The sequence below is a fragment of the Argiope bruennichi genome, chromosome 1 (assembly GCF_947563725.1).
Source record: "Argiope bruennichi chromosome 1, qqArgBrue1.1, whole genome shotgun sequence".
Lineage (NCBI taxonomy): Eukaryota > Metazoa > Arthropoda > Arachnida > Araneae > Araneidae > Argiope > Argiope bruennichi.
This window is the reverse complement of record NC_079151.1, coordinates 100,814,110-101,102,467: the sequence shown is the minus strand read 5'-3', so window position 1 is coordinate 101,102,467 and position 288,358 is coordinate 100,814,110. Positions and strand designations below refer to the sequence as shown.

At 28.9% G+C, this 288,358-nt stretch overlaps 7 protein-coding genes across 9 annotated transcripts; 2 read left to right on the top strand and 5 right to left on the bottom strand.

Moving 5' to 3' along the window:
* Nucleotides 1-4,861: 4,861 nt before the first annotated feature.
* LOC129973857 (degenerin mec-4-like) lies at nt 4,862-37,535 on the bottom strand. The gene is made up of 13 exons (XM_056087520.1): nt 37,402-37,535; nt 36,322-36,626; nt 30,348-30,465; nt 27,811-27,941; nt 22,917-23,038; nt 20,596-20,756; nt 19,453-19,551; nt 16,255-16,354; nt 16,071-16,134; nt 14,300-14,351; nt 11,790-11,824; nt 7,322-7,394; nt 4,862-5,158 (listed from the first exon to the last, which is right to left on the bottom strand). Exons 2-13 carry the CDS (start codon nt 36,519-36,521, stop codon nt 4,862-4,864), a joined length of 1,452 nt encoding a protein of 483 aa, XP_055943495.1. The 5' UTR covers nt 36,522-36,626; nt 37,402-37,535.
* Nucleotides 37,536-46,533: 8,998 nt separating this feature from the next.
* Nucleotides 46,534-63,235, bottom strand: LOC129978787 (degenerin-like protein unc-105). Its single transcript, XM_056090663.1, has 12 exons — nt 63,081-63,235; nt 61,863-61,983; nt 59,804-59,928; nt 58,116-58,237; nt 55,755-55,915; nt 54,104-54,202; nt 52,757-52,856; nt 50,968-51,031; nt 50,828-50,879; nt 48,844-48,872; nt 48,681-48,753; nt 46,534-46,875 (listed from the first exon to the last, which is right to left on the bottom strand). Exons 1-12 carry the CDS (start codon nt 63,170-63,172, stop codon nt 46,657-46,659), a joined length of 1,257 nt encoding a protein of 418 aa, XP_055946638.1. The 5' UTR covers nt 63,173-63,235; the 3' UTR covers nt 46,534-46,656.
* Nucleotides 63,236-77,534: 14,299 nt separating this feature from the next.
* LOC129966803 (MOB kinase activator 1B) lies at nt 77,535-90,457 on the top strand. The gene is made up of 4 exons (XM_056081379.1): nt 77,535-77,714; nt 81,164-81,330; nt 83,298-83,525; nt 87,238-90,457. The coding sequence occupies exons 1-4, from the start codon at nt 77,701-77,703 to the stop codon at nt 87,501-87,503; spliced, it is 675 nt and encodes a 224-aa protein (XP_055937354.1). The 5' UTR covers nt 77,535-77,700; the 3' UTR covers nt 87,504-90,457.
* Nucleotides 90,458-98,009: 7,552 nt separating this feature from the next.
* On the top strand, nt 98,010-192,776 carry LOC129963623 (folliculin-interacting protein 1-like). Of its 2 annotated transcripts, none has more exons than XM_056078116.1 (18): nt 98,010-98,191; nt 176,846-177,083; nt 177,357-177,457; nt 177,945-178,013; nt 178,734-178,819; nt 178,912-178,983; nt 179,098-179,285; nt 180,492-180,592; nt 181,037-181,157; nt 181,246-181,415; nt 182,118-182,238; nt 182,836-182,888; nt 183,382-183,567; nt 184,815-185,591; nt 186,738-186,903; nt 187,026-187,087; nt 189,621-189,762; nt 190,534-192,776. In XM_056078116.1, exons 1-18 carry the CDS (start codon nt 98,103-98,105, stop codon nt 190,729-190,731), a joined length of 2,940 nt encoding a protein of 979 aa, XP_055934091.1. In that variant the 5' UTR covers nt 98,010-98,102; the 3' UTR covers nt 190,732-192,776. The 2 variants fall into 2 exon arrangements, with proteins under 2 accessions (XP_055934091.1, XP_055934083.1); XM_056078108.1 differs by lacking the exon at nt 98,010-98,191 and adding an exon at nt 157,233-157,526.
* Nucleotides 192,777-193,084: 308 nt separating this feature from the next.
* LOC129968479 (probable ATP-dependent RNA helicase DDX46) lies at nt 193,085-211,070 on the bottom strand. Of its 2 annotated transcripts, none has more exons than XM_056082400.1 (18): nt 210,924-211,070; nt 210,180-210,344; nt 209,061-209,304; nt 207,251-207,553; nt 206,778-206,837; nt 205,023-205,124; nt 204,158-204,323; nt 203,069-203,189; nt 202,807-202,982; nt 202,291-202,491; nt 201,526-201,608; nt 200,821-201,213; nt 199,904-200,007; nt 197,918-198,080; nt 196,335-196,709; nt 195,335-195,511; nt 194,107-194,298; nt 193,085-193,191 (listed from the first exon to the last, which is right to left on the bottom strand). In XM_056082400.1, the coding sequence occupies exons 1-18, from the start codon at nt 210,935-210,937 to the stop codon at nt 193,144-193,146; spliced, it is 3,087 nt and encodes a 1,028-aa protein (XP_055938375.1). In that variant the 5' UTR covers nt 210,938-211,070; the 3' UTR covers nt 193,085-193,143. The 2 variants fall into 2 exon arrangements, with proteins under 2 accessions (XP_055938375.1, XP_055938384.1); XM_056082409.1 differs by having other exon boundaries at nt 210,180-210,341.
* A 5,610-nt stretch (nt 211,071-216,680) lies between these two features.
* On the bottom strand, nt 216,681-217,922 carry LOC129973841 (glutamate receptor ionotropic, kainate glr-3-like). Its single transcript, XM_056087519.1, has one exon. It carries the CDS (start codon nt 217,920-217,922, stop codon nt 216,681-216,683), a length of 1,242 nt encoding a protein of 413 aa, XP_055943494.1.
* A 3,330-nt stretch (nt 217,923-221,252) lies between these two features.
* On the bottom strand, nt 221,253-285,361 carry LOC129966866 (putative sodium-dependent multivitamin transporter). The gene is made up of 13 exons (XM_056081471.1): nt 285,073-285,361; nt 249,527-249,886; nt 247,301-247,366; nt 247,052-247,171; nt 241,321-241,475; nt 239,213-239,353; nt 238,174-238,309; nt 234,641-234,851; nt 232,318-232,472; nt 231,985-232,214; nt 229,176-229,273; nt 228,257-228,345; nt 221,253-222,101 (listed from the first exon to the last, which is right to left on the bottom strand). The coding sequence occupies exons 2-13, from the start codon at nt 249,866-249,868 to the stop codon at nt 221,976-221,978; spliced, it is 1,869 nt and encodes a 622-aa protein (XP_055937446.1). The 5' UTR covers nt 249,869-249,886; nt 285,073-285,361; the 3' UTR covers nt 221,253-221,975.
* Between the last annotated feature and the right edge of the window lie 2,997 nt (nt 285,362-288,358).

The following is a 288,358-nucleotide window of genomic DNA, read 5'->3' as shown; positions in this document are numbered from 1 at the left end:
ATTCAAAATTACTAAGTAGTTTCTAAAACATGCATCAGAAATTTCTGAAAATTTTCATGGATTATTTTTTGGTTATTTTATTTTTAATAGTGTTTCGTTTTAATATTTAGTTCCAAAATTTGCATATTGCGAAATGTATTGAATTATGGGTATGAATTTATTGCACTTCCACCGTTAAAACCTCGGGTAAATTAAAAAATTTTAATAGAATTTTCTTTTCTCTTGAAAGTTGTTTTATATGTATTTTTATTACAAATAAAACCTGGTGGAAGTATTTAGTGTTCTTGTTTATATAATGTTCAGATTTGAAACCATTTCCAGAAATAAGGGAATTTTTAATAGTATTATTAAGTATTTAATTGCTATTAAGTACCTAATTGTATTTCTGATAGTAATGTTAGATATTAATTTGTCGCAGAATAATTTGTTATTTTGTATGTTGCCCTATCAAACCTGGTACTATTTTCAGTGCCTCATCGATCTAACTTTCGAGGTTCTAAATTTTCTTCCATTAAATTTTAAGAGCATTTGCCATAGTTGTTATTGTGCTGAGGACTTATCGAATTCCTATACATATGAACTAATAAAACTATATTTACTTCATAAATCACAAAGAAAAATTATTCTTGGTTTCGTTCCAATTGCATAATATTTTATTTAAAAAATTGGAACTCAAATGCTTAAAAAAAGAAATTAAAACAATCGATAAAAGTATAACTTATTGGAATTATTATTAAATTTATTGGTTAAGATTTATTAACCAATAATTAAAGTTCAGATTTATTTATATATTAATTATTTTTCAAGTTTTGATTCGATTATTTGAAGAGACATCATTATCTATTATTAGAGTAAAGTATTTTATACATATAGTAGATGCATATATATCAATATTCACACAGTGGCATCGAACATGTTGATAGCAAATAGAAAGATGTTAATTGAATTAACATAAGACAAAGGGTGGTTTCTTCTTTGCTTAAAATCAAAATTTTATGCATCTTTTTAATGGAGAAAGGAAATACCATTCTGTAAAACTGAGTTATAGTAAAGCCTCTTATATTGCTGCCTCATTTTCTTTCTTTGTTACTTCTTAATTTCAACAGCAAATGAAACAACATCCAATTATAATACACTCATTGAAACTCTCAAATTTAAAAAAATGATGACACTATATGCATGTATGAGACGAATTTTATACTTTTCATACTACGAGGCTTAATACATTCGCAATCATTAAAATTTTGACGCTATGGTATGGTGTTGTATATTGGCACAAGGCCCGATTTAGAACAAGCTGCGCCATTCATAGGGATTTTTAAACAGTTCCAGTATAAAAAACGGATAAAATAAAACAAGAATTCATTATAAAACGTCTGAAGTTAAGATCTATGACTTATCACGATTTGGCACATGGTTTAATATAACTCAAATTTTAAAGCCAAAAAGAAAGTCAATTGCCGGCGTCCTGGCATAGGGGGAGCGTGTCTTCTTCGCGATCTCGATGTCCCAAGTCCCAGTTCGGGCATGGTCATTCTTCTGTGTTCTATCTGTGAAGTGTGTGAATGTGACCCCCTGTAAAAAGGGGTTGTGCAAGCGAATGTAACACATAAAGTAGCTAAGTCGTATTTTGACCTTAGTTGGCATTACTAAAAAAACAAGAGACGCTCACTCGGTTTAAATCGCTGACAGATAACTGTCAGAGGGCTTATAAAGTGCCATAAGTCACAACACAACAACAACAGAAAGCCAATTGCTTTTAAAAAGGCAAAAAGTTTTGAGTGAGGTTTCTCAACCACCAAGTCCTGTAGATTTAAAATAAGGGAATGAAAGTGAATTAAACGATCAGTAGTAAAATTTGGACATTGAGTAAAAATATGAGCAATACAATTGACCATACCACAGTTCGAAAATGAGGGGCCCGTTCACCAAACAACATATGTCTGTGTGTGTGTACCTAATGTGTCCAATGCGAAGACGAGTTAATTTTACATCTGTGCATCGGTTCGATAAAACTGACCACATATTTACTTTTGGATGAACAGCTTATAGCTTGCTATCAACCTGCGTGTTACAAACTTATTGCCACTTTCCGTAGATATATCGTTTGATATATCCAGAAACATCACAAAAGAGAACACGGAAACTGAGAGGTTCTGATGCTAATTCTGAATCTTGATCTGCAAGCTCATTGCCATAGATTCCAACGTGACTCGGTACCCAACAGAAGATTACGTCAAAGTCTCTGTTCACCAGTACTTATAGCTGTACCATGAATTGTGCAACAATCGGATTACAAGAATAATAAAAATTTAGTAATTGTTGCAAAACGCTTATGTTATCGGTGTATATACAAAATTTACGACAGTCAGATGAAAAAATATTTTGTAGTGCATATGAAATAGCAGTAGCTTCTGCCATGTATACTGGCTAGTATTTGGGATGAGAATAATTGTAAGATGTGTTATCTAAAATAACACAGGAGCCGACATGATTTATAGTTTTTGAATCATCCGTAAAGATTATTTTATTGTTGCTGTCCTGGGCAAGATGCTCAAGAAATATTCGCTGAAGCGAGTGTGCATCAATATGAGATTTTTTAAAACCAATGAATGGGCTTATGTAAGAAATGGATGGTGTTTTCCAGGGAGGAAAGTAGAAATGGTCAATAGATGGTCAATGGTCAATATTCTCCCTTCAGAAAGTTGTATGTCAGAAATGAAAAATTTCATGCGTTCATAAAGTGGACGGATAGAAATGGACGGATAATAAATTCGCTTTAAGAATTGACTGAGAGTGGTGTAAATTAGAGGGTGTTTAGATGTAGATGAAAATTCAAAATATTGTAAAGATAATTTCTAGCGACGCAGAGAAAATGGAAATTGATGGCACTCACATATAAATTTTCTACTGGGGATGTGCGGAAAGCTCCAGAGCAAATCTTCAGAACAGAATGATGTATTGTATTAAGTTTTTTCAAAGCAGAAAGGCTGGTAGAACCATAAGCTATACAACCGTAGTCTATCCGAGAGAGAATTAAAGCTTCATAAACTCGGAGTAATGATATCCTATCATTCCCCTAAAGATAAATATTAATAAAATTCTGATAAATACTAATTAGGAACACTTCAGTGATTTTTTTTCAGAAAAGAGATTGAAACCAGCAGAGTAAAAGTGTTATTTTTGCCAAAAGAATCTGAAATAAATGTTTTGCCTCAAATTGTATAAGTATCGAAACGATAGATTTGATATCTAATTTCTAACTTATTATTTTAAACTGCTCAGCAGTTTTCACAATTTTGTAAAATGTTTGTGTAATGGGACCAATATATCATAATATTTATACAAAATAAAATTTTGGATTTTTTGTTTAAAAAATTTTGGGAAGCTTATTAGCAGATGTGATATTGTTCATGAGCTTCAAATACTTTTACCTGCCTTCAGCATTGGAACTCATTTACAATATTGAACAAAAATGTACTTTCTCAACAAAAAAAGTGAAGAAATTGTGGTAAATAAGACGGCACTTCCAATTATATTCTTGAAAGGCACTTTTGTAAGCATTTGGTAAGAAATAACATACTCATAGCAATAGCCAGCGACCATTTCTAATTAATAACAATGAAAATCGAAGAGTTTGCAGATTTTTACTTTAAAAAAAGCTGTTACAACTTTTTTTAAAAAAAGCAATTAGATTCCAATTTGAAAATTCAAAATTCTGAATTATATGAATTAATTGATTTTACATATTTTAGTCATATATGTATAATGGAAACTTTTATAAAATGCGTATTCTATCTATTTCTAGAAAAAAGTATTTCACAAAAAAAAGTAAGAATAAATCTACTATCATAATATTTTATTTAAATAAAATAACTGAAATGAAACATTTGGCTTTACAAACAGAAAATTAATTTTTTTCAATCGCCACTTTCCCTCTCAATAACGTCTGACTCATTTGTTAAGTTATCTAATTTTAGACCATCATAACACTAAATATCACTTCATAACTTATATTTCCGGACCGTCCCATATATATATATATATATATATATATATATATATATATATATATATATATATATATATATATATATATATATATATATATATATAATATTGTAGTCTTAAGTGGTAGGCAAAAAGATGCCATCTGAAAGTCGTTTAACATTAAAAAGATAATAAAATGAAGGCACTTCCAGGGGTTACCTTTATTCTTCAACAAATTAATAAAATATGGATCTCTCTTTCTTGAGTAACACAAAAACCAACAATTTTCGCGACACTTTTTTCGCACCATATGAAAAAAGGATTTTTTTCCCCACAAAATAGCATGTATAATTCTAAACTTCCACATAGTAGAGCTCTAGATTTTTTTCTTTCAATTAAACCTTTTCAAATTAAAAGAGAATGAAATATTTCTTCCTGACAAGCAGAAAATGTTTTTTTTTTAAATGTTAGATTTTCATGTATATTAGTTTTGTTCTGGAATAAACAAATGGTTTTGTCTATAAATTCGCGAAGACTAAAATTTACTTAGGGTTTTAGGATAAAAATGACCTCGGAATAAATATTTGGATTGAAATCTTGTTTTACTTTTCTTTTTATAGCTCTTATATTTAATGTATATAGTTATTTGAAGAATGATGGAAATTACATATAAATACCTTCGGGAAGTTTTTTTCTATTTCTTTCAAGTATATGAATGTAATACCTATTCAGTTTTGCACATTCACAAAATAAGCAATTTAAAATAATATAATAATATTTCATACATTATATTATAAATAGATAATAATTCAAACAACACGAGTTTACATTTCAGACCAAAAAAAGAATCCAGACAACCAGATAAAATACTTTATTGCTTTGTATTCGGTGTTTCAGCCACGACAGCATTCGTGTGATAGACGGTGCAGAAAGAAGTCTTGGAGGTACCTCGGAAGTGTTCGGAATTCTTTCTTAATTTCTGATGGATGCGGTGGGCTTCGAGCGGAAGTGGAACATCGGACACTCTCCTCTTCCGTAACAGCCATTTTCTCTTGACTATAGAAACCAATTTAAATAAGTGTAATTCGAGGAAATCGTATACTGTCAGCAGGGAGATGCCAAGCCACAGGCCCACGTATCCACCGATAAAGCTCAGTATGCCAATCGGCTGTAATAAAGTGTGAGTCAGTATAATCACAAGAATGATACAGTAGAAAAATATAACAGGTTATTTTTTGAATATTAATTTTCAATAAATTAATAATACTTTCGAAATGAGCTTCAATAACCAAAAGCTGTTTTATCAAATTAGATTAACCCTCTCATTTCGACAACCATTCGTGTTCCGGTATCTTAGAATACTGGAGCACCCGGAGTTTTTCTTTTAAAGATAAAAAATTCCCTACTTCAAAAATGGCAATGAGAACTCGTGTTTTTAAGGGATTAACATACGAAAAAAGATTCCACTGGGACATCTTCTAAGAGTTTTCAGGAACTCTTCCTGCCCCCCTCCCCCTTAAACCCATCTAAACGAGCGTCTCGAATGAGTAAAGGAAACGCCAGGGATATGTAATCATACACAACGCAATGGGGGGGGGGCATCCAGACAATTCGGCCGCCATCGTAGTTTCATTAAACGGGCGTTTAGGGCCCTTTAGTCTGAATAGAATTAAATGTCAATCAATCTTAAGAAACATAAATATTTTGTGGGTATTCGAAATAGTAGAATTAGTATTTACTGAGCTTATTTATGAAAAATCAATAATCAAGTGTTGTGCTTCGGTGAAAGTGACTTGCAAAAACAAATTTCATTAGCTGCTTTTTTTTTCCGATGACGAATTGTACCGCAGTAAAGAGAATCAGTTGCATGAATAAGGATGGTGCAAGATTTTTGATAAAGGACAAGGATAAGATTTGATGCAATTGTATGATTTTTTTTTGATAAAGACAAGATTCTGATGCAATAAGGTTCCTGTTGCATTGGAGTTCTATTTCACAATGCATGTCGAAAATTAATGTTTACCTAATATCTTTGTTGTCACTATATAGTGTCCTCGCTCCTGATTCTAAGCTACTAGATGTTTGGATGAAGAAATCTTAAATATTTTTAGATTGGTTATAAGAGAAATATCGAAGATTATTTCAAAATAAGGATAGTAATATTCTATTTTCAGATAATACAAAAACACTGTACAATACAATACTCTTGCACTTAAAAAAACTCGGCCGTATTACTGATTACATCGATGCTATCAGTACTATTTTTGAAGCCAAGAATTTCAAATATTAGATTTTACATACTCCGTAATTTTAGCTGAAAATAAGAGTAACTGTTATCTTGCATTTTATGTTGCCACTAAAAAATTTACACAAGATAATAACTTATCGTATTTCACTGAAACAGAAATTATCCAAAACCTTCACCTTGTGGAACGCTACAAGTAATATAAGAAACTAAGAAAATAACCTTCTAGGTATATAATTAATGTATATGTATCATGCTGCAATAGAACAATAGTAATTTTATCGAAAATAGCCAAATATTTTGACCAGTGATTATTTAAAAGGAATAATTTAAAACTTCAAATGAATAATAATTAGCTGGTTGGAATGACCTTGACAACATTGTCATAACCGTACAATATGCTGACAATACTGTATAGCATTTAACATTCCTTAGATTATCAATAGAATAGATATGTTACATGAAGGACAATAAAACCACAATGGGTCTCGTTTAGTTACATATTTACAAGGCGCAGCTCGGCACAAAAGCAGAAGTAAAAAAGTGCAAAAAGGCAAAAGGGATGAAACAAATGATCCACTAGTCTTATATAACATGGGGTTTCCGGCCACGCGCCAATTCAGTACACGTGGTGACCTTTGATACCTTGGCAAAGGGCACCGAAGGGATCACTTTCATTTGATACGTAGATAGATGGCACAGTACTTTTTAGACAGTTTCAGTTGAATTAATTAAACCAAAAGTGGAATTGGATCAAGAAATAAGAGAATGAAATTATTATGGGCTAAATTAAGATAAAGCTTTGGAAATTAATTTGGATTAAATTAAGAGTTTAAAATATCATTACATTTTTACATAATTTAGAATTAAATATTGTGTATATAAAAATAAAAGAGAAACAAAATCAAAAATTTCATAATATATGAAATATTTCGCGAGTTCGGAGTTCTAATTACTATATTGGCAAGATTCTACATTCAATTTTCTGTTATGCAGCCATTATTTCTTTAAAATATCACACAACCATCCGATGCTTAAAGTAATTATTAAATAATATAATACATATCATCAAAAAACATGCCCTACCTCAAATCTTGGTGTATACGTGAAAGTAGTGATTTCCAGATTTTCGAATATAATATGAACCAGTGTTGCGCACCTGTAAAATATATTAGTTCTCAATTATGTTGGAATTCAAAAAAGGAATTAGTAAACATTTTATGCAGATTTCGAAAAAATTCGTTAAATATTCATCTGAAACTTAATAGTGATACTCTCATTTGCCAACCATTGCTCCAGTGATCAACGCTTTTGAATATTCTAATATATTTGTATGAATATTGGCATTTTTTACTTTTACATGATTTAAATCATTCATACGAGTGAAACGTTTTTTGAGATAAATAAAACTAGGAGTCATCCCCTCCTCCGCGCACTCGATCCTTTCACTAACTTCCAAGAATCGCATTGTGATTATTTTGGAATTACAAAGGTTCGTTTCGTTCGCTAGCCATATTGTAATGCATTTCTGTTCATAATAATAAACTATGAATATACTTATCACTAGAAACAAATTAAAATTATTTAAATACCATGAGTTGCTAAAATAATTTTTAATTAATAACTGAAAAAATAAATCATCAGTTTCTGAAATATACATTTCTAATATGTTTAAAAATCGATTTAAAATTCAGTTTATTTCTTCTCCCTGTAAGATTCATTTCATTAAAATGGATTCATATAATGTTAATGAAATTGAAATAATCACCAAAAATGCAGGGAGTAGTAATAAAATTAATTTAATCACGTCAATCAACTTTGATTCATCAAAGTTGATTGGCATGATGGTTTTGATAATCAACCACTATCATGACAACAACTACATCTATCTATACTTATATAAAGCTCAGTGTGTGTGTGTGTTGGCCCTCTACAGGCCAGACCATTTGGCCTACAGCTACCAAATTTGGTACATGTATCCTTGGAGATCGGGAATGTGCACCTGGGGTTCCTTTTTTTGAATTTTTAATTAGAATTTTAACTATTAATTAAAAACTAACTTTCCCGCCAAAAAATCTTTTCATTTTTCCCACCGCCAAACGAGTAAGGCTTCATTTTTTTTCCAACAGTAATGAGGCTATGCTTAAGATTTTTTGGCCGATTATTTCAAACTTCTGTTAACTTTCTTAATGTTTGATGCATTTAAAATTAAAAATTGTTAAATTAAAATAAAACAGAATAAAGGAAATAAAAAATTTCTAATCTGCATAGCGTTATCCCAACTGGCGTATAAAAACTCACGCATTTGCATTACCATAACTGACGCTGAAAATTCACGCATGCGCATTGTCTTCTGATTGTTGACAACGGATACGGACATTTTGAAGGCTTAACCTGTTTTCGACAGATTATTTTAAACGATTCTGTTTATTTTCTTAGAGTTTCATGCATTTAAAACTAAACATTGTTAATTAATTTGTCTGTTCATGATGAATCTGAGAAAATTTTGTAGAAAACTTCTTGAGATATTACATAAATTAAGAAAGATATTCTTTCGTACCCATAAGGTTTAGTTTAAATACTCAGCGACTCTGTTTTCAGTACTCATATTTTTCAAAAACATGCTTCGTTTCAGTAAAAAATTTCCTTATATTAATTGCAATTTAACCATTTCCACTTTAATTTAAAGCATAAATTCTACGGGAGTGAAAAGAAAATTAGATTACGTTATGGTTGAAGGCCTTTATAATATTATGAATGAATTATATGACTATCAAAATTTGTAGCTTTAAAATATTTTGATGAAGAAGCTATTAAAATAGGAGTTGCATAAAATATTTAATTATTAAAATTTTAACGAGAATTAAGACTGGTGAACCGGCTGGTCGCCAAAAGAGGCTAGTACTTATATAAAGCTCAATGTGTGTGTGTGTGTGTGTGTGTGTGTGTGTGTGTGTGTGTGTGTGTGTGTGTGTGTGTGTGTGTGTGTGTGTGTGTGTGTGTGTGTGTGTGTGTGTGTGTGTGTGTGTGTGTGTGTGTGTGTGTGTGTGTTGGCGCTCTACAGGCCAGACCGTTTGATCCACAGCTACTAAATTTGGTACATGTATACCTTAGAGGTCGGGAATGTGCACCTGGAGTCCCTTTTTTTGAATTTTTAATTAGAATTTTAATTATTAATTAAAAACTAACTTTCCTGCCAAAAAAATCTTTTCATTTTCCTCACTACAAAATGAGTAAAGCTTCAGTTTTTTTTTTCTCGCTAATTAGGCTATGCTTAAGATTTTTCAGCCGTTTATTTCAAACGATTCTGTTTATTTTCTTAATGTTTGATGCATTTAAAATTAAACATTGTTAATTAATCCATGTTTCAGATTCATTCTGAAGTAATTTTGAATTAAAATAACACAGAATAAAGGAAATTAAAAATTTCTAATCTGCATAGCGTTACCCCAACTGACGTAGAAAAATTCATGCATTTGCGTTACCGTAACTGGCGTTGAAAATTCACGCATGCGCATTGTGTTCTGATTGTTGACAAAAATTTTCAACGGATGTTGACGATTTAAATTATTTTTAGGTTAGTTGTGTGCTTTTGTAATTAAATTGTATTTATGTTAGTTATATATATTTTTAGTATATGCTTATAGTTTTAAGCACATCGGTTTTTAAGTAGTTTTTTTAATCTGTTTTCGACCGATTATTTTAAACGATTATGTTTATTTTCTCAGCGTTTGATGCATTTAATAAGCATTGTGAATTAATCGATCTGCTCATGATGAATCTGAGAAAATTTTGTTGACAAATTCTTGAGATATTACATAAATTAAGAAAGATATTCTTTAGTGCCCATAAAGTTTAAACGTTCAGTGACTCTGTTATCAGTAATCATATTATTAAAAAAATGCTTTGTTTTAGTAAAAAATATTATTATATTAATTGTAGATTAATCATTTCCACCTTGATTTAAAGCGTAAATTCTATGGGGGGGGCTAACAGAAAATTAGAGAGATACATATTACTTTATGGCTGAAGGCTTTTATAATATTATGAGTGAATTATACGACTATCAAAATTTGAAGTTTTAAAATATTTTGATGAAGAAGCTATTAAAGTAGAAATTACATAAAATATTTAATTATTAAAATTTTGACGAAGCATTAAGATTTGCGAACCGGCTAGTCGCCAAAGGCAGTTAGTCTTATAATAAAAAAAATACCACATTATTTTAAATTATATTTGAATAATAATGACAGAGTATGTTGAGTAGTTAGTTATACTTCAAATTAGCAAAATTAATTATCAAAAACACTTTTCAACTCGTTCAGTTTCATTCATTCGTACTAGATTTTCGTACGAATAGTTCTTCAAGATTTTCATTTATTCTAACTTCTCGTTTCCGACTATTTCGATTTATAAACAAAACTTCTCAACATAAACTCATTTTTCCGTACTTTCCAACTTCAAAAAGAAGATTTTATCTCAGATTTCCCGCCAGGGCAATCTGAACATGCGAACTGTTGTCAAATGATTATTAACTAATTTTGCATCCACATAAATATTTTATACATAGAGATAAATAAAACTTTTGCTATTTCAAACTAAAACGTAAAAGATTACTTATCAAAAGAGTAACAATAAATATTTAAATGTTAAACTGGTTTTATTCTGGCTTAAATAAGCGATATCTTTCAAACAACAACAATAGTTGGTTTTAATGGAATAATTCTTTGCATTAAATTATAATGTAAACAATCCAGACGAAGCATAAGGATGACGCATTTCCGTTGATTCAAAACAAACACAGCATAATAAAAACAACAACATTTCACAGCCAAAAAAAATCGTCTGATAATATTTCAAGAAATTCTTTTTTCCATTAACTTAATTTCTAGTTATAAAGAAGGAAAAGGAAGGAAGGAAGGAAAATTTAAAGAAGGAAATGATAAAACATTTCTTCTTCTTACTTCTGAAGATACCGACAAAATCTTAATCTTTTGTCCTTCCTTGTGTAAGGATTCATGGAATTGAGAATAATCTTTCGCTTACTGAAATTACTAGTAGAATTGTCTTCAATACTTATCAGGCAGTACAGTAAGAAGTATATTTACTATAATAATAATCTACTAAATAAAGTGTAATAATAAAACTAAACTAAATTTAAAGTTTGCGTCAATTTAGAACCGAGGTTTCTAAAGGCTAAGCATACTATGTGATTCACTGCCGGTATTTATAGCGATTTCTCAAATTATCATCTGATCAACTGTAAATTTTTAATACAAATGTCTGCTAAACATTTTTTTTTATTCTTTTTCAAATTATATGTCTTATGAAGAAATTCATAAATGCTTTCTGTCTATAATATGTATGTATACATTGTCTATTAATTGTAATTCTTTTTCTTATCTAGATATTTTATTCAATATAGAAACATTTCCTGGAAAAAATAAAATTAACATTAAATAAATCAATGAATTGGTATATTATGTATAGAAATTTGATTTACAGAAGATCGATTGCATATAACATTCACTAAAAAGAAAATATTTCAACTTACGACAGGTCGCTTTCAGCAGCTTTTGCGCAACTTCTCTGAAAATGACAAAATAAAACAATTTATTTTTTTACTAATCCTATAATTTTACAAAAGAAGATAAATGTCATTTAAAAAGTATCTATTCATTAAACAATATCTAATTCAATATGAAAAAGAAGCATTTCTGAGTATATTATCTGATAATGCATTTCATATATCCAAAGACAAACATCATCTTAACAATCTGTGAAACTGCTTTGTTCAAATATTAATATCATAGCAGGAAAAAAAACGTTTTTTAAATGTATTAATAGGTCCAATGCCCCCGACCACGAAGATGACGAATTTTAAAATTTTGACGATAATGTGAATTCTGGAAATAAAAATTTATGTAAGTATTTCTTTTAGGAGTTGAGATCTAGAGATTCTTCTAAATAATTCCATATCTTCTTGAAAGATTATAAAAGACGAAGCGCTCGCAAGAAGATTAAACTATCTCTTTGAAATGTTGATCCAGAGGGAGTTTTCATATTATGTTACACTGAACGCTATTGAGCTGAACTGTTATTGGATTAATAATTTGCTGTCTGGTAGTGTCTCCAAATGTTGTTCTTTATATGTCTCAGTTTTTTTTATCACATTCATGGAATAAATGTCATCTTCCATTATCCAGCTAATTGGATTTCTTTTACCGTTACACTTACCTATCAATTTCAGTAATATATACGTGCTCGAGATAAATGAGTTTTAATATCACAGAATTACGTGAATATTATACTTTTTTCACTTTAGTGTATGGTCTGGTGTTTTTTTTTGTAGTTAATTACCATAAGTGCTGGCCAATCTTCTGTTGATTCAACTTCAATTTGTTTTATTACTTTTTTTCTTTAATTGTTATGTCATTGCTTTTTTCAAAAAGTTAAAGAAAAGAAATATAAATCATAAGTTTTAATTATGATTACATTTTCTGGCGGATTGTTAAATACTCATTGATACTCATTATGAAAGAATACTCATTTTATATTCTACGATTTAAGACATTATTTTATTGAACATTCTAGAAGTAATCCGCAAATTATGTAATATACCTAACAACCAAAATAGCATTTATTATCGATTTAGAGACATCATAACCTTTTTCATTTGTAGGAAATTTACATTAATCAATTATTTCATAAGTTCATTGCAGAAAACGATGAGTTTCAATTGTGAAGCAGTTTGGAAATCAGAATGCTTGTTCCCCATTAAAATATATTTTAATGAATTATCTTCGTTTTAAATAACAAGAAACCATCAACTTTTTCCCTTATTAAAATTGACATAGATATATTTTCCCAACAGACCGCGAACTATTTTTCACAGAAGAGAAAAAAAAATCATTCCTTGTAATGGGGAATAGTCAGTCGGAATATGGACAAGACCGAAACAAGAATAAGCCATGGTTAAAAAAAGTATTTAAAAGAAACTATAGACAAGTAAGCATTGGATATAATAGGTTTTTTTTTAACGGAATAAATTTGAATTTTCTACAATTTTTCTCTCCTTCATTAATGTATTTAACAATTCTTTCTTCATCAAGGGGTTTATTTGCTAGCTTTAAGTTGTTAATGCCGAGACAAAAAAAAGAGCCCATGAAACAAGCAAAAATAAATTGCAAGAGTTTCACTATTAAATTAATTAAATTTCTTGTAAATGCATATCTTTCGTTGCTGCTATTTGTTTTCCAACATCTGAAAAAAGTTTTAGTATTTACATAACCTCATAAAACCAAAACAACAATGTCATTACAAAAATTCAGCTTTCTTCCCTTTTTTCTCCTAATATCCAGTATTTTATTGTACAATACAAGTAACTCAGTTAATATTTCAATTTCTAAACTTGTTTGTTTATATTTATAAACTATTTCGCAGACTATAATAAATACAGCCTGTTTACAGTTCGTCGCGAACTAGACTGAAATGCCATTGCAAGCAATTTACGATTCTAAACGGCTGATGCAATATAGCACAGTGCAAAGTCTGCTTCTCTTGAATATGAACATATGTTACGATCAAATCGATCAGAAAATATTTCAGTGACATTTATTATCTTCGATTAAAAAAGAATTGTTATCTTTATTATTTCCGATGTGTCAACATTGTAAAAAATTGGAAGTAAATTTAAAACGCAACAAATCGAAATTTTTTCTAGCAATTTGATGAAATTGAAATTATTGATTTTTGTGTTACCAATCTTTGGTTGCCTTTCTTTAAACTAAAACTTTAAATTGTTTTAACTAAAGGCGTTTGAATCTATTTATATTCGCTTTGAGATAGACATTGAAAGCATGGAATTATAAAAAAATACATTTGTAAGCCAATCTTTTCATAAGCTATTCATGTGCTACATTCGTGGGTCGCATTTTGTTAAACAGTTATACTACAACTTACATAAAATTGAGTTATTTTATTTAATACTAATGAAATGTACTTATCAAAATTAATTGGCCTTAACATTACTCTAGGATTTAAAATATATATATAAATTCTTACTCGGCTTCCTTCACTGTTAGCTTCTTGAACTTGTACTTCATATCTCCGCATCCTGTAACAACAAGATGATAATAATATAAAACAGATGGCACACTTTTCAACATTTTAAAACACAAATTCAATACCAAACAAAAGTTTCTTGCCAATATAAATATGCGTGTGTCGCGCAATTTTTTCCTGGAATGTTGTTAATTTAAAAAAAAAATAATGGTGATAGCGCATTTTATAAAAGCGATAAGAAAATGAAGGTAGTATATTAGTCAAAGTGCAAATAGATTTAGATATCGCATATAATTATAATTACAGTAATACGAACATGTCGCCTCTTATGACTTGACTCCGAGAAGTTCATATACTCAATTAGCAGAAAAAGAGTAAAGCTACTAAAATAATACAGGTAAAATGTCTAACACAATTTTATATTTAAAAATACTTCGTTAGGGAACCTATAACTATTAAGTTATACATAACTGACAATAAGTATAACCATTATTATGGTCGAATCAGCTGGTTATCAAAGACGCCTAATACTTTCTAATACCCCTGAATATGAAAATGGAAATGAAACTGGAAAATTTATTAATAATATAAAATATTAAGCATTATCAACATCTACCATTTAAGTCTCTGACTAGCAGATATCAATTGATATCATACATTGACCATTCCGATCCGCCCTGAGACATACAGATAAAATCTGAATTAAAAGACAACTACGATAGCATTGGAGGGAACTAAGGTTGAGGCCCAAGGACCATAATCAGCCACGATATACTCCTTTCCATTGGAAGTATGGCCCGTCATCGGTAGAGGGTAATAGATCCCACATCTTTTTTGTAGTCACCCAGGTGGCAAGAACCAACCACCATACCAGAAACTTCTCATCCTCATATCTGAGATGCATAATTATTTTAATTTTATTCTTAAAAGGTAAGTGAAAAATATAGTCTGTCAAATATCTTGTTGATTATGTTGAATTCTCAATTATTCGCAATAAAATATATAAATGCAACAATTTAATGATCTTAATTCCCCCAAGAAGGGAGAGACTTATGAATTAGTTTAAGAAAATGATGAGAAGCCAGAACAGTTTCACTTAGTGAAATGTGGATCTCAAAACTTATTAAACATATACATTGGCGAATGACGACGAATATCATCACTTTATTTCCGACAAGATGAAGCTCTTCTGTACTATCAACGCTATTTTCTTGATAAGAACCTTCCAAATCGATAGTTGGGTTAAGAGAGGCCGTAAGTCCCAGCATATTCCCCAGATCTGGCTCCACTCAACTTTTTTTTGTAGGGATACCTTAAAGATAAAGTTTACGCCAAGAAACCCAAACCAACAATCGGAAGAATTAATCGTGCAAGAATGCGCTTTAATAACGACGGAAATGTTTAATATTGTAATTCATTTGTCCACTATTATCAGTATTGTCCTGACCAGAACGGTAAGAATTTTGAGCAACTTCTGCAAAATAAAAACTTATATGTTTAATGTAGATTCTCCTGCAATTTAATTAATTATATGTGAATAAGAATTGAAATTAGAATTATTCAAACATTGCAAAGATTTTTGGGACACAATGTATACATGAGACTGCAAACAACTTAAAATCAGAAACATATGTTCATTAAAATGTTTGTTTGATCATTCGAAATTTTGATGAGCCAATTGTATCTAATTTATTGTATAAGTTGATTTATTGCGGCTCTATGTACTTGATTAATTTCTTTTTGTTTATATGCATAACTTAAAATTAGCTACCTGCAAGGTGATGTACAACCAGGCACGCACTCTTCTCGGGCAATCTTTGCAAAATTAGGTATGGCTGAAATGAGAAGCAAACACTTTTTTTTTAATTTGCAAAAGAGAGTGATAAATTAATTAAAGCTTCGAGTGTAAAGAGTGGTTTCAAAATTTAACATTCATAAGTAAAGTATTATCTTACGTTTTTCGCATATAGTTTCATTGTGAGGATAATCAATTCTGCGTTCAGCACAGCCATAAAGCTTTAAGGACATTTCCAGTTTACATTTTTCTTTACACATCTATGCATAAAAACAAAGAAAAATGAAAACTCTTAGAAAAAAAGTTAACATTACAAAATAAAATGAAACAGTAATTGGCAAATATACAATGTTTTGGTGAAGAGCTTTTATATTTCTGGGAAATTATCTCTCTTTGCATTTTTGCGTTATTAATTATTAGTCTTTTTGTTTATCTCATATACGCAGTTTTAGTATTTGAAAAGTATGTCGCCTTAACAAAGATTAACTTCGATATAAACAAACCAAGCAGAATCTTTAGCAACTGTTCAACAGTGATTGCAAATACATGTTAAAGAATTGTTGCTTTTGCATACAAGCAGAAATCTTGAATTCAAGCAACCAAACCATTTCTTTGACTTTCTTTTAAAACAAGCACCGAAGTTCTGGGACATGCTACAGCTATACATGAGGTCAAAGGTTCCTTTTTGAGGTATTGTTGGTTATTATTGAGTGATTCGAAACCTTCTTTCGATTGCAGTGTCATATATATTGCATCCTAATCGTATAAGTTCGTTGAGAAACTATTGATTATCATGGCGCAATTGTTCTCTGATTACAGTAAGCGCACTATTGTCTTGGTCGTAAATTAAATAAGTCAAACTGCGAGTAGTCATATCAATTATATTTTGTAACAAATAACATAATAACTGATATGGTTCTGTCACATAAAACTTCAAATAAGGTTACAAATGGCTATCACATTCCAAAGAGCATAAATGATAGTCAATGCCTGAATAATTTGTTGGCGCCAATGATAGAATTACAAGATTCCATTTTTACTTTTGAAATTGCGGATGACAGAAATGCTTACGAACTATTTTATATGCGCAATCGGAAACGAAACGCAATGAGAGAGTTCAGAAAATATATTTAGGAATATATTGTATTGAACTTGTATATTTCAAGTTATTGTTCTAAACAATATTTCTGTAATCACATCTCGAAGACATTACTTTTTGTCTACGAATGTAGAGTACTCCTTTACAAAGATAATGCTTTTATTTATATGTTCTACAAGACTGCATCCATTCAATAGTTTTTCTCATTTAGATTGCCAAGAATCCTTATTTTCCGCCATGAATTATTCTATGAGAACGAATGAATTCCATATAATTTATACATGGTCATGGTATTTCAGACACTATGTATCAAAAAAGTATACATGCTTTACATCTAAAATTGTAAAATTGCTCTCATAATAATTATGAAGGCTATCACATTTTTTTTAAGAAATAGTAAACGAATATTATTAGGGTAAGAAAAAGTCTATTATAATTTAATAAGAGCTCTGACTTATTTTCTGGCTTTTATTCAGTTTAATGGAAAGATTTAAATATGTTAAACTGAATACGAGATATTTTGACTACAGTTGTAGTTCTGTGTCTCATTTTGGCTGTAATCATTCAGGGAAAAGGACGTTCCAAAACACAACCAATGTTCTGGTACGTATGTATTAACACAGATCGTCAACGATTGTACTGTAATAGGTATCCCCGTAGCTATTGTTCGCCAATGCTATGCGGTTAATAATACACAAGTACATTTATTAGAGGGCAGAAGAGAAAATTTCGGGCGGATTACTTCCGTTGTTAAATGCTTAAAAAATCCTTTTATGTCATGTTCTAATATATCTGTTCCATCAAGATAATATATCTGTTCCATAGAAAAATAGTTGATCTGTTGGCAAATAATTCATTGCAAACATGATTTATCAATTGATATATTCAAGTCTTGCGTAAAATTTAATAAAGGCTCTTTGTCCTAGAAAAATAATTCAACATGGAAGAGATTTACTTCTATAATTAATGGTCCTACCTTTTCAATTACTGAATAAATAAGCAGACCTTATTACAGTACATTAACAGAAAGTCAAAATTTATCATGCATGCACACTTACTTTAATTACGACATTCTGGATTTAAATCCAGCCACGGTCTTATAAATTCTTTGATGCACTTCATATTATCTCTGAAATCTATGCAATTTTGTATTTAATTTTTTGTGTGTGTGTTTGAATAAGAATATTATTATATTCTTCTGAGAGACTGAAATGAACATCTAAATCATTTAAAATATTTTTATTTAACATTTTAGAGTTGGCATCATTGAAATTATGGTAGAATTTTATTGATAAAATACATCAATAATGCATCAACTCACGCCTGTGTGTGTGTGTGTGTGTGTGTGTGTGTGTGTGTGTGTGTGTGTGTGTGTGTGTGTGTGTGTGTGTGTGTGTAAGGTTATTTTGAATCCTGTCCGCTAAATAATATATAACATATTTTTGTTTGATTGAGAGTGCACGTTTGAAGCAGTGAAGAGACTTGGTATTTTTAATTCCGTTTTATTCTCTCTCGGGAGGCAAACATGATTATTTACAAGGCGCAGTGCGGCACAAAAGCAGAAGTAAGAAAGAAGGCAAAAAAGGGACAAACAAATGATCACTAGTCTTATATAACATTGGATTTTTAGCCAGGCGCCAATGGAATACACGTGGTGACCTTTGACACTTTTTCAAGGGCAACCGAAGATATCACTTTCTCTTGATACGTAGTACTGATGCCGCATTAGTTTTATAGAGGAATTAATTAAACCGAAAGTGGAATTGGATCACGAAATAAGAGAATATTTTAGAATGAAGTTACGATGAACTAAATTAAATCTTGGAAATTAATTTGGATTAAATTAAGAGTTTAAATTATATATATATATATATATATATTTAATCATTTAATGAAATTATAAACGTGTGTGCTCAATGTATAATGAATAGATGTTTACAAAGTTCCAGCCATTCATCCATTCAAAATAGGCGGACTGCCACATTAAAATGCATAACAGTTGAACTAACTTTATATTATCTCTGAAATCTGTGCAATTCTGTATATAAGTATTATTTCTGTATTTGAATAAGTATATAATAAGTTTATTGATAATAACCAAGCAAACAAAATGTAAAATATATGGTTCCATTAAACATCAAGGATCTTAATGATTTCTAAATTCCATACTAAATTTAAATTTACCTCTCTTATTTTCTAATTTTTTGGAGTATCTATCCCATGTATGTTTTAGTTTTATCTTTTATGAAAAAAAAGTACCTTCTCTGTGACGGGACCTTTTCCTCCATTTTCTTTCCACTGCGTTAGATAGTCAGTGCAGCTGCTCTTATACGGAGGTGGAAGAAGCACTTTCTCTGCCTAATAAAATAAAGTCACGGAGATAAAATAAAAACATTCAACAAAATAATTGAAATTCAAAAGTCTATAAGCCTTTTCATTATTCATTAAGTTCTTGTTAAAATTTATTTTTGTCGCTTGTTAAAGGTCTGTTATGAAAAACAAAATGGATTTAGTTTTTCTTTGGATATTCAGAAATAATCTAGTACTCGGAAATACAGATTATTTCCTAGTACTATATATATAGATTATTTTCCTAGTAGTTATATATATAGATAAAGAATCACACGAAAATCTAACTCCAAAGTAAAAATTTTATCTGTAGAGGAATCACACACATCTTCAAGAATAATATGTAAATTACAGGATGACATCGATCCTATGTCATAGTTACTAGAGTGTTAGAGAGGAAGGAGTATATAAGGAGTGGTGGCAAAAAAGTAAAATTGTTCGCAAGCTTTCTGTAAGTCGTTCAGCGCCATAATAGAATAGTTATGACACAGAAGACGCATGTTGATGTTTTTTTTACGTAGTAGAATTATCGGCCTCTACAATGTGGACGTACTCAAATGGAAGCATCAGGGAAACTTGGAATCACCCAAAGTGTAATCTCCAGGCTTTAGCAACGATCCCAAGATGATGGAAATGTCAGTAGACGTTACAGTACAGGTATTTGGCATTAATTGCCAAGCGGAGAGTTTATCTTTTGCTTAATAAATTGGACTATATGAATAAGTCACGTCTGTTTTGTTTTGGACCTTTATTAGCGAAAGCTGGCATTATCCTGACTTTATGGACATGAGTGAAACTATTTACACTCACTATGAAATGAATTATTTTTAATATATAATTAACTCATAAAAAGAAAATAATAATAAAAACTACAATATATTCTTAGTAAATATTTATTAAAAATTAGGAAAGATGCTTAATTTTAATAAAAATTACGCTTATTAATGTAATCCATAGCATTAAATGACTTAATATAATTTTCGCTAATTCTTCAATTTCTCATTAAAAACACAAGATATGAGCAAGACCTTATGTTTTGCAATAAAAACTCACCAGCCTGACATATATCCTGTAGACAGTGCCCATATTGAGGAACAGCCCTTCACTTATTGGGGAGGGTACATGGTAAGGGGAATGAATGCTGAGCTGCGCACCTCTTGACAGGTGTGAAGGATGGTATTCGGATACTTCTAAGTTCAGCCTTAAATGAATCTCTAAAGAGAAAAAGAATACTTCAAATCGTCATTTCACATAACATTCATCTTTCTACTTATATAAAAGCATTACTTTGTTTGAAGCAAAAGGCATTTTTGAAGACATAGATGAGACATTTTACATTTTTAAATTAATTTTAATCCATCGGGAAAGCATAATTATTTACAAGCAGAGACGCGGACAAGGCACGTCCGCCACAGCGCGCCACAAAAGCCGAAGTCGAAAAAGAACGAAATAAATTATCCCTCGTCTTATATAACCTCAGATTTTGATAAGGGAAAATATTTTTTCATAGTGCTAATATATTAATAAGATTCTGATGGGGATTTCTGATGCATGTCAATCACAAATAAGAGAACACACAGGGATCTTTTAAAAAGAATGTGCTTACTGGACATTTTCCTATCCCTTCAAGCGGAGAGTGAAAATGTGTCGGCGTTTAGCCGATGCAGCAATTTTATATAGCTTCTCTTGAATTAATTAAGTAGAGAAAGTGGAATTGGATCAAGAAATAAGAGAATGAACTTACTATGGGCTAAATTAAGATAAAATCTTGAAAATTAATTAAATATTTTGAAATATCAGTACATATATAATAATTTTGTGAAGCAGAAGGCAGTTTCGAAGACAGTGAAGAGACTTTCGATTTTTTAACTTCGTTTTATTTCCGTCCCGGGAGACATTATTATTTTATTTTATTTTTCACAAGCAAAAGCGACGAGCACAACACTAAATGAGGAAAAGTTGATGAAAATTTTATCCCTGTGAATATATAATGTGAGATTTTAATAGGGATTTCTAACACGTGTCAATCATAAGTAAGGGAATCATAGGGATCTTTTAAAAGAATGTGCTTAGCTGGACAGTATTTTATTCCTTCACTCGGAGTGTGGGAACAGCTGATTAAAGCATTTTTACAAAGCTTCAGTTTATATATAATATATTATCAGTATATATATATATATATATATATATATATATATATATATATATATATATATATATATATATATATATATATATATATATATATAATATATTAAAAATCAGGGTAATATAAGCATTTTGTCTGATGGAATTGATCAGATTTATATCTTTTTATTACTTTCGTTTAATAATGGCACTTTATGTAAATGTCAAATGCCTGATTGAATAATATTATGTGCAAGCATTGATGCCTTGTAATCTTGAGGGATAATAAATAAATAAAAGCATGTGCATTTTCATACAGCTAATAAAATGAAATTTTAATCAAAAATAAAGCATTAACATGTTAAATTTAAAATGTGTTGAGATGCAAAACTAAATTGGCCTATTTAGTATAAAAGGGGGTCGTAATGTGCACAACCTAGGACCGGAAAATTCCTACATCATCTCTGTTAATATACCATTCCTTTGTTAATGTTAAGTATTGTGGCATCTACAACGTCTTAAACAGAAACACAGGGAGATGAAGACACGATAGTAATAGTCTCGAGTTACTGATGGAAAATAAAATGCTTTGGAGAAATGATTTCCCCTTCAATTCAATGAAAATCATTCAATGAAAATGTTTTTTAACTAATCTTCTGTACATAACCAATAAGTATACTTGACAGAATTACAATCATGAGATAATTCATGAGACATCGTGAAATTGAATGCTAATATATATAATTGGGGACAATTGCAATTGAAATAAAAGAAATCATTCCTCTGAGAAATGACGCAATGAAATTTGATACATTTAGCTGCTAATTCTGCGAATTATATTGTCTTGGTATTTGATTACCGTTTTTCATTTGTGTTTGTGTCTGTCTGAGTATTTTTTGATTTATGAATCTGTAAGCTTTTAAGTCCTTAGTATAATTTTTCTATAATCAATGACGCTTTCATTGGTTTATTCTGTCTTATAGCAGCATTAATTACAATTCTTCAATCGTATGAACCTAATAAAAAGTACCAGAACAATGTCATTTTATAATGCAATAAAAATTCAATCAAATTCATTTCCAATGATTCTAATAGAATATTATTTTGTAGTTAATTTAAATTGTATAAAATTAACTATTTCTATTAAAGTTTTATAATCTTCAAACAACGACTATTCAAATTCAAATATTATTACAAGAACCAAACAAAAATATCTAAACTTTACATATAAGGCTTCACATACTTACGAGTTGAAACAGGCACAGTTAAAGGTTCTTCATTGGGCTTTTCGTGCAAAGAATACATCATGTAGCAGTTGAAAGGAATTTCGTATGAAAAACTCAGAGCTGGAATCAATATTGGATCGGAACTGAAAGAAATACAGGAAGTTAAAATGAAAAAAAAAAATATTTTACTAGAAGTATCAAAAAAAAAATTAAGAATATTTGAACATCTAATCCAAAAGATTAATTCTTGCTAATATTTTAGGCTTAATACATCTTTTTTATTTTATTTTTTAAACTTTTATTTGTGACGCAGCGATAACGCATGTACAAAAAAAAATACATTTAATATTGTCGCAACGCTCTAGTATATAAATGCAGTCAATAGAATAATTGAAATTGTCGCTGTAAAATATATTTTTAAAGATTTACTAAAATTGGAGCAAAAAATTGTATGGAATAAAACTAATATCCCTGAAATCCGTAATTTTTTTAATTTTAAAATGGTGTAAAAATAGTTTTTGTGCAATAATAAATTCTGAATATGATGAAAGAAAAAGTTAACATTTTGATTAAATTTTCATTAAAAACATCATTATTTTCTTAGTTAGCAACTATTCTTTAAGTAGCTACTAGCCAAATTTGATCGTTATAGGACTATATCAGCTCCAGGTACTCCATCCGGCCTGTAGAGCATTCTTAGCGATTTTTCCATCATTCATGTAGCATCGCAATTGTCGGAATTAATAGATAGTATGCCAGAGTATAAGCAATATCATGCTTTAGTCAGCAAAATGATCTTCCCAAAACTTTGTCGCATACTCGATAATAAACTCTTTACCACATAAAATTGTAGATTTTTGGTAAGTTCGTTAGTGCCTTACAATGCATTGGCGAATAATAGTTGCGATATGAAGATCTTTGGCGTGAATTTACCATTTTAATGTAATCTGTTGGGTGAATATATATTGTTACGGATCACTGGGTGTGCCTATATTGGGTATATGGTGTGAAAACGCAATCAGCAGACCTCAGTAGAAAACAACAACGATGTTTATTTAACACTAAGACACTAACACAAAGACGACAAATATTTACAGCCCAGACGAACACAGGACAGCACACAGCAGCACACTACAGCAAACAGTAGCCCGCAAGCAGTAATCGACCACAGCACACAAAGCGACCAGACAGAATTCAGCAGGAGAGGGGATCCTCAGAGATTCGCTCTACGGTCTCTCCAAACGGCTGAACTTCACCCCTGTGTCCTCGCTTTATCGGTGTCCAACTGCCGATTCACTACCACACGACTGGCTACTGCCCACACTTGATGCTGCTTTCCACAATAAACGCCACAGCTCAGTTCATCAATAGCTTGGGTTTCACACGACGCTGGCACTCCGCCGTTGCTTCGCTATCCTCTCGAAGACTCGTTACTTGTCTGAATGAATGGTGGTGGTTAAAGGAGAGCCCGCTTCCTGAGAAACTATCTCCTGTAGTGGCTAGAGGTGGTAGTAAAGTAACATGGCTTTACATGAATGCCATCGACTTTCTATGGTCCTTGGTGTTAAGTGGTTGAAGAAGAAATGAGGAAAAGTCCTCCGAGGAAAAGTCGCATGGCAGGTGAGGGAGAGTGGGTGAGATGTCTCAGCCAATAGCAAAGCAGACGGTCAAGGGAGTAGGAGAGGGTGAAGCATGGAGCATTTTGGTCTTGGAGAGGGTCCGGAAGCGGATAAACTATTGTACCTGGGAGACCAATCAGAAAGCTGGATTATTGCTGAGGGATGTCTTTGCTTTTGGAGGGACTTAGCCGATCAGCGCATTTAGGATAATCAACTGTTTCTCTTCTTTATTGTTTGTTTTCCCTGCAAGTTTAACTGCTTCCCTTAATTTGGGGAATTCCTGTAGTATTTCTCTAAGATCCTTGATGATTTGCATGGTTTCTTGCAGTGAGGGGATTTCTTCATTAACCATTAAAGTGGGCTCCGTGTTCTGTTTGCTAGGTGGGGAGATGGGTTTTGGGTCTTGTTTTCTTTGATTTTTCTTCGTCATTTCTGCGTAGGAGGTTCTTCCGTTAATGGTTGTCAGTTTGGGAAATTTGGAACATCCTTTCCAGGCAGCTGTGTGACCAGTTTCCTTAGAGTTGATGCAAACTGGGTCTTGGATTTTCTCCTTAATGCTGCAGTCTCTGGTTGCGTGCGTACCACCACATCTGATACATTTCGGTGTCATTCTGCAATTCCTGGCCGCATGGTGGAAGCCTGCACAATTGTAGCACATGGTAGCAGTGTTTTTTCTTCTGTAGTTTTCAATTTTAATTCTAAGATGAAGGAGGGATTTTTCATTGAAGATATTTTGGGTATTACCAGACTTCTTGATTTCTAGGAGGAATATTGGATACAGGGTTTGCATCTTAAAGTTTCTTAGCTGAGATATTCTATTGATCTTGTAGTTTCTTTCTTCTAACTCTTTGACGATTTCATCCTTTTCGGCATTTAGGGGGAGTCCTTTTAGCATTACTTTAATTGGTCTTTCTTCAAAATTTTCTGAGAGAACAAATTCTTCCTTCTTTTCTGCTAATACTTCAATAATTTTACTTCTTTCCTCTTCAGTTGCTGGTTGTATAGCGATCATATTCCTGATGAGCCTGTTTACTGTTTGGGGGGATTTTCTATGGATTTCTTGCAGTGTGATGTTGTAATTACTTGATAGTTTAAGATTTATGGTTGCTGGTGTAAATTTGATTTTTTCTTGGGTGTCCTGGATTTGGCTCAGTACCTCAAATCTGTTTGAAGTGTCCATACTTTCTTGTTTTCCTTCAGTTTTTCGTATTTTAGCAGCTTTTCTAGGATTTACTGTTTGAAAATTTCCATTACTCTTGTTGTTTATTTCATGTGTTTTTCGTTTTCCTGAGTATGTTTTTCACAGTTCCTGATGGGGCAAGGGCCCAGTTTCCCTAAATCTCCTTCAATACTATTGATTTCGGTTTGAATTTCTTGTAATTTGGATTTATCATCAAGATATTGGGTTGTGTGCTCTAGATTATTTCGTCTCATCTGCTCTAAGGTGTCGATGAAGGTTAATGCAAATGGAATTAAGTCTTTTGCATCTGGCCTGTAGAATTTCGATATGTATGCAAAGGTTCTTATCCCCTTCATGTGCTCTGCAGCCTCTCCTGATGCAGAGTTTTGCTTTCTTTAGAAGAGAAACTTGATCTCTATGTTCCTTTTCCCACTCTAATTCAGAAGCATTTTTACTAGTTTGAGCTTCATAATACTTTACTTTATCCCTGTAGTGTTCCAGCCATCTGCTCGTACTTCGTAGAAATTAGCAGTGATTCTTAATTTCCTGCATATATTCAGAAATCTCAAAGAAACTTCCTGGATAAACACTTCTACCACTACCCTTGCTCACGCAACTGCTCGAGTCATCTGAGCGTCCGCCTCCTTCCATGGCTGGAGACGGAATGAAAAATGACTCGTTACTTGTCTACGATTCCGACTCCTTTTATAGTTCCCCGGAGGCGGTGGGAGAAGGTTCAGGGCGTATCTCAGTTCCTATTGGATGGATCGTTAAAATTCTCGAAGTTTCCAGCATTATCTATTTTGTCGTCAAGCTCTGGGATAACTGGTTCGGCACCCAGGCAACATGGATTTTATCAAAATCTCAAGTTCGAATTTTTGGAAGATTTACAATACTTCGCATACAAGAAAGTAAAAATAATATTACTGATAACTCAAAGTAACAATAGGATACTTGATATTTACTGTCCCATTGATACATCGTTAAAAAATTAATAACACGTGATAAATCGCCAACAAATGAAACGCATTATGTAGAAAACAACCATCTTAGCGAAATCTTGGCATCTTATGTAAAAGGCGGTTTCGCGTATTCTTTAAATAGCCAAGTAAACCTCAGATACAAACGTAGATTTTTGTTTTTTGTGCTGTGACTATAAAGTAATCTTTATCATATTGTTCCTATTTGAATTATGAAATATTATTTAAGGTAAAGAGGCGCCCTATCTGATCATTGTAATAAAGTACAAAAATTTATTTTGTCACAGAAGGTTTAAAAGATTTTAACTGGGATGTCACTAAATTATGATAATCCTTATAATATATTAACTTAGCATTGAAAGCAATAATTTCTTACTATTAACTGTAAAATTAACTATGTAAAATGACTGATAAAAAGAAAAGCTATTTGAAAAAACTATTGCCTCGTAATATTAGCAAGAAAAGCTTACGTGTCATACATCAATATCATTAATTCTTTATCTTGACTAAAATATACTGATTAACTGTATTCACGATAATTTTCCATAGTACCTATATTGAAAAATCTTAGTCGTAATGAAATATATTTCTAGGTAAATTATCTATATTTAATAGGATAATATTGTGACGAATCTGTAACAGTGTTTCTCTTAGCAGTGAGTCTCATAATGAAGAAGAATGATATACGTATATTTTTAATGGATGCTTAATGAAACCAGAACAATAACTCCCGGTCTTCGCAAAAAAATTAAAGTTCTGAAAATACAATAATTATTGTGATATCTGTATTAGGAGCAGATATCCAGAGATCTATCTAGAACATTGTGTGCTCTGTAATGGAGACTATGTAATTGGCGACGTTCACATGAGAGTCAATTCCAGGTTTGGAGAGTCGATTGCAGAGCTGCACTTACGGCCCTAAATTGTTGTTGCTATTGTTTAAAAACGATTTCGGTGTGTTGTTGATTTCTGCAAATGTTATCTTTGAGCACGCATCAGCTATGTTTTGCTACCTGTGTTTCGAATTTTCTTCTGGAATGAAGTCTCTTCCAACATCCAATATCTCACATCCATCGAACGATTTTCGTTACAAACATTTTAGCTAAATAGTACAATTTTAAAAATCTGCGACTTACGTGCAATTAGTTTCTTCGTCATCGGTTTCGACAGTGCACATAGAAACAAAGGATTCGTATTGATGCCCAAACATCTGCTGTTCGAACCTAGACAGATGTCTAAATCTGGAGACGTCCCTGAACCTACTTACCTGAAAGGAATAAAAAAAATTCATTTTCGTTAAAAATTTTGAGGCAGATGTTTTATAACAATCTTATCTCTTATTGTAATATTTTAAACTTTAGTCTTTCCTTTTCTTTTCGGAATTAATTCAGAAGAAGGAACAAATTGGAAGTGGTTATTATTTGCAGATATATTGAAATATGCATTATATATGATTGATAGAAATTCAGTAACAATATTTTAAGAAGGATAATTCTCTTGCATAATTATGAAATACAGAATACGCTAAGTAATTTTCAGATAGAATCGTCTATTGTAATGCAATGAGCTTTACAAATTTTTTATCGATGGAATAAGAGTCATATAGAATCTCATCAAATTCTTTAATAAAAATTGCAGCATATTTTAACTATTCAGTAGATTAAGATGTTATATGCCGGCGTCCTGGCATAGGGCAACGCGTCTTCCCCGTTATCGTTATCTGGGCGACGTGGATTCGAGTCCCGGTTCGGACAGGGTTGTTCTTCATCTGTTCTATCTGTGAGATGTGTGAATGTGCCCTCCTTTAAAAAGGGGCTGTGCAAGCAAATGTGATGCGTGAGTATTAAAATCGCACTCTTGGCTCTAATTGGTGCTACTAAACAAGAGACGCTCTCTCTCGGCTTAAAATCGCTGAATTTGGAATCAGTGGGCTTTTCCATGGCAAGTGCCATCAGAAGCAGCAACAACATATATTATTTATAATTAAAGTGCAGCATTTGCCTCAAGAAATTTGTCTATCAGTTATTGATATTCAAGATAAAAAAGAAACAAAATCCCTTGTCATCCATTTGTAGATATCTTTGTATCAAAGATTACTGAAAAATTAATTACTGATTGCAATAATATAAAGGGGCAAAGAATTCTAAAATTGTATTTGCATTATTCAACTAAACACGAAAATGTCACAACCTGTTATGAAAGATTATTAAATTATCAACTGTATAATCGTTTCCCAGTTGGAGAAAAGTGCTCATAAAAATTTTACATTACTTTTTAAATTTTACATTAAATTGATATGAAAAAATCACATTCTGTTCGTATTTTTAATCATCTATTTCTTTCCTGTTTCTGCATAAATATTTAATGTCATCCTAATTCGATACCTTACTATTTTTCTAATTCATTATTATTATTATTTCTAGATGAAAAAACTGAATAATTTTAAAATAAGTATAATATTTTTATACACTGAAACCTTAAAAAAATATTAGGTTTCAGTATATCGTTTTTTAAGTAGAATTTACAATCTTAAGGCTAAAATGAAAAATTATCAATGATAGATTTAATTGTTTTGCTGCTTCTGTGGTGCAGAAGAGTATACTGTTTCACTGATTTTTTTAAAACTTTATGTGCTGCTATCAGTGATAAAAGATTCTAGAAATGAAACATTGATGTGATTAGTATTTGCCATGTTTCAATACTTAGTATACGGTCAATACACTTTCTATATAAAGCTACATTTTTATATCCCAAGAAAGTAGCATATTCATCGTTGATATATAATTCGTGAAAAAAGTAGTGAAGTCAATTTATAGAGTGAAACTGTAAGCATTTCTCTTTTATGTCTCTGAATAATTTATTATAACAATTAATCGCTGTATTATCGACTTCGTTTACTTTTATCTGTTCCATATGTACGTAAGAAAAAGCAATAAACATATATTTTTAGGTAGTACAATTTTTGCGTTCACCTCCTTCAGAACTTTTAAGATATATATGTCAAGTAGAAGTTTGAAATCTTAAAAGTTTTAATCTATGAGACAAAACTAGACCTAACAAAAAAATGCAACTATTTTAAAAGGAGCTGTTTAATGTAAATTATTTGAAGTGCATATTAAAATATTTTTCTTTTATTCAATATAGTAAAAATGAAAACATAGAAGTCTGAAGAAAGCAACTTAACAATGATAAAAGCATGCGACTAATGTTATGATTTAAACAGTGAAATAAGTTCTACAAAAAGAATGGTAAACATTTTGTTCAAATTAATATAGAAAATCTATTACAAACAAAAAAAATGTGTAAAACTGGAATTAACATTCAAGTAAAGCCTTTTATTAAATTTTAATATAATGCAAAAAGGATTTTTTTTGACAATATATTCCTAAGTGATGGGTGGAAAAGTGTAAACTTATTTTACTTCCGTTGCATTCCCTTTACAAATACGCTGAAATTTTTAATACTGAGGTTGATCCTTCCAATTTCTAAGGAATATGTTTGTCCTATTTCGTTCGAATCCATCAAAAGTGTGGAATTTAATAAGGTTCAAACAAACAAATCAAAGTGAGATTTTATATGAGATTGAAAGCTATCACATATTAAACTACTGCAAAACCTCGTGTTTTTGTCTGCTCTATGCATTTTGAAATATAAATATTTTTAAAGAATAGACCTGTTTCGAATTATTGACGAGATGACAATATTCATGAAAATCCATGCAGAATTCTGGATCTGAATCTGGACTGCCACAGTCTTCTGAATATGTTTCGCAGTAAGGAGTGGATCGTATTCTGTAATGAAATATATTCTGTAAAAATAATTATATTTTTCAATATTAATATATTTTCAATATAAAGACATAAATGGATAATGATATCCATTTATATTAAAACACAATGGCTAGAAAATCCAATTAAAAATAATTAGTGGGATCGTGTAATAATAAAAAGAATCAAAGGAAATGTGATTAAAAGAATTATGTGATTTTAATATCTCAAAAATATGAAGAGTCAGCAGTAATTCTTTTCTAGTATGTCAATCAAAAACACCTTCCAAATTAAATTTTCTTTTTTCATTATCTTACTTTAAAAATGATGTAAGTTCTTTCTAATAAATAACCTGCTGTGCCCACGATTTTGTCTTATCTATTTGCTCTATAAATCTATACTACTATTATAAATGTGAATGTTTGGATGGATGGATGGATGTTTGTTAGTCAATCACGCCAGAACGGCTGAACAGAATTGGATGAAATTTAGCTGAGAGATAGATTATAGTCTGGAATAGGACATAGGCTACTATTTATTCCGTTTAATTCAGTGGTTAATTGTTTATTAATTAAAAACTACTTTACCGCCAAAAATCGCCAAATGAGTAAAGCTTCAGGATTGTTGTTTTTTTCCCACGCCAATGAGATTAGGCTTAAGATAATTTTGACTATTATTTCAAACGATTCTGTTTATTTTCTTAGTGTTCGATACATTTAAAATTAAACATCGTTAATTAATCGATCTTTCGGATTCATTCTGAAGTACTTTTGAATTAAAATACAACAGAATAAAGGAAATTAAAAATTTATAATCTATATTGCGTTACCCCAACTGGCGTAGAAAATTCATACATTTGTGTTGCCTCAATTGGCGTTGAAAATGCGCAGGAGTAAAAAAGATAAAACCATTGATGCTATAAATTCCAATCTATTTCCACGCGTACGAAGTCGCGGGTAAAAGCTAGTATGTAATAAAAGCAAGATATTTATAATTATAAGTAGCACAATTTGTCGTACAAAAAATGGAATTGATAAAAGCTGTTTAAAATAATTCTGTAAAATTGATTAAAACTCAAAGAAAAGTTGTAGGGGAATGAAATGAATATCACTATAAAGACTGCAGACAACCCAAGACACTATAAAACTAATGTTTTGAATTTTAAGATGATATAAAAAATGTTGGTATAATGATTAGATCAGAAATTATAGAAGAAAAAGTCCATTAACAAGCATTTTAACCTCTCCTCCCCCTTAGAAGGGCGTGCATACTACTCTAGGCGCTAAGGAACATGTGTGCTAAATTTCATTTGAATCCGTCAAATTGTATAAGGTTCAAATAAAAAAAAGGGATATTCAGTTTTGTATATGCCGGGTGTTCTGTTAATAACCCAACTTTCGATAGTTTTTAGTAGACATTAAGAGAAGTCGAAATTTGCAATGAAGCTTGGTAAGTAAGCTCAAACCATGTTGCTAGAACTAAAATCGAGAAAGCCGCATGCAAGCTCCGAATCTAGCAGGCATATCAACACACATAATACGTATATATGGGTGGTGGATTATCCTCATGCCAGGGTATTCTTAGTTTTGGTCTACTTCACGACAACCCTCCTTCCTACCCGAAAGGGTGTAAGACCTTGAAAATCGCCAGGAAGAGATCCATCATTTATTTATTTTTTGAAAGGTTTATATTTATCGCCAGAATATGGGCGGTAAATAAGGATATACATTATAGTTCATTTGACTCAATTCAATTCAGTTCAATTGAGTTCATTCATAGAATATTTAAATTAAATAGCAAACCAATTGTGGGTTCAGGAGACTACGTTGAAAAGTACATATAGAAAGCAGTAACACATAAAAACATTAAAAAAAATATCACAATCTCCAAAGAATCAAAGACATAGTATACTATACAGCAATATCAAACAATATACCAATATTTAAAATCATATATCTATCCCATTATATAAAGTGAAAAATCAGTGAATGATACAAATAAAAGGTGAAAATATAAATCAGATCTGGAATGAGAAACCCAAAAAAAGCACCATTAGAAGGTAAATGAAGAATATGAACAGAAGCGTACAAAGTTTTTAATAGCCATGATCATATATAAAAAAAACAATTAGAAGGGGTGCCAGAATAATTACATAAATAAAGAATCAATTAAAACAAGACTGCAAACAACCCAAGACACAGATCCATCATCATAGCCACTTCTGAATTTCTTCACAAATATCTCTCCAGACTTCACAAATATTTCCCATCATCTTCAGCGAAGACCCATTCCTGAGTACATTAAGAAACCAATGAGGTTTGAATTCGCTTTAGGGGCATGTGAGGTGATAAGAACTAGTGAGCGTACATTCGAACGCGAAGTGGTCGGCGTCACCCAGGCCACCGAAGATGCAGAATGGGCTGTTTATGATATGAAATCTATGTAAATAAAAAGGAAAAAGACAATGCTCAAAAACAAAAAATAATACGTATTTATTAAGTGTTAATAGATTAAAATCAACACTGGGAACGTACCCTCTGACATATTTGTTTGAACTATTCTAATATCATTACCATTCATCCAAAACAAACTTTTTCTCTTTAAATATGAATAGGACCACGGAATTGCAATCAATTCTCCCTCGGTTGTTGCAGACTTGGCATGATGGTCGGCTAATTCAGTACCCGGGATACCGGCATGTGTTTCACCCAGGACAAGCCTACCAACCCTTCAGCCTTGATCATGTTTAATTTTATATCATTAATAAATTTAGAATTGCATTTCTTTTTCTTTAAAATTTTAATTTATAAAAAGCTATCTATAAAAAATTAATTTTACGCAATTTTTCAAAGTCCAGCTACTTTCAAAATTAATTGCCACCAATTCTGCCTGCAAATCAGAATTATAAGGGACTAATTTTAAACAATGGTCTCTAATTAGTTTATTATTTTTAAAAATGAACACTGCAGCCCAACCTTACAGTCAAATCCAGAGCCGCCATTGTGCACCTAGAATTCAGAATCTTTGATATTATGTATGCCAGGGTATTCTGGAAATCTCAACTTGATTGTGTCAACTTGTGGGCAGGAATTCTGGATGATTGTCCCTTGAAGCCACCGGAATCAAGCAACGTGTCTTGTTTTACAGTAACACATCCTTCCGGAAATGTTACTAAATGTACTAGATGCAGTGCAGAAAAACATTTAATTCATGGACGATGGTGCCCCTGAACATTTTCCTGCATTCTGCACAAATGCATAATCATCCGATATTACATACTGAAGGACAAGCTTAAGCGAGGTCCATTGATTGGTCTCCATATTCACCGGATCACAACCGGTGACCTTGTGACTTTTTCCTGCATCATTTATATATGATGCTTATGGACATAACAGATGGTCTCATAGCGCGGATTATCGTCAATGCGGCAAAATTCAAAAGTATGCCTGATATCTTCAAGCGCTTCGTCTTAGCAAAATCGTGTTAGGTCGCTCAAGACAGTTAATAATGTCAACGATGGCCAATTCAAACATTTCTTGTAATAATTAATAAAATCAATTACTTGTAGTTATTGTTTTTTTTTTTTTTTTTTTTTTTTTTTTGTCGTTTCAACGTGACGTCAAAACATACGAGCGTTTTTCGTGATTTTCACCCTCTGAATTTGGTTTGCGACATCATGTTCGATTGCAATTTTTGTTCCTCTTGATATCTACTAATAACACTGGAGCTTACCGATACATTAACAGAATACATTATGCAGAAAGTATGCGCAATTAGATACATATATACATATATATATACTACTACATATATACATATATATACACTACTACACACACACACATATATATATATACATACACTATACAGAAAGAATGGGCACGTAGATACATACTACATATATACATTTTCAACTTCAAATAACATGTTTATTAAATATGTACAATGACTTTCAAAAAAAAATTCACATATTTTATTTTTTATTAAAATTAAATTAGTAACGTATAACCATAACTTGCAAGACATAAAAGAAGATATATTTAAAATTTTACCAACTTTATTATAACTTAATTGTGACTATTATATTTAAACTGTAATAAATGATCATTAAAATACTTATTCCAAATAATAAAATAAAACATTGTAAATATTTTCCGAATCTAAACATAAGAAATTGCTTTTCATTAATTTTGTATTCAAGTAAGCAAAACCAATTCAGGAAAAATAATTTTCATGTACGTGTGTGTGTGTGTTTTAACTTCGATTTATTGCAACCCGGAAGGCATTTGTACACAGAAAAAACGATAAGAGATACGTCAGTCTGCATCTCGCCACAAGAGCAAAAGAGGCAGGAATTTTTCTCTTCAATGATTCTACTATGAGATTTTGGTAGCGATTTTTTTGACGCATATAGACTTATGAAAGGGAATCTTGGTATCTTTAAAAGAATGTAAGCATTAGATATAGGTATAAAAAATGTATGTTTCAGGTTTATTTCTTTGCTCGGAGCGTGAGAAAATGCTTAAATCATCAGTTTTCTATACGTGTAGAATTAATTAAATAAAAAGTAGGAATTGCACACACGCACACGAATGCAAGCACACACACACATTATATATATATATATATATATATATATATATATATATATATATATATATATATATATATATATATATATATATATATATATATATATATTGCTCTATAAGTAACGTATTTTTTTTTGTGTGTGTGTGTGTGAAAAAGTATATAATATGCACTTTTGCATCCCTCTTACAGAAAAACCATATACATGTCATTGACATTAGTTAATTAAATTTTCTGTATTTTCAGTAGAATTTATTTTAATAAAATCTCCTCAAGTGTTTGTCAGTAAATATTTAAAATAACATCCTTTCCTTCGTATGTTTTACATATAATATGTTATATATTTAGGACTTCTAAAAATTAGTTAAATGATTTTATTAAAATTATTTATTTGTTGGTCATTTAAAATCTTTGGATAAGAATTAACTTTAAAAATGTTGATATTCCTGTTTCTGAATTGTAAATAATTGTTTATATGTCATTACTGTATTGGATTGAGTTTGTTTATATTATTTCCAATGTGCTGATAGTCCGAAATTAATTCCTATTTTCAGGCTTAATAATAAAATACATGCATTTGCAAAACCTTAATTAAAATGAGTACATATCTTGTCTATATTTTCCTACAAAGAATTATAAAAGCAGCAGGGGAAGTGTACTTCCCACCAAATTCATCAATCTTTGTATGAAGTTATATAGATTGGCATCATAAGTTCTGACAAATTTTTCAATAGGTCAGAAACTTAGGTGCTTCAGTTCCTTATCTCACATGAAATGTTGTATCTTGATTTGTTACTTAATTATTAATTAACCAAATTAATTAATCAATCAAATTAAATTTATCTAATAAGCTAGATGAATCACTTTTCCAAACCCAATTTAAATCTCAAAAATATTTTAATATACGTGACTAGAGTAAATAGCTTTTAAACTGTGTATCTTGACTTGATATAGGGTCACAAAACTTCTTGTAAAATCTTGTTCCATATTCTTCAAAATTTTTAAGCAAATGTTTGTAATTTGACTTACTAATAACGATTTGGGTAATATTGAGTTAAAATTTTCTAACAATTATTGCTAATTAATATCTCATTTTCTTATTTTTCATCAATTATTGTATCTTAGCAAAATATTTCTTACATCAAATGAATTGCAAAAAAAAAAAAAACGTTTCTCAGGGGAAAACAAGATTTCGAGAATGGGAATTAATGAACTCCTAATCAGTAAATCAGGGCTATTTTAGTCATAGTTTGGACTAAAAGAAATATGAAATGAGTTAGTTCAACTCACTCGTTAATGTTACAGACTGTGAAGGCCGGCATTTCCACTTCAGAAGGTTGAACCACTTCAAGCTCTACAGTCGATGGATACTGGAAGTACATCTCCACAAATTTCCAGCTTTGCACCAGGAACCCGACTGCCAGAAGAATGCGAAACAGGAAACGAGCCTTCGTTCTCCAGAAGCTCACTTTTCTGAACTTGGATTCCATCAGTTCGTCCTCAGTCCAAGAATTTTTGCTGGAGCAGAGAGGTGACGGAACGATTGAAACTGGCAGAACACATTCTTCCGGATTCTTCGGATTCAGAGGTTCAAGCTGCATGGTTTTCGAAGAAAATAAGATCAGCTAAGACTAATTCAAATATAAAATCTGAAGAAAAATATTAATGATCTTATTATTGATGAAGAATTCTTTTATTTCTTTCGTTCGTATTGAAATCTTCTTCGTTAGTTCTTTCTGGATGTATTTCTGATATTTTTCCCTAGGTTATATAACACTTCATGCACAAAAAAAATTATGTATTTATATTGTATTTCTAAGATTTATACTGTTTTTTTAAATATTTTAATACATACAAACTTACCTTTACAAGCATCTTGAATTAATTCCAAATCCCAAAATGTAGCAAAATATTTCCAGTATTACATTAAATTAAATTATTCCAAATAATTCCGTAATAATTCCAAAATTATAGCAAAATAAAATTTCATCCATACAGTTTGATTTGTTAAAAGAAGCATTTGTTCTAGAAACCTCTTCTTTCTTGACATACAAAAAAAATATTTGAGTTTTTTTTTTATCATTTCATTTGGAATTAATTTAGTAATTATTTTTAGAAATCTAAATTATTCATGCATTCAAGCTGTTTGCTTTACAATATAGTAATACTGAATTATGGAAATTTTCTACTCCATAAACATTCCAATTCCTTCCTTACATGTTTAGCAATAATTTTTGGAATATTCTTTCAAATAACTAAGTAGTACATTTACTTTTCTTCAAATCGATATAAAAAGTATTCAAAAACATATATGAGCTAATGAAGCAGAAAAATAACTACTAATGGTTATTTAAAAATTCTGGCAATTACCTGAAAAGAGAAAACTCAAAAAAAAATTCTTTGTATGTTAAATAAAAATGAAACGAATCTTTGTAAATAACAACTAGCAAATTATCTCTGGCACAGTAAAACGACAACAAGTTCTGTTGTCTTTAGGAATCCTTAATCATCTGTTACCCCTGCCAGTGCCAAGCCTCCAAACTTTATTGAAAAGAGGCATTTTCATTGGCTTATCAAGGGAATGCCTTCATATTATATCGATTAACAAAAAATAACACTTTTTATTGTTTCGCTTCTGAGAACTAATGACAAGAATAATGTCAAGTAAAATATGCAAAGATGGGTTTCCTTTTAAGGTTGCCAATTATCACGCACGTGTCTACATCTGCTGCTTCTAACTCATCAAATTCTTGCAAATAAAAAAAACAAAAGCAAATAACTCACTAGAACCACCTGCTGAGCCCATCCGTTCGATTTGCATCGTACGATGTGTATCGATCCTTTTCTTCAACTGTATTCGTACACGAGAGGTTTCAATAACAAGCCAATTATTTAAAACAAAAGTTCTACGCATTATTTACCAATTAATTATTAGTTAAAATTATGGTTACGTGAGTGATGTGAATGTTTTCTTGCTTTAATCAACATTTAGTTTGCATGTAAATATAGGTCTATTTCTGAAGATAAAGAATTATACTTTGTACTTCAAAGACATTTATTAATTTTTACTTTTTCATCATGCTTATTATGAAAATAGTTTCGCTTTCATTATGTGTTGAAGTACTATTTTCAGTTAATGACGCTTGAATATTTTTTTTAATTTTAGCTATTACATATTATTTTCAAGAGATTTATAATTTCATTAATTATATATTTTTACAAGGTTTTTATTTGGGAAAGTTGTGTCTTTACCATATTAAAATAACGGTCTTTTAACTGATGTCTTAGATTCGGAATTAAGGGGAAAATATTCAATGTCTAGTCTGTTATTATGTTTTAAAAGAGAGTTGCTACTCAGATATTATTTAGAATTCAATTTCTTTTGTTAAAAATCTTCTCATATCTTTTTATTCTATTACTCAACATTCGTTTCAGAACCAATGTTTTTTTTAACCTGATAATATCTATAAGCTGACAGAATATAAGCAGCTTCATAAAAAAAAATACTTCAAAACGTTATCCGTAGAGGACCATTGAACCTAAAGCTATCCAATTCGCCAATAGTTTTTTTTTTAAAATTCTCACTAAAAAAAAAAGTTTTTAGAAATTTTAGTTAGATTTTTTATTTTTAAAAAATTAATCAAAATTTAAAATGTTTTCTTCAATAATTTCTGAGAATTATTACAGAAAAACTATTTTTATATCAAATTAACATTCAAACTTGAGCTCTTTCGTAATGCCAATTTAGCATAAAATATTCTTCCTCTAATTTTAAATCAGTTTTATAACATTATTCGTTGTTTTAGTTACTGAGCAACACTCATTAAGCTGCTATTGTATACAGTCTTTCTGTACCTTATGGCTGCTGCATAATGAAGAGAAAATTTTAAAAATAAAACAAGAATACATGAATCGTGGCTAAAATATTATCATGCTATGAATTTTTGATCTAGAAATTCGAATCTTCCATTTTTTTTATATAATTTTTAAATTATTGCTTCATTCTAAAAAATCATTGATTTCTGAACCACTATTTCATACTTCAAGTCACTGTATTGTCTTGAATGATTATTTTACTCGTATTTAATGATTATTCCGAGTGTATTGTATTTTCTACCATTTGTTAATAATTTCTCAATTACTACATATGGAAGTATCTTGTAAATGTAAAATTGCTTAACACAGAAGTTCAATACATTATTTAAAGCACTTCTTATCAGATAAAAAAAACACTCTTTTAGAGAAGTTTTCTTGTGTTCTTTTCTATTTTATATTCATGAATGCGAATTAAACTAGGATGAAATATAGTTACCATGAAAAAATTCGACTTCATATTTGTGGTGAATCTTCCTCGGTTCGAAAAAACATTTTTGGAATTATTTCTATTTGCCCGTGAATATGTGAACGATCAAATGTACGAGGAACTAAGGAAATAGAGATTGGTTTTTAGTCTTTTCATCAGAATGCAGATATTTTGTGAATTTGATTCGAAATAAATCAATGTCTTTCTTTGTGTGTGTGAGTACGTCCGTTTATGCATATATGGACGTATGTTATGTGACATAATTCTTGTAAACTGCACTTCTCTTTCATTACGCTTTTGTTTATTAACCCATTTTATTTCAAAATTCAATATAATCTTATATAAAAAAATATCAGCAAAGTGGATGGAAATATAAATTTCTACTCAAATATTTATTCACACATTCTTTTAAGGTGTACATACACACTTAAAACTTCAAAAATCATTCAAAATATCGAATATTTTTTTATTGCTTCAAACTGTTCTCTGATCCCTTAGCTTTCAAACAATACCAAGATGTTCTCAATATTCGGAATATTTCTCGAGTTATAATTATTTTTCTTGAGGGACTTTCACTAAAAACTCTAGTTTCAGTATTTTTTTAAACTCATTTTATGAAGAATGATATTTTTTCACTATGTTGCTTCATTCAAACAATCATAACTGAACAAGAAATTGACCAAATACAATTATTTATATATGGAAATAATCTGTATGAAACAGTGGATGTTTTGTGCCTCAATCAAAGTTGTATTTATAGAAATAAATTTTTAATAGCTATTTAAAAGTTAAAATTACAGAAAAAATCTCGCTTTTCTTATTCATCGTTGATGAAACGATTATTAAAAAAAACTATATACTTTTATAACTTGATTGAGGCAGACACCATGAAGACTAATATTAGGCATAATTCCCAACTAGAATTGTGTGTCTGTACAAATTAGAATGTAAGATATCATGTTTAAAAAATATACTAATTAGCACATTAAATATTAATTAATTAATTAATAATTAGTGTAATATGGTTTTTTCTCACTGAAATGAGTTTAAACATATACTAAAGACCTACTGTGAAAAAACTGGATTTTTAAAGTTATAATTTTAAAAAATCTTCTAGTGTGTACGCACACCTTAAAACTCTCTAGTTTTATTTTCTTAAATGAGATATTCGTTTTCAAATTTCTGCTGTGTTTCGTAACAAAGTTGACCTTTTTCCAAACCAACTTACTTAATGTTTTTCTCTTCTATGCAGTCACATACTACTTCTTTAGAATGTTCTAAATATTTGCAGGAATTTATTTAAATGTTTTATAATTTTTACATAAATTATTAATCGCATAAACCTTGTATCATAATATGATGCGTTAAATAAAAATATGGAATCTTTAAATTCTGCAATTTTGTTTCCATCTTTGCCTAATAATTTCTATAAATGCAATTTTTTAATCTGTAATTTGAATAGGACAATTAAAATAGAACAAAATATGCAGAAAGAAAGTATTGTAACCATCTGAAAGAATTCAGCATTCAAATTTTTTTCAAATTCTTCTGAATTTTTAGGTTTTTAGTTTTCAGGACTGTTAAAATTCTTTTTAATCGTTTTTCTGTCTCTTTGTCTAGTTAAAATGAACGGGATTACACTAAAATTTAATTATCTTTACGGTTAAAGCTTAGCATATCTTTACTTCCATATTTTAGATAAACATAGACGATTCTTATTATTTTTATTTACCTTTATTTTTTCTAAATATCCTAAAACTTATTCATTTAGTTTCGTTAAAAGAAATGGATGTATTAAAAATATAATTTTTCAATAAACTAATGCTAATAATTAATTAAAACTTAACAATTAACCCTAGAATGCATGACTTTTCATTTTTTAAGAGAAAAATATATGTATTTAAAATAGCTGCATATAATTTAAGAAAATTATTTAAAAAATTTTAATTTGTTTTTTCTGGTGAAATTTTAGCAAAACAATTGAAATGTGCCAATTGGCTACATTGGGAATTAAACACTATCCCAGTAACATTAATCACGTTATAACAATTCTGCAATAAAAATAACAGTTTATTTTTACCAATATATTTTTTACCATAAAAATAAAATATTTTGATAATAATTTTAATGGTAGAATTCTTTATACAATAGACGTCTTGGTATTTTCTAAGTTTCCAGTTTAAATTCAATTCTAGTTCCGCTCTTATCATATGTCAGTGTTTTCTGCAAATGTTTATCAAATACATTTTGAAAAAAAAATTTTAAACACTAATTTTTGCCTTTTGGAACAGTCATGTGAAGTTTATAAATGGAAATAAAAATGTGTTGCCAAATGGCTACATTGAAGGATTAACTAACGAACTATTAAATGTTTGAATAAACAATAAATTTCTTAAGCTTTCCTGTTCACTTTAAAATATTTTTTTATTTTCTAACCCGTTAAAAATAGAATAGGGAACAACGGTTGAACAAGGAAAGAAAGAATACTTCTGAGAATAAGCTCTGGAGTGTATTTATGTCTTGAAGCGTAAACTTAAGGCCTTTTCTGTGGAACCTCACTTTTCTTCAGACTAAATAAATCTTTTAAATAGTAAACTATCTAAAAATAAGAGTCTTTAACCTTTCTTATCCTTATCTTTATTATTTGTATTTCACGCAGGCTTCTAAAGTAAAGAAATTTCTTAGAAAACGCAAATGTATTCTTCCTAGAATATCTTTACAACGGCAACCATAAATATGATTATATATTATTTGCGGGTATTAAGATAATGAAACTACGTTATTTGTATATGAAAATAGTAGTTAAAATATGTTCCTTTTCTATGAAGCACCTTTTAGCTGTTTAATTCAAATTCTACTCTAATAAGTTAAGAACAATTTTGTACATTTCTAAGTTATATTTGCTGTTCAACTGTTTTTTAATCAATTATTCGTTTTATTGCCGTTTCGTATTTATACTAAATTATAAATGCAACGAGATTTTAAATTTAAACAAGCTTTAATTTAATTATAAAGCTCAATGTCGATGTCTATTATAAAATCAAAGAATATAATCAAAAGTTAATGTGTAATAAAAAAAATCTTTCTAATAAGTATAGATTAAATCTAAAGAAGTTTTAATATCGATCAACTATACATCTCAATAAAGTTATGGTTGTTAATTTTGTTTCTTTCACTTTACTCTAAATTTATTTTACTAAGATAAGTAATTGCGTTGAAAAGTCTATTTTTTGTGAAATTTAGAAATTTTTATATAATATCCTTAATATTTAAGAACGTTTCTTTAGAAAAGCGCAAAAGTTTTATTTCTAAGTCTATTTTAAGGGAAAATCATAATGATTCTTATAATTTTGTTTGCATACGTTTTAATACCATTTTACATCTTTAGATGCTAATTTTTTCAAATTCTGATCTTTGATAGAATTTTCTTACGAAAAAAATTAAAATCTAATGCATATAATTTATTCAAATTTAGTATGCTAATTTCTTAATATATTCTGCAGTTTTTGAATTCGAGAATAAGAAATGTATTCATTTTGAAATATTTCATAGTTCTTTTAGTGCTTCCCAATATGAAAAAAAAAAAAAAAAAAAATGAAAATTTCATGTTATTGATCAATCGAACCCCAAGATTTAAAGAATGAATAGAAATAGAGCTTATTAACTAGTTCAGGAACTAGATAATAGATCTCTTAAGCTATCAGCAAACTTTTAAAGAAATCATTTGATACACCTCTAATCTAGAAGATTTTTGCTTTATACTTCTTTTTAGCCCCCCCCAAAAGCCCTTTCTTCTTTTTTTATGCGCGTTTGTCACTTAACAGGTACATTTTGGTTCCAAACATTTTTTTCAATGCAGAAAATTGTTCACCATCTATTCGAAATTAGAAGTCTTATAAAATAATTTTGAAATGTAGTAATTTTAAAACTCATCTTAAAATATTTGAACACATTTTTCTAGAACAGCTCAAAATATTATGCCAGTTTCATTTATTTTTTATCACTTTCAAAGTCCCACTTCTGTCATTTTCAGTTCAAATCCCGTTTGAATGCTCAATATTCTTTCTATAATCAGTCCGGAAGTTTTCTAATTCGGTTCACCAATAGTCCAGAATTTTCAAAAAGTTCAGTGGGAAATATTAAAGGCAAAATAAGCCACAATGCGGGGATGCGAATTACGTTGGGGCTATATAAACAAGGCTAATGCTCAGATTTTGAATTTTATTTAATAATATTAAGTATATGCTAACCTCTTTCAGTGACCAACTGTTCATCTACATCTCTGTATTTAAAATGAGCTGTTTTTGGCGATTAGTTGCTTCGCCGAAATCGAGCGAAGCAACTAATCGACAGCGAATTATGTGACGTAAAATTTCATTTAATCTTTTTTTAGGTACCTAATCTTTAATGTTTAACTCAGCCAAGTGCTTTTAAATTTCAAATCTTAATAGTTGTGTCCCTCGCACTGTTTTAAAGCCATTATATAGTTTTAGTCATTGTGTTATAAACTTTCCTTTTTTTTTTTTTTTTTTTTTTCTTTTCAGTTAAAATTTGAAGCTTTCTTTCACACGGGTAGAAAAATATTGTCATCTTTAAAAAATTCGCTCTCGGTATTTTGATTATCTCAGCCTTTAAAACTTTCTTGAATCTGAAAGTAAATAAATATTTGGAATTATGACTTTATATATGTGTGAGAGTGAATGCAATGATAACTCAGAAAGCCAAATAGATAAAGTCATTCGCCATTTTATATAGATTTGTATCAAACTTTGAAGCATATCCGTTAAAGATGAAAGATACTTTACTGTCAAGATTTTCACTTTTATTCGATATAGTTACATTGTACTTTCTAATTTACAATATAACTATATCGAATGTATTATTATATTAGTATAACCCTTTGAATTAATATGTAATTGTATTTGTGTAACCCATCTTGCCACTAACGTCGGAAAAAATATAATATCCCTTTTTAAGTATTTCTTTTTTAACTTTATGTTGTATTTCATGCCAAAGTAAAATATTATATTCATATTTAGTTATTGCTTTTATTTGCAAAAGTCCATCAAGCCGTCTAGAGTTTTCCTTAAAAATACGAGAGAAATCAGTAAATTCACAAAGCAATCAAACTGATGCTATAGATTGGATAATTTTTATTATTCTAAGACATTAAAAATTATATAAGCATTACATTATATTTGCTTTGTGATTGGTAGATAGCAAGTCACCTGATCCCTGACATTTGAGGTTTATTTTGTCAGTATTGTTTGAAATATTCAATGAAAATTATTATTACGTCGTATTAAAAATTTATATTATACTTTTTAGTGAAACTGCGACAAAATAAAGGTCAAATAAAGCTTTAATTAACAAAAGAATTTAAAACAGTATTATTTGTTAATTCTGCTTTTAAACACATCGTTTATGGCAATATTCATTAATGGATAGCTTTCAGATCTGTTACTTTTTTGGAAATTTTTCGTCTCCCTGCTAGTAATCGTTTGATACCTAAGGAGTACGCATGTTAATCCTCTTTGCCTTTTTTAAATAGTAATGGGACATCCAGCGATATCAGATGAAGAAAAAATGCTAGGAAAGATCGAGCGAGAATTCCACCAATTTGAAAAGAAAAGCTGACCATGAAGTTACTACGTTGATGTAAAAATTTAAAAACTGAATCCATATTTAGATACTGACATGCATGATTCGATGACAATATCGGAGTTGGCGGACGTAAAAGAACAGAGCGCGAAGTCCCCTAGTATATATATGATTGGATTTCTTCCAGATTTATTGCAGCATTTGCTTAAAGAGGAAAATCTTATATCGCTTTGTAAAGATTTATTACATGCTCGTACTTCAGAAATTTTAAAGATAAACTTTGAGGTGAAATTTCTTTGAAAGCAGCTACATAATTTTTTTTCACACGATACAAATATAAGAAGAGGATGCTCCTAAAATTTATTGTAATGTCCTTTTCCGGTTCACTGGAAAATTCTCTTGTAGTGATATATCCGAAAATCTCTTTCACTCTCCTTTTCCGGTTCTGGGGTCACAAATAAGTTACACTGATGTCACTTTTAAATGCAGTATTACGTTCAGGTAGCCATAATATGGTGTCCTTAGATAAAAAACACCGATCATAATTTTGAATGATATCGATAATTTCATGCAATAGCTTTGGTAAGTAATATTTATAAATCGTGTATTTATCAAATGTAAGTTCTAGTTGTTGCTTTTTTAAGTCCCCTTTGAAATACATGTATTTTTACGTCTTCAATATTGTAAAAAAGAAAAGAAAAATAAATGTCTTATTGAAAATCAGGGGGAAATTGTTTGACACAGTTTAATTCTCACGGAATATATTTTTAACCTTTGATTCAATTAATTCAATAAAAATAAAAGGGCGACAATAGAAAAAAACAAATTTAATATGCTTATAATATCATATTTTAAAGAAACAGTAAATGTACCACTGAACAATTAATGAATAAAAAAAATCATTTAGTGCATATTTTTTCTTGCTTTCACATCACAATCTGGTTGTATTTTTCACTTTAATTACAAAATTCAAATTCAATTATTTGAATAGGAGTTTTATTCAAGATTTTTCTTTAAATCTTTGTTTCATTAAATTTTACTTTTCAGTAAACATTTCCCTCTAAATCTTCAACAAAACGTAGATGCACCAATTTATTAAATTTAATGGTGCTATAACTACATTTAATTGCTCTGCTACAAGCAAACAATTAAAATTGAAATATACAAATAAGAAAAAAAAACATATTGAGAAGTATCTCTGCAATAAAATTATGAAGTAAAGCATATTTCAAGCAGGTATAGTAGAATTATCTCTTCTTTTCTGAAAGGAGGTAAACTCACGAATATTCGATCTAATTCGTAGACTAAAGCTTGATTTTAAAAAATGTTTAAAACGTGAAGTTGTTTTTTTAAATAACTTTTTACAGATTACTTATATTCGATACCTTGTAAGTGACAGAAACCTACTTAATCCAAATTATTGCAGATTCTATATGATCTCACTCTGAATATATAATATGAGAGAAATATTTTATAAAGTTTATTTTATTTTCATGACATCTGGAATATTAACTTGACTTAAGCATGTTGACTTAAAATAATTTATTACATAACATTGGAGAAATAATTATTATATAAAACAAACATAACAAGCATCATTTAAAAAAATCACACGTTCATCGTAATGCGACGTCGCAGTGACATCATAAATGGATTCCAGATGTTGTTGCCTGACTGTGACGTAATTATGCAACCACGGAGACGGAACATACAGTGAGTAATCAGAGGCGTCGTCGCATCTTTGAAAGGTAGATGGCCCCTCTGTAAGGATCAAGGGTGTAGCCCTTCTTCGTTTTCTTTTTCTTCTTGTGCCCCACGCCCTTGCGCAGGCAGGTGATGCCTCGGAACACTAATATTTCGATGAAATCGTACACGTGTAGTAGAGAAATTCCCAACCATAAGCCGACGTAACCTCCGATCCAACTCAGCACTCCCACTGCCTGTTAACAAATAGAGAAACAAATTCAGTGTTTTCTGAAAATTTTAATTATATCCTGAAACTGATTATACCCTAAGTTTATTTTTTATATTTCTTAGAATTCGAAATAACAATTATTTGGAATATTCTAGAATTTCAAATGAATCCATACAAAATGTTTGCCATTCACATTGTCAATATACTGGATTTTTTATCTCAATAAAATAAATGATGGGTCTGAAATTTTCACCCTTAAACGTTTGATTCTGGAAGCTACAATTTTAAGTCCTTCAAAGTACTTAATTCTAAAGATAAAAATTAAGTCGCGCATAACAAATATTTCTGATATATTTTAAGGTTCTTAAGTGAATAGAAATGAAATTGAATTTTCAAAATAGAATAAGTCATTTAATTAAAATGGAAATTGAATTCATGTATAAAGGAATTAAAATATTATAATGTTTTGTGGGGGAATACGTTATAATATTTTAATATACACAGGACTTTGGTTAAAAATTTAGAATGAAATCATTTGCAAACCGATTTAATGTAAATTAACCATTTAACCATAAGCAACTAGATATCTAATGGTTATTAAGAACAGCTCATCATTAGCTGCGTTTCGTAATATTCTAAAAGAATTTTCTTCCATTATTTTATACAGAATGTATATGTCAAAAACATCATTTTATTATATATATCATTAGTAATATTGTTGGACTTACTAAAATTAATAGCTGTTAAAATTTTCGATTAAATATTTTATGTTACTTGCTCCTAAAAGCTTCCTTAACTAAATATTTTAAAACTTTAATTTTTGATAGATATCTGAGACGTATATTTAGAAATCTGTTCATTGTAAAATGTACCATTTTTTATTTTTATTTTTATGTCATTTCAGATAGTGTGAGATTTGATTTGAAACGTAAGTGCTTAAAATTCAGCTAACACAAAAACTTTTTTTCTGAAACTATTTAAAAATAGATACACTTTACGAATGTTTCATCATTACTTACTTGTGAAACAACTGCTACTAGAACAAAGCTTCAATGAGTTAATTAAAAGCAAGTTATAAACCGAAACTCATCCAACATCGAGAAACCGAAACTTACTCGTTTCTTCATAAACTCATTGTCAACAATGGAAGAAAAAAAATCTAGTGTCAAACATTTGTAGTAATAATAAAAGTGATTTGAATTTTTTTTAATACATTGTCGCAAAATCGGCATTCAATCTTTTTCAATTCATTTTAAAGTCTAAAAATTGTATAGTAATTAAACTTATCTTATTGAAATGATAATTTTTTTGAATTTTAACATGATTTAAAAATTATTTTTGAGTTATAGTAATTGCGGAAGTTCTGATGGGTAAACGTCAAAATTCCTCTTGATTTTTATTTAATAAAAATTCTTACTAAAAGTTCAAAAAAGTCTCTTTGAGGTGTACATTCTCATATACCAAAATGTTTGTGTGCCAGATTTGTTATCTATAGTCTGTTCAGTAGAACGCCAATACACACATTCTACACAGATGTACAAACATGCATGCATTTTCTTTAATTTTATTAGAAAGAGCATCATGAAAAAATATATCACTGGAAATATAATCAACCATAAATATATTTAATGTACTATATTTAACGTTATGTTCGAATAATCAAAATTGAGAGTAACTTGAGACGGTTAATATGTAAAATTTGTCTGCACTTAAATCCATCAAATACTATGTAAATATTTAGATGTAATGTGTTCTGTGATTTTTTTTCTTTATTTTTGAATGTAATTGTTTCACCCTCCCAGTTTAAAAATGAGTCTTAATTATTATTACCTCAAATCGTGGTCTGTAACTGAATGTAGTGATTTCCATATTTTCCAAAAATATCTGCACCAAAGTAAAACACCTGTGAAAGTAAAGCTTATTGTTATTTCACATTAAAATTGATGCACATTTCTGGAATAATGTTTTATCAATATAAAAATCAAGCACTTACGTTAAATCTTTTGCAATTGCGCAAGAATTCTGAAATATTAAAACGTATGATTTAAAGCGAATAAAAATTGATATATATATATATATATATATATATATATATATATATATATATATATATATATATATATATTGACAAAATAGATAATAGAACCATAAAGTCTATAACCTAATTATATACGTTTAGTCTAGTCAGTTTTATCGTCTGAGAAATTCCACGCATATATGTAAAACATATGGAAATGTACTAATGTTTTTTCTCTAAATTGCATCTCAGATAAAGACATTTTTAAATACCTATTTAGCTGAATTTTTTTACTTATTTCATTTTAATAAACTTTCAAGTATTCGTCCTGTCCTGTGAAAAAGAAAAGAAAACTTTCCTGACAAAAATTATTACATAATTAAGGAAAAGTTTGATGAAGATAAGGAAAAGATGAAATATGTCGACAAATTATGAACATGTCTGATTTTTCACTACTCTTTTACTTCCTCATATGCGAAGTATACAAAAAGAGAGTCCTGTAATTAAAAAAATTCTAGATTTTGACGAATCTCCACGTTTCAGACTCCCTGAGTTCGAAAAGAAAGTTTCTGAAATTTTATGTGTCTGTGAATATGATATTGTTTCTAGCTAGACAGATAAAGTTTAATGAATGGATTTAACAACAATTTTTTAGATTTATGTGAAATTTTGAACGAAATCCATTGAGATCTATTTGCCCGACAGTCCAAATACAAGGTAAGAAGGCAACTATAAAAAAAAGGAGCTAATGACTAACTTTGGTAACTAGATATTTAAAATCTAGATATATGTCAAATTTGGAACCCATCCATCAAAGGATTGATCATCTGTTGCTGCGTATTTTTGATTGCATATAAATACGAAAATTCAAAAAGCCAACGATTTGACAGTGCACATTACATATATAACTTTGCTCTTCATGAATAATCAGATTTCCAACAAGTTAAACTAAGCAACTTCCTACAGCCTTGCAATGACAGAGGGCAACAAACAAATCGATTACAAAAATGTTATTTTCGGAGTTTACAAATAAATAAAGTTGTAAAAATGGAAATTCTATGGATGATAAAATATTAGGATAATATTAATATTTGATCAGGTTCCTATACATTTCACTAAGATTCATTTAGCTATTAGAATATTTATAAAACCTAACACTTATTTCAGTAGTGTTGTGTACAAACGTGGACTCTGGATATATTCACAAAGTTAATGAAACAAAAAATGCTAGCCTAAAATAAATTATTAACATACTAAAAAATGTGCTGTAATTGAAACTAAATGGATCGTCTTATTAAAAGAGTGATTTCTTAGTGTGCACTTCCTAGGGTCGTAAAATATTTAAATCCGTCATCTTAAATTATTTGTTATTAATGAGTTTCATAACAAATTTACGCGTTCCATTTGAAACGCGGACTTACTGGGTGCTGCGAATTGTAACAAATAAGAGACAAGACATTAAACATTTACTAAAATCTTCGAAAATTTAATTATGTTAAAGATTAATTGATAATCCACATGTTCAGAATCTTTTAAGTATTCTGTGATTTGTTGTATGATTGTCTGAAGCTCAAGTACAAATTCAATTACTTAGTCACTTGATACCGTAGTCTTCAGAAATAAAAAAATGTCGTTACTTTATTGCAAAATTAGAAAACTTCTACGCTTGATTCCATTTTGCTTAATATAATCCCTTCACAATAATCACTTTCTTCATAATACTAATCCTTTTTTTTTTCTAAACTAAGGTTACTAATTATTTATTTTTCAATTCTAATTTTTTAATGGAGATTAATATAAGCTAGATTTAAAGAGTCATTTTTCGCAAGCTAATCCTGCATTTTATATTTTTCACTCATATGTATTACGCTTACTTCTTCTGATCGTTCAGTCATTTAAAACATTAAATCACAACCGTAGCAATATGCAAGAATTCAAGAATTGTAATTTATGAGCTTACTCGATGTCCTTCACTGTTGGAAACTTGCACTTGGAATTCGAAGCGTGAAAAGCTAAAATATATGAAAAAAAATTATGAATCGTACAAAGCACATTCACAGAAAAATATTTAGAAATTGAAAAATACATTTCAAGGCTTACTTGCAAGGCATTGAGCATATTTCTGCACATTTAGGGGCCCATTTCTGATGAAATTGAGGTATTTCTGTAAAGGACCGATGCATAAACTATGTTTATTTAAAAATGTTGCAGATTTAATATAATGAGGGAAAAAAAAACGTGAAAGATTGAAAAAGTTATTTTAAATTATTTGTTTCATTTTTCAAACTGAAAATTTTGTTCAAACATTAATTTGTCTGTATAATTTCACATTTTTGTAAATCATTATTACAACGATAAAGTCTTTATGTTAGTGTATATATATATATATATATATATATATAATAAAAGTAATTTTTTATCAGAATCATCATTTATTTGTTTAAATATTTGTGGATATAAAATTTACAATCGTTGATATAAACTTTAATGTTTAAATAATATTTGGAAATGGAACATTTTCAATAAAAAATAAATACAAATAGAAGTGTTTACCTACCAATTCAATGAAAGGACAATAATTTCATTTAGTTCGTTTGATATATTACTTAGTTATGACAATAAAACAAATTCTATTCCACATTTATAAATTTTTAACACTTCATTGGTTTTCTAGTTTGAATTATTATGATTAATTATTTGATTTTCCCTCGTATATAAATCGCCTTTTAAGCGTACCTACAGTCCCTTATTCAACTGAAAAGCAAGACAAGCGAGTGATAACATCTCGCCTTCGGCCGACGATCTCAAGGTTCGGAACCCGATTCTACCATAAATCCGTTGTATATGCGGGCTCTTTGTAAACTAAACCCGATCTGTTCAACTCTAGTGTGGCGGGGGAATTTGGGAAGTGGGAAGCGATCGGTAGCTCAGGTGTCCTCTTTGTCATGTATGAACGGGATTCAAATTTACAAGTTATGTCGAGCTCTAGAGTTGCTTCCAAACAGAACTTTAATATAACTAAACTAGACCCAACTGAAAAGCTAAGTAGGAAAAACATTTGGGTATTCTTACTGATGCATCGACAACAGAAAGAAATCAGGATTAACGGAAAATGAAGTGTGTATTTTTCCCCCTCTAGACGTTTCTGTCTCTCTCTCGTCAGAGATTATACTTAGAAATTGGAAGAACTCACGAAGATATTGCCTCAATTTTTCCCTGGAGATCGAAAGCATTAAAGATGATGGCCGAACTCCATTCACGTTTCGGATTATGACATATTTAATCTTTTACAAGCTAAGATTAAGTCATGCACATAAGCTATAATACGATACAAAAAAAATGAGAATCCAAAAACATGTCAAGTGATCTATGTATTCTAATTTAGCACAACACATTTTTGAAATAGAAATGGGAGGAGGTCAAGTAGAATGGAAAGCAGCATAATTAAAGGGGTAAGAGAAATTAAGATTGCTTATCGATTTAAAAATAGCATACAAAATTAAATAAATTAATTGCCGAAATTTATTAAATGAAATAGTTGGGATGCTACAGTTTCACAATGACTATAATGAGTTGCTCTTGATTTTAGATTACATGCGCAATGTCATGTGGATGTTACATCATGGGAAATGACTACATTTATTAAAAATGTCTTTCGGAATATGAGATATAGCTGCAATAATTTTCTCGCTCCATTACTTATTACACATGAAAAAAATAATTTACTTATATACGCTCATTTCATTATGGAAACAATTGTCCATAAATTTTTGCTGTTAATATTTATTCAAAACAATGATTAAATTTTTTTGCAAATCCATTAAATGTAACAGATCGATTCATCAAGTCCATATTTGAATGTTTAGTATAAAACGTGCTCATGACGTACCCATTTGGCAAAGAGTTTCATTGTGTGGATAGTTAATTCTTCGATCAGCACATCCAAAAAATTCCAGAGATTTATCCAACTTGCATTTTTCTTTGCACATCTAAGACATGAAAGAAAGATGGGCAAAATCACTAAAAAGGATGTTCAAGAAAATATTAATAACACATCAGAAAAAATTATAAATGACCCAGAAGAACTTTCTGATGTGATGTGGTAAACTTCTCATTCCCACAAAAACTTTTGAAAAATTCCCAACATCCAAATATTCTGAAACTAATGGAGTAGACAGAAGATATAATTGCTAAATTATTCATTCTCACAGATAAATTAGACGGTAATATCTAGAGGACTCGAAAACCCTTGTATTTATTCCTCATCAATCTACCATTATCAATATATTAATATTCTCATAATACTACTTATGGTTCTGTCACTGTCTATCTCTCATTCTTTTTCTACACGCCTAGAGGACTCGAAAAACCCTTGTATTTATTCCTCATCAATCTACCATTATCAATATATTAATATTCTCATAATACTACTTATGGTTCTGTCTCTGTCTATCTCTCATTCTTTTTCTACACACCTAGAGGACTCGAAGAACCCTTGTATTTATTCCTCATCAGTCTACCATTATCAATATATTAATATTCTCATATTACTAGTTATGGTTCTGTCTCTGTCTATCTCTCATTCTTTTTCTACACATCTAGAGGAATCGAAAAACCCTACCTCAACAATCTAGGAATTCTTGCCGTCATTAATTTATTAACATCCTTATAACATTACTTACGACTCTCTCTCTCTCTCTCTTTATATATATATATATATATATATATATATATATATATATATATATAATTCTTTTTCTATACATCTAGAGGACTCGAAAACCCTTGTATCTCTTCCTCAACAATTTGTAAATTCTTAATATCATTAATTTATTAACATCCTCATAATATTACTTACGACACACACTCTCCCTCTTTCTCTCAAGTTTTTTCTATACATTTAAATAAATTTCACCTAAAAATAGTGGCAATTTATATTGCCCTATATTTAGTCAAATAACCTACTACAAGTGATTGCTTGTAGATTTTTGTTAACTTGTGCTTAACGATTGTTAAGTACAGCAAAAAAATGGAAAATTATAAGTATTTTGCTCATGCTCGTCTAACTAAAGTAAAAATCGATAACGAAGATTTTTAAAAAAAATCATTCTTATTTCACCTTCGGGATAAAAACATTCCACTTCGGAGACATTTCTCTGAATTTTATTCGAAAACGAGTAATCCTTAAAATATGAACCCGTATTCTTGCAGGCAGATGCCAATATTCTGTACTTACTTTTTGTGTTATAGGACCTTTCCCACCATTGCCATACCATTCAGACATGTAATCTCTGCATTTGCTTTTATAAGGAGCAGGCAATAACTGGAGACGTGTCTGGAAAAAAAAGAAGAAAAAACTAAGTAGCCTTGGCTAAGGCAAGAAATCTGTAACAAAAAGCGATTTCTTTTCAAAGTGCAATTACCTTTTTTATCTTTCGACCAGTTATAAATCATAAACAAATTAAAATTATATATATCCAAAAACTAGGTAAGGAAGTCTTAAGGGGGAAATGCAACTTGAAAAGCAAAGAATAGGAAAATAAAGGGAAAAAACTGTTTGGAATATTTAAAGATTAGCTTTAAATGCTTTCATGCTATCTTCTACTTCTAATCTTATCTTTGGAATATCTAATTTAAATGCTTTAGCATAATTTTTTTTTCTGAACTGAGTAATAATATTTCTCTCTCAGATATTCAATCAAACTAATTTTTTTTTCTTAAATTATAAAAAGAAGAATCATAAGACTTCCTTTGGCGACAGAAAAATTTCTTCCATATTTAGATATTCCCCTTATTTACATCACCTTCTTCCATAAAAGTCATGGGGTTAGTTAAAATATGATGAGACAAGTTGCTCGATTAAGACAATTACAGATGGAAGAACTTTAATTCCCTCTATAATGTCTGTTATCGGAATAAAGGACGATATAAAGTCTATGAAATAATAATGTGTTGGATATAGCCTGGACCGGAGGAGTTGGCGGATATGACGTGAGAATCGCATGATAATGAATCTGTAGTGATAAATCGGAAGATAGACATGATCAATCGCTAGATCTATCTTTCTCTCTTTTGTTAGAGGCTGACAAAAAGATGTATCAAAATCGAAAAGTAAGAAAATTATGCGCCAAATCAACATACAATTAGAGTTATTAATGCCTTATTATTTCTCAATGATTCGTTTGCTGCTTGATACTAGTTCCAAGCTCAAAAAGTATGCTCATCTATCTCAGGTCAAAGATCGATCTCCAGCTTGTCAGATCCTCACTGTGTCGATCGTGGAAAATTGTTTTTCTGTCTTAGATGAGTCACTAAATTGAATCAAAAAAACTATGAAAAATCTTATACAGTACACTCCCGATTATCCGCGGAATTGGGTGGCGCGGCCGACAAAAATTGCGGATAATCCGAAAAAAGCTAAAAACGGGTATGGTAAAAGAGAAAACAATCATTCCAACTTTGAAAAATCGTTTTATGTACAATAAAACGTAAAATAAACAGCAGGAAATGTTTAACTAACGCTTACTATTTTAGTATATCACTCAAAACTAACCTAAAATGCATTTTGTTAATGAAGACAGAAAAGTGCTTTGTACTTACGAAAAGCGTCAAGGATACACAGAAAAATTAATACATATGTACTGTTTTAATACTGTAATGCATTATGTAATTGCAAACGCATAAATGTAAAACTACACTTTTTGAAGAAATCAGTCATTTGTGTTTGCTTCTTGCTTTGGAAGCATTTTCTCTTTGCTTGGAAGCAAAAAAAAAAACTGAAGTGCGGCAGGCACGGATAATCGGGAGTCTACTGTAGTTGACTGACTCTGACTCTGGTAGTTGACTAAACAGAAAAGGTAGTAACCTCCGGATATCGGTTTACTCACCAATCTAACATAGAACCTATAAATGGCTCCTAGGTTGAGCAATTGCCCATCGCTCATCGGAGAAGGGACGTCGTACGGGGAGTGAATGGCGATCTGTGCTCCTCGAGACAAATGTTCCGGATGGTATTCACCCACTTCTATATTCAAGGTCATACGAATCACTTGAAAAAAATAGGTTTATATATACTTTTTGATGGAATAACTAGAAATAAACAGATAACAGCTTTATCAAATTACATCTAAAAAGTGCATATTTCAGAGGAAAGAAATATTGATTCTCTACAGCTAATTGATATAATGTAAAAGTTTCATGAACTGTGGATTCTTACATTAAGTTGGGTAACGTATGTGTATTCCAAGGTAGTGAAAATAACATTTTGTATTAACATTATTTCTCAATTTTATCGAGTAAAAAAGAATACAATCAAATATTGTTATTGAAAGCATTTTCAATGTTTTTTAGGTAAAATATGTAAATTTCTTTAATTTAGCATTTATTAATACTTGAATGATAATTGTATTTTTTAAATGTATATATACATAAACGAATCATAAAAAAAATTTTTTCGCCCACAGTATTCAAAAATATTTCCCTATTTCAAAAATAGATAGCTTATCGAAAAAAGAATTAAGAAATCTTTGCAGACAACTATAACAAGGTATCTATAAATCAGTTGACTTGAGAAAAACGCTAATGAGTTTTTTTTTTGGTGGAATATGAGGACTTAATGGCTTCTTTCTGCTAACTTAACCACATTCCATCCATCTTATAATTAATTAGATATTTCATGATATGATAATAAAATCACCTTCTTGTTTCATTTCATTTTCTCATATTGTCACTCACAGTACAGAAGAATTCTTTTTCCCGGGAGGGGGGACCAAAATTCATTTACCTTTCAAGTTGCAACGATACGAAGTCACCAATGCTAATATGCAAGTTAGGCCGTTGAGAGGTTTAAAAAAAAATGTCTTTATTATTTACTTTAAGAGCCATGACATTTTAATCTTAATCACTTACGGTGCCGTTACGGTGACATTGAGTTGTATGCCTGTTTTAAGTTTTAAAAAAATAATTCTATTTTTTTTAATTCATGATTGCAATACATTTACTTTGATTAGCAACCAAAATTAGTAAATGTGATATTAGTAAAGTTCTGACTACCTGAATCAGCTTTTATTTTTTAATTAAAAACTAATTTATATGTGTTTTTAGCATGAAGAATGCATGAAACCAATGTCGCCATAGCGACGCCAATCGAATGATAAACGTTATCGCTGATGATTTGGCCACCGTTATCGATACGAAAAACTAGCCATTAGCTAATTCGATTTTAGTTCATTGGTAATTTATATATGATCTATTGCAGTTTGAATAATATATATATTTTGTGATGGTTCAAACCTCTTTTAAGCCAGTCTATGGAGCTAATATATAAGCTAGAAAATAGTTAACAGAGTGCTCTTTCCTTTCCAGATTATAAAAATATAGTAAATGAAATATAGTAAAAATAAATTGATTCATTTATTGAAATAAATAAATAGAGGTCTTTAACAGCAAAGGCTGTCATTCGATAATGTCAGAGAATCAAAAAACTTGTTCAACAAAGAAAAATTTGAAGATTGTGCATATAGAAAACAATTTTTTGAAACAAAATTTTAAGAGCCGAAATTTTTTAATGATTAAGGATAAACTTGTTCTAAAGATTTCTTCTACGTATTGAATATTTCAAATAGAGCACAAGAGTAATTTTCTTGGTTACAGGAGAGTCAATAAGAATTGCTATAAAGGCCAAATTTATTCGTAAAGACGTGTTAATGAATGTTCATCCAACAACCAGGCAATCTTTTTTCTACTTTTAAGCTTCGAGGTAAGGAATAGAATAGAAAAAATATCACAATGATTCAACCTGTGCGTCTACTCATGTGCATCTAGACTAGATAACCCAAAAATTCAACGAACTTGATAGATAAAGTTTGGAATATACTTTTATCATCAACGTTATAGGTGTTTATCAAATTAGGAACCAAATATATTAAAAAACTTGATGTCTGTTCAGCCTTTTCATTATTGAATATGTGCACGCGATATTTCAAAATGCAACCAGCTAAAACAAAATTCAATACGTGGTCTTGAAACCGAAATTGTCTATTTTTATCAATCAGACCCAATGAGTCAAACCAAAGAGATCCATCATTATAAGCGGAAGTTTAACTTAAAACTTGAAAGTGTAAAAGAAAATCGAGAATAGAATTCTATCGCTGAGTATTATGATACAGACTACAAAAAAGTTGAAACGTTATGACATGATTTTGTAATAAATTGTAATGTTGAAATGTAAAGAGGAAGGCAGAAATTACCCGTCGATAAAGGAACTGTTGCCGGCATTTCGTTTGGACGCTCGTACAAAGAATAGAACATGTAACAGTTGAACGGCATTCTGTTGGAATGACTTAATACAGAGATCTGAATCGGTTCACCCCTGAAAAAAAATGGAATTGTTTTTAAAAGGCGTGCTAAAAATCAGTTTATTTTTAAAAAGAGTACAAAACATCGCAGATAATTGTTTAAATCTATCCTTAGATGTCATTTTTGTTTGTGCTTTCTATTTTTTTTTATTTTTATTTAATTTATCACATAATGAGAGTAATAATACAGTTTACCTTTTTGTTACTTGTAAAGTCATTCATAAACAAACGTTTTAATAAGAAATACAGAGCTGATATTTCTAAAATTTTCCATCTTTCTCAATCAAATGTATCATAACTGAAAAGAATGCCGGCGTACTGGCCTGATAAAACTGCAAAATTATTATTTCGAAAAAAATGAAGAATGAAAAGGATATTATTTTGTGCTATTAAGCATTTTATTGCTGTAAAAGCTGGACAATCATTTCTAATTAATATTTCTTCAAAATTACTTTAATGATTCATGCAAGAGTAGAAATTGCTTTTTATATGCTAATAGTGCTTTAATGATGGTATACTTTTTTTCTAATTAAATATAAGAATGAATGCTATAAAATATGTTATGTCTTAAATGTATTAGCGTGGACTTATTTTTATTTTTACTACATTTACTATACAATTATTAAACTCTTCCATATTTTGATGACTCATAATGTATCTGCAAATGGTCTCTATTTTTTAAGTTGACAAAGCAATTAGCTTCCGGAAACGGGAATACACTGCATTCTGCGAATCTCTTACTCACAGCATAGATTTTTCACTCTAAACCGCAGATATGACGTCATTTTAACAAGATTACGGATTAGTCATTTAAGGCTTACATACAAATATTTACAATTTTCAGAACGAACACCATTTTCTGAATGGGGGACATTTTTAAAATAATGCAAGCTCTAATTGACTGTTTAACCCCAGAAAATTATTAACTGAAAAATATTCTGAATTTAGGACTTTTACGCTCTTTCTTCTATTTTTGAGTTCACTTTTTTCCAATGTAATTCTTTATAAACAAAAGTAATCTGATAATAATTTATAATTACCGAAAAACTGTTTTTACTGTGGACGGATTTTCCTTCCATCAACATAAGCCTCAAAGCATATTTTCATCCAACAACAAAACTCTAAACGCTGACTAACACTTTAGATAGATATTTTTTAGATTTTTTTTTTTTTTTAGTTTTTATTTATAGAGAAAATTTTTGTTGGCTTGTATTGAAAATGTATTAATATTTTTATTTATTTATTTATTTAGAATGGAAATGTTATTTAAGAAATGTTTTTAGCTGTCTCGTTTTGCTGATGACAACTTGTAGTTCAATCCAAGATGGAATAAAATCAGGTTGAATGTATTTCCGGTGGAATATTGTTTTTCTTTTTTAATGTAGAAAGCGGGAGGAAACGTTGTTTTTTCTTAGGCAACTTTAATAGCTTGTAGTACAGTCATTACATTCTATGCCAACTTTTTAAACACAACATAAAGCTTTGAAATCTAGATTCAAGGGGAAAAAATAATTTAAATTCTTATTTCATTTAAAAAGCTTTCATCATTCACAGATCCGAAATAATAAAGAACAACTTACTTGCAATCTTCTTCGTTGCCTTCGATTTCTATTTTGCAGTTTAGCATCAAATCACCAATTTGATGCCCAAATGAACTCAGTTCTTCTCGTGAAAGATTGTACTGGGATATTCGATTCAAAGGAAGCTAAAAGTAAAAAAATTTTTAAATATCAGGTACAGTCGCTTATTATATCAAAACTTTCTATTACGCAATATCTGATTAATATTATTTACCCATTTCTAGAATTGAAAATGTATTAAAACATAAACAAATTACACCATTTTCCATTAAAAATATGCCAAATTTCTATTCTGAAATTTTTTAATATAATAATCACAATTATTAATAAAATTACTAAATATTTGAAAATATAAATAAATATACATAAAGTATGGAAGTCTTAATTTAATTAAATAATATTACAACTCCTACAAAGCATATCCAAGCTTACCAAAAATAAAAAATTGGCACCATAAAAGTACCTATGTATGTCCAAAATTGCAAATGAAAAGCAAAGTAAAAAAAATATATTAACTCATGTCTAGAATAGCATATCCTCTCTAAAAATTTTTAAAAAATTAAAATACCTATTCAAATAATAGAATTTCAAAGAAAATTTCATTGTTCATCAAGCAAGGTCCATCGAAATTTAAAACAGAAGTATTTCCCATTTTTAAATTTTAGAATAGCGCGTCTTTAGTTTAATGCCATCTTTCTATCATTTGGCCTTATTGGAGATATGTATGGCTTAACGTCTTATATTAAAAATTAATGGAAATGGAATTAGTTTAAATTTTTTTTTAAATTAAAACGCTTTTGACCTTTAAACTAGTAAGAATCCGACATTTTTCGATCTTTCTAATATTTAAGCGCTGAGAGAAGTAGGAAAAAGAATTACGTTATTAAAACCTACGGTTAATAACAGTATTATGTTACTAAATCCACTGCGAATATAGTTAATAATATAACTGTTATAAAAAGGCAATCTTTACCTATATTTGCTACTATGTCGTAATATTATCTGATATAATTATATATCTGACATGGATGCATTACATCATTATATTTAACGGATGAAGGAATAATATCATACTTTGAAAATCTAAACGAAATAATTTGGGAAAAAAACTAAATTTCCAAACACAATATCTAAAAAATATTTTTAAAATAACTATTGTCTGAATTATACAAAAATAATTTTTTTGAAGTGTAAAGATTTAGTTCATTTTTTCCTTCGCGAAAAATGTCAAAAAGAAAGAAAGCCGAATTAAATTAATTAATTACGAAAACAAATTGAAACACCAGATCTACGATTAGAAAGCCAACACACACACATTGAGCTTTATATAAGTATGGATAGGTAGATAGAACATCAAACTTTGGTAAATGATAGTTTACTTGGGCATGGGGAGGGGGGCGGGTAATATATAAAATGTATCATCGGAAGCAAAATTGTTGAACGTAGTCTTGCTTATATAAAAAGATAATAGGAATAAAATGATTTGACAAAACAATAAAATAAATATAATTTTTATTATAAAAGCTAAAAATAATATTGCAGCTCACATTAATTAGAAAAAAATTAATACTACAATTCAATTGATGGTATTTAAAATACAATTTTTTTAAATTTCCGTTTCCGTAACAACAGTTTTTGTGGGCTAATATTTCCTGAAGATATTACGGGAAACTTCAAAATCTCTCTTGATTTTTCATTAAAACTTTAAAATAACTTTTGGACTTTAAAATGATCTTTCTCTTTTGAAAAATATTGTGTGTGTGTGTGTGTGTGTGTGTGTGTGTGTGTGTGTGTGTGTGTGTGTGTGTGTGTGTGTGTGTGTGTGTGTGTGTGTGTGTGTGTGAGTGAGTGAGTGAGTGAGTGAGTGAGTGAGTGAGTGAGTGAGTGTGAGAGAGAGAGAGAAACAATATTTTTTACTTAAAGAAATGTTTGCATTTCTTCAAAATGTGTCAACATCGATATTTATATATTAAGCCTAGTAATGAATTGTTTCATTTGTTAATATTACTACATTTGGTCTCTCTAAAATAATATTTTAAAATTGAAAGTTCAAACTTACCAACTTAGTTGTGTTCTTCACTAAACGACAATATTCGGGATATTTATCACAAAGCTGTGGATATGAATCGATTGTGACGCATTTCTCAGGATACTTAGCACAAAATGCACTAGTTCGAATTCTGGAGGAAGAAAAATAATAAACGTTATTCTAGCAAAAAAACACTTTTTTTAAAAAATAAAGTAGCATTCCAATCACTAACAATGAAGATGAAACAAAATTGTAAAGTAACGGCAGAAACTTGAAATATATATGTTTACAACATTTCAGTAAGGTTTGATATTTTGTGTTTAGTTAAATTAACTAAAATTCAATCACTCTTTTCGAAAATAAGCAATAATTATACTCTATACGAATAATGATATATTAATTGTACTCTATACGAAAATCAGATAATAATATAATGTAAAAATTTCATTATATTCTTTAAAAAACGCTTCAGAATTTCTAAATATTTTTCTACAGAATCGTTTATCGACAAAAGAAAAGACTATTTCTATTAATGTTGTAATGTACCAAGGATATCTAACCATCGTTTCCAATAAACTTGTTAGCCACTGAAATTTTCCCTTATTTTTTTTTTAAATAGAAAAGATTTTAACTTGCTCAATGCATAACTTCTAATAAAATTTCGCAAATATTTTACCAGTTTTGCAGCATTTACTTTTATGAGTATAGTAGATAATTAGAACTATGAATGTTTTTGAGTATTATAATAAATATACATCATAAAGTTTTTTTCCTAAAAAAATAGCTTGGATTTTCCATGCAGAAAACACTTTCGTTTTATTATGTAGTATTAAAAATTGTTTTCTTTTTTTATTATTATAATCCAGTATTCAAAACTTTCTTATTCTTAGTCTCCAATATTATTATTTTTGAAAGATGACTGGTATTACAACTTCTAGATTTTACTCGTTGCTCTTCGTCCTTTAAAAAGGAAAGATCTCGCTTTATCATCTGTAGTGTCTTTAAAACATATGGAAGTCCAAATTCCTTCCAGCACTTAAAAGATATACGTGAAAAAAATTTGACATGGCGAATTGTAAAGAACAGTTTAAATTCCAGAATGGTTCGCCATAATAAATTTGTTCTATCGATTCCTAAAACCTTTCAATGCTCGTTGCAATGTGATGAATTCATGATAATAATTTTAAATAACAGTTTTAACAGTACAGTTACAACATTTATGTAATTTAAGGTTTTAAAAAATCTTACTCGTTGAGGTTGCAAATTGTAAAGGCGGGAAATTCCACTTCGTGAGGCTGTGACACATCTAGTTCCACCATGGACGGATATTGAAGATACATTACCAAGAATGTATAACTCTGCAGTATGAAACCTAAACACAATAAGATCTTGAAAAGAAACCGAGCTTTTGACCGCCAGAAAGACAACTTTTTCCATGGCTTTTTATCCATACTTCGAAAAGAAGGCAAACAATATTGGCTTCGTCTCAGACACTATCTTCGTTTTTGACAATAAAGATTTTTTTTTGATAAATTTGATACTAAATAAAAGTATATTTTATTTAAATGGCCTCTTTTTAATGGAGATAGATCTTTCTTTCTTCTAAATAACACTTGATTTAGGCTACAATGTAGGCATGACCAATGAAGAATATTGAGTGGTTAGTTGACAGAAAATCATTATTGGTATTCTTAAAATAAATTTCTTCTGCAGTTGCAACTTAATTTAGATACCTAATCTTCTTGTCCAATATTGGTGACATTTACTGAAAAAAGTTCTGTAGGTAAAGTAATTTATCGTTTGATATCAATCACGTAGATAATAATTTTAATTCAGAAAAATCTTTCATTTCAAATCTTGTTCTTCAAAGTATTTATTCTGAATGTGACTTTTCAGGCACATTTAATCTAATGTAGATTAGTTATAACTGAATATGAATGGCAATGACTATTGATTATGAATGACATTTTAGTGGCAGCACCTCTAAAATTGGTGTCACTGTGACAACTCAAATAATTTGGTTAAAATCTGCTTTTACGAAGTCCTTTGAAATAAAAAAATAAAAATAAAAACACTAATGTATCCATAGATAATGAAATAATTACATCATTTCAGAATACTTGTTAGAATTTCTGTTAATAAACCTTTTTAACGTCATCACTAATGATACAGCATATTATTTTCCTGCGTTGTTAGATTTAGAATTTCAAATTACTCTTTCTAGTTCAAAGTAAACAATTCTTAGTTATGATTTTCTGCCATCTGTTAAGTTCAACACTTTTCCCTATCCAGTAGAGAGACGAGAAAAACAATATGTCAACGGACAGAATCGAAAAAGTCAATAAAAAATAACCCTTTCTAAATAATTCCCGATGTCTTCTTTTTCATGTTTGTTTTCAAATACAATAAAAGAAGGGATTCTCAACAGTATAATAAAAGTATTATTCTAAAGAATGGTAATGATGTTTCGGAACAGAAAAAAAAGAAAAGAAAAGAAACAAGACTGTCATGCACAAAGAAAACGAAATTGCTATAATCGTATTCAACCACGCGAAAGGTCAGTAATTGGTGTTCTGACAATGTAAAAGAAACGCTTCTTGTTATTCTGATGGTTAATTCCGAGTACGTTAACGTGTTTGCGTAAATTATTAAATTTTCAATTAAATTATATATTTGTTTTTTAATTCTTAAAAATTTTTATCTTAATACTTTCAAAGTTGAATAATTTCTGAATTATAAGAAAGTTTCCTTCATTAATGATCATTAATATAATTATTCTATGTAATTTTTAATCCTAGATAATTATCCTAAGCACTTGCTTAAATCATTAATATTCTATTATTCATTCCTTTTTATTTAAGATTTTAATTTTCACAACAAAATATAAATAATTGTGGCGCTCTCTATAAATCTTATCAATATATTTACTCAACGTATTATTTACGGAAATCGACGAGTAACCGTAAAGTTCAAAAAATCCAAAAAGCTCGAGAATGGATAGAACCGCTTTATTCCACACAAAATATTTTCGCATAGAGATAACAAAATACAGTAGAAACTATCATAAAAGCAACACATGAAGAAATAGACTACGCGCTTGTAAATACAAAATGGCTACTTAAATAGTAGCATAATACAAAGCACCCAACATATGTCGGAATTGTAGTCGTAGACAAGTAACGAGTCTTCGAGAGGATAGCGAAGCAACGACGGAGTTCCAGCGTCGTGTAGAGCCCAAGCTCTTGCTGAACTGAACTGTGACGAATCCTGCGGATTTTATTGTGGAAAGCAGCATCAAGTTGTATGTGGAGTAGCCAGTCGTGTGGTAGTGAGTCGGCAGTTGGACATAGATAAAGCGAAAACAGAGGAGTGTTTCAGCCGTCTGGAGAGACCGTAGAGCGAATCTCTGAGGATCCCCTCTCCTGCTTAATTCTGTCTGGTCGCTTTGTGTGCTGTGGTCGATTATTGCTTGTCGGCTACAATTTGCTGTAGTGTGCAGCTGTGTGCGTCTCGGCTGTAAATAATTGTCGTCTTTGTATTAGTGTCTTGTGTTAAATAAACGTCGTTGCTGTTTTCTACTGAGGCCTGCTGATTGTGTTCTCACACCATACACCCACTACAAGCGAACCAGGTGATCTGTTACATTTTCATAAGTAGAACTCACTCTCGACCAATATTCCAAATCGAGAATTTCCGATCGTAGGCTGCTGTCTTTAAGTAGCTTCTAAACGAAGCATGGGATTTTCAATATGGGTCCCGTATCTCGGTTTTTAATAAAGATACCACCAAAACTCCTGTATTTTCTAGAACCTTCATTTTTCTCACCGAGTCGTCAAAACTGAAATTTGACGAATCTAGCATCCATTCAAAATTTATTGAGAAGATCTGTAATTCCTCTTCTTTACTATGAATTAACTATGGAGGAAAATTATGTTACAAATTTGTAATAATATTTATAAATAGACGTTGCCTTCTGAATTTTGGCTTCAGATTAATATGAATAATTTCTTATTGGCAATGATTATTTCCTATGATTTTCATAGTTTCATTTCTTCTTACATTTTTCATCATTTTCCCTTCAAACATAACAAGAACTTTTCATTCCCATAAATATAATTGTTTCAGAAATAAAATCAAATATGGTAACCTAATTTGACATTTTCAGTTAAAAAACAGGGCCGATGAGCTTGCGTATGTCAAAAGGTGCACGGCCAATAATCTCAACAAGCTTTTTAAGTTTTATCTCAAGTCATTTTTTCAGTTTGGAAAAAAAATAAAAGTCAAATCGGATCACTAAACTTGTGCGAAAGGAGAATTTTTTTGCAAGAAATGTAATAATAATGGAACCATTTTTCATTCTTAAATGTTAGGAATTTTATATTAGATTTCTTACAAATATTTACCCAGTTTTTAACATCAGCTTATATATTGAAGTATAGGATTGAAGGGAGATATTTTTCCAGTAATTATTACTAAAAAAAATTATTTACAAAAAAAAAAGCGTTTTACCTGATTTTTTTAAAAGCCTTAAGTATTTGTTAGATCTTTCTAAACAAATATGTGCTTATTCTTTCTATTTTAATTTAGAATTTTATTTAAAACTACGAAAAAGAGAATGTTTGTTTAACTAATATCTTTCACGGATCTTCCACTCTATTTTATTCAATTGATTATTAATTAAAAATAAAAAGATTTTTTAACTTCCAAAATTAAATTTTTCGGGATAGATATTAAGCAGTGAATAATGGCTAGCTAAATTTTCATTATTTAATTTGCTTCTGGTCATTTTTTAAAATACCATATATTTCTTGCATATAGAGTATAAAATAAGGGCAGCTTTAAAAGAAAAACTTATACTAATAATTTCAGCATCATAGTTACAAAGTGGGCTCTTTTTTTATAGCATGTCCATAGCGATTATTTATTTGGTTATATATCATTTTAAAAAAAAACTCTTTAATAATCCATTCATAATAATATTGACAAGAAAATAAAATTAAAAAAATCACAAGAATTATTTTTCTTTTTGCATTAAAAGAAAAACACAGTGACAAAGCTATGCTGCAGTTTAATTTTTAGAACTAAGCAATACATAAATGCAATCAAATTCAACTTATTTCTGATTGTAGAGAAACAATAGCTTAAGAAAACGATAATCTCTCTTCGTTTTACTTCGTGTATATAGTTTCATCTTCGAATTATTTTCATTTAAATGCATTCTATTTTCTATCGAAGGGAAAATTAAATTAATTGACAAGTAGGAAGATCAAAGCAAACATTTTGTAATAATTTTCAGTCTGAAAGTCTATGATTTTTTGCTTAAATAGAGATCAGAAATTGGCTTGACAATAAAGTCCGACGATAATTTAAAATCATCATCATACATACATCTACACAGAAAATTATTATCATAAACTTTCGAAAAAAATCAGAAAGATGGAAAATAGCAATTCTTGTATGGTATTAATGTCACCAATTTCTTGGTAACAAAGATACTGCAGAACTGGAGCACCTTTCCGGCCTTTCTTTTTTTTTATTTATTTATTTATTTGAGAGAAATAAATGAGTAAAAATTTTAAAATATCTGTTTCAAATAAGGCGATCTACTTCTTATCTTTACCTTCGAAAATATGATTGGCACTTCAAATTGATAAAAATAATGAGTTACTGATGCTCAGTGCCAGAAAGCGGTGAAAGATAGAGTCTCAGTATATTCATTGTTTTATTGTTAATTATATTACTTTACCAATACCTATATAAAACAATTATGTATTTTAAATAAAAATATGTTTTATTGTGAATTGATCCCCTCCTCACCACGCCTCTCACCCTCTCAATCCTCATTTCCATTATTCTCAACCAATAAAACCACCCTTATCAGAGCGTTGGTTGTGTGTTCCACGTTCTATATTATAATGTCTTTTTTAGCACTTTCTTTTTACTAATTTTCTTGTCTGTCTGTTTGTCCGATGCAAATTTAATTCGATTTTGAACAAAATTAACCAAGAGCTAAAGACCTGAAACTTTAAACACAGCTCAGAACTGGATGACAATGCCTTATTAACTAACTCCTTGTACTCCTCCTACGCAGTTCAAATTTTGTCATCAGGTGTAGCTCATTCGGAAGTTAGTTTAAAATTGATCACACACACACAAGGCTGAAAAACAGAAAACAATTGTTAAATAAAAAAAAATAAATATACCACATTTTTAAAACAGACTAAAATGTATAAATTAATTTTTCCTAGCTCCATACAGATTACCCTGAAAATTTGTGATTTTGAATTTTTAAAATTTACAATTCATTAGTTCAAATTAATCCATTTTAAAAGCGTAGTATATTTTTTAAAATTTATTTTTCTGTGAATGCAATTATTTTAGCATATATTATCCATATTATAAATAATTTCTCTTTTTAGACTGAAAAAATAAAAATTTGGTGCTAGTTCACAGCTTCAAAACATTATTACGTAATACAATGTTTATCTACAGTTGAAAACATTCACACTGTGAATAACCTCAACCGTCATAATGAGGGGAAAAAACGATTAATTACAGAAACACATGCATCAGCCACCAGACAATAAACATTCCCTGGAGTGATTAATCGATGCAATCTGTCAATTCTTTTGTTCCCAAGACTACGTAGAGAAAGACAAATAAACACAGAAACACACCCCGTTTCAAACTGTTCCGATTGGCCTTTGGATGAAGACGAAGAGCTACGTCAGTTGACACACCTTCCATTTGCTGAAGCTTGTCATTTGATATTCACAGGTGAAATGCAGCCTACATTTTGTTATTGTTTTCAACCTTTCATGGGTGCATTTCACCCTTTCGTGAAATTGAAAATCTTTAATTATCTGACATCTGTTTATTTCCGAGACGTGTTTCTGTTTAGAATTGAAATGTGGTATTTTGCTGTAATTGTGGTTGGAAACATGCAAAATACTTTCGAGGGCAAACAAAGAGTCATTAACTATCATTAATTTTTTTGTTCTGTCTCTATCTCCAAGTCGGTTTAAATAATGCACTAATAATTTGTCATTTGGAAAATTCCCATACTGGTTAACTGCCCTGACAGTTACCAGTGCTAATTAATGACTTTCAATTATTTTCTTTTAACTCAGGTTAAATGAATCTTGAATTAAAAAATTATAATTAAAAGTTTATCCTGAAAGGTTTTAACATCAAACTAAAGAGTTCCAGGTTTTTTGTAATAATAATAATTCACTGACAAATTATTATTATTTCATTTTAAAAATAATCTTCTAAATCCATATAATAATGTGTTGGCAATTCGAAACAACAACAAAAGCTACTACGTCATATGTACCTAAATTTTAATAAAGAAAAAATACTTTAAGGTTGTTTTTTTTAACTTCCTAGTCTACAAGCATAAAATATAAGAATTTGTAAAGTCTGAAAAGTTTTTCGATAACAGTTTTTGTAGATTTCAGTCATCAACCAACCATTGATATCATGATTATGAAATAAAGATGTGATACTTTAATCAAGTTATAAGTTGTATTTGATTAAATCTCTTCAAAATATCAATTGCAGCATCATTTTGTTGTGCTTCCAATCAAAAGAGAATTTTTTTTTCCTCTGAACCTATCACACTGGGAAAATTGAACTGTGAATGAAGATAACACTATTCTATTTTATTTTTTTGTCAGAAAATTAATATAATTTTCACATTATGCTTTTGGAGATAGTTTTTTTTTTTTTTTTTTTTTTTTTTGTCATTATAATGAAAAAAAATCGGAACAAATTTCAGAGACTCTTAAACATTAAAAAGTTTGTTACATCAAATATTTGGGTAAGCAAATTTTTGCAATAAAATATTAGGGTAATTTACTTTTGATGCTCAAGAAAAACAATCTAAAAATCTGATAAAAAATAGTTTTAAAAACAATTAATTTGAATGTATTTGTTATTAAGACATATAAACAATTTTAAAAACATGAATAGGAAAGTTTAAAATCACATTATGTTGGCAATACTGAAAAAAAGAATCAATCAGAAAATAATGTATGAGCATATACTGAAGAATAAATTTGTAAAATGATTATAAAGAAATTCAATTACATTCAAATAAATTTGTTGATATCATTTGTTTACAATGTATAAATATCTCCAGAGATGTTTATACATTGTAAAATATAAATAAATTAGGCTATTTCCTGCTAAACAAGGTAAATAGTATAATCTTTCATCAAAACTGGTTTCATCTAGTTAAAAAACAAACAAGGAGAATGTGAAAAGCTCTTGATTCCAGGCATTTAAAACTTCCCATCACTAGGAAGAAATTGAAAGAATTTTTTTCCAGCTGCAAGGAGGTTAGACATAAATAATTTCTTGGCATGATTGTACAATCATAAAAAAAATACGTTATAGTCTTTAAGCGTTTTCATGATTCGATAAGATGCAAATAACTAGTTCTTTGAAAAGCTAAGTTATGAAATTTCTTTCACAAAAATATACCAGCTTAACACTTCTAAAGTCAAATTGTCAAAACATCATATTTCAATTCCTGAATAAACAGCATGTTTTCCTGATTTCGGTCAATGGAAATTTTTATTCGGATAAAGAATTTGTTTAAGTTCCAAAGAAGTACAACAAGAAGAGACAAAGACATAAAACTATGTGCTTGTAATCTACTAAATGCATAATTGTGCAAAGTAGTGACATCGAAAGAAGCAGTACTTAAGGATGTTCTATATATGTTCATTCTTCTTTAATAAAATAAATTATGGTAAATTTTGAATGTTATAATTCAAAAAAAAATTTGACCGCTGAAATTATTTGGAAAAAGATAGAGATTCTGAATTTTGTTACAAATTAGTAGTGATGCTTCCCTACCCAGAAGGATAATTTTACAGATTATTCTGGCGAATATTGAATGGATACCAGGCCAGTAACTTTCGGTCTTAGCGATAAACTTGGAGACAATTTGATGACTTACTGATAAAAATGAAAGATTTGCGATAAAAATCAAAAAATCGGAATATTCAAAAATCTTGCGATAACTCCATTAGGATGTGAATTCCAATGTTTGCTCTAGAACATTCAATATACTGTCACAAAAGCTATAAAAGCAATTAAAAGCTATATAAACTGTTATGTGTTATAAGTCACTCTCACTATTATATAAATGTGTGTGTGTGTGTGTGTGTGTGTGTGTGTGTGTGTGTGTGTGTGTGTGTGTGTGTGTGTGTGTGTGTGTGTGTGTGTGTGTGTGTGTGTGTGTGTGTGTGTGTGTGTGTGTGTGTGTGTGTGTGTGTGTGTGTGTGTGTGTGTGTGTGCATTTAAAAATAAAACTCAAAATACATGAATCCTTATTGATAACTGTACAAACGTTTCTTGCACATTGGTCTTTCATGCTTTGGTAACGTCAATTGGTCAATTTGGTCATGTCAAATTTACATTCACCTGAAAAAATTTTTAAATTTAATTATCAATTTGATATAAATGGGCTTAGAAACTCTCGACTGTCCTTTAGCGACCATGTTAGATGGAGGCAAAGTTTTCGTTGGCATGTTTAACATAGCAACTATGACTCAGCTTTACAGCTAGCCCAATATATCAAATGCAATTTTGATTCTATTGTTTTATTGCGGTGGTAAAAACTTAAGGAATCTAATGGTATCGAAATTTCTCACTACATAAATTAATCTAGATATACTGCAGCGAATAAGTGGTAGGCATTTTCGTATCACATAATTGAAATAAGAGATCATCCAAGACGGATAGATCAAAGTATATACATTAATTTCTTCCTAATTAGCTGCTGAGCTTATTAGTATGTGCTAATAATGAAAATAATATGTTCACATGTATGTTTATATATTATATTTTAATAAAAGGAAAAATTATTATAAAGTCAAACTAAGATTAAATATTTTTTTTCTATTAAGACATTGCTAACATTATGATTTATTAATAATTTAAATCTAAAAAACTACGCAACAAATCAAATATTAGTAATGAGAATCAAACAAATCGATGAAATTAATTAAACTGTAATAACTTTATTAATTGAAAGTAAACACTCGTTAGTAAAGATTTGGGCACAAATTCGGTTATATTTCGTAAGAATTACAATCGATTTGAATAAATCCAAAGCAAGGAAACTATTCAACAAAAAAAAATGTCAGCAAGAGTAGTCTCCCAGAAATTTTCCTGCGTACTTTCTATTAAAGGTTTTATCATCTCTCTTTCGCAAATAAAAGAAAGTAAGGACCTTAGGGAAGACTGTAAACGACACAAATGAACAAAATTTTATAATTAGAATTTCACTCTTGTATATTTTATGCTCCATAATATAATGAAAAAAAAACTAGTAGCTTAATATATATGAACGACTCTTTTGCTATTGAAACAGAAAATTAGCAAGGAATTACAATTTTAATGACAAGATCATATACAAAGTTTCATTGATTTAAATGATTGTATGCGGCCGCGGTTGCCCAGTGATAAAGACCCGGCGTCAGAATTGGAATGTTTCAAGTTCGAGATCCGATTCTAGAAAAGAAACACTGTGTGAGCATAAATAAAGCATTTTAAATGCAGCGGGACCAAGTGTCCTTCAGCTAGAGTGGAGCTGAAAGCTTGGAATGGGAGGCATGCCTACACTGGTGTCAACTTCCTTTTCTGAAGCTGGTTCAAGATTACAAGGTCCATATTAAAATACCTCTATTGTAGCTTTAAAAGTAATTATTATATTAACTAATTGATTATTATAACTTATTGTAACTAATCTAATTACACCGTTGCAGTTTTGAATTATTGCATGTGAATGCGCAGATCACAGGCGATCACTTCTTGTCAGATTTAGTTCAAAATTTGATTCTGATCAAATGTTTAGATACTAAAATTATATGCCAACTTTTATTCATTCAGCTCTTTGTATTTTGAAATTATAATGTTTTTTTACACTCAGAAAAACACACAAGCAAACTTCTTGTAAATGGATTTCATTCAATTGAATTCAATCTTCAAAAAATTACAAATTTGATGTAGTGACCACTGTAATTCTCTACAAATAATACTCATTTCTTTTTGGTGAACACCATTTTATTTTCGGACACATTTTTTGTGCCACTTCATGTAGATTATTACCGATTAGGACACCTTTCACAATTGGTGCCACGTCTAGGTCACAGAATCGTTCTTACACACACTGCGTTCAGATACAGAAAAGAATTAACAAAAACTTTGTACTCGACAGATACGCCATCTATCGGCGTGAAGCTAACACAGCAACTACAAACCACAAACCAAATCTTACCTATCTAACTTAAAACGTTTTTGAGTTATCCTGTTCACAGACAGATAGATAGACATAATTCCAAAAATATGTTTTTCGGTCCAATGAAGGTCTGAAACGATGGGATACTTCAAAATCTTGAGTTCAATTTTTTTTTTTCGACGATTGCAATACTTTCTCTTTGCATACTTCATACAAGAGAGATTAAAAATCAGTAAAAGCAAATATCATTCTATAATTTTCTTCGGTATTTTTTTTTTTTTTTTTTTTTTTTTTTTTGCTTTTGGCTATTATTTTATTATTAATGAGCAACAATTCAAAAGAATGTGCGTTGATAAAGATATTAACATCTTATGAATGATAATACTACAGCCACAGATAACATAAAAGATATAAACAGGCAAAATTCAAATTAAAACAGCATCACACGACATTACCATAAACTCTCCACCCGATATTACCATAGAAGTACACAACGCATTACACTTTTTTTTTCTGCTTTTGAAGTAAAGGAAACCACAAATTGGCTACTCCGACCCACCCAAAAGCAAACGGCAAAATTTGAATGACCAGACCGCCGCAACAGCAACACTGGAGGGAACAATGGTTGAGTCCTAATGGCCATCACCAACCACGGTACAACCCTTACCTATAAAAGTACATCCCGTCATCAATGGGAGGAACCAGACTCCCACCTTTTCGAGTACCCACAAGGGTGGCGAGAACCAACAACCATACTGGAAGCTTCTCATCTTCAATTTGAAGTAAAGTAAAGAAACTCGAATACATAACATTCTTATTGGTGTATCTGTCGATTGATTGAATTATATCAACAATTTTGATAGCAAAATCAATCCCAAATTTGATTTACCCTGATTCTCGCATTTTTATTTTCTCGTACACGAAGAGTGAGAAATTGTTAAAATTAGATCAGATCGAACTAGAGATTTTGACGAATATAAACATTTCAGACCTTTCCAAATAAAAAAAAATTGAAATTGTGTGAACACAATAAATTAAATATGTTTTGTATCAGATGAGAAAAAAATTGATATATGGACCTAGCACCAAATTTGCAGATTTCTATCAAATTTTAAATGAAATTCGATCGTAGGAAGTCTGGCTGTCGGGTACAAATAAGCGAGATAATAACAAGAATTAAAGAACTAAAGAAATAAAATTTTGTACACAAATTTAGCACATATAGTGTAAACCCATATATAAAATTTGAATAAAATTCGTCCCTGGCTGAATCTGTACTTTCACACAAATGTAAACGCTATTATTCCAAAATATAATAGTTTATATAAGTGGAATTCGGTGCTCAATTTTAATATTTAAAGTGTAGATTCATATCAGATTTTGAATCAAATATATCATTGGATTTATTGTCTGTCTATCTGTGCTTTCAAATGAAAGTAAATAAAATAACTCACAAATGCAATTAGTTAAGTAAATGAAATATGGTTAAAGATCATGTGAATACGATTGTAGACCTATATCAATTTTTGAATTCAATCTGTCGGAAAAAAGCTATCAAAACAGAGGGGCTAATTAAATACAAAAGGCATTTTCGAGTCTTTTTGTATTAACCGCATGTCAGAGATTAATGGCCCTAAAACCCATCAAAAATTGCATACTGAATTAAATAAAAATGTTTGATTTACCGTGGAAATCTATATTTCGCAACTATTGTTTCGCTGATGCAAAGAATTCACGGATTTATTCAATATTCAAATTTTATGCCAGATGGATAGTTTCTTTCATAGAAAATACGCGAGAAAGTTCTGATTTGAGTATGCGGAAAGTTTTGGTTGAGTTAGAGAATTTGTATTAATGCACATCTATTCCGTTGATAAATTTTATCCAAAATGTGATGCAAATTTACAATTATAGAAATGCGCTATATGCCATATTTTAGCTATCTGCCATTACTTTCATTACTCTTTCGTATACAAAGTATAGAGAAAATACTGTGATCGTCAAAAAATTCAAACTCAAGATTTTGATGAATTTCCACATTTTATACCTTCCTGAGTTTTGAAAAAAAAAATAACACATTTTTGAAAAATGTCAATCCGTCTGTCTGTTACAAGGATAATTCAAAAACACTTTGAGGTAAGTAGATGAAATTTGGTATACAGTCTTTACGTCAAATTTATAGACTTCTATCAAATTTTGAGCAAACTTCATTTAGAGGAAGTTTGTCTGTCCAACTGTTCGAATATCAGTTAATGCAATAACTGCAAAACGATGAGAGCTAGATAGATAAAATTCGGTATGCAGTTTTAATACCTACAGTATAGACACCTATTTGAGCCAAAGTCTACAGGTGGTTGACCGTTTGTTCGGTTTATATTTTCAAAAAAACATGTAAACCCGATAATTCAAAAATACGATTTGAAATATTTAAGTAAAGACTTAAATATTAATATGTGTCAATTTTTTTGCTAAAAATCAATTGGGAAGGACTAATGTTTTTAATCTCATCATTAATTGCCAAAAACCTCACCAAGGATCACACGACAGATTCAGTAAAAATATTAATACCAGCGCCAAGGTTTAATATTTTATAACTATTGTATGTCAATGCCATGCAAGGCATTCTCGGGGATAACATCCTTATTAGAGAGTATGCAAGAAAGTTTTGGGGAGACCACGCCTACTGGTTTTTTTTAATTATAGCATTCATATGCTGTCGGCCGGATATATAGAGAAAGCTCTGCAAAATCAGATTTCTTTGAAATTTCACGAAAATTTAACTTTTGATGTACAGACTAAATTTTATTCTATTTGCTTGCAATGTCTTTGAAATTATTGTTTTCACAAACAGATCAGTAAAAACAACTTTAAAAGTTTTTTTTCTTCTAAATCAAGGAAGTTTGAAATATAATAATTCATTAAAATCTTAAAATCGATTTTTTTTTTTTTTTTTTTTTTTTTTTTTTTTTTTTTTTTTTTTACAGATGCGATTGTTTATCTCCGTATATTTCGTATACAGATAAGTTTTTATATGCGTCCATATAAAAATATAAATTAGATGCATAATAGTTGATATGTCTTCAAAATTCAATCGCTTTATATTATACTATATTATCCTTTTTCCTTTTACTTAAAATAAGCATTGGCTAAAAATATTTATCTGGAATTATGTAAGTATTCTTAAAAAAAATAACTTGATTATAAGAATTCACTCACTTCGTCCTATTGGAATACATGGTCAATTTGAATGTCGGACCGCACAGATAATATTTCAGGATCTTTGAACCATGCGAAATAAATATCAATTTTGAGTCCATTGAAGATACATTCAAACCTCACAAATAGAGAACGTCCCCTCGTAAGTGATAGAAACGTTAATCAAATACATTAATACGGCTGTAAGGAAATTGGGAATCTGCATATTTAATTGGTTAGCTTCGCATTCTTCTAATTCAGGCATCTTTACAGAGGTTTATTTGTTGGAGAATTTTATTTAAACTATTTCTATAAAGATTTTATTTTATCATTTTTATTTGTTATTTAATTATTGGGGCATTTATTTCATAAATTATTTCAATTAAGTAAATAGTATTATTTTTTTTAAATACTTTATTAATCTTCTAGCTTAAAAATTTTTGCAGCAATATGTGCATATAATTTTATTTTAAACAATTCAAGAAATGTAATGTTACTTTTGTCTAAAATGTGAAAAATTTCTTAAAAAATTTTTGACGTTTAGAAAGCTAAGAATAAATAATAAATTTGTAATTCTATATGAAATTCATAAATCAGAAAATGATGCTCCCAAGATGCTGAGCAATGCTGGGGAAGAAAAATTTTCATATATAAAATATCCATGCTTATTAAATGATATATAGGAAGGAGACATGCGATGAAGAAGATTATTTTATGGAGTATGTTTTTATCAATATTCTGATGTTCAAATTTTCTTTGCAAATAACCTACATTAAAATCGCTTTGACGCCCTCGAGAGATATTCTCAAGCACAGATTCCATTTATTTATTTCATTAAAAATACTTCCAGCCTTTTCTGAATCAAAATTGTTCTTTTGTTACAAATTAAATAAAGTATAAATTCACGAACATGTATCAAATGTTACAAATATTTCTTCGAAGAAATTTATTTCAAGATTAATCGAACAATTTACACGAGAAAACGTCCTGTAGATTTTCTTCTGTCGACGATTGCCGAGTTAGCACAAAGGAAGAGTTAAAATCAACCGAGATAACCTTGTTAGAAAATCTATATATGTCATGATGCTATGCTTATATATAATCGTTTCTTTTTTTAAAAATATATGAATAGAAGACCTTAAAATTATACATTTATAAAAATCGAATAATAATTAGAATTTGAATTTACCAACTATACCAAAAAATAATAGCATTTTGTAATCTGGCAACGGCCTTTCGATGCTTTAAATTCCTTTCTATTTTTATTTTATACTTTCGTATTGTACATGTCAGGCATTTGTGAGATACTGGATTTTTATTCGTTTAATAAATACTTTTAGTGTTTATATTTCACTTGTGTTAACGTTCATGAATTGAAGAAAAAAAATATTATCCATATTGCACGGACTTCTTTAAATTATGAGCTTCTTATTGTAAGTATTGATATTTTATCAAAGAATATCTTTCCAAATGAAAGGTTAATTATTTTTATTCATTAAAATGTACCTCATTTTACAAATTATGAGATAGTTTTTTTCTCTTACAACTATTTTATTTCTTGTCCTTTTGTACTTGCTAGATGTTATGAATTTATTGTTCGTGGAAATGCGGGTTTGATATGAATCATGCATGTATGTTTATAATGCAATTTCTATTCTATATCGCTTATAATTTTCCAAAATTGAACGAATAATAATAATTTTTAATGCTTTAAACAAATTTAAATAAAATATTAATGCTATATGCTTTGTGATTTGGGGCTATTGGTATCAATTTTATGTTTATTTACATGTAGGGCAGTGCTTTAAAATTCAGTACTTCTTTTAAATTTTAATTTAATCTTTCGCAGAATTTGAATGATATTTAAAGAATAAAAATTTCAAAATTCAATTCGTTATTTTAGTTTTAATATTTGGTCTTTCATTCGGATTTTTACCTCTCTATTTTTCCCCCCTTAAAATTTTGAAATTTCTTTTATGCGTAATTCTTGTAATCTTAGGAATAAGTAGAATATAATATTCTGATTATAAAAAGATTCTCAAAATTAATTAGCCTCTTAATTATTTTATAATATTTATCCACAAAAGATGTGAAAAGTTTATTTCTCTCTATAGTGTCAGCAGTTTATTTTGCATTGGATTATAATTTTCAGGTTGGATATTTTAAATCCTATTGTCCCAAATCTATTTATGCAAAAAAAAAAAAAAAAAAAATTATTAGTTTCTATTCATAAATTTTTTTTGTTATATTATTATTCTAGTGTATTTAAAAAATATTTACCATAATGAATGATATGATTTCACTTGCTAATATTTTTAAATGGTATGGAATTGATCATGATAATTGTAAAAAAAAATGTGTTTAGAAGCTTTTTTTATTTAACATGTATTATTTGTTTGAAGGTTATACAAGAATTTAACAAATAGACATAATTAACAATTGATATGTTTTTCTTAGGTTATTATCATTTAAATGGTTTTGTATTTTTTTTAGAGCTTAATTCTTTTTCTATATGTTATGATCAAGGTAACATATGGGAGGATGTTTAACTTGAAAAATGTAATTATACTTATGTCATGGTTTTTTTTGTTGCGGATTTCAAAAGTTAAATTACATGGTTTTTGTATGATGGGTGTCATATGAGTGTGAATAGTAATGCAAAATACCTAGGCATTTATTTTTAATTGTAAATACCTGAAACATGTTTATTTTTAGATTCTATTCCTTTTAAATTTATGCATTGGTGTGTAATATATGTATAATATTGAATTTTATGTAAAATAAGAAAAAATTAGAAACATATAAAACTTTTACTAATTTTTAATACAAAAAGCATTAAAAATTTTATCAGAAAAAGTAAATATAGTATTGTACCATGCATTTTTCATAGCAAGTTTGATTTAAAAATTTGCCTTTAGATATTTTGCAATGAGTAATATTAAATTTGATTTTAAAATGAAAACAAAGTGATTAAGGAACTAAAATGAAAATTACAACTGTGTGTAATCCTTTTCAATTTTGTGGTTGTAATTAATCTAAATTTGCTTCAAATATTTCTGAATCTGATTTTTCTAATGAATTGCACTAATTGCCTACTTTTATGCTCTTACTTATTTTAAATGATTTTACTTACTTATTTTAAATGATTTTACTTACTTATTTTAAATGATTTTACTTTCTTATTTTAAATGATTTTACTTTTTCTTTATATTTTCTTCATTCTTTTTGTTTCTTGTCTTTTCATCATAATTTAAATGCTTCCATTTATACGATAGGCTTGAATGCTCTTTTTGATCTCAAGCTGCTTTTTGTTCTACAATAAAATTGAATGTTTGTACAGTTGCGACATTTGTAACAAATGCATTTATAATACACAAGACCACTGTAACTATAATATTGTTTCTGGGGAAACTCCTTCTTCATAATATTAGATTCATTCTCTAATCCTACATTTAAAAAAATTCATAAATTTCTTCTTGGTTTATCTATTTTCCAGTAATGAAATGTCTGCATTTAAATGAATTTCATTTGTAGTAAATGAGTTCATAAGTAATAATTTAATTATCATGAAACTTGGAGGGTCATAATTCATTTATTTCTTGCATCATTGATTTAAAATCTCTGCTGCAAGGTGAAATGGACCAATAAAAAAATTCTTCCTTCTCTTTTACTGATCAAAGTTTAACTTTTGTAAAGGAAATAATGTACCACATCACTAAACATGAATGAATGTGATAGTGCAGATAAAAAAAACTTTTTTTTTCTATTTTTTAAAAAATGAATTGTGTTTGTCATTTGAAAAACATGGGTAAATTTTAAAACAAAAAAAAAGCATTATAAAAATATGATCATTGGTATCTATAGTTTGCCACTTAAGAATTCTGAAAATATGTCCTGTTTTTCTTCTATAAAGAAAATACTTGTTACAAATCTTAATCGGAATATTTAATAATATTTTCATTGCTGTTTCAATATTAAGCAAATTTACAGGAATCTTAATGTCATTATCGATTTTCTTCTGTTTTTTTCCTCCTTTTTATGTAACAGCAAATTGGTTATAATGTTAGATATCATTTAACATAAAATTAAAACTGTTTATTAATGATGGTCATATTTTTAACCGTGCATCTCATTTAAAAAAAATAAAATCAACACTAATCCTCATGACATAAGCTTCACTTTCTTAGATCTGATAATTTAAACATTGGTCCTTTTCAATTTCTTTTGAAAATTCTACTTTTTTTTTTCGTAACTTTGAAAATTACTGTAAAACTGTAATAATATAATTACAGTTTTACAGTAATTTCCATCCTTATAAAATTATGGATTTTGCACATCGTTTTACATTATAAGAAATATCCTATATTTATTGTGTAATTGGATGAAATATGAAATTACAGTGAAGAACTTCTGTTTATCGTTTCAGTTTTTATAAAAAATGTCCATTTTACAAAGCTATCCTCCTGGGGGGGGAAAAAAAAAGAATTTTCAATTGTGTGTTAGTTTTTTGTAAAAAAAATATGTAATTTTATGATATTGCTTGATCAGTAATTAAATAAGGAGTTTTCCTGTTTCTTTGTATATGCATCATTCTTAATTGTATACATTTTGAAATTTCTATGCTGTGAAATTTTATTGAATAATATTTTGAAACATTTCATTAAATACTTACAGAATGATATTTTATATATTTAATAAACCTTTATTTCTGAAGAATGTTACTATTGTTTTATATAATTAAATGTCTGAAAATTTAATTAATAATTAAGGATTTATCAAAGCTTGCAATTCAATACTATTTAGATAGAACTATTTCACATAAATTTTAATGTTATATTGATATATTCTTTAATTTATCGCTTAATATTTATTTTTTTAACAGTGGAGGACGTTCTTCAAAAACATTTAAACCTAAGAAAAATATACCAGAAGGGACTCACCAATATGATTTAATGAAACATGCTGCTGCCACTTTGGGTAGTGGTAACTTGCGGTTGGCTGTTATGCTACCTGAAGGAGAAGACTTGAATGAATGGGTTGCGGTTAATAGTATGTCTCTTTTGTTTTCCCAGTTCTTTTTATTATTATTTAAATATCATAAATAATTGCATTTTAGTGTTGCATTTACCGTGTAATGATTAAAACAAAAGCTTCATAAAATTTGAAATTATGAAGTATTGTCAATATGTATTAAAGGCATTTGAAGAAATTGGTTCTCCTGATTCTTCTAATAATAACTGAATACTCAAAACAGTCATAAGAAAAGTGGCTTCTTTAAGTATTTTTGTATTCAGTTTAAAAGGCATCTAAATCAGCTTGACATATATATATAATAAAAGAAATATTTTGTCAAAATAATAAATTGAGTTTCACTTATTCTTTAAAATTTCATACAATATGTTTTAGCTATTATTAGCTTCCACATTTAAAATAGGTGCTATTATTCGCTCCTACTTTAAATGTGGAATATTTTGAATTCCATTTCAAAATTGAATTAAGAAGAGAGCTTTTATTTTATTACATTAAAAAAATAGCTCTCTGTCTCTAAATCAAAAAGAAGTCCTGGATATTTATATCATAGAATTTGTTTTATTGTTATCTGAAAAATGCATACTTTAATTAGCAAAATCTCTTATTTTGATGACTAATCTTTTTCTTAGGAAAAAAAAAGGTTTTATTTATTTTAAAAATCAAAATGCACTTGTTATTTGTTACTACACTTGAATCAATTGATAAGGTGGAATGTGCTATTTTTAACCTTCAGCTTTTCAATATTTTTTTACAGAAATACCAAATAAGTTGTAGACAAATATTACTTATGTCCTTGCAACTTTTGATAGCTATTTGAAAATTTCACTGATTTCTAAGTTTTGGAGCTAAAAAGAAGGGGGAGCGATAGATATTAGAATTTTTATGCTTGCAAGTATATTTTTTATTTGAATTTAATACATGCTTATGTTTTTATATAACTGCAATTGAGATACTTATTGCTTTTTTTTTGTCCAAAGATAAAAGAAAGAATCGTATTGCATAAGAAATTAGACCATAAGATTTAATTATCCGTTTTTTTTTTTTTTTTTTTTTTCCTTTTGTAATGACTTAGACAAGTTAATTATTTTTACCAGATGGCTATATAATAATGGACCTGAGAAATACGAGTTTTCTACTTGTAACTTAAAGCTCATGATTTGGATTTCCTACTTTTAAAAGAAATTTGTGTTGCATATGATTGCAATCTTCTGAAAGTAAATAATACCTAAGTAGAGGGACATATTGTTTTGAATACGAGAAAAGTTCCGAGACCTAAATATTGCACAATTTTGGAAGTGGGTCTTTAAATAGGGATTATAAGAATTCAAAACTGTATAATTCAGTATAAAATCAGTAGATTCAAAGTGAACCTCAAAAGAGGTGATCCTAGGAGAATAGTCAACTGTAAGTAGACTATTTTTATGGGAATTTTATTTCCCATATTAAAATATTCCAGTAAATACTCAAATGTTTCATATTTCAATATTTTCATCATGTATAAGAAGTGTTGAATTAATTTTGGGTACTTTTCCATTAGCCGAGCGCAAATGTCGCCAATTGTGAATCAAACACGAGCCAAATGGTCATAAGAATTTGGCGGAATTCTGCATTATTTGGCGATTTTCCGTTTTCGCCCGGCTAACGGAAAGTACCAAATTTTGTTATTGTATTCATAGTTCTACGTGTGTTTATTGTGTGCCTGAAGTATTTGCATGAAAAAATATGTAAAAAATTGACTTTTAAAAAATTATTTTAGAAAGTTTATGTGTTTTTATTACCAAACTGTTGTTTTTTTTTTTAATTTATTTTGTTAAAAAAGTATATGGTGTGAGATTTATATATAGAATAATTGTTCTAATTTGTAATGAAAATTGCCTTACTTTATAATAAAATTAGAACTTTTTAGAAATTTGAAAATAAGTTTAAATTGAATTGTATGATAGTTTTAATGACACTTAATATTAACTTTTTCTTTTGTGTTTCAGCTGTGGACTTTTTCAATCAAATAAACATGTTGTATGGCACAATAACAGAATTTTGTACAGAAGAGAGCTGCGCTGTAATGTCAGCTGGGCCCAAATATGAGTATCATTGGGCAGATGGTCAGACTGTGAAGAAACCAATCAAATGTTCTGCACCAAAATACATTGACTATCTTATGACATGGGTCCAAGACCAACTAGATGATGAAAATTTATTTCCATCTAAAATAGGTAAGTTTTTTTTTTGTGTGTGTGTGTGTTTGTGTGTGTGTGTGTAGTATTTTAGTATGATACATATGAATTAATCACATATCATTTATTACAAAAAGAAACTAAAGATTATATGTTAATAAGTTCTTTGTAATTAAAATTTGTTTATATTTGCTAAAGGCATGACTTTTATATGCTATAGTGCTTTATGTGCTATTCATAGTTTATACCTATAATGTAATGTAATATTTTTTTATGGTACTATATTATTTGAATAGCATTGCTAATAAGTTCATGGGAATCTAAATATCAAAGATCTTTTAAGATTTTTCTGCTTTCTTTATTTATTACTCTTTTACCTTTATTTATCTAGATACAGTACATTAAAATAGCTAATCGGAATTGTGATAAAAAATTATCATTATGCTGGACTTGTAAATAAATCAAGGAAATAAAGTTAAATAAAAAAATGTAAAAAATAAAATATGTGCATTTTTTTTAAAAAAATTACATTAAAATACATATTTAAAGTATTCATATAACTTAGTTTTCTTATGAATTATTGATTGAGTAGTATATTTTGTAGAATTCAATAAATTCATGTATTGAAGCAATTTTTAAAAGCTATGTAAATTATTCTGATGTGGTAACTCCCTTTGATAAGTACAAATGTATCAATATCTGTCTCTTTACTCATTTTAATGAGCATTCATTTCACATTTTTGTGTATGTAATTCTGCAGTAGTATTGCCAAACTTATTTGCTTCGCTTTGAAAATCCTGCATATTTAGAACATGCAACTATATATGTCCTGTAAAAGTTATTCTGTAACTTTATCAATATTTTAAAACATATTTATGTATATTTAATTAAGAATTCAATTTCTACTTTTTAAATAATAATGAAGGAAAAAGAAATGCCTAAATTTCCTAGTATTTAATTCAGACAACCAGATTTTTTTTCCTTAATTTTTTTACTTGAATTCTATTGTAAATAGGATCTTAATAAAATAAATATTAAATTAATCTACAAATGATTTCATGCATCTTTATTATTCTATAATTTATTTTTATAATAATTTATAGGATAATAAAGTTTAAAAGTGGTGGAGGCTTAATGGATATATTATTTATGTGTTCAAAATGCCTTTACTGGTTTTCAAGATTATCCCAAAGGACGGTTAATTATTTAGCTGGTTAGTAATATGATTTTATATGTTATGAAATGCAAAAGCTCGATACTTGCGAGATCTGGTATGTAGCAAGCATTAAAAACCTCATTTTCAAAACTTGTTGTGACTGGCTGCCTGAATGGCTAATTATTTGTTTTAAACAAATGTGGATAAAAGTTCAATTAAGTTTTTAACATCTAATCAAATATTTGTGTATAAAAATTTAACTACTTGTCTTTATTTAAAGTGAAATTATAAACTTGTAAGGGCATTCATTCCATTTAACAATGAATATCTTTTATTGTATGTCTTCATAGTCTTTAAAGGTCGGTTTTTTAGATTGAACTTTAGCTATTTTAAGTTCATGCCCATTTTTAATTATTAAGCACAAAGCTATGATTATTGTCTTGAAAACTGATTTATACCTTCTAAATGGAAAATATCCTTGTTTCAGAATTTAATCTATACAGTCTTTTGACATTTTAACAAGGCTTATGAATTTTATTGTCGCTATTCAGTAAAACCAAGTCATTAGTAGTTAACTTGATTTTATTCTGAAAGATACATGCAAAAAGTGTTTTTTTAGACATATTAAGTGGGGGAAGGGGTGAAAAGTGAAATAGGTTTGATTAGATATCCAAGTATTTATTGGTCTTGCAGTAAGTAATATTTTCCCTTCATTTAAAAATATGACATTTAGTTGTTAATTCATTAAAATAATGGTAAAATATATATTCCATGATACTGTCTTTTTAAATACCAGTAATAGATCATTATTGATTGCTGCTACATGTTGTTTTAGATATTTATTTTTAAAATTTTCATACTGAATTACCAAGTATTCCTAACTTTTTAAAACTGTATTGACTTCAAGCTTAAGATGCTAAATTTAAATAGCTGTTGTTTCTTCCTTTGTATGAAGTGAATAACATTTAATATAGATATTAAAATGATGCTCTATTCTATTCTAAATGTAATTTGCTACAATTTTAATATATGTTTCCTTTTTTGTACATTTTTTTAAAAAATCATTTATCTTTTAAGAATTATTTGTTTACTGTAAAGCTATCACAGATTGGAAAATCAGCTAACAGAGCATATAATTTAGTTCTCACTTTATTAATTCTACGTGTATGTGGTATACATTCTTTTGTGCTTTTTCTTTTTGTAGAGATTCCCACCCTAAAAAATATTAATTGGAAAATCAAGATATTTATTTCTTGTGTACCTAATCAACTTTTTCAGCATTGTAAATGATTGGTGGATTTCCTACATGTGACAACCTGTTGAAGCCCATCTTACAAGGGAACATAATGCCCAATCATATAGTTTGTTGCTTTCTTTAATAATAACTACTCTGAGGGTAATGGCTAAAATTCTGGGTTAACCATTATTATTCATTAATGTACTATACCAAGTTTTTTCATATGTATGAGTTTTTAAATTGTTATTATTGATAATTGTTGTTCATTTGTACTGGTTTTATACAGGCAGTTTAGTTAGCCATGAGCAAAAGAGTTAATAAAAATGTTAATCAATTGTTTTAATAGCAAATTTTTTGCTTGGAATCAGTTTGTTGTTAAATTTATGTTTGAGCAATTTTTTCTTTATAATAAGTATGTTTTAATTTTGTCGACTGTTGGTATGTACTTGTATATGGATTCTGTTACAATAATTATATGGAGACCTTAATAAAATGTATCTTCTGTAAACTGTAACTAGCCCCTAAAAACTCCATTATAAAGTATTTTTGATGTTAGAAATAGTTCAATGTGATAATGTTTATAAGCTGGCCTACTATCAGTAAATTATGAATTCACGATTTAAAAAATGCATTCAAATTACAGGCCATTAAACTTAGAGCAACTGAATTTAGTATATAGTTGCTTCCAGGAATTAATGCTGTCCAAGAGGATTTTGCAAAATGTTATTAGATTTTATAAATTTTATTTTTAATTAAAAATTTTAATCTCTTTCTTCACTAACTTCAAAGCATATAAAAGCCATTTTGGCACCAATTTAAAATTCAGAAAATAAGATTTTTAATGACATTATTTCTGTGCAATTTCCTTTACCTAATTTTTAAATTCTTGAAAATATTTAAATATAATTTTCAAGAATATTTTCAGTTATTTTGTCTTCTGTATTTATATTCATTCTTATTACAATTTTTTTTATATGCATGTTACTGCTGTCACATTAGTAAGAGCAAATCTTATGATTTGCTCTTACTAATGTGAGAGATAGAGTGAAAATAAATTCGATTTTCTGATATTTTTAAATACATGCCAAGTATTAATCACTAAAAAATCAGAAAATATACAGTAAAAATGCTGAATTCCCACCAAAGATTAATATTTTGTAAATATTGTACACCAATGGAGTCACTTTGGAATAACCTTTTGTTAGAGAGTATGCAAGAAATTTTGGGGGTACGACTCCCATTGCTGCTATTAAAGTAGATCTAGAATCCTATAAAAATGTGATAGTATATATTGATAAGTTTTTATTTTATTTAATTAAAATTGATATATCTCCTCATTTTTAAATTTTATTTTTTAGGTGTACCTTTCCCGAAGAATTTCTTGTCCATTGCAAAGACTATCCTGAAGCGTCTCTTCAGGGTTTATGCTCACATATATCACCAGCATTTTTCAGAGATAGTGCAACTGGGAGAGGAAGCACATCTTAATACAAGTTTCAAGCATTTCATATTTTTTGTCCAAGAATTCAGCCTGATTGATAAGAGGGAACTTGCACCTTTGCAGGAATTAATAGAGAAATTAACCTCAAAAGACAAAGATAAAGACAACCATCCCTCACGCTGATTATATAAATTATTCTAAACTTTTTCAATTTTCCTAGCACAGTCATATCTTAAGAAGAAAAAAAGTACCATAATGAGATTAGTTAGTATTGTACATTATGTCACTTGATTGCTTCAAGTGTCAGGTTAAATTATATTCAAAAAGTGGTAACTAAGAAACATATTTTTTCTTAAAATATTTTTTTATGGAATTAAATCCCCTTTACTCTCAGTGAAACAATATCCCTCATAATATCTATTAACTTTATACAATCTAATTAATAAAAAAACATGTAGAACATTGCAGATAGATATTGGGTCTTTTCCCCTTTTAACAATTTGAATTAACCACAGATCTATTGCAAGTGACTTGCAATTAATCAGAGAAAATCTAGGTAATCATTTAAACTATTTTCCGTCCAAATATTAGTAGCTGTAGGGAAATGTGCAAGTACCCTCAGATGTGCAAGACCAAATTCTTCTTTATAAACCTGTTTCACCCGAACATACTTTCCCGGCCCCATGAACGTGCTAATTGACAGGTAGGGATTTATGACTGTAGATTTATTTGCTTAATATAGATGGTTGTGCATTATTATCATGCTGTTTCTTGAAAAAATTATGGATTTTTTTTTTTAATTTTAGTCCAACTTATTTTTTATTGATTAATCATGAGAAAAAATTTTTACGTTATGTTAATGTGGAAATTTTTATTGTACCAAATAATTTTAATATGTAATTCTGATAATTCCAGTCGTTTGATAATAAACTAGGTCACATTCAGCGCTTATATTTTCTTGTGTAGAAGCTTTTTAGATATTGTTATGGAAAGATGCTTGAACTAACTTAATTGTATACTTTTATCATAATTTTTTTTTGTAGTTAATGATTTAACGTCATGTATCCTAGCCATAAATTATTAGTACAAATTCTTATTTAATATTTTCTAAAATGGATGCGCATAACATTATTAACTCTATCTTTAACATAACTGATAAATCGTTAGTGTAATATAATGTGTATAAACAACTAGATTTTTGCTTTGGGACCATTTGTTGAGGGCATTGAGTTTAGCTACTGCAATTTTGGCTTGTGATTTTGATGATATCCATGATTTAAATAGGATTAGAAACTCAGGTTTGGGATGGGAAGCCTTATGATTTTGCTGGAAATGATTTTTTTTTTTTTAATTACCTTGCTTTTAGGAATTTTATTGTAACATGGATGTTGGCTGTATATGGTTGTGTTTATTACCATTTATTATTTTGTGCACAAATTTATATTCTGTTATTGTTATGTAACAAGTTTTTATGAAATTTTATTGATGAAACAATCTGATTGTGTAACTTTTTATGACTAAAATGACAGGTGTCAGTTCTCAGGTGAAGTTTTAAGGCACATTATGAGCTGTTTTATTTAGTTTCTAAGATTGGAGAAACGGATTCTCTTCATGATGTATAAAATTACTATGAGTTCTAAATATATAAATTATTTTATGAATATATTTCAAATACACTACAGAATGAGTTACAATATGTTGCAAGAGAATCTAAAAGTATTTTTTTGCATAAAGTATGTTTTGATCTATGTATTATGCTAATAAATATTTATTTGAATATTATTTAATACTTAAATTATTCATTATATTATTTATATTTAAATTTAAAAAGCACTGAATGTCATTGCTGTTTGGAATTAAAATTAAGAATTTACTGATTTATTTATGCATTAATACATTTTAAAATTTTTTGCAACCTAAGTTTTATTCTATCAAAGAGGGAAAAGTTGTTCTATTCTGCCATTTTGATGGACAAAATTAGAGGCAGACACACTTGTTAGCTGACTAATTAAATTGTATTTATATGCTGTAATTTCTATTTAAAAGTTTTCTGCATAGGTTTTTGTATTTCATTTACATCACTTTGTAATATGTATGAATAAAACACCTTCATTTTGTTAAGTAATGCTGCTATATGTTACTTTGACAGACTTGTCAGCTTTATTTTTTAATCAAGCATTGCTGGTTGATGAACAGTTAATGTGTTATATTTTCTTTTTATACATATCTGTTCTTTACTTCTTGTTTGAAACATAGAATATTTCATCTTTATATTTGTCACTTTGTGAAACTTCTTTGCCTTTGTCTACTTAAAATTCATGCTCAATTCCAACCTTATCTTTCATCTGAAAAAATAGCAAATATATTTTAAAGACATCACTATGATTATGATTTGTCCTTAACAATTAAAATAAATAGTTCTATAAATCGTGTTTTAATAAAATAAAATCCCTCCTTTGGGATTTGTTTATTATTTGCATTGAATAGTTAATATAATTTAAAATTATTTAATATTCAACATGTATAATATGAAATAATTATCCTAAAATAGAATACCTGATTTGATTTATAATTTCCATTTCTTTAATAATATATGTAAAAATGTTTATAAGGGTAAATGTATCCCCAATTACATTGGGGCTGTTTTATCATCTTAATTATAAAGTGAATTCTAGTAATATTATTGTAAAAGAGAGAAATAAGCTAACAAAGAAGTTTCACTCTGAAAATGTTTATATGTTCATTTAGTATAATCATTCCGAAACTAGTAAAATTTCTATGAAATTTCTCTTATGAAATGTCTTGTGTTTTGATAAATTCTAAAGATTTCTTTCTAATTATTTTTACCAAATGAGTTTTGTGCATGGAAAACTATTTCAATTGAGGGACAAAATATGTTTTTGTGTATATTTTTAACAAAACATTATTATTATTATTATTTCATATTCATAGATGCTGCATGTAGACATATTATCATAACCCCTTTGCAAAGGCATGTATTTAATTTTTTGCCATCTTTCAGTTTAAATTTTTGTAGATGATGTTGATTGTTATAATTTATAAAGCAGCGGTGTTGCTTTTAAGTGAAATATCGTGTGCTGATCTGTAAAATAATAACAAATAAATTGTGATGCTTTTCAAAACTTTTGTTTATTTTCTGAGTTTCCAGTCAAAATGCTTTTTGAAAATATTAAGTAAAAATGTTTGATTTATGTGACAATTAAAATTACTTTTTGAATTATTAAAAGGAAATTTCTCAGATTTGTTAGCAACATATGCCTTTCTATTCAATGAAATTTAGTCAGAGGCATTAAATAGTCTCTTCTTAAAATTTTTAACAAAATATATTCAAAATATTTGGAAAATTCTGCATTATTTGTATTTTAAAATCAAAATTATTTTCCTTTACACTAATCCAAAATATCTCTTGTATAATTAGAGAATAGGATTTTAATATTGCTAAGTTTATTTTCTTTCTCTCTCTCTCTCTTTATATATATATATATTATTAAATCAAGTATTTCCTTTTTGTCATCAGCTGATTTGACTGGTCACAAAAGGCTTAATTATGTGGTATTAAAACTGTGTTAATTTCATTGTTTTACTTAAATTCTTTTTGTGTACATGAGCCTTTCTTATGGATACCAGTTCCATACTGTCATAATGTTAATAACGTAAATGTGTGGTCCATCTGTACTTCTCAATATTGTAACTTCACTTTCATTAAATGGGATTCTTCTTTAGCTTTCATTAATGGGAAAAAATCATGCCTTTAAATATTTGATGAAACAGTCGAAACATTTTGATTTTCAAAACAACGATATAACATGTTATTGAACTTTCTCCAATATATATATATATATATATTAAAAATTGCCAAAATTCAGGAAAAATTCATTCAGTTATTAAATTGGCTTCATTAAGTAGATTTTTAAGCAGCATAGAATTCATTTTTGTACAATGATATTTTTGGAAGTTGTCACTGAAAAACGTTGAAATTCAACATTATATTTTATTAAAATTTTGAAAAAAAATCACTCCGAAGTGCATATCTCCACCCTCCAAGGTATATATATGTGCGAAATTGGTAATTGTAATTCAAGCCATCTAATTTGTAAAGCACCAACATACACATTCATCTTGGAAGAAATGATTTGACAAATTAAGACTCGTAAGGTAGATTTGCTTTAAAAAATTAAACTTTAAAACTGTGTTATTCAAAAATCAATGGACTTGGTTAAGAGAGTAAAAGCAGAATTGCAATATCTTTAATCTGAACTATATTGAATTTTTCGTTATTATGAATATATGGAGTTTCTTTAAAAATTTCTTGTGAGAAAATAACTTAATAAATAGTGATAACTTTTTAATGCTGTGTTGCAAAATGCATCTCCTTCCTTTCACTATGAATTTCAAAGAATCACCCAGACTTAAAATATTAGAACTAATTTGGTTTCAAATGTTAAATGGATTTTTCTTGCCACATGCCATTTATATTTCTTATGTTCTTCAAATGCAAATTACTTTTTTTTTTAAAGCATTGCTGATATTATTATCTTGTAGTTAAGTAATATTGATAGTCGATAGAGAAAGGTTACAATTTAAAAGAATTTTTTTTCTACTAATGAGGTTGAAATATATGCTAATAAATTATTATTTTTTTTATTAAAAAACCATTCACATTTTAATATAAAAATATAACTTAATGTTTAACATTTTAATATAAAAATATTACAAGACGTTTTCAAGTTCTTATCTTTTGCCATTTCAAATATTAAATGTGGCATATTAATCTGCAAATGAATTTATAAAAGTATGATGCATATATATATAATATACTTTTAGTTCAATGATATTTTCATGTTTGGAACTAAAATATGAACTTATTTCTAAATTTCAATAATTATTAAAATTGGTAATTACTGCATTTGCCATATTTACTGTCTCATACACAAAATGTGTTATGTTCACAAATTTTGATCTTGATTTTTTCCCCCTCCCCAAATTTAACAATCATTTTTTTTATTATTATTATCTGACCATATGTGTGCAAATAGACTAATTTAAGAATGTGATGAATTACTAGGCTGATTCTTGGCAGTCCTGCCTTATTCTCGAACTTGTCATAACTTATCTTTCACAAAATAAAGTTGCTGTTGAAAAAAAAAATATTTACGAATTATTGCTTACCAATAAATGACACTTTTGAAAAAAAAAAAAAACAGTAAGTGTGATTTTAAAATAGAAACAATTGAATTTGTTAAAAAATATATTCCATATATGAAGTTCTGTCTATTCAGGGGTTCTCATGACACAACTTCTGAAAAAATTTGTCTTTATCTGATCATGTTCCTTAGAAGCCCAAACCACTCCTTCAAAAGTTTATAAGTATATCTATGCATGCAGATAACGCTTTGTTCATGCAAATAAAGAGAGTAATTTAAATTGTATTTAAAACGACGATAGATATGTGGTATGAAAGATAAGTCTCAAATGAGTTCATAAATAGGTCATTCAAAGGGAAGGAAATGGTGGAAGGCTGAAATTTGCATTTCCTTATAACTACTGATAATTGAAAGATTATTCAAATTATCTGAACAATTGCCTTTTCATAATGAACAACTTTTGTATCAAAAGTTATATATATACATGTCCTTATAAGTCGATAACTTTCTTAGTTAAAAGCATTGCAGTATGCGCTTTTTTTTTTTTTTTAAACTTAATGATAATTTAGTAGTAAAATCTCGATTTCGAGATAATGGCATGCAAGTTTGAGATTCGATTTCACAGAGAGTTCTTATATACGAGTAACACAAAAGGAATCTACCTTTGTCTTCCAACTTTTCGATTGAAACCTTTGAAAATAATATGACCATTATAGAATTATAGATGCAAATATTTTTTAAAAAACTCTTCCTCCTAAAATATTAAGTTTTTCGGCATTTTTCTTTTCTTTTTTGACATCAAAGAATATTTTTCTTAGAAAATGTTAGACGTATATGCTATACAAATCTTCTAAAGTATAATAAGTACGGAGCAAAAATTTATTTTTCTAGTTAAAATTTGAGTTAATTTGTGCATTTCGTTCGTATGTGCATGTCTAATTCTATTCGATTATCATATTTAGATTCTTATCGACTATCCTAGTTTATGAAGATGAGGTTGCTGGTTTCAGTATCGTTTTATCAACTAAACAGGATTCAAAATTGTAAGATTTGTCTGTAATAATCCTTCTTTGATTTCGAAATGGTAACTTACTCTGTAATAGCAATTTTATAAATTTTTACATAACGCCTACTTTTGTTTTTCTGTCATGCGCTTACTATTTTCATAGAAACTAAGGTCAAAACATATATGCCGAAAATGTATTTTTGATTTGTTCAAAAAAACTTAGAACAAGATGGTTTGGCACTATTTGATTACATGGAATTTCTATTCCTCCTGAAATATTGAAAGCAATGCGCTATTATAGATGTAATATATTCAGATGCACTAATGTTGTTTTGCTTCTGATTTCGATTGGCAACTCGAGATCTGAAATATTAATTAGTGAATTAGCTGTAATTTGGCTATTGGTTTAATTATTATGGTCAAACTAAGAATGCATGGCGTAAAAGATAACAATGGCAAAAGTTATTTACATTTGCAACTCTAATGCTCGAATAATATGATATATGAACTGAGGGGTCTGAAGTACATCACCTTTCTATATTCGGAAATTAAGAGTACATCTAAGAAAAAAAATAATAAAAATTGCTGTCATCAGCACTAACGTTTGTTTCGATCGTCTACGCCCGCTGAATACTAATAAAAAGACAAAAGATCTTTTTTGATAGCTTCTTTAGGCTTGCTGTTATAGGTGTGTAATCCAACTCGCTGCAAAAAGGCCAGACATATCATTAATTATAAATTAACGTGTTCTGTTGAAGCAAGACGAAAATTATTTTAAGACAGATCTCGTAAATTTGAGCCATGGTCAGCTGGTGGGGATGAGTCGGTATATTTTCTTTAATATTCCGAACCAAACCAGCGTCATAATGCATGCCCCGTGGCGTCAGATGAAATATGCACCAGCCTCACATATATGCTGATGCTGATGTGGAACCAGATCTCGAAACCGAGGACCATGATACTGTGTCCTTGATCCATTCTTGACCGATTGAACGGAATTTCAATGGCTTAGAACAGATAGGGAATCTCTATTTAATGCTACATTATTTTAATTATTAGGATGGAAGGCACAGTAGCATGACCGGTATTAGGATTTTTGAATAATTGTTTATGTTTCTAGAACTTTCCTCTAAAATTTGAGATGCCATCAAGGGGAACTGCAGCTGAAAACAGTAGTTCATGCTTATTGTACTTGATTAAACGAAAAATTGTTAAGCTGTATGCACACCAGTATTAGCTAAAAGACAAATATCGGACAAATATTTTTTTTAAAGTAATATAACAGACCAGTTCTATTTTGATAGCTTCGGTGTTGAACACTTTACATCGTTTCAATCAAATTTTCATTTAATCAACTTTATAATTTAAATAAATGTCCATGAAAATAGTCCTATATGGTAAATTCATAATTCTGAATGAAATCCTACATTAGTCTAGCCAGTTTCACTTCTTTTTACTATTGTTCGTAGTTAATATACATAATAAGGAAAGTTATCTTTCTTATTAAAATTCATATTTTTAAAACTTGAACTGTGCATGCTGTTAAAGGCAAAAATTGTCATGTTTAGCACATTTCGTCGATATTTATTTTATAAATATCGACGTAAATTTGGAAATGGAAAGAAAATCTTCTGCATCGTAGGTAGAGCAGAATGGAATTCCACACATTTAAGGGAGTTTTACAATAGTAAAACTAATAAAGATTTTTCACTGGTTAATTTTCAATACTCACTAACCATTAAATACTGAAACCATTAAATATGAAGTGAGAGCAATTCGTTTTTGTCTCAACTGTTTCATTAGAAAATTAGTATTAAGGAAAGATTAATTTTCGAGGTATTATTCCCAATGGCAAGCAATTCCGTACATTGAATAGGGATGACGAATATTTTAAGAGTGGTTATTACGTAACCAATATCAAAAAGTCACAAATACAAGTGATCAATACTTTTCAAAGAGGGGTGTGATGCAAATCCTTGATACGATCTTACTGGTGATATTTCGATTACATATTTTGGATCACGATAGAAAGTAACAATCGATACGATCTGTCCAATGGAAGCTCTCGAAAGAAATCTGTGATCGGATTGAAAAGTGAACGGACCGGTTATTGGAATTATCGTATCGTATCATTGAATTGCATATCACTGAAATTTATCGGAGCGGTGATTTCACCGGAAAGTGCGAGGCTTCACTGGAAAGTGCGAAGTCACCGCTCCACTTTACGGGAGTGACCGATATTCGTATTTGATGATGCACTATTCCATACAGATCATTTTTAATTGCTCGTGACATGATTGACTTTGATTACATGTATTCTGTTTACTGCTGGCGCCATCTATTGGTAGAATATAGGACTAAAGTAAACATTTTAAAGAAATTGCATATATTTTTAACTCACCGTTTCCAGAAAATGGTTCACTCTAATAAATAAATTAAATAAATAGTTTTGAGAAAAAAAATTTAAGAAGTAAGCTGAAACAGATAAATTAATTCAATCACACGTTACCTTAATTAGTTAATTAAGTATTAATTACAATTAATAAATTTTATATTTAATATTAAGTAATAATTTTTAATTAATAATATGATTGAAATAACAGATACTTGGAACGCATATTTAAAAATAACAATAGCAATATTATTTGTTATTAAAAAAATCGTGGATTATGCATCTCTAACATTGAATGGGGAAATACCGTGCAAATATCCTTGGTTTGAAATTTTGTAAAGAAGGAGTAGAAACATTGTTTCATAAAAACTACATAAACAACATATAAATATTGATTCAATTTCATCTAAAATCTACATATTTCATTACAACAGATAACAAATTATTAAATAACAAACATTATTAAATATATTTAAAGCAACAAAGCCAATATTTATATAACTTTCAGAGACGCAACAATCGTCTTGAATGTCAATAGAAAAGACTGAATAACTAAACTGAATACTGTTCTTGTAATTTTTCAAGACTTAAGTTCCTACAACACTGAAACCTCAAACCACTGTGGCCTTATTTACACTTTCCAAGGATTCTAAGGCCTTACATTATTTCATCACTTTTGGACTCCAAAATTTCTTAGGCTTTTGCATTGTTATTATCGGTTTTAATCTAAATTGAAAATTCTTTTTTCAATTTATTTGCACTTAAAAAAATTGTTTGTAAATTTTAAAAGAAATTTTGATTTTCTTCTGGTTAAAACTAGCGTCACAGATTATATATTGTCGGAATCTTTTTATTGATAAGTTGCGTTTAAGAAGGAACAGCAATAATCCAAAAACGTTATTTTTGTCAATTCATTGAAGTCAGTTTTAATTCATGGTGTTTAGTAAAATTAGATACCAACTTCTGAATTTCTGCAAAATAGCTTGATTTACATAAGAGCATATTCATTGAGTACTTGTTTGGGAAACTGAGATAACCAGATTCCTCCCAACGTAATTTCCGAAAGATTAGTGATAGAAATTTGTCTAGTTTAAGATGAATGCGAAGAATTCTCTTCTTCCTTGATTTTTCGCCTCCTTGTAAAACTGTTTTTTCAATGGCTGCTTCTAGCCGAACTTAATTACAAGTTTCTTTTTAAATACGTAGCATATAATTTTGAGGTATCTATAAAATTTAAAAATATACATTATGGAAAGTATTTTTTTGTACGGAAGAATAGCGCGCATCAATTTCTATGCTGCTCGAAATTGCCTCAGACAGATTTTTTTAAAAATAATTTGTCTCATTCGGCTTAAAAAGTGATAAAATGATTTTAAAAAATGTCCTATTCTAATGAAAAATGCTATGTACGACAACATTTGCAGATGAAAATTCTTACTAATGCTTTAAAATAAGAAGTTTGGCTTAAAAGTCCAAGGTCCGAAATTCTAAAGAATTCCTTTCAATATCTGAGAATTTACGAACTTTGATAACAAACAAAAAGTGTGTATGTGGAAAGGTATAATCTGATATAAGTCCTTTCCACGTTATAGTGAAGAGATTCAAAACATCTTCAGCACTTTTAATAAACCGAAAACAGCTGTGGGCGGAATTGTCTATTGCTGGTATCCCTTCGTTCTCTTATAAGGGCAATTTTATGAATGAAAGCTTTTGTATGCTTCAGTGCTTTTTTGCTGTGGAAATGTTGTCATGCTAGAGCTACTCATTATTTTACTGAATATAAGCTTGTTTAATTTCGAAAATATTAAAGTAGAATAGTATTCATAAACTACAATTTGAATTTGAGTCTTTCGTGTTACTATAAAGCATAGTTACAATAAAGCAAGCAAACACAATTATTATATTGTATTTGAAATTAATATTTTTGGATATAGAACTTTTGTTTTAGAATGTACATTATTTTTAAGAATATAATTCAATTTTTTCAGCCATTTTGAAATGAAATTATTTTTACAAAAGATTTCTGAATGATGTATTACCAGTTTCATTATTGAAAGTTGGAGCAGACGAATTCAAATTAGTTTTAAGTTGTGCGTGGGAAAGTTAAGAACTGGGACACACAGAGGAAACTATCGGTTTTCTTTTTGAAAAAGCATGTGTGACGTTTCTGGAATTTCTATTGGTTTGTTGTTGTCACATGACGTCAACAAACATTGAAAATGGCGCCTTTCTTGTCGCGACTGTTTAGTATTCAAAAAAGGTTTTCTACAAATATTCGATCTGAAGACCAACGTGGGGAATCAAAAAGGTATTTATCAATTTTTAATGTTTTGTCTTTTCGATAGTTAGGTTTTCATTATATGTTTTTTTCTTGAATGATTCCTTGAACATGTAGTAGCATTACGTCATCAATGAACGGACATACTACATTCACAATGTTTACATTTTCAGTTAAGCCTAATATCAAGCTGAATATTGTTGATTTTTTATATAATTAAAAAAAAAATTCTTCTTGCTTTACATTTTAAATTATTTATTTTTCATAGTTATATTATTAAAAAATTCCAATTTCCCTGTATTTCTATCTTGAATAATATGAAAACATATGTATTGTTTTGGTTTCTGTTTGTAGGGCATGGTTCTGTCGGGAAGCAAGCTTTAATAATAATAATTATATTTCCCTTATTGTTCTTTTTTATATTAATCATTAAAAATATAATTTTTCATTTTAAAATTCGAAATAGTACCAGGATATTTTGAAAATTTGCTGTCTTTAATTATTTAGATTTTATTTTTCCTTGTTGGAATTCTATTTTATATTCTTTAAATATTTTTTTTTCTTGATTTCTTATTTAATTTGTATCTTAAAATATGTTAAATTTTTGAAATATTTTTTTATTTGGTCAGATATGTAGTCAATAAACTTCAAATTGATTTATTGAAAACAACTTTCAATAATAAAAGAAAATTACACCATATTTTTTGAATATATGATTAAAAGTAATTTGAATATTGTAAATATCAAGAAAAGTTATTGGAAACTCTAGCATTGACATTTTTCTATTTTTTTCTATGATTTTAACTCGGTGATTATTTATGACATTATAATGATTAATCTTCTGTTTATCATTATTTTAGCAGCCATTATTTAGCTCTTTTAAGTATTTATTTTCTTTATTTAAGGCGCTAATTTTATAGCATGCATTTTATCATGATTTACTTATATAATTATAAAAAAAATTATGTAATTTAAAAGTTAACCATATTTTGAGGGAATGTAAAATTTGCTTTTTTTTAAAAAATTATTTTGTTTAGGATCATAATTGTATTAAGAACTGTAAAACTTTATTGACAATTCAAGATACAGAAATCCTTTTTCCTTCTCAACTATGCAACCAAATTTTTTTAATGGTTGTTTTATGGCTTTTTTTTATCTATGGTTTAATTTTTTTAAATGACAAATATCGAGATGAAGTAAAATATCAGAATATACATTAGTCATCACTAGCAGTAGTTATTTTAGTGTCTCATAAATAAAAAAAAAAAATGTAGGAATTTAAATTTACAAACAATAAAATATGAAAGTTTTTTTGTTTTGTTTTTTACACAATCTAAATATTTTAGTATAAAACTTACAAAAATTTTGAGTTGAGTAATCGCATATAACATAAACTGATCCACATTAATCTGCAAGTGAATTTAAAAATATGAAAAATTTTCGTGTATTATTTGTAAATTTAGATGATAGTTTTATTTTGAATTAAATGAAAATGTGAAATTTTATCTTCAAAGTAATGCAAGAATTAATAAATTGTGAGATGTTGATGTTCTTTGATAGTCACTCTGTTTTGTCCATTTGATATTCTTGTATTAAATAGACATAATAAATAGCATTAAATTAATTTTTGGGTAAATTTGTATAAGAATATGTACCATTTTTATTAAAAGTTAAAATTTAAATTATTGAAATAAGTTTATTATATATAATGGGATTAAAAAGCCTACTTATATAAAGTTTTCTCTTTTTGAGGGTGAAATGTAGTTAAATAAAATACAAGAATAAAAAATATTATAATTTCTAAAAATATTAACCTTTTGTATTATGAAGTATCTTATATTATTATCGCCCTCTCCCAATAACAACAGTAAGAAAAAAACTAAATTTATCAATTCATTCCAATTTATTTATAAATAAATATGTATAATGATTTTTGTTGCAGAAATTGAAAATCCTTTGTTGGTAATTTTTGTAAGGATTAAGGAAACTAAAATGGCCTTCTAATAATGTCTTTTTATTTAGAATGGAGAATTGCAAGTTTAAAATCTCATTTGACTAAAAATCTATCAAGTATCTGAAGTAAATTTAATCGTGTTGAATAATGAACATCTTAATGGTGTGATGTGGAAGTTTAAAAGGAGGTATGGAGTTATCCATTTTGTTGCGTAACTTAAAAATTAATTTATTGAAGTTTTAAATCAATTGATTTTTTAACATGGTCAGTTTTTTTTTTTTTTTTTTTTTGTTTGCTTACTTGTTATCTAAAAAATATGTAATGCAAAAATTGTACAACGCACAAAATGAATACACTTCTAACAAATGACTGCCAGACCTAAAGCTTTCAGAATAGGGTTAGTACTTATTTCTTGAGTTGTAGGTGCTCACTAAGAAAAAAAGGTTTTAAAATTTTGATATCTTTAATTAAAAATTTAATTTTTTAAGAAATGATGAAATTTTAACTCTTTTGCTCATTAACTTAACTGCCGTTTTTTTTGTTTTTTTTTTTGGCATTTTAATAATAACAAGTAGCTTTTCAATTATATTTCTGTGCAGTTTTTTAAATTTTATATATTTTCTAAATTTTGCTACAGCAAAATACAGTGGATTTTCATCGTTCATTTGCTGTTGAAAGATCTGTTTAGTTTTGTGCATAGAGAAATTTAAATTTGTACCCTGGTTTCATTGTATAAACTTTAATTAAAAAAATTAAGAAATTTACTTTTCAAAATGCTTTATTTGCAAGATTTGCAAATATACTTTTATATGAAATATAATGCAGTCATCTCTCTTTTTTTTGTATTATTTTGATGTAATTTTATGAATTTGCAAATTTGATTTAGAAACGACAGCGAAATATTGTTATTAAAGCTTAAGGCAAAATAAATAATACTTTTCAATACGTTAATAATATTATTGTTTAAAACAAACGTTTCGGAGTTGAGGCTCTATTTTATGGTGTTTATATTTACAACTGAGATTGTACTTGATATCTGAATCATATATATATATATATATATATATATATATATATATATTTAAAGATCTTTGTGTTAATATTAATTTATATTATTTTTGATTCTGTTCTTAAGAGGGACTCGGCAGACGTTTTATTTACACAAATGATGCTGGGGGTGAATTACAAAATTAAAGGGTGGGAAAAGAAATTCATTGTTGTAACATTGTTATTGCTAATTGTCGTAGTTGAAGAAGCAATAGATATGGAAAATTTTTACTTAACTGTCATCACCGGAATTCTTTAGCTATCGGTAAGGGAAAAAAAAATTTAAAAAAAAATGTTTCGTGCGCTCGTGATGTAATTGCCGTCACGAGCCCTCGAGAATATAATTTAATTTGAACTCACAAGACTTGAATCAATTTAGTTTCAGCTTCCTTGTCCGTTGTCATTAGACGTGATCAAAAAACGAGAAGCGTTTTTGAAGACATTGAATGATACACCTGATTGTGTACGAAGCTGAGAAGATATTTAAGTTATTTATTTGATCGTCAGCACTTTATTTTAGAAATCTAACCTCAATTTACGAGTTGACGAATCTAATGTTTTGTGATATAAAAATTCATTTTTTGAATTGAATTGAAGGATAGTTGCTCACATATTATTTATTTACTAGTATATTATCAAGATCTTAGTGATATTAATCTATTAAGAAGGAGGAAGAGGGCGGGGGGAGTTGAATCAGTATCGTTAATTTTTATGCCTAACAGCGTCTTTTTTAACAGTTTGCTATTCTGCTCCTTTTTTTTTCTTTCTTTTTTTGATTGGAGCTCTTTTAATTCTAAATTAACTAGTTGAAAACGATTTATAATGTGTATTGTTTTAAAATCTGTCCTACTACTAATATAGTTAGATGTATGTTGGCGCTCTACAGGTCAAACTATTTGACTTACAGCTACCAAATTTAGCATTTATGTGTCGTGAAGCGTATAAATGTGTACCTCGGAGTGATTTTTCTCGAAATTTCAATTAATTAAAAATTAAACTGAATAAGGGCATTTTTCCGCTATAACTTCCAAAAATATTATTGCACGAAAATGACATTTTCGTGCAGTAAAAAATTTTTGAAACTTATAGTTTCAAAATTTAAAAAGTTACTGTTTTATTGATACCAAAATAGTTAAGCAATTTTTTTTTTAATTGTGGCAAGTTAAAAAAAAAAATATGTTTTTGCCTTATTAGCAGCTGTAAATTACATTGTTGTCCTGAAATTCAAACTGTTATCATTATTTCATCAAATGTGTAATTCCTTGAATTTCTTCCATTATTGCAATCTGAGGAGGAAGGATTCTGTTTAATATTTGACGTTTAATATCTGTTTTATTTTGAAAAGAATGAAATTTCAATACCGCTAAATTTAGAAGATAAGATTAACCGCACATTTACGTTTTTAATAGCGTTATGATGTCATTCGACTGATCTCCATTAAAAAAATATTAAGGCACAAAATGAAGAGAACATATGTAATATGATTAAAATAATAAGGCTCTGATGTCAGAAAGTTTAATGGAATCATGGACATTGTTATATCTAAATGGTTTATTTGAAATCAAATATAACTATTACTATGGGCGAACCGACTGACTGCCAAAGCCGGCTAAGTAAAAATTAGGAAAAAATTTCAATGTTACGCCATATTAATTTGAATTAATAATTTTTAAAATTAAATACAAATTTGGGTTGTCCAGTTAGGTAATGGGAATAGAATTCTATTGTTTAATTGAGAATTATTGTGTGTGTGTGTGGGGGGGGGGAGGGTAGCATCGGACTACCGCAAGATAAAACTCTACCGTTATAACAGTTTTTGAAGAACTTCGTATAACATCCCTGATGGAAAATAATTAAAAAGATTTTTTTTTTCCTCTCTTCTGATCTGGAAATTTAGTAAAAATATTATTTGAAACATTATTATTACATTAATATGATCTTTAAATAAATCTTTGTAGTTATATATATATATACATTCTATATGTTCTCTTAAACTACTGGATCGAATTTCAACAAATTCCCTTTTACAGTTAAGACAAGAGAAATAATATTGTCAATATTTCAAAGTCCACAAATTTATTAAATATTCAGTTGATTTGAAATTAATGCAAATTTCTCCGTTTATTCACAATAACTTAAGAAGAAATGATTTCTATAGTAACATTTTTATACCGTCTTTAAAATTCAAATTTTCATTCTGCACATTATTTCTTTCAGTTATTATTATTATTATTTAAAAATTTTAAATGTGTTAAAGTTGACATTAATTTTGAATTAATTCACTGTTTTTTAAAATATCTTTTATTTTAGTACCTATCTATTTACCCGGTTTTCTTTGGTTTCAAAGTAGTGATTTAACAATGCCTAAAATTAAAACACAAGTCAGTCGCTCAATTGGAGGCAGAGAAAAAAAAAGCTCTTATGAATAAAAGAAATGGATGATTGACAGCAGCATTGATTTCAGGCAATAAGAAATTAATCATTATTTTGCCGTTTTTCCACAGAAACTTTGAAAAAAAATTTCACCCTCTTAAAATAAAAAAAATAACTTTTCAAAAATACCAGTTTTATTTTTGTGCAATTTTTTTTTCAGTTGTTATTAATTCTTTATAAAAATATAGCGTGGAATATTTTGAAATAAGGAAATTTATAAATACTCTTTTGCTTGTGAACGTTTAGACTTTGGACTACTCTATCACTATTTTTTTTAAAATTTCTTTGTTACTTCATTACATATATTTTGAAAAGAAATTTGCGTATTATAATATTTTATATAAAAAGTATAATAATAAATAATAATTTTATATTAAATAATTTAAAAGTAATTAATGAGTAATAATTTTATATTAAAAGTATGGTTCATGAAAGTATTTTAAACTCGAGCAATGCCTGATATATCAACTAGTAGTTATTAAATAAACTGCAATGTATCTGTTATATGCAACTTTCCTTTAATTCTCAAATAATTTTTCAGATTGTTAGCGGCTAGATTTCAAATGTCGATTCGAAGTTCTTTTTTTAAATCCGATATGCAGAGAAAAACAATGTTTTCATAAAAGGCCTCTGTAGTATGTATGCTTTGTCATGAATGACGTCACGGATTTAAAAGTTTTTTTTTTCCCACCACCCGTGATTTGGCATGTAATTATTTCAATGTCATTGCATTGAACCCAAAGTCCTCTCCGTGTCGATGAGAAGGCCGGTGACAAATTTAAACCTTCTTCCTTTAAGATAAATTTAACTAATGTGATACAGAACTACCCCACGAGGATTTTATCAGTTTATCTTTCATTACTATCTCTTGCAAACTTTGGACTTGAGTCTGTTTTGACCCCTCCCTTCTTTCTCATCTACCCATGCCCCTCTTCCACATCACATTTGTAAAATCACCTGTTTATCTATACCTTATTAACAAAAAAATATAATAATAGTAATAATCTTTAAAAAGAAACATGGCAGCTGTGGGATTTTGTTAATTCCTCTCCCCCCCCCTCTTCTTTTACCTTCATTCGTTTTTGACGAAATAGTGGTTATGGGTTTTGGCGTCATTCTCTTTTGATCAGCTCAAAATAAAACTGTGTAAGCGAGTGCGCTTGCACTTGTTTCGCGTTTCATTTAGACTAGTGAAGTTTCTGATTTGCTTACTCTGTAATCTTTCTTCGGAAAAGATAAATTTAAGAATTTTTTTAGAATATGGTATATTCTTTTTTATTCTATAAAGATAAGTTAAAAGTATTACTTTTTTTAGACTTCCATTTCTTGAGGATTTTGCAAGAATTGGAATAATTTAATTCGAATAATTTTTTAGAACAATTTAGAAATTGTGCAGTAATTATATTAAAAGGAATTAATTAAAAATACAGATTTTATTAGTCTAATTAATAAGTTTTTTTTGTTTTATTTATTATTTTTTAATATTGAGATGTATAGCTTGTCAAATGTATTATCGTGCCGTGCTTTTGATACAAAATCAAAAAAAAATTTTAATTAATGATGAAATATTTAAATGCTCTAAAATATTATGATTTATTTCTATTTCTAACTGGGGATAGATGAATAAATTGGAAAAGTTACTAACGAAGACAAAAAAAGGATAATAATTATGCTACTTCTATTATGCGAATAATTATGCGAATGTATTTAAAATCAATAATATTGTTTAACGTTCCAAATCCAAAGTCGTCCGCATTAATTGTTTGAATCCAGAGTCGTCTGCATTATTTGTCTGAATCCAAAATCGAAATGCATTAATAAATCAATTTAAAAAGGAAGACGATAACAGAATGAATGATTAATTTTGGTACTAGTCAAAATTAAATAGTATAATAATACTTACGTAGTGTGGCGAGCCTTTAATGGATGCGAAAAACAGATTACTATTGTACAAGGCAGACTTTTTTATAATTTGCAAATTTTCATTTATAATTTAAAGTGCAAGAAAATTTTAAAATTTCAGCAGTATTGCATTAAAGATGGATAAATTTTGGAAATAATACAGGGTGCTTATAAAGTCCCGGATCCATTTTGATGTTTAATAACTCATAAAATAATAAAGATAGATTTAAATTAATAACATAAATGGTTAAATAGACTCAAAAAGTTTCATGACCCTTGTCAATGAACTTCCACGTGTGCCCCCTTCGTCGCACGGAGAATATCAAGTCGATAGTCAATTTCACGCCAGGTAGCGACAAGCATGTCGGCATCCACAGAGCCATTTGCGCACTTTATGGCGATTAACAATGCCAGAAACATGAAAGGATGCTTCATCGGAGAACATTATACTCTTCAGAAAATCAGCAGCATCTTCTATCCTCCTTAGCATATCTGTTGCAAAGGCCATCCTCCTAGGTCTATCGTTCTTTTCCAAAACTTGAACAATTTGAACTTTGTATGCATGCAGTCTTAATTTTTTCTTAATAACCTTGTACACCGTCGAAATTGGCATATCCAATTCTGTTGCCGCTGATCTCACAGATATTCTAGGATTGTGTAAAAATGTCTCTCTGACACGCTCAACATCAAAATCACTTGTGCAAGGACGTCTGGAACGTTTCTTATCTTCGATACTTCTAATTTCTAGAAAATTCTTTTTCCACCGCAAGATGCTGTTTTTGGATGGAGGATCTTTTTGGTAAATTCTGAAATTTCTCTGTGCTTGCACTATCGATTTCATTTCTATGAACCACCATAAAATCTGTGCTTTCTCTTGTGGTGTATGCATTCTCCTTAATATCCGCTCGAATAAAACATCACTTACAAAAGTACTACTAGAACAAACACATCAAAAGTAAATATAACATTGCAATAGTTGACAAAAACAAAAGAGAGAAAAATGCAATTAATAAGCAGACAATATTTAGAAAAGTACAGATATTTAGACTGGAAAATGAAATTATCTGAAATTAACCACACGCGCAGACGATATTTACAAAAGTAAAAATATTCAAGCCTGAAAAGGAAAATATATGAGTTATTCCATCAATAAATGTCATAAGTGTGTTTATATCTTTATTATTTTATGAGTTATTAAACATCAAAATGGGTCCGGGACTTTATAAACACCCTGTACTTAGGACATGTATGTAGTTATAGATTTAAGACATGCGTGTTTTGTGGGAAAAAAAATATTTTTCGGTTATCTTTCTATTTATGTCAAATAAACTTCCTTTGTTTCTGTACTCTTTTATAAAATTTGGATTGATATTTTTGTAGCACTTAAAGTAGCAATTCTATTTAAAAAAAATAGTAGGGGGAAAAAAAACCCCATTAAAACATTCTGAAATTTTTTTCCCCATGTTTTTCGATTTTAAAATCTCAGGGATAACCGAGAGGAATGAAAGGATTATTATTTTCTTCTACCAAACCAAACATTTCCTTCCTGGTCCGAGTGTTCTTCAATTACTTGCCAAAGAATGTAACAAACTACTACTTTTCAATCAGTTACAATGCACGTATCTCTTTGTGTTTCGCCGCTATTTGATTTGTGACACTTTGAAAGAAGGTTAAGAGAGTTCGAAAACCTCTCCATCCTTGTGATGCATTCGGATCTCGAGTCACATGGGCCCAGCGGGTCTCGTGATCCCATCTTATCAGGAAAGCTTTTGGGTGTCGAAACTGTTTCTGCGTATGGTGCTATAAAAGAGATTTATCTACTCTGGCCGTAATCACAGGAGGCTTTGGGCAAAAATAAATGGTCTTCCTTTGGGAGAGCTTCTGTTTTCTAGTTTGTGAATTATTTTCTTAAAAATATATTCAAGTCTACTGTAATAATGTTGGCGGGATTTTTTTTAAATGAATTCCAGATTTTATTTCAGTAAATTACTGTCTCTAATTTGCATAATTTTCAGGATTAGTTTTTGATTTATAAAAAAAAATCGTGCTTATACATATAATTTTAAAATTCATAAAAATGAAACTCTAGAATCTGATTACTCTGGCTTTCGTTTCACTTATATAATGTTAAATTTAATATTACAGAAGACATATAAAAACGTTTGCAAGAAAGAGAAAAATTCTTTGACTGAATTCTTTTATAGTAGTAGATAAAGAAGGTTAATACCTTGCCAACAGCTTTTTCAGCTAATTTGTTTTTGGCAGTTAGGGAAAAAAAAAAAAAAAACGTTTTAAGCTTTACTCATTTTTTTTCTCGCTATTTTAAAATATTTTTTATAGGAAATGGTTTAAATATGAATGCTAACATTTCAGTTTTTTTTAATTAATTAAAGTTGTTTAATTGTTATTGAAGCCATATTCTATTGATTTTTTTTAATTGCAGTTTACTAGGTGGAGAACATTTTCAACAATGATAAATGTTTTGCAAATGATGATCATATTGGATATTTCTATGTGAAACTGTCCTGGTTGTAGAGATTATTTTCGCTCAGGCACGTACGAACGCACGCGGGAACACACACACACACACACACACACACACACACACACACACACACACACACACACACACACACACACACACACACACACACACACACACACACACACACACACACACACACACACACACACACACACACTTATAATATTAAAAGAAAGAGAGCAAGCAATCTATAAGAGCGAGAGAGAATGAGAGGGTCGTATTCGTCTAATATTCTGTGTATTCAAATTTTTCTTTAAAATTTTAGTTAAAAACGAACGATTGCTAACATTTCTAAATTTTTTACCGTTTAGTACACATTTATCTTCATTATCTCGTTCATTAATAGTCAAAGTACATTCTTCGCTGAAAGATATTAATACATTTAGAATTCCGCATATCATAAGATACATTGTATACTTTTATAGCAATTTAAAACACATAATCGTTAATGCTAATGGAAATACTGGTTTTTGCGAAAGCAATTAAATTTCTCCGTATCCGAACTTTGTGATAAGAGCTTCCTTATCGGTAATGGAATAAAAATTTTATTACTTAAAAGGTTTGAAGGGGTTAAAAAAATGGTGTCATTTTTAAAACGAATGAAAAAAAAAAAAGGCAATTCTGTCACACGTCTATTTATTTTTGTTGAACGTATTCCACGTGAAGCACCTTCTTGTGACGTGTGTTAAATGCGCAGGTGTCTTCTGGACCGAACCGGTCGTAAATCGCGCCCTCTCTTTCACTTTAAAGAAAGGGCGCGTTTCTTTCTTTTCTTTTTTTCTTTCTTTTTTATTTTTGCCTTGAACCGTTTTATTTCTACTTACGCAGTCTGGCTTTGTCAAGGACTTTTATGCCGCGTCTGGCAATACGATCTATTCGCCGAGGACGGCCGGACTAGTGTCCTTAACTCCTTAGTCCTCTGCATAAATCCTTAGCCAAGCAAAGCTCAATGACATTTTGCCAGACGTCGGTCCTCCAAAGCATTGATTTATGTCATTGAACACAGGCTAGAAGGGATGGTTACAAAAGCATATCGATTTCACCGAAGTCAAAATACGTCATCATTGCGGTCTGATTTAGTTAGATTGTGAATGGTCTAAATCTGTCAATTATATGCCTGTATGATGTCTTTGTCTGTGTTCGTATATTCCTCATCTCTTCCGAGACCAAGTATTTGGACATAACCTGTAGAGTAAAAGAATCGTTTCTTTAAATTATTATTTTAAAATTTGTTTTTCAATATCTGCTATATAAATGATGTATGAATACATATCTGTTGTTAAACTCTCGCTAGTAATTGAGCATTTTATCAAGGCAACAAAAATATTGAAAAAAAAAAAGGGGAAATATAAACAAATAAGAAATGTAAACAATCTTAAAAATCTAAAATTATAATAGTACTAGAGTCACTGTCGTATTATCGACTCGCGTACTGTGAAACTTCATGGATAAATGTTACTACATCCTATTTTATGTTCTTCTCAATTTTAATTGCAAGATAATTTCCTCTTTTACTGATGCCATTGATCAGGAAACGTTTCTGGTTCTTTCGCTATTAATACTTGAATTTAATTCTGGAATTTTAACGGCGATTTATTTCTTTTGGCCCTTTGTTTTAATTAGAACTATTATTTATATGCTATCCACTATGCTTCCGAGAGAAATAATAATAATAATAATAATAATAATAATAAAACATTTCTTCACTGTATATACTTTGTAAGGAAAAGCCGCGACATAGTTCCCTAATCAGTGTCATTGAACCGATTTCAATATATATATGAAACTTCTTGACCCTGAAATATATCATTAAAAGTTTCCCATTCTCCACCACCCTTCATTTTCGAAAGAAATAAAAGGAAAATATCTACTTTACCATGCATTCCTTACTAAGAAAAACCAGGACAAAGTTCTCCAGACACAACCGTGATAAAAATTTCGTTTTTTGTTGTTTTTTGTTTTTTTTGTTTTATATAAATACTTATAACCTCTAGAAGCGCCGGCAGTGTTCGTTTACCTTATCTCCCCATTTCAAGACATATTGCAAAATATAATTTAGGTTCAGCCCTCAGTTTCAACAATTGGAGTGATTTCTCCAATTTTCATAGCTGACTCGACAATCTCTCCACTTTGAAATATAATTAGTCAGAGTGCTATATCAGTATTGTGCAAGTATAATTTAAGATGATGCTTTTATTTCCTTTTATTTATTGTTGTAATTATACTTTTATTATTTTTTATTGTATTAAAATTATTTATTGTATTTTTATTTTTTATTGTATTAAAATTCATCATTGATATGGCTAAATTAATCCTGTCAATATTAGCTGTCTTCGGCAATCATATTAATGCTGATAATATAATTCTGGCGACTAATTTTGACGAAATAAATCGTATTAAAACTAAAGAAAATAGATTTTAAATCATGATTGCTTAATAATGATAGAACATTCAGATTGCTTAGCAATCAAGGGACGAAATTGCTGAGTTGGCAACGGAAATTGGCGAAATCAGTCCATTTGTTGGGGTTGGAGAATGTTAAATTTTGTTTTGCATTATTTTTCAAAAATGGTGAGAGTTGCAGGTGGCCCTTAATTGAAGGGCCAAGAGCTATTTAAAGATCAGGAGCTTTTGTATGCAATAAAAATTAGTACAATTATTGCATTAAACATTTTATTTAGTGATGGTGATTGCGGAACTCTTAAGGTTTTTCCTTGCAGACAATGTGCATTGAAATATTGTTGGAGATTTCTCTTGAATTAAGATAAGGGACCATTTATGACGTATATTGGTGTTATTAACTTTCATATGAAATAAAAAGTGGTAAAATCGGTATTGTAGTTTCGTCTGGAAGATCGGTTCTTTATTTTTGCCAGTTATTTTAAATTTAAAGATTCTGGCTGAACAGTTGGTCGCCGTAAGTGGATAGTCACTTATAAAAAAAATAAATTGTAACCCAACTTTATGAAATGCATAACAATGTTTTGAAAAATATCTTCAATATTTTTGTAAAATATCGATTTTTATGGAAAACATTTATTGCTTCTGACGACCAACTGGCTCGAAGGGAATATTGTTAAATTTAATTTTAGTAAATAGTTTATATGTAACTTCAATGGGGATTTCGAATTGTCAAGCATTAAATCTGTGTTATTTTAATTACCTGACATTTATTCTGTTTATTTTGTGTATGAACCTTTCTCATAAAGACTAGACCCATAACATTAAATTACTATTAAAATATAAATGCCAGGTTCTAAATTTTTCGGTACTGTACTTTTTCACTTTTTTATTTGTCTTCGCGATTGTTAAATTGATATTATTGGAAAGATAAAATTTTGAAACGGTATAGAATTTATTTGTATGCAATAATATTTTCAGAAGTTAATTATTAACATATTTTAATTACTAAGAGTTATTCTGAGAATTGCAAAATAAAACTTTGGGAAACAACTTTTATTGTGGTGAAAAAATCAATCTATCAAGCTATTCAATTCCACACATACACAGGGAATAGACATTCTATCTAGCATATGGTAAGCGTCCATTATATAGTGTTTTCAAATTCCTGTTTGATAAAGGCTTAAAAGGACATTGTGAAATTCTTTGAAAGATAACGGTCTCAGTGATAACGTTATTTATTTTTTTTACTTTCTCGTATACGTAATATAGAAAAAGTATAGAAATCATCATCAAAAAAAAAAAAAAAAAAAAAAAATTCGAACTCGATATTTTGACGAATTTCAACGTTTTAAACCTCCCTGTGCTCGAAAAACACATTTATGGAAAATTTCCGTCTGTCTGTGACAAAGATAACTCAGAAGCGCTTTGAGTTTGACAGTTTAGCGCTAGATGGTTGAAATTTGGTATATGGTCTTTATACCCCATTTGTAGATTTCTATCAATTTTTGAGTAAAATCTATCCATGGGAAGTCTGTCTATTCGGCTGTTTGAATATAATTTTGAATTATATCTACAAAATGTAAAGAGCTGGAATGGTACACAGATTTAACAGCTGCGATATAGATACCTAACAAATTTTGAGAAATTCAACAATGAGTTGCCCGCCTGTCGGTCTGCACTTTTAGAAACATGTAAGCGCGAAAACTCAAAAACACATTGACTTAAATATATCAAATTTGGTATGGGATTTTGTGATTACAAATGCAGTTTTGTGTCAGATTTTTGTTTCAATCGGTCGGGGAAAAACTTCTAAAGCACAAATTCGATTTTCTGGTGCTATTATCTGTATTCCAGAGATTGAATGCCAAAAAAAACTCGCCAAGGGCAGTAAAAAATACTATATTTTCGCCAAAGTTTAATATCTCGTAATTATTGTACGTCAACGTCACGCAAGGCGTTCTGTAGAATAACACCTTATATTAAAGAGAGTAAGCGAGAAAGTTTTGGGGAGACCGTTGCCACAGGTTTATTTTTAACGCATTAAAAATAAATGTGAATAATAATAAATTATTTGCCATTTTATCATAAAGAGGACTTTTCAGGGTTTTTCAAAAATTCATGATTTTTATTCAGAATTAATTAGAGACACTTTCTAGTAATTTCGAATGGCTCCATTGGAATATATAAAACAAGAATTAATGATATTAAAATATTCATCAGGTGTAAATACATCTGAATCGTATAAGTAATTGCGTAATGTGTAATTATAATAGGTTTAAAAACACTTGAGTGCTAATTAAGATTTATTTTTTGTTTTAAGAAATTTGATTATTAATGATGATAATTATTTTAAATACAATGATTTGTTTACCTGCAGTTTATCTGTAACGTGTTCCCTCCCTTTAAACACGTGTCTCTGCATAATATTCGACATTATTATTATTATTTTTTTCTAATAAAAAAATGAGTTTCGAATCTAATCCGAAATTTCATATATAATGTTTTCGGCTTGATTCGTCTGTTTATATTTTATTTTTAAAATTCACTTTTATTAATTTAGCAGCAAGCAATAGTTACAAAATATTAACTTTTGTCGTGAGTTTGGCATGTTAAGTGAATCGATCTTAGGAAACTTGGCGAATTTTTTGGCGATTAATCTTGAACAGCAACAGTCAACCCACAGTTGGATTTGGCTCAAACTTTGACAAATGAACTTTGACACTATAGATGTTAATTCCGTGTACTGAACGCGTGTAATTCTTGTACTCTTTGTTTTGTATTTATCGTGTTAGCTTATATTCGGACAGACGGATTTCCTCTGACCAGTTTTACTCAAAATTTAAAAGAAATCTACAAATTTGATGTACAGACTGTATACTAAATTTCAACCATTTAGCTCAAATAATTTTTGAGTCATCCTTATCACAGAGCGACGGATATTTTCCAAAAAATGTGTTTAAACTCAAGGAGGTCTAAACGTGAAGATTTATCAAAAGCTCGACTTCGAATGCTGGTACGTATACGAGAAAGTAGAAAAGTCGAACTTTAAAATTGTTTTTAAAATTTTTAAAAATTAAGCAAGTATTAAAGTAAAGCGGAATTTTTATCATTATTATTTCTAAAATGATGCAGAAACTGTTTTTCTTTTGTGCCGTCTTATGCTTCTAAGTTATTGAAGAAAATATTTAAAATTTTGTTCAATTTATAATTAAAAATTTAGTTAAAATTTTGACAAATCTTTTTTTAGTGAGCTCTATCCAAAATAGAAATACAGGCCCAATTAGGTCGCTGTAGGTACTGTGGGTTATCCTAAGATCATTTTGAACACAACTGTTTTTTAATCATTCTTGTCGCCTTACGGTAATTTTTGACATTATGCAATCTATTATCTTTATTTTAATTTATTTTTAAGTATTTAACTACTTTTTTTAAACTTATTTAAAATATCTTTTAGTTGCTTTTCGAATTTGAATTTTTTTTTTTTTAGTTTGTATATTTTTAATTATCACCGCGTTGTAAATTTCTTTTGTTTATTTGTTTAGATCTTAATCTTTATTTGTTTGATTTTCACCATTGTTTCCTATGTTTGAGAAAACTTCGAGCGAAATGCGTTGTTTATTTCCAAGATTACGCTTCTATATAGTCGTGCGACCTCCGGAAAGGATTTTACTCTTGAATTTCGTGACCAGGGAAAAATACGCGACCATGATTGAACAGCAGCTTACGCATTTCGTTGGACATAATGGTTAGGCCCGACCTTGTATAAATTACAAGTAATCGTCTGTCACCTCGCTCGTGCTTGCGGTCGACGCTGTTTTTGTGTTTTTATGTCTTTTTACGTTCCAAAACTTGTCGATTCAGACTCTCGCGTGGAAGCTATTTCTTTGAAAATTTTCTGCTGGCGTCGTTTGGAAGTTGAATTGTGAATTGCGAAGTAGAGGATTAAAGGGAATCACTTTTTTTCTTAGTAGCTTCCTTTAGCGGTCAATTGGTTCGGATAAATAGTTGCTAAAAGTTTTGGCTCTTTGTGTAATTTGATTTTAATAGCGTTTTCAGCGAAATATTTTTAATTAGCAATGTTTTGATAGACATATTATTCATAATATTTAGAAACTTAACGCCGATCTCTTCTTGTGTTATGCAGCAGTGTCTTATTCTGAAACTGCTCAACATTAACCGTTTAAAAAATAAATCGAATATTCATATTTTGATTATCGGCAGTAGAAAAAAAAAAGCTATAATGAAATATTAATAGAAATAATGAATACGAATTGAGTTTTCTTTTTTATTATAAATTGTATTGTTGAAAAATGCACTTAAAATATGTTTAAGAAATTAATTAATTAAAAATAAAAAAAGAAATGAAAGAAAAAAAATACAAAAAAAAATACTGGTATGATTGAAAAGATAATATTTTTAATTTAAAAATGATTTTTTTTTTCGCTACAGTATTTTCAAAATCAGTAACAATAATGAAACATTTTTTTCGGTTAATTTTTATTCCCAAAAGTATATATGTATCGAGTTTGTTAGCTATAGGACAAACGGCCTTGTAAAGTGCCACCATACACAGAGACGTTCATCTTTATTATTGTTAGAAAATGTATACACGGAAAATGGCTCTTTAAAGATACGATTTACATTCAATTAGACGATTTTTATAATTTTAAAATAAATTAATTACAATTGCTTATTTCTATTTAAACACTTTGTCCAGTTATGTTTTTTTTTGTTAAAAAATTATCATTTATTAGTATGCGATTTCATCCTTATATTAAAATATTAAATTATATTATTACTGGTATTCATTGGAAACATTGCTTATCTTCTGCTAAAGGAATCATTCTTGTATTCTCACAAATTTCATAAATTTCTCCATAATTAATAACTAAACCAAGCTGTAATTTGCTAGATTAGCTAAACAAACTGCGCAAAATAATCGCTAATAGTATGTGAGGGGGAGAATTTGGAAAGCAAAAAGAATGTTTCAAGAATTTTCTAATCATTCAAATCTGATATTTGGTTTTTACTGTTTGATATACTGTATTACAATTTCTTGTAAACAAATATATTTTTGGGGGATAAGACAGTATTTTAATGGAAGTCAATTACTGAATCAGAAGTTAAATTATTTTACCCTGAAGAATTTTACAACCCTGAAGAGTTTTACAATAATTTTGATGGTATTTACAGTATTTTTTAATGCTTGGATGCATGTATATTATGTTTTAAATATTGTAGAGCGTATATGTGATATTATTATTACATGTCACATATATTATTTCATACTTTGAAAAGTTCAAAACCATTGCACTGATCTTTACCCTTAAAAGATGTACGAGAAAAATTTCGAATCGGAAAAGTAAATAGAAACATATACATTGATATATTTTTGTTACGTTTTACTTTTACATTGTTTAGTTTCTTTTACGTGACGCGATAAAAACAAACACAAGTGACAAACTTCCCAGGAAAGAAGATTCTAAAGAAGCACGATTTCAGCAAAAGAAAACTTCGATAATTTTTATCGTCGTCTTCACGCCCACTCACGCGGAAAATGCTAATAAAAACACCTTTTTCAGTTTTGTTTACAGTAACAAATGAAAAGGTCTTCGGAAACAAGGGGTGTGGAAACTCTTTCTGTTATCTACGAGGCGAGTCTTTCTTACATAAGCGAACAAATATGAAACGTCATGTAGGGTGGTCAATGTCCAGCCCAAGGCCATCCTATTTTTCTGTTTTTATCTTAAGGATTTTCTTGAATAGTCTTTCTTCTTTTGGATTTAATCAACTACAACATATGTTATGTAAACATGCATATGCAGGTGTAAGCATGCATGCTAGAATGAAACCAACATGGGTCGTATATCCTAGCCTAAATTATAAAATCGATAATACTGATAAGAAATAAAATAATGAAAAAATAAATCTAAATGTTTATTCAAGATTCTGAAAAAAATCATTATCCCTTTTTATTTGTTACAATGAAACTGAAGAAAGCAATTGCCTTTTTTTATGTAAACTTTTGTTTTTAATTAATACATGATGCTTTGCCCCCCCCCCGTTGTATTTTTTAAAATACCAGCTGCCTCTGATGACCAGCTGGTTCGCTGTGAAATTTGGTTGTATTTACTTTCAATGAAATGTCTTGTGCTCAACTTAATATTCAAGTAGCAAATTGTGACAGAAATTAAAGATGTACTAATTTAATAGACCAAAGTCTTGTTTTGTTCATTGCGTATTTGAAACATTCAACCTGATCAAGTATCATAACATCAGCTTAAGTATCCGGTTCATTTATCCTCTTAAACTTTCGGGGTACTGTACTTTCACTTTCTTATTTGCCATATGAACTATGCATATATTAAAGTAACCGCCTTTGACGACCATTTGCTCGGCGGGATTAGTGGCTCCTAGGCGACCATTTGCTCGGCGGATTAGTGGCTCCTAAACTTTAATTAAACATTTTATGTAATGCGTTTTGAATGGCTTCCATAACAAAATATTTTGAACTTCATATTTTGATCAACATATTATATTATTACTACTTCTTCATATTATTTTTTTAGAAGCTTTATGCTGTTCTATTCATTGTACTACACATTTCAGTACTTTTCTATTTATCTGTGTATGTCCATTTATATTAGAGAAAAGAGCAACAATGTTCTATACATTTGGAGAAAATCAATGAAAACAAAGAACATTTTTCTTCCATGGATTTTAAAAATCTTTAAATATTGTGTCTTTTGGTGGTGGTGGTTTTGGTCCGGGAAATAAAGCATTCATATTATTGGCCAATGGTGGATGTTATAATTCATTTTAAATAATTATAAATATTTAGGAATTTTAAAAATTAGAAATACTTCCATAAAAATTTCTTTTGTCATATTTATTGGACCGAAAAGGTATTCGTTTTGTATCGTGAATTGCCGATGACATCTGAAATTTTGAATATGATCCTTATATTAAAATTATTGACTTGTATATAAAAAAAATCGACCTCATTCATGAGTGAGAAAAAGCTATCTCACAAAATGCAGTCTCGATTTCCTTTGCTATATGATCTTATAAATTGGAATTGCTACAGTCGACTTTCACGTGAGCTACCTCAATGTATATGGCTCGTTTTAGTTTTATTTTAGTCTGAAGAAATATGAATATGGATCTTGGAATAGTAACCATGATATGTAAATGGTTTTGGAATTTTTTAAACCAGTTTGTCTATTGAATGGCTACGAATAAATCGAACTTGCGGTGTCTGATGGTAAAATCTCGGCTTCAGAAATAATAACTGATAAGAAATAAAACAATGAAAATAAATCTAAATGTTTATTCAAGATTTTGTTCATTTATCCTCTAAACTTTCGGGGTACTGTACTTTCACTTTCTTATTTGCCTTATGAACTATGCATATATTAAAGTAACCGCCTTTGGCGACCATTTGCCCGCCAGGATTAGTGGCTAATATGAATATGGATCTTGGAATAGTAACCATGATATGTAAATGGTTTTGGAATTTTTTAAACCAGTTTGTCTATTGAATGGCTACGAATAAATCGAACTTGCGGTGTCTGATGGTAAAATCTCGGCTTCAGAAATAATAACTGATAAGAAATAAAACAATGAAAATAAATCTAAATGTTTATTCAAGATTTTGTTCATTTATCCTCTAAACTTTCGGGGTACTGTACTTTCACTTTCTTATTTGCCTTATGAACTATGCATATATTAAAGTAACCGCCTTTGGCGACCATTTGCCCGCCAGGATTAGTGGCTAATATGAATATGGATCTTGGAATAGTAACCATGATATGTAAATGGTTCTGGAATTTTTTAAACCAGTTAGTCGATTGAATGGCTACAAATAAATCGAACTTGTGGTGTCTGATGGTAAAATCTGGGCTTTAGAATCCAAAGTTCATGTTTCGAAATCCTACTCTATCAAAGAACCACCGCATAAGCGGGTCTGTTAAATCCAAAGGAGCCAGGTGTTGTCTGCGTCATTAGCCGCTGTTCAGTATTACGAACAATAGTATAACAAAATTAAACCATTGAAGCAATTATGTTTTGTATAGAATGATTATAAATTCTTCTCCTAGTTACAAATGCATATAATATATAGAAAAATCATTGACTGTAAAATTTGAGAGTCGTGTTCTTAAATTTTTAAAAAATCCTACAGATAGCTTAATACAAAAATAATGATCTTGCATTCGATTATTACTAAAATGACGCCAACGATGAAAAAAGTTCACTGCGTTCTTTAGTTACATAAATTCAAATCCGCTCTTATAGTTCTATGTCAGTTTTCGGGTTATATAAAAAAAAAACAAATTATCTGAAACGCTAAATGACGATAATAATATACTCTAAGTAAAGATCACTGGAGTTGTGTCTTGTGATAACCGAAATGTTGGACAATACTTGGCGAAAATTCGAGGGTGAAATTTTTTGACGCAAGTAGTTTTATAAAGAAAATAAGCAATGCATCGAAACAACGATATGCTAAATCATAATAATATTTTTACTATAAATTTTTTTAATCAAGGAAAAGACTTAGTGAGCACCCTACGTGTTTAAATTCCAAGGAACGCGAATCCTCAGCTTTGCGGTATGTGTATTTTTACTCGGTTATAACGTTTTTTTGTGTGTTTGTGTGATGTTTTATTATTTATTCAGGATTTATATATATAACAGGAAGAAAAGGGAACCTTTAAATAGCATGCAAGTTTTTTTTTATTCATTTCGCTTGAAAAACAAAATAATGAAAGCTCAGACTTTGAAGGTTTCAAAACATGAGACAGAGAAACTGCAAACATTTGCTATTTGATCATCTGTTACAAAGTAAGGGCATTTGATTGCGGAGCATTCTGTTTCATAACCTCAAAAACAAAATGAATATTACGTTTGGTAAACATTGTTCGTATTGAAATATATTTTACTTTTTGACCTTTCTTATTTTTTGTTCATTGCCATTATAATGCTGCGTTGAAATGATGTTGTAGTTCCAATTGCTAAAACAATTTCCAAAAGCTTTCGCTATTATTTTTGTAAAGAAAGTAATTCAAAATGTAACATTTAAAGGTGTGTAATTATTATTTAAAAAAATTAAGCTGCTATATTAATTTCAATTTCTTGCGGCTATGTTTAAACTGTTTTCTGTATTTTGCTGTTTTATATTACAATGTTCTGGGTTTATGTGGTTTATATACCCTTTCCCCCCACTAAATATTTTTTTATTAGCAAGATTGAAAAAAAAAGAATAATAGTTATCACGATTCTAAAATTATATATATTTTATTTGATGGCAGGACACCCAGCTTAGGAAACAATGCTCTGGGCGTTTGCGGTTTATACAACGCCCCCCAAAATATTTTTTTATTAGCAATATTGAAAAAAAAAAGCAATAATAGGTATCATGATTCTAATATTATAGATATTTTTTATTTTATTTGTTAGCAATGTTTATAGGAAACAGTGAACTGGGTATATGCAGTTTTGCTATTTATGTTGCTCTTCGTATTTATTTTCCATTCCCAAACTTTATTTTGAACAACAACAGCAAAAAAAAAAAAAAAAAAAAAATCATATGAAGATTTAATACATTGAACAAAATTTGAGACCATATATTCTATATTTATTTTAGTGTGATCGTTTCCATGTAAATTCTAAAAAACTGCAAATTCTGTAAATTCTAAAGGACATAAACAAGGTATTTAACTGCAACACACGAATTTTGTTCTTCAGCCAATATGAACGGTGTGAGTTCTAATGGTTCTTCACAAAGCAATTATACAAATTACTTTGAATGGATATTAAGCAATCTACTTATGTTACCCCGCTGGATCATTGTTATTTTTTTTATATTCAAATCTGTAGTGAAAACAAACAAGATTTGAAGGAGACGAAAATTTTGAAGTCAGTGTCTTGGAATGTTTACTCATCCTTTGTTGTGAAATCTTGGAGAACATTCAACACTTATTTCACCTGCTTCATTCAAGGCTATGATGATACGTACCAGATGTGAAGATCTTAGTATTATCTATTAGTTGATAAGGTTCGTGGATAAAATTAGAGATATCCGTTTTGAAAAAAAAAAAAAAAAAGTGGAGCAATGAATTGCTTCCGTTCTTGTTTTTGAACTTCCACCAAAACATTGAACAGTTTCTGTTTTATTTGTTCAGTGACCTTAGCAATGTGTATGCTAACTTCATTAGTGACATTTTCTGTCGTTCAGATTAAAAAAATTTTTTCCATTGGGCAGAAAAAAAAAGTTATTGTTCAACATTCAATTTTCCATAATTTCTTACTCCTTGCAACAGTCGGAAATGAACTTATTATTGAGAAATACTTTATTTATCGAATTAAGTTTTATTATTTACAAGGTATTCCGTGTAATAATTCTTAATATTTTTTAAAAGAAAATAATTGCAGCTTGGGGAAAAAGGTACCAAATATTTTATTCAAAGTGTACGCCATCACTAGTTATAATTCGTCCATTTGTTCTTCAAATAGTAAGTGCCTTTTTAGAAAAATTATTTACATTTTGAGGTGATGCAGACAGCAAATCATTTTTCAACATCTTTATAATTGTTAAAGTGTTGCTGGAGAAGTGTGTGAGACATCAATGGTAGTCCGAAGAAATCATGTCTGGTGAATACGGTGGGTGGGGCAAGAGTGTCTTATGTCTTTCGTTGTGTGAGATGAGGCGATGTCTTCCTGCACAACCACTTTTCCTTGGCTTGAAACCCAATCTTGGCGTTTCCGACATATGCATAGTTCAGATTGATCAATTGTTAACGATTTAGAATGACATCCATTGTTTTTCTTGACTTTATAAGCTCATAGTACATAACAAGTTTTTGATCACATCAAATGGGAAAAATATGAACTTGCCACATATGAATCGTTTAAGCCAAATCATACTCTTGCCTTGCTTTTGGGCATTGTCACCATAAGTTTCCACAAAGATATAATAGCTTGCACTTGCATTTTGCTTTGGATTGCACAGTGCTTTTTAAATTGCGTTTACACTCAGCCAGTTATAAGATTCCAGGAAGACTGCGGACAGTAGCAATTCCTTATCTCGACAGGACTTGCTGCTGTCCTGTTTCTGCACATGCGTGATTTACTGAACGGATTGTAGCTGACTGAATATAAACCCTACTTTATCTTATGCGAAATTAGTATGTTTACTACACATACACAATATCTCCCTTATCTCGAAATCGATTTCACACAAATGGCGTTTGGTCAGGTACTGTCCTAGCAACAAACTGACAAAATATTTGAGACTGTGAAAATGCTTCTGCTCCCAGTACGATGAAGCAAAGAAATTAAGAATTATGAACCAGCACACGTAGAAGTTTTTTGTGAAGACGGGAGATATAATGTCAAATATTTACATTGACAGCTATGATGACAGTATTTATTGGCTAAACTAGTGTTACGCAATGATGGAAAGTATGTAGCCAGACATGTAGTAAACATCATTATTCTTGGTGAATCAAAATATCAAAATTTAATTCTTGGTTCTTAATTAATCGTGATGATACTGATGGAATTCTGTTTCTTCTTCAAGGTAAACTATTTGATTATTTCTAAGGGCAATTATTGTGCTTTGGGTAGTACTAATAAAAGGCCCTTATTGTGCAAACAGTTTAATTCTTTCAGGTGTATTTTCAAGAAAACGTCCAATTCCATTGCGTTAGCGATTTGGCTTTCTTAAGGCCTGAATTTCATGTTTTGCTTTTACTGTAGAGTAAGCAGTATGGGTAATAATGTTTTCTGTACATATACGTGATATATTCTAACAACATTTTTTTTTTTTAAATCGATTGCATTTATTACTATTCTATCTATTATACTTTTCCATACATCCTTTGATGAGTCTTTTTGAATTTTTATGTCTGTCTTATTTCTCTATTATCAAAACTCGGACTTAACCATGCCTTTGGGTGAAGAAATTCTTATAAATACTGTTCGGAATTTAGTTCGTTTTGGAGACAAATGATTCGAATTAATTGCATGTATGAGAATTGTTTTTGATTTTTTAAAAAATTGCATTCATGCTCTAAAACATGGAAATAGTATTGAAAGAATTTTGCATTAATCTATGATGAAAGTTAATAATTATTCGGTTTGATTATCAACTATTTAAATAGAAGAGAATTTCAGTGCATCCTTGGCTTTGTTTTGTGTTTTATAAAGCAGATTCGAATGCTCATGTATAATCGCTTGTCTGGGCTGCACCAAGCTTACTATGATATTTGTTATAAAGTACAAATAACACTGAGTATATTCTTTCTACAAGTTTTATATTCTTAAAAGGTATTAAGAATTTTATTGCTTAAAGGGTTCTATTATTTTAGCACTGCATCCTTGGTACTCGTCTTTCACTTCCACTCTTTAGAATTTCTTTGTTATTTGCATAATTTTTACTTTCCACATAAATTTGAGATTTCCACTAAATCTCCCTTTTTGATTCATTGTGTGTGTGTGTGTGTGTGTGTGTGTGTGTGTTTCGTCCACCATTACCAACATGACTTTTTTCGCTTTAATAACTAACTTCCCAGGAATACTCTTGCCGTAGTTTAGGAATCTGTAGTCAAATTGAAGTTATCAGAGAATTTCTTTTTGGATTTTTAAGTGATATCTGGAATTATGTGAATCTTAAGTCCATTTTTATATCACGATGTCATTTCGTTTCGGCAGCGTCTTCTAACGGTTTTTAGTATGTTACTAAAAATAATTGAAAGTGAATTGAATTTTCCAAAACTTCTATCTGTTTTGAATGAAGGAGGACAATTTTACGATGAGTGATTTGTAACGGCTACACGTTCTATAATTTTTGATATCTTTTTCAGTAAATTATTCCACTATTCAGAGTGTCGTTTGAATAGTATGCTGCGGCTCCTCATTATTCGGCAGTGTAAATGACAAACATTCGAGAATCGTAGCGCGGGAGTACATTAGGGCAGGTGGTGGAGCAATGGCGTAATTAGTGATGCCAGCTGTGTTTAAGCAGAATTAACGTGCCTCCAGACGAGACTGCCGACATGCACTAACGGTAAGTAAATGGCGTTGTAAAGCTCGGAATTTCCAGCCGTAATGGCCCAGTTCGGAAATTTTATATGAGACTCCAAACATTTCCAGCGTTCTAATTGTCTTCGAATATTCTATGATCTACGTAGCTAGTGGGTCTCATTTGTATATATTTATATATATATATAAAGTTAAACATTAACTGAAAAAAAAAAGATTTGCAGCCTTTTGTGCTTTATCTGTATTGTTATTTTTTTAATAGCAATAAAATCATTATTTTATACGATATCTGAATGATCGCAGCATAATTACTATGATGCTGGACAGAAGAGGTGACATACAAATTGATCTTTAAATGCATAGAGGTAATTACCTGCTTCGTATAGCATATCGTATTAAAGCCTCATATCTCTTTATGTAGCATCTTTTGCACAGTATTTTTTTAAATTCATTTTAATTTTACCAAAACTATTTTATCGTTTCTTAACGCAACTAGAATCTTTGGCAGTTTATTTCTTTATCTGTGACAATTTTTATTGTTAGTGCGCTATCTGAGAACAATTTCATTTCGGCAGGTGTTACGAATTACTGTTATTTATATAAAAAGTAATGAAAACATGCAGGAAAATTATTTTCGGATAGAAGCAAAGCAAGACTAACAAAAAGTATTTAGTAGATTTGTAGAATTCGAAGTGATTGTTCACAATAATGTAGAAATAAATCAATATGTTTTTTTTTTTTTGAAATTTTTTAAAAAAAGTGTTTTTTTGTATTTACTCATTAACTACAACCCTTTCCCGGCTGATTTTAAATTTTATTTATTAAAAGAATTCATGCATTTAAAGGTTAATCACTTAAAAGATGAAAAAATTGAGTTAAGATTGAATACCTGAGTGATTAAGGAGAGTTCAAATATAATTCAAAAAAAGTTATTGTTTCTTAGACTAGAAAGAATTAAAATAGCAATTACATTAATATCGTGATAATGATTTTTTGATGCATACAACAATTAAGTTTTGGCATGTCATACAAGAAAACTAACAAATGAAAAAACGGTGGTCTGGTTTTTTTTTTTTTTTTTTTTTTCCGCCCTTGGCTACTAACAAAATCTTGACAATAATACCTATAATTAAATAACAATAACAGTAATGGAAGCTGCAATTACTAATCCTTAGCTGTAAATAAATTTAAAAATAATGTACATTTAATTACCTAAAAGTGATATTGGAACACGGTCTTTTCATCATTAGAAGGCGTTTCAGTTTGGTGACAGATCTGTATTAATTTTATACGTTTAATTTTCTCATAAATCGACCTTTGTTCTGATTATTTAGATTCAGAGCTTAAGACGTTAAAATTTTTACCATTTATATTGGGTAATTCTATTTATATTTTACGTTTTATTGTAAATAAAAATCTATCTTTACAACCATTTTTTATATAAATTTTTATATAAGGTCGATACAGTTTCATTCTCAAATAAGTAAAATCAAAATAAATACTAGAAATTGATACGTCATGACAAATCAAAGTAATAACAATCATATGCAATTACCCAAAATCGTAAAAAAAAAAAGTAATAGTTAATATTAAGTAATCTAATATGTTTATAGTTCTGTTTGCAGTAGAACTGCTTAAATTGATGATACGTATCACCTATTTAAATCAACAAATTTGGTGCTAAACTTGAGTCTAATTTAACTCGGTATAATCTTGTTTTTCAATACTTTTTTTTGAAAATTATGGTCAATTATATGATTGGAGATGAAACTATTGCTTTCAGTTATGCCAATATAATTGTTGTTTTTTCTCTAACTGTTATATGTGTTTCCACTGATGCGTAAATTCTGCGAATCATGTTGGCGAGTTAGCGCTTTTTAGTTCCTTATTTATTACTGGGGACTGGAGCGTTATTATTTTTCTTTCTATGGCATTTAACCTAATCGGTTAATTTTATATCTTTAGATATAAATACTTGGCTAATTTTGTAAGGTTCTGATTGATAAATTTGACTTTTCTTGTTCGAATTTCTCTCAATTTAAATATGTTTTTATTCCTTTAATTGCGCATTCATGATTCCAGATCGATTCTGGTCTGTAACAAGAAGGCTTTGTATTTTCTGAAATTGTCTTTCACCAAGTTAAAAAAAGTCTGGGAATTTTTTTTTGTGTGTGTGTGATCTTTATCTTGAAACTTGAATCCCCCTTTTTTTTTATTTATATATATGTATATATATATATATATATATATATATATATATATATATATATATATATATATATATATATATATATATATATATATATAAAACACTAACTCCAAACTTAAGCTGGTCAAGGTCTTTGTTTCTTCGAACAGGTATAATGAAATAAAATAAAATAGATCAGTGTTTCGGTCTCACCTCGCTCTACTATGAATCCGAGCATTGTTATTCCGCATCTGAGCATCTGTTTTCTTCTTGAGTGATGCGGGGCGATAATAGCTTCCTAGAAAAATCTCCATCTCTTTTGTCTGAACTAAATTCTTCGCTCCCGTTACCTGTATTACGGGGCAGCACCTTGGAAGAAACATAAATGAAGAGTTCACACCTCAACTGGAGAAGAGAGAAGGCCGACTTGAGGTAACCTTCTCGTATTCGAGTTAAGAACGAGGTTAAAGTGGATGGTTATTACGAAATCTTGTGTGTCCCCGTTTTTTTTACCTCCTCCTCACCCACTCTCGATTTTTCGTGCCAGAAATAGCAGTCGTCGAGTAATTGCGAACGCTCGCGTTTACTTTTTGAAATCTTAACTCATCCAATTCTTTGTTAACTCTTCCTACTTCGGCGAGTTCGGCTTGATTGAATGAGTTATTTTTTCTTCTTTTATATGGCCGAATTCGGATTCTTTGTGGTCAGTGGCAATTCTTCCTTTTGTTCGTTTGTAGCTATTTTTGTGATGGAATGTATGGAATTATCAATTTCATATCTAGCTCAGGGGAGGAAAAAAATAGGCAGGAAATTCATTGCAGTACTGTTACTTCTTATGTGGTAGTTTTTAAGTAAATTCCTATAGTAAGACTACCTACCTATTGCAATGGTTCTGACGACAAGACATAGGGAAAATTTCTTCAGTTCTTCACCGATCATGGTCCCTAGAACCCAAAACCATTCTTCGTTTAAAAGTTATATGAAATATGGATATAGGTGATGGAGGCCGTGGGCTAAATTTTTTTTAAAAAAGTTATTAACATATTTGCGAAGTAAATTTGCAAAAACTATAGCTCTACGAAATGTCCAATATAATGATGAAATATAAATATAATTGGTGAAATTTCCATTTGTATCTTTACGATCACTTAAGATATTAGTTTGTATGAAATGGATCGAATATTTATAAATATTGCAATATAATTTGTAGTATAATTTAGTGTGGACTTGTAGGCCACTCAATCATAGTAAAATAAATAAAAACATATGCATTTTTACAAAGTAAAAATTTACTAAAAATAAAGAAGACATATGTTGAATTAATTGAAAATGTGTAGAAAAAGAAAACTAAATTGACAATAAAGAGTGGTCTCTGTCTAGGGCCGCAAAATGTCTAAATCTGTCACTATTCAGAATTGCCTGTTATTTTCTAATCTTCAAGATTCACTTATGAAATTTTTAGAGAATTGTTACTACTTCCATCGAATTATTTTGTGAAACCTTTACTGGAATGTGATAAAATAAATACGCATATATATTTTAAGAAATATTTATAAGCGTTAATTATATTTTGAAATCTGTCAAGTAAATTATTAAAAACGTCTGGAGACTTTTCAGGGCCTTTCTTATGTATTTAGGATAGTGAATTAAAGAATCTTAGTGATTGAGAATCTTTCGGTAAAGAACATTACGCCTTAAATGCACTTGTTGAAACGCAGTTGAATCAGCTAAATGAGAAAATTATCAATTTATCTTTTTTCAAGTTTTCCACGTTTTTTTTAAATAAAACATACTTTCATCTGCTGAAAGATTTGAATAAAACATAACTCGTTACAGCCGGCAGGTGATTCATTTACATAACAAACTAGTTAAAACAATTTTCTTTTTTACCCTAACGAACCTGTTGAATCGAGTTGTGGTCACTCATATATCTCGACGTTTGCGTTGTAATTTTATTTATGGGCGCAGATTTTTAAATGCGGTCAATCGTTATATCTTAGCAGGTTAAGAGAAGAAGTTAAAAAGCGAACTAGCTATTCTTTATTTTATTACTTCACAATTTTGAAATATTACTGTTTTGTTTCTCGTGACGTGTGATATGTACAAGCAGGTTTAGTTTTGAAGGAAATGGTAAACGAGTAAAAATTCTGAGCAGGGAGTTTTGCGAGATGTTTTATGATTTTTAAATGCAGTGTGAATTAGAATAATAATTTATTTACAAAATAATGCTATAGCAATAATGATGTCAACATTAAAAAAACGACAATCTGTTTTGTATATTTTAAAATTCTTATGCTAATTTGAGGAAATCTGTAGTTATGTGAAAATATTGTTCATTTCGGTTTAAATCTAAAAAAAAATATTTTGACTTTTGTAAATGTTTTAATTATATATCATCTTTGATTTTAAAAAAAATAGTCTTGTAATGCTTACTATTCTGTATTTTTACAGTTTTCCTAATTCTAGATGACATATTTTTTAGAAGGTCTATTCTCCTGTTAGCAATATCTCATATTTGATTGGCAGAAATTACGTAATGAAAACTTAAAAGAAATTATCACGCGCATTGGTAGAGCGCTTAAGAAATAAAGTTATTTGCCGTATAACTTAAGATTTGTATGAATTGTTAACATTAAAAGTTTTGCAATGGAATCTTCTCTATTCATAACGCTCTCTAAAACTCAGATCGGAACTAATTACTAAAATTGGAGGGAAACAAATTGTAATCCACTGACAAAAAAAATAAAAAAATGCAGTACTGAATTCAAATTAAAAAAAAATGTTGAAAGAAAATATTAACAGATGCCTTCAATTTGATCTTTGAAAAGAGAATATAATCAATCAATATAAATAATAAAAATTTGATGATTATCAAATCATTACCTTTGTTATTTATTCATGCTTAGGTTTATTCGCACACCGATAAATCAATCAGTTTAAACAGAAAAACCTCTCTTAGTTGCTAGATGAAGAAACAAAGTTGAGATTTTGTATCCAATAATGATGCAGACAAAAAAAAAAAAAAAAAAAAAGCGGTGGTGGTGGTGGGGTATTTTTAATTTCCTTCAGCGTTATAAACGGTGGTGCATGATTATATCTATATATATTGATGTTTTTATTGTATTACGTGGCTTAATAAACAACACCACCTATATCATATTCCCAACTTCTACAAGAACCAGAATAAGCTGAATTTTTCTCATCCAGTAACGAATTTGGCGGATTTTTCTTATACATTGAGCATGAACATAAGACCATTTATCTGGTTAAAATTAAAAAAATCCGCCATATTTATTGTTGGTGTAGTAAAAAATTCCTTTTTTTCTTCTTGTGAAATGTGGAAAATTGAATATAATAATTGTTGAGCGACTGTTACCTATCTGAATTAACTAAATTGGATTTTTTTTTTAAGTTAAAAATATCATGTTAGAAAGCATAGAATTATGGCAACGTCCTGACCTAGGGGTAGCGCGTCTTCCCCGTGATCTGGACTTCCCGGGTTAGAATCCTGGTTCGGGCATGGTTGTTCTTTACACTGTATTCTATCTGTGAGGTGTGTGAAAGAGCCTCCCTGATAAAAAAAAGGGTTGCGCAAGCGAATATGTCATCTTCATATGAGCTGAGCCCTCCGGGGTCTTTACCCTCAGAAGCTACTGTACAAACTCGGCTTAAAATCGATGACTTCAACAGCGGACTTGTTTGTGACAAGTGCCATAAGTAACAACAACAAGCATAGAATTAAAAATATCTATAATGAACTTTCTTCTTCTGAATCGATAACTACTGATAAATTAATTTCGTAAATTTGATTACAAAATTTTGTCAAACTCTAAAATGGTTTCAAAATTACAATCAAAGTATCCAAAAATTAGCAAAATTCTTATTTTATCTGTTTTAAGTATATTTGAACTTTTCGCTTTTAAGTTGATACTTTTACTTTGAAAATCTTGCTAGTATTGAGTCACTGTAAAGTAAGAAAGTAGCGTATATAAAAACTAACATAGATAACTTTAAATTGTGAAACATGATTCTTCGCAATAATTTTACTTGATGTAAGGTAACTACTTCGTTAAAAATGAAATTTTTGTGTTATAAAAATCGTTAGGGAAGCTTTTTGCGATTTTAGGAAGAATATTTTAGTCTGAACAGTGCTTCGAATAATTACTTCAATAAAATAGCATTACATATTTTTTTTTAATTAAACGAAAGAAAAGGTATTCAATTAGTTTTGTGATATAACTTGACATAAAATGTTTAGAAAGCAAATAACTATTTTATGTTAACTAGGGGGCTGCGCCCCCTGCTCGCTTATGCTCGCCACCCCCCGGGTCGGATCAGTTCACGATCGAAGCTCGCTTCGCTCGCTCACCATCTACTAAACCTTAGTCTAGCAACAAATATATTCAGATTCAATTTATTCCAAAATATGATAAAACAATGAAAGAAATTAAAAAATGTAAAGCAAAAAGTATACTCGCAAAAATGACCTGCATCTAAGTTATTTGTAAACACAAATAACCTTTCATTTAAATAACTATATACATCCACCAAATTTATTTTTCTCAGTAACGTGCCTGGAAAAAAGAACTGAGTTCTGATGTAGTCCCACAACTATGCTCCTGTATTCGGAAACTTCGCTCCGTACAATAAACGTTTAACCCTATCTCATTCATTATGACTGGATTCTTGTGAACGATTCTTGAGCATTTTCATTCGACCTGTCTTCTCTTTTACGACGATTTCGTTTTAAAATCCATACGGCATGACTTAAACTCATCGTAAAAAATTTTGTCCGTTTTTTGGCCATTAATTTTTTTTTGTTTAAAAAAATTTTCAAAACCGATGTAAGAATAGCATTCGCTTGAAATCTTATCAAACCGAATGTTGATGTCCCCGGGCGAGGTCGAAGTGTTGCCAAACGGCGATTAACAAATGCGGCTTCATTTTGTGTCCACGTAAGCGTTATATATATATAATATGTACTAATATTTTTCTGTATTACTTTAATTTTATAATAACCTGAAGTATCGCATTATCCATTTTGAAAAATAAACCTACTTATCCAGTTGGAAAATAAATAAATTTATAAAGTTAAGCGTATCGATTTCAAATAAGTTTTTCCGTGAAAAGAGGAGAGGTTAGCCGAAAGGCTGTGAATAATCCTTATTTTGAAGTGCGTCTTCCCTTATTCAGGATGGTGTCTTCTTACAGTTTTCGTGTGGGAGTCATTACTTCAGATTAGGGTTATTTTTATCTCAACCCGACCGCCTGTCTGCCGAATTTTGTGTGTCTTTTTTTCTTATATCCTCGGAAACCTTTTCAAGATTCCAACCTTTAATTCACTGGCATTCGATAATTATATTCGTAACACCCACATATGATTCTGCTTCTTCCTCGGACAATAATGAAATAACGGCAAGAAAGAAAATCCATAGAATTTTAAGAATTAGGTTTTTGTTATAACACAACGCTTCTTCCGTTATAATCTTTCTAAAGGTATCCGACTAGGTTATAAAGATGCTTCTAGATTTTTTTTTTTTTTTTTTTTTTTTTTTTTTTTTTTATGGTCTGAAAATAAAGTCCTAACTTTGTAGATTCTAAAACAGACTTTGTTTTTAATATACAGTTACTCAAAAAAGTAATGGGACACTTGGCATGAATAATTACGAAGCTATTTATTATCACATTAAAATAAAAACAAAATGAATCAAGAAATATTTTAACATTTGGTGTACAATTTGTAAGGAAAATTTTATTGATATTTTAAAGTTAGAATTTGATCTAGCTTTTCAAATATAATTCAAAGAAAAATAGGAGTCAAAAAAATATTGGGACACTTTTGAAATGAGAAATTCAACAAACATATAGCTCATCAATAGAATTGAATTTACTATCACTTTTTTTACTATAATTTTAAACATAAAAATTTCAATAGATAAGATTTCTTATAAAAAAAATGACCAGAAACAAAGATATATCGCTTGATGTGCGAAATCTTGTAATTAGTCATTGGAGAAATGAAAAATCAGTTAGCTGTATAGGACACATTTTGAAATTGAGTAAGTCTACTTTTTGATATATATTAATCATAATAACTTTCATTTCTTTATTTTTGTTTCATTTGTACATTTAAGTAAAATATTATGATAAAAATCCGTGAACCTGTTGTGTGTCCCAATACTTTTTTGGCAGACTCTATGTAAGATAGAACTATAGATTCAATAGTTTCAATAACACACGACAAATAAAAATGGAGGTCGGAAACAGTGATATTTTTAAACGGAAATGAGTGATTTATTTTATTATTACCGTAAAATTCTCCAAAATAATATTTGATACATTTATATTAGCTCTCTACCTACTCAGCCATAGTTTGCTTATTTTTGGCATTTCTGTTAAAAAACTCGACATTGTTTCTAATGCTTTTGGATGAACTAATTTACAAGTGCAATATCTAAACGCATTTTCTGAAGAATGAATATTTCACTTTGATTGATTCACGGAAAGCAGGATATCTCAAAATCAATTTAATAAAATTTCATGAAATTTGGTATGCATGTATCCAAAACCTTCGAAGGTGTGATAGACCTTGGATTTTAAAATAACTTCATTTAGATATGTTTTAAAGGCACGTTAAGTTCAAAACATAGACAAAATTTGACAAAAAAATAATTAATGGCAACTTTAAATGCTCATAAAGTTTTTATTTATTAAAATAATTTTTATCTTGTGGTCTGTTAAAATTATGTAGTTTAAGCTATCTATAGGTAAAATAAAAATATCTGTTTCCATTATGTTTTAACTTACTTTGTTTTTCCTAACATTGAAAAATTTTCTAAATTTTCAGTAAATAAGCAAATTTTTTTTCTTTGAAAAATTAAGCAATAAGTGTTTTTTTTCCCCCTTCTAATAGTATCCTTTCAATTCTGTTTTTGCTATTTGGTACAATAAAAAATGTTTATGTATCATTTTTTAAAAATTTGTCTCCGAGCCTAGTCGGATACCTTAATCAGGAAATTTTTCGTATGTGTTTATGAAACAATGTTTTTTGAAAGAAACTCATAAAGGATTTTTTTTTTGTTAACTTGGTTTTATTTAGTTACGTTTCTATTAACTTTTTTTGTAAATTCTTAAAGTAAAAATTGTACAAAATTTAGATCCCCCCACAACATTATTATCCCCCCCTCAATAATTTCTGACATTTTTAACTGTTCAGTGTGGGAGATTTTATTTTTATTGTTCTTTTAATCAATATATATTTATTTTAATCGGCGTAGTTTTAGGAATTTTAGTCATTGGCCGTAGGTGCTGAATTTATTTTTCATTATCTACGTCTTTCCTAACAATAAAAATGAATGTGTGTGTTGATGCTCTACAGGCTAGACGTTTGACCTAGATGTGTATGCACCTCGGAAGAGGATGACGTAGGAGTATGCACCTCGGAATTATTTTCTTTTTTAATTTTAAGAATTTTAATGATTTTTTTAACTGAATTAATTAGAATTATATGAATATATAAGCCAATTTTATAAATATCAACTTTATTTGTGAATTATAGTAACACTCAATTATGATCTAACACGCTATCTATTTAATAGTAACATTTTAATACGCTATATATATTTAATAGCAACTCGTTTTTAAAGAATTATAGTATATTTCGTATATGTAATAATAATTTTAATAGTATATAACAATGAATGTACAAGCCAGTGTGTCTTTAATTAAAATTTCAATGATTTTTTTTTGAAATTATAAAGAATTTTATCCCCCCTACTAACATTATTTCATCCCCCCCCCGATCATTTCTGGCGTCTTGGAGCATTTTAGCGTTGTAGATTTTATTGTTTTTATGATAAATATGTAATGTGTTTATTTTAATCGATCGTCGTAGTTATAAGAATTTAAGCATCTCGTAGGCGTTGAATTTATTTTCCATTATCTTGGCGTGGTTGTTGTTGATGCTCTACAGGCTAGACCATTTGACCTATATGTATAAGGTAGAAATATCACACATTTTTTTTTGAAATTTTGATTAGAATTTCAATGAAAATTAAACAAAATTTTGGCATTTTCCCCACGGTAATTTCTGGAAGTATTGCAGTTTAAAAATAATTTGAACATCATTTTATATTTCGAAATTATCCTTTCAGTGATATAAATTTAAAAAAAATTCTTATTGTATAAATATTTTTCCTACATTTAATCAGTTTTTTTTATTTTTTTAAATATTATGAGCATATTTTTCAACAACAATCGTAAGAATTCTGAACGAATGTTAAACGCATCACAAACGAAAATGCAAAGAAAAAAATTTAAGATTTTTGGAAGAAGAAAAAAATTGTTCATAAAAGTCACTATTATATTATAGTTGCTGATATATTTTAGGTTTTTGTTTTACAGTCCAACTTATTATCCTGTTCTTAACACATTAAGAACCATTCATGAGTTTTCTCGTGTTTCGCATGCCATCTTTTACGGACCGTTGACGAGTTTTCTCGTGTTGCGCGTCCCTCTGTTATGCTTCATAAATAATAAAGTTCTGATGATTTTAGAACGTACAAGTTTGCCCAAAAACGTGCGATCCCAGGCATATGTCTTACGGATTTCTTTGCGATCCTTAATGTGTTAACATAAATCATTATTTGCAAAGCAGATTTCAAGAAAACATAGAATCTTTAAAAGATTGACATTTATATTTAAAATACTATATTCAAATACTATTGACAATTTATATTTAAAATACTATATTCAAATACTATTGACAATTTATATTTAAAATACTATATAATACATGAAAAAAAAAAAAGCAAAATTGTGCGTTGTTTTAGATTGGAAATTATGCTACTTCGTTAAAATGTATTCATTTTTTTCAAGTTTTACAAAATTACAAAAAAAAAAAAAAAAAAAAAAAAAGGAAACGCATACTGAAACGAAGAGAATGGCGTACTACTTCTAAATATGAATCATATATTTATCAAAATTTGAAGCTTAAAAATATCTTGCTAAAGAAGCCATTGAAATTAAATTTCATAAAGTATTTAATTAAAAATTGCAGCTACCCTTAATCCTGGTGAACTAGCTGGTCTCTAAAGCCGGCTAGTGTTTGATAAAATTTGATGCGAGTAAAGAACTTAACGAATAATCCTTTTTTTTTGTGATAATTTTTTTAATCGCATTTTGATTATTTTTCTGAAAGCAGTTGGGAAAAAAAATGTGATATTTTGTTTATTTTATTTTTTCATTATTTCTCTAGATTTGTACTGTGTATTTTTGATAAATCTTTGGCAGTAAAATATCTAGCAATTTTATAAAATTGCTTTATTAATTTATAAGCATTTTTTAATGCTTTGTTTGTATTGATTGTATAATACTGCAAAAATTACAATCATTTTTAAAAATGATTCATCAGTTTCGTCTGGGAAAATATTAATTTATTTGGAAGAATTGATGATATTTGTTATTTATTCATTCATAAGAACATTTTTTTAATATTTTTCTGTTAAGGAAAAAATTCCTTATATGTATATTTGTAAAATTCTAGATAAAAATTATAACTTTCGGAATTAAAAAAAAAATGCTAATTTGGGAATTGCTGTAACACATATCGTAGTTACAAAAATAATTACACTTTTATTATTAAATTTAATTTTTTTTAAATTGTTCTATAAAACCTGCAATTAGTTGAAATAATTTTTATATGAAAACTATTTTTTTGGTTGTAATGTTATCTAACATATATTATTATTTCCATAATTGAATTTTACACTTTACTTAAATACAAAATTTTAAGCATGTTTATCATGTAATTGTTTAAGAGATAATCATTTCCGGTATATTATTGATTCAATTTTAGTAATGTGTTAAGATTTACAACAAAACGTAAAATTCAAAAATAAATCCAGATTTCAAATTTTATTCTTTTGAATACATTCTTTTAACGCCCTCCAATGAACTGATTGGACGATAGGAATGGCCTTCATTCGTGAGACCGCCCGGACCCCCCACACCAGCTTGAAAGAGTTGAATAAACCTCGACACGAATCGTCTGGCTTTTTATTTGTTCTTTCATCTAGTAGGTTTCCGGAGGGGAGAAAAAGTTGTAAATAAAAAAGCACCTTTTTCCCGGAGTTCTTAAATTAAAGGAAAGGAGAAAATCTTGTCTGAAAAAGAAAATATGATTTAGAAGTCTCATCAAAGACAAGGTCTTTTTTTTTTTTTTTTTTTTTTTTTTTTATTCTCGTCTATACGTACTACGTTCTGAAAATCACGTGCTTCGAGGCTTTCCCTGGCACGCTGCCAAAAAATGACTAGACTGAGCAATTAGTTGGCGGTCTTTGGGTTTGCCGAAGGGAAATGGCGCCATCGCCAAAAGTTCGCGGCATTGTACTTTTCGAACAGTAGCCTAATGAATTACTACGGTAGGATTTCGGAATGTCTCTTCGTTAAAAAAGATGTACATATCCGAAGAAAGGAATACCAGTAGGAAAAGTAGAATTTATTAGCATGGAAATCAGACTTGCTTCCATCTCTCATGAACATGAATACGTCCACGTGATTTGCGCGTGAAAATGGCTTCCAGACTTATGGTTTCGAATATAATAGGAACAATAAAAATTACTCGACATGAGTAATTTTTTTCAAAGTTTATCACATGAGTTGGGTTAAAAGTTTCCCTGATTTTTTTCCCTTTATTATTGGGCGAATCTGTCAATTCATGTGAGATTGCTCTCATGTGATTTGGCATAAAAGTTGACTTGCATCAAAATTAAGACAATTCGTACTATATTTTTTATGTTAAGAGTAGGTATTAACATATTGCTAAAAATTTCGAAATTATGTTGTTGTATTGAATATTAAAATGCATATCATATAAGGGCTTAAATTAATATTAGGAAAATAAAAAAATTAAAAGCAGATTTTCGAATGCGTTCTTTTCTGCATGTATTTAAAAATAAAATCTTACGTGGAGAATGAAATTGGCGCTTACAGTTTCTCTCTGAAATATTCATTTCATCAGTGCCTCTTAAGCACTCCCCCCCCCCTCTCTACTTTTCTTCCTTCAATCAATTCGGACAATCTTTTTTTTTTTAGTAATTAATATTTCCATTGTTCTTGCTTCCAGCGTCTGAATCTGATATACGATCTTCAATGCTTGATCACCAATATTTATTTCTTAAAATATTATCTAGTAAATATGATATAATTAGAACACGATTATACCTTTCTTATTGTTTTAGAGAAGGTGTCTTTTTTATTTTTTCCCACTCGTGCCTTCTGTCGGATGGTAAAAAATTTCGCAACCCCGTTTCCGTCAGAATTGTTTTCACTGTACAACAATAAATAAGAAATTAATAATTGAATTAATTTTATGAAAAATAGGGATTAAAAATGAATATTCCATAGATTTTTATAAATTTTGTTAGTTTGGGATTTTTGGGATCACAGCATTTTTTTGTTTAACTTAAGGGCATTTTTATAATATTCTTCCAATAAATGTCACTGAACCTCAATGTTATTTTTGAATGCGTTAATTTAGTGATCAAATCTTGAGTCGAATTGAATGAACAGAATGTTTATCCTAATATTCTAAATGCATATTCTAATTGATATTTTTTACTGAATAAAGAGATTCAACTGTCAGTTGTGGTACAAATATCTTCTAAAAATTACAAACTCTGATGCACATTTGAATAATCTCAATGCTCGTTTTCATAGTCCAGAGATTTGCTTAAATGGCCAACATTTTTAAACTCCAGTCTGAGGCTTTGAAATTGATTGGCACAAAACACAAAACGTTCAAAAATCTGAACCGTCCCGATTTCTTATTAATGATAGCTAGCATGCAATCGTAAATAATAATACATAAAGGAATTACGATTCTGAACAGTAATTATTTACTTAAACACGGTGTCAGCATTTTGCATGTAGCAAAAGTTGTATATATATTTTTAAAAAATAATATATAGGTGTTGTTAAAAATATAATAGCTTATTGTTCATTAAGGATCAAAGCAAGAAAGTTTTGTGATATAACAGTGAAAATTTTTATCATGGAAAATTGTTCCTGAGTTAGGGAAGACTCAAAAGAAGTTGGCTGACATCCCAAATCTGAATTGTTTGGCCGCTGTAGTTTCGCGGATAGGAAAGACCATTTACGAAAAATTATAGTCAAGGATGCGTATTTTGCTAATTTTTTCACTAAGTGTTAATACTTTTATAATTATTATATGAGGGTAAAAAAAAAAAAAGAAATATCAGCAAAATTTATTCTTATTAAATTTATGATTCACATAAAGTCGTGTAATAAAACGAAAATATCTAAGCTCTCTACAAGTATTATATTTATCATTTGGCATCTTAAAATGTATGTATTTTTTTGCTAATTTTTTCTTTTAATTCTAAAGTAGAGAATCTTGTTGAAAAGAAAAAAAAATACATTATCTCTGTAAAAAGTGCAAACCATATAAGTAACATACCTTCTTAAGAATTTATGGATTGCATTTTTATAATTTTAAATTCAGAGATGATGTAAAATTCATCAAAATTTTTGAATGCATTGTATCTATTCTGAAACATCAGCAACACTTAATTTTCATTCTTTCTCTTTCTCTCTCTCTCTCTCTCTTTTTTTTTTATCCTTTGAGATATTTGAAAATTTCGTCCGCATACTGCGACTTCCGTAGCATTTGTGTTTATTTTTAAAATTTCCACAGGCTAAAAGTCGGGGATTACCTTGCAGAAATCGCACAAACAATTCTTCTAGCAAATGTATACTATGTCTCACTTCCGTAAATGTGTTCCAAAATCAGATAACAAAAACTCGCTCTCTTAGCCAAGTGTCATCTCACCAGTCTAAAAATTTTTTCTATTTTTCTTGCCAACATATGTTGGCAGTAGGCCTTCGATTCTGACCGATAGGATTGTCTGCTTTTATTTATTTATTTATTTATTATTTGGAACATGAACAGAATGCATTTCATTGATGACGCATTCTTTTGAAGGTATTGAATCATAAAGTGGTGGCAACTCTTTTTCTCTCTCTTTTAAAGGGAAAAATGTCAAAGTAGTTTCAGTTGAATTAAAAAAAAAAAAACAAAAAAACTTTGATCTAAGGCCTTAGTTTTGTAGTTATTTATCTGAAGTTATAGATAACTTACGATTTTTATTTTCAAGTGACCATAGCAATAGTAACGTAATTGACGATAAAGTGTTAAATCAGGAAAAAAGAAATCTCACAAATGTACTTTATTAATGTTGCAGACTGCTTCGTTTTTATTTTTAGATTACTTCAAATAAATATTAAATGTTATTCACGCGCTAGGATGAAATATCGTGTTATATATTCTTTTGATTTGGCTTAACTGTTACAGAATTACTTAGGATACAACAGACGCTCATTCCTTATAGGAAACATGAAGATTTTGTTAACTAATATCGTATTTACAGTATTAATAAATATTTATTCCAGTTTAAAAAAATATTCATTTATTGCTTATTAACGAAGTGTGTAACCCACAAAGCTTCACAGAGGGTCCCCATGGTATTCGTAACATTTTGAGTGGGTTGCGACGTAATTTTTCTCCAATTTTCCCCAACACGAAAAGTCTGGTATCGTATAAACCGCGGCTAGTAAAATTTTCATGAATGTAAAGTCAAGGATTTCCATTTGTTGTGGGCAAAGAAAATATGAAAGGAGCAACGAAAAGTTATAAATGATTAACACAGTAACCTTACCAGTAATATTGCAGAGGGGCCATCCTGAAATTGATTTTGGACGAAAGTTTCAGTATATGTGTTCATGTATTTTTAATCATTCTTTTAGTATAATTCATATTCAATAATTTCAAAGCACTGTAAGCATAATTAAATATATTTACTGCATGCCTTTATTAGCAAAAATATGATGTCATTAACAGAATGATTGGCGTATTTATCCTTTTGATGTGGCCTTTTTTGAGGTAGCCTTTATTCTTCTCAAAACACTGCAGTTGTACGCATCTTCTTTGTTAAATGCAAGATATATTCCGAATTATGGGAAGAGTTATGTATTACTTATAAATCGCATAAGAAACTACAAACCAATCGAAACTTAGATCAATCGTTGTAGGCATTTTTAACCTTAAGGGCAAGAAAGTTCAAATTAGAAAAGTATAATCATTTACTGGAATGCTTCGTTTTTCTCCTTATAATTTCGTACGAATACTATTGCAGGTATTTACATTCAATTGGTATGTCTTTCTTTGCTTTTATATTTGATTTCAATTTTATTGATATTTAGTTTGATATGCTTATTCCATGTCTATTTGTCTTAAAAAGTATTTTGTTGTGGTTTGATTTGGTTTAATTTTACTGTGGTTTTGCTTGGATTTAAATTTTGAAATAATTTGTTTACTAAATATTATTTTTTATGTCTGATTTTAATGCCATTTCGTTGTGTATGCTTATTTTTGTCTTGATAAAACTTCAATATCTTGTGATTTTCGGGTCACGAGAGGTCATTATTTGGATGAAAGTCAGACCCCTCACAGAAAAAAATCCCTGGTTTGAATTCCTGCTTAAAAGTCGTCAGGCCAGATTCATCAATTTCTTCATTTTTTTATTCCATTTTACTCTCTTTCTTTCTTTTCTCTCTCTCTCTCTCTTTTTTGCAATTTAAAATAAATATTTATTTTTAATTTGGTTGTATATCACAAAAAAAGATATAAAGAGAATTGTCTGTGAAGGTGATAGAAATACGGAATATTGCATATGAAGGAATTGTTTGTGACGGTTATACAGAATATTGCATATGAAGGTGCCTTACTAGAGTTCTCCGAATTATTAGTCGCCGAATCTCAGTATTCGAATACAAGAGATCAAAAGTTGTCAGCCATTCTAATAAAAAATACGAAACGAGAGTTACCAGCCTATCACATCGTGAGGTAATTGCAACAATTAATTGGCTGCATGATTGGAAAAATGTATAATAAAATTACATTGGGCAAGTTTTATATCATTCTGCACTTAGATAAATATGTTACAGCCAATCCATAGGCTCTGTATATAATTTTCAAAAATAGGTAACTTTATCATCAGAAAGCAGTTCTTTATCAAAGAATCTGTCTAGTTTTGCTAGTACATCTAGATCAGGGAGTTGGAATGTAAATTAGACAAATTAAGTTATGGCTACGCAAGAGTTTTGATAAATTGTTCATCTCTGTGGATTTCAACAAAAGAAACTCTCCAATTATTATCGCAGCTGAAATAATGACACGAGCTCTCAATACCCATGACTAATGATCTGGTTTTCTATTCTTTAAGAAATCTATAATGTCTGGATCTTCCACACAGTGAAAAAGTTGAACAGTCTGAACGTGGAAACTGTTATAATTTTAATTATAAGCCAAAAGCGATCAGGCGATTCGCCTTGAAAACTGTTTGCGTTTAATTTTTACATATAAGTGACCGTTCGTGATGCTTCCTACAAAATAATTAAAAGCTACAAATTGCGGTAGACATTAAAGTCGTGTTATTTTAATATCCTTACATCTGCTCCTTTTGTTGTATAAAGGAACCTTCCTGATAGATGATGTCATATTGTCTGAAAGACGCAGCTGACCGGACAGTTAGTTTATCACCCAATTGCATGTTGTTTTTCGCGGTACTTTACTTTCTTATTCCTTGTTCAGTTCCGCAGATAAATAAAACGTTTCTTCTTTAGCTTTCAGCAGTGGGAAAAGATCTTGCGATTAAATATTTAAAACAATGAAAAAGTTTGGAATCTCATCGCAACAATAAAATGTGTTGTTGAAAATTATCTAAAAATATTATCTAAATTCAGGTATACAATAATTAAATTGTCATCTTTAAAAATGATTTCTGTCCCAATTTAAAAGTTAAAAATTATCGTTTTTGTGCAATGGTAAATCATCACTAGGGTTTATACAAAAACGGACTTTTTGAAAAACCGGTTTTCGAACTTCGAATATTTCTAAAAACCGGTTTCAGCCGGTTTTCAAATTTTTGTCAAAAAATAGAATAGGGAAAAATATTTAATTTAATTTATATAAAATAACAAAAAAACGATATCAAAATCAAAATATGAAAAAAATTACGAATTACATATACATATTACTTACATAAAAAAATGAAAACTCAAACAAAAATTACAAATATATATAATATTATTTTTACTAATTTTAATTTTTCTTAAGAAAATAGGACTTTAAAAAAAACATAAAATATCCATTGAACGATAGCTAAGTTTTGTTCTTATTTTGGACACAATATTGCCTAAAATTGAAAATAATCATTCACTTGCTACTGAGATTCGTTTTATAGTTTTCATAGCATCAAATAACAAAGTTTTTTTGTGTTTGCATTCGTTGCCTCAAATAATGAAAATTCAGCTTTCAGTATCTTTGGATTTGTAAGTTTTTCTTTAGGGTCTTCAAGAAACTTATGAATTGATTTTTTTTCCATGGGTTCGTTTAAAAAAGCATTACTCAAATGAGTAGTTTCAATGTAATGTAGTAATGCAACTCATCACGTTGAAAAAAACTGAGTTTGCTGCTCGTTGCATAGAATGAATAGCAAGTCAAATAAGTTTAAAATTAATTTTTACGTAATAATATGAATTTTTTAAACCGATTTTCTAAATTTAAAAACCGATTTTCGAATGTGACAAATTTACTTTAAAAAACCGGTTTTGAAAAACCGTCAAACCCTAATCATTACGTAAAAGTGCCGAAAGCTGGTAATTTTTTTTATGCTTAAAATTGAACAAAAGAAAAAATAATATTGGTTTGAAGCGCACATTTTTAGCTGCCAAAATATATATGCATTAAATTTGGTAGTTTCAGGTCAAACCATCTATCCTGTAGAACGCCAAACACGCAGTCACGCATTCTCTGTTTATTATTATTATTATTTAATAAAGCTTTTTGCACTTTCTAAACTATTTCATATACTTCAGTTTTTGTATAAATTTAAAGAACTGGAGACCATTTTTTTCAATTTTTTTTTCCGGTTATGATTTTTATGCAGCGTTTTATTTTATTGACTTTGTGAACTAACAATATTGCTCAATGAAATAAGAATGAACTAACAAAGTTCTTCTTAATTAATTTCCTTTCCTAACTTGAATATAAAAGTGAAATATTTAACCTTTGACATTAGGTGGTATCTAAATACTTCTTATTATGTTCTGGAGATATACTTTATGCCGAATAGTTTTAATAGGAGGCCTTCAAATCCTGATATTATCTTAAAATCTTAATGTGGGGGGAGGCATATATTTCGAGAGAAGGTTCCCCTCCTCGAAATATCTGATTTGTAATTGCTGTCTAACTTCAATATTTACTTTATGACATACATGTCTTAAAAATACGAAGAAAGAATGTGAGCACATTGACTGCCGCGTGTGTCACTTGTGATTCACGTCTACTTTTTAATTAGATATCAATAACAATAAAGAGAAAGCAGAAAGAGTTATAATATCAAGAATATGGGGTTTTTATTAAGTTTGTTTGTCTACTCTAGCTATTTTTTCCCCTCTTCCCATATAATTTGAGTGCTTGGTAGGCCAACAATTTATAAATAATATTAAACTATTACTAAATTATAAAATTTAAGTGTGAGGTGCATAAGATAATTTTAATTTGATGGATAATGCTGAATTCTTGTGAAAGTATTCCTGAAATCAAAAAATGTGAAAATACATTTGAAATTGTATTTCATCGGAGGCTGCACGAGGAATCGACAGTGGTATCTTTTATTTAGCATTATTAATTTCGTTGCTCAAATTTAATATATCATGCAGTAATGAGATTTAATTTTTGCTTACACAAATGATTTTATAATGGCTTAAATTAAAAATAAATATGCACGAAATTAATCTTTGGCGCAAAGTTCAAAATTTTATCACTTTTGATAAAAAATGATATCAGATTAATCTTTTATTGGATAAACCGTTTTTTTTTTCTTTTTCTTTTTCTGAAGCAACTTTGTGTAAATATTATGTAAATGAATAAGCACAAAATACATTTAGTTATTTTAGACTTTTTTTTTTTTTCGAAAACAAAAGAACTCAAAAACATTTTTTGAAAAGTGCTTATATTTTATAATAATTCAGCCTTGATCGTAGAGCATTTCTGTCTGGTCATGGCACATTAATCGTAAGAGGAAATCAGTCAGTCTCATGACCAAAACGGGAAGTGTCCGCCTGCTTTAAGCAACGTAAATCACGTGATATAAACACAGAAGCGCGTGGTTGTTAATGGCAGTGGGGGAAGGGGACACTTACTATTCTTCCAAATGAATAGTACAACTATGCCACTTCTTTCCGGCATTTAGCTCTTGTTGTTTTGACTCGTCTTACGAATCGAATACTGCCGTGTACGGTAGCGTTGCAAATTTTGATGGCTTAGCATGCGTGTTTAAGAATTCCAATATGCTATTGCATTAAACTTTTAAGGATCGAATCACTTTATTTTTTTACAGTAGACATCGTTTCACAATATTTTTTTATAAGTAATGCCTTTATTGCTGCATTTTTCATAAATTTTTTGACTTTCCTCGTTTAGTTTTAAAATTTTATTTGAACTAAAAGAATTTGCTCAAAATTTGAATAGACGTGGAGTATGGCTTGCTGTTTTTGACGTTTTAAAAGACGTACATTTTGTATATAGCCTCAAAAATATCTTTTAAGTAATTCTGTGAAACTATATTACTGTAAAAAGGGAAATAAAATATTTATTTCAGGTGTTTCTTCATTAGGCTGAGATTTAAGGTGTTCGGCTACATGGGTTTTGTCGAAAACATACTTTGTTTTTCATTCCCTTTTTTTAATCGTCAGATTATTAAAAAAATCTTCCGGATAGGAAATCTCTGATGAAATAATAATCAAAACCAACGAATTGATTACATCAAATAAACTATATTCTGATCCATATCAAAACTTCCGTATAGAAGCCTCTTTCCTCTTGATTTCCTCTTACTTCAAGTAGCATCATTTAAGTGCGAACTTCCAAGGTATTTGTGTGTGGGGGGGGGGCGGTATATTCATTTTCTTGTTATGTTTTTAAATTGTCCTCAGTGGAAGATATGATGTAAAATCAAATCATTTGGAAATTAGAATAGATAAGATGGTCAAAAATTTAAAGGGGAAAAATTAAAGGAACTTTTTTCTAAACCATATAACATGCATGTTAATGTTTAAGACTTGATTCGTCATTCTTTATTTTATTTTTTAAATTTAGCTATTAGCAGAGATAATGTGTACATAAAAAATGACACATATCGTTGCCACAAGTGTGAGTTTAAACCCAATAACTAAAATAATGAAAGGTATTGTAAAATGTCCCTAACAGTATTTTAAAAAATTGCTGGCATTTGAGGGAAAAAAAACTGCATCGAAAAGAATTAGTGTGTGTATATATATATATATATATATATATATAATATTTCTCTTTCTTTTTCCTGTAAGCTACAATATGTACCAAAGTTATTGAGAGGCAATTTTAAGAATTTGATTAGTTTATAGTACTGTTGAACATTTTGACGGATTTTTTTCATCAGCATGTCGTGATCAATATGCTAATTTATAAATATTACCTGATTAAAATGAAATTTAGTAATTTGTGATACTTTTTGAGCATATGAATACCTTTTGCCTGATACTCTCAACAATTTTCCTATCAACATCATATTTGCGAAATCCATCATTTGTTGTAGCAGTCAACTTTTGACGACTAAATCAATTTTTAAATATGGATATAAGCTAATGGTAGACGATTAATAATTTAATATCGTCTTTGTTAGACTGATGAAGTTTATTGAAATTAGAAGAAATGTTTCAAAATTCCACGAAAGATTTTAAAAGTTAAGTCAAATGTTTTCATTAAAATCATTATGCGAATTTTATTTATCTCTATTATTAATGTATGCACATTGAAATAGCTAATATTCTGTTTAGAAAAGTACTTATTTCCTAGCAAACTAAAATTAAGAATAACTTTAGAAATGAAATCGTGTATGGAATCTTCTAAGTAATTTTTCACTGTTGAATCAAATAATTTGCTTTCATCTTAAAATGATTATTGTGTAGTTTTGCTGGAATTTCATTTGGTTTATTTCCCGAAACTCGGTTCATTTTTATTTTTGAAATGTTTTCTGTCATGGAACCCAAACAGCTCTCGGATTCTTCAAGACAATATATCACTGAACCTACACCTCTGCAGATTACTTAACTATTATTATTATTATTTTACTGTGCATTTGGAATAAAAACCATCACTTAACCTTTTGTGTATATTTTGTATATTCCGATGAAAAATTCTGTCAACAATACGCAAGAACTTTTATGTCGTGCTGTATATCACGAATGATAACAAAAGAAGCTTTCTTGTTTCATGCTGCACGATACCTTAGGTTACATTTCTTCCGTTTATTCTCTTTTTACGGGTTGCATATTTTAAAGGAAGAATTCTTACGACTTTACGAGAGAATAAATTCATGGAATATCCAAATATCTGGCGAATAGTGTTTTGCTTTATTAAAAATTTGAAAATATCTGTATCGAAGTAATTTGAAATTATTTTACTGTACTTGTAATAAAGACTTTAAAACTTATTACATAATATAAGTGAATTCATATGCATATACAGATTATATTATTTATTATATCAAAAGCATTAGAATGATAAAAGTGACATTCGTATAAGAATTTTCAATTTTTGAAATTCAGTAAAATTTATCACTTAGTCAATAGCTTTCTTTTTTAATTTTATGTTGATGTTTTTTCATTATCATCAACTTAGACGAAAAAAATTCTTATTATATTTTATATAAGGAGGGATGAATTTTTATATATTTATTTTACTGTGTATGATATTAAAGTTTTCTAAACAATATTTATAATTCTTTTAATTTTAATTTGTCTACATTTATTTCAAGCTCAGCGATGTATTTTTGTCTAGTTAAAATTTTGTTTTTAGTTTAATTAAATAATTAATACGAAATTTTTATTTGATTTGGTAAGTTTGTGATGATTAAAATAAATGTAAGGAAGTTATCGAATATAATTCCTAGGAAAATAATTATAGTGCAATATTTTTTATTTACTTATGAAAATTAAATCTTTCTCTTAGGAAATACTGTTTATTTAAAATGTTAAAAGCTTTTACTGTAAGTAAATTGTAATTTTTTAAATATTTTTTTTATATTTGCAGCAGTTTTTTTTTTGGCAACAATTCAATTTTGAAATAAATGCTTCCCCCCCCCCTGGGCGTAAAATCTATATGCCAGATTTTTTTAAAATGATTTCCCATTTTAAGCAAGTCACGTAAATTGTCGACAAAAGTTTATGAAAAAATTTCTACTGACTTTATTTTATTATATGCACTTTAATACGTGTTGACAGCGTTTGAGGAGGAAGGTTATTTAAAATATTTTCAATTGTAGCTGAATCTTTTCTTTTATTAAAATTCTAACATTTTCTTCTTTAAAATTTATCGTATAAAGATATATTTCGCTGTATACAAAAACTAATTAGTATATTAAAATAATAGTTTTGAAACAGACACTACCCACTAACATGTTTTAGGAATATTCAAAATTGTCGAATACAATATGACATGCAATATAATATCGAAAGAATTCGAAGGACGTAGAAAAATTTTGCTGTTTTACTATATTTCAGTTCTGAATAAAGATTGCGGCATCTTAAAAAAGTAATAAAATACGATATACTTGTATAAATACTTGCGAACTTTTAATGATTAAAAGCATTTGCCTAAACAACTTAACAGATTACACGTTTTAAAAAAAATTATAGTTATTTATAAATATTTCTTGGATTTTTTTTATACTAAATGTTCTTAATAATAATTTATGAATTCCTTTTAATATTTTCATTTGCAGTATTTAGTTAAAACTGACGGGGAATTTAAAAGTGCGTAAAAATATCCTCAAAAATATGTGATTTAAAAGTTGAAGATTTTTTTTTTTTTTTTTTTTTTTTTGAAGTTAGTTAGGAAAATGGAAATGTAGAATCTCCAAAGTAATTAAACTGAATCAGTTAAAAATATATATTTAACAAAAAAAAAAAATCATATTTTATGCACTTAAAGATTATTTTATAATTTGGAAATTATTTTATCTATAAGTATTAATACATTTAATATAACCATGTTTTTATCCACTGCCGCTTGTATGATTGCACTTTAGAAAAAGACTAGCTTTTAAGTAACAGTAAGTTCTCGATAGTCCTCTAGATATCCGACTAAAGTACTGCCATGTTAATAAAACTGCTTGATTAATGGAGGTTCATTAAAAAAATACGCATTTTAATAACCTAACCCATGGCTGTTGTATAAATAATACAGAATTAAACAGAAAATTCTGTTGTATATATTAAATATTACATTATATAAATAAAATTCTGAATAGCAGTCAGTTGTTTACATCGCATGAAGTGACATTTTTCCTGTAATTGCCCCCCTCGTTGTTCTGAAAATGCCAGATTATTGAGAGTCTGCTGTACTATTGCCATACTGAAAGGTTACGACTAGCAAAATCTTCTTTATTTAAACATTCAGAACGTTAATGTCAAATATAAAAAGCAGTTTTAAAAAAAGTTTGCTTACTTCCTAGTGTTTTTGCAAACGATTTTAAAATTTACATTTTCTTTTCGTTCATTAGAATGTGTTGGTAATATTAATTTTCTGTTTGCTTTTTTCTGAATGAAATATATATATATATATATCAGAGAAAACCATTACATTTGCATTTTTTTTTCTGTCACAAAAAAAAGGAAGTTAAATATAAAGTTAATTCTCTTCTAACAGAAGTATTAATGTTTGCGAGCGTACGAAAATAAATTTAAAAGAGAATTTTCGTTATTTACAAACAAATCATGGTTAAAAGTACGAATGTAATCTCAGTTCAGCTGGCATATTTTATTCTGGAACTTAAAGCCATTCCTTACTTTAAGTTCTTAATTGAATTCAATTCCCAAATAGTGATTTTAGTTTGAAAAATTGACATTGAATTTATCTCGTTAAAAATACTCATGAACTTTTAAAATCTGTGTTGCGAGTAGGTTTTATTTTGTGACAAAATTATTATTTTTTCAATTGAAAAATGCAGCTGAAAATTATCGAGTAATTTATTCGAATTTGCTGTTAATAATAAGTAGTTTGAAAAAAAGCAAGAGCTATATATATATTTTCCTTCAGGTGTCATATATTTTTAAAAAATTACTTTGGTATGTAGTGTCATAAAATCTATTTTTAGGATTTAATAATCCAGAATTCTTGTAAAACTTCTATAGATTTATAAAAAATTGCACTTATAAATTTATCGAAGAAAGTTTTTTGTTTTTCTTTTAAATATTGTAAAATTTCGAAAATTTCTGAAAATATTCAAATAATTTTAAAAAGGAAAGGGAGGGGGGGGGGTAGACTATATTTACTCATTCGTATTCCATCTTTTTGCTAAGTTGACTTGGATTATTTTATAATTTGCTATAAAAATATAAAAATTTAATTTTGCTTACAGTTAGGAGGATTCGAGACAAAATTATTTGTTTATTTAACATTCTTTTATATTACTTTAGCAGAAGACTTGAATCTTTATATCTGATCTTTAAATAAATCTAATATGGCTTATGATCTTAAGTCCAGTATGTCCGGTGCGATTATCAGTTTCACAATGCGTCAAAACAACGTGAAATGGAGCAGAAGACTTGCGAGAAGTATTTTCTGTAAAGATTACTATCTGGAAAAGACTCTTGAATCACAAACTACAAACAACTGATTTTCCACATATTTCTTAGTCCAGAGTGAATCTATATACAATTTACTAACACAAACACACGGCACGTGTTGGAGGGCTTCTAGAAAATAACTAGTTTTGAGTAAAAATAGCTAATTTGTTTGCGATAAAAATCTTAAATTTATACTTATTGCCGACATCTTTCTGGTTTTCCATTTTTTTTTTAATTGATTCAGTTTTGAATTGTAGAACATAAAGCAAGGTTTAATAGAATAATTTTAATTAATTGTGAATTTAGGTCTCCTAATAACTAATTGTTGCGATCGCGTATGTCTTCTTGTTCGTTGATAATGTCATCATTTTAGACCATAAGGTCGATTAAAAAAGGCTGAAATGTTGAAAGTTTTGTTGCTGCATAAATTTTTATTTTAGAACTTTTAGTGTAATTTGACTGTTTCGGCCTCAAAATCTATAATCAAAATATATTCGAAATGGAGAAACTAGAAGCCTAGGGGAGAGGGAGGACTCTTTAACGCCAGTTTATTTAAATATATATAATATTTAAGTGTGGGATATTTCTTGTCTCCATCTCGAATAATAATAAAAACAAATTTATGTTTGTTGATTTTGTATAGCGCGGATCGTTGTTTTTACCAAATGTGATGCAAATTTACTTAAGAGTGTAAAAATGTGAATTAGGAATTTCCTTTTATCAACTTTCGATATTTTTTTTATTAGAATTTCTATATATTGACATTTAACCAAAGTGTTGGATTTTTGTTCTTTTTTATAATTATTTTAAAATATATTATTACTCAAAAATAATTTTTAGGTTATCTTGAAATGCTGAAATTATAAATTCGATGGTAGTACCTTTGACCATAACGACTTTTTAAATATTTTTTTTTATAATTTTTGAAAAATATTTTTAGTATAAAATAAACATAATATTTCTTATTGTTATATTAAAATTCAAAAATTTTTAATCCCACCCCCTACAGATATTTAACCATGTTTTTTCTGCCACTCTTAAAAAATAAAGTATGAAAATGCTGTCTTTTTAAAAAAAAATTATTTTGCATGTTAAGAAGGTTTTATTGTAAAACATCCTTTAGAAATTTTGAATTTTTTCGAAGTAATTAAGAGTTAAATCTTAACTCCAGAAATAAAAACTAATGGAAATATTTTATAGATTTTTTTTAAACTCCCCCCCCCCCCGTGGTATATTTGAATGTGTAAAAATATAATATTGCTCTGTTATATATAATATTGTTTCTTTTTTTAGTATTCTGAACTTTACATTTTATCAGTAAAAAGGAACGACTCACGTAGTTAATCGGTAGTGTACACAACACTGCGGCGATGTTTGAATTTTGTGTATTGTTTTCTTATATGTTTTTCTTTATATGTTTGACGAGCATGTTTAATTTAATTTAGATTAACTGAATTGCTATAATTTCCTTTCAGTTTTAAAGCTCAAATTTTAAGTTTTTTCATAGACCTGCAATAAAAAAAAAGTACATGGACACAATGAAAAAAGCACGTCTTCTTAATAGTACAGATTAAATATCCATTACAGTTTGAAATAGTGCGCTATGAGGTTCAAGGTACTTACAAGAAATTTGATTTAGAACAATAAAAATTAGTATATTTCCTGCTGATTGCTTAGGGTGACAAATATTGTGATAAAATTAAAGGTACAAATACGTTATTGAAATTTTAAAAAATTCTTTGTATTAAAATTAAAATATTTTATAACTTTATTTATTATCTGAGATTTTTTTTAAAGTAAATGCGTAACAACCGTTGCTATGATATTTATCTTTCTTTGTGGCCTATAAAATTGCCAAATTGACATTGCTTAGTAACCGTTGCTATGATATTTGTCATTTTCTATGGCCTATAAAATTGCCAAATTGATATTGCTTAGTAACCGTTGCTATGCTTATAATGTACGTCTTTCACTTTGGTATGAAAAAGAATCATAGCATTGTGCTTGTCTATAATGTATTAAAACAAAGTGAATTTCCGTAACTGGTTGTGTTAAAAGTAATGTTGACTGTTTTAATAAAATTATAATGAAAATAATTGGTACATTTTTTTTCTTCATTCACGATATTTCTTATACATGAAGAAGACATCAGTAAGAAATTGATTTATTATTTTCGTTAATAATTGAGATGAAAATAATTTGTATTCAGATGAAATCATTTTTTTTTAATGATATCATAGCAGCCTTTCTAAAAATGCTAATTTTGATATTTAGCACCTACTTTCTAAAATTCCTGCCTAGTTTTTCATTGAATATAGTTCTTGGAAGATTACGTATTATCAAATTAAAATTTGGATGGAAAAATTACACTTTTGCTGATAATTTTAATCTGGAAAGTAGTCTAAATTTAGTAAAACTTTATAGCTTTGCTTTTTACCTGTCTGGGAAACAGTAGTTCAATATTTGTAAGGAATTTCATAAAGAGGGTCAATCAACAAGGGCATATTCGAAACAACAAGTCAGATGACGGTAAGATCGTGACGCTATTGCTCATTAAGTAAACTGAGAAACTGGTGACACTCTTATCTTGACCGAAGTCCCTTAGCCCCCGATAAACATTCAGGTGATATAGCAACAAGCTTTTTACAAATAGCCAATAGCTCGTTTGGAAAAGAGGGTGTTGGCTTGACGCTCCTCCAGATCTGTATATCCCGCTGTCTCAAGTGATCATCTGTATCATAAAGATGGTGAAACAAAGGCGCTTTTTTTCAAAGCTTAAAATTATCAAGGAGGATTCCTTATGTTTGTTTACTCCACCGAAAGATAATTTACTTGAAGATTCGTTCTCCCTGAAGAGTTGGTTGGTAAATATGAATGAAGTATTTTTTCCGAGACCTGGAACCTTCCATCCTTGCATCCAGTAGTCCAGTTTACTATTATATAATACTATGGCAATATGTTATTGTACAGGGTGTTTATAAAGTCCCGGACCCATTTTGATGTTTAATAACTCATAAAATAATGAAGATATAAACAAACTTATGGCATTTATCGATGGAATAACTCATATATTTTCCTTTTCAGGTTTGAATATTTTTACTTTTGTAAATATCGTCTGCGCGTGTGGTTAATTTCAGATAATTTCATTTTCCAGTCTAAATATCTGTACTTTTCTAAATATCGTCTGCTTATTAATTGCATTTTTCTCTCTTTTGTTTTTGGCAACTATTGCAATGTTATGTTTACTTTTGATGTGTTTGTTCTATGTAGTACTTTTGTATGTGATGTTTTATTCGAGCGGATATTAAGGAGAATGCATACACCGCAAGAGAAAGCACAGATTTTATGGTGGTTCATAGAAACGAAATCGATAGTGCAAGCACAGAGAAATTTCAGAATTTACCAAAAATATCCTCCAACGTTTTCAGGAGGAGAGTGTCGAACATTGATGACTTAAAAGCCAGAATTACAACCGCAATAGGCTCTGTGGATGCCGACATGCTTGCCGCTACCTGGCGTGAAATTGACTATCGACTTGATATTCTCCGTGCGACGATGGGGGCACACGTGGAAGTTCATTGACAAGGGGCATGAAACTTTTTGAATCTATTTAACCATTTATGTTATTAATTTTAATCTATCTTTATTATTTTATGAGTTATTAAACATCAAAATGGGTCCGGGACTAAATAAACACCCTGTATATTTATTCCATTGCCTTAGAATTGGTGTTCCTTTGTGTTTCTTGGGTTATGTTTCTAGTTCTTCTTCCATTGGGCAATTCTTTTATGCTTCCTGCTACCAACCATATGAATTTGATTCTATTTTCGATGTTTAGGAAAGTTTTCAGAACTTTTCATATTTGTGTATTCACCTATATGTTGCATGTGCAATTTTCCTTGAATACAATTTGATTGCACTTTATAAATGAACTATAGATGAAATTACAGATTAATAGCGAAAATCCTATTTTATTCTCGGATGTTCATTTAAAAATTTCTTGTTGTTCCTTTTGTAGTAATTTCAATTGAAAATGTGGAATAGAAGTAAGTTTTGTTATTAATCTTTAGCCGTTTTTTATATGTAATTTGAAATAAAAATATTATTTGATTTGATCATTTTTTTAAAAAATTGCTTAGAAAAATTATTTATTTTGTCATTATTTGCCTTTTTTATATTTTTTCTCATTTATTCAGTTGATTTTTTTTACACCTCTGAAGCTAATCACTGCTTGACATTCAGCGCAGTAAAATTACTTTTAATCTAAATTTTCTATTAATGCAGTGTCGTTTGAAAGAAAAGTGATAACATGCTTTTTAAACTCTAACCCTATATTAATTTTTTCATCATATTTCTTTTATTACATGACGGTAAATTTTCTATTGTTTATCGCTTGGATGTTGTTAAAAAAACATACATTATAAATTAAGACTTTTTTCAGTCTTCATTTTCAGTTTGATTTTCTTTCATTGTTTTCAAACCTAGCATCACTTATAATAAACTCACTTGGATACTTTGAGTGTTTATTACCTCATTCTGTGTTCTATTGGAAAGATTGTTGTTATCATTTAAAATTTTGGAGCCGGATTTAAATTTTTACATCGGAAAATTCTATTTAAAAATGGGAAACTATGAGATTTATAAATGCTATTTTATATTTCAAACTTTTGTTTATTTTTTATATTTAAAAAATTGCTAATATTTGATTGATTGCTAATTTAATTTTTATTATTTTGTTACATAAATTTATCATTTCAGGATAAATAAATTTAACTTGCCCTAATTATTGCATACAAAATCTTTTAAAAGTACCATCTATAAATGTAGTTAATCTAATATTTTTTTGAATAAAAACTTTCATTTAATGATGATCAAATTATAATAGATTTTGTCAAATATAATAAGTAATAATACCTTTTGAAAATTTTAGATTTATTAATTTTATTTTTCTTTAAATAAAACCTCAGTATATTTTCATCTATATTAATATTATCTGGTTTGCAGTTGACATTTTATGTCTTTTGAAACTTCTCTCTTTGTTGAATGCCATTTAAAATGTCAAGGTTATTTATTTATTTGCTGAAATTGAATTGTTCAATTTGCCTTCTATCCATATTGTACTCAGAAGGACAAGCGAACAATCTGTATTGATTTTTGTAATTCAATATCGAAAAGTACTTTTTCTATAAAAATTTTGCAATTATAAAATATTTAACTAAAATTTGACGTAATCACTCTCATAAACTTGTCAGAATTTTACAAAAATAAAGGTTTTAATCCATTATTTGTAACTATTAAGTTTGTTTTATAATTTCTGAAAATTGATTAAAATTTTTTTTATGTTAAATAAAAAATTTTTACTGCTAAAAAATCATTTCACTTTTGCAAATTTAATGTGCAAAATAAAGTTATTCGATTATTTTATTCCCTCTAAAATAACATTGACCACTTCTTTCTTGATATATAAAAAAGTAGCAACATATAGAGAGATAATAACAATATAGATTTAGGATAAATTTTTATTGCAGAATTGGGAGAAATATAACAGTATCGTGGTCATAAACAAATAAAATGTTGAGACCTTGCTGAACTTCGCTTAAGTAAGATATGTTGGTAAACAAAGAGCGGGAAAAAATTGGAATACGTCTAAAACGATGTTTACGTTTTTCCTCTTGACGGCTGCTGTATTCTCTTTCTCCTTGACACTTGTATCACAATTGCAAGTCTGACATGTTTAGCTATTAAATGCTTTTTTGTTGCATGTTTGCTATAATGGTTGTTTTGCCTACAACTATTTTCACAATTTATAAAATATCACAATATCTCTGATGTTTATCATCTAACGTTGAATTGATTGAAGTAACAATGACCTACAGATAAACATCTCTTTAAGGTTTCATATTACAGGATTTTTGTTTAAAATAATATGATTGAGAGCCTTGTAACAATGAATCAGCATTCATTTGATCGTATAGGATTCAATCAGACCTTCGCAAGGTTTTATTAAAGGATCGCTTTTTTTTTTCAAGCCGAAATTGGTGATGGCTTTTTATCAATGACATAAAATGAATAAGCAAGAGTTATAAATATTTTACTATATTTTGATCTTCTTTATATGCTACATCATAATTTTTCTTCTCATCTTTTTGTTATCTCGTTGTTTTTAAGAAATTAGCTTTTGCACACCGAATTGTGTGTTCCAAATTATTATGTATCAGTCATATCTAGTTTCTATTTCGCTTGTTTCATTTCACATTGTAACTTCAAATAACAAAAAACCGTTAGGGATGAAATGTTTGCTTTTGATTACTAATTTTTTTATGATTTTTTTTTGTCACTGATCGTGAAAATAATCATTTCTTTTATCAATAAAAGTATTATTCTGAAGAGAAATTTTGAAAACATTGCATGAACTTCTTTGCCAATTTTGAAACCTAGAAATATTTCATGGGCGAAGTTTCAAAGAGCAAAATCTTTCTATTGTAATGGAAGAAAGTTGTTTTAAAATTGTATTGCTCTATGTTCATTCGCTGTTTCATTTATTTATATTTTTTGGATGTTGTTTTAGTTAACACAATACGGTTAGATTTTCCGTAAATATGGATGATTAAACTGATAACGAGACCTGAGGACTATAAGTATTAAATTAATTTTGCATTCCTAGTGGGGTTTTGTAAGCGCCTGTTATCTTTAGTAAAATAAAATGATTAAACTCGAGCTGTTATGCTCGATATTGGCATCACTCTACTGATATGATTATTTTATTCTGTTTTTAAACTGAAAAATGACAGTTTTTTAATAATTTTTTAAAAATAATGTTCTTATTATTGAAGATTAAAATTCGTACAGAGCTAATTATTTTTTTTTTTATTGAGTGGTAAGATTACTGAAAAACATTTGGTTATTTTGGCATAAATTGGGAAATTTTAAAGACTTTATTTTTTTATTTGACATATATATTTATTAATATAAATCAAAAATAAATATGGAAATATTCCAAAGCTTTGATTTGTTGAAAATGTTTCTTTTATGCATATGATAAGCATTTAGATATATTTTTATATTCCGTGTAGATTATTAGTTATTTTATAGAATAAATCCCTCTTTTCCATCAACTTCTTGAACTTAAGGTTTGCAGTGCTTATGAATTACTACCTTTCTTTATGATTTTTCAGCATTCTCTCTTAAAGAATAATTCACGACTGCATTAAATTTTCTGTTTGTATGTTGATTTCCCATTGGTAGTTTTTCATTGCATGAAAAAAAATTCTCGTTTCTAGAATTTCATTTATTTTTATGGAATTCATTATTTTTCACTTCTCTCTTGCATATAGTTATGGTTTATTGCACATTCTAAAAACCACGCTTTCTGTTGAGAATACTCGGTGGCGGCGCTCGACCAAAAAGAGAGCAACATTCCCTCGTATCGATCATTTTCGTTAGCCCGCCCAAAATCACGTTTAAATGTCGGCCACCGACTGCTCACGTGCTTGCGAGAGCTCCCGTATGAGGTATGAATATTTCTGCATTTTGTTCCTGCATTGCACTTCTGTTTCACAATTTCAACTGTGAATGCGCACAGCATTACATTTCCTCTGCCCATTTTTTGCATAGCATTTGCATGTTTGTGGTTTTTACACCACACCCAGGAAAGCATGCTTTTTTAAATCTTCACCGGGCCATTAGCCCCTCGAAAAATCTTTCTAGTCGCCAAAAAGAGCGATCAACTCCGGCGGCTGGCATTAACGTATGTTGGCAGCTTGCCAAAAAAGCGAATCGCTTTCGGTCTCCTTCTGTCGTGAATACATTGTTGTGATTCGCGTATACGTAGTAGTGATGCGGAAAGAGCGCGTGATTCTGAACACTGTTCGCGACCTACCTTTTTTGAATTCAGGATGCTTCATGAAGGTTTCGGGTCTCGTGATTTCTTCATTGCTTCTGAGTCCTAAGCGACGCTGAATGTTTTGTTTTATAATAATCAAGTTAAAATGTATATCGGATTATTCGATATATGGAAACGAATTTTGCAGAGTCTGGGTTTGATACCTCCTGTCAATTCGAGGTATATTCTGAAGGATGATCAGCAGCTTTCCCAGAACAGGTATTTGTTTATTTTTTTACTTCTCCTTGTGGATGCGTTTCAAGAGTTTGTGTCATTTATGCACGCGCGTCTTTTAAAACGCGTGTAATGCTTTTATCATATTAGCTGTTTTTGCAGTTGTATCTATAAAAGTTTTTTTTATATTAATACGACATTTTAATTAAATTTTTATTTAGTAATTTTGTTTGTCCCGTCGAAAATTTTTTTAAATTACAATGAAGAATGGTCGTAAACTAAGAAAACGATTGACAATAAGTTTAAGTTACATGAATATTCTGTACATAATAAAAGAAAAAAATATTTTAATTGATCTCCCCCCCCCCCTTCCTTTTCTTTAAACCGTCATAAATTAAAAAAAAAAATTACATACAGATTCTAAATAATATGAACTGCTAATTTTATCACTTATGGTTTTCCATTCATGATAAATGTGCCCTGAAAAGTTTTATTTATGTAATAAATTAAATCATTTTCCAAAATTTTGGTGCAAAAAATTATTCACCTAAAACTTCAATTTGTTTTTTCTCTTGATACTAATAAATAATTTATTTATGAAATAATAAATACTTATCACCCATTTGAATCGTAATTAATGAATTATTTATTCGTAATGTAAATCAAAATATCATCCCAAATTTTCTTAAATGCTAACATTGTAAACAGGTAACAGAGTTATTTGATATGATTAAATTATATTATTTATGGAATCTGTTCCGATTTTTTTTTTTTTTTTGCTTTGTTTTAGAATTGGTAGTTGATATTTTACCTTTGTTCGTCGTGTTCTTCATAATTTTAATATGTCGTTTATAGAAGCGAATAAAATATTGTACTTTTTTAAAAATAAAAAGCTCGATTTTTTTGCCACTATTAATTTTTCCATAAATGTCAAGTGTTATATGCAATTTTCATTATGTTTTTCGTTAAAGACAGCTCGCCTTTCATGGGACTGCCTTAATGGATTTATGACCTTTATTTGATATACTCTCATTTTTTAAAACAGATTTTTGAGTAACAGTTTAAAATTACTCGTATGCTATTTAAAAATTTACAAGTTTATTCTGAAAAAACATGAATAATTATTAATTATGAAATTATTTATTTTTAAAATTAAATGGACGTTGATGCTTTGAAGTTTTAAAAATTGGTCGCCTTCCACCGATTTTGTTTTTATTTTTTATTAACTTTTATCCAGTTATTAAATTTGTTTTTCAAGATACTCAAAACGAACTGAAATGCTCTAAATGCGTTTTTGTTAAAATTAAAAAATACTTTTTTTTGATAAATTTTTATCATGCTCTTTATTCCTAAATGCCGTTCAAAATAGCCCTAGTGTTGCTTTAAAACGTAACGTTTATATAATTAAACTTAAACGCCGTTTTTTTATTATTAGGATTATAAAATGTTGCTGTTAAAAGCAGACATAATGGATATGAGATATCAATACTTGATTCAATAGATTTAACTTTACAGAAATTAAATTTCGTCCTACCCTAATTTCCAATATGTTTCAATCGCTATGGTTAGTTTCAAATTAATTTAAATCGTTGACTGTATTATTTTTTTTAACTAAGAAAACAAGAACAGAATGTAATTTAGAGTAGTTGTCATCAATTCTAGTCTGATAGAATCGCCAATATATTTGATTTATGAATGCCAGAAAAGTTTCAATTATTCTTCAAAATGTAAGGTTTGAAAAATTAAAGTAACATAAAATAATAACATAAAAAACAATTAACTCACTCAAATGCTTAATTTATTTTTATTAATACTAGTGAAAAAAAATTGGCTGGTGAGAAACAAATTCTTATAAACTCCCATATAAAAGTCCCTAAATTAGAAAAGACGACATAATCTCGAAATACTATTTATAAGATTAATGAAGAATCTTGGTGGATGTGTACTTATTTTTTTTTTCGATGCTTTATTTATATATTTAAAAAGAGTTATTTGATTTTTTGGAAAAGTATTTTTTCAAAGACATTGACGTTAAAAAAGTGCTTTATGTTGATGAACAAGTTTCCTATTTTAAATTTTACATCGACTATTTTTCACTTTAATTATCAAGAACCGTTAAGAATCGTTCATCATTTAATAAATGAGGTATGTACTTGTATTTATTAATTATGTTACGCTTCCAAAAATGATGATGAATTATTAAAGTAATTTTTAATTTCATTAATCACAGCGAGTTTATCTAATTCATCACACTATAACAACTAATGAAGTTTGACATCTATAATTGGAATTTAGATTACTTAATGTCAGATTTTATTTATGGAAACGCTCCTGGAGATGCGGGCAATTCCTTTCTGAAAGGGCGCGTCCATTGGAAGGAACATCACGTGTTCAAAGGGCTTGTCGTCATCGAAGCAGGTAATTCTTGTGCGGCAGCAAATATAGAGTTACTGGTCTATTGAGAGCTTCGAGTTCAAGAGAATTAAATGACTCCTGGGAAAATGAATCATTCGGTGAAGCTTAAATAGACTTATATGGACTTGGATTACTGATTGATAGAAAATAGTATTTTCTATGCTTTTTAATGGGCTAATATTGAATTTTAGTATTCTTTTTTAATTTATTTATGAATTCGTATGAAATTTGCTTTTGTAATTTTATTTTCGTGGAATATTTATTTTGATGTTAATTCAATAAATTTGATAGTACACTTTCAGTTACGCTAATTGTTATATTGACGGCTCAGATTAAATTTTATTTTGCATTCGTTCCGTATGACCGTCATTTTAAACATTCTGGAGGGCAAATTGTTGCATCTAGATCTACGAATTTAATTAATCCTTAAGAAAGGGTTTTTCAAAATTTAAGTTTCATTTTAATTCATAAAAATTTCATCGTTTTCTCTCAAAATCTTCGGAGCTAATGATTGTCCAAAAAACATTTTTGTGCAAAAATCCTCATTTTTTTACAACCAGAATTTCTTTAAAATTAAAAGAAAGGAAGCATTTCTGTGATACTAAATTTATTTCTATATAATCCCGTTCCATAATTATTATTTTTTAAATTTAGTTCATAACAGTTGTTTATTTATTGAGATTTTGATTGTTTTAGTAAGTGCATTTATGTGGTTTTAGTAAGTGCGTTGTGAAGATGTACTTTTTTTTTTTTTTCATGCACATTACTTTTACTTTATAATTAAAAGTAAATGTGAGCAGATTTCAATAAACAACAACAGATTCAGACTAATGTTCGAATTTTTAAATTTTTATACAATATAAATCTTTTGCATAATTATGGGCTGTATTGGTTTTATGGTAATCTTGTGTTTGGGCTCGGCATATCCAAGTTTGTAACTTGTTTTGACCAACGAAGTTTTTTGTATGATGGTTTCTTTACGTGTTAGATTCATTTATAATTACATCGTATCCCTGATGAAGCGCGTAATTTTGAAGACGAGGATTGTACAGATTCATTTATTGTCATAGTCATGTTACCATAGTTCATGTACCTCAATCATAGTAAGTAGCTGTCATGGCTTCTAAACGGGACTTTAGTGAAACTAAATCGAATATTTTCTCATATTATCGAAAATTCTTCTATCGAGTAAATTGTCATCTGTTTTTGAATAGGTTTCTTATTTGCATCTTAATATTTCAAATTTTCTTTGTACTTTAAATTACATGTAGTTAAGCAAAATAAATTTGGGTGAATTGTGGCAGCTGTCACGAAAGAGTTTCCAAGGAAGTTAGTTATTAATATATTATCATTTTACATTTATCACAGTGACATTGGCGTAAAAATGTAGATATTTTTGTATTTTTTATGATGAAAAAGGGGTTTGGTATGATATTTGTACAGTTCTATCAAATCTTATCTTCAGTAGATTATAAAGATTTTATCTTTTGACACGATTTCAATTTTATTATTACGTTCGGCTACCTTGTAATTTTATTATTTTTTTTAAAATTAACTTTATTAAAGACCAATTAATATTATTAAAGACCTGTAAAATGGAAGGGATTTTAAATCTCTTCTATATCTGTGATTCAGCTGCATATATTTCTACGTAGCATAATCGCTATATATATATATATATACGTACACGAAAAGTTAGACAAGACTTTAACTAGAAAAAAATACCGGAAATAATTATTTTTTTCTCGGCCAAAACACTTGAGTGCTTATCATAATTCATTTGGCTTGACTTTTAATTTCCGGAGTTGAATTCCATCAACTTATGTAACCTGTTCGTTTTGTACTTGAGAAGTCATTTTTCTACTAATCACTTTCTTACTTCCATCTTATAGTATTTCTAACTATTCTTGCCTCGTGTAAATGCTTTGTGATTTTCAAAGACGGATATTGTTAATCCTGATAAAGAAAGATATTCTTATGTACATTAAGGCGTTTTCTCTTTTTTCATTATTTTCACTTTCTTTATTCATGATTTAAGGCAAATACCTGTTGATAAATTAATTTAAGCAAATAATTGTAAGTGGATTGGTTATCTATAGATCCAGTCGAACCGTTGGGGAATGTCTGTTTAATCGCCAAATCTCGGAAGTTTGATTTCGAATATTAAATAGAAAAATACGTTTCTCTATGTATGTTAGGTTTTTTCAATTTAATAATTGTTACAAGTATCTGATTTAATCAATATTCTTATATGACCTATAATTTATTAAACATTATCTTAACGTTTATACTAAATATAACATTCACGACAATTTATTATTATTTTTTCATTACCATTTACTATTTTGCATTAATAATTGATTAAAAGCCCAACCAATGTCATTACTTGTTGTTTATTTCAGGTTTAAAACAAAAGCTGGTGTTAATGAATAATAAGGTGGTGTTTTCCTCTCAAATGAATATGATCAAATTATAAACTATTTTTAGTTAAAAAAATAATTACAGACTTAAAGTTTATGATTTTTTTAAAAAAAAATTCCAAGAGCTATCTTAGGTAAAGTCACGGAAGTAGGTACGGTTTCACTTTTCGACTTTGATTAAAGCATTTTACTTGGAAATCATTGCTGTTTGTGGAAAAGAAAAACTGTTATCTTGATAAATTAATAAATATATGTTAATCTATTGAATTCTATGGAAATTGCAAAAATTATCGGATCACAAATGTAATTACTTCATTTATAACTGACATTAGATTTTCTTATTGCGAATATTGTCAATATTTTATTTGCTGATGAATGCACTTGTCCTTTAAAGAAAAATCTTTTTTGTCTGGAGTTCATGGAAATTTTATTAGCATTTTTATTCGCCTCAACTGATTTTAATATCAACTCTATTTCCTCATAAAAAAAAAAAACAAGCAAGCATAAACTCACTGGCCTTTGTTCCTCCTTCCATTCTTTCAGTCGGAATCTCGCTTTCATCTCAGTAGACCGAAACACGGCGCGAAAATTCGACCGTTCCTGTGCCTAATAATTCTCGTCCGCGCATTCCGATGGAACGCTAATGTATGCCATTGTTATTCAGATCTTGACCACACGCATCGCTAAAAACCGCACTTCAATTCTAAATAGAACGCACTCGAGTGATTAGGCAGCATGAAAAAAGTTTTTCTTTTAGCAAGAAATTGTTTATTTACCTACGCAAATATCCCCTTCAAGCCACTCGCATTCCCAAGTGTTGCGTCACTCTTTGTTGGGAAGTTGGGTTCAAGAGCCTGCGGTACGTGGTGCACAGGGGCGCGGTGTAGGGGCGTCGTCCAAAACGAGCGGGTCCCATTCTCACGTAGACGTCTACAAATTAGGAAATTTTGTGCTTGTTCTAGCGGAGACAGATCAGCGCCGAAATCTTCCATGTTTCTTTCTGCCTTAGTTTCTGATGAACAGCTGGTTTTCTGGCCCGGTTTTAGTTGCCACACCTGCATCTGTGGTTTCCGCTACAAATGCAGTTCTGATTTATAGTTGATTTCCAACAAGGAGGTCGGATCTGCTCGAGGTCTGAAATATAATTGTTTAAGGGCAAAATTGACTGTGGAGCAACTTCTGATGGCATTGAACTTCAATTTAAAGCATTGTAGAAAAGAACCGGTCACTTGAAGTTTAATTATATTATTGCAAAATCAAGATTTGAACAGGAATTTCATATAATTTTTTTGATGTACTTCGAAAAAATAAACACGATTTAATAGTTTAGCTGAAAATATTGTTGAAATGCAAAATATTTGTTAGAATGGTGAAATGAAAAATATTTTATTTTGTAAAATTTGCAATTACACTCTTGAATAGTACTGTAGTATTTAATCAGAATTTTTTTTTCTGCATATGAATCGATGAACAATCACTATTGAGTATTTTTACCAAAATTTATATAAAAAATCTTTGATGTTAGAGGGGACTGATTATTTAACCAATTATTAAAAAACATTTAATATTGATAAAGTAAAAGTTCGTAATTTTAAATTGTAGAATGAATTGTTGTTAATACAAAACGACTCATAACAATATATAAGGATTACATAATTAATCAAATAAGTAAGTGATATTTAAATAAAATATAATTTATCATATAATTATTATTTTGGATAATAAGCAATTTAATAAAGATTCTGTACCGTAGTTTTTCATGACCTTTTGTTGCTAATGTGGTGCAGAAATTTGGTAAAGCCGATGTCATATCCTAACTATCTGACCTCTGAATCAAAATTACGAGGTCTTTCCAAAATATCCGTTTTGTTTCTTCTAAACCAGACACTCCTATAATTAAGCTAAAATGTATTTTTCTTAAATTTTAAACAGTTTGCTTTGAATGTCGTATTTGATTTCGTATCGTCAATAATATTTTTTTAAATCCTAAAAGTTATAAATTTTTCTTTAATTTCATTTTAAAGATTTAAATAATTATTAGTGTTATAAGTATTAGTTGTACATAGTATTGAATAGCTATTGAATTTTTTTAGTAAAAAAAAAAAAAAAAAAAAAAAAAACTTTTGTATTGAGACAATTAATAACCATTAATTCCGAAATTAATAAATTACAGCATCATACCAAAACTCTATGACGATTATTAAATAAACATAATCATTTAATTATAAATTTTAATCGTACATTTTACTACTTTTTATCATACGTTTTACTAATTAATAGTTTAATCATATATTATCGCTTAAGACTTCCAAAGTGAAAAGAAACCTGATTAGAATTCCTTGTCATTATAATTTAATCTGTTACATCGAGATATTAAATTTTCAAAATGGGATGAATAGCTGAAACAAAACAGTTTATGTAATTAATTAATAATGTTGTGTTAATATGCAACAACAGGCTCCAAAATTAATTCAATGTAGGCTAAATATCGTAAAACTTCTAACATCATCTAACTAAATGTTTCTGCATTATTACATTTCGTGACTTTATTGCTTGCTACTTACCACAAGCGATTAGCTGGCTCTCCGGGAATATTGGTTACATTTGATTTTAGATAAATCGTTTTGTGATTCCGCCAAATCATCTGTTATTAATGCCATGTTATTTTAATTGTTTTAAGTTTTATTTAATGTGTACACGAAACTTACTAATGGAAATAACGTCATAACATCATAGCACTATTTAAAAATGTAAATATCTGGTTAATATATCTACTTCATTCGTATTTCGCGATATTGTAACTTCACTTTTTAATTTGTCTGCTAAACTACACAGATGTTAAACAGAGTCCTTTAACTTGAGTTTTCATTAAATATTTGATGAAACAGTGAAAACGCTGCATGCCTGTTAAATTTGTATCATTAAAAAGGTTTTTTGAATTTTGAAATGGTGCAAAATTCATTTTCATGCAGTAAATTTTTGCAGGGAACGACAAAATTTCGCTTAATTTTTAATTTGTTCGAATTTTAATTAAACTTTCCAAGTGTTTCCAAGTTTTTTTTTATGTGCCAAGTTTGATAATTCTAAGTTAAACGGTCTGGCTTGTAGAACTTGGGTGCGTGCGCGCGCACACACACACATTCATTTTTATTGTTAGTGAAAATATTTTTGAAAAAAATATCTACATAAATAAAATTTATTAGAAACTATAATTGCTCTTTTTTAAACACCTGGCAACTGCCGATACTTGTTTCATAATCATTGTATTTCTTAGCTAGTTAAATTTCCTAATTGTTATTAAAATCCCTGAAGCAAAGTGGCATGAAAGAGAAAAGAATTCTGTATTTCCTTAGAAATTTATAAATATTGAAAAATTCCTTAATTTTGAAAATTTATAACAAATAGGCAGCATATTTTTCTTTTTTTCTTCACCCTCTTTTTTTTAAAAAAAACTAAAATAGAATACTTTATATTATCTATGGCATTCAAGATAGGAGTAAAATTTATGACCCATAATGATAGTTTATTACGTCACATCAGAACTTAGCAGAAACCGTAAATCGGCTTTTGCAGAACAATTTCTTTTATTCTGCTTCAGGCAATGCCAATCGAATTCCGATTATGCTCTGTATTCTCAATGGTCAATATTTTATGAGCAATGAATTCCAAATTTAGCCATTTTCTTCGGCATTTTCAAAGAGTAACCGTGTCACTTGCAGTTTACTAAGTCATTTGAACTGTTTTTGTTGCCTTTGGAATTCGGAAGGAAGATAATAATAATAAAGAAAAAGAACACGTGACGTCTGAAAGATGTCTGATGATGTGGGAAAGGATTATTTTCTTTTTTGATGGCATGATTCCGGCTTTTCAGTATCCTTTTATATTGGTATTTCTTTTATGAATAACAAATGTATAAACGCCATTGATACTTGAAATGATTTGTTCTTTTTTAAAATTGATTGGTTACTGCGCGGTTGTGAATGAATGAATGCATGGAAGAAAATAAATGGTTTGTAGTTCATGCGATTCATTTGTTGTACATAATGGATACAATGCTTAATCTGTAAGAAGGAACTGAACTGATAATGTTAACATTGTTGCAAATTCAATAATAAAGTTGTAAAAACTTTTATGTCTGAACTATATATTAATTAGTTTAATTCTTAAGAATTTATTTCGCAGTTCTAATTAAATTTTGTACTCAGACGACGAAGAAGAAATTCATTCACTCAAATTTCTGCCTATTATCTAATTAAGGGATTTAACTCAAAATAAATACAATTCAAATTTATTTAATAAATTATCATAAAATTTCATTGTAATATAAATTTTCTCTAACTTATTAAGAATATTTTATAAATAATCAATAACTTGTTGAAATATTGTTAATGATTATATTTTACTATAAATTTACTTATTGTTGATTATTATATTAATTTTTTCGAGCAGCTAGTTTGTCGAGAGAATGAGCAATGTTTATTGTATTAAATCATTTATACTTTATTTTTTCACTGTCCTCTTCGACCCGCTGTCCGTTTTCATACTTTTCTTCCGTTCGACAAATGCGTTCGTTTGACAATTAATTTGATCCTTGCTGTAGAATGGCTTCTATGAATATGTACAAGTTACTTTTTTGTTGTTGTTGAAGATGATTTCGTGTTCGCGTTACCAAAGAAAAAGGGGGTGCAGTAGCTTCTGAGGATAAAGACCCCTGAGCACCCGAGGGCAGAAGTCTGACTTCTAATTCTATTCATAACTTCTAACTAACTGACTGACTTCTCACACATTCGCTTGTACACCCTTTTTTTAAAGGGGGTCTGTTTCACACACTTCACAGATAGAACACAGGAACACAGGGTGAAAGAACAACCATACCCGAACCAGGACTTGAACTCGGGACACTCAGAGCACGGGGAAGACTCGACCCATATGCCAGAAAGCCGGCACTTTTTTTTTTTTAACCATATTGTGATACTACTGCCAGCGGTATTATTCATAACTTTTTTTTTTTTTTTTTGTCATATGTGATGCATTTCTGGGAAATGCAGATTTCTTGAGATCTTTTTTTCACAATTCTGCAATATTTTTTAATATTTCAAGTACTTTTGGTATAGATTTATTCATTTTATTCTTCAACCGATCATTCTTATTTTACTTCTTGGTGTTTGTGTTTGACACAATTCATTATTTTATAAAGTTCACTTAAAAAAAAAAATCTGTCATGCTTTTTTTTTTTGTGAGATTTTAACTATAATTTTAATGATTGTCCGGCATCAAACGAATGTCACTCTCCTAATAAGCATCAGCTGCATCCCGAAATATTAAAAATATTTATTTAGTTTTTTTTTTTTCTTCTTTCCCTTGGAGAAGTTTAATATATCTGAATTTTCAAAGCATTTAAGATTTGTTTCAGTTTTATATTTCATTTATATAGTATTGATAAAAATAGCAAAAACTCGGATGTTTTGGTTATTCTTGTAGTATCGCATCTTTTTTGAAATAATATAAATGCCTTCGTCAATTTTGCTTTCATTGTTTCGAATACATTTAAATTTCTTCCGTCAGCAAAATTTTCCCTTTTTTTTTCGAAGAAAATAATTTATCGAAATTCAATCACTAAGTCTAGCAACACTTTTAAATGAACAAATTGATATCTTTAAGTGATCGTAATTGCATTACCTTGATGCAATATTTATTTAAAAACAAACTCGTGGGGCATTTCTGATGTATATTGATTTGCGGTTAAATAACATATTTTCCTGTCAGAGATGAAATGTTTGATTCATACGATTCATTTTTAAGATATTTTTTGATAGTTCCTTTTAAATGATCATGACAGATTTGCTAACTGTTATGAAGATATTAAACAAGATAAGTTGATAATTAATGAATGAAAAGATGGCAATGTACATAATGACACACTTGTTACGAACACTAATTTGACTATTGTTTTCATGTAATCAGACTAATTATGATAAGATGGCAAGATCTTTTCGTATCCTGTTAGAACAATACTCCACAGTATTGTTCATAACATCCGTTTTTGATGAGATTTTTCTCTGAATTTTAAGGACAGTCTAATAAATGAGTGTCACTTTGTTAGTGTAACCACTACTTGCAATGGATGACTTATTTTTTACTTATCAGCCAAAATATGAAATATTTCCTTGTTCATTCCATTGGACTTGATAATATGGCGAACAATATTCTGGTCTAGTTTTCTCTGTTAATGGTTGAATTTTGTATAAATTTGCTTATAAAAATGGTATTTAAAAATGTCTTCGAGACAAGTTTTTTTAAGCATGGGCAATAAAACCTCCAACTATTTTATATTCTCATTAATTAGTATATATGATTTTTTTTATGTTGCATTAATGTCCTCCTTGGAAACAACACTAGGATTATTTTGGGATGAATCTGTTAATTTTTAATCGGGCCAGATGATGAAATCGACATCCCTTCACCAAACTTCCAAAATACTCCAACGGGAAAGCGTTTGGCCATGACGTCATATTTAATGTGCATCAGGCGTGCATACTTGGAATCGGATTTCGAATCGAATGCTATTCCATATCGAAGCCGCGATTTTAACACTAGACTACTACCGCAAAAAATCTGTTCGTCATTTTGATTTGATCAAAAAAAGCGTACTAATATAATTAAATTTGATGAATATAGCTTTTCAAATTCGCTTTATTATTTTGTCACATCTTGGCATTTTGACTAAAATCAATGAGTATCGTTACATCTTCGATCTAGTTTTTACTGAGTGCTAATTAAATGCCTTCCTTTCTCTGATATTTACTATTTTAAAAGGAATTTTGTTGTCTAATATTGGAGGTTTCCAAGTCTGCTGCTGGCATATATTGATGATGTTACGACTATTCTGTAGCTGATGTTGATGTTCATATTCTTGAAAATCACATTTCTAAATGCTTTTTTATTAGCTTTTACACTCTGAAGCGATGAGCCAAAAATAGGTTCAGTTATACCATGGAATCTTCGTTCTATTGATAGCATCTAAAAAAGAGGCAATAGTATAATTTAAGATAGTTTCACCTAATTGTATTTCTTCATGATTAGGTATATCTTCTGTGTTTTATTATATTTTATATATAAACATATTTAAATTGTTCTTGTACATAAATAAGATTTTGCACGCAAATCTGTATACATGCAAATTAATTTTTTAAATTTTTTTTCGAAGAATCATTATTTTTGCAATTAATGAGTTCTGAAGAGCACGTGAGGCCTAAATGAATAATGAAGAGGTCTGTTTATATCGATTTATTACCAGTCTTGATGATTTGTAAACATTTTTCTTAAAGGTTGAATAAAATTAAAATTTTTGGTTTGAATTTTTTATTAACACTACAGTCATAAATAATTACCATTTACTTTGATATTTTCAACAAAATTTAAAACGTTAATTTAAACTATAAACATTAGGATCAATTATTATATGTAGATAGAAAATCCAATGATTGTCACTATGTAACTACAACATCAAAGTATCGCTTTTAATATTGAAATTATCAAGTTTATCAAAGACTAGCCACCTTTGGTTTTGGTTTGGATCATCTGGTTTGCCAGGATTAATGCGCGCTAAAATTGTAATGTAACTTGGTCTCTTAATAGCTTCTTCAGCAAAATATTTTTCAGCTTCAAATTTTGATAGTCATAAAACTTTTATTATTTTTAAATGCTTTTAAAATCGTTCATTGTACTATTTATCTCACTGTTCTTCTGTCAGTTCCAATAACATTTGAGCTTTAAATTAAATTGGGAATCATTGAACTTCAGTTAATACTTTTTTTTTTTTTTTTTTTTTTTTTTTTTTTTTTTTGTAGCTGAAATCAAGTATGTTTCTATAAAAATATGAATACAGAAAACAGAATCAACGGACATTGAAGTTTTATGTGTTTTACAGAATAATTTCCGTAATTTTTACAATGCCTCGAAGAATAATTCAATAAAAATTTCTTTATTTCTTCTTAAAATTCAGTGATTAATTTTATGTAGGATTAAACGAATAAAATAAATACTATTTTATTTTGTTTGGATCGATAAGTATATTAAAAAAAAAAAGTTTACATTTTATATAGTCTTTTGGTTCTAAGAAATCATTCTGCGAAATATTCTTGACATTCCAACTTTTAAATTTAAAAAAAAAAAAAGTGTATATTTTGTGATTCAATCTGACCGAATTATAAAGTGTTGAGTATAACAGTTTTAGAACGATCTACACTATCATAATCTTAAACCAATCATTCTTGGGAAAATTGTAAGCGCTGATTGGTTATCTTCTTTTATACGATCAATGAAATGACCTAAAATCGCGCGTTTTTAAAAGTTTGTAATATTCAAATTTTCATTACTCACCCGATTTCAGTCACAATTGAGTGAATCTTTCGTTTTTTTAAAATTTATTCTCCTTTGGTGACCAGCTGGTTCGCTAAGAATTCCACCAAATTATCAGACATTAAAGCTGTACTATTTTAATGTTTCTTACATATGCTTTATTCTGTACATGAACCTCTTCTAATGTAGATCAGTCCCATGACGTCATGGCGCTATTAAAAATGTGAATATCCAGGTCATCTAGCTTCTAAATTTCACGACATTTTCACTTTTTAATTTTTTGGGTAAACTACACATATTTTAAACAGATACCTTGTTCTTTAGCTTTCAACAACAGGGGAAAAACCTTATCAAATATATCAAACCTTATCAGTATCAAAAACCTTATTACCCTATCAAATAGTTGATGAAACAATGAAAACTTTTTGAACGTATGGGCAACCAAGTAATCGTTGGAAATCGGACAAAAAAATATTTTGAAACAATTGCCAAAATTCAGCAAAAATTCACACGACTATTAAATAAGTATCGTGAAAAATAATAATTTTTAAAATTTTGAAACGGTGTAAAATTTAGTTTTTTTGCATTAATGTTATCGCGTGAAAACATCACAATTCAGCTTAGTTTTTAATTAATTAAAATTTTAAAGAAAAAATCTTTGAAGTGCACGTTCCCAATCTCTAGGTTATACATGTGCCAAATTTGGTCCTATAGGCCAAACCGTCTAGTATGGAGAGCGCCAACATATACACGCATTCATTTCTATTGTTAACATAGGTGCAACACTTTCGTGAATTGAAATCAATTTGAGATTTAAAATCTTTTTTTTTTTTTTTTTTAAATATTGATTTCATAGATATTAGTTATTATTTTTGTATGTATTTCAAACAATAACAGCCTGGAAATTTTTTTCGGAAACGCCAAAATTTTGTGTTCATTGAAAAATGTTAACTCTTAAGGTGATCACGATTTTGTTGACGTTTAGGCTCAAGCGTCTGTTTCTGGAAATACTATTGACATTCTTTTGATGATATATATGATTATGACTTATGGTTTCTTACTTAATGATTTTTTAAAAAATATGTGTTCTGGTCATGCAGTTTTTGAAATAGTGTGGTAGTGTAATTGCTGTTTTCAATCCATTCAGTATAGTGATTTGAATAAAATATTTCTTGGTTTTGTATGTTATCTGCAAATTGCGTCATTCAAAATGCTTGATGCAAAAATCGTTTCAGAACGCTGTACAAAGCGTATCATGGATCGGAAGATATTAAACTTGACACTGTAGCAGTTGCATTACTCTTATCTTCTCTTTTGGATACTAGATGGCGATGCCTGATTAGGCCATCCCATATGTCATCCCATAGTGCATTGCGATTGTAATTAGAATGAGATGTGATGCTGAACTGTGAAGCCGCGCGCGTGAATGTCTTGTCTTTGTGCTTGTTTAGTGTGTGAATGTGATTATTAAAAGAAATGTTCCTAAAAACATTCGTCCTGTTGCTTCCTGCATGGATCATAATAATCTACATACCACCACAACACTAATTACTTCACTGTTGTTAATACTTGATAAGAAAAGATTTTTCAAAATTTCTAATTAAAAATTAATTTTATGTTTATGCCCAATAACTTTAAAGCTTATTATTATTAGAGTATTATTTTTTAAAATTTCTAATTAAAATTAATTTTATGACTATCCTTAACAACTTCAAAGCGTGTTATTGCCAAAAAACTATTTTTAAATGTATGCTTTTGAGCTTATCAGAACCAGCTTTTTATCCGCATAATTTTTTTCTTAATAGTTTTAATAAATTTTTAAAGAATTTTAATTATATTTCACTGTAAAACTTTTCATTGTTTTAATTATTACCTTTGTATTTGCGTGCTGCGATGGTATATTTTTTTGTACGCATTATTTCTACTATGTGATTTAGAATAAATTTTAAAAATAAGAAAAAAAAATACCTGGAATAATATTATTCTACAATGTTTCTTGTTAAAGATTCGAATCTTCTTTTAAAAAAATTAAGATTTCCTTAGTAAATTCAAAATATTTTTTTATGACTTAGCTTAGTAAATAGATCTCCCAATTTTTTTATGAAATGTTTGCAATGTATTAAAAATAGAAATGGAATTATTTTTAACGTTGGGCTTGAGTTATGTTAAAGAAATTTGCATTTTTGGATTCGTTAAAATAGAAAGAGATCATTTAATGAATTGAAAGCATAATTGAATGAATTTGGAATTGAATCAAATTGGCATAATCTAGTTACGTTGTGAATGTAAGATGCTATTTTGGATGCTTTCTTGTGATCCAAAGGGGATCTTTGCTATGTGATCACATTTTACATTTCGGAAATTCGTATCCATTAACTCTGTATTGAAAAGAATCAAACCTTTAACGGTATTTAAGTCTTATTTTTTTCCAAATAGCTGGTGTTTTAACTTGTAAGCTTCCTAATAGTTGTATATTGATTTTAGACGTAGATAGTGAAAATTTGCCTTATATTGACTTATTTTTGTAAATAAATTCGACAGAGGATACATATTTTCGTTATGATGAAATCTAGATTATACCAAAACAAATATTAATATGAGTTTTTTTAAACTATAAAACGATTAAATATAACTAATGAATATTAATTATAATAAGGTTATTAATTTCTTTTCGCTTCCTTTTGAATACCTTTTGGAAAGTGACGTTACTAGCTGCATTATTAAATTAAATTGATATAATATTATAGTCTTATATTTTCCGGAAGAAAAAAAAGTGTATTTTCACATATAAAGTAGCTTACTGAATTTTCTTTAAAAGTTAATCGGTTACATTATGCTGTACAGTTTATACAGAAGTCTAGTTAAACTAAAGCTTATCGAAGTTCTTCATTCTTCGAAATGCTTTAGTTTAATAAACATTCTCCCTGTTCTGCTGATTACGTAATAGGACTTCCGGGAAGGTCGAGTTGGTATCTGTTTATCATTTGATTCTAACATTTATTTATTAGTTAATTGTGACATTTGTTTAATTACTTCTGTGTGTGTGTGTGGACGCGAAATTAACTTCTTATTTTGGTTATTATTGAATACGAAAATATTATTTTCATATTCTGTCAACTTACCGTTGTTTCTGTTTTTTTTTTTTTTTTTTTTTTTTTATTGATCTGTTCAACTTGATTGTTGGTCAGTTTTTAGTTAAAACGAGTCCTGTTAAGAGTCGATTGACCAATGTCTGTTAACGTCATAACTGGTATTTCCTTTTCAGAAAAAATTTGCATGACCTAATTAAAGTGCTCGATGGTTTTGAAACCTTGTCCTGTTCCATGAACAACTATTTCGTGTGGGGTCATCTTGAAAATGTTTTCTTCTCATTTTGCACCGATTTATGTTGATCCATCATTTGATTTTAACTTCGTTTCGAACATCGTAATCAGCCCTTAGCTATATCTAAACCTACTTCCCTTATTATTTTTTTCCCTCCAACGCTTATTATGTCTTTGACAGGCGTTATCAGGTGAAGGTCTTTCAATCTGTTCCTTCAATACTAGAATAAATAGGTATAGAGTTAGCTTTCTTTTTCTTGTTTCGAGATTCCCGGTTGCAAAAGATGAATACATGAATGATATCTTTAATGAATGTAATACATTATTATGAATGAAATGATGTCTGTTTTGAAATCGTGACTGGTTTCCGATTTCTTACTGCATTACTCTGTAGATTAATTCTAGTTTTGAAAGATGCAATTAGCTTATAAGTTTTTATTTTATTTCATTCGCGGCATCTTTTATCGATAATTTATTTCTATGCATTCGTTCATATTATAAATCAGTGCACATTTTTTTTTTTTTTTTTTGAATCTGGATTAGTTTTTTTTTAAAGAGATCTTTTCTTTATGTGGAATTGTTTTTGAAAAGAAGGGGGGGGGGGTATAGATTGTTTTCTAATTAGTTCGACTAAATGTTTAAACAGGTTTTATTAAACATTTAATCTGTTTAAATTCTAGTTACCTAAATTGTTAGAATGAATGGAACTTCTATTTTTATAATGTTGAATTTTCAGATAGTAATATAGGATTTTATACGGTATTAATCTTATAAGATGCATGCTTATTTGAATATACCAAGATTTAATTGCATTTATCTTAAATATAAAGCGGGAGGATTTATGAGTTTAATATTCATTGAATTAAATGTTTCGGAAAAGTGTATTTTTGAAAAATTATTTGTCTATATACAATGATTTTGACATAAAATTTTGCCTTTATAAGGGAAACTTTTAGGAAAAAGTGGTTTAAAATATTTATTCCTTTTGAAATTTTACTTTGTAATAGTTACATTGTATGTAGTTTTAAAGATTTAGATTTAAATAATTATCATAAAAAAGAAAAAAAGAGCAGAAATATGTACTTTTCAATACGTTGCTACTGAACATTTTGAAATGAACTTTAGAGTAAATATTTAATTAGTAAAGCCATATTTTAAGCTCTCTGATAATGATATGATCTGTTATTATTATTATTGAATCATTTCTGCTGCTTAAAAAAATTATTTTAAAAAGGTGTGTTTTTAGATAGAAATAATTTCTTTAAGCTGAATAAGCTGTTAAAATTGAATTAAGGTTTTTAATAATTATAAATCTTTGAAAATGAAATTTGCATTTTTAAGACATTCACGTCTTTAGCTTATATGGCAGAATTATGTTCTTGGAGAACATATAATATAGAAAGTAGATTGTTTGCCATTTCATTACAAACTTAGTAGATAGTTTCCCATTTCATTTCGTTACTATTCAGTCATATCTAGTTTGCATAGTAATTAAAAAATAAAGTGAATTGCCACTTTATTTATTTATTTTTAAGAATACAAAAATTTATTTCTAACAGAAAATAATCAGTGATGGATTCAAGCATTTAGCACTCTTAGATTTTATTTTTTTTAGTAAACAGTCCAGTTTAGTTTCACCTCATCATTAAATTAATCAAAATGTGATGATTTACATTAGATAAAATTTTTATTGTGATATATATACATATTGTTACGGATTTTCTTACCGGCACAAGGTTCGTTTAGATCTGTGCCTCCTTTCCTAATCAGAGACGCTTTCGAGATATTATTCTCTAATTTTGAGACAAACCAAGTTAAAAGGTAAAATCTGGAATGGTGCTGCTAATAGAACAAAACGACATATGAAGAAGATTCTAAAACATTTTATAAATACTCCTATGAGAACTATGGACTGGTCAGAGATTCTTGAAATCAGGTGAGGTTCCATCTGGTTCAATGTTACTGGCCGAAGCGAGTACATATACTAAAATTGGAACGACACAGAGAAGATTAGCATGGACCCGTTTGGGGATATCCGCTCGATGTTATTGTTGAAGAAGCAAATCTCCCTGTAAACTCGCCCACATCTGTCCAACAAAATTAGAGAATAATATCTCAAAAGTGTTTTAGAAATTAGAGAAAAATATCTCAAATTAGGAAAGGAGGCACAGATCTAAACGAACCCTGCGGCGGTGAGAAAATCCGTAACAATTTGGTGTCAGAAATGAGATATGAAGAATTGAAAGCCAAGTGGAAGAAGAAAACACCGAAGATCGAATGGAGACCTGTACCACTATCCAAGCGAACCCGGCGGTGAGGAAGAAATCCGCAACAAATATATATATATAATATAATATTATAAATCATGATTGTACAGAATCTATGTGTGTAAACTATGTTAATTAAATAGCTGCTCAAGTTCATAAATATTGTAAGGCGAATGTGGACATGACAAAGCAGTTGGAAAATTTCCTAAAATTAGTCATCAACAAATTTTTGTTGTCATCAATCATTTTTGTTGTTTTGTTGTCATCAATCGAGTTGCTTTTTCTTAATAATGTGTTAATATTGTGACTTTTTATAAGTTATCGAATTTGAGAATTTATATATTCTACAACGAGGTTAATAATTTTTTTTAAACTGATTCTTCCAGCACCCCTTTCAGCATTGCAGCCATGAGCTGGTGCTTAATTCGATATCCATGTAAAAATATTATTGCTTTTTATAATCTTTAATTTAAAACATCAATTAATGCTTAGTAACTCATAATTTTTTTTGGTTTGAAATTTAGTTTTTTAAAGTTAATATATTTTTCTATTTGGTTAAATTTTGACTTTGCTTTCAGGGTTAAGCCTCCAGAATTTGATAGTGCCAATCAAGTCCGTGTTCTACTATTTCGAGAAGTCAATGGGCAGGACAGAAAACTTTTATTTGATTCAAAGGCAGTACGGAAGCGGGATCCTTTGGCATCCCCCTCCCTTGGGAAGCCTCCTACTGGAGCCAATGTCAGGAGAAGGCAAGAAAGTAGTATTGAAAAATCATTTAAGTTAAATGAGAACCAAAGCAGAGAATATGTTTACGAAGTAAGTTTTTATGTATTTATAAATATTGATTATTGTGATAAATTTAGTCAGGAACTTCAAGTACTGTTATTGTACATTTTGAAACTTTAATTGTACTATTTTCAGTGTAATTAAAAAAAAATTACACCTATTTTTTAAAAAAATTAGGCATTAACATTTTTTACAAATGTAGTACTTTTTTATTTGTATGTATTTAAAATTGTTTTCTGAAACCCAAATTCTGAATTTTATTTTCTTGGATCACTGTGATTAACTTTTTCCTCTCGTTTATAGTGGCATAAATCTAATCCAGATCAGTCACTCTTGAGAGAAATGATCTTTGGAGCTGTATCTATATCGTATCATGGCACTACAATGAAAATTCATACTATTAGGTAATAATATATTATGCTTTTTATTAGTGATATATTTTTCATTTGTTTTTTATTCCACAATCAATTTGTTTTCTAAATTATTTTTTTTAATTTCTTACTTTTTGTGTAATATTCTTAAAAGATCAGATGACCATTCCAAATTTATTTTAATATTTGTGCGAGAAAGCCATAATCCATCAAAAAAAATTATCTTCAATCTAATTTGCTGATTGCAATCTCTAAAATACAATTAGTCGTATTGAAAAACTAAGGTTCTTCCTTGAAGATTTTCAATAGTTATTTAATAAATTAAATTGATAAAATCAATTAATATGTAAATTATGAGCAGTGCAGAAATGTTTTTTAAATGCCAATTTCTGTGTATAAAGAATGCAAGTTTGAATTTGAACTCTAAAAATTATCTAACTATATTTCAGTTTTATTTGGTGTTTTTCTTTCCCACCATTATGTAATTCCTCTTCAATTCAAAAACTATTTTTTTTTACAGGTCACCATCACAGATAATGCTTAGTGTTGTCTTTCCTGCACCGCTTCTTCCTCCAAGTTCTCGAAATGGGTTGGTATTGTAATCACTTAAAATAGCAAAATTACATTAGATTGTAGCATATTTAATAGTACCATTTATTTTATTTGCTTAATTAAAATGTTAAGATATACTTATTAGAAACACCATCATTTTTGGTATTGTTTGTTTGCAGACATTTTTTTTAATATTTAAATTACATTTAATTCATCATGGTAATAAATTCAACCTAATCCTTTTTATTTTCCTCTACAAGGGAAAAAACAAAAACAAATCAGATATTCTGAAACTCGTAAATGTTTTAAAATTTCAGGTTATTGAATAAATAATAATAATAAACAATAACAATAGATGAAAACCAGTTCAAAGAATTGTCCTTGAGCAATTTTATTTTTCTTCTGAAATTGATATTTTAGTTGAAATCTGTTTGTAACTTCTAAGTATGACTGAATATTACATATTTGAAATGCTTGTGTGTATAGTTTGAATTATATTTTATGTAAAGATTTTCTAACATGAAACAATAATCATTGCCAACATATTAATAATTAAAGATGACAGATGTAATTTTGACTAATTTTCACTTAAATGTCTTTTAAATAATTTAGAAATTTTCTGCATTCTAAAAGAATAAATTTTTTTTTTTGTATAAGGTTTTGGATAAAATGAATTTAAGATAAATAATTGTGCGGTTAGTAATAAAGAATTTTTTTAAGTAACTAATTGCATTAATTTATTTTGTTCTGTATTTAGTGAGAATGAAACTGAAGAATCTGGAACTTGGAATTCATCTGTTGAAGTAAATATTGACAAATCTGCAGAAAAAAATGATCATTTAGGTATATAATTTTTTTTTATTTTTTACATTAAGTGAATGACATTATTTTTATTGGCACTGAATTAATTTCTTATGTTTTGTCTCCTCAATTAGCTCATAGTGTTCCTGTCAATGTACCTAGTCGTTTATCTGGTCATTATATTGAATCAAGGGATAGCGATTCAGGTAATGGATATATAACTTTTTTTTTGTTTAAAATATTAAAAAAAAAAAAAGAAGAAGAAAGAAATGCTCAAATATTATCAGTTTTTTTCAGATGCTTTTTCTTTTTCTTTCCAGATTCCCTCCAATCTCATGATGGTCATAGCAGTCTTCCTACAACTCATCTTTCTCCTGAACGTCCCACAGCAGGTCTTCCACGTTCCAGTAGTTATAACAGTTTGCAGAGGCGGATTTTAAGGAACAAAGCAACTAGTATAGAAATGGGTTTATCAAAATCTCATGAAATGACACCCAATGAACCAGTAGTAAGTATTGTTTCAATTTATATGGTATAATCTTAGCATTTCTGATCTACTTTATTTGTACACCAAATGCATTGTGAAAAAAAAGGGATTTTTAAAAAATGTTGCACCTTGGTTAATTTTTATTTCAGAGATGCTAATATTCTGAAATTATTCTTTCCTACTTGTAAAATTATTAAAACAAGTGCAAATATTTAAAGTTATCTTTATTATGTGATTAAATGGACGATTATGAATATTGAAAACGGGAATTGTTTAAACTGTTATACCTTCCAAAGTGTGCTTTTGGAATACTAAAATGGGAAATAATTATGTCCAGTTAACGTCTGAATGCTAATTTACAATAAATAAGAGTAAAACTTTAGAAAATCATTAGAAATTCATATTCATATAATAATAAAATTTTAAGGAAAGAATAATAGGATGTCTAGAAGTTTTGTAAAGACTAAGAATTTAATTTCATTACTTTGTAATTATTATGTCTAAGAGGAGAAGATAAAATAAGGTCTTAAATGCAATGAAGTTAAAATTCTGCAGCAAGTAGGAGAATTAAAAGTAATTACCAGTTATGTTTAAAAAGAAAGTTCTGATTTGTAGCCAGTGAAGAAAATAGTTTGTTTTTGTTCATCAATTGAGCAAAATAATAGATCAAATCTGGAATACTTGATATTATTAAGCCTTTAGTATTCATTATGATGTTTTAAACAATTAGAAATATGTGAAAAAATTAAACACGTTTTTTTAATCATTTAATATTACCAAGAAATAGAAATTTAAAAAAAGGCAATTTCAAGAAGATTTATTATTTATTCTGTCAAATAAAAGGGAAATGTATTCTAGAAAAGAGAGGGGAAAAAATCCTGTGTGAAACCAAGTTGGTGAAGGGGATGAAAAGTAAAAGGGGAAGGAAGTTGGTGAAGAAGTGCATATTGTCCCCTCCAAAATACATTTGTGCCAAATTTAGAAATTTTGGTTTTGATAATCTTAACAGTTTTACAGACAGATACATGCTCACTTTCTTCATTATTAAAAGTGTTATTTCCTTACTATCAGAATATTTCTTGTCCATTGATTCCAAACTTTTAGTTTATCTAAAAGTTTTTTTTGTTTTTTTTGTAATGTGAATATATTTATCAGTTAACATGTATTTTTAAAAGCTTGCTTTAAAAATTATTATTTATTTATAATACTGTAATCTCTTATATTTAGTATGGCACATCGGGAAATCAAAGGCAAAAACAAGAGAGGATCAAGCTTGGATTGTCTATTGTTATTAATTTGAAAGAAGATGAAAACAGCCCTGAAAACAAGTAAGTTTTGGGCATTTCTGCATTTAAACAAAACAAAACTTTACAGTACCTTATAAGTAATAATAATTAATCGATATGGGCTTGATAGCAAAATGTTCCATGAATTGTCTGTATAGCTCATGATTTGTTATTCTTTTATAGTAATCCCACCTCCTTTTTTTTCCCCCTCTATATGCTCTGTATTATAATTTATTATATGTTATTTTTTATTTCCTATTTTTATGGTTAAAACAATATTTTATTTTGGAATTTGTGCAATGTTTTTAATGTTTCATTGTACTAGTTTTTGCTACTGGCTACTTATTTCAAATTGTCAATATGGATATTCTTTGCTATTCAAGTTTAATAGAAAATTTGTAATTTTTTTAAAAAAATATAATGTAGAACAGTAGTGCTTCAAACTTGATCTATTTTACTCAAATGAAATATTTGTAATCATTTTAGGCATTTCACGGATTTCTTCTTCACTCACATATCGCTAATTGAAGGTCATTTAATGGAACTAAAAGACACAGTTATCCGAGGATACATTAATCGAAGAATTTTTGTACATTTAATGTTTGAAGTAAGTTTTCTTTTAAATTTTATAGATCTAAGGAGGCTTGTATAAAGTTTGAGCTTTTTTCTAATTATTGTATATTTATTCATTGAAGGGCTCCAAACTATTCCAAAGATGCTTACATGACTTGTTCACTGCCCCTCGCCTGCAGAATCCAGAGTGGCTTACCATAATCTCATCTCCTAATCATCGTCATTTAAGTTATGCATTCTTGGAAAGATTCTCTAAACTTTTGAGGCAGTTTGATAAAAAGGAAACAAATTTGTAAGTGTTTAAACTTCATGTTGAAGATGCTTATTTAACACTATTTACATTTAAACTTAATTTAAGGATAATGTTTACTATTTTGTTATTTTAATTTTATTTTATCTGCATAAAGTATAGAACATACTTTTTTTTTTTTTTTTACAAAAATTAGTTTATTATATTTGAAAAAGAAATTACATTTAGATTGGCATTTAAATAATTTTTTTTCTGTTGCATTAAAATTTTCATTTTAAATAAAATGTAATAGGAAAATTTTAACACATTAATACATCCAATCATTATACTTTATGACTTTCAGACAGATTTATATTTTAACTCAACATACAAGTGTTCTTTACATTCTAATTAGATAAAATCATCTGTTTTGGGTCTTGTCTTATTGATTCTACTAATAAATATTCCATTTTTTAATGGATTCCACTTATTTTTTTCTACTGAAATATATCCTTGAATGATTAAATTTTAGCTTAACCAATTTAAAACTACAATAAATCAATAAACATGCAATTCAGGCATGACAAGAAATTAATGTAATTATTTTCATGAAAACTTATATAAAAACTATCTAAATAATTAATATTTTTATTTAAATAAATGCATATTAAATGTTATTGTATTTAAGGTTATCTAAGGAAATTGTTTTACATTTTTTTTTTTTAGAGTTAATGCAAATTTTGAAATATATTTTCAATATTTTAGCTTTGTGAGTACTCTGTTAACAGCTGTACTTACTCATCATTTATCATGGGTTCCTTCTGTTATTCCTACTGACTCTAAAATACAGTCTACTCAGTCCAGTCATAAGCATGTACCATATTGGGTAAATACTTTTTTAAAATAAAATACTTTCTTTTCAGTAATGCCTCTTTTTACTCTTTTTGTCATCAAAAATTCTAATAAGAAAATGTAAGATCAAAAACTAATTTATTTCTAATAAATATTCCTATACCTGGATCTTCTTTCATGATAAACAGACTAAGTGTCATCAGAAGATTGGAAAAAAGAAGTTAGCAGCTGTAAGTTAAGAATGAGAAATGGAAGAAAGATTTGGAGTATAGAATGTAGATCTTTAGCATATGTACTCTTTTATACTTATATGTACTCTTTTTCTGCACATCATATGCTAAAATGTAGTACTTTTAATTACAAACTGCCAATACTATAAAATTTATTGATTTTTTGTAATATGTATGCAAGTACTGTGTTTTCAAAATTGCATTAAATTATAAATGAAGAATAGTATTTTCAGTTTTTCTTATTTTTTTTAAAATCATGTTTTAGTCTCCTAATATTCTAAGTTCAGTATAAGTAGGTAGCACACATTTATTTTTTGACAGATTATATACTTATAGATTTGTATTTTGAGAATATGAGGGCTAACTGTGTGAAATTAAAATATATGTATATTGTTTTCTAGGTGGATTTGTTAGCTAAGTCAAGACCTTATAATCCTTTGTGGGTGCAATTAAGGTAAATAATTTTGAATAATATTATCCTGTCACTAAACACTAATATTTAAATTTACTGCTGCTTTATATATCATTATGCAATATATTTTTTATATTAATATTATGATAAATAGTTAAGATTTGTTTGCTCAGTGTTCAAAATTTTATGTTAAAGTTTTATCTACATAGTTATATAATTTCAAAGAGAAAACCAGATTTATAGTTTTCAGAAATGCTATATAAATTATTAGCTGTACTATATAAATACAAAATTACATTATTTATTTAACCATATTATTAACTGTGGAATTGAAAGAGAAAGTTTAAGATCAATTCATTACAAATTCTCGTAATTTATAAATAAAGTCTTCTTTGAAGATGTCAAATTAAATTCATACATTTTTAATATTATAATGAATTATTTTTATTTTGTTGTTACAAAGAAAATTCATAAAAATGCATTGCTTTTTCCTCTAAAAATTAGTTGAAAATCTAATATGTAATTTTATTTCCAGTGATTTGTATGGAGCTCTTGGGGTTCCACTTCGGCTGACAAAAACTGTTATAAGAGGGCAAAAGAGAGAAGTAATCCAAAATTTTTTAAGAGTCCTCAGCTATTTCATTCGCTGTAGTGACATCTGCCAAAAAGAATTTGATAGAGCAGAAGAATTTTGTTCTGAGAATGATTGCCTAAGTGCTAGGTGAGTTGCCCACTTAAAAATAAAACATAATATACTACAGTGTTACCAAGTTAGTTTTTTCCTCCTTTCTGGCAAAAGTTCTGACACAACATCTGACTGTATTTGAAATACTTGTATTAATGTAGCTATGCATTAAGTGTAATTTGAAGATTTAGGTGGTATGTTCTTCATGTGGGTACTTTTTGTATTAATCAGGATATCATATGTTTGTTCTTGTCTTCAAGATATTTGTTCTTGTTACCCCCTCCCTCCTGTAGATAAAAGTTTACAGATTTTCCTAGATTTATCATGATATCCATCAGTATCATAGAAATTAATATATTTTACATAAAGATTTTCCTAGATTTATCATGATATCCATCAGTATCATAGAAATTAATATATTTTACATAAATTTGTCAAAAATTATTGGAGAATTTTAATTAGTCAATGAAAATAACCAACTTTGTTATCAAAAGATTCATATTTTAACTATCAGGAATTGAAATTGCTACAATTTTTATTAAATCATATACATGTGTTATTTAATGTATAATTTATGAAGAATATGAAATTCCTAGTGGAATGCAGGCTATATTTAGTAATATTTATGTATAGAAACCCAGGAATAATAATAAAAAAAAAAATATTGAAGGAATCTGTTCTTTGAATGTGAAAGGGTATTTTTCTAAAATTAAATAATTGCTAATCCTGATTTTTTTGAGAATTTTCTTATTTTTATGGATGATCCTAATTTTTAAGGAATTGTATTTAAATGTTAATGTTTGAAGGAGGTAGAAAGCATAAATAAAATTTCCAAGAGCTGTTAAACTGTTTCTATTATGAACTGGAAATTGGGTGAACACTTTTAACTTGTTTCAGATCTTGTTGGCAGTATCAGCTGTTTTAACTTTCACACTTCCTTTCTGTCTCTCTCTGCAATTTTTCTTATTTCAGTTGTGCTTATCTTTATTTATTTGTTGGAATTCTTGATGTGTATCCAACTCACCTTCAACTTTGAAAAAGATTTATTTTAGGTGCTTTAAAGTTTTATCCCTTATTTAATCCAGTATTGAGAACAAGAATAATGTAGAAATACTTTGTGAACAAAGTTAGAGTCTGTTTTATTATATATCTGATGGATACAATATTATAATATTTTGAATTAGCATAGGAATATTTTAGATAATATAATTTATGTATCCATGTATTGCAGCCTTAATATATGATAATATTCATTAAGTTTCACAACATTTACTTCTTTGAAGGTCACCAACTCTTCCAGTGTCTTGCAATGCCTTGAAGACCGACACCAAAGTCACAATATCAACTGCTAGCAGTTGTAGTACCACAACTGAGAAACTCTCTCCTCCTACAATTGTCTCTGAAGTTTGTCTTCCACAAAACTTGCTTTTACCTCAAACAAACACTGCCTCCCTCGATGCCGATTGTGCCTCCCATTCCTCTAAAGATACCTGTGACCTAACCATAACTCCAACTGAGGATAGGACTCCAGAGGAAAATCCTAGTATTACTACCCATTCTGTATTAGTTCCTAATGGCCCCTATGAGTCAGTGAAGCCTTCTGCATTGGACAGTTTGGGCTACATGAGCCTTGAGGAGAAAATGGAGGTCATAAACCCTTCAAAGCGCCAAGCTCTTAAAGAGCAGCCTTCAAACTGTTGCTTGGAGATTGGAAATACAAACTCTAGTGTGTGTGCCATGAAAGAAGGAAAGGAGAATGATCCTTCAACAAGAACAGTTTGTGCAAAAGATAACCAGAACTGTGTTTGTCGATCTTCTAAATCAAAGGCAGGTTCTAGTAGTAAAGATTACCTTTCTGCTGATGATCAGCAGTGTAGCATTTTATGTACCAAAGATACTACACTTTCCTGTTCCAAAGTGAAAGAGTGTGAATCTATTGAAGAAGGTTACCACAGTATGGAAGAACCGCACAGTCCAAGTCGTGACAACCACTTGAGTGAGATGCTGAAGCGACTGGAAAACTGGTGTCCAGAAGGATGTGATGGAATGCCTCTTCCAGGGTGAGTATTTTTATACTTCTAAAAGGAACCTTTTTGTGGAATGAATCCATTCATAGCTATAAATTAGAACATGATGAACTCAGGATTTGTACTGTGCTGAATATGCTTTAATGCAGTTTGATAATTGTATATTAATAACTTAATAATTTACATTTTCTGACTTTTGTTAGTTTTTTTTGAAAATTATTATTTTAAAATGAAATGATGTGCTAATAAGATATTCTATTTTAACTGGCAAATCTTCTATCTCTCAGTTTTTCAACATGCTAATGTTTATAGATTGACAAACAATTTGTAAATTGTGACATATTAAAAAAAAAAAAAAAAAAAAAAAAAAAAAAAAAGACTTTTATGATGAAGATCAAAATGCCTGAAAGAACAGCCTTTTATATACAACAAACTATAATTTAATATTTGAAATATTCAAAAAATTCAAACTACTTTAAAATTGGAAAATAGACAAAATTATTTGTAGCAGGTTTAAGACAAAATAAAGTGACTTATCTTGCTTGAAATTAAAAGATATTGGAAGAAAAAGACATTTAAACATTAAAAAAAAACTTTTTTGATCAATTAAAAAAAAAATGGTTTCAAAGTGGAGTTGAAGGATTGGGAAGGAGAAGTGAAAAATTGGCAAAGAAGCAGAGCTGACAAGTGGTTTAAGGAAAAGTATTGAATATTGTAAAATTAAAAGAAAAGATAAATACAATGCTTAAAGAGTTAAAGGAACATTAGTCCCCTCTCCTTTGTAATGATATTCACTGTACCACATGTATTACTGTATACTCAAACATACAAAGCTTTCTGGTTTGTGAAAAAAGTTGTAATTTTTGTGCTTTTTATATTGTTATGAAGAGCATAATTGTGATGAAAGCATGAATAATGTTCATACTTTTGAAACATTGTTTATAATCAGCAAATTTTCGAAATATAAAATTGTATTTTTTATTTAATGTATTTAGTTATTTTTAAAGTCAAAATCAAAATTTTTTTGTAATCTAGGTGTAAATTTCATGTTCAACTATTTTTATAACAAATTTGTCAATAGTACTCTAAATCATTATATTTCCAACTGCTTTAAAAATGTTGAGAATAGTCTTAAATTTTTATGCAAAAATTATTGTAATAATGACATGCATTTTTCAGGCTTCAGCAACTCGGAGAAGATATGGAGCCATCTCCTTACAAGAGTTTAGGCTGGTCACTTATGGCAGATGTTTCAGATCATTATTCATCAGATTTCTGCTTGCAAGGCATATGTGGGCCAATTCGAGAAGATGAAATTCAAAGGGATCTTCTTCGGAAAACCCAAGTAAGTCGCAGTTTTATTATTTGAATATTGATGTTTGTTATTTGGTCTGTTATAAAAACTGTCTACTATTAGAATTTTTAATTTATATGCTTTTATAATCGATTTTGTTTTAATTAATTTAGATTCATATATTGGGTGAACCTGCCTCAGAAGCATTATGCATTGTTGCAGATACAGATAACTGGTATGTTATGATAGAAATAATTAATATATTTATTTTTTATTATTTATGCATTAATCTGCAATTGATATGTTCAGTAGAGTCACAATTACATTGATGTTCAATCGCACTTTCTTTTAAATAAAGATTTGCCATCAAATCACTTTTGACTGTGAAACAAATTCGGTTTCACATTGTGAAAGATTTAATTTTTTTAAATCAAAATTCAGTATTTTTACTCCCACATTGATATGAATCTTGATAAAATTTCAACCTTTTTTTCACCTACTATATATTTCAGTTTATAAGCAACTAGCTGGTAATATTATAGAATCGTTCATAAACCCCCCTCCCCTTACCCTCCAAATATTGTGTCTATAACTTCTCCAATAAATATAAATCATCTTTGAATCCTTTATAGTTGAAATAAAATTCTCCAAACTTACCTGTTTGATAGCTTTTTTTAATTTGTCAAGTGATTCTAAAAGTAGAGACACTTGTATTTATTTAATACTCCATTATATGCCAAGTGATTGTTGAGGCTTTTTATGTATCATAGCCAGCTAATGCAAATCAATCCTATACATATAATGCTGTCAGATCCAAAAGCGCAGTTGGAATTAGCTATATGCATTCTTACTTCAAATCATAACATACAAGGCACAAGAGACCTGCTTTCTAATTTCAGACTGAACTTGTATTTCTTGTTGCTCTTCATTTTCTTAAAATGTGCATTTTTTTAAAGCGTTTCTTGTAGTTTGACTTGTCTCTCCTGTGCAATGTTTGATGTCTTTTATCTGCCTTCCTTTCATCACTTGCCCGATATTTTCTTTTTTATTCTATTTATAGTTTGTATTCTATTTACAACTGAAGATTTATTAAAGGAAGCATGTTTCTTGGGAGGCATGACTCAAAATTTATAGATTAGCGACTCAGTAGCATTATTTAACTTAATCATGAAAAACATAAAATTTTTAGAATTAACAAAATATCATGAAAATTGCGTTGAGCAAATAAACAAAGACAGAAGAAAAATTTAAAAACCTGGAAACATAATATATTGTTTAATCATGAAACAAAAATTTCATTGCCCTTGTTTTAAACAATAAAATTTCACTTTTTAGCGAAAGAACAAATTTACATTGATAAAAGTCTGTTAATGTTAATAACTTCAGGGAATTTTCTTGATTTTGAAATGCTGTAAAAAATATGTGATAGATATCCAAAAGTATGCAAATATTCTCAAACTTACAATTTGAAATTAAATAAAGATATATGAATTTTAAAATAATTTTTATGGTATTTGTTTTACTATATATGTTGATTCTTCACTGTTTGAAATTTTGTTCTGTTACATCAGTAATATTTTAACAATATAAACAAATGTCACATGAATGTTCTTTTTTATATGGTGATGATTAAGTCTTAAAAAACTATTAACTATATATTAATTTATAAAATTAAACATTTTGGGAACTTTTAAGAAAGTTCCTTCAGATTTAAAATTTATACAAAATATAGTTCCATTACAGTGTATGAATAAAATTTAAAAAAACAATAAACTTTTTGGTATAATTTTTTTGATCACATGTATCGAATTATCCTGAAATTTTTTATACATTTGGCACTTTTAGCTGATCTTGTAAATTTGAGTTTTTAATTTTTATTGAATTTTCATAAAAGAGTAATTATAAATTCAGAAACTTAGATGAGTGAACAATATATGATTAAAATTACTACAAAAACCATGATCCATTCTCCTTGCATCATACATTCATTTTTTTTATTTGCATGCGTAAGTAGATTTTGTTACCAGTTAAATGTTTTTTAAGATCATTAAGTTATATCTAGGTTTATTCAATTCATGAGATGACACATCATCAGTATCTATCTTTTAGTTTTTTTTTTTGTTATAATTTTATTCATGCTAAATTTATAATGTAAAATTTACGATTCTTAAGTATTTGGGCTAGTTTGGTTTGGTATTGAATTTGACTTTTTTAATATTTAAAATTTCTGGATCAATAATGGTGAAGATTAGTTTTCAGTTCTGCTTTTTTAAAATACAAGTCATGTGAAAAAACAAGTTAGAAATATGAAACTGCAGTAAATAGCAAAAACATTATTTAGAACTTTACTGATGTAAGAGATTAAAATTTAGTTTACGATATATATATGCAATAATTTTAAATATGAGTAGTATCTAGATTTAGCAGATATGTGCTCAAAAATATAAAAAGCTCCCCCCTACCATGAAAATATTTGCTTATCATGATATATTATCTAAAATTATTAAACATTGACGAATGTATTTAACACTGCAGTCTTAATCAAATATTCTTTTGCTTCAGTTAATTGATTGTTTCCACTATTACATGTATGGAAGTTTTGAATGATTTGTTTTTTACATTTCTTATGAAAGAAATTGATTTTTTGTAGAATTATAAAATTTTGAAAATCAGTTGCTTAAAAACACTCTGTCATATTTATATTCTTGTGTTAATTTGACATACACAATTCAAAAAATAATTTCTTATTTCAAAACTTTTTTTTGTAGGACGGTTCAACTTTTGTCTAGCCATTTTATGGGATGTGAAATTCCAGGAAATCTTGGAACTACAATTGCCATGTCATCTTTAGTGAGTGGAATTTGTGATTCCATCATGAACATGGTTGAATTAGGGATCCCTCCAGAATCTGTAAGTCTTTTGGAGAAATTTTCTATTTGTGCTTAAATTTAAATATTTTAAACTTTTATTATAGCTTATATCTACAGAGCATCCACTTGAATCATGATAAATAGCTAATTTCTAAACTATTTGAAATTGACATGGGCCTGCAGTTAAAAAAATTGCTCTATCAATAAATATACCACTTTACCAAATCAAACTTTTTATAAAAAATGCTATTAATAAGATTCACTAGAATATGCTTAGTTCTTTACTATTCTAAACAAAAGTATAAAACTGACCAAGGTGTGATTTGGAGTGGCAAGGAGAAAAATCGTCCATTTCCCAAGTGTGGTAAAATCAAACCAAATGTTTGAATTTTTTAAAATTAAAAAAAAAAAAATTATGAAAAATATTTATTCATAACCCAGTTTATATTTTCCTTTAAGTACAATGGCTTAATGCATATTGAAAATGTTTCTGTAGCTACCTTTTTATTAAATATGTATACAACTGAAAAGATTTTTATATTTATCAGAAATTATTAAACATCGGTCAACGTATTTTACATCACAGCATTAATTAAAATTTGCATAAAAATTTCAAATCAATGTATTGCAATTCTTATGAAAGAAACTAATTTTATATGGAATTATTAAATTTTTAAAATCGATTGCTAAAAAAAATGAACTAGAAAGTTATTCAGTTATTTTAAATTAAGAAAATCCATTTCTTCTGTAGAAACATCTTAATAATAGCTTTTAAGCTTTTCTTTCTTAATAGCTTTTTCTTTCTTTCTAGTGTATCATATATTTGGAAGATAGGCTACAGGAACTTTACACACGCAGCCAGACTTTGGCCGATTACGTTCGAAGTTGTCGGTTTCCTGTTCCCCAGGCAAGAATTGCAAGCGCACTGAATGTTGATGTCAGCGATTTGCCACTTTTGATGTCCATTGCCACAACACATTCACCTAATTTATCTGTATATAATCGGTGATTCTGCGTTATTTATTGTGTATGAGTGCTATAACTTCTGAAGGTGTTAAGAAGTGAAACAAAGATTGAGCTAAACAGATAACTTTTGATAACACCCCAAAACTTTCTTGGGTAGTATGAATTACCCTTATGAATAAAGATATATATGCATTTATTTATCAAAAAATTATTTGGTAACAAATGAAAAATGATATTCTATTATTGATTGGTATTTGCTCATTAGGTATCCAATTTTCCTTGTTATATATATAACAGAATAAAAATCTGATTAAAGTATTTTAATAAAGTTAAGGAAGTAGACTTGCCAATATACGTAAACTGTATCTAAGTTTTATAAAGTGATATTTTTGTTAAATAATATGTTAAATTTTATTGTAGTTTCCTAATATTCTTTGAAACATTTGGGAATTTGCTTATAAGATTAGTGAATACTTATTATACAACTATTGCATTGAAATAAATTATCTGAAATTTTTTTTTCTTCCGGTATAGAATAATAAAATAAAAATTATATATTTTGCTAAATGTGCAGCAAGGACTGTTAAGTCTGCTTATTGTACTTTTATTATGGTCCGTATAAGTCAGATCATGTAATTTTAAAAAATAAATTTCCTTCCATGAATTATTGAGTATTTGAAACATAAGTAGCAAAGAATTAATTATTTTATTTCAGTGCAATATCTTGCAGTATTTGTTGCTTTATTTATAGCAAATTTTCAACTTGTTGATAAGATTTGAAAGTATGATTGTTTTATTTAAAAGGTGTTTGAGTGTTATAGAATCGGTGTTCTTGCTTTTAACACCTACGTTGCTTATTTTGGTTCGATTCCTGTCATGCTCATTTGTGAATATTTTCATTACATTCCAGATATTTACAAACATAGCTGCACGAAAAAGTCTTTTGAGCGATTGTAGACACATGGATATATATATATTTGCATATTGAATGCAAGTACTTTGAAATTCTTTATCATCATACATTAGTGTACATTATTGTGTTTCAAAAGTTTTCTATATCCATTTTCTAGTGTGAGTGCGCATGTATATTTTTAAAAATTTGGAAATCTATTTTTGCTCTATTGTGCCTGTTATGTGTTGTGACGACTTGTATTGCTTTAGTGTTTTTGTACATAACTTTGTTTTTGAATATATAAAAATGAGTATTTCTATCGGGAGAGAATTTTAATTACATAATGATATGGTTGTGCACTTTTCATACTTTCATGTCAAGTTATGTGATGTAATTTACTCAGTTCTTTTTTTTAAAACTTTATTTATGCATATCAGGATATCTAATACTCAGTGTTGTATATTCTGTTTTTGGAGAGAATTTTATTTAAAAAGGTTGCAAGGAGAATCTGATAAATTATTTTTGACAATATATAAATTTGTTGAGAGTATATGTAAATATATGGAGTATTTCCTTTGAAGTTGTAAAAAATGTAGAAAAATGTTTTTTTTATGAGTTGTGATGCTGTTTTCTGTGGCCAAGAGAACACTATACAGATTAATTCAGAAATGTATTAAATTAAGAAGGTAAATGCATCCTCTTAGAATGCTTTAGATGTTGAATTTAAAAAAAATATACACTTTCGTTCTTGTTCCTACTGTTGATTTGCTAAAAAGAATAATAATTCATATATACATTTTGCATTATAGAAGTCCTTTCGAACAAATAGTTATCTAGAAATTTCTACAATTTTATATAAATAATAAGCTGTTTTATTTTCTTTGGTGAAAGTGCATCTTGCAGTCATTTTCATCATAGAGAATCTTTTTAAAATCGATTCTCTTGGCCATAGACTTTCATAGTATAATATTTAAACTTTCGATTAGCTTTTTTACAACAATGCCACTGTGAAACTGCCTCGAATGTGACATGTCTAAATTAAATCTGTAAATATTGAACATATTTTGATCAAGTTTCAGAAAGAAATATATTTATGTATTTTTTCCTTTAAATATGTCTTGAATTGTATCTAGTTGTCGGGTTTTGAGAGAATCTGTTTTATTTATTTTTGAGAATAAAACTATTTGTGAAACGTAGTCAGATGCATATTTTAAAATTATTTGCAGCATGCCTCACCTTATTCATATATGCTTATATCAAAATAATCTAGTCTATTTGCACTACTTTTTTTTTTATTTGCATTCTACAGAGAAAATATTTTTTTTTTAACCACATAAGAAAAAGATATAAAATTTAAAAACAGTTTACTTTAAATGAAAACGACTTCTTAAGATTTACTTTTTAATAACATGAATTACAGAAAATACTTCTTGTAATTTTACTGATTTTAATTAGAAATTAATTCATTTCTTAATGTATCAAATGATTACACATTTGTGTATACTTTATATTTTATAAAAACAATTTATTTCGGTGATCTGTACAAGAGAGATGAGAAATGACTCACAGAACCTTGTATCGTCCTCTGTTGATAGGTTGGTATGAATGTTGCTATAAGAAAAAAAATAAATAAATACACATAATAAAATTAATTAAGCTTTGAAAGTTTTAGTTATTTAGAGAATATAAAACTTCAATGCAAGAGAAAGAAAGTGAAAAATCATTTGCAAAATGTTATCTTCACAAACATTAAAAAATAATTCATTAAACAAATCAGAATAATAAATTATACTATGAATTAGATTTTATGTCTGTTTTCCCACTACTCATTTCAAAATAGAAAGTGACATTATATATATATTACAGATGCCAGAAAATTTAAGATGAAATATTGCCTTTAAAATGCATTCTTTTTATACCAGACTAATATGGGTAGTAGAAATAAATCTTAATACATTAGTGTTTAAAAAAAAACTAAGAAATCTACATAAAATTGAGAGTATTAAAATTATTTAGTCACTCCTTCATTAAATGGAATCTCTTAATATAAGATGAGTTATTATATGCTATAAATTCAATACATTTTATTTTTATGCAGAAAGAAGAGATTTCTAATTCAAAGATAAAACTTAATGATGAGAAAAGTCATGAATACAATACTGACATCATAAAAAGGAGATTATCCCAGAAAATAACGAATTTATAAATCAATTAAAAGCACAAGGAATTCTTTATTATCCAAATCCTACATTCATACATGAAAACTATTCAATTTTGTATTATTTCTTAAGTGTTTCATTAATAACAGAACTTAATAGTATAATTCAGAAAATATTATTTGTTTATTCTAAAGACATAATTATTAACATTTCAGTAAACAAATGAAACTAAAAGATTTATTTAGCTCATAATGTTTTAAGTTCTGTTTGGATGTGATAGTAAAAATGAATCTTTGCATTCTAACTGCTGCATTAACAGCAACTATTCTTAGCTGAATTATATACATTTAAAAAATTAAACACGTACCAGTTTGACAAGTTCCTCTTTGATGAGCCTAATAAATTCTGCTCTGGCTTTAGAGACAGCTAATTCATTAGTACTTTCAATTGCTAGATAGAGTTTGCGGTCACCTTCTTTTGGTTCCTTGCCAGGAGGATAATAAGTTCCTCGTACAGTAATGCCTGCTTCTGAATATTCACTGATTTGAGCAAGAGCTTCCTATAAAATAAAAAATAAATAATTAGCTCATAGTAAAATATTGAAATTAAATGAATTTAGATTTGGAATTCAATTTAATTGATTTGCATAGAAATTATTTTTCATCATTTGAGGATGATTATTATTAATAATGGGAAATTCTTTAATTTAAATATTTCTTCCTTGATCAGAGTGTACAAATATATTGGTTTTCTACATATGACAAATAAGTTGATTTTTCTGAAAAGAAAGCTAACATATTTATTAAAGAAAGGAATTAAATCTTTGAAACCATGAGTCAGTCACAGATACTAAGAACTCCCAAAACTATTTGCATGTGCCTGTAGAAAAGAAAGTTAAAAAAATAATACAAATGTTCAATTATTATGATATTCTGCATATTTTCTTTACTATTATGACAGTAATGCACACTCTCCTAGAGCTGTGGAATTTTCATAGTTGTTACAGAAAACTACGGAGTTATGGACTTATAGTGAAAAACTACAAAAATAGCTCTTCCTGAATCCTTGCTCACAGGAATTCTGATAAATGAAAGAATTTTTAGGATAGTTCCCCCACAACTATAACAAAAATCTTGTTCCAGCACATAGTTGCTCTTCATAACAAGAACATACTTGTTATGATGTTAAATTAAGCAATGTGATTTTTAAAAAAAATTTATTTGACTTATAAATTTAGTCTATAAAAATTATTTAACAAACATTTATTATTCTGTTTAAAATGACTTGTTTCATTTAATTAAAATTCTTTGGAAGTATCTATTTTTAATAATTTATTGATATTATATTTAATGTATTATATCTGTAAGAACTGTTCCTGACGACTTGGCAACTAATGTTGCAAGGTATGGTAATGAAAGAAGCTACAAAATTTGTCTTGGTTAAATTAATACCTATGGTACTCGAGAACTTTTCGTAATTTTGAACTGTGGAAAGGTAATAAAGTCTACCATGCATTTTACTGTCAATTCAAAACATTCTATTAATTGAAAGATTAAGACAGCATCTCTTATAACTCAATAAATCTTATTGCTTACTTTTGATGTAACTTTCCACCTGGCTTGTTGAGGGAAATCATTAATTTCCAGTTCTTCTTCATATTTGCGAAATGTTTCCACAGCCTGTTCTTCATCTTTGCTTTCTTCATCTGCTTTTGGTTGATAGTTCAGTTTAGCATGGAGCTTTTCTGCTCTCTGTTCAGCTAGTGTTTTGGCCTGATGTGGAAAGGAGAAGATTTAATTTGAAGAAAAATATATAAAGATTAAGAAATATTATCAGATTCCCTAAGTGAAAAATATTAATTAAAATATAATTTTCTCAAATAATAAAAGAAATTTCACACTGATATAATTACTGATGGTATTTCAATAAATTATTTGAAAACAATTAATGGGATTTTAAAAAATTAACTTGATAAACCGAAGCAAAAAAAAAAAAAAAAAAGCATGATTTTTTCCTTTTGTTTTGATTTGCAATTTCATTTAACTACTTATTTATATTTGTACATTTTCAAAAGAAATTCATACCACATTGCCTTCAAAGTATTTTTTTACTAATTAATTTGATAAGAATTTCATATTAATTAGTTCGATAAGAATTTAAAATTAGCAATATTGATTGCTAATTTTAAATTCTTATCAAACATACTTTTCCCACCTCCCTACACTTTTAAAGCTAAGGGGGGGGGAAAAAAATCTTATTTTTTTAATATTTCCTATGTACAGTTATGTAATTCTTGTTTGTAATGTTTTACTTTAAATTAAATTACAGTTTTCAAAAGACTCTGTAACCATGGGTTGAGGCATTGCATTTATATTCATGTAAATAGACATAATTTTAAAAATAGTTCTTACCAAATCAGAAGATTTAATATTTTGCTCTCAGAAGCAAATGAGGATTTAGAATTAAGATGCATAAATATTCATGTAAATATAAGGATTCATTTTAGAATATTTGAGGAATAAATATATTATATTGAGGAATAAATATATAAATATATATATATAATATTTGAGGAAAAACGTTTCATTATCTTACCGATATTACAGGTGTACCAAGATGTCCTTTCAGTACAGCTTCTGCAGTCTGCTGGGCTTCAGCACCAATATTCCTTTGTAAGCTGATACGGGATGCAAGTTTTTTAGCCAGTTCCAACTTCTCAGCACTGGCTATTGTACCACTTAATGCAGCAGTTCCAGTAGGCAAGACGATTTCTTGGACTCGTTTCTTGGGTGCCAGAAGAGTTTCAATTTCTTTATCAATGTCTGCTTCGGCATCCTCATCATCTGAATCTTGAAGTCCAAGAGCAGCTTTCTGGAATTTCTTTTTTTCATTAGCAAGTTGGGCTTCAGCTTCATCAAATTTGAAACCTTTACCAGAAAAGCCACTGCTACTTTTCACTTTTTTGCCTTCCTGCAAAATAAATGTAATTTTAAAATGTCATATTGTACATATTTAATAAAGCCATTTTTAAATTGTGAAAATATGTAGTAAGTAAAGTTACATATTTTACAACTGATATTCTTTTTAAAATTGACAATATATATAAAATCTGCTCCATAAAATAAAATCTATATAAATTTGGGAATACTAATGCATTTTTTTAAAACTTATATATTCAATCTATTTTCTAATTTAATATACTCATATTTAGATGCTTCATGAAAAATTAGTTATTAATGTAATTAAAAAATATTTAAAATCTTAAAAAAATTGAACTGAAAAAAATTTGAAAATTGATCTTTAGATTTAGTAGGTAGTTCTCATTAAAATTATGGACTTGAGAATATTTTAAAATACATTTTTTAAGAAACCATCAAAAATTACAATAAACTAGCTGCCTTTGGATACCAGTTCATTCATCCAGATTACTGACTTTTTGAGATTGTTAAATGATTAATATGGAATTAATTTTTTTAAAAAAAATATTTCACCTTATTATTTGATACGGCTAAAAAACATGAATTCAATTGATTAAGTGTACTACAAATTAAAATGTGTCTGTATAATGAAATAAAAACAAAAGTGTAAACCTTTAGGGTGTTAATGATTGATAAAAAATATGCAATTGAATATTCTGATGGATAAATTTAAATTCCATCAAAAATATTGTCATCAAATGGAATAAAAATTATTATTAAGATTAAAGAAAAAAATTGTACAGAAATGAAACTAATATCATTAAAATACTAATTTTTTTTAGTCATAACATAATGTAAAGACTATTTTTGTAAAAAAAATTGTTTTGGAAGATTTTTTTTTTTTTAAATATTATCAATTTCCCTAGGTAAGCCATAACAATTCCTTATCTGGTGATGTTTAAGCTTATTTTTGCACTAGATTAAATTTTCTATTTGAAGCCTATTAATTGATTTCTTTTAAATTTTCTTTCTTCAGACTGAATATAAGTTTTGGTAATATGGTGAACCATCTCCAGAAAATTTATAAAAATATTTTGCAGCTCCATTAATTAGTTAAACAAAGCACAATATTCAATGCAGCTGATAAAATGTTCATTGAAGCAATCTGAAATTTGTATGAATATTAAATAAATGAAATTTACATTTACTTAACTGTAACATGCACATTAACATATTATATATACAAATAAATTTTCATACCATTTCTTGCTTTAATTTATATTCATCCCATAACTTCTGGAGCTCTTCAGGCACAGTATTACCACCTTGCTCTAGTGCTTTGATGATATCCCCAGCATATCGTCCTTGTTCTTGAGTTACAAACGTATATGCATAACCTTTATTTCCAGCACGGCCAGTTCTCCTAAAAAATTACATCTCCATGAACATGACATATTTTTAAGAGAGCCTATTTTATATGGTTCTCAGTGCCCATATTGCAATCTGTAGCTGCTGAGACTGTCAGATTAATTTGAATGTCACAGTAACATTTTCATCTATGCTATCTCAGTTATAGATTTCACATAAAGCAATATCTTGAAATTAGATAAACATCTATGAATTTCTAATGACTTAACAATAAGAATTTCTGTTATCTAAATTTTAGACAAACTTAATTATTCTTACATGCATCTTGTTCTTGATTGTTACCACAGATCTTTATATTGTATAATGAACATTGCTTTTAACATTTTTCAAAAATTATGTTATCCTCTCTTACAATTTAAAACAAATACATCTAGCTTTCTAACTAGTTGATATATCTTGTGTTGCTTGGGATTAAAATCCTTTCCTGTATAATATTTTTATAATAGGAAAAATTCTGTATTAAATATTATGATATACAGAACCTTCTTTCAAAACACATATAATGGAACAAAAGAGAGATACATAAAAATAGTGGTAGAGTAATTTAGAATTTTAACATTGCCTTCCAAAGCAGTGCCCACAGATTTCCTTATTTAAAAATAATTTACATTAAATTTTCTAAAATTAATAATGATGAAAAATTTTACTGAGAGAAATTACATAACTTATTATATCAAATTATTAAAAATAAAAACAAGTCATTAATAATTTAATTTTACTTTAAAATTTTGCAACTTTAACCTTAGCAAAATTATACTAAAAAAGTTGCAAAGCAAAAAAAAAAAAAAAAAAAAAAAAATTAGATTATAGTTTAAGTGATTTTTTTTTTAAGGTAACTAATTATATTATTATGAATTTGTAAAGCTGCTTCCGAGCACAGTTTATTCTATTGTAAGAAAGACTTTTATGCACAATTCTGATGGATGCTGAACAGATAATGTATAATTGATTTGCAGGCTTGATCACAAATTGAACGACAAAATGTAAGTTTCCAGCATCAACAGGAATTTTGGTGATAAGACCATTAGGACAAAAATTATGATGATTTTTCTAGAAGTTTATGTGCCTGGCTTTGGAAGCAATAAAAAGCTAGCAGACTGAGCTGGAGTCAATTAATGAGTTAAGTATTGATTCATTTGTTAAAACTTGGGAGTGAAGTATTGAGGCAGCATCAAATTGTGTGTTGAGTAACCACTCTTACAATCGAGCCAGTAGTGAATCGGCAGTCAAGTCCGATAAAAGTAAGTCCAAGTAAAGAGAGAAAGTGGAGAACAGCAGATGTTTGAGGATGTGAACTCCTTCTGAAAAGTTCTGTTTGAGTACTTTGTGGTATTATGACTGTTTACTGCAGATTTCCTGCTTGTGTGCTGCTACTTATTGATAGTACTGTTCTTGAACACTTGGCTATGTTCTGTTGCCTGAGTATTTGTATTTTCAAGTTGTATAAATGTCTTTATTTGTTATTAAGTCTATTGGACTATTTCACCTTGCACCAACTAAGCTGGACCCATTAATTGTTGTTAATTTCACGGAATTTTGCAAGAATTTTCCATAACAATATAAAATATCAACTTTTAGTACCATAAGGAAAAATAGCAACAACAAATTTTTTTTTCTATACAAGTATATTTTATTCTTTTTCATTAAAAATAAACTTGCAATTTTAATATGCCAAAATAAAATCTCAGTCTGAATTTGTACCAAAATTGATGAAGAAACTGGGAATATTTGATGCCTCCAGCATAAGAATGCGTAATTCGATGTATATAATATCATATAAAATATTTTATTTTCAAATTTAAAAAAAGGAGTACTTACCCACATCTGTGCACATAATCTTCAATATGATTTGGGCAATCATAATTTACAACTAGTATGAGATGCTTTACATCCAACCCTCGAGCAGCAACAGATGTTGCTATCTAGAATATAATAATGTAAGTTGAATAAATACTTTTTTAGTTTATAATAATCATAACATAATGAAAACTATTTTATATAAATACAGTCTTTCAACTGAAGATGTTCAAAAGTTTAGTTAAGTAAAGTTTAGCTTTAATGAGCAAAAATGAAAAAAAAAAAAAAAAAAGTTGCATAAATAATAGGTTATTACTAAACAAATTAAACACTTTATACAATAGGCTATGTTATTCATCAAAATTTGAAAATCCAAATTTAAATATACATTTAAAAAGTAAATTATTTATACAAATGGTATTACTGCATAAATAATTTGTTTCAATAGCTATTGCATTCAAAGATGATGATGATGTAAAATCAGATATAACTTATAACCAACTTTATTTTCATAAAGTAAGTGTTCTTGACTACATTCTATATCCACTGCTTTGCCTATATTTATCTGTTTTATAAATGAGTAAAGGGGGAAATATCAACACATATACTCTAATATTATGCTATTTATTATACTCAGACCCTTAAAAAGTTTTGACCTCCAATAATAAATAATTACTAATCTGAAAATTTCAAAAACAATGCTTTAAAACTCAAATTTGCTCATACATACAAAGACAGCTTGGAGCTTCCACCCCAGAATTTGTTAAGATTAATGGCCATGGGCCAAATTTAAATTTTCTTAGGGTGGGTGATTTTTCATCAAATATATGTAAATGTCATTATTAAAAAGTGAACAATTTCAAAAATCATACTCAAACTATAATATAAAAAAATAAACAATCTACCGGAATTAGAATTGAAAATTTCTTATAACTTACCAATACACTAACTTTACCGGCTTTGAAATCACAAATGGTTGAATCTCGATCAAACTGATCAATACCTCCATGCAGAGCCATACAATTATAAGATGCTTTAATTAAGTCTTTTAACAACAAATCTGCATTTTCTTGCTTGTCAACAAATACAAGAGCACTGCCTTGGTCTTGATAGTATCCTAGAAGTTCTAAAAGTTTTAGGAACTTTCCATCTTCTTCAATGACTACAACATGCTGTTCAACATCTTTACAGACAACACTTCGACCACCAACTTGAACTTCAATTGGTTTAGTTAATATACGGCGAGCTAAGGCTTCCATTTGTCGAGGGAATGTGGCAGAAAACAGAACAGTCTGTCGATCTGGTCTAGTGCCATCAACAATTCGCATCACCTTGAAATTCGATAGATAAATATTGTATCAATCTTAATAAAAATAATAAGCAAAAAAATATTAATGAAAATAGCATAAATATCAAATAACCTATTAATTACTTGCAAAAAATATAAATAGGAGACATTGTTTATATTCTACAAATAAATACATAAAATAATGGGAAATTTCTACAAAACTGAATGGGGATATTAATCTATTATTTAATGAAACAAAATAAAGGTGATTTAATTAGGATATCTACATTGTTTATGAAAAATTAAGAGAAAATAAAGATTAACTTCAAATTAAAAGATAGTGAACTTCACTTACTTGAGGTTCAAAACCCATATCAAACATTCTATCTGCTTCATCAAGAACAAGATATGTCACCCTTCTGAGATTTGTCACTCGACCTTTAGAATAAAAAATAAATATACAAATATAGAGAATAATTGATAACTGAACAGAAATTATAATAAAAATAATAACACAAGCACAAACTGTAACCTTAAAAATTTGATAGCATCCTTGAATTTAGCTCATGCAAACACAATGTCATTTAGTTTTTTAGTGCAGTTTAATATTAATTAGAGCTTATTATACACTAGTCCACATTTTTTCTTCAGAGCCAGTATATTAAAAAACATTCCATCTTTCTGAAATTTGATGCAAAATAAAAGCCAAGAGCACAAAAATACCAACAAAAACACTACAACATATTGAATTATAAAAAACTTTAATAATAAAATGAAAACACAGAAAATTTTGCTTTTTGAATATAATATATAGATGTTTACAATCATTAACAAATACAACAGATTGACTCGGTCCTAAAATGTGATATTATATTATCAATATCATGAGAACTATTTACCTTATAATATAAATGTTTTATATAATTCTTTTATATATTTGATTCTATTTTATTTATTAATCAGATGGAACATTGATCTTCTATTTCTGGAAATAAAATTTCAGTCTATATCCATATAATACTCACACAGGTCCAATGGTATACATATAAAAAGTATATGGGCATATAAAATGAAAAATATAGATAAATATATATAAATGAATGCAAGATTAAAAACTTACCACTGTTTGCAGCTAACATGTCAATCATTCGACCTGGAGTACAAACAATTACTTCAGCCCCACGTTTCAATTCAGCTATCTGTTCTGATATGCCAGTACCACCATACACACAAACAACTCTTAAAGAAAGAGCTTTAGTAAATTTCTTGCACTCTTTTGTGATCTGCATGGCCAGTTCTCTTGTAGGTGTCATTATAATAGCTAAAGGGGGACATTACATTTTTATTGCACATTATGAAAACAGAAAAAAACAAACATGAAATAACCAGAAATAAAAATTTTATAAAAAAATAAGACTAGAAACATACAAATTGAATTTAACAAAGGGAATGTGATTGTATAATATTTTAATCTTTTTTATTTCAAGACTGTTAATTAGACTGATAAATGAAACATACTGAGGAGAAGTAAAATGAGTATTCAAAGAGGGGATAAAAGAATGATGAAAATATTAGGAATTGAAATTTTTTTATTTAAATCTTGGGCCCCATTATCTGAATACAAGATATTTTATACCTATTGGGCCATCATCTGCTTCCAGAGCTGGTTGGTCCAAAATATGTCGAAACATAGGTAATAAAAAAGCCAGTGTTTTGCCAGAACCAGTTTTGGCAATTCCAATTAAATCTTTTCCAGACATGATGCATGGAATAGCTTGAGCTTGAATAGGTGTTGGCTTTTCATAGTTATGCCTGAAATTATAATATATGCAATCATTTAAAAGCAATTAAAAGTAAGAAAAATTAAACATGAAGAAATGCACATATATTAAACTTACTTCTTCAGAATGTCTAAAACTTTTTTACTAACTCCACACTGAGCCCAATTTCTAATTGGCTTGGGGCACCCTTTACCTTTGACTTTGATGCCTTCCAAGTCATTTCTCATAGCTTCAACTTCTGTAATATTATCAAAACAATTTATCATATATTACTATTTACAACTATCTGAATAATAATAGAACAGTATAAAAATCTTGGATTGTAAAAATCCTTTTGACAGAAGGAACATGAAATTTCATTTGCTTTTTACAAACAAGAACTTTCAATCATGAAGGCAGAAAGGTGGTTACTTTGTGTTTTCTAAAATGAAGATTTCAAAATTATTAAAAACATATTGTAAAATATATATATTAAAAAAATACAATTGTACTCAGCAAGAAATTTTTTTTTATTCCATTAGAAAATTTTTATTTTATTCTGTCCATTTAGAATAGAATCACATGCAGTCATGGCATTTGCAAACATATACTGAATTGCCATGGTGTGTGAAATACATTTTTCTTTTCTACAAAGGTCATCTGCATTTTAAATACTCTGCTTTAACTACATCTATTCATGCCCTCTACATTTTTCACTATTACTACATGTTCTAATTGGATTTCTTTTTAGTAACACAATCTGGTTTTTCCTCTAATACAATGTGAATAAAACTTGAAGAATCATTTACGATACACCAACTTAATCTATCATCAATTCTGTATTAACTGCTTTATATATTATACACTGTCTTTCTCTTATTGAAAAAAAAAATCATAACTTTCTATTCATTCATCATTAAATGCAAATGCATTTAAAATGATTATATGAATCCAGGAATGATAGATTAAAAAATCCTACAGTAAGTATAGAGAAACAATACACTTCTATGGCAAACAGCCATTTTTAGTAAAAAAAGTACCCATGAATAGAAATAAACAACAAGGAATTTCCTATACTGACATTAAGTAATTAACAATGTTAAATAAAAATTAGAATATTAAATGAGTTTCATAAAAAAAAATTACTGGCACAAGAATAATTGTTAAAAATAATAATCCAATATCAAACAGATTATATTCACAAATAGTTGATTTTTTTTTTAATACCTTCTGAAGTCATTCTTGCAAGTTCAGGTACTTCAACATAAAAATTTTTACGGAATGGCTGGTATGTAACATCTTCTTTAGTTACAGTGAGCAGTTTCTTTGCTTTGTTGGCTTGAAGGTTAGACATAGCTGATTGTAGATCATCTGTCTCTTCTTCAGATGAATACTAAAGAAACCATATTTAAACCATCAAATATTTTTATTCACCAATTAATAAAATTTCTGTTTAAAACAAATGTTTTTCCACATCAAATTTTGTTAAAAATGAATAAAAAATTAAAATATAAATTATGGCAATAAATTTAATAAAGTGTTTAATATTTAATTAATTGCAAAAATAGTAAATGCTAATTAAAAATGAGTGCAATGCAGACATGTTTACTCTAAAAGTTAAGAATAAATGATATATTTTGCTTCATTTATAAATTAAGTAGTACAGTATTGCAATATTTCAAGCAACATATTAAAAAAATAAAATTTCTTCAGTTTATACATATTAAAAATTAACAAAAAGGTTTCTAAATAATTCAATCTATTTATGAGATGGAAACTCTTTCTTTTTAATGCTTTTATTCTTATAATATTTTATTGCAATCTAATTTGTATATAGAAAATGATATTTAAATTGTCCAACCAATTTGTGACAAAATCTCTCTGCCTCATTGTTCTGAAATTTCCACATCGTTCTCTTAATCAACTATTTTTAAATAGAAAATAAAATGCAGATCCTTCCTTCTCCCTTAATGTACTTAGAAATCCATAAATAAAATAAGTAATTTAATGCAAAATATATAAAAAAATTTCAATAATGAGAATTCATTTGATAAATTTATTTTAAAAGAAGTAATCAATATGTCTGTTAAACCTCTAAAGCATCTTGGTCTTGCTCCATGAGCTCTCCCTTAGATTTTGTATTTTTCTTTTTAGCCATGCCAACAATCATTGTAACTTTAGCTCCTCCTTTTTCCTAAAAAAGAATAATAATTATTATTATTTTGTTGAAAGCATATGTCAACAGGTTAATTTAAATATTCCAGGGAAAGAGTTATTTATATGCCAATAAGCATAAATTTTTTTTCATTTTAATGATTCTTGCTAGTTAAAGTATACATTATCTATCAGCTGCATTAATCGTTCCAGAGATAAATGCAAATCAGGGAGTAATAGATATATATTTAAAACAATACTGATCTGCGTTCATTCTTAAAACTTGATTAATTTACTAAAGTACATAAATTTAAATTAGGTCATGATAAAAAAAACAAAAACAGATTAGGTAGAACTGCTATACAGAATCGAAGAAATATATAAAAATTCATTAACTTTTCAGAATGATTATTCATTTCCAATAAAACTACATAAAGTACACCTGTGCCTGATCATGGATCATTTCAAAAAATATAATTATATTCAATATAAGATACTTGAAAATTGTTCCAACGAGTTTCCATCATTCTCAATGGAAAGGCCAATACTTGCAAACTTTGCTTTCAGCTAATATCAATCAATTTTCACTAGTTCCTTTCAATAAACGAGCATATAATGTGTTATGCTAATGTTTATCATAATCAATCCTTGTATGTCTAAAAGCAAGTCATTGGGAAAGATAAAAGAATGGAGAGAGTGGGCAAATACAAGGCTAATTTTAGCATGACACTGACACAGTGTTGAAAGAAATATTTCCTTCACTTCAAGAAACAACATAATGAGATAAAACATACCCCCCCCCAAAAAAAAAGATAGCACAGACACAAGAAAATTTCATACTGAACTAAAATATGAAATTTCTCTTATATATATATATATATATTGTTCTCTAATTTCTGATAACATCAAGAAATGTTTTCCAAATAAAACTACAAAAATACTTTAAAAAAATTACAATTCAATTTATATTGATTTTTGATGGGTTTTTTTTTTCATCTTTTAATGTAGCAGTATAAAAGAAATATATTTTCTTTTTAAGAATTAAGGTGAATATTATCTGAATAGATGATAAAGAATTATTCAAGATGATAGATTATTTATTTGGGACATATCTTAAATACATCTAAAATTCAACAATCAATATTTTGCAGCCTGGAACAAAACTACTGAAGCTACTATTGAATTTACTACTGAAGTCACTTTAACAAATTGATGGATAAATAGCAGATGTTTTAAATTAAAGAGTATACAACCAAAAATAAACAGATGAAATGAAATATATTCTGAAAGTATTCTTTGAACATTTGCAAATAGCATTCACTGAATAGTTGCAAATAGATTTCATTAAACAATTGCAAATAGCTTATACTTATATTAGATAGAATACATAATATGAATAGGGATTAAAAAAAGAATCCATGTGTGAAATTGCAACTGAAATATTTTTTAAAGACAAGTGTGAAATTTTAAACACATAATACTCAGAAACAATATATTTTTCTTTTAACAGAACACTTATTTTCCTTTTAATTTTTAGGAATTTCTAAAAGCAAGAACACTAATAACAAAGCATGAAAAATAGTAACCATTTCTTTCATTGATTGGAATGGATGTTTTAACAAAATATATGTAGTGTATTATGACATATTTTCCATAGAAAATTACAAATATTATTAATAATAAAAATTAATACCTCATTATCTCCTTTCTTGACATTATTGTGATGCAATTGTTTAACTTCTTCCTGAATACCCTGTTGAAAGAAATACATTATTTGTCACAGCAATATAAGCATTGAAACATTGATTTCTGTATAGTCACAAATCATTTTACAGTTCAATAAACTTTGTTTTGACTTTTTCTTATCTAAAAAATAAAAATACTTTGCCCCCCACTCTCTTAAAAATAAAAAACAAAACATTGCTGCCCCCCCCCCCCTCCGAATTTTACTACACAAGTTAGGAACCATTAATCTTTCGTACTTGGATAAATCATTAGATGCATAATTTTATATATTTAAGAGTAATAATATTTGTCATATTTGCTAATAAAAATTATATATTAATTACAATTATAATAATAGAATTGATTCAATAGACTGTAAAAATAAAATATAATAATAATCGAAACACGTTAACAGTAAGTAACAGTAAATTTTCTTCTTACTTGCATATAAGCATCTAAAGGATCAACATCCTCATTCTCAACTTCCATCTTTTCTTTTTCTTCCTCTTTAATTTCTTTCTTTTCTGGTTTCTCTTCTATTTCTGTTTTTTCTGGCTCAACTGCAGGTGGTAAATCTTCATCATCATCATCTTCCAAAGTCCATTTCTTTACAGATGGCACAACTATAGTAGCTGTGCTAGTCACTCCTTCAGCAATTTCTTTTTTCTTCCTTTCTGCTCTCCATTTCTCAATTCTTTCACGGCGTTTTTGCATTTCAAGCTCTAGTTGTTTATTCTGGGCTTCCTGAAATAGATTAAAGCATACTCAAAGAAAGTAGATGAAAATTTTTAGTTTATGATTTATATTTTAAATTTTACATTATAAGATTTTTATTAAGAGTTTTCCATTATCACATTTATGAAATAAAGATAACTCTCATAAATAAAATTCTATATAAACCAATGATTAGTTTGATTACTCATTTATCTTATCAGTAATTATAATAACGAAGTAACTTCAGAGATTTTATTTTACTCTTACAAATTTGGACCAAAAATATTTGAAATTATTTAAAAGATAGCAATTGAAAATATATTAGTATTAAAACCATTAAATAAAATTTTAAAAAATGTATTACTTATTTGCAAGAAATCAAACTAATTTTCAAAATTTAAGAAATAAAAAAGAGAATATGGAAATATGAGCAAAAACTTATGTTAAACAAAATAACTCATTTTTAATCTTAATTAAATTACTCATTACTACCACAGTAATTAGTCTTCTCCTATAATAATTTTGGTAATAGTTTATTTTTATGCCTCCCCCCCCCCCGAGTTTTATCATCAAAATGGTCACATTATGTATAAGGGTGTTTAGAGATCTTAATGTTACCTGAAAATCCCTAAGTAAACCCAGGAGACTTGTTCCTTTTCGATTACATTATAATTGAAGATAAATAAGTACAATAGTATCCATTTCGCCTTTTAATCCCACTACATCAGAACTGTCAAGCATTGACTGACCCAAAAGGCCAAAGGATTTTCTCTTGTTAAATTTAACACATAATACATTTTATACATATACATACAATATTATGTAAAAAATATTCTTCATAAAAAAAAGTTATTTATAAATATGAGATAGAAGATATTTTCAATCAAAATAAATAATTTTATCAAATTACTTAATATTTACTACTAAAAATATATTGTATTTTACTATAACTGAAAGTAGCTAACATTAGATGATTGATATAAACCTTAGACAAAATACCTCCTATCAAATCTCATTCTAAATAAAAGGAAAAATTATGAACAATCATTTCAAAATGAGCATGTGTTTTACTTTAAACTTGACTGTATTGCTTACATTTGTAAAAATCAAAAGATATTTACATGCAATCCAGTAATAACTATTTTTCCCAAAAGGCTATTTGCACCTTGATTATCCCCAAAGGGAACCTAACACAAATGTGCAGGTATTTAATCATCTTGAATGGTAAAAGGCACTGCAGCATGAATTTAATTTTTAGGTTAAAATTTAATACAATTTATTAACATAATTTACTATAATTTATAACAGCAAAGTGGACATTCTTGCAACATCAACATTCGAAACAGTAAATTCAAAAGACATTTTTTAAATCTACTTCGTTAACATACTAAAATGCTTATAATACAATTTTGATCTAAAATGGGATGTGAATTATTAAATGAGACAAAGCCTTTATAGAAGACTTTCTTTTTTTTTTTTTTTTTTTGAGTTGCTAATGTCTGCATTACCAAACACTGCACTGCAGTACATACCACACCTTATCAAGCAAATCAAATTTCAATTCCCCGAGATCTGTATTGTTTTTGTTCTCCTCTTCTTTCCGTCTCTCTTCTTTGTCTTTTTTTGAGGAGCGATCCTTTGAACCGCCTCTTCTGTCTCGTCTATCACGACTACGAGATCGCTCTCTTCTGTCACGAGAACGAGATCTTCTGTCTCTTCTGTCCCGAGAACGGGATCGACGTCTTCTGTCTCTATCTCTGTCACGTGATCGGCTTTTGGACCTAAATTAAACAATTTTGATGTCTTACACTATGAAATAACTATTTTAATTACAAGAGAAATGAAGACTGAAAAGCATTTCAATAATAGAAGAAAAGAAATTGAAATAAGATACTGAATAACTCCATAAAAATTAAATAATAAAAACAGAGAAAAATATATACAAAACATTTTAAATAATACTGTATGAGAGTACTACAGTAAAAGAAGCAAACAAACTGTACTATATATTTTCCTGTTACTTTACTAATGTTAATAAAGTAATAAAAAAAGTCTACTCATATACAAAAATATTTAAGATTACAAAATTGCACTTTTCACACTGAATCACTCTTGTTAAAAAATTAAAATATCAACTGAAATAGAAAAGAAAAATCCAATATTCATAGTACGTCGAATATTTTATACAATTAGACTTTTTAGTTATATCTTTTTTTTAAACTAAGAAATACAGTATAACATGAAAAATATTTTACATTAAAAAAATTTTATATTGACAATCCCTTTTATAACGAAAGTTAAGTGACTAAATGTCATGATTTTCAGCATATTTTCTCAAATTGTTTAACTTTTTTTTGTTAGTAAGCAAATAGAAATATTAATGAGAATTTTGAAAAAATAGATAGTGTTTGAAAAATTCTCTTTTGCAACTTATACTACACACAAATTAAAACTATCAAATATGACAGACGAATTAGACTAAAATTCAATAAAAAAAATATTTAATTGAAATTTTTAATAACTATTATTAATCTCAACAAAATAACTGATAAAAAAAAAGGTAGGAAAGAATAAATAAGTATAAAGGTATACAACAGAAAATATGAAATAAAACTTTAAAAAAAATCTTAACAAGAAACACAGAATGAATACTAACCTTCTTCTGTCACGGGACCGAGAACGTCTGAATCTTTCTGGAGTTCTGGACCTTCTTTCTCTGCTGCGACGTCTGCGTTCTCTACTGCGGCTCCTTCTGGTTCGATTTCTGTCTACACTACCAGAAGAGCTTCGTGATCTGCTCCGAGATCTCCTACGATATCTACTAAATAGAGTATATACTACATTAAACAAGCTATATAAGTCTACAAAAGGAACTTAACTGACTTAAAATATAAGATGGAAGCTTAATGCATTGATTCATTTTTACCATTAATTTCAATTTCAAGAAAGGAAACAGACCATATAGTTCTTAAATTAAATACACAAAAGATCAGTATTATTTCTGCAATTTTAATATACAACCATTTACCTTTAGAAAAAAATTAAAACACATGCTAATATTTTGAATCATTTGTTTCGCTTTCAAATGCACAGCGAATTGTTTGCTTTCTGTTTTTATTTTTTTCCCTCTCTCTTTTGTTTTAGAAGTAATTCTATAGCAAATGAAATATATAATTGAAAAAATTAATAAAACCAGGGATTGGGAAAAAATGATAATTTTTAAATGTACAGTGGACGTTGAAATAAGGTTAAATAATCGAAAAAATGCTCTAAAATAAATGAGTTTTCTACATAAACTATGCAGTTAGCTAATATATTAATTTTAGAAAAAAGAACAACTTTAATAGTAACATTTCGTGTTATCGAAATAATATTGACATAAGAGGAAAGTTCTATATACCTGTCTCTTGCCATATTGTATCTAGATAATAAATGTGTACTTTTCTCTGAAGGAACTATCGTAAATCATCAAATGTATTCATTTCTTACTCTGTATTATTATTATAAAAATAATTAAAAACAATACAACAACGGCACATCAGCGTGTCTTCACTTCAATTTATGAAAGTTGTCGAATTTATTTTACTGCTCTGATTTTGTAGTTTACTCAAAATTATATAATTACTTTCAAATCTAATTTTGCAACAGAAATATTTCAAAACTTGATGAAATTAATTCACATTATATCATAATGCTATGTTAAATAAAAGCTTACATGCAATAAAATTTCTTATTGTGTTGTACTTTGTCGTCCCTCCTATCTTTTAACAAGACAGGCACGAGTTTCAAAATTGTATTTGGAATAACTTATTTTACCCACTTGAAGTAAGCATTAATTAATTACATAATACATTTCAGCTGCATTTTTAAAAACAATTATCATCGATGAACTTTCACTGTACTATCAGAATGTTCTCAATGTTGAACCCGTGCTCCCACGTGGAAAATAATGTGTAATATTGCGAAATTTGAATAGTTTCTTATTGTTTTGAAACACTGGAACATTATTAAATAGAAGGGTGTTCTAATATTTTTCATTTTTATATTCTAATATTGTGCACTATTGGTCCTTGATAGAAACGTCGAATTAACCCTATTTGAGATTGAGAATGGGAGATTCCTTTCCCATAGCTTTATTATTTTTAAGTGATATTTATTATTCCTGCGATAATCCTTTAAATTTTTGTTCCTCCACTTATAACTATTTTCAGATTCAAAATTTAAATATTTTGAATTGTTAATCATTTTACAGACTTCGAAATTCTGAGACAGATTATAGCAACCCCGTTGGCACAAGATAATGTATGATATTTGCACGATGATGGCAAGCCAGATAATATTGTGATTGTGACTATGCTGTTGGACATCTTGGACGAATAGGAAACGTAGTAATTGTAAAGGTGTTCAACTAGATTCGAAATCTAATGCATCTCCTATTCTAATTTTTAATAGTCCTTTTAATTACATTAATTTCTTACTTCTCGTGTTAAGAAGAAAATCACAAGGATGGAAGCAGTAAGAGTATAAAGTGGAAGGGCAGTACCGAAATGATCATACGGCCTTTAAAGAAACTGCCAAAATTGTGCCTCACTAAGAACTAAGTGTTATATTTTGTTAATTTTTCACTCCGTGTATGATTTCAAGTATAAAAAAAAGCGTCTATTTGCATTTTTTTCACTCACAGAACTATCAAATTATACAATTTTATAAATCACTCAATAACAAGAGTGCATCTTTGAAAAATTATACTTAAATTAGGTATATTGATGAAAAGTTCTGTACGCAACAAATCAATTTAAAGCTGCAGTAAATAAAATAAAATCGTCAATATTTTCTAAAAGATTGATAGTCTACCTTACTGCTTATGGCAGCTATTTAACACTGCTATTTGCATGATCTATAATAAAAAGCATCTCTTCTACTAACATACCAGTTCTTTTAGCTGTTTCATTGTTAATAATATCTTGAAAATGGCAGAATTAATAAGCAAGGAACTTTTGATTCAATATAATGTAAGTCCAAGGAAGTAGGTTATATTTGAAACGATAAATATTAGTATTATCTGGATATTAACGTAAATAGATTTTTTATATTGTTTTTCATTAATAATGATGTTTCTTAAATTTTATTTATTGGTAGTCGCTTTTGGTGATCAGCTGGTTCACCAGGGATATTAGTTATATTTAAATTTAGAGATAAATTCATATATTTGATTCCATTAACCCATGGAGCACCGGCTGTCTAGCTTCAAAATTTTCTTAAAACAGGCCGCAGTCAGGATAAAGATTGAACTCAATTTGTTGAAAAAATTAACAGAATGTTCATAAATCGGCTTTGTATTTTTTTTTTTTTTTGTCTTTCCCCCTATTATTAATAGCAAAAGGTAAATATTCCTGTTTCTCGCCTATCACCTCCCCCTAAAAAAAGGGGATTTCGAACTGTACTGAGTGATCATTCAAGTAATAAATATGTTAATAGCGTTGTGGTTTTTCAACTAATTTGGTTTTCGCTTTGAGAACTGTTTCACTCTTAGTCTGATGTTTTTGCAAAGAAAATATAATTTGTTAAAAAAACACATGTAATATGATTTTATAAATTCCCATATGTAATAGAAATTTTTTAATAAATAATTTAGAGAAATTATCACTAATCGAAATGTATAATTAATATAATACATTCTTCTACTTACATTCAAAGAATTTTACTTCAACTTATTTAAGCGCTTCAAGCGCATATTGAGTATTTGAAAGGAAAATAGCATGACATAATGAATGATTATAAAGTTATCTAATTAAAAATATATCACAAAAAAATTTATAATTATTTAATAATACGATAATAATAAAAATGGTACATTCATTTCGAAAAAATATAATCTGTTAATGAAACTTTAGAATAAAAAAATTGTTATGTTTTTCTGTTTCAAATTACTGTTTCTCATTTCATTCTTTTAAGTTCTGAAAATATTAAAACAACATTTTTTCAGTAATAAATGAATATTTTAATGAAATAAATAATTAAGATAATATATTAAGTCGAAAAAATAAGTTTTTAAAGTTTATTTCAATACTGAAATAAGAAAGCATGCAAGTGCATCCAGTTGTTTGCAAAGCTTATTTCTGATCAAAATGATAATTTTCTTTTTTTAGTAATTAAATATTTTAAATATCAGTTCTTTTATGTCTTTTATAAACTTGTCTCAAATTTTGGTAAAAATTATTCACGTATTAGGACGTTAATCAGTGCCAGAAATATTTTCATAAACCCATGCGTTTTCTTTCCTATAAATATTGCAATGAACCTTTCCTCCATTTAATTTCTTCAATGAAATCGAATATTTCGTGTATATATACAATATATATATACAATGAATCGAAGAAACCAAATACATTAGTTAGGATCAAAAGGCTACTGATTTTTTAAGAGAGAAGATTTTTCCTGAGGAAGTTATTAAAATTTTAAACAAGAGATTAAAAATAAATTGTATGGATAGGATGTATTTGGTGTGGCTAGCCTATAGGAGATTTTTTTTATATGATGATTCTGATTATGTTAACGATTATCCTATTCCCTAAACAAAATTAATAAATATGAAATTCATAATCTCCTTGTTTCATTTTTATTACTAGCCACCTTCGGCGACCAGTGGTTTGTTGAAATCAATCATCGCTAACATTTTCAATTAAATATTTTTTGTAACTTGGTTCCTTAAAGCTATAATCAAGAAGATATCTGTAAGCTCCAAATTTTGATAGTCATATGACTCATACTATTACAAACGGCTTTCCATTGATTGTACGATGTATCTCTCTAATTTTTAAATAACTCCAGTAAAATTTGAACTTTATATTAAAGCGGAAGTGATCAAGTTCGTTTAATGAAAAAACTTTTTTTATTGAAACCACACATATTCTTTAAAAATAAGACAAAAAACAGAATCATTCAGCTTTGAAGACTTGCGTGCATTACACAATATATTTTTTTATATATAATTTATACAGTAACTCAAATAATTATACAATAAAAATTTCTCAGATTCATCATAAAATTCTGGTTACAGTTTAATGCATCAAACATTAAGAAAATAAACAGAATCGTATGAAATAATCGGCCGAAAAATGTTAACCCTAGCCTCATTAGTCTGGGGAAAAAGAAGCTGAAGCCTTCCTCATTTGGCGGTGGGGAAAATGAAAAGATTTTTTTGGCGGGAAAGTTAGTTTTTAATTATTAATTAAAAATTCAAAAAAAGGGACCCCGGTGCACATTCCCGAACTCCAGGGTATACATGTACCAAATTTGGTAGCTGTAGGTCCAACAGTCTGGCCTGTTGAGAGCCAACACACACACACACACACACTGAGCTTTATATAAATATAGATGACTCATAGGATCAAGGGTGTGTAAAAAATATAAAATTCGTAATTCATCAGAACATGAATTGATATTATTCTTTACTACGTTTAGATTATTTTTCTTATTAGATTTATATGTTTCAATATTAAAGTTTCAGAAATTAGGTGTTGAGATCCGAGTAGACATCCTATATATATATTGTTTGCCTCAAGTACTATAGAATTATCTAATAAATATAATAGATATTTTTAAAAGTTCACGAAACCTTCTGTTCCATTTTATTTTTCTAGAAAATATCATGCGTCAGGCCTATTTCATGTTTTATTGATACGTGCTGAAAATTACAGTTTTTTAGGTTTAGTTTGCAGTAGGAGTTGATAATGTTTTTATTTGAGCTGTTATCATCGTGATAGCGACACGCTTATAATAAGCTAATTTTCCCATGCTCACATAACGTGCTCGTACAGGTTTGTTTTTATTTTGTGTGAATTAAATTGTTGGAATATTTGCTTAAAATATTTTTAAAAATTAATTACAAATAGGAATTTAATTTATAAATTAAAAACTGATATCATTGAAAATATTTTTCTTTTTTTAAATTGATGTAAAAAGTATCTTTGTACTGTGATGTTATTGCGGAAAAATGTCAAAATTTCATTTCATTTTTAAAAATTGGCTGGGGTGCACATTCTCACCTTCCAAAGTATGTATATGACAAATTGATAGCTCTAGGTGTGTGTGTGTGAGAGAGAGAGAGATGGATTTAAACATAAAAGAAGTTTTTAAAATAGAGTTAAAGTATTACGTATTTAGGAAAAGTTAGTCCTGTAACATATTCAGTGATGAATTTAAATATAGACAGGGAGGAATATTGTGCCCACGTTTTGAGTAAGTCGGGTTTTTTTCACATCTTAATTTAATCGACATATTAATAATTTATGTAGATTAATCCTTTATTTTAACAATTATGCAAAAATTTATATGTTTTAATTTATTTATTTACTATGACACGATTGAGCGGCATCTACCTTGGTACATAATTATTTTCAAGCAGATAATATTTATACATATTGCGATACTTAAATGAAAATAATGAACACTCAAATATATAACCGTATTATCTCAACACTTTTGTAATTCATATAATTAGATTTTTATATATTTCGCAACTAAGTAGACATTTTTTTGTCTGTTTATTTTTTTCAGTAAAAGAAATCGTAGAGAATTTTAATTTTTTATTCAAACGCATACAAAAAAAAAAAAAAAAAAAAAAAAATTGGGTAATATCGGTTACGTATCTGTTAAAAAATATTTCCTTTTATAATTTTAAGAATAACGTTTAAGTTTATTGCTTTGCAAATATAAAAACAATGTTCTGAAATGTTTGGTAAAAGCAGTTTAGATATAAAAGTAATATTTATATATTTAGTAAAAATATTTGGTACTTAAAATATTTCAGATAATATTAAAATTCTAAGAACAAAATTTTAAATTATATTCGGAAATAAAAATGGATTCTAAATCTTCAACATAATATTTTTTTATTTAAGATTGCGTGTTAATTAATTATTTTGCTATAATAATCTAAATTATAATCAAAAATAGCTTTGATTGTATTCGAATATTAAAGCAGCAACTTGCACTGAAAAGTGAAAACTGCCCTTTTTACAGGTATAAAGCTTTTAATGTTAAAATCGTCCATCAAAATGTGCTAAGCAAAAATTCACAAAACGTCATGATCAGTTTAATCCATTTCTTAAAAACGTATTTATATGAGGCATTTCTCAAAAACTGAATAGAAAATTTACTTATTTACATTGATCCTAATACGATAATATAAATTATAATACAAAAGTTCAAAAAGAAGCGCAATAAACGAACAACTCATCCCCACACAGAGAAGCATAAAAGTCCCAGATAATGCTTGCATAGAAAGTTGATGTCGTCTTTCGTTTTCAGGAGTTTCAATTTCAGATGAAAGTCCAGCTTTCAATGAAGAAGCTTTGAAGAATTTGTCATATAATCCTGCACTAGCTGCCCTAGATATGATAGAATTTAGTTTGCTTTTGAAACTAAAGTTACTACTTATTAGAAATCCAAATGGAGTTGTTCCAACATTATCATCACTGATTATGTATTTTTTCATAACCGCTTGATTTCCATAAAATAGTTCCAGCTGAGGTCTAACCTCGAGTTCTACTGAATATTGATTTACATATTTACCGGATCCAGAATCCTGAATACTAAAGTACCATTCATTTCGAATTATTTCTTCCCCGATGATTCGTAGATGATCTTCGTTAGATAGCTCAAGATACTCAGCAATAAAATTGCCTTTTGTTATATAAACTCGATGAGTGCGTTCCTTCACAGCTAAAGCAAGCTGATGAAATGTTTTTATAGTGTCTTTAGGAATGCGGACCGTTAAAATTGCTGATAATCCTGCTGTATAACAAAAACATATTACAGTCACAAAACTGAGCCAAACACAGAGCAGCCATTTCCAATTCGGAAACATTTTGTTTACAATCGTAGGCTGTTTCAGAATACTTCCAAGAGCTCCCAAGAACATGTCACCAAACGATATCTTACGATGGACTATTATGAAAAACAAAATTGGGATAATTAACAGGATAGAAAAATTACAAATCCAGGAATACGTATCCAGAGCATGCAAATAGGCGATATTTGAAATATCATGTCCAGGATGTACTATGACGAAAGTTTCTCCATAGACTGTACACGGTGTGCTCATGTCAACGACTTGCTTCCTCCCACTTGTAAACGCAACAGAACCAAGAGTCAAATCTGCTTCTCCTCTTTGAATCATACCTACGAGGCCTGTCCAATTTCCACCAGGTAATTTCCTACCCCATTCACCGTCAGATGGTTCAACTATCTCGTAGTCTACATCTAAAGCACTTAACACCATCTGAAGATACGCTCCATCGAATCCTGTAAGTTGAATTTCTTCATCGACGAATCTTTTTACCTGTAACACGTGAGGCGCTGTTACTACAGCCACAGTCAATTTCTTACGTATCATATTCAGTTAAATCCAGTGAAAACTTCTTCTTTCATTCTTCTCATTTTAAACTACCATTTCCCCGTTTTGTTTGTTCAGGTACAAACAAGTTTCATAATGAAAGTGCTAGATTCAAATATGCGAAATGTTATTTTAATAATATAATTGCAAATATATGATTCTTTACTATATGAGTGGGCTTCAAAAGAAACAGTGTATAGACAAAACAACACACGTTTTATTTGGAATATCCAAGTGATATCATGTATAACTAACTCCTAAAATAGACCCTTACTTCGAAAATGTGTTGAATTGACTGAAAATATATCATATTTCCAAAAGTAAAGTTTTCGGTCGACTTTCTATCTATTTTTCGATTACCTTCCTTGCTTTTTTTTAAGCGTGAAGCTTGCTTACTTTGTTATAATTTGTTTACTCCAAAGTTTCACAAAAAATTGGTATACATTTTTTAAAGATTATATTTTTTTCCCAGCCATTTTCTGCGATGCCTATAATAATAATTACACGTCATTGTTTCAAAAATAATGAAACGGTTAAGTGGAAAATGGAATAACTTACTCAATATGAACGGCAAAAGTGTGTAATACTCTAATGGTCTGAAAAATGCAATATTATAAACTACCAAACTCAGAGTTTTATAACATATTCAAAGCACGCAGTGTTTCACGACTACAAATACTTGGTCACAGTCATCTCGATAACTCCAGATTCGTTTCCTTTTGAACAATACAGTATCGACAAAATGATAATCCAGTAGAAAGTTTACTCGTATAAAAACACGAGTAAAAAAAATTATGATTATTTAAAAAATAGCGACAATGGACGCAAATTTATAAAAGAGCTAATTTAGTCAGCAAACATAACTGCAGAATATGAAAGAAAGGAAATGTCCGCAACGGTTATTGACTTTATGTCAAAGCATTTTGAATGATAGTAATTTATACTTTCCGGTGAAAGAAATAAAACACACGAAATATTTTAATCTTTAAAGGGCAATAAACAAAGCTGTAAGAATGCAAGGAATGGCCATAAAGAATTTGATTCCCGATGATATAATTCAGAATTTAGAAAAATCGAATATTCAGTATTCACTATTTTTTCGTTTTGTTGCAGAAGTCTTCATTTTTCTGCTAAAGTCAAGCGGAAATATACAATTTACATACCAACAAGTGCAAGATATTATTCAAAAAGGATAATATTAAAAAAAAAAGACCACTAAGTTTCCAATAATATAAGAACACTTACAATATTCATTTCAAGCTAGTATAACCTTTCAAATAATAAAATGCTATTTTATAGAAAATCAATATTAAACAGTAATTGTGATAAAATGATCTGTCATTTCCATATGATTTTTCACATAAGCGTATCCTAGAAATTTTATTTAAAAAGAAAATGGAATGTTTTGACATTTATTTATTTATTTATTTTGTCACTTACTGTTTCTGGCAACCAAATGTTTCGATGGAACTAATGGTTGCTACAAATTTCAATCAAACATTTTATGAAACTTAATCTTAAAGGCTTCTCTCAGCATAATATGATAGACATATAACTCATACTATTTTAGAAGTCTTCTGTTAGTAGCCATTTCTGTTTAGAAAACTTCTGCTCGTTGTGCTATGTCTTTCCCTGATTTTCTATCTATATCCTTATACATGCATGCAGTTCTAAATGAAAGAAGCGTTTAAAAATGGAAGGAATTCTTCATTATTGCTTAGTTTTTAATTTTATTCTTAATTATAACCACAACAAAATTTGAAAAATATTTAAAGCATACTTCATATCGAAATATACTTAATAGGAAAAAAAGAAGCTGAACCATCATTTTTAATTATCTACAACAGAAAAAAAATCTATAGCGAAATATTAGTAATAAAAATTGAAAATTATTTGAATTTCACTTCAATGAAGAAATATGCTCAAAACATTTTTAAAAATTCATTAAAATAAAAAAATTATTATATTGTAAGAATCGATATTATTGAAAAGATAATTTTATTTTGAATCTTAAGATGATGTAAAAATTCTTCTTGTGATATAATATGCTGAAAAATATTACAATTTAGCTCAATCCATAATTAAATTCTAATTGAAATTTCAGATAAAAAGTCGCTCCGAGGAACACATTCTTTCATTCTAAAATACATACATGCCAAGTTTCGTAATTCAAAGTCAAATGGTCTGGCTGGAATAGTGTCAGTACGTACATATGCAGACAGACAGACACGCAGACTCAAATACTTTCAACTTTTTTAATAGTAGAGATAGAGATTTTAAAACTGAAGTTAAAAACAGAAAAACCTGTTCATAGCCATTTTTAACAATAAAATGGTGTAAAAATTTAATGGTGTGTTATAATTTACACGAAGTATCACAAAATTCTATCAAATGTATTAAGTTGATTCTTTTATGTATATCTATATGTATGAGTGGTAATATTTTGTTCCTTGTTGGAATAGAATAATAATGGAAGCTTATGAATTAAGTAACTAAGCGATTTAATAAATTGATTATATGCTAGAGTTATCCATATATAGATTTATGTCAACGATATGTACAACAATTAACACTAAATTAAAATGACATTTTAATACAATTTTCTCAAATTCTGTAATGAAAAACTTATATAACAAATGAAAAAAAAATAAAGCAAAAATGCCGACATTTTCGATGTTATTTTTTCGGTGAAACGATTTTATTAGTTATATAAACTTATATAAAAAATTAAAAAACCCTGCAAAACCTTAAACAAATGAAAAAAAAAACCAATATATATTTTTTTAATACGTTTAAGATTTCGCAGAGAAAATGATTAAATTTTCCAATCCAATTAAAAAAATTTCATATCGGCAACAACATTGCAGAGATATCTTATAATATCTTTAGCTAATATGGAGTCCAAAAAAGAATGTTTCCTTAATTCGATTTTAAGAAGTAAAAGTTGTTTAAAATCTGACATATTATGGTTGGGCGGGAAAATTAGAACGATAGATAGGCCACAAGAGGAATATGTAAGACGTGAGTCATAGTGGAATTCTAACGGAAGCGTCATCAGAACTGTAATAATATTTAGGCATATTTCTTTTTGTACTTCGACAGTTGAATCACATTGTAAACCGTTACGTTAACACTTTTTATAACACAGTATAATTGAAGTATTTTAATTTTTATATTTATTACTATCATAATATCAACATGTTCCTTTGGTGATTATGTGTGCAAAAAAATGTAAATTTTTTACCTGTTACATATAAATTATATGAAAAAAATTATATATAGGGATTTAAATTAAAAGGAACCAGAAGCATGATATAATAAAACACTCAGTGGAAGAGATAAAAGATTTATTACAAAGTATACATTCAAAAAGACAAAAACAAATGAAAATATACAAATGAAATGAATTTAATTAAATTTAATATAAACATTGACTTATTTGTTCTTTTTGTACAAGTAAAAATGCATGTGCTGCTTACCCAAAACTCAAGCTTTTTAAGCAGCAGTACCAACGAGACATTTTAGCAAAGTGCATTTAATATCATGCAGTTATCAGTAAAATAAAAGCATGTTAATGTTTAACATCAGGAAAATATTAGCCTGAAATGAACGTAATGAAAATAAATGAAAGGTTTCATGTTTAAAAATTTCTTGTTATAAAATATACGAAAACAGACGTTTTATTTTTTTCAAACAAATCACTAATAACACTGAAGAATTTGATTGTATTTCTATTTAAAATTAAAATGTTTAATACTATACAATGTATTTAAAAGTGAATAAATGAATATGGCTTATGGGTATTCTTTTAAGCAAATCTAAAATAATGAATATATATAAGAGATGATTATAATAAAAATAAAAGCATTTTCATCGATTTAAAAAACATATCTAATACATTTTTACAATTTTTTTAAATGCTCAGGTGCTTTTTTTAGCGATTCTTGAATGCGATGCCAGGAATATATAAATAAATACGAAAATCGAAAAAAAGTATGAAAAAATACTTTACAAAAGGTAAAAAGATAAGACACGCACTAGTTTCTTTCTAGATTAAAGTTTGCTTTCTTCTAATATATAATCTTTTAGTTTTCCATTCCTGAGATGTCTATTATCAAGTGTATTAACGAATCCATTATCTAGAAAATGGCCATCATCAGGAGAAACAGCTCCAGGAATCTGAAAAAGTGAAATTGCAATATTAAAAAATATTGATCTAGAACTATGTAACAAAAAAAAATTCTGAAACTAAATTCATTGCTAAGAAGTGCAGGAGAAGTAATGATTTCAAACTCGTTGCGTACGTGGACGGCAGTATCTTAGCTACCCATCAAATATCTTGTTAAGGAAAATATCCAAAATCCATGCGGTAAACAGTATGAGGAAAAATCAAAAAGTCTCAGTGACAAATAAAGACTTTATTCTTCATGAAAACATGAAGCAAAAACTGCCGAAGCGTACAAAACAACACTTGCATTAAATAACGGTCCAAAAGCCGTAAATCGTTTATAAGAATCGTTTATACCGACAGAACAAACGGCTCAGAGAGAACTCACTATTCGCTCGAGATGAATTTAATTGACAATTCTTTCTACACGACTAATCCTCATCTTCCTATCTTGGCCTTTTATAGTTTCCGTTATAGTACAAAGAAGCTTCTAGATGGATATCGTATCTTCGCTTCTAATCGAGATATCACCAAAATTCTTGAATGTTTTGGCGATATTCAAGAATTCCTCATTTTTGTCTTCAAACTCGTCAAATTCGTCGCAAAGGCTGGGAGTCACCGATTAGGTTTAAATTCAGCAGCTTTTACTATATTTGTAAGATTATTTTCCTTAACAGGTTATGCACTGCATAGGAAAGCAATATTATAAATTCTATAATTATTACAATACGTATACCATTAAGAACATTCTGCAAAGGTCGATTAAAAGTCAAGTTACATCGACATATTCATTCCGACAATAGCGGTAATATGTGCAAATATTCAATTCTTGGAAAGTTTCTTTTTTATTTTCCGTTTTTTTATAAATATCGAATCATTATCTAGCCATATATAGACAGAGTTAATGCTGGTCATATTTGAAGTCAAAAGTCAATTGATGTTGGGAGCCTTAAGTTAGCAAAAACTAAAAACGTTTGAAAATTGATATATGGATTTTTTTCCATTTTTGGAAGTACTTGCCGGTATGAAGAATTATTTATATTTATGTAAAGGAATATCTCCCGTCAAATACAGAATTAACTAATTCAACTTCAATTTTCTTTTTAATACTAGATAAATTACATAAATTTCAAAATATATAAAGGCTCTTAATCTGTTAGCTTTGAATTATTTTTGAATCTGCATAAAGTTTCCGGATCTTTTATTCAATTTATAGAAATGAAAAACGCATGTCATTTCAGTTTAGAAATTATCAATATGGAAAAATATCTTTCGAAGCACATAAAAAATGTCGCAGTATATAAAAATATCGTAGATGTCTTCGTATATGTCGTAGCATATAAAAAATGCACATAGGTAGAGGAAAATAAAGAATCAATCACTGCATTTGTTCATATTATTCCAGTTTTCAAAATAAATCTTCGTCTATAAAAAAATTAAGTAATTTTTTTCTGTCTATTTAAGCCTAATCTTTGTTTCTTTGGTCTACGATAGCGTTTGCATTTGACGCACAATATACACAGATATGCAGAAGAAATAGCTTATCTTATAACTTTAAATGGGCAATTTTTGTATATATATAAATTTATTTTGTGTATCTCGGAGATGGCTCTAACGATTTGCATTAAATTTTATATTTAGATAAGGTTTTGCATTTTAAAGTTATCTATATAGGTGTCCTTTTTTTATGAAAAAATAAGATTTTACACACACACACAAAAAAAAACTCAAATTTTTTATAACTATTAGAATAAGTGTACTCAACTTTCGTTTCAAAGTGTGGATAGGGCAGTATAGTGGTCAGAACAAAACGAATGACGCGTATGTTGCGAGTCCTCGGTTCGAGTCGCGCTTTTCGTTTTATTTTTTTACTTACTTATTTATATTTAATATTTTTGCATTTTAAGTTTATATATATAGATGTCTATCTTAAAAAAACTTGCAATTTTACATACAAAAAATATTAGGAGCTAAATATTGACATGTAGCTAGCTATACATGATCTGCATAAGCGTATCATATAAAATATTGGTTTGGGGTTCGGATTCCCATGCATTTTTCCCATGCATGTTCGATCCCGCTTTTCCAATTCAATTAGATTTCGCTTATAACTTTAAACGGGCTATATTGTAGGATTTTATTTACAATTTTATTAAAAAAAAATTGCCGAGCGAAGCTCCGTTTCCCAGTAAACTGCATATGAATAATTATAAACTACTCTTGAAATAAAAAAAACAACCAAAAACTCTTAAAAAATTCAATATTAGCAACAATATTGTTTCTGTATGTGATAAAGCCATAATGAATTTCGTTTAACTCTGTGATATTATACTTGCTTTTGAGGTGTTGTCCGACTCTCAATCGAAAGAGAAGACTCTATGGACTGGCCTTTAAGATCTGAATTTTGACTTTATTATGAAATTTCATTAAAAAGATCAAACGTAAAATTTCTCAGCAAAATTCAAAAATCGAAATATCAATACAACAATTTTATCGATATAAATTTAACTAATAATTTTACGTTCATGAGATTAAAAAAAATTATAATGTGCAAATGAAGAGGAAGTGCAGGTTTAAATGAATGCAGACTTATTCAGTTTCTTTTAGACTCTCTCACCCTCTTGATGATGATGATGATGAAACAATCGAACATTATTATTCAGGAAGAATAGGACGAAGATGAAACCGATACGCAAACCAAGAAAATTATGTTCGATTAAATTCAACTATATCAGCGTAAGATACAATGGACATTCACATACCTCAAATACATACTCCTGCGCCTGGAATGAAAATGATCAAATCTTAAAGCAACTGATTATGTGGGAAGCTTTAAATTTTTTTTATAGAAATATCATTAGAGATCTGTGCTTAAAAATTTAAATATAAGCACTCAGAAGTTGTACTACACGTCACACCCCTACCGATATATATTTTAAATTAGTCATATAATAAACAGATGAATATGCATGAAAAAATTCAAAATGTTCATAAAGTATTACACATTATATAAATTTGTTGTCCGAAACAGTTTACTAATACCTTTGTAAAGAGGAAAAAAACTCCTATTTCATAGAAAGTAATAAAAAGTTTAGTTTTGAATTTATTTTGGTTATTTTTATAGTAGTTCGTTAGTCATTGAATCAGGTTGATTTAGAGACAAAGGGACAATTTTTGTTATGATTGCTGTCGAAGGGAGGGATAATTCCAAGTCGCCGGCCGGAAGCGATAACAATTATAATATATGGATTTGGGATTGTGGATTTCCTGTCTAGAGTGAATTCGACACACTTCATTTCAACCACCCTTAAAGAATCTTATGTGATTAGATTTTTTTTTTTTTTTGCCTCCTTTGGTGTTTTAGAATTTGCTCACATGCCAGGATATAATATGGGTGTGGAGTAGAGCAGTGGGCTTACAAATCTTATCGCTTATTAAACTGGCCTTTCTTGCAGCAAAAATATTTATTGACGAACTCGAACTTTTAGACATATGCTAGAAAGGGTCCAATTTTCGTCGAAAAAACTATACAATCCCTGATAATTTTACCCAAGTTTGAATTCCATGGGATTGGCAATCAATCTTCCCTTGATCCCTATAGGTTTTGCTACCGTAGCAACAATTCCAATTTATTTTGCGTGATAATTTTATTAATGATTTTGTGTTGGATTTAGGAATAAGATTGTTGATCTCGTGTATTTTACTTGTCGGTCAATATTTTTGTTACCATCGTGGTTATTATGAGCTTTGATCCTTGTTATTTAAGTCTTGGCATACAATAACCAACAGTACAATAAGCTCTAAGATATTGTTACGATGTTTTATGGCATTCAGAATATTGAATAACATCATGAATATATCGCACAATATCGTAATCACTAATAAGATTAAGAGGATCTGGAATATTTTTCTGTCTGTATGAATAGTGCTTTTAGAATAGGATAGTTGTTATCTATTACACTGTAATCTATTACTGTATCTATTACACTGTATTATCTGTAACAGCTATTAGGATAAACACAATATCCTAATAGCTGTTAGGATATTATCTTTATTGTTATCGTAAACTTAAAGTACTATTGTTCTATTGGATAGCTGTGGTTTTGCATAGCTTAACACCTTCCATTAGGGACAAGAATCCAATTTGCGAAAAACTATATTGTTTTTAATGAATCAGAGAAAACATTTAAATTTCTATTGATATGATTTCCCCTAGCTTCTAACAAGATTTGAGTGGGCTCAAAGCACAGAGACGGATTTTAGACCAACTTATTCCTTTCCATTCTAAGTCTTGATGAATTTTTATATGTCTGGTGACGATCTTGTAAACAAGCTTGTTTCTTCAACTTAAGGATTGTATAGCTTTCATATGATATGTGTAGTAAATTTCTTTAATTTTTTAAAAATATAACAGTACGTGTATGTGTTTTTATTCTAAATAATCTGCACCATTTTGGATATTATTATTGTGTTTTATAGATCCAAAAACATGACAAATGAATTCTACACATTTATAAATGGAACTCAAACTATAAACTGGTAAGCTGAAAAAACACGTACTCAAATGACCTAAAAGAATCTTATCCAATGGTCTTTCGATTGCTAATTAAAGAAACACCCAATTTTATACATATTAGAAAAAAAAAAAAAACCTGTCTGAATTATTGTAAGTAATGTAAGAAGTTAATTTAAAAAGTTCACATTTTTTTAAGCCGCAAGAGATTTGTCGTATTTTTAAAGCCTTTTCTAATGTCAATGTCAGTCATTTTAATTACTTGATACCTGCATAATTGCATTATTCAATGCGTCTGAAATTTGTAGCTAATCAGTATTATTCTGTCAGTATCTATAATTTCAAATAATGAAAAAAATCTTTCAGCCTCAACAACTGGTTGTATGTCGCCAATTTTTATTCTAAATTTTTATTTCTTTCATCACTTCCACATATGCTTTTCCAAGAACGCTCATTTAATGTACATTTTCTACAGGAAAAAAATCCAGGACAGAAACTTTAGCTCTAGGAACTGAACAGATTCCGTAAACCTTTACTTCATCCGAATGATAATGACATTTAAATGTACCTTTAATAGCCATTTGTCTCCATGAGAGCTCTATTTTCAAAAGATATCGCAAAGTGAAATCTTGATACAGTTCTTTATCTCAATAACTAAACCGATTTCTCTTATCTCTTAATATACACGCTTACCAATCAGAATACACTAAGTTAATTTTACTAGCATAATTTAAAATAGCATTATCATTTGGTTAATAAGATATATTTCAAAAAATTTATTATAGTAAATCAATAGTATTAAATAGCGGAAGAACAGCCGATCGTCAATGACGGCTAGTAAATTCATATTTTAAGATATATTTGACCAAAACACCTTGTACAATGAAATTACCAATAAAAGGGATGTATCGAAATTTGAAAATAATAAGATATACATTATTAGAACTTTGAAGTTCCACTATTAAACGAATAATCTATTTTCATAAAAATTTGGAAATGATATTAAGAAATGGTAAGAATTTAGCAGTAGTAATATCAAGAATAACAAAATCACAAAGCTTTTAAAGTTAGCTTTTCTACAAGATTACGGAATTTCAAAAATCTCCAGGCTTTAAAATAATTTCATGTTAAATGATGACATATATGGATATTTCTAATCTAATTAAGAGATATGATCCTTCTCTCCTATCTTTCGCCATGACATTCCCGCCTCACTTCTCATGCACACCGTTTATTGCTCTTCGCATGAATGTACTGCATTGTATCGACACCATCGTGAAAGAAGAGATAATCGCATTGTTCTGCTTTATTGTAGGTTCGAATTACTGGTGTCAATTGAAATGACCGAAAACACGTTTTTATTAGCATTAACCATTAATCAGGACTTTCTAAGAGTTTTTGACGTATATTATGAACAGAAGAACGATTATTTTATGAAGGGGACTATAAAAACGGATATTTCCATAATGACCAAACATCTATATAGACAATCATTTCAAATCATACTACCAACATAAATCAGACAATTTTTATAGGCTTTTGACTCATATAAAGAATTGTGCACTGAATATTTTACGAAGTAGGTTATAAAAAAGTGATATATTCATTATGATCAAGCTTCATATCAGAGTTGTTTCAAAACATTTCACTTACCACTTTGTCTTCCATCTTCAAAGTATTTGCACTCAGACATTTTCTCATGAAAGGACAAATCAAATTCTCGTCTACATTTTTATCACCACCTAAAAGAAAATAAATCATTTATTCAAGAATTATTCTCAAGTTTGATGACAAAATTAGTAGTCACAATAAAATCCTTTGTTATTTTCTGAAGACAAAACATTCAGCTATAAAGTAAATTAGATACCATTTTATTACATGAAACTAAAAACTTATTTACATGATTTCACTTCAAATTTTTCTAATATTGGTAAATAAAATATAATGCAGATTAAAAAAAATAGATAATTCGAAATTTAGAGGAAAACAAAGATTTTCAATTGAATTAAATTCAAGTTATCACGGGCTGAATCAGATTCAAAATAGTTCCATTAAAAATTACCCCTCGCCCAAATATATCTTTCCCCCACATGCATTTTTTATTCAGTGTTATTAAAGAGGAAAACCTAAAAAAAAAATTATTGAAAAGAACAAACCTAACAAACCTGGCAGTTACTGAACAAGGATATCTTTAGTGAATGAAATTTTAGATATTATGAAATAGACATTATATTTGTCAGATATTGGGAAAATATAATATAGTATACTAAAGAATTTCGTTTAACGATCATGATTCCTGCCCGAATTTTACTTGTAATGTTAAACACTTGTTAAGCTTAATAATTTTTTTCCATAGGAATCTCCGTAAAATAGGGCAATGCGTTCCTTCTAAAAAAATAAATTAATAATATAATTTATTAATGCAAGCTTTTTTAAAAAGACTCGTGACAATTTTCCAATTACTTTTAGTATAAAATCCTATTTTTTTCCTTTCTTTGCATTTGACTGTTTTTCTATTAAAACTTGTTAAGACAGGATTCTCAAACAGAACATCATATTTATTCCATCTTACCTGTTATAAAACTGACGATGTAGCCGAGGACAAAAGTCAGTATCGTCCCGGGCACTGGATGCAACAAGAAGCTGAGTTTAAAGAGGGGGAAAATTTCTCTGAAAGTAGATTAAGATAATTAAATTTCAAATAACCTCGAATTACCAACTGAAATAAACTACAGTTAAAAATTCAAATTTACAAATTAAATTACAGTTAAAAATTCACACACACATATTATATATATATATATATATATATATATATATATATATATATATATATATATATATATATATATATATATATATATATAAAATGATATTTTAAACTTTTAATTTAATTCAAATTAATGTCCAAGATTTTATCTTAATTTAGCCCATCGTAACTTCATTCTAAAATATTCTCTTATTTTGTGATCCAATTCCACTTTCGGTTTAATTAATTCCTCTGCAAAAATAATGCGCCATCAGTACTACGTATCAAGAGAAAGTGATATCTTCGGTTGCCCTTGTAAAGGTGTCAAAGGTAACCACGTGTATTGAATTGGCGCCTGGCCAGAAATCCTATGTTATATAAGACTAGTGATCATTTGTTCGTCCCTTTTTCCCTTCTTGCCGCGCTGCCCCTTGTAAAAAAATCATGCCTGCCACTCGGACTAGAATAAAACGAAATTAAAACTACAAAGTCTCTTCACTGCTTCGAACCTGCATTCTACTTAAACCAAAAATAATATTACATATTATTTAGCCAACAGGATTCGAAAAGCATTACACACACACACACACACACACACACATATATATATATAAAATGTGTTTTGAATAACTGCATACAAGAAAATAAAAATAAAAAAAATTAAAGCACTTTTTTGTGAAATTTAAAAAAATTAAAATGTGCTATATGTATAAATTATGAACTAAACAATATATCAGACACTAATTACATTATAACAATTCTGAAATAAAATGAAAGTCAATTTTCAATTATATATTTTTTTAATGCAAAAAAAAAAAAAAATATTAATGAAAGAACTATTTACACAACAGCCATCTTGCTACTTTTCCATACATTCAATTTAATTCTAATTCTAGACCACTATTACCACATACCGGTCTTTTCAGCACATATTTATCAAAAGGCGTTTAAAAAAAGATTTCCAAAACACATTGTAGACATATGAAACAATCTTGTGAAGCGTATAAACGGTAGTAAAAACTTGTAACCAAATGGATACACGATACATTGTAGGTTTAAATATTAACAAGTAAACTTTATTATTACGGAAAGAAAATTAGAAGTAATGAAGATAAAACGATCAAGTGACTCATTAATAAATCAACTGAATTAATGATTTGAAATTTCCAGTTAAATAAAATTTATAATGTTATTTTCCAATCATGATTAAAATTTAATGTGTACGTGACACTTATAAACTAATCAATTTGTGCGATATTCGAGATTAAATTTAAGGGAATGTTTTTATTGAAATCAGCCGTGTCCTCTTTGTCACTCAATTCTGGCACAAGACAACATTCTGCTAATTTCACAAGAAACATTATTACATTTACAAAGCACTTCCAGTGCGCTTGACTTTAATACTTAAAGCAAAAATATTGTGATCAAAAATTTCGAACGCCAGATTTTGATGAATATCAACAGTTCAGAATTCCTCGAATCCACAATGCACAATCAATCACATGATACTTTGACTAATTACCCAGTACTTAATTAATACTCAGATAACGCTGCTCACTTAATTTAAGATTCCTAGTTCCTTTTAAAATGCAGAAGTTGAAATGGGCTGTATTCGTCTTTAAGTCTGTGTATCAATTAAGTCATTATTATGGGATTAAAAGTAAGTTGATTGGAAAAACCAACAATTAAAATAACTAAAATCAGTGGATGTAATCTATACTCTATAGTAAAGGTATTAACCTCCTTTCCTTGAATATAAAATTATGGATCTTGGCCAAGACTGCGAATAAGACGCTTGTTCAGATTTTTATTTTCAGTGTCTCATATAGGTGAGTTCTATGTGTTGTAATATAGAACTGGTACTGGTGTATCAATGAACATCATTGGCAGAAAATAATTATGAAATATCGTTGCTTGGCGTGAATCCAGCGTGCGATCGTTGATAATTTTTTTGGCGGTTAATCACTTGTATGCAGCTAATATATAAGTACCAGAAAATCGAATATCAATTTGGGATGTTTTGACCAACGGATTGAAACTGCTTTTGATAAAAAAAAAAAAACTATAACTGTAGTCACTAGATCGCGTAACGTAACGCTGTAACTTAAATAAATTTCATTTATATAAGTTACAGCGGTTTTGATTTATTACGTGCACGTACAGGCCAAAGTGAAAATTGGCAGACGGCCAATTTCTCGACAAATACGGCCCAAAATCTGATACGAATCTACACATTACACGTTAAAACTGAGAATCATTTTCCACGTTGTTATATTTTTGAATTACAGCGCATGCAAAAATACATACTAACACATCAATCCCTTGACGGATGCGATTCCAAATTGATGCAGATCTACTTTTTAGATGTTCAACCTGAGTACAAAAAATATTTATCTTTAATTTTTGTAATAATCCTGTTAACTTATTGATTGTCTTGTAACACATATTGATAGACTTCCTCTAAATGGATTTTGTTCAAACTTTGATAGAAATCTATAAATTTGGTTTAAAGATCACATACTAGATTTCATCTATCTAGCTCAAAGCTTTTTTTAGCTATCGCGTTCGCAATAAAACAAGAGTGGCAGATAGACATGGTTCCAAAATGTGTTTTTGGGACTCCGGTACTCACTCTTTTAAGATAGATATGCCATCTGTTGATTCCGTTGTCGGCACTGTGGTCATAGAGATATTTGTCGAGTTCAGGTACGTGAATGCTGGAAGTAAAAGTGATTCCGTTGCATTGGCTGGGCAAAATTCGGTGCTCTGAGGTAGTTTTATCTGAGGTGCATCCGAAATCAAGGCTCCCGTTCCAATCCATGCGTTTAAAGCAATACCGCTGAGAAGTCCGACAATGATACCCTAAAAAACAATTTTTTGTTCAGATTTTCCACTCTATACTGAAATATTTAGATACACGCTGTTTTTTGGTAAATAAGGTTAAATAATAGAAACCACAAGGTACCTTTTGATTAGAAGTTGTTGTGAGCATGCCTAAAGAAATGATGGATAATGTTGGTCCACCAATTGCAGTAAATACCACAAATGCAGCAGGAATTATTGCCTTGATGTTACCCACAATATATGTCATGGCGATACATAAGGCGCTGTAGAATAAGGCTGCAAAAAAAAAAAAAAAAAACTCTTCTGTTCAGTAAATGGAAACAAATTTTAAATATCTAAGTGATCTTTTCTTATTGAAATATAAATTTTTCTTAACCAAAAAAGACCATGCTATTAATTAATCTTGAATAATTTACACAGACAATATAAAAAGGAATATATATATATACACACACACACACACACACACACCTTATGTTCCAAATTATGGCACACATTTCAAAAACATTTGACAGATGAAATAAATAAATTTAATGAATTCAAACAACCTTAGCTATAGTCTTATTTATTTATATTAATTATTGTTAAGACACGTAATAATAAATAAACATTTGGGTTCGAAAATCAAATTTTAACATAAAAAAATATTTTAATTGAAATAACTACTGCATTTGGGATGAAAGCAATGTTGTACTGAATATTATTAAATTTATAGCAATACAGAGGATCAAATGGGCTAGACATTTAATAAGCTTCGATGACAATCCAGTCACTAAAAAGATTTTTATGGCTGAATTATTTAATACCCCAAAAAGAAGGAGGCCAAATTGTAGATGGATTGACTGCCTAAAAAAAGGCTTGAAAACTATTAAAGTGACAACTTGGAAAGTTTTAGGCAAGACCAGGAAGACATGGAATGGAATTCTGAAAAAGGCCAGGGTCCTTCTGGGGGTGTCGCATCTTTGAAGAAGAATTATATATTGAAAAGAAAGAATAAAGTACCAACTCGTACAAATTAAATGAATTCCTGTAAAATTCTTCTTATGAATAAGCACTCATTTTTTCGTGAGAGGCGATTATTGCCGCAATCATTATTTTCTCAAAAAGGCCCTAGATAATATTCTCCTATTTCAAATGAAATTGCTTTATATTTTGAATTACGTTCGCGCAATTTCGTTTATAATTTTACTGAATTCAGTCTGAAGGTACTTGTCAATGTTATTACCTCTAAAGTTCAAAAAATTGTTTCATTTCTCAAATTACCAAAGTGATCTGCGAATTTCCTAGATAATCTGCACTATTACCTACTAGACACTCGTTAAAGGGAAAATAAGATGTTTGCTAGAACAACAGCATCCTTTCTGTGCGCTTGAATTAAACGTTGTTTATTTTTTTGATATCTAAAAAATTAAGTTCATACAATCGAACAATGAAGACATTAATTGATAGAAATAATACTATTATATTTTGATCTTTGCTAAAGAGGATTGCGAAGAAATTTTCCTTCATTTTACTCACCAATTCGGTGCTCACTTGCATATTTGGTGCTGAAGTTTCTGCTTTAAAAGAATCATAACGGCAATTCACGCGCTAACAAGTAGAAACGAATTTGAAAACAGAATTAACTATGCTACACACTGGAAGCCGACACAAATTATGAGAAATAAAAGGATCCAGTGACGACCATACGTTGGCGAAACAAAAAGAGGGAAAGGGGGGAAGGAATAGGGAAAGAAAATGGGTGAGACAAACTTTTGAACTTAAACGATAAGGAAGCCGATAAAGAGCACATTACCTAGTTAAAATACACAAAACCCTTGATTCAACCCTTTAGCAGAGCAAATCAGTTAATCTGTAGATTAACGGCCTTCGAGTTTTAATGGTAACATATACATTAAATTCAGTTAAAAAGTATACCGAAATATTTGCCACATTTTCGAACTGAGGAAGAATATATCAACAGAAAATAACTAGCTGATTTTAAATAAATTCTTAGACTATTTATAAGTTTCGAGTAACTATCCAAGATGGCAGTTATTTTTTCTTGGGTTCGAATCGATGTATTCTTGACATTGGCTAGCGATGGATAAGAATTGACAAGTTGGAATATGTAGCAAATGTCGGTATTGGAAGTTACCATGGTGATAAGACATCAGTGCGTATATGCCATTTTTTAGTGGCATGTAACGATGGGGCTATAAAATAATGCTTTGGGTGTTATATGCCTTCGCTACACTACTGAATTCATGGTAAATTAAGAAACTGTTTGCAAAAATATAGCAAAATAACAACTACACATTTAAGAGGTTCTGGAAATTTTTAGAATAATTTATTATTTTATAAATAATTAAATTTCATTAAATAAAATTTTTAGAATTATTTATTATTTTATAGATAATTAAATTTCATTAAATAAAATTATTTTTCAATTAATTATAAATTACCAAAAAACTTGGATATCCTTGTGGCTGATTTTTCTGTTACCCACGAATTGCATTTGCAGAAAGGCTTCACAAAATCCTCGTAGGTGACAGCTGCAAGCGAATTCACGGCGGACGAAATGGACGTCAAGGCTGCGCAGAAGACGCCGGAAACACAAAAACCAGCCATCCCGGGGTACATTCGGAAGGAACGGATCATGTAGTAGGGGATGAGCTGAAACAAAATCAAGAAATGATGGACTCATAAAGGAATACCTTACTTATAAGCTAATGCAATCCTATTTTTAAGCTGTTAATTGCTTGATAAAAAATCACTTAAAACTCGCTGCAGACCAAATCACTGAACTTAAGCCATTACATATGATGTACAATTACTTCTTTGGCAGTAAAAGCTCACTCAGGTAAAGCTTTCAAAGTTTTGATTAATTAAAATTAATGATACTTTATCATCTAAAAATCAATTTTAAACTACTTTTTAGAAGTCAAGAATTTTACTTTTCAATAATTCATATTTTATTTCTATACAAGTAGTTTAGTAATGGCATGATGGCACAATAAGATTAAAATTATAAATCCCTCGAAAATGTATTAAAAAAATCAGGTAGGAAAATAATATGTATTAGATGGAGGAAGATATTTTATTCACTTATTAAAATACTAATAATTTGGAGACAATGGATCAAACATTCAAAAATTTAAAAAAGGCTCATGATTATTAAAGAAAATTCTAAATCTTCTATATAAATTTCAATTATTCCACCAAAATTAAATTTAAAATTTACAAATAAATCATACTAATTAAAATTGCTCTTTTAAATTGAGCAGTTTTGTTTTCTGTCATGATATAAATGTCTATCAGCTATTTTACATTTTTATATAAGAAATTATATTATCTCTACCTCTGTTCAATTCAAAACAGAACTAAAAACTTAGCGCAGAAAAAGAACCAATATTGAAAAAGGTAGATCAAAATTGGAAATGAATTGCAGATATTACAAACAAATCCTCAGCTTAATCCCAAGTGGATCGCCCCTAACCCTAAAATCGAATTAATTACCATCCTTTTTACATCGAAAATAATTTAACTCTTTGGATTCGAATGGTGCCTCTCAGACTCCTTTCAAGACGGTGCATCATTTTGACGCTTTATTTATTTTTGAATTTTGATTATTAAAAATATCTACAGAATGGTAAAAAGACGTAGATTAATTTTTCGGGAAAATTCAACTTAAAACAATTATATATTTTTTTATTTTTTTATAGCAATAAACAAGTCCTTGTATTGAGGGAATAATTATACATTTAATTACTTTTCCAAGTGCAAAGAGTTAAATTGATCAATTAATAACATCGAGGAAAATTCATATAAAAAATGTTGCGATATCCTTCATTTTTGAACCCTTGCGTTTTCTTTAATCATTCTACAAGAAACGATTTGAAACGATTTCACACATTATGAACTACTTCACAACAATACATGAATAAGAATACTCATTCAACTTGTTAAATACGGAATTGAACTATGTTTGATATCATGATAGACGTAACAATGAATCATGATATTAGTTTGTTTTTCGCTTTTTCGTACAATAGCTGTCGCGCATCAATTTTGAACTTTCGAGTTTTCTGTGAATGCTTATACTAACAAAGAGGCGGAAAATCTGACAGTTGAAACACGAAATGTTCGAAAAGATAACAGAATCCATGTGAATCAACATAGAATACACAAACATGATTTGGTTTGCACTCCCATTTCATACAAAGGTATATGATAATAAGCTATCGATCAGTAAATAGCCATGAAATTGATGATACTTTTTGTTATTTTAAACTAGATATTTTTAGATTCCCAAGTTCCTGCAACGAGAAAAATCTGCCTCTCCCAAAGGAATCGACGAATATAAGCTTTCTTTTATTACTTGGTGATTATTTTAATTGCACTATGTGCGAACGATTTCATGAAAAAATTAAATTTATTAATTCAATACAGTTTTTTTTTTTTTTTTTTTTTTTTTTTTTTTTACAAAAAATAATCAAGGTTAGCTCAGATTGGAAGACAGTGGCTTGACTTTGAATTTTAATATTCCGTAAACTTGCACACATGTCAGATTTGTTAAGTTAGAAGACTGGAAGAAACTTTTTTCCGAAGATCCAAACACTTGAATCCAGAAATTATCTATTATTACGGCCCTCATAAAAGTGGAAATTTCTCATTCATCTCATAATAACCTTTTCTGTATTTTTTTCAAAAAAACAAACAAACTTACCCGTATTATTTAAAGTTATTATCTTTTCGGTTACAAAATATTCCTATAGTAGCCGTATTAGCTAAGCTTTCAAAAAATTGTTATATAACAATGCAAAATAATAAACAAAATAAATATTTTTATATACGATCTATATCATTCCGTTATTAATTATGCAATTCCATATGTTTCTGTCCACTGAAAACGGAAGTTGATTCTGTTTATTTCATTTTTCATGAAAGATGCTAATTGAAAACTGAAAACTATTATTCTGTTTCTAGCTCTTCCATAAGTAAAAAAAAGACTTTAGATATCTACTTTATGAATATTTATAGCACTTAATACTGAACAAGCTGTTTCTTTATTATCATTATAATTAAAACTCAGGCAAAAAAATTGAAAATTACATTTTGTTTTATACTAGCCGCCTTTGGCGACCAGTCGGTTCGCCAATCTTAATGCTCGTTAAAATTTTAATAATTAAATATTTTATGTAATTCCTGTTATAATAGTTCCTTCATTAAAATATTTTAAAACTTCAAATTTTGATAGTCATAATTTACTCATAATATTATAAAGGCCTTCAGCCATAACGAAATATGTATCTCTCTCATTTTCTGTTAGCTTCCGTAGAATTTATGCTTTAAATTAAAGTGGAAATGATTAAACTGCAATCAATATAATAACATTTTTTACTGAAATAAAGCATTTTTTTTATATGATTACTGAAAACAGAGTCACTGAGCATTTAAACCTTATAGGCACTAAAGAATATCTTTCTTAATTTATGTGATATCTCAAGAATTTTTCAACAAAATTTTCTCAGATTCATCATGAGCAGATCTATTAATCAACAGTATTTTAAATACATCAAACACTAAGAAAATAAACAGAATTGTTTAAAATAATCGGTCGAAAACAGGTTAAGAAAAACTACTTAAGAAAACGATGTACTTAAAACTATAAGCATATACAAAAAATATATAACGAACATAAATACAATTTAATTTTAAATGCACCAAACTTTAAGAAAATAAATAGAATCGTTTGAAATAATTGGTTGAAAAATTTTAAGTCTAACCTCATTAGAATGGGTAAAAAACTGAAGTCAGAGAGAGAGAGAGACAGAGAGACAGAGAGTGAGACAGAGAGAGAGAGAGAGAGAAGTGCGTTGAAAATTCAAAGTATCAAAGAATATTTAATATAGAAATTTCAAAAATTTCTACTAAAATGAAACAGATATTCAGTCTAAACTAACAAATAAAATAACTAAAGGCAGGAAATACTAACCTGATCTGCAGAAGTTATACCGCTGCCGGGTTGCATCAAAGGATCACAACCAGCAAAATTTGCATATATCACTAATCCACACGTATAGATTGTGTAGTACATGAGTAAATTGAAAGGAATACTTATAAGTAGAGCTCTGAAAGAAAACAATGATAATAATAAAACAATGGAAAAACTGATTATGAGATTTATATAATATTTAAAAGATTAAAAATATTTTTTGTTCTACAAGAATTATTTGATTAGATGTTTCAAAAAATTATAGTCTATCATATCATCAGGGTTATTGTCTACTAAAATTTGTAACGTTCTACTTCCCAAGAGAGACCCAATAATATTATGAATGATATTAGAGCGATCAAAACATGAAATATTTGCCTGAAACTTCTAGGCCAAAAAAAGGCAACAACCAAGTCGATTAAAAATGCTATATTTCTTGTTGCCACATAAACGTCTTAAAAAATTCAAATACAATGAATGATTAAGTATTAGAATAAAATCAACACTTTATCTAATATAATTGGTCAAGTTTCTGTATGTTTCATAATATTCACTTAATTGTTAAAATATTTATAAACTGAATATCTGCTTCAATAATATTGTGCAAAATATAGATGCAGAGTATTCTGAAATCATTATAAATAGATAAATGTGTTCACACACAAAAAAAAATATGAACCTCAAATAAAACAGTAACATGTTTTAAAAAAATGAAATTTGGAGCTAAATTGCCCATTTTAGTAAAGCAGAGGTCTCATTTTAAGTACTTCGTAGGGCCGAAAAATACCAAAATTCGCCACTAAAGATTGTGCTCTGCGTCAAATCGTAATACTTCCTAGATGTAAATGTTACAGCATTAGTTTGCTTGCGATGCAAATGGCAGTAATTCCATAATTTGATTTAATCCGTCGATGTGTTAAGAGAACGACGAAAAAAAAAAAAAAAAAAAAAACTGAGAACATCTTTACTATCTCACCAAATTTTTAATATCTATCTATACAGTTTGATGCCAAATAATTAAAACTCTTAAGTTACTTACAATTGTGACCGCTTGAGGGAGCTGACTGTGAGAAGTCGCTGAACTTGTGTTTGATTGGCTCCACAAGTGGTCATGCCGTACATGAAGCCTCCAATTAAAGCACTCCATACAGTAAAACGTATAGTTGGATCAAAAGCAGTACTAATAAAAAGAAAAATCATTTAACGTACAGTACATGATTTATTGTATTTATTACCAAGAAATTGGATAAAAAACATTTTTTATTTTTTAGACAGATTATATTGCTAGTGTGAGTTAAAACAATGAATAAAGGGAATGCAGATGAAACCGCGATTATAATTCTAGAAAAGTCATTCAAGGTAGTAAAATTTTAAAATTTGTTTCCTAACTAGCAATACACTCCAGAAGATAAATAGTATAAAGGGATTAGATTGCGTACCCTTATGCGAAACGGAAGCGAAAGTATGTAACGTCGTGCCATTAATTTTTTTAAACAGACTCAGCCAGCGGTAATCCGAATTTTTTTCGAAGATGTTAGTAAACATGAGACTGAGTTTTTCTTAGGTAATTCGGCAATGATTTTTGGATCCACGAGCGAGTATAGAAGGCATGTCATGATCAGATAAAACATTACCGAGAATCAATTATGGCGAAATATTTTCTTGTGTATAAAAATTGTTGAACTATCAGAAGATTGCAGATGAAAATGATGGAAGAATGATTTCGATGCAACCACTCGTGCTATTTATTGCTTCATAGATTACTGGGTCATTTTTATGAGGATAAAATAATCATGTGTAAACATTATTTTCATGCAGATAATATTACCTACATAGAACTCTTCAATTAACAAATATACATGCATTCAATCTAATAAATCATAGCACCCATTTATAACAATTCCACTTTCATTTGGTCACGATTTATAATAACTAAATTATTCTAATAAAGATGATGTATATTTTTGGATGACATGTTCCTGTTTGCTTTGGTTGGTGGATCAGCATCGCATTGCATGAAAGCTATTGGGAAAAGGAATCGTGACTTGGAATCATGGCCATACGACAATTGAAACATCAACACAATGAAGATTCACTCGCGGAATTACATTTATATGCAAGATTAGATGATTTTTAGTGGAAAGTGGTCATGAAATTACAATCGTTTTATCTTGAAATTTCTATCAATATCTAAAGTCACAGCACAAGGTCCTGGTCAATCTGAACCAATAACGATTTTTTTTCTTGAGTCGCTATTCAGTGCTACCAAAATCAATCGAATCAAAGAACTTATTGCACTGGTTCTTTGAAATGTCCTAAAACCAAAAAGAAATTAGAAGTACCCCCTCCCCCTCGAAGGATCTTGCAAATCTTCTGCGATGTTTATGGAAAATCTCTTATAATCAGTCGATAGTAAGCTTTACAACTGCAGTTGGTTTGATTTGATGGAGTTTATTGGTGTAAGAACCATTTATGATAAACAGTGCCAAACATATGGTGAAAGTTAATCTTATTTTAAAATCTTGTTTTTAAATTGCTTCATTTCCCAGGACCTGTCAACTTGTAAACTCTGCTAAAAGTAATCGCATGGTAAAATAGAATCTGAGAGCTATTTAAGAATCGTATCAAATAGTAAAAGAAAATCATTTTTAAAAATGTAAAAAGATGGGGCTGAGGAACTTTATGAAGAATGCCTTTTAATTTGATGTGGGGAAAATGAAAGCAGCGGATGCGTTGATTATTAAATTGTAGACATTTTATTAAAATGTATTGAACCACCATAGGATATTGACATACTTTATATATGGGGTTCGGGTTCCCCTAACAGCAAATCTTCTGTGATGTAATTAACTGTAATTTACTATTTAAGGAAATGAAGAGAATATTTGGTACCCCCCCCCCCGAACAACGATTAAGTGTTCAAGGACTTTTAGAAAGTTTAACCGTTTATATAGCATGTCTGTTAATCTGAGCGTGGATATTTATATTTGGCAAGTACAGAATCTTCCTTTATATCTGATCTATTTAATTTGAAAATAATAATATTTTATAGATAAACAAAATAACGTTCTTCTGAAATGATTTTTTTCCAATAAGGAAAAAAACAACAAAACGTCCACACGTTTAGAAAACACACAGAACACTCACTTAAAAAAGTTTAACCTCCCTCCTTTCTCCGCAATGCTAAGCACCTCTGGAAACCCTCCTACGTCAATGGAACCCTTCACAATGACGGAGAGAAGGGCAAGAAACATGAGAATGGACTGGAAGACGTCAGTCCACAACACAGCTTTCATTCCTCCCTAAAAAAGAAATTTAATGAATTTTATCCCATTTTTTGTGTTAGAATTTAAACATTAAAAATATTCATTGAGATCATTTAGATTCATTAGTTTCTTTGTACAATGTTACAAATGACTTTATTAAATCAATCCAATGGAACAGTATTTGGACATGGGAAATTATATAAAAACAATTTTATATATACTATTTTTAAATCTAATTGAATCCTAATTAATTTCCAAGCTTTTATTTTTAATTAGCCCATGTTAATTTCATTCTAAAATGTTCTCTTATTTCCAGATTCGATTCCCACTTTTTAATTCAATTATTTATAACACGCGGTAAATGAAATTGCAGACCCCATCGTTCCATCAAGAAAGGGATAAAAATCTGTAACACTTACACATACCTTTAAAAAATATCTAAGATTCCTTGGCTTAAGTCTACACGTGTCAGAGGAATCAATATCAGATTCTCTTGGTAAAATCACTGAAGGGAAACATTTCTGTCACTTTGCTCTTGCGATATAATCGCAGATGTAAAGAGACGTGTATTTATTATTCTCTCTCTTCTTTCCAAATTATGACACCGTGTAAAATAAATTGAAGTTAGTTTCAAAAGTTTCTTCCTTTGGGCCACGTGCATTTAAATTATATATATAACATAATATTTCAAATGCGAGGCCGAAAAGAAGACAAATTTGGAATTTAAATTTATTCTACCACAGGAAGGCATGACTTTTAAATAAGGGAAACAAATGAAACGCGTTTATTTACATCGCAGATTTTCTCCTTAGGACTTTTGTTAAGAAATTCTGATAGGAATTTATTTTGACACATGTCGATTAAAAAAAAAAAAAAAGGTATCTTTAGAAATCCTGTCGTATGCATTAGGGAGTTTTAATCCTTTTCACCTGAAGTGTGAGAAGTCTAAATCCAGCAATTATTTTAGAGTGCGTGTTAGAAATAATTAAATAAAAAAAGCGTGATTTAGATCAGAAAATAAGACAAGATTTTAGAATAAAGTAACATGGAATAATTTACGATAAAAAGTCAGAAAATCAATTAATATTTAAATAAGATTAAGAGATATCATTCCATATATAGTCAATGATATTAAAATTTCTCGCAAACTGCAGCACAATAATTTCATATTATGCAACATTTCTCAAAACTAACCAAGTTACTCTAAGCTTTGATAACCCAATCCAATTCCATCGATTATACATTTAGAAGTTTATATTAAGTCGTGTTTTTTCATATTAAAATATTTTATTCACACTGAATAATCTTAAAAACTGTTATTAATCTAAGCTTTGAATATAATGATAATGATGTGGAGAATAATTGTTAAAATTTAATGCTTTAGAAATCGAATTCAATAATTATTTACAAATTACTTTGGAAAAACTGAAATAAAAAAAGACCCAGAAAAAAGTTAATTATTGATACAAAAATGATTATCACAGAGCAGTTTCGTTATCTTCAGTTATTGCATCGTTATTGATACAACGGCAAATAATTTTTAAGTAGAAAATAATTGGTTTCAGTAGCGGGAAAGCAATTACTTCACTGCTCAAACGTATATAAATTCTCATTAACATCTTATTAATTCCTGTCATAAAAAAATTACATAATAAATGTCACAGAAAAAAAAAATGAGAGTTTCATGTTTTCTAACCTTTTAATACATGCAGCGCATTTCTTTATAAATATTACGTATGATAGGGGAATTCGCTTTCAATGTTGACCTTAATAACGCATTTAGTTACAAAATACTGGTTTTCTGAATCTCGGAAGTCTTTATTACATATGGATTGTGAGAATTCCTTGCAATTAGTATTTCATACCTTCATGCAAGGATATATTTCGATTCTGCGACGCCATTATTTTGTTATTCAATAAAATAAAACTGATATGGAATCTAGATAAAGGAATAATTTAGATATATGTTTAATTCTTCTTGGATCTGGTTTGATCAACATTTTTATTTTAATACTTCTCTATTACATGCAACTGATGAAACTCGCATATTCTATGAAATGTTTAAGCAAATATGAAAAAGCCATTTAACCTTTTTAGAGAGGTTATTTTTTACGTTAAAATGTCTTTATTTTATGCAAAAATATCAAATATTTTTTTATTCAATGTTCTTAATTTCTATACAATCTTTTTCATATATTGTTCGAGTTTTGATTCCAAGCTTATTCTTTGAGAAGTTACACTAATTTTTATATTTACTTAATATACATGTTTTAATTGCGTTTTACATTTCTAAATAAGATTTTATCGAATTCTAAATTTTGATAGAATTGTTCTACAAGAAAATATACAAATACAGCACATTTTTTGTTGGAATTTGGTATAATAATTTATAAATATAACATGTAGTTCCTGAACTAGAGAATAAGCAATCTGTTCATTTAGAACTCTTCTATAGTTGTTTTAATGCTTAACAATGTGAAAAAAATGCAAATTTCATATTTATTAGTTGAATTTCAATACGTAAAAATTGGATAAAAGGATAGCTTATGTTAATAAATTATAGCTTAATAAATGTTATAGGAAGTAGCTTATAAGCTTATAGCTTATAATTGTATAGCTTATAATTGTTATTGTCAGGAACTAGGAAATACATTCATTAAGATATTTGAAAGATCTTGGGCAAATCATTTGATAAATTTTTAAACTAGAAAGTTTTTGCTTTATACCTCTTTTTAGCAAAGAAATCTTTTTTCTAATTTTTAAGATATTTCAGACATTTAACTGGTATAGTTTCGTTATATTAATGTTTTTTACAATATGTTTTATGTAGATAATCAAATATTAGAATTTTACAGCAATATTTAAAAAAACATCAATCCTGAAATCAGTCACGTACCATAAAAAGGATAATTCGATGAAATTTCTTATTTCATATCGACAACAATACAGCGAGATAGAAAGGACTGAATTTATTCTGGATTTTTATCAAACAAGTTACATTCTTTTCAAATTTAGAATAATTCTAATTTAAAGAAAAATCGACCATACACATATATGTTTGCAATCTTCAAAATATTTCACTTGTAATGGTGAATTTTCTACCACGCAGCTCAGACAGGTCAAAATATATATTATGCATAAAATTTGAAAAACGTTTTGATATTAATGCGGATGAAATTTTTCAATTCCATTAAAATTGAAAAATTTCATTCGCATTAATATCAGTGAAGTACTTGTTACGAAGCACAGAATATCAGGCAAAAACTTTATATAGATATCTTCTAAAAATATCTCAGGTATTTTTCTATCTACCCGATTTTTCAGGTTGAGGTAGTAAAAAAGCAAGCACCTATCCCATTCTTAAAGAAATGCTGTATAATTTCAAATGGCATTTATTTCATAAAAAAGGGGTGAAAATTAAGTGTGAATTTTAAATTTTATCTCATTTATTCAGCCGGAATGAATTTTCCCCATCAGAAAATGCGGTCTAAAGTAGATTCCAAATAGTTCGATTCACCTTGAACGGACACTTCTTTCATACTGAAGAATGTACAAAGAGTCATCAAAATAATGGAAATACCTGTGAATAAAAGTGGCATTTAAGAATGCGCTTCATAAACTTTAAAATATAATCCTAGATACCAGGTTTTTTTAAATATAAAAAAGATATACCATGGTAGTATGAGGTAGCTTTCGTAAAGTGCCGGTTGTAAAGTTGTAAAGTTCGTAAAGTGTCAAATCTCAGACTTTTAAAAAGGCTAGATTGTAAGAGCAGGCCTAGCTGGAATCACTGTGACCGAAACATCTCAGCTTTCAAGCATTTCTAGAGATACAGCGTACACGTAGGATGACAAGATAAATTTTCGGCGAAGCTTAATAATTGAAGGAAGAAAGGAGAAGCTTTGTAAAAGAGACCGGAAAGTATTGAAAAGCGGATTGCAATGTCTAAAATAAAGAATAGAAGCTAAAGTGACCACAGAATTCAATCAGTAGCTGGATTCTCCAGTATCAAAAATTACAATAAGGTAGTACCTTCATAAACAGAACATTTACGCGCAAACTAGCAATTCACACTTCACATGTCACAGAATTCAATCAGTAGCTGGATTCTCCAGTATCAAAAATTACAATAAGGTAGTACCTTCATAAACAGAACATTTACGCGCAAACTAGCAATTCACACTTCACATGTCACAGAATTCAATCAGTAGCTGGATTCTCCAGTATCAAAAATTACAATAAGGTAGTACCTTCATAAACAGAACATTTACGCGCAAACTAGCAATTTCCAAGTCACTTGTCGCAGATGTTAATGCTAAGCGTCGTCTGCTGTGGGGTCATAACTACTAAACTTGGTCGGCGGTTGATAAGTGAAAGACTATTGTACTATCAGACGAATCATCTTTCATATATGTCTTCTTAAAAGGGCGGGTACACTTTTGGAGGATACCTACACCAGAGTATAGGTGGGTTTGCACTCAGCCAGTTATAAAGTTCCAGTAAATTCACGTATGTTTACAAGAAAGATTGTGCATGCGCTGAAAGAGCAGAAAATAGAAAGTGCTTGCTGCTGTACAGCTTCTGCACATGCGTGGTCTTACTGGATGGATTGTAACTGGCTGAATGTAAATCCCACAATTGATTGTGATTGTCTTCTTCCATCTGTGAGACATGGAGGTGATTATGTCATAATATGGGCAGCCGTGTCGTAGTTTTCTGTTGGGCCAATTATAAACCTGAAAAGAAGTATCATTGGAGAGATGTATAGAGGCGTTTTATTGGATTAAATCCACCCAATGATACAAACATTGTTTCCTAAAGGAGATGGAATTTTTTAAGATGATAATGCTCCTATTCATGTGACGAGACTTGCCCATTCGTGATTTGATGATTATGAGGATAAATAAAATACTTACTTTTACCTCAAGTCTCCTGAAATAATCATAATCGAACCATTATAGCCTATTTCAGAGAGTTGAATCTCTTTCGGAACTTTCACACTATTATCACGTAGGTTCATTAGTGTGGAACTCAATGAAACACACAAGAAGTAGATCTAAACTCAATTCTGAACTGAGAACATAGTGACTGACAGATCTTCTGCTTTTATATTAGCAGGGAAAGTTTCAGAATACTTTTCTGGAGACAGTAAGAAAAGTCCAGAACACTTATCTGGTAAACTAAAGAAAGGTCCAGAATCTTCTGGAACATGAAATAAAGGAAAACATAAAATCAAAGAATTAAATATTTACACAAACTGTGAATCGCATTGTCTCTAGCGGGATTCGAACTTCCGATCTCTTGATTATGAGATCAGTGTTACGACCATTCGGCCATGGAGAGTCGACTTCCTCTTTTCAATGCGGCAATATTTCCATGAAGAATGGTACAATATTCCTTTAAACTCTACTTAGCACTTGTATGTTTTGATTCGTAAGTGAATCTTAGCTTTACTACATGCCAAAGGCGGCTCTATGCCTACAGTTCTTGTATTTGTTTGTGATATTTCCATTATTTTGATAACCACCTGTTCATCTAATTCTTCAACACATACGGCATAAAAATTCACAAAATAATAGTTAATATATATTAGATATAGAATAAGTACTCACTAAAGTGCAGTAAAAGGCACACACTAAACCAACAGCTAAGATGGACACAATGTGTGATAATCCACTCACAGCACTTAGAGCAATGGAAGGTGAATACAAACCTACAGACATAAATAAAATCTGAAAAAAAAATAATTTATTAGTTACTGGAATTGAAAATAAATTGCAAGATAGAATCACAACTTAATTTTTTTTTATGTAAGTAGATTGCAGAGCAGGGAGGAAAAGTTTTTTAGAAATATTTCTTACCATTTGTATAACAAATAAAATTGAAATGATCATTCTGGTCGTCTTTCCAAACCTTCTTTCAAGATACTACAAATAAAAATAATGCAACAGATGAGAATTGATAAAACATTAAAGGCCAAAAATAGTATTCATTAGTATATTTTTACAACTCTATTATGCAATACCAATAAAAGTGAATCCTGTTAGTTTTGTTTTGTGCTTTCCCAAAAAGCTGCATGTTTAAATTTAAGGATCGAGAAACCTAACTATTACAGAGACAATACTGGAAGATAGATAGAAAGAAAAAACAACTGATTTTTGAAAGGTTAAAAGGAATGAGAAATAGAAGTAACAAAGAACAAAAACCCACCCTCTAATGTTCGCTCCCAAACGTTATATTGGCTTATGAGATTATCTTCATTATAGAGCAGTGGCTTTCTCCTGCCAACCCAGGCGGCATGCATATATAGCACAATATCGTATCCTATTATTCATATTGCGTTTATGCGTTATGCGTTATGAAATTTAGCATAGGGTCATAACACTAAAACTGTAATTTTCTATTAAATTTTGGACGAACTTGCAACATTAACAGAAAGTTTGTATATCAGTGTACATATGGATAGAATGAATTAACAATGCAATGAGATAGATAGACGAATTAAACATTGTGTTATTATCAGAGTTTCAACTAAATTTAGTTAATGGTGACTGTCTTTTGGTTCATTTATTCTTGTGTAAGAATACTCAAAATCACAATAAGCTAGATGAATGAAATCGAATGTGCAGCCTACCGCTAAAATTTTAGGTTTGCGTCAAATTTTGGATTAAACTGGAAGAAAGGAAGATTCCCAAGGAGGTTACTCAGTCACTTCGAAAAAAAAGTATCATATTGTATTATTAAGCAAAAAGGTGTAGAAAGAACACTTCTGCTGATTTTTCTTAATTTTAAGTAATTTTCTTAAGTTTCAAAGTAATTTAATTTAATAAGTTTCTTTAATAAGTTTCTAATAAGTTAATTTAATAAGTTTCTTTAATAAGTTTCTAATAAGTTAATTTAATAAGTTTCTTTAATAAGTTTCTAATTAAATTACTTTGTTTTAGGTAAAGTACTTATAGGTAAATTACTAAGTTTCTAATTAATTTAATAAGTTTCTTATTTTTAACCTTCTAATTGCCGATTTTTAAAAATCACTAATTATGTACAAAGTTTCAAACGTAATAATATTTTTAAAATAATAATTTAAATAAGTTAGTATTACCCTAATAATTTATAATTATATACTACTCGATAATACCATGATATACTTCGAATCTATAGCAGTAAAAGATAAACACATTAACCTCCGGATGCAACAGAAAACAAACTGGTTTCCAACTGAGTAGTTGGAGAGTTAATTCTAAAGGACAGAACTCTACTTCAAAATTGTTTTCTATTGGGTGTCGTACCTCTTAAGGCCACTTCTGTCAAACAGTTTTACTTGAAAACAATAACAATGGGTGGGTGTAGCGAGGAACCCTTACCTTATGTCATCATCCCCCCTCCCCCTTATCGATCAATCTGTCTGATCTATAAGCCTTGAACTTCTCTGATGTAAGAAATTTTTCCCAACACTCTCTCAAGGATAAAGGTTCGATATTTTATGATGCTAATTAGCTGACAAGAAGCAAAGGATTTAATTAATTTATTCACAAATAAAACACATATTGTCTGTATTAAAAATATTTGCTGGATAAATTGTGGAATATGTTGGATTGAATTAATTATTTGGTAATTAAGTAAAATGGGAATTGCTAAAAAGTCGCTGATGCTTCATTATATATGAAAAATTTCTTAACAAATACAACATTAAAACTTCATTTTGAAAATATTGTCGCGTAGATGAAGTTACCGTAGATAAACCTTGTGTTCACTAAAGTCAAAGATAACACTCACTAATCTCAACTCGAGCCTTTATTCAAGGGACTAAACCCTACATTTGCTTTTATCCACAAGACGAAATGACTCGAATCTTTCAGATTTAGAAAGATACAGAAATTATAAGAACATTCTAGAACAAACGAGAAATAACAGAAAGTAAATTAATAACAAAACAATTTTTAGGCAACTTTCCTGCCGACAGATACGAACTTGCTAACTGTCGCTTTCAGTTCAATATTCTACCACTGAGCCATTCAATCCGCGGCAAGTTAGAACAAGTTTCGTTTCAATATTAAGCCTTCTTTGATTTCTTAAAGGAAACTCACCTCATAGGCACTTGTGACTTGAATACCAAAATAAACCGGTGTATGAACAAAAGTACATAGAATGAGAGCTACGGTGAATCCTAATGGATAGAGATAGAGCTGAGCTCCGTAGAGGTAGACTTCTCCAGGAAATCCCAGCGTACCAACTGCTGTTTGTATCGTTGCCATGAGAGACAGGACAACTGGTAGCATGTCCATGTTTCTCCCGGCCATAAGGTACTCGCTGGTGGTCCTCTGTTTACCGCCAGAAAATCTAAAGTACACCCCGATGATTCCGGATACCAACAACATGGCACCAACCACCAAGTAGTCCCAAATTTCGAAAACCTCACGGGTCGTCATGTTTGAATTTCAGTCAACCTGAAAAGATGGATACAAATTAGTGATTTTCAATGACGATAAACCAGAAATATTTCAATTTATAACTAAAAGTATTTTCTAGATACTTTTTTTATTTATTTACATTTAGATGGATTTTAAAGTATCTATCAGATAAATTAAAATTTATTAAATAATTAGAAAATAAATTTGGTTTTAAATATTCTCATAAAATCGGTATCAAAAAATGAATAATTGATAAAAATCGATTTTTTTAATGGCTTCCTGTAACCATAGCTCCAGTATATTCTCTTGCAAATGAAAATTCACATGCAAATTCTTATACTCCGTGCTAGGCCTAGTAATCCTTTCATTTAATGTTTATATAACAGAACTGACCAAGAACGTGAAAGATGTAAAAAAAAAAATCCTAAGCCTTATCTTATAAAATAGTCAAATTATTGATAGTCAATCAATAGTCAGTCTTTGATTCTAAGACCATTGTAGTAAAATCATATCACCTTTTACTTTGAAAGTAGAAATAAGCGTATTAAAACCGTAAAGAGATTATGCATTTAATATCATATTATATATACAACAAAGATCAATAAATAGCTAATTTTTTTAAATCAATTCTTTAAATCTGTGGCAGCATTAACACAGATTTAGATTTTATTCTTATTAAATGAAAATGTTCAATAATTTTCATACCTTTATGTATAAAGATACAGGTGCAATTTTATATATTTTTTACAAGTATTCATTAATGTCTTCATTTTATGTCTTTAGTTTCTTAATTATAGAAATTAATTAAAATATAAATTATTTAAAAATTTAGCAAGTTTTGATAACTTTTCATCTACATATACCTAAAGAATAAAAAACCAATTTCATAAATATGTCTTTCACACCATTTTAAAACTCAAAAAAATTATCTTTTTATGATATCAGTTTCATTTCTGTACAAATTTTATCTCCAGTTTTAATAAATCTGTAAACTTTAATTTACAATCAGTAACAATATTGAAATCCCTCATTAGCATGTTCATGAGATAAAAAATTACTTTTTTTGGACATTAACTCCAATACAAAATTTTCTCCCCTGCTTTTATTTTTCAACATATAACAATTATAAATTTTTGCATTAAGTCTATCCCATTCATATGTTTACAGAATACGAATTTAGTAAAAGTTGTCGTGTACTTTAAATTTCACCTTGTTTCTTCAAATAATGTTTCATTTGCAATGCATACAATTCCATATTAATAATTTTACAGCCAGGAAAGCAAATGTTTCGAGGGAATTAGTTGGTAGCTAACGGTTGCTAGTTTGCGAAAAAGAAATGTATCACTTCTAAGCAACTTCTGTGATAGTACTAATCCTTTGATAAAAGGAATGCATCAAATTGCAGATGACGCTAAGTAAATTTACTATATCTTCCATGCACAAGTTACTAAATATTTAAAACAGAAAAAAAAAAAAAATTGAAATCTGAGCTAGAACGTTTTTCCTGAATTCTATAATGCTTTTTCATAAATCTTTTTAAAATACATAATATGTTATCCTAAAAGAAAAATATAACATTTTATTGCACAAAAAGTAACATAGACATAACCCTATTAAGTGAAACAAGATATACATTCAATATTTTTTATGTTTCCAAGATATATTTTTATATTTGTTACTAATCTCAGTCCACGCCTAGATGTAAAAATATAAGTTTTATTCATAAAAAAGTCTAAAACTATACGCTGAGATAGAGTAAGTAACCACTTTGGAAAAAGGATTTTAATAGAATTGTATATTAAGATACAAAGAGATTAAGATAAGATGCACAGAGAAGTTGCGTGTAATATTAAAGTAATTGATGAACAAGTAAAATCACTTAACTGATGATGAAATATACCCAAACTATACTTTAAATATAGTTTTCTTACACGACACTAATGTGAAACAAATGTTTTGAATCGCATTACCGTTGAATAAGAAACTTCCATCTAGTCTGTAATGGAAGACGAAAATCAATAACATTTGATCTTTTCAACATACTCTTTTAAACTCTTACTCTTTAATCTGTGAAATATAAAGGACATTTTATTTTTAAAAGACTGACTTTTTCATTTGTATTCCCGAGTCCGAAAGACAAGCATTTAAAGAATAATATATGTCTGTCTGACTGGCTGTAAATGTGATCATTCAAAAAAAAGACAAAGAATGAAATTTTGTATAAGGCATTTAAACCAAAACTGTGGATTTAAAAAAAATTGAATGAACCATATTGGCATACATATACTGTATAATATTGTTAAATATTGAATAATATAATATCTCATAATATTATGCAATAGGCTGTGCTACCTAGGAATATATAGAATGTACGAGTATAATTGCCTTACTATAGTGTGGTGAAAGCTTATAAGCCAGTTAACAGCTACGCTCCACCAGTAATTGCTTTTGTATCATGGTCATGTTCCTGGACTGCGAACCACAAGGTCCCAGGTTCTATCCTCTCTCATTCAATCCGTCACATTGGTGACCTCGGACGATGAACCTTCAACCTTCGTACAGCTGTTGTCGCGCCATCTACCCACAACAAACCAAAGTCGTTCAGATTCACTTGACGCAGCAACAGCATCAACAACCACTCACTCGCACACGCTCTCCATAACGCTTAGCGCTACTCAAATGGGTACAGGCGCATTAGAATCAAAAGCTAATACATCACCACTCAACAGCCATATCGCTCGTCTCACCTCCGACTCACTGGAGGGAGAGTCTGTGGTGAAAGCTTATAAGCCAGTTAACAACTACGCTGCACGGGCAATTGCTTTTGTATCATGGTCATGTTACTGGACTGCGAACCACAAGGTCCCAGGTTCTATCCTCGCGCATCCAAATTTGCCACAATGGCTACCTGGGGATATATATACTGGGGAACTGTATTGGGTTAAATATTGAATCATATAATATTGTGCAATATTGCAACAGGCTGTGCTACTTGGGGAAACACTTCTTTGAAGAATCGATCTACATTTGTGTTTTCGTTGATGTGCGTTTGAACACGATAATTAAAAAAAATGAAACGAGTTAGTTGGATGATATTTAGCATATGATCAAATTAGAAAAATTGTAAATTCGATGACTGTGAATCAAATTCGCCAAAGAGATTGATTTTCAGTCTTGTCTCTTCTTGGTCACGTGACCACTATAACTCAAAAACGAAATAAACTAGATAAATGAATTCTTGTGTATCATATACATAAAAATTCTACATTTGTATTTCATCTTGATAAAAGATACAATTTCAATCCGTGAATATAGCAAACTACAGTTTATAATTTCTCACTTTTTATTTAAATGTTCACATTTTTCATATTAAATCAGTGCTAAGTATTTTACGGCCCTAGACAGTGCGCCTTTTGTATGCCATATTTTTTAAATAGATGGTCATAAGTTTCATACATCAGTGCATTTTTAACTTAATCTATATTTAATGATTTATTTTCTAAAAGCTTTTTTTTTGTTTCATCTACTTTTAGGAAATGAAAGTTTTTATTTATTATAATTCAAGATTGTACGACAACATGCTTATATAAAATGTCATTGAAGTAAATTTTCTATTTCCTTAACAACCAAGTGAATAATGAATCTGGTCGAATTTTTAAAAATTGTATTTTGTATCATTTTAAAATAATCGCGATTTTTAAATAATTTAAATTATTACGTATAGTTTCAAATAATAATAATTATGTAAATAATAATAAAAAAATATTTCATTATTAACATCTTGCGGTGGCAAGAAATTCACAGATGCACGTGCCAAAATATCCACTGTAATTCTCAGCGAGGCCACACAAAGTATCCGCTATCTTTCATAAATCAAGTAAAGATTTATATCTTCTAAATGAATTAATTTTCGATCTAAGAGTGTGATTCTATAATCTGTATTCTGACGAACAATCTTAGGGACCGGTCACAAATATCATTTTTACTTCTGTGACAAATTGCCTGTGTGTAGCAGTCGTTAGCGATTCTGTGGCAAAGGCATCTCGACGTATATGGCATGTCTTTTCACCGCAAGTGGTAAATAGAATTTATATATTTTTTTATATGTTGTTGTTTCTTATGTCACTTGCCATGGACAAACCCGCTGTTACGAAGACAGTGATTTAAGCCGGTGGGGAAGCGTCTCTTGTTTTTCAGTAGCTCCAACTAGGGCCAAAAGTACGACTTTACTACTCATGCATCACTCATTCGCTTGCACAACCCCTTTTTACAGAAGGGTACAGTCACACATCTAACAGATAGAATAACGGAAGAACAACCATGCCCAAACAGGGACTCGAACCCAGGACGAACCCAGATCACGGGGAAGACGCTCTACCCCTATGCTAGGACGCCGGCAGTTTTTTATATAAATTTATTTATTTGATAGATCGAAAAATACAATTTTTAAGTGACCAGCTTTCGTCTTTTTTCAGACTAACTGCCCAATTTGTTTAATTGGAATTCTACCACTATGTTCGTTCATCCATTCATTCGTTTGACATTTATATATTGTTTTATCACACTCTTGATCCATACGCAGACATTATAATAATAAAATATTTCGTTTAAATGATGTACAGTTTCAACTAAACGCTATTTTCTTGATTAAAAAAATTCACAGACTTACTGACTCAATCATTATTCCTCCATTTCCGTTAATATAAAAGCTTTTCCTTGAATCTGATGGATTAATTGCATGGTGCTAATTTAAGCGATGATGAAGAATAGTGTAAAAATGTTATTCCGGCTTCCTTTAAAGATGCAATGGGCTCAATTAAAAATATTTCGAACATATTTTATTTGTCAGAACAGCATGAAAAAACATTTAATGAATAAAAAAACAGCTCATTCGCAGACAATCAGCCCACCAGATGGTAATACATTTTTTTCCCAACTAAGAGCCTACACATAAATGTACACAAATCGAATGAAATAAGAAATGTGAGCCGGCGTCCTGGCATAGGGGTAGCGCGTCTTCCCCGTGATCTGGGCGTCCCGGGTTCGAGTCCCGGTATGGGCATGGTTGTTCTTCTGTTGTTCTATCTGTGAGATGTGTGAATGTGCCCTCCTGTAAAAAGGGGTTCTGCAAGCGAATGAGTGATGCGTGAGTGGCAAAGTCGTACTCTTGGCCCTAGTTGGCGCTGCTATAAAAAATAAGAGACGTTCCCCCTCAGGCTTAAATCGCTGTCCTCATAACAGCGGGCTTGTCAGTGGCAAGTGCCATAAGAAACAAACAAACAAACAAGAAATGTGTAGTTAGTACTCAAGATATATGATAATGATTTTTTTTCACCCTTAAGATAGATATTTAATTTTAAAAATTTTATTGCCCTTTTCAATATAGTGCCTTAATATAATACTATCCTAAAATATTAATTATCAAACAGTAGTGGATTCCCAATAAACTAGGCAGCTGCCTAGGGACACTAGGCAAAGAAAGAACTAGTAGCAAGTCGACTAAAAATGTTATTCATCTTAAAACTTTTTAAGTTTCCAAGTAAATAAATTTGTAAAAAATACAAATTCTACGAATGAATAAAATATAGGATAATTGTGACATTTTCAAATATAAATGATCTAGTTCTTTCATGTTTTTAAAAATCACTCGTTAATAGAATATTTGCACAGCGGAATATGCCGCTTCAATAAACATTGTGCACAAATATAGATACTAAGCACTCTGGTATTCATAATAGAGAAATAAAAACAAATATATACGAACCGTTATACGACGTTATATGAAATATATTTTGAAAAGAAATTTACAATTTTTAATGTCCGTCAATGAAAGACTAGGAAGCTAACGGAATCTTCCCTAACTTTAAAACTCAACCAATCTACAACCTGCTAACGTCATTAACGTCGTGATTCAAGCCGGCACAAACACGGATTTCCGATGAAAGCGGAATTTTACAAAAGCGGAAGCGAGGCCAATCCAATCCAGTATTTTAGAGAGTTTTTGTTTTTGGATTGTATTTTAATCAACTCATTCATTTTCTTTGATTCCGACGTTATCGTTCAGTTAGCCACTTACAGAGGATCTAAAACATTTGTAATACGGCCCTTTCTACAAGTGACTTTTTTTGTAATAATATTTTCAGGGTTTTCAAGTAAGAATATACTGAAGGAAATTAAAATTATGCAAAATATATTTTTAGAGGAGGGAATGCATTAAAATTCGTCTTAACAAATTATGTATAATATTCCATCAGCCGACAGGAGTCTAAAAGGTAGTGTATCAATAATTACAATTAAAGACATTTGAAATAAATATACAACAAAGACATCAATTTCATCAACAAAGACATTCAATAAAGACATTCATTCAACAAAGACATCAATATTTCGACAAACTGTGAATAAAGTCGAAAAATGCTAATTCTGTTTTCATTTAAAATCAACGTGAATGGTATCCTTGAAACTTTCTCTCATATTCTCTAATAAAGGTGCTATATTCTGCCACACCCCTCCCCCACATCGCATAAAATTGTGTACTTTGGGCAAGTACATTTCACGAATGTTCATTTCATTTATATGAAAAGTCCCACACATGATAGTTTTCTGCATCGTAGTATAGTACTGAAAATATGCTTTTTTTTATGCAGTTTCTACAATAGTTGAAACCAAACTTTGGAACAGAACTGCAATTTTAGTAACCAGATTTAATTTCAAATTTCAATGATTTAAGTCATTGCAGATTTGAGTTATAGCGTTTATTTGCATGCGGAATTACAGACCAATGAACGGTTAAGCCTTTGACAAATTTCTATAGAAATCTGAGAAATATCCACAATTTAGATGCTAAAATTGTGTTCCAAATTGTTTTATTACATAGCTCTATGTTTTGAGCTTGAACAACTACACAAACAGACGGGCATTCTCTGAGTGAATTTCGTTCAAAGCTTGATAGAATAAATGTGAACGTTAAGATCACATACCAAATTTCATCTGTCAAGCTCAAAGCGGTTTTGAATTACCGTGCTGACAAACACAATTCTGAAAATGTGTTTTTCGAAAGGTTTGAAACAGGGATATTCGTCAACAACAACAAAAAGGGAAGTTATGTTAAGAAGTTAATATAAAAAAAGGGAAGTGATTCAAAGCTCAAAAATTAATTAAATAATCAAAATTTTAGCAAGTTTTTTGGTATTTTCCGTTATATCTTCCGAAACTATCACACAAAAATGATTTTCACAATATCTTAAAACGTAGAAAAGTACGAGTTTATTAATGACAATTTCGGGACAAATTTCTCTAATTTTAATAAAATTTAATTAAACTCAATTTAAAAAATTAATTTGATATACATGCAACATTATATTTATATTATGACGAAATTGAAACTAATTTTATTTTTTCATCAAATCATTCAATCACATGTTTATATGAATATTAAAATTAGGAAAACAAAATTACATTTTTTGAATACCCATTTCGAAGTAATATTTTCCTTGTCGCTTCTATTTTGCATATTATATATAAATATATACTTTTTAATTTGTAAACGTAGTAACTTATTTTAAACTGACTCCATTAAATTCATGCTTTTCAGTTTAATCAAATACCAACGTAAAATTTAAATAAATGCATTTCATACCGATAATTTAATAGCAAGGATAGTCAATAGGGGGGAACGAAAAAACGAACTTTTGATATTTAATTTGGAATAGCGCGGAAAAGTTGCCTTTTGGCGTAGATAAAATAAATTATAAATATGAGCAATATTAGAGTACGTCTTGAAATGCTGCAATGGCGTTAAAGTTTCATAAAATTGAAATTTTTGCTACATTTTAAAAGTTTTTTTTTTATGAAATAAGCAACTTCCGATTTTTAATTTGTAATAGCGTGGAAAAGATGTCTTTTGGTATAGATAAGATAAATAAAAATTATAAAAAATATTAGATATGTGGTACTACAAGGACGTTAAAATTTCATAAAAACATACTTTTTGCAACTTTATAAAGATTTTTGCGAGCTTCTATTAGGAAATAAAAAGCTTTAAATAGGCGTTATAATATGAATAGAAAAATAAAAACAATTTCACTCTTGCATTGGTATGGTATCCAGGAAGCTGAGTCATCATTGAAGTGGATGTTATTGAGGGGAGGCGGAGTTATGTCTGCGTTTGGTGATGAGATCAGAGCCTAGTGCCCAGTTCAGTTGAGTTTGAGTCTCCGCTCCGTCTATTGTGTAATGATTAACGCAACTGATTTGTAAATTTATGCGCTTGTGTACTTTGTAGTTAGTAAAAATAGCTCAAATTAAGTTAGTGAAGACAAGACAAATGTTAGAATTCCTATTTTGGGGAAATTTAGTGATTTTCTTGAAGTTGAACTGCCTACTTACGAATCTGTTATGAAGTGTTATTGTTACATTAGACATAACCTCAAGATTGCTTCAGAGAAGGATCCTTCTGTAAGTGAAATATGTGACACTTTAGTTCGAAAAATAGAACAAATATGTTCAACAGCTTCTATTTCCGTTATTTCTAGCAAAAGAATTTTACAAATGATAAAAGCATATCAAGCTAAATACAGGAATTTATTAAATTCTAAAAGCAGAAAAGGTTCAAATAATTTGATTCCAACCTCAGAAAATTTAGAGAAGCTAAACGTTTATTTGATATTGTTGCCTGTAAATGTGTAAATTTTAATACTTGCATTAAAGAAAACAAAGTACCAGTTATGGAACAAGAGTTTCGAAACGATCAACGCTCTAACAGGAAAATGGTTATAGGTAACACTGCTATAGTTACCACAAGCGCTTTGCTGAAGAGAGAAGGAAGAAAAAGTAAACAACTACAGAGAACAGTTAAGTTTAATCAAGAACGGGCAAAAAATACTAGTGTGCCGGAAATGGTTATTGACAGAGCTGAAGAACAACAGTGTTCTTTAAGAGAACACACACAAGAAGACACAGACCAACCAGATCCATCAAATAGACAAGAAGAGATAAAACTACCAGACCCTTCGAAACTGAACGAAGAGAAAAGCACTCAAATGCGTATTAAATTACCATCTGAAACTTCCATTGCTGACCGTATCGGAATATCAGATAGATCTGCCGCAGCTATAGCTAGTGCTGCTTTACAGGACTTGGGTGTAATCACAAAAGAAGACAAAACCTATGTAATAGACAGGATGAAAATTAGAAGAGCAAGATCAACAAATCGAAGAGTTCATTAAAGGCAATGGAAAGTATACTGGAATTTCTTAAAGATAGAGAACACAACAAACAACTTTTGAACTTTACTGCTTTTGAGTATGATGGAACTATTGTAAACACTGGGTATAATAATGGTGTGATTTCTTTGATGTTAAAAGGAAATAGGAAGACCTTTACAATGGTTAATTGTTTGTTCCATTGTAATGAGCTACCATTGCAACATCTTTTTTGTCGGTTAAACGAAAGGAACTGTGGTGAATTGCATATAAGCCAGTAACAGCGCTTCTACCCGAACAGCTGTTTTGGTAAAATCGGATCGTTACTGGACTGCTAACCCAAAGGTCCCAGGTTCTATCCTCCCGCGTCTTATACCTCTAAAGAACCAATGAGTTTAAAGGCGAAATTGGTCAACAGCTAGAAAACTGTGCTATTCTTCTTGAGGTTACCTTCTTCCAATTGAAAATAACCTTCCTCTTCTGACAAAAGACAAAAATGATTTAAGTACAGATCAAAAATATTTATTGGATATGTGTATCGCTGTATCAAGTGGAAATTGCTCACTAGATGTTTCTTTAAGAAACCCTGAAAACGTGCTCACTCCAGGTGGTTGACATTAGCCAATCGCAATATTCCGGACGAATGAGAATGTCTATTAATAATATTGCGAAAAAATTTTAGAAAATAATCAACATTAATTTTGGATGCAGCACAACAATCATCACGTTATCTAAATAATAAAATATCTATTTGATATTTTATTATTTAAGTGATTAATCTAAAAGTGATGAATTCGACAACAGCGTATTAATGTTAACTACATGCTTACAAACCATTATGAGTAAATGAGTGTATAATAAATAAAACAGATCATCTGGCTGATTAACTTTCCTTTGCTAGCATATCTGTTTATCATTTTTATTATAAGCACCATATTTTTACGAAATGATTCCTTCCAGAGACAGAAATAACTCACGTCGTCAGATTACCTAAGCTTCCTTGATGTAAATGACCTTCTTTTCGCTATTTCAAAATGCCAGTATTCAGTCGCTCATCAGCTTGTTTTGGCATCATCTTCGGCCTTCGCTGAAAAATCTGTTTTGCATGCTTCACCCAGTGACAATTTCCAGTGAAACAGAATTACAATATAATTCTACTTATTTATACTAACGACACAGATGGCTAAATAATTCTGCTGAAAATGTGGATTGTGTGTCAAATAAAAATTAAATAATGTTTATATATGCGATGATGTTTAACCCTTCAGTGCATCGTGTAGTCATTTGGTTACATGTTTTTATTTCCACTTATAAATTTCACTCTACTAATCCAAAGGGTAACATTGAATGATTTGAAATCTTTTTAAAAATGATTTTTAATAAATATTTATAGAGAAGACCGATATATGGCAACAGCAGTTCTAGAATCAGATTTAAACTGGAAACTTGGGGAAAATATCAGGACGACTGCTGTATGAATAGTTCTACCATTAAAAATACATTTTTTGCTTCGTAAAAAATATATTAGCAAACAATGACTTTTATTTTTATTACAGAATTGTTATAATGTGATCTGGGTCACTGGGATATTATTTAATTTATAATGAAACCATTTGTAACCATAATGTAATGTAACCATAATTTATAATGTAACACATTTTTTAAAAAATTTCTCGAAAAAAAAATGCTTAATCATATAAATAAATAATTCTCTTGAATTATATGTAGCTATTTAAAACACTTTTTTTTTGTAAAAAATAAAAAAAAAAATTATGTATTTAATTGTTAATACACATATAATTAGTGCTTATAAATTGTGCAATGCGATATGCATAAGCGAAATTCGTTCACAAGGCTGCTTATAGAGAAACCCATAGATCCTGGCGTTTTTCTTCAAATTTGGCAGATAATTACTTTTTGGCTAGCAAGTGTCCAAAATGAAATGTATTTTAAAATTTTAATTAATTTTTTTATGTTAAAAATTAATTAGAATGTTATTATTTTCCTTCGATATCTTCGGACCATATTATAATACAAAAACCTTTCACGCTACTTTAAAAAAATAAATTCGCTGTTCTGTAATTTAAATTTTATTTTTCCATACTTTCCTCTCTAAGTGTAATAACATTTTTAAAAATATAATAAAGCACGATTTATACGTGTTTCAACGAACTGGCATAAAACGAAATATAATAAAATTATTAAAATTTTAATTAATCAGAATTTTAATAAACTTTATTTATTACAAATTTAATGATATTAAAGAAAATTCATTTAAATATAAGACTTAAAATTTCTTCAGTGCTACTATTCATTGCTACACTAGTAACTTTTGGCGACCAAATGGTTCGCCAGGAATATTGATTAAATTTCGGTTAAATTCTTTAGATGTAACCATGTTCATGATTCCATCAAATTCTCAAATATTAATGTCACGTTATTTAAATTGTTTAACATACGTTTTATTCATTTTGTACATGAACCATTCTATTGAAGAGCAGCCCCATGATTTCATGGCGCTTTTGAAAATGTAATTGTGTATTTCATCATCCTTTAAATTTCTCGTTATTGTAACTTTACCTTTTTATTCGTCTTGAGTTACATATATATGAAACTAAGACGATATGAAATATAATTTTTCTTTTTTAGTTTCCGAAAATGAAAGAATATCACTCGATTAAAAACTCATGAAACCATGAAAACAATTTCAATTGCGGAATAACAAATGAAATTTCGATTGTTAGAGATTACTGATAAAAATTGTCAAAATTTTGGAAAAATTTGCACGATTATTAAATTGATAACGCACACACGCCCCCCTCCCCCCACACATCTTTATTATTGGTACAGATAGAGATCATATCAAAAATAATAACTGCAGTCTAAAATTAAATATTTATTATGAAAGTGAGAAAAAATCACATTCTTTGCATATCCATATACATTTACTATACATTTTCCATTTTTCTACGATTTATGTATTTGTAGACAAACTTATAAAAAGTTGTGAATCTCTTCATATATAACACACTGATTCTTAATAAGAATTAAGCACAGCATTATAAATCGAATTAAATTCATTGCCTGCTTTTGCACTAGGTTTTCGACGCACAAAACAATTTCAATAGCCTATTGCAACTTTAAAGGAAGGCGGAATAACTTTTTCACATCCTTCATCAGTGCTTAAAATTAGTGCTATACGAATTTTCTTCTATTTATCGATAAAATTAAAGAAAAATTTCTTCTTTTCAAAAAAAACGGGGAAACAATGACTGAAGTAGAAAATTTGCGAATTTATAATATAGAAAACAACATATAACCAAATTTTGCGTAGTATAAACGAAATACTTTGTTATCACTATGGTTACAATTGAAACTGTGTTTTTGCATATAACAAAAGTCTTAAATGGATTTCTGTTTGGTAATTTTCTTCTACTTTAATCAATGCAGAATTTACTTTGCGCATCCTGAGAAGTGCATTTTTCTGAATTTAATAAAGTTTCTGACAACAAAAATTTTTAAACTTCTTGTAAAATTTTGGTACAAAATTTAAAAGTCAAAGTATAAATCTGTATGAAATTCTGAGTCAAATCCGTCAAGCGGTTTACAAAATTTTGTTTTTAATAGGTAGATGGAAAAAAAAATGTGTCCACAATGAATATTCAGATTTCTTCACTATATTAAGAAGTATAAAACGCATATATGCGAGACTCGGAAAATAAAGATAAGAATACTTGGTGTTCACAGTCTTGTTGAAGATTCACATTTTTTGGGTAATTTGAAGAGAGGGTAACGTCTTTAATAGAAAGTGGGCGAAAATCTTTTGGGGAAACAATTCGAATGGCTTAGTTCATGGGAGGGGGGGGGAGAGTCTGTAACATCAATATCTACGCATATTTTTTTCCTTGTGCGCGTTTCCAGAAAGGCGTTTATTAACTTCGGGATTTGGCAATATCTACTGGAATTGAACTACGTGATTTCATTTTCTAAATTTAAATGCACAATTCAATGTACAAATGTATCAAAGGAAAAATGCTGTAAGGTGTTTAAGATAACGGAGAAATGATTTTTCAAGATGATCGGCTTATTTGCATAATAGTGTCAATGTACCAGTACTACGAACACGATTCAAATTCTTATGAAATAGAACGTACGTAGTTTACATTTCTATTCATAATTGCATTCATTTTTTTAAATATAAAATGTTTTGGTGATTTTTTAGAGATATGAAGATACTGATTATTTATATAATTTCAAGATTGTTTATTTTGAAATTCAGTATTTATTATATTATATTGAAGGAGGCTTCGTAACCTGCTTGCTTTCGCCCCCCCCAGCCCCGATGATGTCCGACACTGTACCTGATATTCGTCAGTTCCAGTTAGTAAGCATTTAAACTGATCTGGCCATTCGTTCAGGGTCGCGGTGGCCTGGTAGTAAGGTTTCGGCTTGTGAGTCGTAGGGTTTCAGGTTCGAGACCCGGTTCCACCGAAGAACCGTCGTGTAAGGGCGTCTGTTGCGCGTTAAATCCGTCATGCCCAACGTCCTCCCGCTGGTGTGGTGTGGCGTGGAGAGGGGGTGCCAGCTCAGGTGTCGTCCTCGTCATCTGACCGCTGTTCAAAATTACGAGGTCCGTCCCAAAATAGCCCTAGTGTTATTTTACAACGGAACGTTAATATAACTAAACTGGCCATTCGTTCAATGTTAGAAGCTTAATCCATCCAGGATGGCAACATATATTTACCGATTGGTCTACGTTGACTCAAAACTAAAAATATCAAAATAAGAACATTCTTTTTTTCTATCTCCATCGTCTAAATAATGATTCCATTTATTGTGTTTTGTCGCCAAAGTAGCAGCTTCAAAACAGCTTTTTTTTCTTTTTTTTTCAAATTGGCAGATTCTCGCTGTGCCTTTCTTCGCATTTTTTTCACCTGCTGAACACTGCATTTTTTTCATATCGCTCAACGCCCCATTACAATTTAAAACTAAACAATGCAAGGTTAATACATATATTACTTGGGTATTAAGTCAATTGTTAACCGATAGACGAAAAATTTCCGGTTTGTTTACTCGAAAAGGGTAAACAAATCGGAAAACTATTCATTAGTGTTGCCACAAACAATGTATCTAAAAGTAAAATTAACAAATAATAATGTTTTAATCTCATTTGTTGTTAATTTGGTGTTAATTAAATCTTTACTTTGCCATTTTTGTCACCATTTCAACTTCAAATGCAATATGAATCCCTACTACGGCATAATAATATTTTTCATTAAATATTTCAAATTATACTGGCAACAATTCGCTATCTTGCAAATACAAAACGAATGAAATGCAATGTTTACTAAAAATATTTGTGTATAATAAAAAAATATATACTATTTCGTAAAGAATGAAAACTTATCAGATTATTCATTTTTACTTTCTCATGAATGATCTGATAAATTTTACTGAGGCAATGAAAAAAATTTAAAGACCGATTCTGGATTCGAAATTTTCGTTTCGACCACGTAGATCAGAAGACATGCAGATAAACATGACCTTCAAAACACGTGATGCCACTGGAAAAACTTTCAGCTGATATGTGAATTCCGACATTGATCGAGATGCTTTGTAGATACGTTTTATTTTTAAGATATATTTCATGTTAAATAGGCAAAATTTAATCAAATATAAACAATAAAAGGTGTAATAGAAATAAGATTATCATAGAGATTAAAGGAAAGGAAAAAAAGAAGAAAAAAAAAAAAACGATCTTAGTGCAGGTAGATTTAAAGCTTGGTGTTAGAATTCTAAGAAATAACATTACAAATATCAGAGCACAATAAAATTTAAAAATAAATTTAACTATACTCTAATTATAAAATAATACAGTTAACGGTTAAAATTTTATAACGTTGTCGCTTGACCTATATATCTTGTAACGCTCATTGTCTGCTTTTATATTCAAATCAACATGGGATTTTCCGACATGGATGTATTAACGTATATTATTTTTTAAGGATAACATTTTATAAATACAAAATGTTTGAATTTTTACTTTCTCGTATTCGTAGTATAGAAAAAGTATCGTAATCGTCAAAAAATTCGAATTCGAGATTTTGACGAATCGCCACGTTTTATAGACTTCCTTGAGTTCGAATTACACATTTTTGGAAAATGACTGTTTATCTGAGACAAAGATAACTCAAAAACGGTTTCATCTAGATGGATGAAATTTGGTGTGGTCTTTATAACAAATTTGTAGATTTCCATCACATTTTGAACAAAATCCGCACAGAGGAAGTCTATCTGTCCAGCTGCTCCAATCTAATTAAACATGGCAGCTACAAAATGAATAGAGCTAGGTATATAAAATTCGATACACAGAATCAACATCTATATAGTCTAGAAACCTTCCAAATTTTAACCCAAATGCAACAAGGGATTGACTGTCTGTCGGTCTGTACTTTCAGAAATATATAAACGCGATCATTCATAAAACGCAATGAGTTAAATATATCAAATTAGGTTTGGGATTTCGTGATAACAAGCGCAGTTTTGTGCGAAATTTTTGTTTCAATCGGTTGTGAAAAACGAGTTTAAAACACAAATTCAGTTTTTTGATATTATTAACAACATACCAGGGATTAATTACCAAATAACTCGCCAAGAATGACACTATAGATTAAAAATGATAAATTCGCGCCAAGAGCTCATATTTTGTAACTATAGTACGCCAACGTCACGCAAGTAGTACTCTGGAACGACCTTTTTATTACAGAGTGCGAGAAAGTTTTGGAAAGACCACTCTCCCTGGTTATTATACAAGACTATTTCATTCAAAGCAAATGCTTCAAAACTAAGGAATTAGCACTCCTTAGCTAAAAGGCACAAATTCAGAAAAATAAAACAGAAGACTCATCTATAAAATGTGACAATTATGAGCGAATTAGAGAGGAAAATGTTGCTCCAAAATGAATTCAATTCCTTAACATCGAATATACTTATAAACTTCTTATTCAACGTACACGTTTGAATAAAGTTTAATTTGTATTCAGCTGAAAATGTACCAAGAGAATTTACCAGAATGATAGAGATTAAAACACCAGGAAATATCTCGATTTGATTAAAGCATCGTTTTATGCAAAAGAAGAATTTTAGTCTAATAGTTATTGAGGATTACGATTGACCCTATGACATTCAAAGGATTAAAAAATATAAATACACAGAAAAAGTAGACTCCAGACATGGAAACTGTACACAAAAATCCTATTATTCTTGCAGATAACGATCCAGTGAATCCTTGACTTTCCTTGAGATCCTGCATGACTTCTTGCTATATTTAAGACAGAGAAAAAATTATGCAAATCCTATTTTCACTGTGAGGTCATTATTTCAGTAAAATCTAAAGAGATCCGGTTTGTCTTCAGGTGCATGGAACAACCTTGAATTTCAATCTACCATCTTCGCAAACACGGAAACAATTTTCCGACGTTAACTTTTACCAAAGGGATGTCACCTTTTCTTTTCTTTTCTTTTTTGTTCTATCCGAAATCACGGTTTAAAAGCAAACGGATAAAAGATGACTCACGCTCCCGTGCTATCCGTTAAGCAATGTTGGAAGAAGCATTTGGAACAAACTGTTAACTCTCCAAAAATACAGTTACATGTAAATAGAACAATAGTTGTTTTTTAAAATAAATAGTAAAAACGCGCTTTTTTGGAGAGTCAAAGAACACGCTTTTTCGGAGAGTCATATTTCTTTATTGCGTGATTGAAAACTGACCTAAAACATAAGGTCATGCAGGCTTCAAACAAGGTACTTAACGGAATTGTCTGCTTTCGGAACACGACAAAAGGAACCTTGAATGAGGTTCGATCTAGTCATGGGAGAAAGGAATTGTTAGCGACAAAAAGCGAAAATGTCAAAAAGACAATTTTCGAAGAATTCCGTTGAATTATAAAATTTAATACAATGACTGTTGAAGGAAAGAGAACAAAGAAACAGTCAGGTTTTTACAAAATATGTAATTTGGTCTTGCACGTTTTTTAGACAACAATGTCAAGGCAAAGTATGAAAAGAATGATTCATTTCTTCATAAAATTAATTTAAATGGTTGTAAATTGTATTTAAGTCGACGATAAACCTCCTATATTTTAATAATTTAACTTCTTAGCTAGATTTATACTATAACAACCGCGACGAATACATTTCTATTTCTATTGCAATCCGTGAGTTTAAAGAGTACTTAAGAAAATATTTTTTAATTTGGAGCTTGATCATTGGCATTTGCCGAATACACAAGTGCAAGAAAGAAAATTTGAATTTTGATCCCCCCTTTTTATCCAATGTATTGAAACCAAAATTTGACACAGAACTATGAAATTGTAATCACACCAGTTTTTGTTGCATTTTTTAGCTATGGTACTTACATGCAACACAGACCAATAATTGGTTAATTCTTCATTAGATTTGGTTCAAATTCAATACGGATTCACATTTTAGGTGCTAAATCAGTGGACCAAATTTTACCCATCTAGCTTTTTATATTTTGCATTTATCATGTTCCTTAGTAATCGAAAAGCCGGATTTCCACCGATATCGTTCAAAATTTGAAAGAAATTACAAATTTTATGACCACATATCAAATTTCACCCATTTCGCTCAACGCATTTTTGAGTTATCTTGTTCACGGAAGGACAGACATAATTTCTAAAATATGTTTTTCAGAATCAGTGAGGTGAAAAAGGAGATGCATCAAAATCTCAAGTTTGAATTTTTTTTGACATTTACAGTACTTTCTCTTTCTGTACTACATATGCGATATAGTAAAAAGACTATATAGGATATCATCATATAATCTTCTAACCTGAGAAAAATTATGTAACAAAAAACTGTAACGCACCATTAACTAGATATTATCATTAGCTTAATTATTGGGATATGTATGATATGGCGATATAGAATGAAATGGTTTTCTGAGTATTCATTGTATATTGATGTATATTGTATATTGATGAATGATATTGTGTTTTATTTTTCAAACAAGTAAATATGTTCATATATTTCCTCTTTTTAACAATTACAATCAAATATACAATTAAACACCTCAATATGATACTGCACGCTTTCTGCCTTTAACACGTTTCATAAGCCCTTTTTTTTTACTTCATATACAAGGTGAACTAAGATAACAGTTGAAAATTTCGATTTCGTGAGTTTCACCAATTCCATATTTCAGAATTCTCAATAATCGAAGAGTGCATTTTTGGAATTATATCTGCTTGTCTGCTAACACGATGTAAATTCACATTATCAGATTTTAAAAAAATCTATACAGTTTGAGTAATAAAAATTAATATGCAGTTTTAAAACCAAATTTGTAAATAACTGGTAATATTTGGACGAAATCAGTCGAAGGAAAGTCCATCCGTCCATTCATATGCGCGTGAACACATAATTCAAAATCCACCCAAAATGTATAGATAAAATATATTAACCCTTTAACAGGCTGGAACGAAGAAAATCGTCTCAACGAGTTTCGGTAATAATAGTTGGGACATAAAAAGTCGTTCTTTGGACATTCCAGTTTTACTATTTTAAAGAGATACAGGTTCTGGATCGTCGCCGGTTAGTGGATTAAGCAGATTTATTTTCTGAATTATAAATCTTTATTAAACCTTTGCACTCAGAAAAGTAATTCGATGCAAAATTATTCATCTAATACAAGAGCTCGTTTACTGTTCCGATATAATTATTTCAAGTTGAATTCCCCCCCCCCCAAAATTAGTTTATATCTTTTTACCATTCTGAAGATACTTTTAACAATTAAAATTGAAAAATAAATAAATAAAACATCAAAATGATGCACCGTCTTGAAAGGTATCCGAGAGGCATCATCCGAGCGCAAGAGTTAAATTTTATATCAAATCTATCAAAGGTGGATGATTTGTTGGTATGTAATTTCGCGTGTATATGACTGCAATAACTCACAAATTAACGATTTAAATACAAGAAACATCTCTTTTAGAAAGCTGGTAGGCAAAGTTAGAATCTTTTCATCTGAATTACTATCTAACAACATAAATTGTTGATGAAAATCAATTTTCAGCCTCTAATTTCTTAAATATTGCAGTTATCGAAAAACTTTAAATACAAAAGTTGTTCGTTTTAATGACGCGTTAATTTGGTTAATTGGATTTATTTTTCTATCTTCATCATTAAGAAGGTTATAGCGAAATGAAAATTTCGATTACCCACCATTTCCAACCCCTTTGAGCTAGATGAATAATTTATGAACTTGTGCCAGATTTTTGCATTTCCAATAATAATATATATACAACTTTTGAAAAATTTTTCTTGGGAAAAATTTTCTATGAGAACCATTGTAATAAATAATCTTCCTATAGGAATTTACTTTAAAAAAAATGGCGTATTGTCTTGTGTACAAAATTATAGAATCTATATCAAATTTTGGATCTAAATCAGTGGAAACGAGGGCGCCCTAAATGCATACTCATTTTATTTTATTACCTTACGAAGCACAAAATGCGTATACATTTTCACTAAAGATGAAACTAAGGAAAGACACTCACGCTTAAGACTACTGCCTTTCGAGGTTTTGCAGCGTCTTTTCCTGCATTACTCTATATCCGCTATACGTCCGAAAGATGCAGGGGGCCGCGGTGGCCTGGTGGTAAGATTTCGGTTTCAGAACAGGAGGGTTTCAGGTTCGTGACCCGATTCCACCGAAGAACCGTCGTGTAAGGGGGTCTGTTGCACGTTAAATCCGTCATGACCAAATGTCCTCCCGCTGGTGTGGTGTTGGTGTGGTGGGGAGAGAGGGGTGCCATCTCAGGTGTTGTCCTCCTCATCTGACCGCGGTTCAAAATTACGAAGTCCGTTCCAAAAATAGCCCTAGTGTTGCTTCAAATGGTACGTTAATATAACCAAACCAAACCGAAAGATGCAGGGGAGGACAGAATGAAAACAAAAAAGATGTTCGATTTTTTTAACTATAAGAGAAAATCGAGCGTTGCTGCAGCATTTCGATTCGTTAATTTCATATAAAATCAATTTGTTTTTGCGAAAAAATTAAATTATTCATGATATAGAGGCACGACGCACAATGGGTTAATAATATCAATTTATGACACATTTCAATGATTCAGCCAATATGCATGGTTTCATTATTGGGATTCAAACATGCCAGTTTTTGGCATTCGATAATACAAGACGATTCATAAGGAAGTATGCAGTTTCAATGCACTATAAATGGGGTAAAATGTAAGATATTATGTCACTTGTAAAAGAATTGTATGAGGCTATTTTAAATTTCCTTAAAGACAGTCGCAGATGTTCTATGTGTAACCCCTTAGAAGGGGCCGTACAATTTCTTTCTGGACACTGCACAGAACAAATTTACCTTAGGGGAATTTCGCATGTGTTGCAGTGTGATTATCTCTTTCCCAAAAGGGCAGAAGGGAACATTGTGCTTGTGTACCTCCCCACCGACATGAAATGTTGCTTCATCCAAGGAAAACTAAGTGATCGGCAAACTCATCGGCAAAAAAAAGAAGCCGCATATCGGCAACAAAATTGAAAGCGCTTTTGTTTGTCAAGGTCATTCAGATTTCGCAATATCTGTACTTCTTATGGAATCATTTTCAGCTTCTTTCACAAAATTCTCCAGACGATGGACTGAGAGACGACTTTTTGATTCTCCAGACTGAGAGACTGCCTGAGTTCACGACGCACCCTCTACGTTGATTTTTCCGGGCATCGTTGAACGACGGCTTCTAGCGTTAGAATCAGTCGCCAAGGTCATATACCTTTGCACAAACAGCCCGTAGTGTTAAATTTTTCATTGATAGATTTTCTAATTGGAATTCTTTTCCAAATTGAGATCTAAAATGAATATGGCTTTGCACAACAACAGTTACGAATTTTGTTTTGATGTACTGAAGAACACAAATTCGACTGTTTAGTCATATGACACACATGCTACAGTATGCGACTTCTGTCAAGGGCGAGACAAGACTTTAGGAAGACATCCACTTTACGATTCGTTAAGTTCGTTTGTGTCTTTGATTGTTACTGTTTTAAATCATCTGGAAAGTGTATATTTCTTTATGAATCACCCTGTATAGTGTTTGTATACAATTGCATCTGTCATGTATCCAATTATACATAATGTTATCGAATACTATTTCCTTACAACGTAATAAATATCTCGAAACTTCCCTTTGTTTATTTGATAAATAATTAAGATCCATCATCTCGAAGCCGAGACTGTTTAAAATAGATGGTAATCTCAAAACAGATCTAAAGCTACATCCTGTTTTTAACAAGCATTTCAGTCGTTAAAATTTTTATGACCATGTACAACGCTAACCTTCTACTTTCTTTCACAAAACTATCTCAATGCTTTTTTAATTGTATCATTGGGATTAGAAATCTTAAAAATTAGAAACAAACTGCTCTTTATCTTTTAATTTTTTAAAAAAAGTTATTTTATGAAATTTTAAGAATTAATTTCATTTAATTCCTTACTTTTTTCATAATCTGATTAGATAAATGTCATCCATCAGTTTCCGGACTGTGCTCAATTACTGACATAATTAAGAATCCATAGAACATTCGAGCTATTTATAGATTAATTGTTTTAGAAGAGACAATTCGATGCACAAACAAGGTATGGTATCACAGTTAACAAAAATTGATACATAAATCGTAATATATATTTTTTTAACGAATACAATGTAGTTTTTTTAAGAGGAAAAAGGAAATAGGCAGTATATTAGGAAAAAACAAAACGAAAGAATGTTAACACATGTTGTATTTTATATCTCTATTTAAAGAGAAATTGGGGGAAAAAGTTTCAAAATTTTCATTACTGAAATAATGTTGCAGTTTGCTTGGACAATAATTATTGTAGTATTTAATATATTTCTTTAAACAACGGAAATAATTACTAGTGATATCAAAAAAAGTGAAGTTTCTTTGTAAGGCGTGACCATTATTTGCGAAATCATTCCTGAAGGTACACTCATTTTTGAGTAAGAAATATTTTAAAGACGTTTGTATTTTCAGAATATTTAAATATTGAAAGTATGCACGCATACATAATAAAAACTTCTTTATAAACTTATTTAAAAAAAAGATTTTTTTAAATAAAAGATATCTGCAATCAAAACTAACTTTAAGTTTTCAAATACTTCTGCGCATGTGTCGGTCAACTTCCATTTCATCAAAGTAGGGGTGAGAGGCGAGATGGAGAAGAAAGTCTATTTTTAAAGCAATAAAAACATTAACAAGATTCTAATTAAAATAAAATAGTACTTTTTGAAAAGAAATAAATATCCCTATTTGGAAAAAAATTCTAAAAGAAACACGCGCCTAACAAATAAACAAATAATTTTTTTTTATTGACTGCGCATTTCTCCCCTGCACTCCTATGATCTTCAAAATCTTCCAAAAGTGATAAGAATGAATTTGTGAAAAGATCAACAGACAAAGTGAGATGTACTGAAAATAATAATATAAGGAAACTTCGCTAAATTGAGTATTATAATAAAAAAATATTCAAAACATTTTTTTAAAATTAACCTTTTACACTCCTATGGCTAGTCTGACAGTTATTCTGTTATTTCGTAGGAAGCATCATTTTCATATTCTTGTTGGATCATGATTATGAAGTTCTTATAATAGCAAACATTTTCACATTAGTTTTTAGGAATTATAACATATTACAACTAATTTTGAGATTTAAGCACTGCATTTAAGCACTAAAAGGAATTCTTATGCTCACATATGTATAATAATACATCTAATTACTTTTCGGAATGCAAAGGTTTAAAAATATATTCAAAATATGATAAAAAAAATCTGGATTACTCAGATTAAACAGCGTCTTTTGCAATTTATTATTTTTTTAATTTCATATTTCATTAACATAAATATTATATCATATTCAATTTTTTTTCTAATTCGCAATACCAAATAATGTTTTTTATTGAAATAAAAATTTAATTGCATTTACCAATTAATCGATAATTAAATTATGAAAATATAAACAAATATTCTTGTCTACTCACTTTACAAATATTCTCTTGTTATACAATTTAATAAGATTTCAAAATTGTAGTACGTCAAGTAACAAGTAAAATTCAATATAAAAAAATTCTAATATTACAAATATCAAAAAAAAAAAAAAAAAAAAAAAACGTGAGGAAAAAATATTTTTTAAAAAGAAACAAAAAGGACACTATTTATAATGTAACGTTAAGAAAAGAGAACAAAACTTTTGAATGTCACCAGATTTATTGTATACAAACCTAATATGCACGAGGAATCTTTAATGAAATCGGGTTCAGTTCGGTTATATTAGTGTCTCGTTTTAAAACAACTCTAGGGCTAGTTTAGGACGAACCTAGTAATTGTGAACGGTGGTCAGATGACGAGAACGACACATGAGTTGGCACCCTGTGTCCAAACTTCCACACCACACCAGCGGGAGAATATTTGGCTCTAATCGATTTAAAGTATACCAGACCCACTTACACGATGGTACATCGATGGAGTCGGGTGCTGAACTTGAAATCCTCCAATTCTGAAGCCGAGACCTTACCATCAGGCCATCGATGAAATTAGGGAATGCAACTTTTTTTTATAAAGTTCTGAAACGCGAGAATAAATATTTAAATCCATTTACTATGTGAATAATTTAATTTTTTCTTTATTTTGATATGGCATCTCAACAATTTTTTTTTTTAGGTTTAACATCAAAATTTTTTGATGTTTGCTTTATGGAGATAAGGATTACTTAAAAATAACATGCGCATCCAAATTCCTGCTTTATTTCACTTAAGAATACATAATAAAATATTTATGTATTCTTAAAACAAAAACAAAAATCAATTAAAATATTTTTATAAAATTAAAAAAAAAATCTAATAAGTTAAAATTTCGGTTTAATTCTGAACTATACAAAGCATCTATTTGTAAAGAAAAAAATTTGCTTATATTTGCTTATCGAACTTTTTACGAAGAAAATTTTACTGTCTATCTAAAAAAAAACTTAAATTTTAAGCAATTGATAACCATTACTTTAACATTAAATATTGAGTAGTAGACTTCAAGTTATTATTATAAATGTTCTTCTAACAATCAAGAATTTTCTGTTGCCTGCAAATATTAATGAATATTTCATTTTTAGTACAGAGAAGCAACGAATTTTTTTTTTGACTTTCTAGAAGATTAAGGGTTAAATTTATTGTTAAAATTCTTGAATCATCGCCAGAAACAAATAAATAAGCACCGCATGGAATTAACATTCAGCATTTCATGTCTTACCGGTTTACGAAAGGTAGAACTATTTCACGAGTTAGTCTTATGCTTACATCAGTAAAACGATCTAAAATAAGGCGGCAAATTACATTAATTTTTAATAATGCCGCTAAAGATGGAGTCTCAAGTGATTACCCATATTGTTTAATCTACATTAACTCTAGTTTTATAAGAGTCTTTGTAAAATAGATTCCATTACTCATGCAATGGATCGAGCCTTCTTTTAGAGGTGCATTCCAATATGACTTCTTTTATTTCGTTGCATGTCGACTAGAAAACCAAAAATTATACATCCTCATGTAATATGCCCTTTTTATTTTCATGTACATGAAGTATAGAGAAAGTATTGCAATCGTCACATTATCCGAACTCGATATTTTGACGAATCTCCACGTTTGAGACTCACTTGAATCTGAGAAACATATTTTTGCCATTATGTATGTCGGTCCGTCCGTCTGTCTTGGAACACGATAGCTTAGAAACGCTGTGAGTTAGATGATATATGGTCTTAAGGCCAAATCCGTAGATTTCCATCAGATTTTGGAGGAAATACATTTAGGAAAAATCTGTCGGTCTGGCTGTCCAAGTAAAAGTGAACTTGGTGACTATAAAACTAAAAGAGCTAGGAAGGTAAAATTTGGTATATAGGTTTAGCATCCAAAAGTTCTAATATTTTATAATTCCAAAAATTTGAATTTTTTACAATTAATTTGGTAATTAAACAAACAAACTTTTAAGTCTATTTATTCCCACTCCTCTTATCTGCGCAGCAACCCTAAGCTGTTGCCTAATTAGAATTTCGCTACTGGTTTATACGTTCTCATTTTTCAACCTTTTCCTTTGAGACGATGATTGTGAATTCATCCATTAACACTGATACATTCCTTTTTATTGAATGTAAAATGACATAAGTGTTATAAAATTCAACATTATAGGCCACATTAGCATTCGTCCAATTCTATACTCGATTAGTTTTAAATATTAATTTGTACTTTAACACTTTCAACGCTACTTCCAATTAGATTTCTGTGGACTAAAATTTGTCTCTTATGTCAGTTTGAAAAAAAGTAAATGTATTCTTCAGATATGTATTAGAAAGTTCAACCTATCTAAACTGGCATAAGAGACAAATTTTAGCCCACAGAAACCTGTAACTGGAAGTATCTGAAAGACGCGATATCTCGTCGGTAGCGTTGAAAGTGTTGAAGGTTGACTGATTCATTGAGCAATTTCATTTTGTTTTATCTTTTCTTTCTACAAGAATGTATTAAAACAAATATAATATTTCTACATATGCTGTAGGAGGAAATATTGTATTTCTGGAGATACATAATTTTTTTTCAAAAGTTAGGTAAAAATTAAAATTATATGTTTCAAATTCTGTTAAAGCCAACCATTTAAGAATTGTACAATTTTTTTAAATGATTATTTTTCATTTAAAAAACTTAACGATTTTTTCACAATTTCTGCAAGCATTTCAAGATACAATTCCATTCTATATGTAGGGGTCGGGAACAATAAATAAAATAAACACCTTTTCTGTAAGAAAAGAAGAAAATTATTTTACAATTTCGTTAACTAAATTCATTCTATTTATTAATAACTAAATATGACTTAAATAGATTACACAATATTAATAAAATTAAATGAAACTTTATTAATACCTATATGCATAAATTATTATTATTACTATTGCAGTTTTGACAACCTAAAGAATATATTTACTTTTTTTCTTTCCTAAACAGAATTATTTAAGAAAGTCTAATAAAAGCATATAGCAAATTAGATCTATCGATTTGTTTTGCAACCAAAATATTTTATGTAAACTCTGTTCTACCCAAGTATGCTCTGAGGTACAACACATTATTTGCATCAAAATACAATAATCAGCCTCTATAGGAAAAAAGATTGAAATAGAAATTAATTGTACAGCGTGATTATTGTTACTTTTCTATAAAGCACATTTCAAAGATACTATATTCCACATCTTTACATTAAACAAACAATAGGAAATTTTGAAAACCATTTCTTGTTAATTAGTTTTGCTCCAGTTACTATAATCCTCTATAATTTTTAAAATTTATTTATTAATTACTAATTATTGTAATGATTATACATTGCATTAATCTTTTAAATATACTAAGAAAAAAAAGAAAAAGATTAAGCAGTTAATCATTATCTATAAGGTATTCACGCGAGCAAACGATTTTTTCAGCATTTATTTTGACCGTAAAGGTCATAAAACTCATAAATAAAAAAATAAACGAAAGTTCAATGTTATTTCATATTAAGATTTTTTCTCTTTGTTCTTGGATTTGTTAACCCGAATAAATTCCATAAATATATCCATAACAATAGCGTCTTTTGCCAGAAAAACCAATTTGTAAGGAATCATTTAATTCTGATTCTGATCCTGATCCTACAATTAGAGAACATGAATTTGGAAGTGGAAGGTCTTTTTTTTGTATAAAAATATATGAGAAATTATTTATGAATACATCATTTTCCACAAAGCGTAACTAATAATATAATTGCTGAAAGGCAGCTGGTATCTTGATTCCCAATTTTTTTTTAAAAGAGACTTTAGCGATTCTTTCTGACAATTTAAAAAGTATTCTTTTCTTTGGGTGGTGGAGCAAATATTCGTTTTTCTGTCAAAATCCCATTAAATATTTTTTTATTAGCTTTTAGTTTCACCAATCAAAACGAACAATTATGCAAAATACTTTAATTCTTTGCATTTATATAGTGCCTAATTTGCTATTTTGAAGAAATTTCAGATTCTTGTTAAATAATGTTTATTATAATAGCTGTATAATTGTAAAAACTATCAGTTTTCAGAAATACAATTTACTTTATTCTTCAGTTTAATAAGAACTAAAATTAATCTTTATTCTTACGTGCGCATAATTTGGAATTTTATTGGTTTTTCAAGAGCAAATGATTAAAGAATCGAATATCCAAATGAATCGTTAAATATACTTTTTGGTTCAAAACCAAGCACCTTTTTCGTTCAAAATGATAGAATTAAATTAAAAATACTATGCAAATGAATTTTCTTGACATAATTTCAGCATTTTAAGACTATTTATTGTGATCTTTACCACATCTTTTGTTCTAATAATATAATTTGTGATCTTTTGTTCTAATAATATATTTTGCATAATATGATTGTTCAGTGATAATTTTTCTATCAAAGAAATAAATTTATAATATTCATTGAAAATTCACTAATATTTTTATAAAAAAATGTGCTTATTTAATAAAACTTATGAATTTCTCATTCTTTCCAATTTTAAAATGCTCCAAAACTAAAAAGTAGAAAATTAAGAAATTTTGAAATAATTAGATTCAAATACGAACAAAAATGTATTATTTTTTTCTATATATCAGGTCAAGAATTACGAAATCTGGATATAAATTCTTTACATTCCTTTTAAATCGTATCAAAGTAATCGTTAGTAAAAGCAATTTATGAATGAATGAATGAATGGTATATTCAAGCAGAAGAAATAACCATCTTTGCTAATATTTCGACATGTGCCGAAAAATATGTGAAAACACATTTTTCGGCACATGTCGAACATGTATATGTATTCGGCACATGTATATTCAAGCAGAAGAAATAACCATCTTTGCTAATATTTCGACATGTGCCGAAAAATGTGTGAAAACACATATTACTAAAAAGAATCGAGTCACATGACATTTTAAATTACATTTATTTTCGCATATGTTCATTTTATCACGTGGTGAGGATAAATATTCGTCTGCAATAACAAAATTATCGTCTGGCATTAAGAGATCAATGATGTTTTTAGAATTTACGACGAACAAGCCATTATTTGTGCAGGTTGTATTAAACAAATTACCGAAAACTTTTTCATAGATATTTTCCAAATGGAACTCCGAATTATATTTTAAAGCACTATAAACAATCTAATATATAAATAAAATATAAATAAATGCAAAAATAATCTCAAATTCTTGACTTAATCTGCGATATTAATAAAGCAAAATAACATAGAACGATCTTGTGGTTTATTAAGAATTTCACATAAACTTTCTTCTGAGTGTATTCTGACAAACAAAAATGTAAATTTTTTTTAATTTGTATTTTTAAATAAGTTTTTTCTCAAAGTAAACTTTTTTGTGAATTTCAGTAGAAATATATATCAGTTTTAACTCCTTAACAAGTATTAATATTATACGATTCAAATTTCAAGAAAAACTTGCTTATGTCAATATTTAGTATGGAATCATGTTTCTTTTCAAACTTAAAATCATTTAAGTTTAGTTAAAAAAAAAGGATCACACATTTTTCTTCCAAACGAAAGCTCTGGTAAATTTAACTATCGTTTTTTTAAATTTAAAAACGCTTTTTTTTCGTTTTGCACATTTTTATAACTTTAGTATTGCTAAAATAAAGCAATGGAAATGTCTAAAACAAAGAATTAAAAAAAGTAAATATTTCGGGATAATGTTTGCTGATAATTGTTAAAGACAAATAAATGAAATATTTTCTTTTTCTAATGGCCGTGAAATAAATTATTTCTAAACAAAGTAAAATCATATTTGCAAGACCAAATTATTTTAAGAACCTTCATTGTAAACATATTTAAGAATAAAAAAATTACCACAGACTGCTAAATATAAAAGTAATTAAATACCATTTCAAAAATTTACTAAATGTAACTTTTATACACCCAACTTCTAAAATCCATCCTTCCCATTTTTTAACTACACGCGTGAAATGGTTATCCCAAGTAGGAAGAAGAAATATTTCTTCTATCTTCTGTTTTTGTTTACTTTTGATTTGGAAAAAAAAGTAATCCGGCGTACACGTGTAACAATTAGAGAAGGAAGGCCAAAGTAAAAATAAATGGTCCTGATGGTAGTTTTATACATTTGTTTTTAGAAATCACAGTTTTCAAGGAAAAGACAAATTGCATTTCTTAAAAATTTGTCTTCAGTTAAAAGAAAATTTCCGCGTTTTATTTTATAAATAAACAGTTCACATTAAATGTTTCTTTAAAATAATTAATTAAAAAAATTATATTCCGGTGAATATTACCCAACTTCTATTAATGGAACAGTGGACTTTGAAATAAGCAAAAATGGACGAAAACATTGCAACTTTTTTTATCATTTCATCATCAAAATATACGTTTATATTCAACTAAAATAGCGTTATAAAATGTATTGTTCAATGAAATAAATATTTGAATGATTAAGAGGGGAAAAAGTACATTTTAATAACTTTTCACAAAATGATATTGTAATTAGATTTAAATATCTTTGAAATGTTCCGGGTATCTTAATTTTTGAAGAAATTAAATGAAATTGATAATAAAGATTTCGGTCAAACATTAAAAGAAAATGGGTAGGAGTATTTAGAGTTTTTTTTAGGTCGTTAAAAGTCTATTTTACTTCAAAAAAATTCTATGAAAATTCAGTAAGTGTGCATAAAAGCATTTCTAAAAAATTAGCATTTAATTGGAATTACAGAATCATATGTAGTTTTGTTCCTAATAAATATATATCGGGAATAAGAAAATTAAAAAAAAAAATTAAAAGTTAAAATGTTTGGAATATTTTGAAATTTTAAAAAATTATATATTTTTAAAATGTTTTTAAAAAATAATATATTTTGTTTTAAATTTTTTAAAGAAATTTGACGTATTTATGTTCTAATACATATGCAAAAAAAATTCCTAACCCTGACTGAGTAATTTCCAAAATTGTCTAATAGAGTCCACTGTTCCCTTAAACATAGAATACGACTGTCTGGTTTTAATGCATAATGGAAATTGAATTGCGATATTTCATTGATTATTCTTAATTTTTCATCATATTAAATAATGTTATCATTATTAGAATTACCAAACATAATTAATTTTTAACACAATTAGAATGATGTCGATTTAAAATAACATTGGGATTATAATGTGCTTAGTTTAACAGTAATTGCGTTTTGTTCAAAGCTTCATGAGGGCTATTTTAGGGCGAAATTCACTGTTTTGAACCGTGGTCAAATGACAAAATGGATAAATGAGTCTTCTGTTCTCCCTCTTACAAACTGCCGCTTCAAGCTAAGAAGAGAACATTTGTCTCTAACGGGTTTAACGTAAACCATTCCTTCTTAAACTACAGCTCTTTAGTGGAATCTGGTTTCGAACCTGAAACATTCCAGCCACGAAGGGTGGAAGTGTTATAATGTGTGTAAAGCCGCGTTCCGACGACCTGTGGCCATGGGTTAAAATATATCCCATAATGCATAAAAAGCCATTCCTTCTTAAACTACAGCTCTTTAGTGGAATCTGGTTTCGAACCTGAAACATTCCAGCCACGAAGGGTGGAAGTGTTATAATGTGTGTAAAGCCGCGTTCCGACGACCTGTGGCCATGGGTTAAAATATATCCCATAATGCATAAAAAGCTAAGCAAAAGATTGGTGGGTTAAAAAAAAACTACCATATCTCCAAAGATTGATAAAGTGATGATCAATAAAGTGACTAGATTTAATGAACTCATTTAATCTTTCAGCGTACCAAGAAGCTTAGATGCCAAATTTTATTCAATTATAAAATTTTATATTCAAATTTTATTCATTCAAATACTATTTATTCAGAGAATAAAAGTCTACAATATTCAGCCAAATAATCATACATAATATCAATTTTTTATTATATATAGAATTTTCATTGATTTGATATATCATTAGAAATATAATTTTGAATATTGTTAAGAATTTTTTTTTTTTTGCGCGTTTTTAAAAATCACTCTGTAATACTTATCTTCTATATATCTTTCAATATTTCCTCCATATATCTAATGTAAAGTATATAATATTCGTCTCTAAAATGCTGTATTTTTTTTTGTTTAAAAAATTTTTTGAATTTCAATTTATGACACAATTTTTGATTCTCTTGTACATTTGCAAAATATTAGAATCTCTTAGATATTAAGAGCTTGTATACATTTTAATCAGCCACATCTATTGGTAAACATGGGAAGCATCTATATAAACGATAATGGTTTTGGGTTTTACCAATTTACTATTACTTGGTTGTTATCATTTTGAAAGTTTTCTATTTAGTATTATTGAGTTATTCAGTGTATAAAGACCCAGATCATGGAAAGCTCCAAATTGCATTTTCGACATTCATTGTTTTTTTTTTTTTGATTTGAAGAAATATATTCTGCCGAAGCCTATCAGACACTTTTAGAAACTTATGGTGAAGCTGCTCTGTCATATTCCAATTGTCGGTTTTGGTTTTAACAATTTAAGAATGTTAATTTCGAAGTCAATGACAAAGAAAGACCTGGAGGACCCAAAAAATTCGAAGACAATCAGTTGCAAGACTTATTGGATGAAAATGAGAAAAAGTTGTAGAAAATTAAGGAAAAGATTTTCATATATATATTGTACCAATTTTTCTCCATAGATGCCTTTTTAAAGTGAAAAAAAATGATCAAAATACACGAAAATACCTGATAGTTACCTTAAAAAATGGCGAACTGCTTAATTTTCCTTTCATGTACCCAGACTGTAAGCGTCCTGGATAAAATGTAGGTAACCAATGAGGGAGAAAGAGGAATTTCTGGTTGACGGCGCGAGAGAAAAGGAAAATAGAATAGGTAACTCAAGACAGGTTGTTAATCAGGTCTTCCTAGAACTTTCATTTAGAATTCGTAAATCATTCGTCCACATTTGAAACCGCGAATACTAATTCATATTTCCAAACTGCTATACTACTTAGCATGAAGCATTTCAGAAATCATTTCCGGAAATGATCGTTTTTCAGGTCGTTTCTTTTCTCTGTCAATTAATAAGTCATTAAATTATATCTGCATTTTATATTATGGATATGGCTTCATATGCTTTATATCTGAGAAGTAAAATGCTGCATCGAATATTAATTCGCTGTTTAGGGGAAAGCAATGCAAAATATATTATTTCCTATTACAGTCAATTGTTTTTACTAACATTATTTTAATTACACTTCTTAATGAATTAATAATAAATAAAAAAAAGACACAAAATAAATTAGCTGCAGAGTTAGAGAAGGATCAATGAAAAATTAATGTTTGTTAAATTAACACCCTATTCAACAGTTAAACAAATTTTAATTCAGTGAAATCTCATCATTTTGATGACGATTTTAGATGTCAACAAATGCTCTAAATTTTTAAGCCATAGCCACCAGAAATATCCTGAGTTTTCACTAATCCCTTGCGCATAGTAGATTATTAGTGGAATCGAGAGAATATAGTTTAATATTCAGTTTTAATTTCCGGCGAAGACCAAAGTGAAGACTCAGCTACCGGGTCACCACGATTTCGAAATAATTTGGAGACGATTCCTGACTTCGTAGCTACATGACATTCAATTATCCTTTTAAAAACGCCGAAATAGGTATCATAGGTAATATAATATAATGCCGAAATAGGTAAAAGAATAAAATACCAAGCTGACGCGGCTTTTATATATTTCAAAGATGCAATTGCTTTATCACATTTGTTGCGACATATTTTCAATTAGACAGATTAGGCAGCTGCCTAGGGCACTTGGTTTGAAGGGGAACATAGCTACATCGATGAAAAAAATACCGTTGCTTTTTGCCACATTTATAAAAAAAATTACTTTATGTGTAATAAAATGATAATTTTATGATAATGTTATTATAATAGACCAGTTTCTTATTTACTTGCCGACTTTCATTTCATTATTACATTATTTATAATTGTTGTCTACATAAATACATTTATGAACATGAATTCCATGTAGTCAGTCATACATCGTAATAAATAAAAATATTTATATTTTCGGAATCCACTATAATTAAAATATTTAACTTTAATAGATAATGTTGATTTAGTTAAAATTGTTGAAATATGAAATTAAATTGACTTTTTAAAAGAGGGGCCTCATAAGGCGCATTGACTAGGGCAGGGATGGCGAACCAGTGGCACGCATGCCATTGATGGTACTTGACACAACATTTTGGGCACTCCGCAGATCAAAACGATTTGCATTTTATTTTAAAATAACGAAGTTCACTATGAAGTATTACGAACAAACGCGAGTGATCGGTTGCGGTCTATAGCTTCTATATATTTTATCTTTCCATAACTTCAGATTTATATTCAGTTATCTTACAAAAAAAAACCATGATCCTCCAGTTAATTATGTCTCAGTTTCGGGATTGAAAAGTTCGAAACCCGCTTCCACAGAAATTCTGGATTTAATACATTTAAATCTTGAGTTGATGATCCAAATTTTTCATTTGTGTAGTGCGGAAGTTTGAGAGTGAGGGTTCAGATGTCGTTCTCAATATCTGATCTCGATGCGAGGTCTGTCAAAGGTAATAGCATACAAGCTGCTTCAAAACGAAACTTTAATATAATAAAACTGACCTCTGTTTCATATCGTTAAGTAAAGTTGAAATTTTGCCCACGCTTCGATTACCCACTATTGAAAAATAAAAACTGGCGTATTATATAAATTTGTTAGAAGTTTATATTGAAAATAAATTCTGCTGTTTTACGAGGCGCATCCAAAAAAAAAAAAAAAATGGTTTTATTGTTGCATCAAATGGGGACTGAAAGAGAAATAGGCGAAAGTTCTTAAATTGTTTTAAGAGCGAAAAAAAAAAAAAAAAAAAGACGGAAAAAAACTTTAAGCATTCCGTTGAAAGTAATTTTTAATATTTAAATTTAAAAATACGACAGCACAAAAATAAAGAGGACTTTGTTAAGAGCATTTAAATACTTTGTTAAGAGCGTTTATACGAAATAAAAAAATCTGCCAATGAATATTTAAAATCGCTGGAGGCAGGCAAGATTCAAATGCATCATTATTAGCGAGTAAGATTAAATTCTATGTAAAGACGGATTCGAAAACGAAATTGCAAACTGTTGTATTATTTTACAACTTTGTGAATTGTAAATAAGGTTAGTATTACATTCATGAGCAACAAATTACAATAATTTTACTTATGTTTAGTAATGTAAATGATAAAGGAAGAATAATTTTTTAAAAATCCTATCCAGATAAAATTTTACTTTCCTTTCGCATTTTGTTGTTAAATAAAGTAAAAGCTGATAAATCATTTTTACATTTTGTAATATAAGTGTGCGCGTCTTATAGGCATTCGAATATTATAAAAATGGCGGATAAACAGAAAAATAAACAACGAGGAAAGTTATTTATTTATAATTTAAGGTAGCTTATAATATGTTAATATAATGTTATATGCATTACAAAAACATTATAAGGAGATTTGTTTATATACATATGCATCTGAATCTGGTACGAATTAAAATTAATAAATAATTTAAAATATAAGTTTAAATAATTTCAAAGCGTTTAAAATTTTCAAAAGCTTTAAACTTATATTTTAAATAATTTAATACATTTGAAACCGATGCAATAAAAAACATGAGATCAAACATGATATTTTGGTAATAAAATGTTAAAGGGAAGTAGACAGTATAAAGATATATCGATAGTTTATTCTTTTCTGTGCTGTTTGTTACAATTTATTTTCAGATAAAGAGATTCTGATACTCAAAATCATATTTAAACAAGGTATTGGATATGAATTCAAACACTCCAAGTTCGAACTTTGATTACAGATTTAAAAAGATATTAAACATCGAATAAGCCTCAAAAGACCTTACCTGTATAAAAGAGGTGAGTACAGAGGACGTCGAGTTAATGCCGGTATTCCAACACAAGAGAAAAGTGAATGTGCGTTAGAGAAGAGGCAGCATGGAAAAAAGAAGGAAAGCCTGATGAAATGGTGATAAATATTCGTCCGTGTGGCCCACGAGAAGGCTGTGGCCTACTTCCGTCACCGGCAACCAGAGGAGAGATCACTTCTCATGAGCGTTCGCATGTCGTCGAATGCGGAGATAAGTAGTGAGCGTCCACTTCGGGTTCAAGTCGAATGGCGAGATGTATCGTCAAACATTTTATGCTTCGATATCACAACATGGATTGAAGATTTCAAAAAATTTGAGGTCACTAGGTTGGCGACTTTAGCGATTCGTTTGGCTACTGAGCGTGCGTTTTTCGACAAATTTATTCATTATTCCGATGAGTATAAAGCCTATCTCTGAAGTGCTGGAGAGGGTGCTCTGATGAAGCATTTGCGTTGGGGATTTTAGAGGCGTCATTTTAGGCCGAATTTAGGCTATTGGTAAAAGTTTTAGAGCATGCTAGATCTTAAAGTTTTATTTGATTTTACGACATATGAGCATAATGCAAATATTAATGCTTATATAAATACAGCCAGGAGGTAATAATTTATACAATGAAACAAAGTATTACGAATTTAATTTTAATTAATAATTGGTCTATTTTTTATTAATTTCTCGGTCTGAAATTACGCAAGTAAGGTTGAAGAATGATATAGTTAGTCTAAATGATGATAGGGATGATGTCATAAAAGATACTGGGTCGAAACTCCAAAATTCCATCACAGAGAGAGAATGCTTTAACTAAAATGATATATTTAATGTATATAAAGATCAGACACAAAGTGTGTTGACCGTGGTACTATGTTCAATTTCCAGAAACTACACCTCCTTTATACTACGACAAATATCCATCCGCATATATATTTCCTGCGAAACCAAGTATAATATTCAGAAATTTAGAAACAGATTTCACTCCCCCTATAATAAATCAGTTATTATTAAAAATAATATATCATTGATTTTGGATATTAAGTTTGCTAGAATTTAATGACACAGAAAAAAACATTTCTCCCATTAGTTCAAAAGAAAAGTTTATTTTCCATCAAATATAGAGCAAGTTCTGTTAACATGGCAAAAGTTTCTTAATATGTATGATATGTAAATAAAATATAATCGCAGCATACCTTTTTGAATTTAAAAAGAATTTATCAATCTGAGATTTTAAAAATGTTCTGAATAAAATACATTATGACAAAAAAAGTACGAGATTTCGCACTTCTCACATTTTCCGTCCTTTGAATTTTTACATCACTTGCAGGTAAAGGCACGGATTTGGGACAAAGAATTCTACGTTCGAAAAGCGATCCCTACCCCCAAGTTACTCCTTATAAATGTTCTTGAAGCTTGTTAAATCTTTCATATAAGATGAAAAGAGACCCCCAATGGTGTAACGTGATGCTTTGGAAAAGACGTGCCGACTTATGTGTCGTTATCAAACCACGGTTCTAAATTTTAATGTCCGTCTCAATTTAGCCCCCTTGCTTCAAAAGGGGATGTTAATAAAACAATTCCAATATCTCTATTCTAAATAGCTGTATATTATCATTTTTTAGGCATAATATATAATATGTTTTTAAAAATATTTTTCTTGTTTGATTGATATGGATATTTTATAGACCTCTAACCATTAAAAATAAAGACACTGCATTCCAATTTTATCAATTTATTCAATTGTAAAACAAAAGATATTGGCTGGATTTACAATTCTAGATTAAACAAAAAAGTATTAAGAATGAAATGCCGAAATAGAATGCTACATCAATCGGTAAGAATTCTGAACCCTGCTGACGCTATATTAAGAGATAAATTTGGCTATTGAGTCCTATATATTCACGTTTCAACAAGAAAACTGATTTTCTTTTGCGCTGGACATAATTATGACATGTTTCTTGATTCGATAGCTGAACCTTTGAACTGTTTGTGAGTAGTTACAAAAAAAAAAAAAAAAGAGTAAAAAAAGTAAATAATGATCAAGTAAAAAAAAAAAAGATTAAAAAATGACTGATGTCCATGTTAATCCATGACTTCAAACCACTATTCTATTAATAACAGTACGAAGGTGTGCATAAAGAAAATAGCGTGAGACTGGTGATACTGACATTATCTACTTAACCAAAATGACAATTATGTATAAATGTCGAAAAATGAATACTCTACGGAAGATAACCGTTTTAAAATTATATCTCTATATTTGTTAATTTCTCAAAACGATCCACTCACTTATAAATAAAAGCCAAGACAACAGATCAATACGCAATATATGCATGATTTTTATTTCGGAATGTACATCCCATCTTATTACAAGGGAAAGTGTAAATGAGGTTAAAGTTTATATGATAAGAGCCATTATACCTGTGTTGAACATCTGATAGTTTTCTGCAAAGTACGCGGGAGGGAAAATGAATCAACAGTTCCGAGGAGCTTCATAATTTAAATTACGCCCTTCCATAATCGCAAACCAATGAAGGAAAATTACGTATGCAGAAAAAGAATGAAGATAAAGTTAAATTATTCCAAAATTATGAAACTGGAATTTATTAGCTATTATTATGCTTACAAAGTAAATCACTAGATGATTCTGCAGTAGAGCGAGTCACGCATTACATTGGATGAGACAACAAGTAATACATTGCATATGTTTTGTGTGTTTTTCGTTATTCTAGAACCAGTCAAGATGGGAACTAACTTTTCCAATAATGAAGCTTTAATTTCTCTAGGTAGGAGACAAGTAGAAAATGCAGTAAATATTGTAAATTGCTACTCCAACAAATATACTATGAAATGCATAGATTTGAAAACTGCGGAAGCTGTGGTAGTTTAAATTTTAAGCAATGCTTTCAATAAATTTCTGATAAAAAAAAAGTGGCTTCCATTTTCATCCTTTCTGGAACCATTTTATTTTCATTTGTTTGTTCTTTACAGATTTTCAAAATAAAATTTTGAATTACACTGTGTACAGGCTTCTTCTTGCGTACAGCCGACCACCCCGCCACCACTGAACGTAGCAGTATCGACAGGATCCTGTGTACAGGCTATCCCAAAAACGGGAAGCCTGTAAGCCATTGGTTTGTCAGCAAGCATTTATTTTTTTAAATACTGCAATTAGACACATATTTCTTATTAAAAAATTATCAAGTAAAGTAGACAACAGTATGTACTTACTTTGATTGCCGTAGAAGTAAATGATTAAACGTTTTTGTAAAAA

Bases quoted from the DNA above. Each gene is read 5' to 3' on its own strand.
- LOC129973857 (XM_056087520.1), bottom strand. From the start codon at position 36,521: ATGGAATCCAAGTTCAGAAAAGTGAGCTTCTGGAGAACGAAGGCTCGT. The intron at 30,466-36,321 runs GTGAGTTGAACT...ATTTCATTACAG, and splicing joins ACAGTCTGTAACATTAACGA to AATACGATCCACTCCTTACT. The intron at 11,825-14,299 runs GTAAGAATTTAT...TGTCATTTTCAG, and splicing joins CTAACAGTGAAGGAAGCCGA to AGAAGTTGCGCAAAAGCTGC.
- LOC129978787 (XM_056090663.1), bottom strand. From the start codon at position 63,172: ATGTATCTTCAATATCCGTCCATGGTGGAACTAGATGTGTCACAGCCT. The intron at 61,984-63,080 runs GTAAGATTTTTT...TTCTTCCTCCAG, and splicing joins ACAATTTGCAACCTCAACGA to AATTCGAACTAGTGCATTTT. The intron at 59,929-61,862 runs GTAAGTTTGAAC...TTTTACTTTTAG, and splicing joins TGAAGAACACAACTAAGTTG to CTTCCTTTGAATCGAATATC.
- LOC129966803 (XM_056081379.1), top strand. The intron at 81,331-83,297 runs GTATGTCTCTTT...TTTGTGTTTCAG, and splicing joins TGAATGGGTTGCGGTTAATA to CTGTGGACTTTTTCAATCAA. The intron at 83,526-87,237 runs GTAAGTTTTTTT...TTTATTTTTTAG, and splicing joins TTTATTTCCATCTAAAATAG to GTGTACCTTTCCCGAAGAAT.
- LOC129963623 (XM_056078108.1), top strand. From the start codon at position 157,414: ATGTATATCGGATTATTCGATATATGGAAACGAATTTTGCAGAGTCTG. The intron at 178,014-178,733 runs GTTGGTATTGTA...TTCTGTATTTAG, and splicing joins CCTCCAAGTTCTCGAAATGG to TGAGAATGAAACTGAAGAAT. The intron at 180,593-181,036 runs GTAAGTTTTGGG...TAATCATTTTAG, and splicing joins GAAAACAGCCCTGAAAACAA to GCATTTCACGGATTTCTTCT.
- LOC129968479 (XM_056082400.1), bottom strand. The intron at 204,324-205,022 runs GTTTAACAGACA...TGGTTTCTTTAG, and splicing joins AAGACCAAGATGCTTTAGAG to TATTCATCTGAAGAAGAGAC. The intron at 201,609-202,290 runs GTAAGTTTTTAA...TTTATTCTAAAG, and splicing joins CATGTTAGCTGCAAACAGTG to GTCGAGTGACAAATCTCAGA.
- LOC129973841 (XM_056087519.1), bottom strand. From the start codon at position 217,922: ATGATACGTAAGAAATTGACTGTGGCTGTAGTAACAGCGCCTCACGTG.
- LOC129966866 (XM_056081471.1), bottom strand. From the start codon at position 249,868: ATGACGACCCGTGAGGTTTTCGAAATTTGGGACTACTTGGTGGTTGGT. The intron at 241,476-247,051 runs GTGAGTACTTAT...TTTCTTTTTTAG, and splicing joins GTGCCTTTTACTGCACTTTA to GGAGGAATGAAAGCTGTGTT. The intron at 238,310-239,212 runs GTAAGTAACTTA...GTTTTCTTTCAG, and splicing joins TCCCTCAAGCGGTCACAATT to AGCTCTACTTATAAGTATTC.